This window comes from Elgaria multicarinata, chromosome 1 (assembly GCF_023053635.1).
Source record: "Elgaria multicarinata webbii isolate HBS135686 ecotype San Diego chromosome 1, rElgMul1.1.pri, whole genome shotgun sequence".
In the NCBI taxonomy this organism is placed as follows: Eukaryota; Metazoa; Chordata; class Lepidosauria; order Squamata; family Anguidae; genus Elgaria; species Elgaria multicarinata.
The window spans coordinates 40,875,209-41,163,566 of record NC_086171.1 but is presented as its reverse complement, the minus strand read 5'-3'; the positions used below and the strand labels follow the sequence as shown (position 1 = coordinate 41,163,566).

Genomic DNA, 288,358 nt, shown 5'->3' with positions numbered 1-288,358 from the left:
GTCACAGAATGACAGGTCTTGTTGCACAGGTTCCAAACAAATCTGCCTATGATTCTGTCTTACAGCATTTTTCAACAGCAGTGCTTTATGGCAGAACATGTCATGGAGTACAATGTTCACAACCCTTAAGGCAACCTGCCCCAACATGGTGCCTTCCCAATGTGTTGGACTACCATTCTGTCTGGGGATGATGGGAGTTTTTAGTCCAACACTAAGTTGGAGAAGCATGCCTTAGAGAAGGAGTGAACCGCCCAGAGAGCTTCAGCTATTGGGCGGTATAAAAATGTAATAAATTAACTAAATAAATAAAAGGAGTGGGGAGAAAGTAGATCTCCAGTGTTTTGGACTTCAACTCCCAGCATTCCTAAGCATTGGCCATGCTGGCAGGGGATTATGGGAGTTGAAGTCAAAAAAATCTGAAGATCTACCTTCTATTCAGCCCTGCTTGAGAGTTGAGGGCTAGACTTATACAAATGTTCCATTGTCAAAAAATGAGACTCTTTGTTATTTTTTTACACCATTCTTTCTTTCTCTTGGGGAAAAAACAATAGCTACCAATGTAACTCCCCACTTGAACCCAAGAAACAAAAGCAAAAAAGCAAAGACAAGGAGTTCATGTTCAGCCCCCAGCCCTACCAAGTCTTATTTTGGGTGATGTCTTCTTTAAAGTTTTTGAAACATTTTTTTTAAAATTGCCCAATAAAAATGCAGATGTGGTCTATCGTTATTATCACCATAGTGCAAGTGGAGGGGTCGTGGCTGCAGCTGACAGGAAAAGATTTATGACAGCCCTGCAATGTAGCCCACAGGTGATATTGCATGTTAGAGAGATAGCAGATGTAAAACAGGCAATATGGCCCGTGTTATTAGACCCGTATAGCTGGGAAAGGACTTAGGCCGTAGCTAGACCTAAGGTTTATCCCTGGATCGTCCAGGGGTCAAACCTGTTCATCTAGGTGACACACAGGGGATCCAGTGCTCAGGCAGGGGCGAACCCTGGACGATCCCAGGATAAACCTTAGGTCTAGCTGTGGCCTTAGAGGGAGCAGGAGTATATGACAGTGTAGATCAGGGCTGTTCTCCAGCCCATCAGTGGAGAATGTATTTATTGATAAGGAAACACGGTCCTGGGAGGCAGCTTATGAGGAAAATTACAGAAGGCCCCTTCTGGCCACACTCCCTTTTTGTTGACGACCAATCCTTTGGGGCTGTTCAGTTTTTACACAGTGTTTTCCCCCATTCTGAAAGGCTGAGCAGCTTCTCCTAAGGATTATTTACTGGTAGTAAGAGTTTTAAGGTAAAATATGCTGCTGTGTTTGGGCCACACCCCTTTGACCCCACCTGTCATGATTCCAAGACCGCCCGCCGAGATGTAAGACAATAAAAAGGTCTGCCGGGTCATCCACAAAGCTTTATTCAGGAAATAGACATCCCTTCACACCTCAAGGGAGTGTGAATGCTGGGAGCTATGCTCTAAGCTTAATTAGCCTAACAAAGCAAGGCAGTTGCCTATCAACTAGATGGACAGTTTCTGTCCATGCCCGACAGGCTTTTACCGAACCCCTCCTTCAGGGAGGGTCTTCAAGTTGTAACTTCTGGTGAGTGGCTAGCCTAGTAGACCACCTCCCACTTCCTCCTCTCAACTCCACCCACTTGATCCTGCCTCAGATTCTGGGATCTGTCAATCCTGATGCTCCCTCGCCCTCTGAAAAAGGCTGGGGGTGGGGTAGATTGGGGAAGTTGATCTCTGAGCCTGGGCCTCCTATTCGATAAGCTCCTAGGAAGATTCCTCCTTGACACCTGGAGAATCTTGGAGAATTTCCTCCTCTGCTTCCTGTCTTGTCTTGGCTGGACTTCCTTCTCCTTCTCCTTCTCCTTCTCCTTCTCCTTCTGTCTTTGGCCTTAGCTAGACCTAAGGTTTATCCCGGGATTGTCCCAGGGTCGTCCCTGCCTGCTCCCGGGATCCCCTGTGTGTCATTTACATAAACAGGGATGACCCCAGGATGATCCTGGGATAAACCTTAGGTCTAGCTAAGGCCTTTGAGTCCAATTCAGGATACATACCAGGGCGAGCAGGCCTGTTCCTGACACCACTCGCTGCTGGAACATGGCCTTCAGGAGCTTCTCCACAATTTAATTCAGTCCTCATGCTGAAAGCTCTTGTTTTATTGGATGTCCACTAATGTGGAATGGGCGGGGAGGGCATGAAAGGGGGTGACAGAGGGTAATAGTCTACAGATACAAGCCAAAGCTACCAACATGGGCCAGTATAATCCACAGTGGAGCAAGTCAGAAGTAAGGAAATCAGGAGCAAAGGTTGGACAGTCAACACATCTCACTGGAAAAGGAATGATACATCATATAGAGAGCAGTGAATCGAAGGCCATGTGACTGATGACACATGGGGAAAGTATGCTATATGGAACAAGGACATTCAGGAAAATATCATTCGTTCTGGAAATATTTTCTCCCTTGGAGTGGAGCACAACCACCTACATTGGTCAGAACAGAATAGACAATGTATAAAATGGGGGTGGGGGGGGGAAGGAAAAGGCCTGTGCAAAATGCTTTGTAACTAGCAGTGTTGTGGGAATTTGAAGCAGAGATTGATCACATACTCGAATGCTGGACTAGATGGACCTTCGGTCTGATCCAGCACGCTCTTCTTAGGTTCTTATATTCTTAATTTTGATGGACACAATCAGGGTGTTCATAACCTGATGAAAGCAACTTGGACATCACTCACACGTCTGTGTCCCATGAGTGCCCACTGCAACCTCCACTTGCTCCTACAAGGTGTACTGATGGCCACCAACATAGAATCATAGAACAGTAGAGTTGGAAGGGGCCTAAAAGGCCATCGAGTCCAACCCCCTGCTCAATGCAGGAATCCACGCTACAGCATACTTGACAGAGGGTTGTCCAGGTGCCTCTCGAATGCCTCTAGTGTGGGAGAGTTCACAATCTCCCTAGGTGACATGGATGACTGTAAAAGGGGATTAGACTATCAATGGTTACTAGCCATGATGGTTATATGTAATCTCAGGCATCGTATATGCGGGCACTGTTGCACTCATGTCCTAGTTGTGATCTTCCTGCTGGGGCATCTGGGTCTGTTCACTAGTGAGAAGATAAAAAGAGCTCTGATGGATTAAGTCCAAGTGTCCGTCTATTCCAGCATCCCACTGACGACATTAGCTGTCCTAACAATGCCCAGAGTTACACACCATGTGAGAACAAGCCCTTAATTTACTTTGAAAATGACAGAGGGCTGTTGGCGCATTCCACTTCATTTCCTGTTGGCAGCGTTGAGAATTCCAGCATAGATTAAAAGTAGGGTTGGCATGGCCTTCTCTTTATTCTTTTTATTGCCTCCAAGACAGAGATAAGGCAGTCATTTGAAGTTCCTCACCCAGCTCTGCGCTGGTGTGACCCTAAAGGGTGTGTGTGTTCTTTGTTCATCTTCTTGGGCCTAACATCCTGCCGGGCACGGTTGGCTCATCATAAGAACATAAGAAGAGCCATGCTGGATCAGACCAAAGGTCTATCTAGTTCAGCATTCTGTTCTCACAGTGGCCAATCAGATGCCTGTGGGAAGCTCACAAGTAGGACACAAGTACAACAGCATCTTCCTGCCCTTGTTCTCCAGGAAGTGTTGTATACTGGCTCTGATACTGGAGGTAACATATAGCTGTCAGCTGGCTGGAACACACTGAGAGAAGTTGGATTTTTTTCTGTCTAAACCTGGATAGGATTTCCCCCTTATAGTTAGTTTTTCCATTAAGGCTGTTGACTGCATTCTCTCCCACCGTTGTGTCAAATTTTGATCCCTCTTCTACTGTCTAGCAATCTCTAACTGTGCTGCCATCGAAACCAAAAAATAAAGACGGTAGATACATTTGTGAAGGTTTGAGACCTACAGAGGCAAGGTTTTTCTGTTGGGAGGGGGTATCCCTGAAAGGTGTAGCTTCATTTCTCTGGTTAACATTCATTCCCTGGTTAAGTTTCATGTTTCCAGTTAAGTTTCATTTCTTCAAAGTTGGAATGGTACTATCGGGGGGGGGGGGGTTGGGGGGGAGGGTATAAAAGTGTAAGAGAGCCAGCCAGGAGAGAGAGAAAGACCAGATTATGAGGGATAATCAGAAAGATGCAGCTTGAAGAAAACTAGGTGCAGCATAGGGTAAAAGTACTTGCATTTTTGCAACTTCTATTTTCTTTTAAATGCCTTTTGTATCACTCAGCTCTATTGACTAAATACCTTTAATTGTAATTTGTTTATTTAATTCACTAGTAAACTGTTGTGTTAAGCCACAAGTGTCTGGAGTGTCATTAAACCAACATCTACAGCCTAAACCCCACATTACTGGGAAGGTAAAAAGAAGGGAGCAGAGAACCTTAAGGAGTCATAGGAAGGAACCTTGACAAAAAATTGTATAGCTTAAGTATTTTTGACCTCTGCTGGTCTTTGACTTTGCTAAATGAGTTTGCCGCTGAGCCTGACCCATCTAGAGCAGGATGGTTTATTTCTAGGGGTCATGAAGAGTCTTGTTCCTTTAGCCTGTCTTCCCCCAAGTTAGACCCCCCCAGGCGGTGTTGGAATGCAACACCCATCATTCCCAAGGCAGCATGATGGGAATTGGAGTCCAACACCCCTGGGGGGCATCAGTTGCAGAAAGGCTGCCTTTAGCTATCAGCCTACTTTTATTTCCTGGGGGTGGGTGGGTCTGTTTTCATTTCCTTGCCGTCCGCGTCTGCTGTGCCACTTTCTGAATCCACTTCATCTCTTGCTCTCCTCCTACAGAGCCAATTATCCCCTCCCTATTTTGAGTGTGCTGCCTTCTGCATCCATAAACAAAGCCAATATCTATTTCCTAATAGCAGGCATTTTTAATTAAAACAATGTCCCTTAGAAAGCTGTTTCATAACAGCCAATTAAGTGTTGACAACGGAAGAAGCCTCCCAAAATGGGGATGTCTGTCAGGGGGTGTCGGGGAAACGGTTCAAATCAAATGGAGTGTCCTGGGCTTCTGCCTATTTTAAAGCTGGATGAATCCATCCGACGCACACACCCGACACATCTTGTCAAAGTGCAGCAAGGAAGGGAACATGTTCTGCCTTTGCTGTGTAGGGCAGACTTGACCCAGAGAACTTCCAGCAACTAAGCTGGGAGAAAGCCATAGGCCTCCTTGTGGAAAACCAAAGGCCTCTTTTATTTATTTACAGCCAACCTATGGTTAAAACCTCAGAGCAGACTGTCCCCTATTTTATTATTAAAATAATAATAATGGAACAAAAGTCTCTTCACCACTGGCCTAAAACTGGGCAAAGATGGGCACATTTGGTAATTTGAGAAACTGTCCTGGGCACCAAGACAAAATGGCTGCCATGAGAGGTGTGGCAAAGGACAAGTAAACTGCCCCAAAAGATTGCGTACAGGGAAGAGGTTTGGACTGAGCCCAAACATATTAAACAACTCACAGTTTTCAGCACCAACAGTTGCCCACCCTTGTGTTAGTACAACAACATACAACTGTTTGCCCATCCTGATATAGATATAGATATAGATATATTATATTTTGTTGTTGTTTATTCGTTCAGTCGCTTCTGACTCTTCGTGACTTCATGGACCAGCCCACACCAGAGCTTTCTGTCGGCCGTCGCCACCCCTAGCTCCCCCAACGTCAAGTCTGTCACCTCCAGAATATCATCCCTCCATCTTGCCCTTGGTCGGCCCCTCTTCCTTTTGCCTTCCACTTTCCCTAGCATCAGCATCTTCTCCAGGGTCTCCTGTCTTCTCATTATGTGGCCAAAGTACTTCAGTTTTGCCTTTAATTACCATTCCCTCAAGTGAGCAGTCTGGCTTTATTTCCTGGAGTATGGACTGGTTTGATCTTCTTGCGGTCCAAGGCACTCTCAGAATTTTCCTCCAACACCACAGTTCAAAAGCATCTATCTTCCTTCGCTCTGCTTTCCTTATGGTCCAGCTCTTGCAGCCATAGGTTACTACGGGGAATACCATTGCTTTAACTATGCGGACCTTTGTTGTCAGCGTAGTGTCTCTGCTCTTAACTATTTTATCAAGATTTGTCATTGCTCTCCTCCCAAGAAGTAAACATCTTCTGATTTCCTGGCTGCAGTCAGTGTCTGCAGTAATATATAAATATAAAACAAAAAACTATATGCATGTGCAGTTTCGCATGTTAAACTCAAATCATAGCACCATAGTGACAAAAGGGATATAGTGGTTTGCATCTGTTGCCCTCATCACTTGCTGCTCTTTCTGGATGGTCATTTGGTCAGGCTTGGGCTGGGCTAGGGTGACCCTATGGAAAGGAGGACAGGACACCTTTATCTTTAACTGTTTTATAGAAAAGGGAATTTCAGCAGGTGTCATTTGTCTGCATGCAGCACCTGACGAAATTCCCTCTCCATCCCAACAGTTAACGCTGCTGGAGCCCTGCCCTCCTTTCCATATGGTCACCCTAGGCTGGGCTGCAGAACCTTGAACGTCAGCCCCAGGGTCCAAGCCCAACTGTACCACTGCCTGTGAGCAAAAATTCCCACCACTGAATTGTGAGTAGTGGCACGTAGACTGAAGCTCTCAGGAACTTCTTTCCAGATCCAATACCTGCAGGTCACTAGGACAAGTAATAAGTTAGCGAAGGAGATTCTTCTCGTTTGCACAGGTTTTTTTCCCCTTCACTTCACATGCCAAAGATAACCTGGCACCCAAAGCATTTGGAGTATGTTGTGTCACTGGAAATGCAAAGGTCGCATTCCAGCGCTGATGGAATGCGACCTCAGCATCCCTCGTATCGCAGCGTTAAATAAATGGAGTGCCGTGCGGGTTTTTTGTGGGAGAACGTAGGGGGAGAATGGTGACATCTCAGCAAACATTCTAAGGCTGGAGAAAAATCTCTCTGCCCCCCCAAGTGTTGAAGTTGGTTTGGAAGGGAGGCACAGATTCCGACAGCCTGATCAGTAAGACCATATTTTGCCAATATTTAGGGTTTGAAAATCCACTAAAATCCAAGGTTCTGCCAAAATCAACACATTGTATGCCAGATTCTTGGGGCCGGCCCTACCATTAGGCAAAGCGAGGCAGCTGCCTCTTGTGTAAAATGCTTGTGGGGAGGGGCACTAATGAAGCATTGGAGGGGAGATCTGTGGGTGCTAGACAGCCTTTACGCCATCCCTTAAGCTATTTTTCTGTCCTTGGGTGTTTGAGGGAGATTGCCCCATTGGAAGGGCTGAGATAAACAAGACCACTACTCTCAGGTCCTTTCTACACCTCCCGGCCTTCTGGGAAGGAGGATCTCAGGATTTCCTGGTTCCAAGATCCTCCTCCTGGGTCCACACGCCCGCGCCACGTCCAGGGACAGCATGGGCTCCATTTATTTATTTTGAAGCAGCAGCGGGGCCCATCGTGCAAGAGCAAGGCCCTACTCCATCAAACATGTGAGTACTTAAAAAAAATGAAACCACGGGAAGAATTGGGGTTTCCTAGCATTTCCCAGGGAGTCCCCCCACCCGACCCGGGGATTTCCTGGACACATAGGGACTCAGCCGTGACCAGCCCAGACTATCGTGCTGGTGTAGACATGGACTCAGTTTACCCTGAAAGATAACATTCTTCCATATGATCCTTCCCTGGGTTTCAGGTCTTCAGGGGAGGCCCTTCTCTCAGTCTGCCACCATCAGAGGCAAGTTTGATGAAGACACGAGAGAGGGCCTTTTTGGTAGCCGCTCCTAGGCTCTGGAACTCCCTGCCAAGGGAGGCTAGGTAGCCCCCTAGCCCTCCACTCTGTTTTCCTTCCACCAGTGTGCAAAGACCTTTTTATTCAGGCAGGCTTTTGTCATATAAGCCCATCTGTTACCAAAGGGTTTTTTCAATGGTTGAGTGCTGTGTATTTCTTTTATTGTTGTGTTTTAATGCATTTGCTTTTATGTTCCCTTTTAATTAAGGTTTTGTTTTTAATCTGGATTTTATTTCCAGCTGCCTCGAGCACTCTTTTTGGACAGAAAGGCAGGATATTAAATAAACAAATAAATAAATTCAGCTGTCCCTCTAGCTGGGCTCCGTAAGCGGGGCAGGATGTTGCACTATGAAAGCATTATATAAGAGGCAGGAGTCACACGACTGCTTTATAACGAGATTGAAGAGCACTGACAACTGTTGAGCCCCATTGACACATGCCATATACCTCCTTCATACCTCTATATCCTGCTTGGTGCGGCTCCTGCCTTTTATATACTGCTTTCGTAGTGCAATATCCTAGGGTGACCACATGAAAAGGAGGAAAAGGCTCCTGAATCTTTAACAGCTGTATTGAAAAGGGAATTTCAGCAGGTGTCATTTGTATATATGGAGAACCTGGTGAAATTCCCTCTTCATCACACCAGTTAAAGCTGCAGGTGCCCTGCCATCTTTTAAATCTGGTCACTCTAGTATAGCTCCTGCAGCTTTGACTGTTGTGATGAAGAGGGAATTTCACCAGGTTCTCCATAGATACAAATGACACCTGCTGAAATTCCCTTTTCTGTGCAACTGTTAAAGATACAGGAGCCCTGTCCTCCTTTCCATAGGGTCACCATAGAACATAGGAAGCTGCCTCATACAGACCCTTGGTCCACCTAACCCAGTGCTGTCAACACTGAGTGGCAGTGATTCTCTGGGGTTGCAGGTTTGAGTTTTTCTAGCCTTACCTGGAGTTTCTAGGGACTGAACATAGGACCTTCTACTCGCAAAGAATCTCCTCTACCCCTCTCAGTCTGACTAGGCTGTCCATGGCTCAAAACTGAGAGCAACCGGGGGAAAGACGTTGTCAGACAGAAACAAATTCCACTGTCACCTCTCCTTTCCTTCCCCGGTGAACCCCACCCCCTCATTCTCCAAACAGAACAGTGTATTCACTATGCTACATTACTGTTGCATGTTGGGTGGTTTATGGGAAATTATGTTTGCAATGAGGCCTTCTCCCCTCCGGTGTACAAACATCAACCAGAAGGGCACATTAGAAGCCATTGGCTGATTCTGCAAGGCTCTTAACATGTTGCCATGGTAGGATGGACGCAATGGATACATCCCTGCCGACAGGACGCCGCACGGTAATTTGCTGACTGCATGCTGCAATACCTTCAGCCAGGTGGCCATTATTTTTCCCAGCGGGGAGTGCCAGCGCATGCCTTGAATGACATGGCGTCCTGGCGGCGGAAAGGTAAACATTGTGACTCCGAGCTGCTAGAAGGAGAGCATTTAGGAGTTCCAGCAGAGGGGAGTCGTGCATCCATTCAAAATCCTCTCGTGCGCTTCCTAAATTCTTCCCCCACCCTGAATTTCCCACCCAGCCACCTGATCAAGAGAAGGCAGATGTATAAGGCTCTAGGGATCACAATCTCTGGGCTCCTGGGGCTGCTGCCATTGCTGTTCATCCTTCCAAGAGGGTCCCTGGGAAGACAGAATCGCAGTCGCCTGAGCTCCGTTGCCGTCGGTGCCACCACAAAGCTTCCAGCAAAGCCAGAGGATTAAAAACAGTTAAAAAGAAGAAGAAAGAAAATCAGAAAGAGACTTGTAAAAGCTCACCTCAAACCAGCTTTTAGACCCCCTGAATTTTCCCGCAGCTCGGACCAAAATCCAAGCCGGAGAAGGATTTCTGGCTTCCTCCTTTCTTGGCCACTCCCTGCTATGGTGACTCTAGGGAAAAGAGGACTGGGCTCCGGTATCTTTAACAATTGTATTGAAAAAGGAATTTCAGCAAGTGTCATTTGTATGTATGCAGCACATGGTGAAATTCCCTCTTCATCACAACAGTTCAAGTTGCAGGAACCCTGCCCTCTTTTGTATCTGGTCACTCTAGTATAGCTCCTGCAGCTTTCACTGTGGTGATGAAGAGGGAATTTCACTATACAAATAACACTTGCTGAAATTCCCTTCTCTATACAACTGCTAAAGATACAGGAGCCCTGTCCTCCTTTCCATAGGGTCACCCTACTCCTTGCTTCCCCAAACACCATGTCTTCTAGCTCCCCCATCACAAACACACAAGCATGGTCACACATCCACTTTGCAATGGACAGTCTATCACAAGCAGTGGAGGCTGGTGGTTCCGATGTCAGTAGGGTGGTGAATCCGCTCTGGGTTTCTTTTAGAACCAGGCAGAACCAGTGATGTCCGAATTTTGTGAGATCCGTCCTGTGTGTTTCATGGATTGCGGCATCCATTAACAGACAAATTCATTCCCCCTGCCCCATTATCCAGAAAAAATATGCAAATAATTCTGTAGGAAAGTTCACAAGATTTATGCTAGTACATAACATTTAGCCTATCACTCTCCATTCCATCCAACTTTCCCCCCACATAAATATTTTACAGCATGGCATATGTGTCAGAAGAAACTTGCATAATTTCCTGCAAATGAATTTGCCTAATTTGGGGGAAAGTAAAATAATAATAATCCAGAAGTCCATGGAAGCCATGTGGCCACTGGTTTGGAGTGGGAAATGCTGGTGTGTCCTTAAGCCCCACCCCTGGTTTCTGATTGGCTCCCTGGGAAAAATGCCTCTGGGAACTCCAGTAGGAATTCTACCTTCACCACTGGGTGGAATTTGCTATTTCCAGGATGTGGTTGGCAAAAATCATCACGTTCAGATTTTCTCATTCGCTCCAGAACAATGCATCAGTGTGCTTTGGGAGCCAATAGGCAGTTTGTTAAGCTCCATGTCTTATTTGCCTGCACCGCAAAACGGGTCTAGAGCATGATTTACACCGTCTGTTTTGGGTACGCTTATAATCCTGGAAGCCGGCCAACGGCTTTCCATAACCTGGCTCATTCATCATGTATACTTCTGATTGGCTAACGGAGCGCCTGTTTAGAAAGGGAAAAAAGCCCACATCTCTTTCACCCTTTGGAGGTCACAACAAGCAAAAAGAAGGCAGATACTTTTATTTTATTTATTTATTTATTACATTTTTATACCGCCCAATAGCTGAAGCTCTCTGGGCGGTTCACAAAAAGATACTGTGCGTTGTTGATTGCTTAACATTGTTCAGATATATGTGTGTCTCTGTGTGCGCTCTCTGTTTTTATGTAAATGGTTTTTACACTACAGATAATGTATTTTAATGTTTTTAATCTTTGCAAACTGCCCAGAGAGCTTCAAATATTGGGCGGTATAGAAGTGTAATAAAAGAAATGCCTGAATAAATGAAATGACTTCCTGCTGAGTTGGCTATCATAGAATCATAGAATAGCAGAGTTGGAAGGGGCCTACAAGGCCATCTAGTCCAACCCCCTGCTCAATGCAGGAATCCACCCTAAAGCATCCCAGACAGGTGGTTGTCCAGCTGCCTCTTGAAGGCCTCTAGTGTGGGAGAACCCACAACCTCCCTAGGTAACTATTTCTGCTTGTGGGTTCCTAGTAGGGATGTGCTCCGCTTCTAATTGGACCGGAGAAGCAGGAGCGGAGCGGGGGGCTTCGCCTGCCCTTAAGGCGGAGGTGAAGAGGATTGGGGGGCCGGCGGAGCATGGCGAAGAGGATCGAGGTGAAGGCGGATCCTTTGCCTCGATCTGGAACTCCGCCGGAAAGGTAAGTGGGGTTTACTGGGCCCTGCCGCTGTCGCTGTCGCCCATGCGGCGACGGCGGCAGGGCCCAGTAACCCCCCTCCCTGCCTTCCTCTCCCTTACCTGCCTCCGTCCGCGGTCCGTCGGCGTCTTCAATTGAGCCCGCGGTTCCACCAGGAAGCCTGGGCCGCAGCCCAGACTTCCTGGTGGAACCGCGGGCTCAATAGAAGACGGCGACGGACCACGGACAGAGGCAGGTAAGGTCCCCCTCTCCCTTGGTCCTTTACCGGGCTCTGCCGCTGGGACTGCCTTGAGTCTTGGCGTGCGTATGTATCCCTGGACAAGCTATCATGGTGGCGAGTTTGAGGTTTCTAAAGTGCAAATTGACGGAGCTATGGAAAGGGGTGTGAATGGGGTGCCCGGTTTTCATAAATTCCCCAAAAATCAGGGGATGATGGGACTGCCTTGAGTCTCGGTATGCATGTGCACCCCTGGATAAGCTTTCATGGTGGCGAGTTTGAGATTTTTAACGTGCAAATTGACGGAGCTATGGAAAGGGGTGTGAATGGGGTGCCCGGTTTTCATAAATTCCCCAAAAATCAGGGGATGATGGGACTGCCTTGAGTCTTGGCGTGCGTATGTATCCCTGGATAAGCTTTCATGGTGGCGAGTTTGAGATTTTTAACGTGCAAATTGACGGAGCTATGGAAAGGGGTGTGAATGGGGTGCCCGGTTTTCATAAATTCCCCAAAAATCAGGGGATGATGGGATTGCCTTGAGTCTTGGCGTGTGTGTGTATACCTCCATGAGGTGTCATGGTGCTAAACTTGAGGTTTCTAACTTTAACAGAAAAAAGTTCTATACTATTTTAGCTTAATGCAAGCCTATGGGGGGGGGGGGGGGAAACGGAGCTCCGATCCGGATCCGGAGCTCCAAGCGGAGCGGAGCGGACATGGGCGGAGCGGGGGCGGGGCGGAGCGGCCCGATCTGCAAATCACGGATCTGGAAGTGAAGCGGAGCGGGGGGTCCGTGCACACCCCTAGTTCCTAGTCAACAGCTGGTTGGCCACTGTGTGAACAGAATGCTGGACTGGATTGGGCCCTTGGTCTGATCCATCCTCAGGGCTCTTCTTATGGACAGGCAACTTCAAGGCCTGTCTGCTGTCTTGGCTTCTAATGGTTCCTTAACTTTAAACTGGACTTGCACCGCACAGCCCTTCAAACAGAGGACTGTCATTTATAAACACATACACACGGCCACTCTTAAGTTTACAACAGCTCTACTTGCTGACAACTTTTCCTAGGCACAATTAAAAGTGTTGGTATCCACCTTTAAAAGTGCAACCCTAAGCATGTTTAGACTGAGAAAAGGCCTACAACTCCCGGCATGCCTCAGCTAGCTGTGCTGGCTTGGGTTATATCCTATTTCTTCAATTCTAAGACACACTTCCCCCCCCCCCCCATATAAACTTCTCTAAAAATGGGGTGTGTCTTAGAATTGAGGGTGTGTCTTGGGGGGGTTCTGTTGGTGGTACTGAAATTAGTGTGTGTTTTACAATCGATGGCGTCTTACAATCGAAGAAATACGGTATTTTGTAGGCTTTTTCTCAGTCTAAACACACCTAGGACTGTGCCCTAAAGCACTAAAATTTAGGGCAGTCATGGCTCAGGCCAAAGATCTCCAAGTGACTGTCCAAAGCCAGAAACCCTTGCTTTCTGGTTATCCTGCCTGTTCCTAGCCTCTGTCTGCCTCCCAATCACGAGTCTACTGCTGCATTTCCACACTCATACCTGGCCCATCCTATGTTCCTGGTTGTCTGTGCCTTGGCATTGACCTCTGTGACAGTGTCACTGGCCCCCCAAGAGTTGTGAAAGGCAGATTTCCCTCATTGGGCCCGTTCAGACAACACACTAAACTATGGTTAGGCCACTTAACCCTTTTGCAGCAAATGGTTAGTGAACGTGTTTAAACCGTGGTTATGCAGTCACCATGGTTCACATGACACGCTAAGTCATAATGTTCAGCTCAAAATGCTTAACCAATGTGGCTTAGTGTGTTGTCTGAACAGGGTCGCTGGATTCTTCCTTGTGGAGTCATGGTAAATTCCAAAGCTCCTCCGGACAGTTCCCCTAGCCATGACCTCAAGGAGAGGCCAAAAATGTCGGCAGCTGTATTGATCCAGATCAGCAAACCAATTCTAACAGTTTTTATCCCAACCAGAGCAGGAGGAATTGTTTTTTTTAAGTAATGGGCCTTAATTTCCCATTTAAGATCAAGTCACTCCCAAATACTTTGCATTGCCATAGCAATGGCTCGCAATTATATATTGTTTCTGGGGGAAATCCATTTTCCTGCCAGCAACTGTGTGGATTTCAGCTTAGCTCAGAGGGAACAGGGAAGGCTGAAGGGGATGGCAGGTGACGTCAGCGTCCCTGCTAATAATAAAACCCAAAACTATCGGTGCTTCCACCCTGTGACCCCTGCTTCCACGGCACAACTGGTCCATCCGCTCCCTACAGAGTAATAAAGTGGCCAACCTTGAGCGGAGTAATTTTGCGAATCAGCTGTCATTCTGCGAAAATTAAGACACCAACAGCCAGCACCATCGGAGGCAAAGGTTTGCTGGACTGACATCAATCAGCACAGTCAAAAGCAAATCAAAGGCACAGCCAGGTTCCCAATGGTTCTCATTCACCCTTGCCTATAAGGATTTCAACGCGGATGTTTTTGCCCTCTGGTTCGCTTGGTTGAACCCAGCCAACAGGCCTGCATGTTGTTGTTGTTGTTATTATTATTATTATTATTATTATTATTATTATTTATATAGCACCATCTATGTACATGGTGCTGTACAGCGTAAAACAGTAAATAGCAAGACCCTGCCGCATAGGCTTACATTCTATTAAAATCATAGTAGAGCAATAAGGAGGGGAAGAGAATGCAAACAGGCACTGGGTAGGGTAAAACTAACAGTATAACAGTATAAAGTCCAAACAGCATCAAGTTGTGAAAGCTTTAGGAAAAAGAAAAGTTTTTAGCTGAGCTTTAAAAGCTGCGATTGAACTTGTAGTTCGCAAATGTTCTGGAAGAGCGTTCCAGGCATAAGGGGCAGCAGAAGAAAATGGACGAAGCCGAGCAAGGGAAGTAGAGACCCTTGGGCAGGCGAGAAGCATGGCATCAGAGAAGCGATGAGCACGAGTGGGGCAATAGTGTGAGATGAGAGAGGAAAGAGAGGAAGGAGCTAGACAGTGAAAAGCTTTGAAGGTCAACAGGAGAAGTTTATATTAGATTCTGAAGTGAATTGGAAGCCAATGAAGAGATTTCAGAAGTGGAGTAACATGGTCAGAGCGGAGAGCCAAGAAGATGATCTTAGCGGCAGAGTGGTGGACAGAAACCAACGGACTGATGTGAGAAGAAGGAAGGCCAGAGAGAAGAAGGTTGCAGTAGTCCAACCGAGAAATAACCAGTGCATGAACAAGCATTTTGGCAGAAGAGACAGACAAAAATGATCGAATCCTGGCAATATTATACAGGAAAAAACGACAGGATTTAGCTACTGCCTCAATATGAGGAATAAAGGAGAGCGAGGAATCAAATATAAAGCCAAGACTACGAGCTTCCTTGACCGGAGTAAGCGTAATATCATTGACAGTAAGAGAGAAAGAGAGATGAGGAGAAGGTTTAGGAGGAAAAACAAACAGTTCAGTCTTTGCCATATTAAGTTTCAAACGACGATGAAGCAGCCAAGCTGAGATATCTGAAAGACATGCCGAGATCTTTTTTCCTCTCCTACAATCTCATCTGCGTTATCATAAAAGGACTCCCTCCCCAACCTCCTTCCTGCCACAATTATGCGCCGAAATGACAATTGCATCTTGATGGTTCTCCTTAGCGGCACGGACACCTCGTAAAAAGGAGATCTGCCATCACCATAACTTTGTACTGAAGAATATTTCGTTACTGAAATCCTCCGTCAAAACGACGCTCGTTGGGAAAACAATAAATGGATTGCAAGAGGAAAATTAAGGGGTGTACAAGGCAATAAACAACAATGGCATGAAGCTGGCGAGTTCACAGCCGTGGCAAAGCTGCTATGTTTAACCCACGTGTGTTGAATCTTTTTCAGCTCGAGGACTGAATTTGGTTTTGGAGAAGGTCCTGGGGGGAGGGGACTGCGTTCCGTGGTAGGTGGGGCCAACATACCCGAAATTATCAGTAACTGTAGTAGTAGAGGAGCAGGAATTGGCCAACATTGTGCCAACAGGCTGAGCATATCTCATGGAACGTCATCACCTCCCAGAGTGCCGGACATGGAATAATGAGCTCAAGTTAAAGGAAGCCAGATTCCAGCTGGACATCAGGTAAAACTTCCTGACTGTTAGAGCAGTACGACAATGGAATCAGTTACCTAGGGAGGTTGTGGGCTTTCCCACACTAGAGGCCTTCAAGAGGCAGGTGGACAACCATCTGTCAGGGATGCTTTAGGGTGGATTCCTGCATTGAGCAGGGTGTTGGACTCGATGGCCTTCTAGGCCCCTTCCAACTCTGCTATTCTATGATTCTATGACCTACCAGCGAATCCAAATGTAAAATAGCATTCAAAGGCCTTGGGGCTTCTTTAAACAAGCGATTTATAGCTTGCTTGTGATTGGCTACTCACAGGTATTCACAAGTCGTTTTGAGCCTCCTGTGCGTCTCCTGCTCCTTTTCCCAGTTCCTTCATAAAAAAACACACCTCAGAAACCCCGATTCTTCTGAAATATGACAAAGTTGCACTATAAAACGTCCACTACAGGGCGCTGTCCCATTAAATTGTATGGGCTGGGAGGTTACAGGCCACATGGTCACTGCTGGCTTTCCAAGTTATCCAGCTCATTTTAAATGCAGAAGAGAAGCAGGAAGCAGAGCAACGGTAAGAGAACGTGATACCACCCCCCCCCCCGTCTGAAAGTCCTTCTTGCTAGACAACCTTCTGTCAGGGATGCTTTAAGGTGGATTCCTGCATTGAGCAGGGGGTTGGACTCGATAGCCTTATAGGCCCCTTCCAACTCTAGTATTCTATGATTCTATGTTGGGTAGTGGCTGGCTCTCTCCCTGATTCCCTGTACACTAGATTCAGATTGAGAGGAATATGGGGGACCCGTCAAGGAATGTCAAGCGCTAAGAATGCAGTACTATGGGGATGGCCGTAAGCCTCTGAACTCGACCATCCAATGCAGAGTGGGAAGAGTGATGGAGGCTGGGGAAGACTGGGGATAGCTCATATCTCTGCTTTTCCAGTCCCCTGCCCTTCCACAGGAATGCCCCCTTTCTGTCCTCTCTGAGGTCAACTTTGCAACCTCGGAGAGGCATCCGACATGGTTATTTCTGTGCCAGCTGTGAGGAGGCAGGGGTGGGGAGCTCAGACCCTTGGGTCCAAGATCAGAGCACTGATTCTGACCTTGGTTCCAGGAAACTAAAGTATCCTATCACCCCCTCCCTGCAGTCTCCTTCTAAGGGGCCATAGGATTGCTGTCTAAGTCATTTATGGTATTTCATGCATTTCTTTTAACGTTTGCCACACTGAGAAGGCTTATGGCATGCTACACAATATGGAGAGCTCTCCCGTCACCAGCATTCACAGAAATTTAAATTCACCAGATTTGTTTGGGCCATTTAGGCAAGCCCCCCGCCGTGTATCACCGCATGGGACCCGTGTGGGACGCGGGCAGCACGGGAAGGAGCAGTCCAACTTGGATGGGGCTTGCAGGATCCCTTCTTCCCATCCTGACCACGTCCCATTCACTTAACTCGGCCAACGCTTGCAGAAAGTTGCTTCCCATCGAGAGAGAGAGAGAGAGAGAGAGAGAGAGAGAGAGAGAGAGAGAGGCACAGAGCTCTATACCTCTCTCTCTCTCTGCAGGGTAAGGAAAAAAGTGGGTGCTGAATCACCAATGATGTAATGGGAGGGGCTTCAGGAGGGGCCCTACTCCCTTGATGTCATCCACCCCACTGGCCTTTGGGGGGAGGCAATCGGGGGCCCAGAACAAAAGAATCTGCCATCTGCCCTGCTCTAGAAGCTGGGAACAGCTGTATCTATTGGATTTGGCCAGGGCAGATGGATGAGAATTTCCTTTTAAGTTCTTTTTCAATAAGAATTTCCCAAAATCTGCACATTCCTTTACATACAGGATGACTTGAATTTTTTTAAAAAAACATTAATAATTGAATGCAGGAGAAAGCAAAACTGACACTCATTTATTTATTCATTTATTTATTTATTACATTTTTATACCGCCCAATCGCTGAAGCTCTCTGGGCAGTTCACAAAAATTAAAACCATGAAAAGCATAATAAAATAACTAACAGTCTAAAAACGCAAATACAAAATACAATATAAAAAGCACAACCAGGATAAAACCACACAGCAGAAATTGATATATGTTAAAAAATACGGACTTAAAACAGCAAAGTTTAAATTTAAGTTAAATTAGGTGTTAAAATACTGAGAAAATAAAAAGGTCTTCAGCTGGCGATGGGAGGAGTACAGTGTAGGCACCAGGCGGACCTCTCTGGGGAGCTCATTCCACAGCCGGGGTGCCACAGCAGAGAAAGCCCTCCTCCTAGTAGCCACCTGCCTCACTTCCTTTGGCAGGGGCTCATGGAGAAGGACCCCTGTGGATGATCTTAAGGTCCGGGCAGGTACATATGGGAGGAGGCGTTCCTTCAAATAACCAGGCCCCAAGCCGTTTAGGGCTTTGAATGTTAGTACCAGCACTTTGAATCGGGCCCGGACCTGGCCTGGCAGCCAATGAAGTTGTAGAAGGACTGGCGTGATGTGGTCTCACTGGCCAGTCCCTGTTAGTAAACGGGCTGCCCTGTTTTGTACCAGCTGAAGTTTCTGGACCGTTTTCAAAGGCAGCCCCACATATAATGCATTGCATTAATCCAAACGAGAGGTTATCAGAGCATGGATAACTGTAGCTAGGCTATCTCTGTCCAGATAAGGGCGTAGTTAGTATACCAGCCTAAACTGATAAAAGATGCTCTTTGCCACTGAGTTCACCTGTGCCTCAAGTGACAGTTCTGGATCCAAGAGCACCCCCAAACTACGGACCCGATCCTTTAGGGAGAGTGCAACCCCGTCCAGGACAGGGCAAACGTCACCTCGCCGGACAGATGAACCACCCACTAACAGTACCTCCGTCTTGTCTAGATTGAGTCTCAGTTTGTTAGCCCTCATCCAGTCCATTACCGTGCCCAGGCACTGGTTCAGAACAGCCACTGCCTCACCTGGGTTTGATGAAAAGGAAAGGTAGAGCTGGGAATCATCCGCATATTGATGACACCTCAGTCCACATCTCCGGATAACCTCCCCCAGCGGCTTCATGTATATGTTAAACAGCATAGGGGATAAGATAGAGCCCTGTGGAACCCCATGGCTTAGGAGCCACGGCACCAAGCAATAATCCCCCAGCACCACCTTCTGGAATCGGCCATCAAAGTAGGAGCGGAACCACTGCAATGCAGTACCTCCAACTCCCAGCCCAGACAACCTGTAGGGTGACCATATGAAAAGGAGGACAGAGCTCCTGTATCTTTAACAGTTGCATAGAAAAGGGAATTTCAGCAGGTGTCATTTGCATATATGGAGAACCTGGTGAAATTCCCTCTTCATCACAACACTAAAGCTGCAGGAGCTATACTAGAGTGACCAGATTTAAAAGAGGGCAGGGTACCTGCAGCTTTAACTGTTGTGATGAAGAGGACATTTCACCAGGTTCTCCATCTATACAAATGACACCTGCTGAAATTCCCTTTTCAATACAACTGTTAAAGATACAGGAGCCCTGTCCTCCTTTTCATACGGTCATCCTAGACAACCTATCCAGAAGGATACCATGGTCGATGGTATCGAAAGCCGCTGAGAGGTCCAGGAGAACCAACAGGATCGCACTCCCCCTGTCCCTCTCCCGGCAAAGGTCATCCCACAGGGCGACCAAAGCAGTTTCCATTCCAAAACCAGGCCTGATACCCGATTGAAATGGATCTAGATAATCCATTTCATTCAAGAGTGCCTCGAGTTGGCCAAGCTAGCTGGTGTTGATGAGATTTGTAGTCTGGCACATATGCACCCTGTTGGGGAAAACTGATCTGTGCTGCTCAGCAACATCCCTCCTGGTTTTCAGATGGGAAAACTTTCTCAGCTTTATCGGGGTTTCTGCAAGTAAAGTGCATGCTTTATCTCACCTGTCCTTGGTGGGGGGGGGAGATTAACCCAAACTGTCACTTATAACTGGTTACTTAATGAATAGCGCAAATGTTTCAAAGGCTCAGCCTTTAAAAACAGTTAACATAAGAACATAAGAGCCATGATGGATCAGACCAAGGGTCCATCTAGTCCAGCACTCTGTTCACACAGTGGCCAACCAGCCATCGGCCAGGGATGAACAAGCAGGACATGGTGCAACAGCACCCTCCCACCCATGTTCCCCCGCAACTAGTGCATGCAGGCTTACTACCTCTGATAGTGGAGGTTGACCTTAGACATCAGGACTAGTAGCCACTGTTAGCCTTCTCCTCCAGGAATTGATCCAACCCCCTTTTAAAGCGTTTCAAATTGGTGGCCATCACCATGTCTTGTGGTAGTGAGTTCCATAGTTTAACTATGCACTATGTGAAAAAGTATTCCCTTTTATCTGTCTTGAATCTCCCACCAATCAGTTTCATGGGATTGGTTAGAACCCTTGACTCCAGTTGCACGGCAGCAGTGTGGCCAACCCTTTCCAACGATCACAAACGTTTTACCAGCGGGCGTGTTATGCCACCTCCCACTAATTTGCCTGCATCTGCCTATCCCCGCTGACTGGCTGTTTTCCTACTGAAAGATGCAGGAAGGTTCAAAGCAGGAAGAGCTACATCACAGGTACAAAGGTATCCTGCGGCACCTTGGAGCAAGCTAAGGCAGGATCGTCAAAGTCGGCTTCCCAGCTGTCAAAACAGGCTGGGGAGAGCCTGGAAGCACATACCGCAAGAGCCCGTCGGAACAAGTATGCTGCCCATGGAGAATCACTGAGGGAAATGCAGTGCTGAGTACGAGGAATAACAAACCAATCTCTTTTCTTTTCAAAAGTATTCGTTTCCATTTCTTGGCATGCCCCATCATGGGAAAAGAAGGGTCAACCTGCATGTAGAAAATGGACAGCGTGTGGATTCTTCTTGCAACATCGCAGACTGCCGAAGAAGAGGTGGCCGAGACGGAACCCTTCGGCTGACTGTAGCAGCTGTCAGAAACTGAGAGCTGTTACAAACAGCCAGAGGCTTCCCAAGTTTCTTGGAGGCCTCCTGTGTGAACCAGGGCTCGTCTACACAGGCGCTTTGGCCCTGGATTGCTTCAGTGTGGCGGCAGGTGATCTGCATGACGCAGCCGCCACTCCAAAACAATCCAGGAGCAAAGCCCCGAAGCTCCACACTCACCCGACTTTTTTAGTTTGGAGCAAGGCTCCGTGCCTTTGCGGAGCCTTGTTAAGAAAAATAAAATGAAATTTAAAAGGGGGGTTGGAAATCTCGCCAGGGAGGGAGCACCCTGTTCCTCCCCCTCTCCTGTTCCCCCCCAGTTAGCTGTAAATGCGATCCTTCGCATTTACAACTTTAAAAAATGACAACAAAAACACATCAGTTCCATTTTTTCTTTTTTAAAAAAACCCTCTGCCCTTAGAAGAGGGGTTGCGGATGCTCCCAGGTGCCCCCTGGATGGGCTGCATGAGTGCTTGGGTGGGTGGGCCCAGCGGCGCCGGTGCCCAGAAAGCCCGCAACTGCGCTCCTTCCAATGTAGATTGCGCCGCCATGTACACCATTATCAACGTCAAAACAAGGGTCCAGACTCTTTATAGACAATATCTAAAGAACAGATTTGGGATGTGGGATGGGGGGGTTAGCCACATTCCTTGGAACCACACTTTGCGTTTTAATTGTTCCCCGATCTGAATAATTGAATGCCTGTCCCAAAAGCTCGCTTTTCCACAATACTGATGGGACTTGAACTTGTTCATTCCTTGATGTCATTTTGACTCTTTTAACAGAGATGATTCCTGCTGTGATATTGGGGGTTTGGTAGGAGAGCAGGCTGATGGAATCAGAAGGAATGCTGAAACTCTCTTAATTGTCAGTGCAAAGTTCCTGGGTACATCGTTTTGTTAGGGTTAGGGTTCCCTGGATCTGCCACATGTACATAAAAATGTTCCTGCGAAGTATTCTCAGCTGTGTGGATTGGGGCGGGGTAGGGGTGGGGGCAAGGTTAGGTTTGCTAGAGTGCCACTGATGATCCCCCCTAAAGCAAACCTTTGCAGATGTGCTCTTAGGATGAGATTTGTGTAAGGTTGCATCAAGATGCTTTTTGCATGGGAGTTTACCAAAACAAAAGTGGGGCAGGACTCCCAAAACCTTGTGCAGAGGAAAACAAACAAGATTTGTTGCCCAGATGCTTACACCAAGTTATGGCAGAGATAAAGAATTACTTGCTTTGCAGTAATTTTGAGTGAGAGACACTCTGATGATAGTTGTCAGCAGATACACCTAGCCACTGCCTGGAGAATAATGAGTTTTATCACGCCAGCGTTATACTGTGCAATCACTGCGAATTGCATGCAAGGGACTCAGAGGTTTTCCACCTTATAATCTGCTTTGATTGTGAAGTACTCCCAGGCATCCTGCCTTAATTGTGCAATAAAGCCAAAAGATTCGCCGTATTTAGCCCCTATTTGTTGAGCGTATCTTCCAAGCCGCCACTGGGGTGCAGGAGCAGGATTTTAAAGAAATGCTAACATCTGCGTAAGCTTTAAAGATAAAGACACCAAAATTGGCACAGTAATAGATATTAGGGAGAGCTTTAAGCATACCAAATTTGAATTGAATTGGGTCATACATTGATTTTTTAATGATTTTTTACATTTCGCCCCTTAAACTCACTTCCTGGTATGCAAAGGATCGCTGTCGCCCGGTAGCAAAAACAACAACCGCGAAAGCTTAGCTCTACGGGGATAATCTGAGGGAAGCAGGTACGTGGGATGACGCTTAATGAAACAGCTGTCCTTCTTAGGTAAAATTGCAGGTGTCTTCATTTTTAGGTAATATCTAAAGAATACAACTTTTGTGTTTGCATGCGAAAGGCACATATCTTGAAGCCATGTCTAGAATTTTAATCCCTCTCCCCTCCATCAGTTCTGTCCTACAGCTGAAGCAAACAGTGCCTGCTGAGAATCAATGTCAAATCGTATTTTGAAGTGAGATCCTCCGCAATACTAATGAACTTGTTCATTCCTTGAAATCGTCTTTGACTCTCTGGTGTGTAACGAAACTATTCTATATACTTCTAAATGAAAAAGAAAAACAGCCTTTCCTTCTAGCAATGTGGCAGCTTTAAAAGGAAAGTTTTCACATGCACTTCCTTCAAGGTCTTCAAAAACGCGTCTATATGCGTTTTGGATACTATATAAATATATTTAAATGAGGACTGCAATGTTTAATCGATTGGTTCGATTAATCGATCAATGTTTTAATCTTGCGCATGTGGGTGTAAGACCCATTGATCTCAATTCAGATTACTAGGGGGAAATTAACAGAAGTGTATATAAATACTGCAGATGGTAAGCAACATCTTAGATACCCCCCTAAGGTGATGGACTGGGAGTTGGGAGATCCGAGTTCTAGTCCCCACTCGGCCATGGATTCCAGATGGACATCAGGAAAAACTTCCTGACTGTTAGAGCAGTATGACAATGGAACCAGTTACCTACGGAGGTTGTGGGCTCTCCCACACTAGAGGCCTTCAAGAGGCAACTGGACAACCATCTGTCAGGGATGCTTTAGGGTGGATTCCTGCATTGAGCAGGGGGTTGGACTCGATGGCCTTGTAGGCCCCTTCCATCTCTGCTATTCTATGATTCTATGATTCTATGGAAACCCACTGGGTGACTTTGGGCCAGTCACAGGCTCTTGTGAGGATAAAAATGGAGAGGAGGAGGATTATGTGCACTGCCTTGAGTTCCTTGGAGGAAAAAAAATGGGATATAAATGAAATAAATTAAAATATATATATATTGGAGGGAATGCGTCTTCTACTATTACTCCTGCTACAAATACATGCATAATCTTAAAAAAAAGCAAGTGTGCATTTTTTTACCTTCAGAAATATTGTTTTGCCGCATGCAAATTAAATGGACTGATCAACTAAAATTAAATGAAAAATCAATTAAAATTTCTTTCATTGGGGTTTAGCCCTAAATTGAAATGTGATCAATGAATTACATATTAGGATTGCTGAAGTTCCCTTTTCTATACAACTGTTAAAGATGCAGGAGCCCTGTCCTCCTTTCCATAGGGTCACCCTACCTCTGTACATGCTCAAAAGCACCACTCAACTTCACACAGTAAGACATCCCAGTGGAGCAGAGGCCGAAGTAGGAATTTTAAGATGTTTTTAGAATGTTTTTAGGGAGTTTTTTAGGATGCTTTTAACAATGTATATTATGTTTTAATTCAGTTTTATGTATGTTATCGTTTATTGTTGTTCCCCGCCTCGATCAGAATGGAGCGGCGGGTAAGAAATAAATTATTATTATTATTATTATTGTTGTTGTTGTTGTTGTTGTTGTCATCACTTTCCAGTGCAACTGCTGAGTCCACGGTTACCCAGTGTTGAGGGAAGGAGGGGAGAGAAGGGCGATGCCCTCTGTACATGCTCAAAAGCACCGCTTAACTTCACCCAATAAGATATCCCGGGGGGAGGGGCAAATGGGAGCGGAGGCCGAAATACGGATAACCCAGGGGAAATCCGCGCTGGGCACACGGGCGGCTGAAGGCAGCGAGCCTCTCCAGCAGTCTCGTCCTCTAAACTCTCTTCGCCTGCTTCCTTCCCTCTGTCAATCACTGGCAGGGAGGTGGAGCAGCCTGCCCCGCCCCGCCCCTCGCCAAGCCCCACCCCCGCCTCGGAAAGGCCGTGCGGCCCCGCCTTCCGCCGCTTGATCGACAGGATGAGGCGAAGTGGTTTTAACGGAATTGTCTTAATGTGGGTTGAGGGTTTTAATGGAATTGTTTTATATGTTATTGTAAAGCGCCTCGATGCCAGGAATGGTGAGGCAGCGCTATAAAAATGCTTTAAATAAATAAATAATAAATAAATACGTGGCCCCGCCCTTCCCCAAGCCCCGCCTCTCCGTGCCTCGGAAAGGCCGTGTGGCCTCGCCTTCCACCACTTGACAGACAGGCTGAGGTGAAGTGGCCCCTCCCCTCCCGCCTCGGAAAGGCTGCGCGGCCACGCCTTCCACCATTTGATCGACGGGCTGAGGTGAAGGGGTCCCGCCCCTCACCAAGCCCCGCCCTTCCCGCCTCGGAAAGGCCGCGCGGCCCCGCCTTCCGCCGCTTAATCGACAGGCTGAGGCGAAGCGGCCCCGCCCCGTTGTTTACTGCTCAGCAGGGCCGGAGAAACCGCGCGGGCGGGCGCCGGATTTTCCCTGCTTGCCTCCATGTTGTTGCCTGAGGAGGCAGCGCCTTCCTCTTCCTCCTCGGTGGCGCGCGCGGGTCTGCGGGGAAGAAGGCGGGCGGCGAGAGCAGCTGGAGCGCTGAGGGGAAGAGGAGGAGGCGGGAGAAGGAGGAGGAGGAGGAAGAGGAGGAGGCGGCGCCTGTGACTGGAGCTGACAGGCGGGAGGACGGAGGGAGGGAGGCTCTGGGCGGGCGGGCAGCCGAGCGAGCGAGCGAGCGAGCGAACAGGCGGCCAGGCTGAGGGGAGGCTGCTGCGGCTGCTGTGGCGCAGCACGGAGACCGGGCGCTGCAGCCCCCCCTCCTCCTCATCTTCCTCCTCATCTTCCTCCCCCCTCCTCCTCCTCCTCCTCCTCTCCCCCCTTCCCTCCCCAGCCTCGTCCTGCCTCGGGCTCCCCCCTCAGAGCTGACGCGGGGGAGGGGGGAGGAGGAGGAGGAGAGAGGGGGGGCGAGAGGGATGAGATAATCCCTGAGGGAGCTGGTGGGGAGGGTCAGCAGAGAGGGGGGAGGTATGTAAGGGGGGGGGAGAAGGGAGGCTGAGTGCCAGGTCTTGTGGGAAGGGGGGGCTGACAGAAAAGGGGGAGCTCGGGGGTACCACCACCCTCCTGGGGAACTGGCTTCCTTCTTCTTGGGTGAGGGGCAATTCAAGGGGTAGGTAACTTTAGGGCTAATCATTTCCCCTGACAAGTGGGGGTGCACCCTTTTGGGGGAGGGGGGGCAATGGTAGATCAGGGGCATCCTTTGGGGAGCGTTATGTGCAGCGTGTTCTGGGGGAGGTTTTGGGGGGGAGGTTTGGTGGTTGTTTTTTTAAAGGGATTAGCTCAGGGCACCCTGGGGTTGGCAGCTTAGGGGAGACAGGACAATTTGGGGGTGGTTTTTTTTTGGTGGGGGTTTCTTTTTTGGGTGGGGTGTGATGGTTAGTCGGCACCCCCTCCCCTGTCTCTATTTTTTAAAGCTGTCCTAAGGTGGCTGTTCAGGCGGGTATTTTTGTGCCTGGCGTAGGGATTTGGCGTGGCACTGGGTTTATTTTCTTATTCGGAGTGGTACACAGTTTTGCTTTTGGTGGGGTAGTCTTTGCAGATTTGGGGTTTCCCCCTCCTTTTAAAAACTCCCACTGTTCTTTGAAGAACTACAGAAGAGACCTGTATGCGTGCTGCCTTCTATTACAATTTTTTTTGGCTTGGCTTCGCTCCTGGAGGAGTTATTTTTTTCCACGTATAAATCCGCCTATTGATTTCCTAAAAGGAAAACAAATAAAAAGAAACCCATAAACGCACACCGAACCTGCCTCTGGGAGGGAAATATCCAGGTGAAAACGCACTCTGTTTCCATGGACAACCCGTCCATTATCACCCAGGTGACTAACCCCAAAGAGGAAGAAATCCTGTCTTGCTCTCAGGATAAAGGTGAGAAGCTGTTCTCTATTGGGTTCATAACAGTATTGTAACATGTGAATAAAGTATATAATAATCCTATAATGACCTTCCAGTGGTGTGCCTGTTTGATTTTGTAGGCTGAAGTTGCTGGATTGTGTAGCACAACCTTCCCCAAACTGGTGCCTTCCAGATGTGTTGGACTACAACACCCATAATCTCTAGCCAAAATGACCATACTAGCTGGGGATGTTGAGAATTGTAGTCCAACACATCTGGAGGGTGCTAGGTTGGGGAAGGCTGGTGTAGCACCTTGAACCTCTCTTCAGTTAAATTTTGCTTAACTTGAATCCAACAGTAAATTAAAACACAACTACACCTATTGAAGTTAAATATATTTGTGTGTCTGCCTGCATTTGTCTCAACTCCCAATTGGTGTTGAGTTCACCTCTTGTAACCTTCTTGTGGCTCTGCCAGCTAGATGCAAGCTCTCGGAAGGCAGACCTTTATTGAACTTACAAGGATTGTTTTGAGATTTTGGCATTTGGGCTCAGAAGAATTTGGAGTTTTGAAGGGAGATACTGGTGCAAACATCCCTTCAAAATGGGGATTAGAAAGGTTGAAGGTGTTTGTGTTGAATCCATCGTTGAGAAACAGTGGACATTAGGCATCTGAAAATGGTAAGGCAAAGCTGGCTGTACACATTCTGTACACATGTAAAGCTCCTACCCCAAAATAGGTACAACATGCCTTGAATGTTCAAAGGACAGGACAGGCGATTGCTCTTATTTTTCCTTCAGCAGAAGAAAGGCCAAGATCAAGGCTAACAGATCAAAACTTCAGAATTAAGGGACGTCTTAAACCTGTGAAGCATGAACAAAGTAATTGATTATGTTCTGTGGATGTGTGAAGTTATGAAATAATGAGTAATCCATAAAAATAAGGATTCAAGAAAGAATAAAGATTATAATCTTCCTAGTGGCTGCAGATTGATTTTTTTTCCTGTATGAGGAATGTTGCTTGATTTGTTGGAGTGTTCTGTTCTACCGTAGTGTACCTTGGCTGCTCCAGTTCTCTACTTGTTTGGTCTGGGATCATGTGGTTTAATGGACAATATTCTAGGTGGTGGCGGCTGAAGTATCCTGAGAGGAAGTAGGCTGTTGGGTTTGATTATTTTTCTGGTCTCTGTCCGCTCTTTAATTCTGTGACCCCCCCTTTTAGATATCATCTGCATTAATAAAAATAATATTAAAAAGGAGAAACAAAATATAATTTTGAAACAGATTTAAGGCTCTCTGTAGACCAACAAGCCTTTGGTAAAATTTCTTTCTTCCATGTTGGATTCAGCTCTCTCCTTTTCCTGACATAGTGAGGGACCATTCAGATCTCCTGAACTGTTCTTTGGTTTTGCTCATGGTAATTATATAGACTTTTGAAACATAAAGGAGTGCTGATTACAAAAGGTTTGGTCTTCATAAAATAGAGCTGTGTAGGGTTTTTGTTGTGTATGAAAATAAACCATATCTAACCCACACATACTTACAGTGGAAGAGAGCTGTGAGATACCATTTGAGGATTTTCTGGCTATTTTTGTACTAGAATATCTTCTGAGAAATGCAAATAAGAATGGTTCATATCATTTTGCAAGCAGGCAGACATGGCATGGATGAAAGCTATGCTGATGCAGGCATATTGCTCCCCATCTCCTTTTAACCATGGTTAAGAGAAAGCACAACATGGGACTGTATCCTAATTCACCCCCCCCCCCCTTCAATTCTTAACCAGGGTTAAGTGTTACTTAGTACTAGCCTGGAACACAATGCCTGTCATGATTCCCTCTTAACTGGGGTTTGATCTTCATTAGAAAACCTTGAGTAGTATTAACTTAAATTAAGGCTGGAGTGGAAAACATGCAAATAGAGGGACTGGTGGTGCCTGTTGCCTTAACTATGTTTAAGATAGAAGAGTGACAGCACTGGCTGTAGGAAATTTAATAATTCTCAACACTGGTGTTATGTGAAAGCATTTCTATAAACTAACTGAACACTTGTCAAAAACAATGTTGTAGAATTTTAAACCTGTCTTTAACCTGCTTTGAGGAGGGTTTAATTGAAAACCCATTAAACAGAAAGGGTGAGACAAGATATCTTTATCAAATTGTCAGAATAGTGCCCCTCTCCTCCAGTTTAGTCCTATGCATGTTTACTCAGAAGACCCATTGTGTTCAGTGTTCAATGGGACTTGCTTCTCCATAAGGACGATAGCATTTTAGAGCTGGGGAGGATTGCATAGCTTGTTTTAGTGGTGAATAGCCCCAGTTTTTCTCTTCAGGGTCAGAGTGAAAGAGTAGAGCTTGCTTTTTGGTAATAGGTGGCAAAGGCACTCCCACCAAAATAGCTAGCCCAACCTTCTCTTGGGGTGGGAATAGTCTCTGTCATTGTATTGTGCCCCCAAAGCTCAGAGCAACTATGGGGACAATCGCTGCCAAGCTAGAGAGGACAGTTATATTTTCTCTTATCACCCTCCTCAGAATGCAATGGAACGCTTGTCATGGCGAGGGTGGCAAGCTAAAATGTGGACCCTTGCTACTATTGAAGCTGTAATAATAAGCAGATGTTCTCACATCTGCTTGCCAGGCAAAAGTGTCCTGTTCCTCTGGTGAGCAAGATGCTGGCAGTATGCAGATTGTCTTCCAGAATTCTTGCTTGCACACCAGTTTGGAGGAGGATATGGAGAGAAACTTCCTTAGGTTCTCCAAACCTCAGTGCAAATAAGATGAGATCCTGCCTCGCTCTTCAAAGGCATTTGCACATGCCAGAGGATTGTGGATGGAGGAAGTTCGTGTCTACAGCAGGTAGTGGCTAGACCAAGTGAACATTTGTGGACCGCTGAACTTTACATAGAACTGTGTTTAGCCCAACACATCTGGATGTAGAAGGCTGCTCTAGCTACTACAGCACTTGGTTAAATAACATTGTCTCGTTGTTAACGGCAAATCATGGATTAATTAACCCACTATTTGCCATGCATGAACAGGAGTAAGTATTATATTTTATTTATCATTGTTCCCTGCCTCAATCCAAAGGGAGAGGTGGGTAATAAATAAATTTATTATTAATATTATTATTATTAATATTGCCTTCTGCATGCTCCTCACTTTTGCTTTTAATCAATAACCTACGATAGGCCGGGTCTTAGGTTATTGAGCATAATGTGTGAATTTGAAGCACTGGGTTATTTAGGGGCTAAACAACCCAGAGGTTAAGGAGATCATTTCATTCTGTGCTGGTTGTGAAAGAGGACACAGTTACTAGGAAATGATAACCATTACTGTTGAAGAAATGAATTCTGCCCATCCTGCTAAAGAGTTTTTAATTTTAAAATTTTATGCCTATTGTATGTGTTTTTTTAAAACTGTCATGCCTCAAACCATCAGGAAGGGATGGAATAGAAATTGAATTATCTAAGTGTGTTTAAGGTTGCAGCCACTCTTCAAGTTAAGATGTTATATTTAAATGATCAAGTTATACACTAGTACAACATAACTTTTCTCTTCCATTAATCAAAACCATGTCAAACAAAGTGCATTCATTTGCTATTACAGCCTTCTAACTCAGTAAACATAAAGATGCCACTATTTTGATCATATTAAGGTAATTCATAAAGTTAGCTAGTTTTGTATATGTGTATCTTATTTGATTCATTGTCTCTCAATTATGTTGCTGTCAAAATGCAGTTCAGCTGTTGAAAGTTATAATTGGCTCAATATCAGTAAGTTTCTTCTGAAAGAATTGTCTTCCCATAATCTGTTGTGAATAACATAATTATTTGGAAATATGAGGGTTTTATGCAAAATAAACATGGTACCCAGCCACTTAAACATAAATCATGCACAATTTTATTTTATTTATTTATTTATTACATTTTTATACCGCCCAATAGCCAATGCTCTCTGGGCGGTTCACTAAAATTAAAACCATAATAAAACAACCAACAGGTTAAAAGCACAAATACAAAATACAGTATAAAAAGCACAACCAGGATAAAACCACGCAGCAAAATTGATATAAGATTAAAATACAGAGTTAGAACAGTAAAATTTAAATTTAAGTTAAAATTAAGTGTTAAAATACTGAGAGAATAAAAAGGTCTTCAGCTGGCGATGAAAGGAGTGCAGTATAGGCACCAGGCGGACCTCTCTGGGGAGCTCATTCTACAGCCGGGGTGCCACAGCAGAGAAAGCCCTCCTCCTAGTAGCCACCTGCCTCACTTCCTTTGGCAGGGGCTCACGGAGAAGGGCCCCTGTAGATGATCTTAAGGTCCGGGCAGGCACATATGGGAGGAGGCGTTCCTTCAAATAACCTGCCCCCAAATTGTTTAGGGCTTTGAATGTCAATACCAGCACTTTGAATTGGGCCCGGACCTGGACTGGCAGCCAATGAAGTTGTAAAAGGACTGGCGTAATGTGATCTCGCCGGCCAGTCCCTGTTAGTAAACGGGCTGCCCTGTTTTGTACCAGCTGAAGCTTCCACAAATCAATCTGTTATATATTTGTCATGTCATCTTGGCACCGTGTTTGACCTACCTGAAAGGAATGGTCAGTTCTCTACTAAACCATATAAGAAAACAGTTGTATAAATTCAGGAGTACCTGCATAAGAAAGAGGGGCCTTTTTTAAATTTGCTGGAGGGGGTATAGAGTGAAGCCTTCACAAATATGTCAGTGAAATACAAATGAGCTGAAGTTGTGACTTCTTGGTTTTAATTAAAGAGATTTTCAAAGCATCTGTAGAAATGTGGTAACACTCCAAGTAAGTATTGAAGTGTAAAAAGCCATTAACATTGTTGACTTGTTTGGAGATCTCTTCAAATTACACCTGAAGGATATACAAGAACGTTAAAATTATGTCTTATCAGGGTCAGAAATGTGAACAAACCGTACAAAGGACGTAAGCAGAGCTGTGCTGGATCAGCCCAAAAGTCCATCTAGTCCAGCATTTTATTCATGCAGCGGCCAACTAGCTCCCTGTAGAAAATCCACAAGTAGAACGTCTTCCTCCCACTTTTTAACATTGTTAAAATGCCAACATTGTTATCTTTTCATCGCCAGGTCAAGATTTTTCTCTTTTCCCAGGCATTTAACAACATTTAACAGCATATGCTGAGTTTTTAACTGTTTTAAATGGATTTTGGTGTTTTGTTTTGTTTTTGTTTTGTTTTGTTTTTTGTACTTCTAGTGGTTTAAAATTTTGTATATCTGTTTTTAATGTTCGTTGTTTTTAACTTTTGTAAACCGCCCAGAGAGCTTCAGCTATGGGGCGGTATATAAATGTAATAAATCAATAAATAAATTTAAGTCATGGTATAATGGGCTTTGGATAATGGGACTATGGGATTTCTTTATTATTTATTTGAATACTGTTTGTAAATACAAGGTACATTCCTTTTGTTTGCCTTCAGTAAGCGCACTGATCCTACACTTTATCATTAATAAGAAATCTAGTTGTTACAAAGGTAGGCAAATGTGTTTTTCTTTCTAGGCATCACTCACTTTAGATTAATGCTTATAATGCAGAGCTTTTAACATCATCATCATCATCATTATTATTATTATTATTTGATATTCCACTACTGTAATTTGGTAAATTATAACCTTAGTTTCTAAAGTGAGTGTTTGCTAGATCTTTGAATAAGTTACTTTACTTGCCTACAAACTGATATTATATAATCAATAAGTAGTTGAGATGGCGCACTAAGGTAAATATTCTTCAATGGAAAATGGATTCCTTATATAGAGTCATAGAATAGTAGAGTTGGAAGGGGCCTATAAGGCCATTGAGTCCAACCCCCTGCTCATTGCAGGAATAGTATAATAGTAAGGAACACTTACAATGGTGAAATTGGATGTAACTATGGGAAATGGTGCAGCTGGTTTTCAAGATCTTCTCAGTGATCTTTCATAGTAATATGCAACATGCAGTTTAATTGAATTTAGTGACTGCTTTGTGGATTTTATGCTGTTGGTGTTTTTACTTATGTTTTACCTTTCCCCCAAGTTGTGAGCCTTTTTATGAAAGCTAGTTTTTAAAAGTGGAATATCATTTTTTAAAAATGAAATATATAGCTTTTGGGGGCTTTTTTTTGGCTTTTTTTGGCTTTTCTTTTTTTGCAAATCCTAGTCTTTCCGTGCTTCAGAAGGTAAAAAGTGTGCTGATCTGCAAGAAAGCAGGTTAAAGAGAGCCTGCAGTAGGTCTGCCTGCTCTCTGACAAGCAGCAACCACTGTGAGCTCTGTCCTTTACAAACTGTTGGGGAAAGGGGAAAACCACTTTGCTTCCTGGCTTTCGAATGTGCCTCAAGGGCATAATCTGACATGTCAAAGCTGCAGAGGTCTTCCCCTTCTAGCTTGAACTGTGCAGGGAAGCCCCCCACCACATGGCTGGGCCCCATTAGAGATCATAAAAGGGAAGAAGTGGATGGAGGACAAGGGATTTTATTCCACCCCCTTATCGGGTGAGGGGGTGGAATAAAATGCAGCCAGACAAGCCCCTTAGTTCATTACAGTTTAAATGGTTTGTGGATTGATAACATTTAAATAGCTAACACAGTTAATACCTGAACTTTTAATCTACCTTTTTATGGATGTAGTTGATGCATTTTAAAATAGTATTTTGCATCCTCCTTGCTTTTAAGTTGGCCTCCTGTTTTTTTCATACATTTTGATGAGCTGCTTTCCCAAATTAATTGCCATAAGTTTTTTTTAATATATATTGGTGGTGGTTTACTAAAATGTCTAATACCTTTTGAAGTTTAAAAGGTACTTGTAGGGGTGAACAAATCCCTTTTTCGCTTTCTTCCACATTCAGATTTGTAAAATGTCAAGTTCTTTCCATCCTGGTTATGAGAAATTACCCAGACTTTTAAGAGCGAAGTACTCAAAGCTCTACGCCTGGATGGATGGATCTGTTAGTTTTGTATTCTCCCAAACTAGTGCAAAGCCCATGCTGCCATGGGATCTTGTAGTCCTGCTCTTTTCCTGCTGTTTTGCCCCTCAGTCCTCTCACCACAGAGGGGCCTATGCATAATGCAAATGTTGCTCATGCATAGTGAATCACCCCTCTGAATTTTGCATGAGGTGTGGCCCCACCCCCTCCTTTGCGCTTCCTAATTGGACACGTCTATCCCATTCCCCACTGGCAGTGACAGCGTAACCCACCAGGAACCGCCTTCGCAACACACTGATTGGCCATGCAGGACTGCCCATCATCCTGCTGGTGAAGGGCTTGCCCCTACCTGTTTGGCATGGAGGAAATTAATTGCTATTAAACCTCAAGCTTTGAACTTGTTCGTACTTTCAAATTTTCTGCATGTCGACACTGCTGAAGCTTCAGTTTAAAACAAAAATAAGCAAGATTGGTCTGGTATATCTCAAGTAATAAGTCTTACACTATTCTTGTAAAGAGTTGTTTATATTGTTTCAGTTTCAAGTTCATTTCCATTATGTTTATGAAGAAACGTGGATTTTTAGTAAGTTCTTATAAAAAAAAAATGAACTCAATGAAATCTTTGCCCATCCTTAGTATCTACCTAAAGCGTACCAAGGGCAATCTTTACATTAAATTAAATAAAAATCTCTCCTTTTTTTTTTTGTCTGATACTAAATATCAAAGTAGCCTGAGCCCTAAACATGTAACCTAAACTGTTGTGGGCATCTTCCCTGTTTGGATTTTCCATGCCCTGTGGTAACGTGTAGCACTGCTTGTCATGTGGAAATCCTGATATAGAAAGTATCCACACTGCATCATCCATTGTCATGGCAACTCTCTCCAGATCTTTAAGAGTTGTGTGTGACAAGTGATGTGATACGTTAAAATGGGGCATGAAGAGCGCTATGAAGAAACTACTCGTCCCTTGGACTAGGTAACCTATAGACTGGACATTAGTTGCGTGGCAAAGACCCCTAAAGCTCTTTGATCTATTTGCTTTATGTTGTAATGAGGATGTTGATCAAACAGTGTTCTGGGAAGCCACTGATACCTTAAACATTACCGAGTAAACACTCAAGGCAGCAAGTACATATTTCCAGCACTGATAAATCGCGTATGCTGCTTAATTCTTCCCTCTTAATAACACAAAGAGAATTTGTTGTAAGGAAAGGTTCTCTTCTTGTAACCTCAAGACCTCTGCCTGATAGTATGTTGGATTCAAATGCTATCACAAATGTGGGTACACAGGTTGGTCTTGATGTCAGAAGTGTATGTACCATAACTGGTTTCAGCATATGAAAATCTTAAAGCACTGTTGTCGGATAAGACTAAATAAAAACACAGTGTTAAGATTTTGTGCAGACTGGGAGCATGTTCGTATTTAGAACAAAGGTCAATATGCTGTACAACTGAACAGTGTTGAGAAAATGTACTTTTCACTTCTGATCTGTGTTCTCATTTGGAAGAATAGTGCAGAACTAAAGACGCACACAGACTTTGGTTTCATTGTTCCCAGTTAAATAAGTTATCCATTGATGAACAGTGTTAGAAATCTCATAGGCATCAGTTCTTGAATTTGCTTTGGCTGACTTCAGCAGACTGCTAGTTCAGACAAAATTGGTTGTGTCTTGATGGGTATCAGTTACTTTTCCACAAATACTGTGTCTAATACGCAATTCTTTTCGGTAGCTATTTAGCCACAAGTAGCAATTTAGCCACAAAGTACTGAAGTTGCTTTCTTAGGCTTTGTAACAGAATGAACTGGCCAAATCCTGAGATGGCAGAGTCAATTGCAGATTTCAGTGGGAATGAAGTACACATAATTGTTCATTGGTTTGCAGCCAAGGATTGCGAAGCAGGAATGGCCATATTTTCATTTGAACCATATTTGAATTAGTACTTTAAAAATTATAAGCTGCTTTTTCACCCAAAAGGATTCTCCAGGTGCCATTCAACAAAATAACACAAATTCAACAAAAACATTAATAAAGAAATAAATAAACATAAAAGATCAGAGCAGCAGAACAGTTTTGTAAGAGTATGAAACTTCATAGCTTCATATTGAAGATATAGTGCCACTATCATTGGTTTTTTGTATGGATAAGTAAGCCTGATGGAGTTATGTCTGTTAGCGCTGCATATCACCTTTTCCAAAACAAGGATAATTTTTATCTGTCAGTAAAACTTCCCCATAAAAAATGTAATTGATTGGGCAATACAATAATTTAAGCAATTATGAAAAGGCTACAACAGACTTTTAAGAATATTCTCTGGCAATTTTAGGAACAACTCCCTTCATCATTGTGGTTTTTTTTCCAATTTCCTGATGTGTTGTCGCTACATATAAATATTGCTATGCTCCTGCTGTTTCTGCCCTATGTTAGGGAGCATTATATATAGTTTGAGTTCTGTATTAGTTTTCCCCTTTCTACTTTGGAAAATAACATAACTTTGAAAATAACTTGGTTTGAGCAATTTTGTGTGTGTGTTCTTCCCCCAACAATAGTAGAGGGAGTTATTCCTTCCTTAATCAAACGGCAAGGAGTTCCTGTAGGAGCCATAGAATAGGGGTAGTGTAAAGTCTCCTTCAAACATGATAAATTGAACACATGGATAGCTTTCCATGTAAGGGGAAACCATACAAACTATGTGTAGATAAATGTGTGATTTGCATGCTTATTTCTACATGAAAATGTCATCAGTATTGGAATATTGGTCATGTTTAAGCAGCCATGGATGTGCAAAACCAAGAGCAAAAGGAAGCTTTCCCCAACTTTTATGTGCAATAGTGGTAGTAAATATAAAGGCTGAAATATGTATCTTTCTTTCCTTTTGTGCAAGTCAGTGCAATCCTGTACATGTCTGCTCAGAAGTAGGTCTCATTAAGTTCAGCAAGTATAGGACTACAGCATAAAACTACTTCAGTCCAAAGCAAACACTTATATGCTTATAAAATGCTAATCTAGCCAGCCTAACACATATTATAATGCTGAGGAAGCTTGCTTTTTGGTTGACAAGTCGTTTGTTAAACCTTGTTGTAACCCCTGTGTGTTTCTGTGGGGAGAGGATGGGGAGAGCTGCACACACATGTACATACTTGAAGCACTTTTCCACAACTTGTCCAGATCAGCTATTTTAGGACATTGTAGCTCAGGTTTAGGATTGTGGAGTTTGGAAATACTATGCTGAAGGGCAGGATGAGGAGTTGTCATCTGACTGAGGAAACAAAGTTAAAATTATCCAGACAGTCTTTAAGAACCTTGCCATTCCATATTGTTTTTCCTTCCTATCTTGTAAACTTTGTATTCAGAATACACAGACTTTGTATGTACTATAAACTTGCTTAGGCGAAGCAATCCAATGTACATTGCTGCCTATGTAAGTGTGCTCTTGCTATCTACAAATCTCGAGCTTCAGGCGCAAACTACATGCAATGATGGCAAACCTGAATCTTCAAATGGAGATCTTCCCCAGGCACAGCTAAAGCAGAGGGTACGGTAAGGAATTCTAGTCAATTCCAGCCACATCTTGGAAACATAAGGCCTTGCAGTTCTTTTGTATATGTTTCCACATAATCCTAGAGTTGTGTTGTAGCTGGACATTTTGTTACACAGTGACTATGCAGCTTCCCGTGAGGTCTTCTGTTCCGGGGAATGCTACATCTTCCAAGCACTCAAATGCAGTATTTTGTACCTGGGGAACTTTGCAATGCTTCTTTCAGACAGTACGTTGGTAAATATGTTAACCCAAGTGGTTATGCAGGTGTTATAGTTACCTATTTGATCAGCGATGAGCAGGTGTGCTCTATTTTATGAGTGTCCTTTGTAACGTAGTCTTTAACTCGGTGGGTGCAACCCCTTTCTATAAACACAAATTTTGGAGTCCTCTCTCATACGAATGGGATATCACATTGTATCTGGGTCATGTTTTGCAGGAACGTTGGGCAAAATTCTAATGTCTGCTATGGTTGTGCATAGAGATGTCAAATATCCAGAAATGCTGAGGGTTTTTTTTTCAGATTTTTTGTTGTTGTTTTGTTTTGTTTTGTTTTGAAAAAATTCAAAAAATAAGTAATACTTTTTAAAAGTGCTGTTTACAGATCTAAAGTCACTTTGTTGCTTTAAGACAGCCTTCCTTATCCTTCGGCTCACGAAATATTTTGGATTTCAGTTCCCATCACCCTCAGGCAGTATGGTCAGTAATGCTGGGCATAGTCCAAATAATCTGGGGGGCACCAGGTTGGGGTGGGCTGCTCTAGGAACATAAAGCACCCTTTCTGCTCCTAAAGTTAGTTTATATATAACTTGGTTTCTTCATAAAATTACCATTATATTTTAAAACTTTTAAAAGTAAACTCAGTAAATTTGTATTATAGTCTGAATATGTTAGAACTACATTAAATGACTGCTACAGCATCAGAAATGCAGGGCTCTATAGAAAAAACCCAAACTGTCAAGAATGCACATTAACTGTCAGGAATACTCAATGGTGACTCTACTCATGTGTTGGGAAACTGAGCATCATGTGTTGGGAAACTGAGCATAAATGTCTGTCAGTAAAATATACTTTAGATCAGTAATTTTAAAAAGGAATTAAAGAACTAACTATGCAGGTAATCTTACAGAGAGGAATAAAAGAACATTTTCTCCCATTTTCCAGACATTATACATCTCTATTCATACTATAAAAATGTTCGTATTACATAGTTTTTAGAATTTATTTATTTATTTATTACATTTTAATACCGCCCAATAGCCGAAGCTCTCTGGGCGGTTCACAAAAATTAAAACCATAGTAAAACAACCAACAGGTTAAAAGCACAAATACAAAATACAGTATAAAAAGCACATTTTATAGAAATCATTTTGTGAGGAGAAAAAGCTGGGTAACAATTTATAAATATTTCATAATCCAAAGCTGTTCAGTTTTTCCAGTTTTTCCAAAAAAAAACCAATAACAGTCCTCCCGGGAGGGGCGGGGGGGGGGAGAAATAACAGTTCCTTCACATCTGTAGTTGTGCCCTTTCCAGATCTCTACTTGTTGAAAATAGTACTGCTGTACTGGACATTGTGAAGCCTTGGCACTTTGCCATGAGGCACTTATTGATTATGCTTGTACTGATTTCAACAGACGGGTTAGAAATTTGATGCGCGTGGCCAGAGTCCACCCAAGTTGAATCAGTGTTGCATGTTGTTAAATGTCTGGGGGAAAAATTAGTCAAGGCTGCTCTTACAATGGGTCAGATAAAATACCAAGTGTAAGATTCTCCCCTCTAACTAGATTTCAAGTTGCCCTTGTTTTTGCATTTTGTACGTGCTTTCGGGTTCTAGTGTACATTCTCACAAATTTGATCAATATCATGGGATTTGTAAGGCTTCCAGCTCAGAGCCTTGTTATCTGGGGCTCCTCCTGCCACCATTCCAAGCATTTTCTCAACACTGCTTCTCTGGAGCTTAACTTTGCATCTTGCATTCCTGCTCTGTTTCTTGGTTGGAATCTGTGGGGAGAACTTTCATTGACAGAATAATTACTGCTCTATTAACCGTGCATCTCTTATGACCTCTGTCTCTGCAGGAAATGATGGGGCGCATTGCTAGGTTACAGGTTAACGGTTTGGAAAATGCTTTGAATGGATGTTTATGTATATGATTATATTCCATAAACGCTGTTTAAAATTTAAGCCTGATTGTGGCAGATGTTAGCTGTGTGTGTTGCACTTAGCTAGCCATATAGCCTTTGGAAAGAAACATTTGACTTGGGTTGGACCTGGTATCATAAAGATAACTCATTGCCATAACACTCACAGTTGTTGTAAGAGTTATCCACTGCAATTATTGAAGCCAATTTAAAACTTGAAAGATAAGGCTTATTGCAGCAAAGTTAAAGCCTTATTATTCTGTTACCTGAAAGATGGGGAATGGTATCAGATTTCTTAAAGGTGTAAATTCTGCATAACACTGGGAACACTTAAACTTGTTTTCTTGTTCTTTGATAAGGTGAGCACCGTATTGCAGGTGAAGTAACGAAGCAAGGACTGGGTGCTTGTAGATTCATTAGTATTGCAGTAATAAAAATGAAGGACACTGCAGCAGCAAAGGGAAGTAAAACTTGGTCCAAAAGGGTATTAGCGTTGTCAGCACTCTGCTAGGAAAATAAACTATCTGAAGTTTAGATACCAGTGTTAGGAAAGGTATTTTCAGTCGTTTTGGAGACACATTTGGTGCTTAGATCTTAAATAAAATGAACAGTGAAAGGAAATCCCACTGATATCTATGGGATATATTTTAATATAGACTGTAACACTTGCCGTACACAATTTGTTTCTGCTTGGTATGGCAATGCCTTCAATTGCTTGTGGCATGTTTTCAGTTGGTCAACTGTTCCTATATTAATATCTCACATCTATATCTTATGTTAGCTTTCTGAGACAATTAGGATGCCTCAGGATATGATATCACAATTAGAATGTTGTAATGTTAACATTCTAACATTAGAATGTTAAATGTTGTAAACCGCCCAGAGAGCTTCGGCTGTGGGGCGGTATATAAATGTAATTAAATAAATAAATAAATAAATATGACAATTCGGATGCAAGAGGATATTTTTTGACTTGAGTGCTTTGTATATTATCTGCTTTTACATTTCTTATACACGTTGTGCCTCCTAATGGCATTGACTTTGGTGATGGTTCTTCTCTCATTCTGCATTCTATGCTTCCAGTCACAAAGAACATCAAGGCTAATCTATCTTATTTGCAAGGTTCTGTTATTATACACAAAGAAATAAAAGAGCTATGGGATAAGTACACAGAGGAAAGGGACATTAAAAATGACAGTACAAAGCTTAACATACATTTCTGTCTGTGTATGAAGGTGCAATGGAGCATCTTCCACAGATGGGTACAGTTTTCAGGTAGATAAAAAGGAGATGTCACCTCCTAAAGACAGGCAAGTGATCCATGTAAATAGGTGATGGAACAGACAGTAGTAGAGCACAAGCTTTCAGTGCAGAAGATCCCAAGTCCAGCCGCTGGTATATCCAGGAAGCGCTGAGAAAAAATCCTGCCTGAAACTCTGAAGAACCACTGCCAGTCAGTGTGGACAGTACAGGGCTAGATGGACCAATGGTCTGACTCATTATTAGGCAGCTTTTTATGTTCTTGTGTTTGTGTAGTTCGGTGTCATCTAGTCTGGCTTCTCAGCAGTTCTCCAGGGTCTTCCCTGGCTTGTGATCTTTTAACTGATAACATTAGAGACTGAATCTAGAATTTTCTACATGCACAATGTTATCTTACAACTGATCTGACAACTCTTATTCACATACCTGGGTGTTAGCAGTGATGACGTTGGTCAGGAGGTTCTGCAATCAAGGCAGATCAGATGTGGAGTAGAGATACTTCAAAATATGTCTACGCTAAAAAATTAATGCAGACTTAAGTGTATTTAAGATTACAGCCAAAGTATAGAGGGGGTAATATTATTACAATCTGAACATGTAATCCCTCATGCCCTTATCATAACTACTAAACCTAGATAGCATATTATGATAGCCATTTTTCAAAATAGCTCAAAGAAGTAGCAACTAAGTGAGTGACTTAGTTGCGTTGGGGTGGGGGGGAATCTAATTGGAACTAATTGTGTCATAGCAATGTAAACTAAAACTCAACTAGCTTCCATGATGATGATGATGTAGGTATGTTGAAAACCCAGTGATTTCTCTGGATATATAGGCTCTTGCTTTAGATAAAAAGGACTTAACAGGAGGGGAGTGTTTCTAAATTGTACCTGCCCAGCTCTTCGTTCCTACCATTGTGATTCCTGTGAGGAGCATCAGTTTATCAAGCTAATTTCCCCTGTTTTTCTACAGACTGAAAATGTTAAGTTCGAAAAGGGTAAAGAATGGTGGCAATGTTCCAGTTCAGTGGTGCATGGGAAGAGCCTAGGCACATGGGATTATGGTGTAAATGTTTCCTAGTCAGAATAACTTCAATATGTATCAACATAAAAGAACTTGTTCAGGGCGTAGGAATGAAGATGCAATCCCCATGTCAGCTTGTATGTCCTAACCTGATAGTAATCTTTGAGCACTGTGACTCTTTATCTCCTAGGAGATATTAACACATTGTCAAAGGGTCTCTGGGCCATTAAGGATCATTAGCCAACTAGGACCCTAAGCCATTTACACTTAGCTGAGCTATCCTCTTTTAAACATTTTTATTATAGTTGCCTGTTCCGGAGGAACACGTTTCTGTTTTATCTCCTAGTAGCCCTTATGGTCTTCACACACAGGACTTAAGTTCTTCACTTGCCTTGTGGAACTTCCTTGGCTTATTCTGCCCATGTTTCACATGCTTTTTTCACTAGATAGAGCTCCTTGCACTGGATATCTGCTTCAGTGCTCCATCCTCTGTTCCTGAGTCTTGTCCTTGCTCCGAATCCTTCCCTATCTATTACTGCTTTTCTTGTCTCTGTTCTCCGTATTAATGCTTTGCTGCTCTCTTCTGATACTGTCCAGATTGCGTTTTCTGGTTCTTCTCACTAATTCACCCAGTTGCCCAACTGGAGACAATCCTATACCAGTATTATCTTCCAGCTACAATCCTCCAGCCACCTGAGTTGCCAGGATCCAGTTCTTTGTCTTTAACTTAGGTATTAACAAGGCTGTGTATCTGTTCATAAAAGGACTCTTTCCATCATGAGCATAGACTCTGTTGTATGAGTCAGTTAAGGAGGTTCAGTACATTTACTGTGCTTTATAACTTGGACCTGCTTTTTAGGTCACCATCTAAAATGAAGATTTTATAAGCAGTAAACCAACATCTAGAATTAGCAGCACTGAGTCAGCTTCAGTTGCAAGTTGGGTGGGAACTTGGATCCTTCAGAGTTTGTGCAGTAACAGTTACATTCTTTTCCAGTGTAAAGAATATTAATCACTAAAGACTGTTCCAGATCACTGAATTTCTTCAGACTTTTCTTTCTTTTTTCTAATTATTAATTCAAAACCCAGTTTTTAATAATGTCATGAGAAGCTCACCACTTTCAAGGTGCAGCATGAAAGTTAAATCTAGAGCCATTAGTGCTCATAGTTGCCAAATTTTGGGCTTGATCATTTATATTAAATTGGTCTCATTTTTTTTTTAAAAAAAAAAGTTTACTTCTTTGAATATTCCACCTTTTTATCATATTAGATAGTGGGTAGTATTCAAAGCTGCTGCTCTGCTTAGTGCCATTGACTGGGCGCTAGTGTAAGCAACTGCTATTGCAGTGCCAATAGGATATGCTGCCATAACAGGCTTCCCCAAAAAACCTGTCATGTCAGCATAATACCCTATTAGCAATGTGCTAGGGGCTGCTTATGATAGCACTGTGTCTATGGTGTAAGCGGAGCGGCACTGTTGGATATTACTCAAAATCTTCTAAAAATAAAGTACCCATTCTAGTTGGTGACCAAAGAGGATATAATGCTCATAGTATCAAGCATGATTTCGAAGGAGGTGCAAGAACAATGTATATATGTTTTTGTGTACAGTTACAGCTATGGGAATGTGCCATGGCCATGGCGATAGGTTCAATAAAATACTGCATAAGGTTTACACTAAAAGAGAAACAAAACTGGTAACAGAAATTGAATTGAACGTCAAGGCCACATATAGTGGTGGCACTACTACAATCTGAGTGAAAACATCTCTAATGACATGTAATATCCTCAAAAGTGAAAAATGTGTCAAAAGTGAAAAATGATGAAGTGATGGAATTGAGTTTGAGACAACACCGAAATTAAAAAACGGTCAAGGGAGGCACCCAATACAGAAAGGAAGTGATTGTAACATCGCTGAAAGGATAGAATTATGGGGCCTCTGTATGGCATGTAAAACTAAAGATATATAAGAACTGCTCTGGAATAGTGAAATTGTCACATGAGTTTGGATGCACAATGCAGAAATTAGAAGAAATTAACTAGCATTTTTATGTGGTTATTGGTCCTGCATCCGTTTTGACTAGTTAAAATGTTAAGTCTATAGCACGCATATGAGAAAAATTGTTTGGACTTGTTTTGTGTTTTACCTGGAGGCACATAAGTTTTAGTAGCAGGGTGTGTTAACTGTTTTCTTCCTGTTGCAATCAATTCTTAATTTTGTAGGTATTCACAGATAATGGGTTGGATCTAGACTATGGCCGTTGCTAGACGAGGCGTTAGCCCGGTGTGAGGCCCCGTCTCCCTCCTGTGCATCCAGATGACGCACAGGGGATTCCGGGGTCAGGCTGGGCTAACGCCTCCCTTGAACTGGGATAAGCGGATTCGTGGCTTTTCCCGGCTGCTTGCATACTCACGAGTAGCCGGGAGAAGCCACGGACTGACCCCGGAAGCACTGTGCCCATCGGGATGGGGGGGGAATCACGGGGGGGAGAGATGGGGGGAAAGACCGGACCCGACAGGAGAGAAGGGGGGGAGAAGACGGGCATTGGGGATGGGGGGGAGAAGGACAGGGACGGGAAGAAGGATGGGGAGAGGGCCTAGCGAGTGGGGACAGCCATGGCGGACAGGGGGTGGGGGAAGAAGAACGGGGACGGGCATCGGGGGTGGGGGAAGAAGAACGGGGATGGGCAACGGGGGCGGGGAAGAAGAACGGGGACGGGCATCGGGGACGGGGGGAAGAAGGACGGGGACGGGCATCAGGGACGGGGGGCGGGGGAAGAAGAATGGGGATTGGGACAGCCATGGTGGATGGGGGGAGGACGGGTGAGCGAGCGGGCAGGGGGGGCATCAGACATTGTGGGGGGTAATCAGGGGGCGTGGGGAACCCTTTATTATTTTTAAAAAACACTTACCTTCTTCGGTGGTGCGCTCCTGCGCACATGGCCCTTTAAGGGGGGGAAAACGAAGCACGTGACGGGGCTTTCCCTTGCCCCGTCGCATGATGACATCTGGAAAAGGGCGACGGTGCGCGCTAGCTATAGCGCGCCGCCGCCCCTCCTCCCAGACGGATCATCTCCTAGGTCTAGCAAGGCCCTATGTTAGTTGCACCTAGGCCCTATTGAAATCAGTGGTGATTAGTCTAACTTCTCACATTAGCCTGGCTCTAACCCAATATATATATTTGTGTGCTACATTAGTAAGAGTTTGGTGTTCTTGTTGAGCTTTTTAAAATGTTGATAGCTCTAACCAAGCAGGACGTCAGGATGCAGGATTAAATTTGAGGCCCCAGCTTCCTGTACAAGGAAAACTGAGTGTGTATGAATAGCAAAGGCAGCCAAAAGGAAAAGGGGTAATTAGACAAACATAGAAGATTCAGTTTACTCTGGCATTGGCCAGCTACTGCTGGGTGGATTTCCTGCCTTTGGAGGAGGCTGATGTTTGGGGCACTTTCTGTCTGTGAAGCTGTCATTTGACTGAGCCCAATTAATAAGCATGTTTGGCAGCTATTTTTACAAAAGCAGTCTGCTTTTACTACTTTTTTTTTAAGGAGAGAATGTAGATAGGAGTTTCACATATCAGCATTGAAAACCTGTATTTGACATAGGGAGATATATGTATTAAGTGTGTAAAACAAATAATGTTGAGGAACTGGATGTATTTTGGAACAATAGCGTGAGGATTATAGCCCTTAATTCAAGCTAGAGTCACATTATATGCTTTTCTGAATTGTTCAGTTTGCTTTCATCATTAAAGTAGCAATTCAACACATGATTTAAGTACTTTAGAAGCATAATTAGGCATTCTCATTAAACTGTTGTGCATGAATTTTCTTCTCTACATATAAATTGCTGTTCATAATACTTTTTCATGTGATGTTCGTTACCTGAGATTTGTCCGCTTTCTTGTGTTCCAAAGCTTCAGCTCCCCTTATTTCACTGCTCTCCGTTTCAGATCCAGGTCACTGATTCCTATTTAGCAGCTGCTTCTAATGCAATGCAAAGGTATTTTCTACCTCTGTATTTTACATCATTTTTCTTGCCAAAGATTAGGTTCAGAACATCAAAGAATCCTGCAGTTTTGCAGCTCTGCAGCTGATAAGAGCTCTAAAAAAGCAGAACGATTTGCTAATCAGTCATCTAGATCAGTGGTTCCCAAAGTGGGCGGTACTCCCCCCTTGGGGGCGGTGTGATTGCATAGGGGGGCATTAAGAGGCAGGGGGGCGCTAAGAGGCAAAGGGGCAGCAGGGGGCGCTCAAGGTGGTCTATTCTGAGAAGCGCCTCTCCAGAAGGTCTTAAAACCCAGGGACATTTTTATGGGAGAAGGTAATTTGGTCCCAAGCCATATAGGGGAAAAATCCACACTTGTATTAATACCATTTAAGAAGAGTCCTTTTAACGGTGAATTGAAATGTTTCAAAAGCACCAAAACGCTAATGAAGAGACATACCCTGCTAGGTGTGCCCCGCCCCGCCGGCTGCAAAACAGAGGTGTTCGCTCTCTTTTCCTTTGGCAAGCCTGCGGCAGGTGCTTCCCATTTAAAGGGGCCGCGCACAGGGGACACTGGGCATGAGTTTGTGGAACCAAGGGGGCGATTACCTGAAAAAGTTTGGGAACCACTGATCTAGATTCTACAATCAGTCATCTAGATCCTATGTACTGCAGAAGCCACAGTATAGTCGCCCATGTCTATTGGTTTGTTTTCGAGGTGGTATTATTAAAGGTATTGTTACGATTTCTCAAGAAGCTTCAAAAGGTTTGTGCTGTTGGTAAAATTTTAAGGGGAAATGCCACAAGGAGGCTGAAATTTAAGCTTTGCCAGCCTGTGCCCTTGTGCAATGTCTAAATCTTAGTCCCGACACTGCCACCTTTCATAACAACACCTGACCTATGCTCATCCTGGAAGTGCTATTAGCCACCTGGTTCATTAATTCAAGTGAAGTGACTCACTCTGATTGCAATTAGGGCCTGTACTTCTACATCCCAACTTGTTTCTTCAATCAGACCTCATCTGAGCTGGGCACAGTTTTAGTTGCACTTTGCCATCCACTGCCTTTAAAAGATCAATTAAAAATTTGTCCTCTTATCTGAAATTTCTTTAGCTTCTATTCTAAGGTAGCCCCTACAACTAAGGCCTTAGGATCTTGGCCAGGCAGCATCTTGTCCGCATGCTGCTTCTCCTATGGAAGTTGTATAGCTCCTTCATGCTGTTGGTTTCAATATGCTGAAACTTAAGAGTGTTATGTAGTATGCTTAAGTATTTCAGTTATGTACAATAATAGGTTTTGTGTGCATTGGAAGAAAACAAGGTACAGAAAGCAATAAAGCTTAACTTGAATCATTGTGTTGAGAAGCACATCTCTCTAATTCCCAGATGCTGTGAAGGAGGAATGTATGATAGCTATCTCAATCCTACGTCGCTTGAGAGCTTCTCAGGGGGATCTGTTTGACCACAGTTAGACATATTGCTGTATGAGACGAATCTTTGGTCTGATCCAGCGTGGCTGCTATTATATCTGCTGCCTTGAAATGCACTTCAGTGAAATCTATTGTAGTGTGATTTTGCAATTGATAGAATAAGGCAGACATAATTCTGATGGGGTTTTTTTTGCCACATAGTGAATAAGCAATTGGAATTCCTGTGTATTGTCAGTGGATTCAACTCTATTTACAATCAGTGTCATCAATGTTTACCTTGGTAGAAACTAGTGCAGTGTAAAAACTAAGATGAAAAATAATGTAATGGGCTCAAAGACAACTTTTGAGAAATAGTGTTATTATTCTGCCTTTCTTTCATTCATTCGTTTATTACATTTACATCCCACCTTTTTTCCTTCAAGGAACCTAAGATGGTTTACATAATCCTCCTCCTCCTCTCTATTTTATAATTGCAACAACTCTGTGAGGAAGGTTAATCTTAGTAACTGGCCCAGAGTTTCCCAGTGAGTTTGATGGCTGAGAGGGGCAGCACTCGAACCACTGCACCATGCTATTACTACTACCACAGCAAACTACCCTTTGGAGCCCAGTGTTTTGTTGACTCTAAGAAATAAAAAAGGGATCTGGTATAAAACCATTTCTATTTCGTCAGAAGGCTGCTAGCTTGATTTAAGGGCCAGTTCAGATATCCTGCAAAATCAAGCTGCTGGATGTATAAAACCTTTCCTGGTTTATGCTATTACAGACTAGCAGTGAGGGATGCGTGTTTTGTATATCCCTTCTCATAGTAAAATAGCAAGTCAAGGGAGTTAGGCTGAATCTCCTCCCTAACATGCTAGCTTTCTACATGCAGGAAGTTTGCAGTATGTGTAAACATTCAAATGCTTTTGGGTTGTATCCAGTCTGGCATGAACACATGGATGCTCGTACAAAGGAATTCCAGTGCCCCCTCTTCCACACTGCTGCCCCTGGTAACCTCCACAAATGCTCTCCCGCACATTGAGTGCTTTTGGAAAGGTCTGGAATGTGGGGTGGGTGGGTGGGTGGGTGGGCTAAAATCGAAGGGGATACAACCCTTAATCTCTTACCTGCCACCTGGAATGATACATTCTAAGTAGCAAAGAAAAGACTTGCCACTTGAATGTATAAGCTGATCCTAAGGACTCCTTCATTAAAATTATTGTGATACAGTAATGTCACTAGAACTTTTGTTTTTGGCTTACCCTCTATGAGAAATAGTTTCTGATGGAGCACTATATATTTTCAGCCTTACATTAGCTATATGAGTTTTGAGTAATCGTGTTCAGTATTTTTCATATGCTGTTCATATCTCTATTTGCTATTTGCTACGCTTGCATGTCATCCAGTAAAACACGGCTAACATACACTGATAGCGAAATCCCCTTTTCCCTGTTTGATTGCAAACTTCACTTTGACCATTAGATGTTTTTTTTTTCTGATATTGAATGTGACCCCTTGTTAATGCCATAATACACAGACTAGCCTCACTGATCTTGTCCCAACCTTTATCTCTATGGTTGCGTCTACCTTTCTTGCACTAGAATAATCTCTGGTAAAATCATATCTAATCTGATTTATCTGGCCATACAAATATTGGATGGATCCTGTAAATTTATAATTTATCTCTGCACCATGACAAGTAATAGGATTCAAATCACAGCTTGGGCAAAGCCACCCTGTTTTGCAATGGGTAGATCATTATGTCTTGTCATTCATTTCTTATCTGCAAAATGGGATTAATAGCTACCCATCTCATTGGAGTCGTTAAGAAAAAACAAGATGAGGATTGTAGTAATAATTCTTTGCCTTGGGTTGCTGTTACTTGCAGATGAGTGCCTTCATTCATTGATCTAGCAAGCTTTCCTCGGGAAATAGACTTAAATCTCTTGTGACTCATGCAAGAAATTACTGGGGAGGTAGACACCTTCACATGTGTTCCCAGGCAATATATGTACTTGGAGAAGGGCTGGAGAAAAATCTCACATTCCCGGACTTGATATCAAATCTCTAGTCACCAAAGTGACCATGCAGAAACAACATTCTCAGCCTTTATTTAGGTCATGTTGTAAATGAATCAAAGGCCTCTTGCTGTGTAAACTACAAAAAATACTTCTTTTTTTCTTTCTTTGTGTTTATGGATTTGCCCATTGGCATTGCTTAGCATTAATTTTTGAAAAGCAGTTAATTATATAAGCACAGCTTCATCATTTGGTGCTCAGTCAGGAAGGTTTCAGGCATGGAGCAAATAATCCGCCTCATTGCAATTTTCTCGGTTGTTGCACCATTAGCTCGCTTTGTAAAGACTGTAGAAGAGTTAGTTAGGGCTGTATTAGGAACCAAGCGGCCTTGAGGATCACAGGTGGCAAGCAGGTTTAGGCATAAATTGCATGGCTTCCAGAATATTTTTCTGTAACGGTTTCCCGAAGCTTAGGTGGAGGAAAACAGCACAGTTTGGGGCTGAGTGGAAGCTGACCTGAATTTTAAAAGGTCACTTTGGATTTATCGGTGCTTAAACTGTAAAGGCTTATTAAATGTCATTACAAATGCACCTTTTCATCATTTTACTTAGTAATGGTATCAGTCTGCACTCAGATCAATATTCCTCTTGAAGGAAGCTGACTTCCCCCCCTTTTTATTGTGAATATCAATAAAACAGAACAGAAAATACATAGTGAAAAAGAAAAGAGAGGAGGAAAAACACATTACATATATAGAAATATCGTCATTTTTCCTCCTTGTGTACCGTTCATTAAAAAAGGAAGGAAGCTGAGTTGAGCACTGTTGTGGAAAGATAGTATGTGAATTAGGACCTCCTGTTAAAACCTGAGTTGTGCAGGATTATGCCTGGTAAAACAGTACTTTAAATATTTTGGTCACACACTGCTTAGGGTTTTAAAAGTGACAGCCAGCACTTAGAATTCGGCTCTGAAAAGCAGCAGGACCCAGTATAAACCATACAGTATAAAAGCCTCATGTGGCGCAGAGTGGTAAGCAGCAGTTACTGCAGCCAAAACTCTCCCCACGGCCTGAGTTCAATCCCAGCGGAAGGTGGTTCTCAGGCAGCCGGCTCAGGTCCACTCAGCCTTCCATCCTTCCGAGGTCGGTAAAACCCTATTATTTTTGACTTTTGTTTGAGTGGTGGTAAGGCTGCTAATCATCTCATTTTTCTTGTTTTGCTTTAACCAAGTCTTGGCCCTTTTTCTCTCTCACTCTTCAGCCTAAAGCAGCAGGGTGGGTTAGATTTTATCTTCTCACACCTCTGGCATCTCTCCATTTCTTCTTGGTCTGTTCCTCTCTTGCCCCTCTTATCTTGCTAGTATTCTTCTTTCAATTACCTATAATCCTTTAGGACACAATCCTATGCATGTCTAGGCAGAAAAAAGCCCTACAACTTTTTTTCAGTCTAAACATGCATAGGGTTGAATCCTTAAGTTCTTGGTATATTTTTCTCGGTTGGACTACTGCAACCTTCTTCTCTCTGGCCTTCCTTCGTCTCACATCAGTCCGCTGGTCTCTGTCCACCACTCTGCCGCTAAGATCATCTTCTTGGCCCGCCGCTCTGACCATGTCACTCCACTTCTGAAATCTCTTCATTGGCTTCCAATTCACTCCAGAATCCAATATAAACTTCTCCTGCTGACCTTCAAAGCTCTTCACGGTCTAGCTCCTGCCTATCTCTCCTCTCTCATCTCACACTATTGCCCCGCTCGTGCTCTTCGCTCCTCTGATGCCATGCTTCTCGCCTGCCCAAGGACCTCCACTTCCCTTACTCGGCTTCGTCCTTTTTCTTCTGCTGCCCCTTACGCCTGGAACGCTCTTCCAGAACACTTGAGAACTACAAACTCAATCACTGCTTTTAAAACTCAGCTAAAAACTTTTCTTTTCCCTATAGCCTTCAAATATTGAGTTTGTTCTGACTCTATACTGTTAGCTTCTCCCTACCCGGTGCCTGTTTACACTTCCCTGTGCCTGTTTGCATTCTCCTTCCCTCTTTATTGTTTACTACAACTTATTAGATTGTAAGCCTATGCGGCAGGGTCTTGCTATTTACTGTGTTATCTGTACAGCACCATGTACATTGATGGTGCTATATAAATAAATAAATAAATAATAATAATAATAATAATAATAATAATGATTTTTAACTCGGCCTTTATTCCTTGCTGAGGTTTCTTCAGTTCTTACATTAAATAATTTTAATATCCACATTGATCAGTTGAGTAATGCTAAGTAATTTTTTCTTGCTCTTCTTTATCCCTTTGAACTTTCTTTCTCATACTTCTGATCCTTCTGGTCATTCTAAACTTATTTATTTATTTATTGCATTTCTATACCGCCCAATAACCGAAGCTCTCTGGGTGGTTCACAACAATTAAAACCATCAAGTACAAACCACAATATAAAAACACAGTATAAAAGTATAATATAAAAGCACAACCAGGATAAAACAGAGCAGCAATGCAGAGATTTATACAGATTTAAGATGCAGGTTTAAAGCAGCAAAGTTAAAATGGTAAACTGTTAAAATACTGAGAAAATAAAAAGGCCTTCAGCTGGCGTCTAAAAGAGTATAGTGTAGGTGCCAGGCGAGCCTCTTTAGGGAGCTCATTCCACAGCCGGGGTGGCACAGCAGAGAAGGCCCTGCTCCTGGTAGCCACCTGCCTCACTTCCTTTGGCAGGGGCTCACAGAGAAGAACCCCTGGAAATGATTTTAGGGTCTGTGCAGGTGCCACATGGAAGGAGGTACAGTAATATCTTTCACTGGTTCATCTCTTGATTCTTGTTCATTCCACCTTTCCACTCTGCTTTCCTCACCAAAGTTGATTCTTTGGTTTATATTTTTTTTTCATTCTTATCCTTCATTCCAGCCTTGGCTCACACTTATTCACGTATTCAGGCTACTGACTACCTTTTCGCACGCATCCCAAGCACATCCTGATAATGAACAAAATCAGTTTTTCTTTGTCGCTTTCCTCTGCAGTTTGATTCTCAGGGTGCTTCTAGACTGAGGGTTCCTAACGCTACCAATCAAAAGATTTGTTGTTGTTTATTCGTTCAGTCGTTTCCGACTCTTCGTGACTTCATGGACCAGCCCACGCCAGAGCTTTCTGTCAGCTGTCGCCACCCCTAGCTCCCCCAAGGTCAAGTCTGTCACCTCCAGAATATCATCCATCCATCTTGCCCTTGGTCGGCCCCTCTTCCTTTTGCCTTCCACTTTCCCTAGCATCAGCCTCTTCTCCAGGGTATCCTGTCTTCTCATTATGTGGCCAAAGTACTTCAGTTTTGCCTTTAATACCATTCCCTCAAGTGAGCAGTCTGGCTTTATTTCCTGGAGTATGGACTGGTTTGATCTTCTTGCAGTCCAAGGCACTCTCAGAATTTTCCTCCAGCACCACAGTTCAAAAGCGTCTATCTTCCTTCGCTCAGCTTTCCTTATGGTCCAGCTCTCGCAGCCATAGGTTACTACGGGGAATACCATTGCTTTAACTATGCGGACCTTTGTTGTCAGTGTGGTGTCTCTGCTCTTAACGATTTTATCAAGATTTGTCATTGCTCTCCTCCCAAGAAGTAAACGTCTTCTGATTTCCTGGCTGCAGTCAGCATCTGCAGTAATCTTTGCGCCCAGAAATACAAAGTCTGTCACTGCCTCCACGTTTTCTCCCTCTATTTGCCAGTTATCAATCAAGCTAGTTGCCATAATCTTGGTTTTTTTGAGGTTTAACTGCAACCCGGCTTTTGCACTTTCTTCTTTCACCTTTGTCATAAGGATCCTCAGCTCCTCCTCGCTTTCAGCCATCAAAGTGGTGTCATCTGCATATCTGAGATTGTTAATGTTTCTTCCTGCAATTTTAACTCCAGCCTTGGATTCGTCAAGCCCAGCACGTCGCATGATGTGTTCTGCATACAAGTTGAATAGATAAGGTGAGAGTATGCAACCCTGCAGTCCGTTGTTCCGTGGTCTGTTCTTACCGTTGCTACTTGTTCGTTATACAGATTCCTCAGGAGGCAGACCAGATGACTTGGTATCCCCATACCACCAAGAACTTGCCACAGTTTGTTATGATCCACACAGTCAAAGGCTTTAGAATAGTCGATAAAACAGAAATAGATGTTTTTCTGGAACTCCCTGGCTTTCTCCATTATCCAGCGGATATTGGCAATTTGGTCTCTAGTTCCTCTGCCTTTTCTAAACCCAGCTTGTACATCTGGCAATTCTCGCTCCATGAATTGCTGGAGTCTACCTTGCAGGATCTTGAGCATTACCTTGCTGGCATGTGAAATAAGTGCCACTGTCCGATAGTTTGAACATTCTTTAGTGTTTCCCTTTTTTGGTATGGGGATATAAGTTGATTTTTTCCAGTCCGATGGCCATTCTTGTGTTCTCCAAATTTGCTGGCATATGGCATGCATCACCTTGACAGCATCATCTTGCAATATTTTAAACAGTTCAGCTGGGATACCATCGTCTCCTGCTGCCTTGTTATTGGCAATGCTTCTTAAGGCCCATTCAACCTCACTCTTCAGGATGTCTGGCTCTAACTCACTGACCTCACCATCTGAGCTATCCCCGATATTATTATCCTTCCTATACAGATCTTCCGTATATTCTTGCCACCTTTTCTTGATCTCTTCTGTTTCTGTTAGGTCCTTGCCATCTTTGTTTTTGATCATACCCATTTTTGCCTGGAATTTGCCACCGATGTTTCTAATTTTCTGGAAGAGGTCTCTTGTCCTTCCTATTCTATTGTCTTCTTCCACTTCCGCACATTGCTTGTTTAAAAATAATTCCTTATCTCTTCTGGCTAACCTCTGGAATTTTGCATTTAATTGCGCATATCTCCCCCTATCACTGTTGCCTTTTGCTTTCCTTCTTTCTTGGGCTACTTCCAGTGTCTCAGCAGACAGCCATCTTGCCTTCTTGGTTTTCTTTTTCTTTGGGACGTTTTTTGTTGCCACCTCTTGGACAATGTTGCGAACTTCTGTCCATAGTTCTTCCGGGACCCTATCTACTAAATCTAGTCCCTTAAATCTGTTCTTCACTTCCACTGCATATTCATTAGGAATATTAGTGAGCTCATATCTAACTGATCTGTGGGTCTTCCCTATTCTCTTTAGTTTGATTCTAAATTGTGCAATAAGAAGTTCGTGATCTGAACTACAGTCAGCTCCAGGTCTTGTTTTTACTGTCTGTATAGATGTTCGCCACCTTTGGCTGCAAAGGATGTAGTCAATCTGATTTCGGTGCCGGCCATCTGGTGAAGTCCATGTATAAAGCCGTCTTTTCGGTTGTTGGAAGAGAGTGTTTGTTATGCACAGTGAGTTGTCCTGGCAAAATTCTATCAGCCTATGTCCCGCTTCATTTTGTTCTCCTAGACCATGCTTACCTGTAATTCCAGGTGTCATTTGATTGCCCACCTTAGCGTTCCAGTCTCCTGTAACGAAAATAACATCTCTTTTTGGTGTATTATCCAGTAGGTGCTGCAGATCCTCATAGAACTGATCTACTTCTGCTTCTTCAGCATCTGTGGTTGGGGCATATATTTGGATCACTGTGATGTTAAATGGCTTACCCTGAATTCGAATTGAGATCATTCTATCGTTTTTTGGATTGTATCCAAGCACTGCTTTAGCCACTTTATTGTTAATTATGAAGGCTACTCCATTTCTTCTGTGATCCTCTTGTCCACAGTAGTAGATCTGGTGCTGATCTGATGTGAAGTGGCCCATTCCGGTCCATTTCAGTTCACTGACACCCAATATATCTATATTTAATCTTGACATCTCGCCAATAACCACGTCCAGTTTGCCCTGGCTCATAGATCTTACATTCCAGGTTCCTATGGTGTGTTGTCCTTTAGAACATCGGATTCGTCGTTCACCACCAGCACCATCGGCCGCTAGCCGTCCTTTCGGGTTTGAGCTAGCTGCGTCATCACGTCTGGGGCTAGTTGAACTTATCCTCTGTTCCTCCCCAGTAGCATTTTGACCATCTTCCGACCTGGGGGTCCTATCTTCCGATGGTATACCGACATATCTCTGGTTGTACTGATCCATTTAGTTTTCATGGCAAGAATACTGGGGTGGGTTGCCATTACCTTCCCCAGGGATCGTATTTAGTCTGACCTCTCTACCATGACCTTCCCGTCTTGGGTGTCCCTTCACGGTTTAGCTCATGGCATCCTTGAGGTGCTCAAGCTCCAGCACCACGACAAGGTAACGATCTCCTTTGCTGGAGTACAAAAGATATTTTGTACTTATCCTGTCTTTTTCTCCTCAGTGGATTTTTTTTTCTGATAAGAAAATAGACAGGAATGGTGGGAAAACAAGGGAGGGCTACAGGTTGAAGACGACATTATATGGACCCCCTGTAAAATGCTGTGAGTGAAGCAGGGCAATTGCACAATAAAAGCCTTGTCTGGAAGTTGTGAGTTTATGCCAACATCTCTTTTTCCTCCAACTCGTACCTGTCAGGTTTTTGTCTAATCCTTTCATGATTAATCAGCCGCTTTTTGCTTCTTTTCCTGCTTCCCAGTCCTCTTTGTCCTCAATATGATTATCCTAACTTACTTTCCTTTTTCTCTTATTTATTTATTTATTTATTTATTACATTTTTATACCGCCCAATAGCCAAAGCTCTCTGGGCTGTTCACACCCCTCCATTGCCACTTTTCTGGAAGATCACGAAGAACTACAACTTGTGCTTTCTGTCTCATTACTTTTTCAGTATTTATTTTAACATACTGATGTGTGTTCAATCTGACTTTAATTCAACTTTAATTTTTCCATTTTAAGTACACGCATGTACACACACACATGCACACATCTTCTCTTGACTGTTGCATTTTGGCTAACTACCATCCTCTATCTCTTCTTTCCTTTATTTCTAAATTGCTTGAATGTGTTCTAGCTATTTTCGTGTTTGAATTTATTACAGTGCACTTTTGATCCTCATCGAGCTGTTTTCAGCCTCATCCAATAGATGCTACGCTGCTTTTAACTAATTTTTCTCTTTCTGTCCAGACAGCAGCTTCGGTACTCTGTTCTTTTTAATCACTCCTTTTTTTCATTGTACGATCTTCATTTTCTTACCTCCACTACAGCACTTTTCATGCTTCTGTTGTTTGTTGTTGTACTTTACCCCATCATAGTGGAGTTCCTCTGTACTCCACTTTTTGTTCCTTGTCTTTAGGTTCTTTTATTCAACTGCTTAGCATTAATTATCATATCTGAGAGCGATCATCAGTATTCTTCTCTTGCTAATGTTGTCTTTTTGCTAGAAGTTTGAATCAAGAATTTATTGACAAACTGAAAATAAGCAAACCATCAGGTCCAAATGGTATCCGTCCAACGGTTATTAAAAACCTCAAATATGAAATTACTTCTAATAAAAATGTTACACATCCCTAAGGTTGGTCTTTGTACCAGAAATTTTTTATTTATTTATTTATTTATTTATTTATTACATTTCTATACCGCCCAATAGCCGAAGCTCTCTGGGCGGTTCACAAAAATTAAAATCATAGTAAGACAATCAACAGGTTAAAAACACAAATACACAATACAATATAAAAAGAAAACAGGCAAAGTAGACAGCATAATGCCGATTTTTAAAAAGGGATCCAGGAAATTACAGGCCAGCTAGCTTACAGTCTGTTCTGCATAAATTGATGTGTCTGCTGGCATCACCCAAAATTGCTGTCAGGATTGGGTGGGTGCACCTTCCTCATCCTCTCTTGCTATTTCTTCCTCCCTTGTCACCTCCTCTTCCTCTCCTCCTGCTATTTTCTCCCCCCCCCCCCAGTCATGACTCCCTTCTGCTGCCCCCAACTCCTTCCACACTCACCTTATCTCCCTATCTGTGGGAGCACAGCAGGAAGGAAGGAAAGACAGTATGGCGGCAGTGAGGAGGGAAGAAGGAAGGAAACGTACGTGGCACCAGTGTGGTGGGGTGGAGAAAAGGCCATGGCAGCTACAGTGGCTGTACTGAGGGGCAGGGAGGAGCAGCAGGAAGACGGAGCAGGCAGGGCAGTTGGTGGATAAATGAAAGGCGGCCGCAGTAGGCAGGGAAAGGAAAGGCTGGGAGAGGAAAGGTCACGGCAGCGGTGAGGGGAAAGGCTGCAGCAGTGAAGAGGGATAAAGGAAGGAAGAGTCTGGGGGCCTGCAGGGTTTGGCCGGTGCACTTTGGGGGCTTTCAGGGTGTCAGTGCACCTGCGGGTGCTGCATTGCCAAACACTGGTATAGAAGGACAAATCCTGCTGAAAAAAATCAGTGTTTGCAAAGGTAAGTCCTGTCTCAGTAACCTTTTAGAGTTCTTTGATAGCGTGGTAAGAGTGGTAGACATTTGGCCGGTTTGCACAATTCCAGCGAGGAAAATAAGCCATGGTGGCTTATTTCCTCCACCGTGAGTGCTGCAAGATTTCCCTAACCACCCACATTGGCATGGCTTGCCATGTCGTCTGAACCCCAGTGAGGCATGGCTTGTTGGGGGCGGGGGGCAGCAACCCTCAGATAACCCAACAACAGCCATTGGTTATTTGGGGGTTATTGACCGCTCAACCAAGCCACGCTACCTGGGCTCAAGCATCATAGCATGCCATGCTAGTGAGGTTAATCCGGGAAATTCAGCTGCCATGCACAGCAGAGGTAATAAGCCAGAATGATTCTTAGTGTTAAGAAAGTCTCATAATATTAGATCCTGGAGATCATCCATTGAAGGTGAACGCTGGGAAATTCACGAGGCAGAATAACTTGTTAACCACACTGGGATCATGCGAACCAGGTCATTGTGTATTAGGACTTTCACAAAAAGCTTCCCAACCATATTCCTGTGAGAAGCGCACAAGCCCACATGCGCACAGTAGTACCCTCCCACTCATGTTCCCCAGCAACTGGTATTCAGAAACATACTGTTCGTTGTGTGAAGAAGTACTTTCTATTGTCAGTCGTGAGTTTCCCACCATTCACTTTCAATGGGTGATCTCCAAGATCTAATATTATGAGACTTCCTTAACACTAAGCATAATTCTAAACACTTCGATCATGTGCCCCCTTATTTGCTTTTCTTCTAAGCAAAAAAGCGCCAAACATTTTAACTCTTCCTGTTAGCGGTGTTGATCCAGCCCCTTGATCATTAGGGTTGTTCTGTTCTGCAGCCTCTCCAGCTCAATTCTCTTGCTTGATTTCAGTAGATTTGCCCTCCCTGTATCTGTGTTCCGTCTCTACTAATGACATCATCTTTTGCTCTTTATTCATGGGATTCATGGCCAATGGCAGTCAATTAATTGGTTTTCTTCGCTAGTTTAAAAGATCTCAAGAAGGTTGAACAAGAAGAAGGGAGAGGGGCCATAGTTCTGTAGTAGAGTGCATGCTTTGCATGCAGAAAGTCCCAGGTTTAATCCTTTTCAAGGTAGGGCTAGGAAGGAATCCTGGAGAGATGCTTCCAGTTGGTGTTGACAATACAGTGTGAGACAACTTCCTATGTTTTCGGAAGCATCTATCTTATGACGACGGTGAAAGAAGAAAGTGCAAAAGCTGGGTTGCAGTTAAACCTCAAAAAAACCAAGATTATGGCAACCAGCTTGATTGATAACTGGCAAATAGAGGGAGAAAACGTGGAGGCAGTAACAGACTTTGTATTTCTGGGCGCAAAGATTACTGCAGACGCTGACTGCAGCCAGGAAATCAGAGGACGTTTACTTCTTGGGAGGAGAGCAATGACAAATCTTGATAAAATAGTTAAGAGCAGAGACACCACACTGACAACAAAGGTCCGCATAGTTAAAGCAGTGGTATTCCCCGTAGTAACCTATGGCTGCGAGAGCTGGACCATAAGGAAAGCTGAGCGAAGGAAGATAGATGCTTTTGAACTGTGGTGCGGGAGGAAAATTCTGAGAGTGCCTTGGACTGCAAGAAGATCAAACCAGTCCATACTCCAGGAAATAAAGCCAGACTGCTCACTTGAGGGAATGATTCTAAAGGCAAAACTGAAGTACTTTGGCCACATAATGAGAAGACAGGACACTCTGGAGAAGATGCTGATGCTAGGGAAAGTGGTGACAGACTTGACCTTGGGGGAGCTAGGGGTGGCGACGGCCGACAGAAAGCTCTGGCGTGGGCTGGTCCATGAAGTCACGAAGAGTCGGAAGCGACTGAACGAATAATCAACACATTGCAGCCACTTGCTATTATTTTAATTTAGGAATTCTCCGGATTTTTTCTTCTTTTTGTTGTTGTCTCTATTAGATAGTAAGCCTATTTGGGCATGACCCTTTTTTTTTTTAGATTCATTATAAACATTATTATTGAACTCCTTCATTGTATTTTCCCTCCTACTTCTTAATTGTTTTGATACAAGCAAATGAAAGCAGCAAGATTGCTTTCCTAAGGCTGTTATCTCTGTTTGGAGAATACTACTGAAACGTGTCTGCTTCTTGGAGTATAGAAAATGGATTTCAAAAATTATGCAAAGTTATTTCCCTTGTCAGTGTTGTATTCGATCTGCCATACCAAATCACCAGTTTTGTACAAGGTTATTAAATATTCCCTCCCACTAAAGCATTTTTAGTTATGTGATGGAACTGTTTAAATGTGAAAATCTGGAGCACTGCTCAGACTTCATGATTTTTAAGTTTCATGAATTAAGCGGATGGGGAAACATCAGGTGATCATGGGGATTTTGAGACAACGATTCTGTATAAAGGCAGCCTGGAACGATCAGTATTTCTGAAGTGATTTATTATGGTAGCTAGGGGTTGTGTGATGTTACAATACCAGATTGACTGCCTGGATTGTAAGTGTGTTTGAATTCTTGTTTCACTCCCTGAAACCAAATAAAATTGAACTGCTGGACTAATATTCGCAGTTTGTTCAGAAATATGTATCTGATACTGTGGATGACTTTGAATATTTTTACGTTCTGTATTTCATCTGTTGTTACAGTCTCTAAAATATAATATTTTTGTCCATGTAGCACAATGGTTTTTCAGACCATGTTCCTAACAATCTTGGACTTTCTTGGAAGATTATCAATATCTCTTCATTGAGGAGATCCGTAATGGTATGCAAGGTTCTTTAAACGACAGCTTGTTTTCCAATATCCCCCTGCAATGTGCCATTGCAGGAGAAGTGTTGAGTGAATTCTAGGGTGCAATCTTCATTCATGTGGGACATGCCTGCTTGGCAGCCAGTGTGAACAGAATCTATGCCACAGACTTGACTACAGAAGTGTTGCCTGATGGTAGCAAGCTTGAAAACCACTGATGCAGAGAATGTGCTTGTGCAAACTATAGCACATTTACTCAACAGGTTTAGGAGTTTACCACCATTCATAATTGTTATAGATTAGTACATGTTTTAGGAACTTTGTGTGTAATAGACAACTTCTAATGGATATAGTTCCTCTATATTTTCTGGTTAAGTAATGAAATCTTAATAGATAACAATAGGCTTCATAGGATAATCTATTGTCTGTAATACAATTGCCAGTTTGAGTTAAGCAAGTCTTGTACTGATGCAGTGCAATCTACATTGTCATCAAAACCCTGTCACTCCAATGCTGGATAGAGAAATTTCCCCTTGCTGCAGGAAAATCTGAGCTCAATTTTGTACAAACCAAGAGCCCTAATGCACTGGACCATCTTAAAGAAGGCCGGCGCGATGAGCAGGTCCTCAATATCCTGCTTGTCCTTCCCCACTGTTGCCGTGAATGCCTGCAATATCCTTTATTTTCTAGAAGAAGAAGTGGCAACCCTAACCATGTTCAGGGCAAGTAATAGGAATGGTTGTTGGGAGTTGCCCCTTTTCAGCATGTAACACCTCTAATGTGGGAACTATACTGGCTACCTACTTGCTACCAGGCCAGGTTTATGGTTTTCCTATTTGGGTATAAAGCTCTAAACAACTTGGGACCAGGATGTTTCAAAGAGAGACTTCTCCCTTACCAGCCTGCTTGATCATAGAATCATAGAATAGCAGAGTTGGAAGGGGCCTACAAGGCCATTGAGTCCAACCCCCTGCTCAATGCAGGAATCCATCCTAAAGCATCCCTGACAAGTCAAAGGAGGCACTCCTGGTGATTCCGCATCGCCCTACAATCCACTCAGAGTGGTGCTTTCAGGATATTGGCGCCCTTTTTATGGAACTCTCTGGCTGTTGATGTCAAGCAGGCACAAACATTTCATTTTGGTGCCTGCTGAAAACATTTTAAACAAGGCTTCCCTGACTAACCAGGCACAGTTTTATTAGCAAAATCTGAGTTTAAAGTATTTTGATTATTTTCACTTTTTTCCCTCCCCTTTTTCTTCTTCACCACTCGTATATTTTATTGTAGGGTTGTGCACCTCCTTGGGCCAAATCCCCAAATCTGAGCTGGGACCGGGTCAGCCGAGGCACCCTGAGGCTGAAGCAGATTGGCACTGAAGTCTCAGGGTGTCTCAGGCTGATTCGGGGTGGTGCTGGGCCGCTCCCTCCCCTCCCCTGCCTGGGAAAGCTGGTGCAAGGCCAGCCATGAGTCCAGGTGAGTCCATTGAATTCACCTCTCTCTCTCTCCTTGCCCTCCCCGGTCGCCTCCCACTGCCGCTAAGACTTACCTTTAAATAGTGTTCTCCTCCCAGAGAGCTGAGCCATAATTTAAAGTTAAGATCATGGGGGCTCTCTGTTTTTACTATATCTACAGCCAACAAACTAAGGCAGCCATACAGGGCCATTCTCTGTAGCAAATATTGTTACGCAAGAAGAAAACAGATTCTTATATTCTCAAACTGGTAATTTTTTTGCCTGGAGTTTAAACTGATTCTTGAATTTTAATTAGTTGGTACTCCACCTGCATGTTGTCTACTCAAATGTTTACAAGATGCTCTTGAGGACTTCTGAAGTCTTTGCAGCTGGCAGGCACATTTGGAATTTTGACAGCATTTTGGGCACTGTTACAAAACAATTGCCATAAGCAGACTTGTCCACTCACAAAATGGCTCCTGTGGTAAGCATGGCTATTCATAAAACAACTGTTCCTCGAAGACAAACTGGTGGAGCTTATATAAAAGTAACATTCCCAAGAACCTAAGTACAAGGCTGAGCTCCAAAACATAAACACACTCCTTTGAATCTACAGTTTTCTGTTCCAACACCCATTTCACAAAAGGCAGACTGACGTGGCTCAGAGAAGTAGCTTGGCCAAGGTCTCATCCCAAATATTTGCCCACTCAAAGCACAAGCACACACAAAATACGCATTAAATTGAAGGCAGGCTGGTGCTGGTCAAAACACACGCATACTCCAAAACAAAAAAACAAAAACAAATCCCAGGTGAAGCATAGATTAAAATACAAAAAACAAAAACACTCACCTGCATGTGTGCATGCATGCACAAAGTCACAGCTAAAAAGTACCCCACCCCAAAAAAAATAGTCAAAATGCAGACACACGTGCATGCTTTCTGTAACCCGGCAAACCTTGCAGGATACTCACTGCCACCCTCCCTAACCCCACAAGATTCCTATCACCTCGTGTGCGCCCTCAAGGCTTACCTTTCTTGTTTTGTGCACACTTCATAAGAAAGCACGGATTGCAGCTGTTCTCCGTTTCACTTTCTCAGAATGCATCTGGGGCCCCACGTAGGTCCTAAGAGGCATTATTGGAAAAATAAAGATGGTGCTGGAACACTTTGCTTTGCAGTGTGCCAGCCTGCTGGTTTCAGTTTAAAAAATAAAGTTCTCAGGGTGGGCGTGGAGCCTGTAAGGTGTCTGCAGGCACCATGACATTCACAGGCCCAATGTTGGAAACCCTAATACAACAGATCAATTTCCCCCCCACAAACTGAAAATTTCTAGGACCACTTAACTAGCTTTTTTGTTCAACAAATAAACTTACGTAACTCATAGTTAATAACTGTAACTTTGCCTTTTTAATAATAGATGTTTCTGTTTTTGTGAGCAAAGTGTTCTACAACCTCTCCATCTGTCACCTGAATGGAGCTTGCATACTACCGACAAAGATGGTCTGGTCCAAGATATTAATTTATGATGTCCCCTTTCCCTGTGTGCGTGGTTCCATAGCAGAACTATTATTTTAATGTTCTTAGTTTACCTTGAATTTTCAAGATTAGCTCATTTTACTTTAAGGTGCATGTGTTTAGTTTTTCGATTTCTACTCTGATTTACAGGGAAATCCATTCCAAAACAGTTCATCTTGGGAGCAAGCCTCTTAGATACTAAAGCCACCTTCTTGCCATCAAACCACTGGTGTGAAAAAGAATAGAAGCGGGGCCCTGTTTTCTGCTCCCCCATCTTGTTAAACTTTTTTTCCTTCTGGATTAAGCATTATGGCACTTGTAATATTTGTGTTTTGATATGCCTGTTTTGAAACATGTTTGCTTCTGGGAAGTCATTTTCTGAATTTTAATTTTAAAAATTATGATTTTAAAGCCATAATATTATAGAGGAGGTCACAGAAGAAAAAGTAAATGCTTTGTGTGCTGTGCTCAATAAAGACACAAGTGTTTGATATTTCAGTAGAGATTCTTCTGAAATATATAGACCAGGAACCAAAGAGACTCCCCCCCCCAAAAAAAGGGGCTTATGTTAAAGGATGGTGAAAGTCTGCTCTTAAAAACCCCTCAGATTTTAAAAAGCAGTTTATTTTGTGACTAGCCCATGGGAAGCAAAGGTGTTGGCAAAACATGTGTCCAAAGGCCCCTTGAATGTCTGGAACTAGTTGTGTGATCTTTTGGACCTGAGCCATGCGTATGTACTAGTTTACAAAAATTAAAACAGTGAACATTAAAAACAAATATACAACATTCTTCGGAGCCAGAGGCTTATTTATTTATTTAGTTATTGCATTTCTATACCGCCCAATAGCCGGAGCTCTCTGGGCGGTTCACAAAAATTAAAAACATTCAAAGTATAAAACAACAGTATAAAACCATTCTATAAAATACAATATAAAAGCTCAACCAGATAAAAACAGCAGCAATGCAAAATTACAAATTTAAAACACCGAGTTAAAATTTATTTATAAACTGTTGAAATGCTGGGAGAATAAAAAGGTCTTCACCTGGCGTCTAAAAGCATATAATGTAGGTGCCAAGCGAACCTCCTTAAGGAGCTCATTCCACAGCCGGGGTGCCACAGCAGAGAAGGCCCTCCTCCTGGTAGCCACCTGCCTCACTTCCTTTGGCAGGGGCTCGCAGAGAAGGACCCCTGAGGATGACCTTAGGGTCCGGGCAGGTCCATATGGGAGGAGGCGTTCCTTCAGATAGCCTGGCCCCAAGCTGTTTAGGGCTTAAAATGTTAAAACCAGCACTTTGAATCGGGCCGGGACCTGGACTGGCAGCCAATGAAGCTGGAAAAGGTTGGGCTGCCTGGCAGTAGTCTGCTCATGGGATTCTGCAAATCGATGATATTAGCATTTTGAAGCCATTTGAATGCTGAAGCGCTTTGCAAAGAAGAAGAAAACTGCAGTAGGAATCTGCATTAAGGTGCTTTTGCACTGTCTAGCATACCGCTGCATAATATGGGTTAGCAGTGGGTTGAACATGTCCACTGGCGGCTTTCTTACTTGGCAGGTAGAAAATGTTGCCACATAGTGAAGTCTGAGGCTTCCCAGCATTAACATCTATCTCCTGTGAACCTCGGGGGGTGGGGGGTGGGTTCTGGGGACATCAACCTAATTGAGCGAATAGGAAGGGGGAACCAGCTGAGTGTCCATCCCTGCACAGCATGGCCTGGCTTCCCTCCAGGATCAGCCCTCTCGCTATCTAAGGGAGTGATGCCAGACTCTGTGAATGATGTAGCCTTTCTGGATTGTGGACAGGATCAATATCCCCCTTCTGGTCATAAGTCACTTTGAAAGTGGCCACTGAAAGATGGCGCTTAAATGTACCGGTCATTGTGTGTGTGCACAGGGATTTATTTATTTTTTAAAAAATGCTGTTTTAGACTGTAACAAAGTATGTTGTGCAGAAGATTGCAAGTAACTGGATTTCGGAGCACTTTTTAAATCGATATATGAGAGCTCTACGGGATCAGATCAAAGGCCTTTTGCTCTGTTTCTCACCATGGCCGAATAGTTGCCTATGGGAAATTGCAAACAGTATATGAGAGCTCTACAGGAGCAATAGCCCTCTCTGACTGTTATTCCCTAGCAGCTAGGGGTCAGAAGCACATTACCTCTGATCATGGTGGCAGTAATTTTGCATCAGGACTAGTAGACGTCCCTATCCTTCATGAATTCGTTTATTCCCCTTTTAAAGCAGTTAAGGTTGGTGGCCATCACTACATCCTGTGGTAGCAAGTTCCACCGTTTAACTATGCACTGTATGAAGAAGTCCTTCCTTTTGTCTGTCCTTATTCTCTCACCAGTCAACTTCATTGAATAACCCCAGGTTCTAGTTTAATGAAAGAAGGCTTCTCTATATCCACTTTGTCCACCCCATGCATAATACTTGCCTTTTTTCTAAGCTAAACAGCCCAAATCATTGTAGCCTTCTCTTGTAGGAGAGTTGCTGTACTTCCCCGATAATTTTGGTTGCCCTTTCCTGCATAGAATAGTAGAGTTGGAAGGGGCCTATAAGGCCATCGAGTCCTTTTACAGCATCTTTTACAGCTTTCTTTTAATATTTCTTTTTGAGGTGCAGCAACCAGAACTGTACACAGTATTCCAAAGGTGGTATTGGCATTACAGTGTTGGCAGATCTCGCTTCTATCCCTTTCAGGATGAACTCTAATATGGAATTAGCCTTTTTCAGAGCTGCCGCATATTGGGACAACATTTTCATGGAGCTATTCAACATGATCCCAGGATCTATTTCCTGATCAGTCACCACCAGCTCATTCCCATTAATGAAGTTAGTTAGGACTTGCTTACATTGAAGCGCATTTGTCATTTTTTTTCCAGTTTGGAAAGATCCCTTTGAAGCTCATCACAATCCCTTTTTGTTTTTACAAAATAATTTGATATGTCTCCAAACTTTGGCTGCCTTTGTGTGCAGGTCTAGTTCCAGTTCATTAATGAACACATTAAAAAGCACCAATTCCCAGTACTGAACCTTGGTAGAGCAGACTACTTACATCTCTCCCATCGTGAGAACTATCCAGTTCTACTCTCTGCTTTTTATTCTTCAATCAGTTACAGATCCTTACAAGGACCCGTCCTCTTATCCTGTAATTGATTACTCAGGAGCCTTTGAGGAACTATTTGAAAGACAGAATACGTAATGCCTACCACAGGGATGGGTGACTTTCCACTCCGAGTAAATGTGATAGCCGCAGGCCAGTGGGCATTGCTTGGGTAACTGTTGGGTGGAATATGAGCTGGTGATGGCTGTGGCCAGAGCTGATATCCCCCTCGTCCACCCTCATGCACAGACTCATAGCCTATCCCCCACTTTCTCACTCACACATACATGTACACACACACACACATCCATTCATGGGAGGACTGATGTGCGTGGATGAGAGGGTTGATCATCCCCACATACTGTCCTCTCTCCAGCCTGTCAAATAGTTGAATGGGGAAATGTGATTGGCAGGAGAATTCAGTGATGGCTTGGGCAGCTTTGAGGTCACACTGCATGTCTGAGGCCACCCACATCTAGTCTACTGCATTACCTCTATTCACACGGTTATTAGCACTCTCAAAGAGTATTTCCATATTTCTTCTTCCGCAAGACTTGTCCTTCTTTACGCTTGATAATGTTACCTTGAATAATGCTTTCCACGAATTTCCCTCTCATCTCTTCTCTCCATTTTGCCTCAGTTCTTCATATTCTCTGAAAAAGTTCAATCATGAGTATCTGCCTACATCTTCCGCAGTGACAACAGAGGCAAATAATTCATTCTGTCTCCTCTGCAATCTCCTTATCGTTCTTTAGCACTTCTTTAACTCCCTTGTTGTCCAACAGTCCAACCACATCCCCAGCTGGTTTCCTGCTTCTGAGAAAAACCAACAATAATAATAAAAAAAACTTTAGTGTTTTAAGCAATATGCTTCTCACACCTGTTTTTATTTCATATTGTCTGCTTGCTTTTCTTTTGCCAAAGTTTGTATTGCTTCTTGTGAACCTCATCTAGGGAAGAATTTACTGAAGGAAACCGGCTTGCCTCTAATAGCTTCCTTGACATTGCCCATCAACCACGCCGATAGACCTTGGTGGTACCTTTCCGGCTCTGTGTTACACATTCTACAGTACCTGAGCTCCTGTTATGATTTCCAACGACTTACCTTTTCAACTTCCTTTTTACCAATCCCTCTTTTTTTACATTCTCTTTTTAGAAGTTTCCAAAAATAATAATAATTTTAAAAAATTATTTCTTACCCGCCTCTCCGATTGGATCTGGTTAGGCCTAATCTAGAGTATTGCATCCAGTTCTGGGCTCCACAGTTCAAGAAGGATGCAGACAAGCTGGAGCGTGTTCAGAGGAGGGCAACCAGGATGATCAGGGGTCTGGAAACAAAGCCCTATGAAGAGAGACTAAAACAACTGGGCATGTTTAGCCTGGAGAAGAGAAGATTGAGAGAAGACATGATAGCACTCTTCAAAGACTTAAAAGGTTGTCACACAGAGGAGGGCCAGGATCTCTTCTCGATCCTCCCAGAGTGCAGGACACGGAATAACGGGCTCAAGTTAAAGGAAGCCAGATTCCGGTTGGACATCAGGAAAAACTTCCTGACTGTTAGAGCAGTACGACAATGGAATCAGTTACCTAGGGAGGTTGTGGGCTCTCCCTCACTAGAGGCCTTCAAGAGGCAGCTGGACAACCATCTGTCAGGGATGCTTTAGGGTGGACTCAATGGCCTTGTAGGCCCCTTCCAACTCTGCTATTCTATGATTCTATGAACAACAGCAAGCATAAAATACTGATTAAAAACATAGCGTATACTGTTAAAAGCATACTAAAAGTATCCTAAAATTCTACTGGATAGGCCTGCCGGAAGAGATCAGTCTTGATATCTTTCTTGAATGCTAAAAGACTGTCAAGCTGACGAGTCTCCTCCAGCAGACCATTCCTCAGTCTGGGAGCAGCAGAAGGGAAGGTCCTCTGGGTAATGGTTGTCAGCCTAGCCTTTGAAGTAGATTCTTCCCAGAGGACCTGAGTGTGCGGGGCAGATTGTACAGGAGAAGGCGATCCTGCAGGCAGCCTGGACCCAAACCATGTAGGGCTTTAAAGATAATAACCAACTTTTGAAATAAAACCTGACTTGTTGAACTTCCTTGGCAATTGTCCACTTACACAGAAATTGATTTTGATAGCACTGTGGACACTGTTTGAGATTGGTTTAAAGGCATTTATGTCTTGCACAAGGTGCTGGGTGCTACTTGTGATTGGTAAATTCCTCTCTGGTCAGTTTCATGACCAAAGGGGAGATAATAAAGGAATAATGTGACTGGTGAATTTATTATATTTCTGTGCTGGCTTTGCTCTAGAGCTCAAGATAGCATACATGGAGTTATCCCTTTCTTTTCTGATGGAGTGAAATGCCCCCATACGTTTTTGACTACAACTCCTATCAGCCTCAGCCAGTACGGCCAATGTCAGGGATTAAAGGAGCTCTAATTTAAAATGTTTGGAGAGCACCAGGCAGCCTTGAGCATTATCCTCCATGTCTCTTTTGTTAAACCTTGTTATTAAACTTCACCCAGCTTTGTAACTTGAATACTGAAAACCAACTCTGTTTGCCAATACAACTATGCAATTGAATTTTGCATAGTCTTGAAAGGATTATATGGTAACTTCTGTATTTATAACCCGTCATTCCATGCAGAAAACGTCTCTGTGCACTCTTAACACATTGAGCTTCGGTCCTTCATTTTAGATCAAGGATTTGGTTGTACTGCCTGGATTTTTTCCCAGTACATTGGTTTGGAACAGGAGTGCTACAGGAAATACTGCAGAGTCTGTGCATGCATTACATTCCTTTCCCGCCCTGAGAGAGGGGCCAACAATCAAACCTTTCTTCTAGGAAAAAGAGACAAGCTGCACAAAGTTCAACAGCAGATGCAGCCACAGAATCCAAACATCCTTTTCTGATGAAGAAAAGAATTCAGCCCTGCTATGTTTTTAAAAAGAAAGAAAGAAACGAAAAGAAAAGAAATAGTGTTTCCATTTTGAGATCTTAGGCTGGCAAATATACTCCAACTTCATTTAATTAACATTTCTCCTAGAAGTTTGCTTGCTGTGAAAAGGCATCCGGAATGACATATATAGTAGTGGGAGAGATTATGTATCCAGAATATAGAACAACCCAGGCGGGGGAGGACTGAATGAAATGTGTTTTGCTGTGCTAAGTTTTCAGATTTAGAACCTTTGGTGGTCATATTTGTGTGAGTTCGGTCTGGTCTCTGGAAGATGGAAGTCTAAATAGATTTAGTACTGGCTGACACCACACTGACAACAAAGGTCTGCATAGTTAAAGCAATGGTATTCCCCGTAGTAACCTATGGCTGCGAGAGCTGGACCATAAGGAAAGCTGAGCGAAGGAAGAGAGATGCTTTTGAACTGCGGTGTTGGAGGAAAATTCTGAGAGTGCCTTGGACTGCAAGAAGATCAAACCAGTCCATACTCCAGGAAATAAAGCCAGACTGCTCACTGGAGGGAATGGTATTAAAGGCAAAATGGAAGTACTTTGGCCACATAATGAGAAGACAGGATACCCTGGAGAAGAGGCTGATGCTAGGGAAAGTGGAAGGCAAAAGGAAGAGGGGCTGACCAAGGGCAAGATGGATGGATGATATTCTGGAGGTGACAGACTTGACCTTGAGGGAGCTAGGGGTGGCAACGGCCGACAGAAAGCTCTGACGTGGGCTGGTCCATGAGGTCACGAAGAGTCGGAAACGACTGAACGAATAAACAACAAATACAAAATGCAATTGTCAGCTTTACCCAATCAAACTGGTGGACATCTTATTTGTGCATTCAAACATCATACTAAACCTTGTTTTAGCTATAAATTGTCTTGCAGATGAGCAAATGAAACATGGCCTGTTTTCCTTATTTCTGTCCCCCCCCCCCGCCATTTTGCCAGCTTTCAGGACAGTTTTGTTTTCAAGCTGCTCTTCCTATTTCATGGAAGACTATAACACAGACAAGCCAGGGATAAGCCAGAAGTCTAAGTTCAGACATCATGACAAGCCATGGTTTAAACAAGCCAGACTTTGTAAATCCAACAACAAACCATGTCTTCCATTTGTGATTTCTAGCTGGTTAACAAACCATGGTTTGTTTGCAGGGCTGGGCTCAGACACAAAGGCAAGCCAGATTTCAACAATCCACACCATGGTATAGTTTTATGTGCAAACCAGGCCATTGTATATTTTAATAGTTTTCTGACATGTCTCTGGAGTTCTGCATTTTGGAAATACACTAACTTAAGTACTAAAAGTTTCTAGAGGTGGTTAGGAACGTGCGCTCAGTATAGAACCACTGGTCCATCTAGCACAGTATTGTCTACATTGCTTGGCATCAGCTCTCCATTTCCGACCTGGAGATGCTGAGAATTGAATGTGGGATCTTCTGCATGCAGTGTTATCCCTTCCCTCTTTTCCTGTCAGCATTAAAAGACTCGTCCTATAGAATGAGCCTGCTTTAATGGTTTGGTTTTCATTAAGGTATGTTCAGCTAATCTGGAGGGCAGCTACAGAACCCAGCCTAGTAATGACAGATGAGTCTTAAACTTCAAACGTTTCCTCCCCTTGCAGTCTCCGTGGCAGCCAAGAGGGAACCATGTAGGGCAGAGCTCACCACAGCCTCTCCCATACATATTTAGACACTAGTCATCCAGAAAGATCAGGATGTGAGCTTTTGTGAAGCTCCAGAACTTTCTTGCATTCAGACTTGTGCGTTTCATTCACACTCTCAAATAGTCAGAAATACTTTTAAAGAATAGCAATTAGAGATATGCCAACTCCATTATCATCTTTTACAAAGCCTGACCTAATCCTTCTTGTAACTGCCACAACTCACGACTGCAGAAGTGATGAACTCTCCTCCTTCCCAAACTGAAATGCAGGCTGGATCAAGTAAAGACTCTTAAATTAAAACCTTGTCTAGGACTATAGAGTCGCAATATTTGGAATGTACTTTTCTTTAACTCAACATTCCTTATACTGAATGGGAAGCAGGAAGCACATGTTGAATTTACTAGCTCTTTCAATAGTTTCTATTCTGATTTATTTGGCCTTGGGAACATATTACATAATTTGTTAATTTTGACAGAAAAGCGGCAGCAGAAAGAGAGTGAATTGAATGGCAGGTAGCACCATATTAAACTTTTCAGTGGTTGTTAATGTCCTGCAACATTAAACTGGAGTTTCAGAGCAAGAAAAGCACTTCTGAGAGAAAGATAAGAGTACCTACATGGTGATAAAGCAAAAATAAGTGTCCAGTTGCTGTGGGTTTGTTCTAATTAAAATGAAAGGTTAGTGGCAATCCAGATGCAAACTGGTTTGTTTGCTTGGCATTGAAGTGACTCAGAAGTAATAATTCTGGAGTAAAATAGTGAGTGTTTGACAGGGAAAGTGTCTGGTGCTTTGCTGCTTGCCCAATTAGTACCTTTTTAAGAACACAGTTCTTTTTCCATTGTATGTACTTGTAGAGAAGCTAAACTTTATGGGTCAGATCCATATTAAGACACATGCCTCTCGGCTAGTGGAAGTTGACTTCACCCCTTTCTCTCCACAGCAGCGCCTCTAGCCCCCTTTAAAAGGGGGGTTGGATAAATTCCCGGAGGCGAAGGCTATCCATGGCTATTAGCCCTGATGGTTGTGTGCTATCTCCAGTATTCGAGGCAGTAAGCCTGTGTGCACCAGTTGCTGGGGAACATGGGCGGGAGGGTGCTGTTGCACCATGTCCTGCTTTGTTGGTCCCTTGCTGATGGCTGGTTGGCCATTGTGTGAACCGAGTACTGGACTAGATGGACCCTTGGTCTGATCCGCATGGCACTTCTAATGTTCTTAAAATGATACGCCTGTTGGATGAGGTAGGTTGTAGCGATGGAGTATTTTATGTTCCTCTCATGGAAGGTACCGCTGTCCAGTTTTCAGGGATTCCCCTTTTCCCTAGTCACCAAAGCCTGCCCTATTCAGCAGGGTCCCCCGGCATTCTGTGTAGTATTTTCAGAGGGCAGGGCATGCTGCTGTGGTGAGGGAGCAAAAAGTCCACATCTGCCAGCCCTGTTACATGTGACAAAATCTGGATCCAACCCACAGTTAACTAGATTCAGTAGGCCCAGCCCAGCTATAGCCAAGTGTAGTGTTGTTGTTGATTTAAAGGTATTTACGGATGGTTAGTTGTACCAGAATGTGGCTGGTGATGTGTATTCAAACATGTGCCTCACTGAAAGTGATGCAGTGCAAATAGCTTCTGCACTTGGATCTACATCAAATTTACATCCCTGGTTCCAGATCCGGATAGGTAGATGAAAGCCGGCTTATGCACCACTAGATCGTGGCATGGAGCTAAAAACAAGCAGGATAACATAATTCCACATATGGTTTCTCATAGAGGTACCACAAGGGCATTCATTTCCTACTACAATCTCTGCTCTGAACATGGGTGCAAAATCTTTTAAACACCACCTTCCCTGTGGCATTTAAAATATGTATGCAGGTAATGAATGTTGAAACTTCCTTGAAACAGGTTTTCTGTTACAGTCCCAGAGAACATTTTGAGGCCCCATAAAAATGAATTTCAGTTCAGGGGGTAAAAGATCTCGTGGGCGTCTGTAAATACCTTGTTTCTGAGCTGAGATATTAATCAGATATATTCGTAGACTGATTAGGGTAGTAATCAGAAATGAAATGAGCGCTTGAAATCGGACATAATGTGAGGCGGATGGAACCCACAGGGCTGTTCCGATCACCTCACTATAACTGTGTCCTTCTCAATGAAAACAATATGTTGTCTACTTGACCATAGTTTAACACCCTATTTTTTATAAAACGTTTAGTTTTTAGAAGACTTAGGGAGGATTCCCTTTAACGATTTTTCTCCTCTCATATTTTTCTTTATTTTTGTTCAGTCACCTTGAGGTGGAGAATCACATGGCACGAGGCTGACAGTGTGTCACAACACACTTTGGGATGGTTGGTTTAAAGTGATTTTAGCAAAACGCAAACATGACTTCTGTAAAGATCACATTGGCTCATATGCTTAATAAAGGAAACTGTTTCTCAGCCATCAAGGACCGTGTGCAAGTGTTAAGCTGGAATACAGAATCCTTGCAGATTTCCTAGGAAGGATTTGGAAGCAGGCAGGGACTGAGAATTCTTCTATCTCAACGGAGGGGGGGGGATATTACCAGAATTGCCCCTATTTGTTTCTATCTACGTAGAAGCTGCACTCGACATAGGGCTGCCTTTGAAGACGGTTCAGAAGCTGCAGCTCGTGCAAAATGCAGCGGCCAGATTGATTTCAGGAACCAGAAGGTTCGACCATGTAACACCTGCTCTGGTCCGCTTGCACTACTGCCTCTATGTTTCCAAGCCCAATTCAAGGTGCTGGTTTTGACCTATAAAGCCTTACATGGCTTGGGACCACAATACCTGATGGAACGCCTCTCCCGACGTGAATATACCCGGTCACTACGTTCAACATCTAAGGTCCTCCTCTGGGTGCCTACTCCGAGAGAGGCTTGGAGTGTGGCAACGAGGGACAGGGCCTTTTCGGTGGTGGCCCCCAGACTGTGGAACGATCTCCTTGATGAGGCTCGCCTGGCGCCAACGCTGCTATCTTTCCGGCGCCAGTTTAAGACTTTCCTCTTTGCCCAGGCATATGGCAGCACATCTTAAACACCCACATGTTTATTTTTTAATGGTTTTTAATGCTTTATGTGTATATGTCGTGTGTTTTAGAATTTTAAATTTTGTATACTTGTTTTTATCTCAATTTTAGAATTTCTGTAAACCGCCCAGAGAGCTCTGGCTATGGGGGCAGTATATAAGTGTAATAAATAAATAAATAAATAAATAAATAAATAAATAAATCTGACTTGTAGGCCAGGGCTCTAGGAACACTTGACAAACTGCATCATTAGCACCTCATTACCCTGGGTAGCTATTCCTATATGTGCTGCCTGGGAAGTGTGTTGGCTGTGAGGTCACTCGACAGCAATGAACTCCTGAGTTATTTGCTGAGCAGGGGTTTTGGAGTTAATTTACAAGCAGGTCCTTAGGAACAGCTGCTGTCAGAGCATAATGGAAGTGTTAATGGGGAAGTTCAAAAGGGTGCTTAGGAAAAGCATTATAGGCAGAACAGCAAACACATTCTGTATCTACTAGCCATGTTATTAGATTGAGTGGAAGTTCCCTTTTGTTGCAAGGAAGGGATATTTGCTTTTTGCTTTTTTTGATGGAAAGTTTTGTTAGGGTACAGCAATTATAAGCAATAAAAATAACTCAGTGTGACATACAATCCCCACCATACAATTTAGCGTCAACAGTGTCTATAAAATCAAACTTCAACTATGGAACGCAACCATAACTAAAGACAGAGACTGAGAAATATCATCACTGGTTGCAACCATATTTTCGAATCTGGTAGCTGCCAGCCCCAGCAGAAACTGGGCACAACTAGACCCTCTGTGGGGAGGGAGGAACCTAAAGTCCTGCTGCTTGGAAAGCACAGCTTGGCATCAGAGGTATGATTGCGTCAGATCTTCCATACGGGTGAGTAGGAAGGTGGATTGTAACCAAAAATAACGGCTGGCTACCACAGTCACTCAAAATCTCTGCACCCCTCATCGGACAGACCCTCTGAAGGGGAGAGCAAACACTAGTGTTCGCTTCACGCTTAAATTTGGAAGTGGATTAAACTGTGTTTGGAAAATGGTAATGAGTAAAGTAGTTCCTATGCATGTGTAATGTCATTAAAGATTGCAGCTAGTTAGATGGCCTTTATCTATAGAAAAGAAATCTAAGGTTCAGCTTTCTGTGAAACAAGAGATCCTAAAATCCTAGAATCATAGAATAGTAGATTTGGAAGGGGTCTATAACGCCATCGAGTCCAACCCCTTGCTCAATGTAGGAATTCACCTTAAAGCATCCCTGACAGATGGTTGTCCAACTGCCTCTTGAATGCCTCTCATGTGGGAGAGCTCACGACCTCCCTAGGTAACTGGTTCCATTGTCGTACTGCTCGAACAGTCAGGAAGTTTTTCCTGATATCCAGCCAGAATCTGGCTTCTTGTAACTTGAACCCATTATTCCATGTCCTGCACTCTGAGATGATCGAGAAGAGATGCTGGCCCTCCTCTGTGACAACCAGGATCTCCTGTACATACAACCCTATAAAAACATGCATACATATATAAATATATACATACACAGGCTTATATCTGAAATGTAGCTTGAGTGAGCAAGTGATGAGTGCTTTCTCCTTACTACCGAGTAACCAGTTATGCATGGCCAATCTGGGATTGGAGGAGCTGAACTTCTATGTAAGCTTGAACTCCCTTGGCTCTATAGAACTCAAACAAATCTAGGGGAAGAAACTCCTATCACCTCTTGGAACTCAGCCTTTTGGGAGAATGAGGAAGATCCAGGTGGTCTCCAAGGGAGTTTTTATGCCAGACCTTACGCCTTCTCCATGGATCCAAACAGAAAATTCGAACGTAGATCACTGAAAACTGTTCTCTGACTTGACTTGGCTGCAGCCCATCTGAACTTAGTGATGGTCCCTCCATGGACTTTCTTTTCCAGTATCTTGTTTTGAGGACCTGATGAATTAGGTTTGATCTCCATCCAGATTCAGCCACTCCATCTGTGGCTTGCTGCTGCTTGAGGCCTACCCCTAGTGAAGGTCCATTTTGCAGACACAGTGTAGAGGATCATGGGTTTCATAGTGCTCACGTAGCGTAGTGGCTGAGTGAACTGTCACCCAGAAGCCTGTATCTCAGACCTGCCTAGGCATGCTGGGAGGTGTAGTCTTTTCTTCCCTGGCTGCATGGGCTGTGTAGGATGTGGTGGCCACTCTTATGAAAAGGCCACCGAAACCTTGGACTTCCGAAGACGAGGCCGAATCTTGCACAGTTCTCCCGTGTATGTTCAGAAAGAATAGAACTTTTGCATAATGTGAGTTGAAGCTGTAGGTAGAATATTATCCATTACTATGGCTTTTCAGCTTGAAAATGAGTACTTGCAAAATGTCTGAGAAGAAAAAAGAGGATTTTTAGTTGTGGCTTCATGAGTATTTCACTGAATCATTTGGAACCATCAGCCAAGAGTTCTAATATTGTGAATTTGTCAGGTGTTGTACTTTTTCAGTGTGCTTCCAGATGGAGGGCACCTAGCATGACGAATCAGAAGGCATTGTGCAGCTATTCCGTTTTTTTCTAAAAAAAAAAAAAAATCCATGGTAAGAAAAAAGATGAATAGTGTTGTGTCGAATCCTGGCCCCAATTTTCGGGAACTTTTTCTCTCCCTGTGAAAGGGTTATTGTTTTTTCTGCCTCTTTCACAGGGAGGGGGAGAATTTTCTCCTTGGGTTGAGGGGACAGTGTTTCCTTATACCTTTTAAAAGTGTAGCCAGTCTTCTGTAATTAGGGGGTCTTGTTTCTATTTTTCATTTTTAAAAAACAAAAGACACCCCCAGCATTTGCAAGAGCACAGCAGTTCTCCCTGAATGGCTATTGGAGACCAATAGGCATTCAGGAAGAATCCCTGGGCTCCTGCAAGTGCTAGGGGTATTTTCTTTAAAAAAAACCAAACCAAAAAACCCCCAGATAGAATACCACTCAAAACTGCCTACACTTAAAAAGATACTTGGAAACCCTGCCTCCTCCCCAAGGAGAAATATTCTCCAAAATTCTCACTTCCTCCAGCCTCTTTTGTCTGAGTTTTTGTTTTTTCTCCCATCCCCTACTAAATGCTGAAAATGGAATAATTGAAATTTTCAGCCCAGCACTAGTTACAAGTGGAAGATGGTGCTATATAAATAAATAATAATAATAATAATAATCTCTGTAAACCGCCCAGAGAGCTTAAGCTTTGGGGTGATATATAAATGTAATTCATCATCATCATCATCATCTGGACACACACCCCCGGGTAAAAACCTGGGAATGAGGTAAGGCTATGTCACAATAAAAGCCTCACCTGGACGCACCTTCAGAATGTCTATCATATGGTAAATAAAGGTTGCCTTCCTCTGTGTTGCTGCATTGGTTGGTGCTATATAATGTGAATAGGGCCTTTGGCCCTATTTCAGTAGATCTGAGTGAGGTTACAGCAGACATTCAAGCAAGCGCAGAGGTGAGTTCCCCTTTCAGCTTGGGGAAACACGAACTCTGACTCTGCTGTTGTGCATTAGGAATCTTAAATTTGTGGCCTGAGGGATTGGAGGTAGGAGGATGCCATTGTGTATCACCTCTTCCTTACGTAAAAAGAGGCTCATGCCTGAGGCAAGAAGCAAATGGCAAGACGGCTTGACAAGCATTTTATCAACAAATGCAAGCTTTTTGTCTGTCATGCGCTGGGGATAAAATATGACTTGGTCTTTTCTGGGTCAGCTCAAATGAAATAGGAGGGCAAGAACGAAACAGAACTTGTGTGCAGGCCAAATGAGACTGTTGTGGCTCGTCCATAGCTGCAAGTCCTGGTGCAGCATTTGTCTTGTTGACTTCATTGGAATTAGGGGTATGCTCCGTCCCTTTACGAATCCCCGGATCCGAAGCGGAGCGGGCCGATCCGGACCTCCTAAGCCCAGTTCTGGAGCGGATTGGGGGAGATCCGGATCGGCTCAAAGCGGTTTGGAACGGTCCGAAGCGATTCAGACCATTCCGAAGTTTTGGAACCAGGCAGGTAAGTACGAAGGGGAGCTTCCCTGGCTCCCACATCTGCCGCAGTCCGTGCGGTGATGGGGACAGCCAGGTAAGGGGGAGGGAGGCTTACCTGGCTCCGCCTCGGCCTATTTCTGGCCTTAGGCTTGGGCAGCAGTTGAAGCTGCTGCATGGACCGCAGCAGACGACAGAGCCAGGTAAGGGGGAGGGGGCTTATTCGGCCCCCGTTTTGTCCCCCCTTCCTCACTTACCTGCCTCCGCCGTCCGCCACGGAGGCAAGTAAGTGGGGAGAGGGGGCAAAATGGGGGCCGAATACCGATCCAGACCTCCGGATCTTGCTCCGGATCTGGTTCCGGAGCAGATTGGCAGAGGTCCGGATCAACCTGAACCGGTTCGGGCCCCATCCGGAAGGTCCAGATCGGGATCTGAAGCAGTTCAGGGAGGGGGTGCACAGCCCTAATTGGAATGATGGCCTCTAGACAGCACTCATAGGGCCATCTTCCAAATACGTCTCATGTAGTGCTGGGCTGAATAGTTCAGTCATTCCGTTTTCATGGGTGGTGGGGGAAACACAAAAACTCAGGTGAAAGAGGCTGGAAGAAGTGAGAATTTCGGAGATGTTTTCTCTTTGGGGAGGGGAGAGGGTTTCCTTATACCTTTTTAACTGTAGCCAGTTGTTGAGGGGTCTTCTTTCTTTCTGTTTGTTTGTTTTTTCAAAACACCCCCAGCATTTTCAGGAGCCCAGGAGTTCTTCCTGAGTGCTTACTGGATAGGGAAAGCTCACTTGGACTTCAGTAAGCATTCGCTGAGAACCGCTGGGCTCTTCTGAATGCTGAATGCTAACTAAAAGATAGGAAGAAGCCCCCTCAGCAACCAGCTACACTTAAAAAGGTATTTGGAAACCCTGGCCTGGCACAATGGGAAAATATGTGGACAAGAGGGCTAAAATTTACGTTAAGTACCAATCTTAAAGAATTTTTTTACAAAATGATGTATAGGTGGCATATGCCACCAGCAAAATTGGCCAAAATGTATAAAGGGGCATCAGGATTGTGCTGGAAATGCGAAGAGCAAGAAAGGACATACTGCCATGCATGGTGGACCTGCAAAAAAGCAAAGACTTTCTGGATACAAATCCATTCTGTAATCCAAAAAATCCTAAAAATTAATATCCAACTGAAACCAGAATACTTTCTTTTGGGATTTATGGATGAGCAGATGAAAAAGAATCATAGGACTATATTCTTATATATGACGACAGCTGCAAGACTGATATACGCACACAGATGGAAGGGCAAAATAGTGCCCACAACAGAGGAATGGCTACTGAAGATGTTTGAGCTAGCAGAGATGGCGAAACTCGCGGCAATAATGAGGGGAAAATCGACTGTAAGATTTATAACTGAATGGGAACCTTTTGTAAACTTTATGAAGGGACGAGAAAAAAATGACTTGTATATCTGTGGATTCAACCAATAGTGTAGAAAATGTGGAGAGAGAAATTAGAGATTTGGATTTGACTGATAAAGAAAAACAATAATAATGACAACATTATTATATATTTTTGCTGAGGAGAATATTGGAAGAACGTTTTATTTGGTGTTTTGTTTGTTTGATTTCGTTTTGTCTTATTTTTGTGGATGTGTTTGTTTTGTTAGTGTTTTTTATAGACTGATGTTTGGAAATAGTAAAAAAGATTACGCCTGGAAACCCTGGCCCTCTCCCCAAGAAGAAAATTATCTGAATTTTCCTCCCTCCCTGCGGAAGAGGCAGAAAAAACAAAGCCTTTTTCACAAGGAGAGAGAAAGCTCCCAAAATAGGGGGCGGGATTCAGCCCACATTTCCTCTTATCCTTATAGGGTATCTACTCAGAATATTTACTCTGAATTTAATCACAGGAATCCACCTCGAATAGTCATTTTTAAAATCCTGACCCTCAAGGCAAATATTTGAATGCAGGACATAATATTGCCATTGGGCTGTATAAAGCCTTAACTTCAGATCCTCCAGGCATTGGATGCTTCCTACATGTTTCTAAAAATAATTGGTTGGCTGTACTTCTTAGGTTTTAAGAAGATGAGAACTATTGGGACCTGCTTTAAATGTAAATGTAGATGGCCGCTTGGAACACAATTCTTGTCAGTGGCACAGTATGGCCTTGATGCTGCTGTGCCATAAAACCTCGAATAGTACCAACCCAGGTTTTTGAAGTCAATGTTCAAACAATCATCGGCAGAAGTATCTAGGCACCATTTACATCTCTTTCTGCATTAGTTGTGCAGCGGAAATGTCAACCTTGTGTAAGAAATTGAAAAGAAATAACACAGATCCGCTGAGGACATACCGTATTTCTTCGATTCTAAGACGCCATCGATTGTAAGACGCACACTAATTTCAGTACCACCAACAGAAAAAAAGCTTTGATTCTAAGAAATAATAATAGACCCGCGATTCTAAGACGCACCCCATTTTTAGAGATGTTTATATGGGGAAAAAAGTGTGTCTTAGAATCGAAGAAATACGGTAATCATTTTTTAAAAATGTTTATGGGTGATCGTAGATATGACTCATCTAGGGCAGCCTAGATGCTGCTGTGCCATATCTCTGGCTGACTTTCCTACCATCTAGGACAGATGTTCTCAAGGTAGAAATTAACGGCATGTCTAGATGGGACGATATTCCTGGAATCGTCCCTGTGCGTCCACATGACACACAGAGGATCCCGGGAGCAAGGAAGGATTATCCCTCCCTTTCCCTGGGATATCGCCCTACCCTTTAATCCCGATTTTTCCTGCGGTTTTGGGATGATCCCGAGACCGTAAGACATGTGGCCGGCTGTCCTGGTTTTGTACCAGCTCCTCGCAGGGGTGGGGTGGGGGGAGTAGGAGGGGTTTTTTTTAAAAAAAAAACTCACTTTTTCGTAGGAGCTCTCCTGCGCTCTTTTTCGATTAAAAAAACAAAATCGCAGGCACAATGTCCTCTTCCTCCCAGGACATCACGTGCTGCATGTAGACTGAGGGGGATGATCACGCCATCATCATATCACGAGATTATCCCCCTCCACGCCCCTCGTCTAGCCATGCCCTAAGCCTTCTTGAAAGAGGGTTGGTATCTTCACACTCTTTCAACCCAGGATAAGAGGTCTTCCTGTTCTTCCTCCTTATCCACTCATTGCAACTGTGTAGACTTGGCTTCTCCCATAAACACCTGATGTGCTTGACTGGAGCTCGCTGGTAGTCTTTGCCAGAGCCTTTGGCTTCCATTAAAGTATTGTCATTTCCACACAGACACTCTTTTGAGCAAACATTGCAGCAACACAATCTCTTTTTCTTTGTTTTCTGATCTCAGCTGAAACTGGGGACCTTTGAACACTCTGCATTTCTTGACAGGTCTCAGTCTTCTTACAAGGGATGCCTCTTTCAGGGGAAAGAAGAAACCACAGGGTGTATATGTGGTGCTGGTCACTGGTTCCATGCACATGCCCAGCTGTGGCTTCCCCTCTCCAGGAAGGTTTTTTCAACCACGTTGTCCAGCAGTGGTGTCGCCAAGGAAGCAAATGGGCTGAAGTGTCAAATTCTATCATTCCAAGGGCTAGATTTACCCACCAGTTGCCCAAGTTACCTGCATCTTTCAGGAAGGAGATTCCTGAAAGGACTAAAACAAAAACAAAAAACACCTAATGTGGATTTTGGTAAAATATCCTGGCTTTGCATTGCTCTCTGCAGTACTTCCTTTTTGTTCAGAACTTGCTTATTTCAGCCAAAAACTTTCAAAAGCCTAAACTTCTCACATCCTCTTTGGATGGAAGTAGACAAAAACCTTTCTGGTTTTACAAGCATAACTCAAAGGCCTGAGTTCCAAGCCTTTGCTTTACAATAAAAACTACTCTTTTGTTAGACTAAAACCTAGTGAGGTTCATTTGAGGCCAGATCTGGTTGTTCAGTGCAAATTGCATGAACTGAACGTTCTTTGAGAACCTTAACCCTTAAATATTTACGATGAATTATTTATTTTATCGTTATAAAAAGGTATCAAGTGAATTTTTGTACTACATGAAAGAAAACGGTGGCCAACCTACGTATATTTAATCTGCCACCAAATAGCATCATTAGCAGTGTTCACATGCTGATCAAGTACTTATCACCTTGAATAAAGATGGTGATGTTGAAACTCTTTTTGCAACCACTTAATGCCGCAGGATTTAAATTGCTTAATTTGAGAAATATTGGAGAGGGAAGAAATTTTATTTTACACATGGCAATTTTATTCAGTATTTTCAGTAAAAAAATAACATTTCCCGAGATTCTTCTGGGACACTATCGCTAGTCGCATCTGGAAAGCGTGGGACTGATTCACAGTGCCCTGTGTTTGTAGTGATGTTTAGATTGTGAGTATCTAGGGTTATTTTGTATATGCAGTGAAGCAGGTGTATAACAGCTCCTTTTTGCAGCCCGATTACTCAGTGTGTTTCTATAAGGAATTTCATTTTTCTCATAGGCAAGGGCTTGCAAACTGGAGCGACATACATAGGGCATGTCTAGACGATGCTTCATCCTGGGGATTGCACTGGGATCATCCCGGTGCGTCTATGTGACACACAGGGGATCCCGGGGTCAGGGAGGGATGATCCCTATGTTTCCCGGGATTACCGGGACAGCTTTTAGCCTGATTTTTCCTGCGGTCTTGGGATCATCCCGAGACCATGGGAGGTGTGGGCAGCCGTTTCGGTTTCGTCCCAGCTTCCCGCGAGTCAACGTGAGGACCCGGGAACCAGGCATGGAATTCTTCAAACGCTCTGTGCGCATCGGTGTACTCCAGGTCCTGTCTTTGTTTCTTTTAAAAAATGGCGGGCGCAACGTCTTTCCTGGAAATCGCACGCCGCATGTGGACTGAAGGGGAGGATCTCTCAATCAGCACATCACAAGATCCTCCCCCTCCCCTGGTGTAGGTATGCCCATAGTGTCCTCGTATTATGGTGTAGTGCCTGGATTCTCTCCTTTCCATCCACCCATCTCTCCGGGAAATAACTCGGCATTGCAAAATCTTGCCAATGCTCTGTTTCAACCACCTGCCTAGCATAGAACATGCCGCAGAATCTCAAGCGTGCTGATAACCTGGATGGAACGTTTGAAAACCACTGCAGTGTACATTCTTTAAAGCTCACATCAGGGGCCTGTCTATCTCATGACCCAGTGATCTTAGTGCAGTTCATACAAACCTCTGTAATATGGTTGCTATTTTGGAAGGACCCATTTCCTTGCCACAGCAGAAACCTCTGTAAACAGGAACCATGTGGGTTGGATGGATGTCCTGATTACTTATCATGCCGGCAGCACACCTCCCTGGTAGGCGGGTATGCTGGTGTGGGAAGTAACCCCCACATTGTCCACCAGGGCTGTGTCATACCCAGTTACATGCTTTTTCATGAGAACTGCAGCTGTTTGTATCCGTGTTCAAAAGATTTATCCAAATGGATGGTTAAAGTGGCTGAAGAGAAGGGCTTCAACTCCTACATAGAGCTTGAGCTATCTCGGCAGGGTGTGTGTGTTTCCCTTCGTACTGCTAACACCCCACCCACCTATCCCAAGCCATATTGCAAGCTGGTTTTGAAACACCCCCTTGGTTTCGGAAGCAGTTTGCTACATGGCATGGTGCTGTAGTACCCTTCTCCAACTTGGCTCTCCCGAGATACATTGGACACCAACCCTCATCAGCCGCACCCAGCATGGTCAATGGTCAGGAATGCCGGGGACTTATAGTCCCAAAACATCTGGCAGGTGCCATGTTGGGGAAGGCTGATTTGAAGAAACCTGTCTCTCCCCCCCCTCCTTCCCTTTTGGGTTCAGAGAACCTTAGCTGTAATATTGGAATCGCTGATGCAGATCACAGATCTGTGGTCAGATGTGTGCCCTGAAATGAACTCTCGATCATGTGTTTCCAACAACCTTTCAAATGTGTTTGCCGGCTGTTTGGATTTTATGGGGTGGTTGGTTTTTTTAAAGGGATGCAGAGGAACAAGTGCCTCTTGCATCACAACTGCCTACTCAAAGGTCCTGTCCAAACAGGACCTAGATAGAACATTCCTATATCATTTGTCATGGCCAGCTGTTGATTCCCGATTTCCGTTGTAAATAGCTTAAGAAACCCAAGAGCTGCTTTGCACATTACATTTTTACATGGAAACGTAAAAGTATGAATGTGATGAGTACAGGTGTTTGCTGCTGCATAATGTGCAAAGTCCATATAGAGAGATATAGCTTAACAAAATCAATTTAGTCTAATTCTCTAGTATGCCTTCCTATATACTTCTTCTGCCATAAACAGACAAAGGCTGTGTGGTCACTAAACAGCCTCCAAAGAAAGGCACTTCAGCGTTTCCTAGTTCTAATTTTAAAGTCGTCCACTGGCTCGCAAACAGAAAAGCCAAATTGATAGAAGATCAACTTTCTGCACTGAAGTGGAGTGGAGGCTTGGGGGGAATCCGCACATCATTCTCAGGACGCTTCCATCCGCCCCCAGTGCATCCCGAAAATGATCGTGTAACTTGCCTGTAAAAGAGACGAGGAAGAAGTGTCCTTGCCGGCGCCGCCACCCAACTCCCTCCTCGCCGGCCGGGACGGAGAGCTCGGCAGAAGAAGGCGGGGTGGAGAGCGGAAGAAGCTCTCCAACCCGCCTTCTTCCCCCGAGCTCTCCGTCCCAGCCGGCGAGGAGGTCTGTGGGCTTGAGCTATCTCGGCAGGGCAAGGACGCCTCTTCCTCGGCTCTTCCAAAGGCAAGTTACACGATCGCTTTCACGTCGCACTGGGGTCGCTTAGAAGCGGTCTCGCTGCGATGTGCGGATTCCCCCCTGACTTCTGCAATGCACTCTACATAGGACTACCTGTGTGCCTCGTCCAGAAACTTCAACTAGTTCAAAATATGGCAGCCAGGCTGGTCACTGGTACACCTAGGGGTGACCACATTACACCAGTTTTAAAATCTCTTCACTGGCTGCCAATTAGTTTCTGGGCGAAGTATAAAGTGTTGGTTATCACCTTTAAAGCCCTACATGGTTTGGGTCCAGGCTACCTGCCGGATCGCCTCCTCCTGTACAATCCGCCCTGCACTCTCAGGTCCTCTGGGAAGAATTTACTCCAGCCAACAAAAACAAGGCTGATAACTATTACCCAGAGGACCTTTTCTTCTGCCACTCCCAGTTTGTGGAATGGCTTGCTGGGAGAGATTCGTCAACTTAACAGTCTTCTGGAATTTAAGAAAGCCATAAAGACTGATCTCTTCTGGCAGGCCTACCCAGTTGAATTTTAAGATGCCTTTTTAATAATGTGCTGCTTTTAATAATGTATTATTTTAAAATGTTTTTATTAGTTATATGTATTTTATGGTGCTTATATTTGTGTTGTACCCCGCCTCGATCCAGAGGGAGAGGCGGGTAACAAATAAGATGTTTTTAAAATGTTTTTAGGAAGTTTTTTAGGATGATTTTAACAATGTATATTACGTTTTAATTGAGTATTATATATTTTATCATTTATTGTTGTTCCCCCACCTCAATCAAAATGGAGAGGAGGGCAAGAAATAAATTTATTATTAATAATAATAAATTATTATTATTATTATTATTATTATTATTAAAAAACCTAAAACCTCCTGCCTTCAACATTATGACGTTACATTTAAAATAACACGAACCCATGTGAAATGACTGATCTGTGTCTTAAAAAGTCAAGAAAGGATTTACACCCCTAATTTAAATGTTGCTTTTCTTTACAGTGTCCCAATGTAATCTCAGTTTGAAGAAGCAGAGGAGTCGAAGCATCTTTAGCACTTTATTCTGCTGCTTTCGTGACTACAATGTTGAGCCGCCGTGTCCCAACAGCACCAGTGTCCTTCCTCCATTGGTGGAAGAGAATGGCGGACTTCAGAAGGTTAGCGCCTTTTTTGCTGGTTTATTTTGCATATGTGAACAAAATCCTCAGTTACAGGTTGTGTGTGGCTGTATTTCTTGGATAGTTGTTGATCTTTTTCGTCGGGGTGGAGTCAAATGCTATCAAGCCTCTGTTAGATCATGCAGCTATCTCGTTTTCCTTTGAAACATAATAATGGATCCAGATTTAGTCATACTTGAAGTTGACCCATTGAAATCAGTCAGGACTAAAATCCTATTGATTTTCAGTAGGTCTGCTCTAAGTATGATTAGGTCTGGAACCAACCCAACAGCCCAGTTTGAGGCTGTTGAAGAATACAGTCTTGCTACTAATTGCTAAGCAAACATAACTTATAAATGAAATGTCTTTGGTCTGGTTCAGATGTCATGCTGTCCAACCAACAAACCCAAGGTTTGGTAATCTGGAACACCCTGCGTGTATGCTGCTTCCCTCCTCTTCCGATTCAGTTCCTCCTTTTGCAGTTTGCTTGAATAACAGGTTGCTATGGCATCAAGCAACTTCATCAGTTGATTTCTTCTAAACCGTAATTTGCAAACCCATTAAACCATGGTTTGGAGGCAATTCTTGGTTGGGACTAACCGTAGTTTGCCCAAATCAATGTCACAGCAGGCGATGATTACAACAAACCAGGGGAAAGGTTAGGAAATCAAAAGGGAAGAGAATGTGTAACAATGTGGAGCACTTATGACTGCCCAGTCTTGGTCAGTGACTGGTCTGATCTTTATGTTAATATGTGGTTGGGTCCTTTATACTTTGCCCATATCATTAGTTCCTTTTTATGATGTCACAGCTGCCTTCTTCCACTAGAGAGAGTTGTAAACCTCTTAACCTAATTGTTCCATCTCTAAATATTGATTTTCAGTGGGTCTATACAGAGTGTGTTTGTATTCTTCTAAATCACAGTTCCTGTTGTCATTGATTGACTATGTTGTGCAGAGAAACATGGTGGTGTTGGCTATAGGATAGGATACTAATTCTCCAAGGTTTTGCTGGTAATATACAAGAAGCAAAATTGAGAGATTGACTCCCCCCACCACCCTGGTTCTTCAGGAAATGGACTTAATGTCTCAAAAAAACTGATCTAATAAATACTTAGCAAGCAATTGGCTGACACAAATATTTTAAATAGACCTTCTCACTTAATGAGACTCTTGTCACACTTGAATGGAATGAACATTTTTTGCGTTTTGGCATGGCAGCCAACTTGTATGAACTATTGCATTTTATGGGGCTATCTAATCCAGGCCTACCCAACTTATGGTCGACCAAATGTGATTCAGCCCACCAACAAAGTAACTGGCAAACAGCCCTCTTATTGAAGTCCCAGATAAGCAGCAGTAAACAAATGATTAATTTGGCTTCTGATGGTCCACACGTTGTGTATGTGTGCTGTAATTCATGTTTCAGCCTTGGACTACTAATGGTAAAAATTAGGAATGGGCAGCTAAAGGCCATATTCAGATAACTCAAACAAAGCTCATTGGTTTCCTGATCTTGAACTAGCATAAATATAATTTCACTGCCAGTGTTCAGTGATCATGTAACAATCAGAAAATATATGAGAAGGATTAACTTTTTCAACCACTGTGGGTAGAATAGAAGCTGGGCTGTGTTTAAATTGGGTAAAACCAAATTAATGCTTAGAGCAATGGCTGGAGAATGGTTAGATTTCTGAGTTAGGAGACTTGGTAGCAAAATCCTCAGAGGCTCATTTCACTAATGTGCTTGATGCTTAAACTGCACGTTGGTTTATACTTCCTACTCTTAAGTAAAAATACATATTTAAAATACTCTAGAAATTAACAACAACCCCACTGGTAATTAATATAGTTAATTATCCATTTCTTGTACCCATTTCTCAGTAAGACCTATTTCCAAGTGGGCATGTATAAGATTGGCATGTTAGACTCTGCATTGGTTCCTGCCAAGAAGATAACTGATGGGTAATTCTGGCTATTCCAAGAGTGATTCCTTTACAAATACAAATACATTTGTACAGTACCAATCCGTGCCATTGTTTACCAGCAATTCTCAAAGATTTCCTGTTCCAGTGAATGAACTTGCAATAATCTATTCCTGGAACTTGTCCTGTAGATGGAAAGCATTGCACTATAATAAACTGCAGTATAGTCTGGTAGTCTCTGTTCCTATGGATCAACAAATCTGTCATTTTCCCTCAAGCCAGGGAAATGCAGCACAGTGTTATGGTGGCTACGCTTGTGGCTTTCTCTTCTTCTGACTATGAACCCTTAAGGTGGGAGGGCAGGATGGCTCAGCTTGCCATTCTGCCTGCTTGAGAAAAAGTATTACTTATATGCGCATGTCGTGGCTTCCCACATGTGTGCACATACATTCACCCAGATACTCTTCCATCTGGGGGGGATCTACACATCGTCGTGAAGGCGCTTGCGTGCACCTGCAGTGCGCCCCGAAACTCATCGTGTAGATCCTGCCCTATCCTGGCCAGAAGAGGAGGAGGAGGAGGCGGTGGCCCCGCATCGCCCCTCGCGGGGACAGGGCAAAAAGTTTCCGGGCTCGGCAGCTTTGCTGGGGAATCCGGCTGCATCCCTGCCGCCGCTCGCTCGCCCGTCCTCCCCCCGTCCGCCATGGCTGTCCCCATCCCCATTCTTCTTCCCCCCCGTCCCCGATGCCCGTCCCTGTTCTTCTCCCCCCCATTCGCCAGGCCCGTCCCCGATGCCCGTGCCCGCTCGCCAGGCCCATCCCCCGTCCCCGATGCCCGTGCCCGCTCGCCAGGCCCGTCCCTGATGCCCGTGCCTGTCCTTCTCCCCCCCCTCTCCTGCCGGGTCTGGTCTTTCCCCCGGCCCCCATCTTCTCCCCCCCCCATGATTCCCCCCCCGGCCCGATGGGCACAGCGCTCCTATGGAGTGCTGTGCCCAGTCCGTGGCTTCTCCCGGCTACTCACGAGTAAGCGAGCAGCCGGGAAAAGCCACGGACCCTGCTAGACCTTCCACAGCCGGGCCATAAGTGAATCCGCTTATCCCGGGTCAAGGGAGGACTTAGCCCGGCCTGACCCTGGAATCCCCTGTGTGTCATCTGGATGCACAGGAGGGAGACTGGGCCTCACACCATGCTAACTCCTCGTCTAGCAACGGCCTTAGATATAAAACACTTCTTTACAAAGCCCTAAGCAATGCAGGACCCCTCAGGCAATCTCTGACTGGGTCAGGCGATCCCCCACGGAGACTGCCTGACCCCCGATCTGACTGCGCAGTCGCTACGCTCATCAGGAGATACCCTCTTGGTGACGCCCAAGATTTAGGGGGTCCGGTTCATGATGGCTCAGAATTGGGCTTTTTGTATCATAGTGCCCACTCGAATGGTAGTAGAACTCCCTATCACTACAAATGAGACAGGTGCCAACATTTCTGAGTTTTTGGCCCCTACTGAAAATATACTTTTCCCAATAGGTAAACTTAATCTGCTGTGTTCACTAATAATATACGGTATTTAATTATGATCTTACATTGTATTATTTTGTATATCTCTTATGAAGATAGTTAAATTAAATCCGTGAATTATTATTATTATTATTTTGTATACTGCTTGCAAACAATACCAATTGAGAAGACATGAACTATCAGCAAGGGGTCTGGCCTATTGTTCTTGTAAGTGCTTCTATTGTACCAACTGTTCATTTTATGTGCAGAATCCTCTTTTTACTTAAATGCTTTTTTGAATTTCTGTTGGAATGGTTTTGAGTTGAGAACTGTACTTCAGTTTCTTTTCTGTTCTCTTCCGAAATATTTTATTCTTACATTGATTTTTTTTTCTCTCCTTTCCCCTACCAGGGTGACCAGATGCAGGTCATTCCCATTCCAAGTGTATGTATTTTTATTCTTTTATTTTCAGTTGTTGAATGTTCTTAATTTTGGGTTGGTTTGATAGGCAATCAGTTACGTAAAGTCTAATTGATGTGTTTTTATGTTGCACGCTGCAGGGAAAGACTGTTCTCTTCTACTAACCAATAAGATCTTAAAACTCTCGGAGGGAGTGTGGAACCATAGTTATGTCTATATACTTAAAATAAATCTGAAATAGAATTGGCGGTAGAATACAGGATTCTGCATAGCCATAGTATCCTTATTCAGTTACTGGACTTTTCTTGTGGTGTGTTACAGGGCAAAGGCTGCCAGAGCAAAAGACTGTTCCTACCCAAAGTACATGTGCAAACACTTGGTGGCCACCAGGCAATGAAAGCCTTACAGTGTAGATAAATGTTATGCATACACTGGTTTTAATTAGGGATGTGCTCCGCTTCTCTTCGGTTCAGAGAAGCAGGAGCGAGGCGGCCTAATTCACCTCCGGAAAAGGCGGAGGCGAAGAGAGTCAGGGGGGCTGCGGATCGAGGCGGAGAGGATCGCCTCAATCCAGAGCTTCGCCTGCAGGTAAGTGGGGAGGGAGGGGGACTCATCTAGCGCTGCCGGTGCCGCCATCCATGCGGCGGTAGTGGCGCCAGGTAAGGGAGCAGGGAGGAGGGACGCTTACCTGCCTCCGTTGCAGGCTTCAATTGAGGCCCCGGTTGAAGGCGGAAGTAAAGGCCGAGGCCTCTTCCGGCTTCAGCCGGGGCCTCAATTGAAGCCCGTGACGGATGCAGGTAAGGGGGCGGGGGGGTTGGCTTATTTTGCGCCGCTGCCGCCGTCCATGTAGCGACGGCGGCGAAGCCAGATCTCGCTCCGCAGAGCGGAGCGGGAGCCGGGCCGGCGCAAAGAGGATCGGGCTTGATCCGGATTTTACGGAACAGGCTACAAAGCGGATTGGGGGGGTCCGTGCACACCCCTAGTTTTAATCTGATTCTGCTCTAAATCGGGTATTTGTCGAAGTATTTCTAGATAGGTTTCCAGTTTGTAACCCTTGCATCTTACCCAGTTAATTGCACCCTGTATTTTCCATTTTCACAGCTTTTCCATCGCCCTCAGAATCTTCTAGTGCTTAAACTCTTCCCTTGGGGCCACTTAACACACTAGACAGCTGAAAACCTGGTCTTGCCACTGGCGGGTCATTTGAGGGGGGTGTTGCAGTCCAATCTAACTCCTTGAAGAATGTGATTATGAGCGTATTTGTCACATTCATACCTCAAAATGTCATGTGTGAAGGTGGTCCTGTAATATCTAGCACAGTTATTGGAGTTTAATTTGTTCCGTCTCATGATTCCTCCTTGGCTTGCTGAGTCTTCTAACAAGAATTGGCACACTTTGGGGGAGCTGAGTGCAAAGTCTGGCACCCAGTTGCTTAGTCACAAACAATATTCACTCTATACAGCTATTAAGTGCCAGAGCTGGTTCCGCCATCGCCCTTTTTACAACACAGAATTGTTTTCAGATCTCCTCTTGTGTTTAAAAATGGCCTTTGAGAGATGCATGGGCATTTGAAATCAGCTAGGTTCACACACCACACTTAACCCATGGTGGGTGGCAAGCTACACTGGCTAGGTGGTTATGCCAACAACCTACTGTGCTCCCGTCAGACAAAGAAGCTACACAGAGTAGTTTATTTCACACATCCTTCACTCCACCTCCTCCTGTAGTTTTTCCACCCAGCCGGGCAGGCATCCCAGCTTCCTTTGTAGCAGGAATGGATATCGCTTCAGAGTCGCAGAACATTAGCAGCATTTTTGACCACTTTTGCCAAGCAGCTCTGTAGGCGATCTCCGTAACCCACGCTGCACAACAGACAACGCATTAACCCACCATTGTTAAAATAACCCTTGCTACAGACTGGGTTCTCAGGGCGGCTTGTTTGGGGGAAATACCACACCATGGGGCAGGAGGGGGGAAACATCCCACAGAGACGAGACACTAATTCACCATGGGTTGTACCGGATAATAAACCATCATGGGTTAGCGTGTTGTGTGAATCCAGTCACCTTCTCATCTGGAGTACTTGAATCTCTCTTGGAGGCTGTAATCTGTATTAATCATCTCCACATGCTGTTTGTAGACATGGGCGCGGTGTGTAAGGCTGGGATAGACAGAAGGTAGATCTGCAGGTGTTTTGGACTTCAGTCCCCAGAAACGGCTGCAAGCATGGCCAGTAGCTAGGAATGCTGGGAGATGAAGTCCAAAAACATCAGGAGACCTGCTTTCTGCCCATCCCTGGTGTAAGGCATTCCACAGTATCTTCCGTGCCATAAAACCATACGGCAGCCTTCCTCAACCTGGGGCGCTCCAGATGTGTTGGACTGCATCTCCCAGAATGCCCCAGCCAGCTGGCTGGGGCATTCTGGGAGTTGTAGTCCAACACATCTGGAGCGCCCCAGGTTGAGGAAGGCTGCCATACGGGAAACAACCAGAGACCTCAATCTACCACTAATATAGGTACTTTCCACTTGCTTGTAGAGAGCTATAATAAGGGTGACATGCAATCAATAACCTGACTCAGTGGAAAAAAACATTTGTTCTTTTCAGCCCTTACATGGTTCCAATTGTATGAGGAAATGCAACATGATTCGGCCGGGCCGGATTTCTGTGGAAATTTCTTTTTCTACGTAAAACTTGCCATTTAAGGGAAGGCAGAGCAAAAAACCCATCAAAATATAAGCTCCACAGACCCCCCCCCCTTGCAAAAACAAGTGCTTTCCAAGGGATCTCCATGCAACAGATCACCTCCACAAAAGCTTGGGGCAAATGTTTTTGCCAAACAAAAGTTCCCCCTTTCAGCTCCGTGTTTGGAGTGGAGTGGAGAGCGAGGCTCAGTTCAGACAACACCTTCCTCAACGGCAGTTTTAGAACTCCATGGTGGAGTTTTTCCACCGTCGTTGAGAAATGTGTTGTCTGGCAGGAAAAACTCCACCTCACGGTAGAGTTTTTTTTGGGTAAACACTCCATGCTGAATATCCATGCTGTACAGAGGAGAGTTTCTGCACAACCGTTGTGTTGTGTGGCGGGCTCTGTGAAGTTATCCGTTGCCTTGAGTCGACTTTTCCCACTGGCAAGAGTGGCAAAGGGAGGGAGTGCCACTCTAGGAAAGCTGCTGGGATTGAGTTTTTTTGCAGCAATCATAGAATCATAAAGTAGTAGAGTTGGAAGGGGCCTACAAGGCCATCGAGTCCAACCCCCTGCTCAATGCAGGAATCCACCTTAAAGCATTCCTGGCAGACAGCTGTCCAACTGCCTCTTGAAGGCCTCTAGTGTGGGAGAGCCCACCACCTCCCTAGGTAACTGGTTCCATTGTCGTACTGCTCTAACAGTCAGGAAGCTTTTCCTGATGTCCAGCCGGAATCTGGCTTCCTGTCATTTGAGCCGATTATTCCATGTCCTGCACTCTGGGAAGTTTGAGAAGAGATCCTGGCCCTCCTCTGTGTGACAACGTTTCAAGTCCTTGAAGAGTGCTATCATGTCTCCCCTCAATCTTTTCTTCTCCAGGCTGATGGGATAGCATTGGGAGGACCAGAGGAGGAAAGAGGGCAGAGAAACTGTAAATCAAATGTCACAATGGATTTTACTCAACTCCATGGTAGCCCACACTCACACAATGTTGGAGTTAGAACATGTTGTGTGGGGAATGCCTCCTAAAAACTCAACCATTGAGTGGAGTTTTCACACTGCGTTGACAAATGTGTTGTCTGAACTGAGCCAGAGAAAGAACAATGGGGCACAAAAGCAGGTGTAAAAAATGAATCCTTGGGGGAAGGTCACAATAACTTGGTAGCTTTTTTCCTGCTCAATTTGAATTTAGAGACCACTTTTCCCACCCCACATCTTTAATGTAACAGCACTGCCAAACTATACAAACATTTGCTGTGGAACTGAAAGTTTGGATTTTTAAAAATTGATTTACAATGGAATTTTGCTAGGTTCAATTTTTTTAAAAAATCCTTTCCCCCTTACATTCTTATTAGCTCAGTACCATATCCAGGTACCAGCTGTGGTGTGATGGGGTAAGACAGTTTACCCAACATGACAACCCACACTCAGGTTTGAGTATGGGCTGAGTGTGGGTTGTTGTTGAACTTTGGGTTACTGTGTTGTGTAAACCCAGGCACACTAACAAAACATTGATTGTTAACCACAAAAAAACCATGGTTCACAACCTAACGACAGACCATAGGTTCTCTTCGCAGATTGTTTGTGTTAACAAACCATGGTTGGATTCACACAACACAACAACCCATAGTTCAACAACAACCCACACTCAACTTGAGTGTGGGTTGTTGTGTTTGTGAACCCCGCCAATAAAGGGCTCTGTTTGACGAGGGTTTATTCTTGAAGGTTCTGTCCCTCTTCAGATCATTGTTTACTTCTGGGATCTTTCATTGCAAGTAGGATTTTCACAGAAAACCATACATTGATGCTTCCGGTTGTTTCATTACCTACCCAACACCTAAATAGTTTATTCATATCTATATTACTCTTTATCACTAGTTACTTGTTTCTAACGTTTCATGGTGCTCCTGTGTCTTCTGTTTAGCCACCAGCAAAATACCTCTTGCCAGAAATGACAATATCTGATTATGGAAAGAAGTGTGTGGTCATTGATCTAGACGAAACACTAGTGCACAGTTCCTTCAAGGTATGTATGCTATTTGGCGTTCTTTGTGATTGGTTGGTTCATGTATTTGTAGCGCATAATATTTTGAATAAACAGACACACACAGTTCCACCAAAGTCCCCGCTTTCCCTCCCCAAAAATACCTTTTAAAATTAAGCATTAGGAATTAAGCATTAGGCACCCGTTTTGGAGAAGTTTAAGGTTAATTGGTAACTATGGCCAAGGTTGCCAATCAGTTACCATAACATCCAGTGATGTGATAAATAACCACCACAGGAAGGCCTTCCATATTGTCTCAAATCTCAGTGCATTTCTATTTATTTATTTATTTATTTATTTATTGCATTTCTATACCGCCCAATAGCCGGAGCTCTCTGAGCGGTTCACAAAAATTAAAAACGTTCAAAGTATAAAACAACAGTATAAAACCATAATATAAAATACAATGTAAAAGCTCAACCAGATAAAAACAGCAGCAATGCAAAATTACAAATTTAAAACACCAAGTTAAAATGTATTTATAGACTGTTAAAATGCTGGGAGAATAAAAAGGTCTTCACCTAGCGTCTAAAAGCATATAACGTAGGTGCCAAGCGAACCTCCTTAGGGAGCTCATTCCACAGCCGGGGTGCCACAGCAGAGAAGGCCCTTCTCCTGGTAGCCACCTGCCTCACTTCCTTTGGCAGGGGCTCGCGGAGAAGGACCCCTGAGGATGACCTTAGGGTCTGGGCAGGTACATACGGGAGGAGGCGTTCCTTCAGATAGCCTGGCCCCAAGCCGTTTAGGGCTTTAAATGTTAATACCAGCACTTTGAATTGGGCCTGGACCTGGACTGGCAGCCAATGAATCTGGAAAAGGACTCAAAGGAGCTGTCAAGTGGTGAGTAATCAAGTGATGGGAATTCCTGCAAAATATGCATGTGTGAACCAACCTCTAGGTTCAGTCTCGTGTGTGTTAAAAACTATCGCTTTCCAAGCTCACTTAATAGAACTTTGGCTATTGGGCGGTATAAAAATGTAATAAATAAATAAATAAACAAACCAACATATGATGAAGTTGGCTGAAGCCTAGGAAATCTTAATTTAAATGGTCCTGTTTTGGAGGGGTCTGTGAATTTTGGTGCGGCTTGGTAGCCGGTCCTTGGCACCCCTTACAGAAACAATAAGGTGGCTTTATAGGAAGAGGAGCAGTGGGCAGCACAGGTATAGCAACCCCTTTCCATCCAGTTCGTGACATGGATGCTGAATCCCAGCACAACATTCATCCTGACGCTATTTTGAAAGACACATTTTCTGCCTCTTTTTGAAAATGTGTCCACTCCTATGGCAGAATATGCCGGAGCCTTTACATTTCCAGTTACCACGGACAACCTGGAAACCATAGTTGTTGATACCTGTGAAAAAGGAAAGTGTTCTCTTGAAGGAACTCCATCATCTCCGGGATACTTCAAATTCCTCACATAGCAGTTGCTAAGAGCACAATTCCACGCCGATTGCAGGTTTTTCTTCTGCTAATGGGTGTACAGCTCATCTGAAAAAGACAGGCGGTGACCCGCCAGAGGGCCTTCTCAGCTGTGATGCTACCTGTGGAATTCCCCCCTTCCTCCCAAGGAGTGGAACCTGATGGTTGTTCTGGCCACAAAGAAAGATGTTTATTTGCCCAGGCCTTTCAGAGACATCATCCAGTCGGCTTTAACCTAGCCTGTTTATGGATTTTACCATGTTTTTTGTACAAACCTCTTTTTATACTGTGTTTTCTTGGCTATGTTTTATTATTTGAATTCATTTATTTTATTTATTTATTACATTTATATACTGCCCCACAGCCGAAGCTCTCTGGGCGGTTTACAACATTTGTTTCAATTCCTTTTTGTTAGCTGTACAGGGAATCTTGCAAATGGAAAGGCTACATATACATCCTTCAGTATATAAAATGTTTATTAATTGTTACATTATTCATTATTCGTGAATGAATACTTACCCCCCCCCCCCACCCAATGCCCCATGATGCCAGTCTTGTGCAAATCATTAATGTGTAATGTGCTGGTGTTGACTTTTTAAGAAAAATAACAAGAGCTCTGATGGATCCTGTTTCCCATGGTGACCCAACAGATACCTAGGAGAAGCCCACAAGCAGAACAAGAAGACCACAGTCATAGAATCATAGAATAGCAGAGTTGCAAGGGGCCTACAAGGCCATCGAGTCCAACCCCCTGCTCAATGCAGAAATTCACCCTAAAGCATCCCTGACAGATGCTTGTCCAGCTGCCTCTTGAATGACTCTAGTGTGGGAGAGCCCACAACCTCCCTAGGTAACTGCTTCCATTGTCGTACTGCTCTAACAGCCAGGAAGTTTTTCCTGATGTCCAGCTGGAATCTGGCTTCCTTTAACTTGAGCCCGTTATTCCGTGTCCTGCACTCTGGGAGGATCGAGAAGAGATCCTGGCCCTCCTCTGTGTGACAACCTTTTAAGTCTTTGAAGAGTGCTGTCATGTCTCCCCTCAATCCTCTTCTCCAGGCTAAACATGCCCAGTTCTTTCAGTCTCTCTTCATAGGGCTTTATTTCCAGACCCCTGATCATCCTGGTTGCCCTCCTCTGAACACGCTCCAGCTTGTCTGCGTCCTTCTTAAATTGTGGAGCCCAGAATTGGACGCAATACTCTAGATGAGGCCTAACCAGGGCTGAATAGAGAGGAACCAGCACCTCCCGTGATTTGGAAGCTATACTTCTATTAATGCAGCCCAAAATAGCATTTGCCTTTCTTGCAGCCATATTTCTTGCATGTTCTTCTTGCATATTTCTTGCATGTTCTTCTGATGTTCCACAGCAGTTGATATTCAGAGGCATGCTGGCTTTGTTTTTGAAGGCAATATACATTACAAGTAGTCCTTGATGGTCTTTTCCTCCAGGAATTTTGTCTCATCCTCTTTTAAAGCTGTGGCAGCCATCGCCACATCTTGTGGTAGTGAATTCCATCGTTCCACTAGGGTGGAATCACCAAGTTCTGTTGATGTTACCGTAACAAATTCACTTGAGCTCTGCTGTGGAAAGAAACAAGTCTTAGTCTGAAATAACTGAAAAAGCATGAATATTTCAACTATATTGATACAAATTCGCATCAGTGGCCCCTGCAGTTGTAGGCTAAATGCCTGTGGATGATGTCGTTTTTGGAAAAGGTTATTGCAGCACTATTCCTCAAACTGGAGGGATTTCTTCTGGGAAATAGTACTGCTAAGATTATATGGCCATAGAAATGTTTGTGTGAGCAACTAATAAATTTGTCAGCTGGTTCATGAATAATCCAAACAGCTTGAAAAATGGAGGAATAAAAATCTTGTAAATGTTACTTAACTGTGATGAGTTTTGAGACCTCTCCACCCTTATAAAGTTTCAGGTATCTCGTTAAAAATTAAGGACGAGTTCCCCCTTTTATGCAAGGCTGTTCTAGTTTACTGCAAACAAAAGTACTAAAATCCCAAATTTAAGGCTTGGAGCCAAAATGGATATTATTTTAAATCTGTATCTAGCAGCAATGTTATTCCCCCCCCCCATTTTGCAGTATTTGAAGGGCAGCCATGTAGGGGTGGGGTGAGGAATGATCTGGATCTTAACAGCACCCATCCCGTATGCACTAAGGTCACAATCCCCATCAGGGGACCCTGATGTTACTCTAGCGTAAAAATCAAAACAAAAATGCAGGTGCTAGATACCAATTTAAAGTAACATTTGTTTTGTCCCTGGGTCTACTGAGGAGTAGGCAAAATTCTGAAGTAGTAGAATGGATATCAGCTGTTCAGAATTTCTCTCAACTTAAGAAAAGAAAACCAACGTTCCCTTGCACGTACAAAACTAATACAGCACAGAGCATTCTGGAACACAAACACCCACCCTTCTGTTATTTGCAGGTATTTTTAAAATATAGAGTAGCATTCAGAAATGTCGTTCCCCCACTTTCAATCTCAACTGGTACAATCCGCTCTATTATTATTGTTATTATTATTATTTATTACATTTATATACCGCTCCATAGCTGAACCTCTCCGGGTGGTTTACAAAGATTAAAGACATTGAACATTAAAAATTAATATACAAAATTTAAAACCATAAAAGCACAAAATTTTAAGAAGTTAAATATATATATATATATATACATACACACATACATTTAAAACAACTCTAAACTCTCAGCAGATCCGAGGTCAATTACAAACTCAGCATATGCTGTTAAATGCCTGGAAGAAAAGAAAGGTCTTGACCTGGCGCCAGAAAGATAACAATGTTGGCTACAGGCGGGCCTCATTGGGGAGATTATTCCATAATTGAGGCGCCACCACTAAAAAGTTCCTCTCCCTTGTTACCATCCTCCAAGCTTCCCTTGGAGTAGGCACCCGGAGGAGGACCTTAGATGTTGTTATTTATTTATTTATTTATTTATTTATTTATTTATTATACTGCCCATCAGCCGAAGCTCTCTAGGCAGTGCAAAATTAAAAACTATAAAATACAAGTATAAATGTAAAACATTGAGTGTAGTGTACGGGTAGGTTCATGTCGGGAGAGGCGTTCCGTCAGGTATTGTAGTCCTGAGCCATGTAAGGCTTTATAGGTTAAAACCTCCTGTGACGCCGCCACCTCATGCACAAGGCTTTGACGCGCACACCTCCCTCAGGCTAAGCACCACCACTTAAATACCTGAGGAAGGGTAAAAAGAAAAGTGTAACCTTTCCCTTATAGCAGAGGGAAAAGGTAAGGGGTTTTGGAAAAGGCTTTTCTGTGAATATAGCAGGCTAAAGGTTTAATGTGATGTGTTTATTTATGAACTAATAGAGCAGGAGACACAACCAAACTGACACGTGGTTTTAGGGTAGCAAAATAAAGAAAATGTTTATTGTTTAAAGTTCTTAGTTCCTTCAAGTTCTATTCAACTCCTGCCTATTCTTAAGAATACTGGTAGAAACAAATCTAATAATAACAATCCTTAGTCCCTATGATCTTATTTCCACTCACTCCTCACACAACTCCTGACAAGAAATCACACAGCTAAACACATCTACCCTCTAAACCAGCCTTCCTCAACCTGGGGCGCTCCAGATGTGTTGGACTACAACTCCCAGAATGCCCCAGCCAGTGGCTGGGGCATTCTGGGAGATGCAGTCCAACACATCTGGAGCGCCCCAGGTTGAGGAAGGCTGCTCTAAACCCAATCACCAACCGAACCCCTCAGACCACTCAGCTCCCCCCTATATATAGACTCCTCCCCCTTTCCACAGCATCACCAGCCACACCCACTCAGTCCAACATTCCGCACTCTCTAGACATACTCAGGCAGATATACCTAAGGGAATAGAAATGTGGGTAACGCCACACCAGCACTTTGAATCAAGTTCAGAAAAAACATACAGGCATCGAATGCAAGCGGACCAGAATCGGTCTTATATGTTCTACCACCTCATTCTACTTTATGTGTAGTCCAGGCCTGAAACGGCATAGATTTTCTGCCATTAATCTCAAGCCTTTGGTTCTATAGATAACAAAAAAATAGATCTGTGAGTCCTTTTCTGGGGAAAAGTACCAGTCTGCTCCTTCGAAAAGGAAAATAACTTCTCAGAATGTTTGCAACATGTTCTGAGTCCTTGGGGGAAAGGGAAATCTGCAAACCTGAGTGTGTGCATCCATGCTAACTGGTTTCCCCAGGAGATGGCCCAGGAACAGCTGACATGACCGTCGCTTCCGGTAATGTTGCTGGTTAAGGCTGCACAACCTGTTTCTTGCCCCACCCCACCCCACTCCTTTTGGAAAGGGAGTGCATCTCTGAAGAGATGCCTTCCCAAAACTGGCATCCTACAGATGTGTTGGACTACAACTCCCAGGGGTGCTGGGAATTGCAGTCCAACACATCTGGCTTGGAATTGTCATCCAAGACATCTGAAGGGCACTAAGTTAAGAAAAGCTGCCATAGAGGAAATGAGAGGACCTCAGTGTTGACCGACATTAACCACAAGCAAATCCACTTGCAAATGTTAAACAGCAGGCCGGAGGCCTCATCCTGATGGATTGCAGGCGGGGAAGAGTTTGGCCTGGCGGGCTGTTCCTTTCCTGCACTAACTGATACGCTGTAGGCAAGAAGGAATGGGGCAGGCCCTCACCACCACCCTTTCTCTGGTCAATCGGATTCAGAAGAAAGAAGGATCTCCTTTCTTCTGGAGCCCTTCCTTAATAGCAGAGAGATCTGCTGGAGAAGGAAGGTCTGCAGCCTGCTCCACCTAGTGGATCTGTTTGTGGAAGCCAAGCAAGAGCCCTTCTGTGCCAACATGAACACAGGCCTGAACGCATTTTGACAGCCATTGTATAGCCAAAGACACAAACTGTTTGCCCGCTATGTCTATGTGTACAGGTATGTGAACCGGAGAATTTTCCAGGTCTTTGGCAATAGTTTTGAAAGAGTTTTCTGTGCTACTTATCACCAAAGTGCTGCCGTTTTTCGTGGGAGTGACGTTGTCGCTCCCAGTATTTTCCTCTGAGTGGGGATGTTGTAGTACGTATTCTAATTGTTTTCTAAAGCTGATCTCCTTTTCACTTTTCTAGCCAATTAGCAATGCTGATTTCATTGTTCCAGTTGAAATTGATGGAACTATACATCAGGTGAGCAGTGCTGCTATATTTGCCTTTTAAGCTGTGCATGCTGGTGATTTCCTGCTTTTCACGTCTGACTGTTTTTTAAACTGTCCACTTGATCTTCTTTTTGAGAATGTCAAAAGTAGTTTTCCTATCATGTGGAGGCAGACATAGTGAACCCAAAGAATGGCCCACACCCCAAGAGGGAGTAGGAGTTAGCGCTCCAATGAAAACTCACTATAGGAAATGCTGGATTGATACTTGCGCCTGAAAGATTATATTTCTTCCAGAAGGGAAGGAACCTCTCGTGCAAGCACTGAGTCATTACTGACTCTTGGAGGGACGCCAGCTTTCGCTGACGTTTTCTTGGCAGGCCTTATAGCGGGGTGGTTTGCCGTTGCCTTCCCCGGCCGTGATTACCTTTCCCCCAGCTAGCTGGGTACTCATTTTACCGACCTCGGAAGGATGGAAGGCTGAGTCGACCCGAGCCAGCTGCCTGAAACCAGCTTCCGCTGGGATCGAACTCAGGCCGTGGGGAGAGTTTCAGCTGCAGAAACTGCTGCTTTACCGCTGACAAAGGATGAAGTTTTAGAACTAATTGACAGACTAAAAGTACTATGTCACTAGAGCCAGAGGGCATTCCCTTGAAAGTCCTTCAACTCAAATATGAAATGCCTCAACTATTAACTAAAATATGGAAGTTATGAGTAAAATTCCACAGGGATGGGCAAAGTAGCACCTGGTTTTTTTAAAAAAAAAAGCTGGAATGTGTGTGGAAGTTATTATTATTATTATTTATTTATATAGCACCATCAATGTACATGGTGCTGTATCTCTTAGGCATCTTCCGTAGTGAAAGAAAATATGCAGCATTCATAGTTTTCTTTTAATTTCGCCTGTCTTCCTGCAAGCCCCCTTAAAAAATGCTTTTGAATACATGTCAGGATGCTTGATCCCAGAAGGAGAAGGATGCAATGTAGCTTTTAAAAAAAACTTATGTTCTGGGCCAGGAATGTATTTTCTGTCATACAACTCTCCTATAGCGTGGGTAGTCTGTTTACTTGCTTCCATTGCATTCAGCTGTGCTCCTAGATAATTTTGGACCCTGGACTTAATGGTCTTACACACAGGGAGACACATACACGCACACAAACACTTTAGATTCAGTCTAAAGTTCATAGTTCTCTTCTCCCTCCTCCACCACCATTCCGTGATTTCCAGCTGCTTAAGCTCCCTTTGAATCATAGCACCGTTGCGACTACAGGAATAAAACGGAGTTTGCTTCTGCTGCCCGGATGCTAAAGAGATTTACTTGGGAATAAGCACAACTTTGTTGTAGAAAACGACCAAAACAGTGTACCTCTGTATTTAAGCTGGTTATCTATACCCAGATATAGGCGGGCATTTTCCCTAGCAAGGCTCAATGCTATGCCTTCTAGGGTAATGGAGGGCAGATTTGGGAAAGTCCCACTATCAGATAGATGCTGCCCCTGTAACAACGAGGAGGTGGAATCTATCTCCCATGTATTATTCAATTGCAGCTTCTATCAGGAGGCAAGAAAAGCCCTTATCCATCCTTTCACGCAACGATTACCTGGACGATCGTCCGTGACCCTTATGTCGGTCCTTTTACAGGGTCAAGATAAGCATACCACTGAACAAGTTGCTAAATTTCTTAATCACGCAATCCTTACCAGATCAGTTATGGTGGCAGGATTTTCCTTTGCTTCTAGCACAGAACTTTAAGGAGGCTCATGTAATTATACTCTGTTTTAATTTCATGTATTTTAAATATTTATTATGTGTTTTTATATGTTTTTATATGTTTTATATGTTTTATTGGTCTGTTGACTGTAATAAAAGGAATTGAATTGAAAAGGATAATGCATTTTTTAAAAAGTAAACAGAATAAAATGAGCAACTGCAACCATGTACGTGCCTGGCTGGCCACCCTACAACTATAAAAACTCTTTTAAAAATAAGAAAAAGGAAACAACGCTGCAGCGAACAGCTTCAGCCCCAGTGGTCCCCAGCGTGCTCAGACAGCATCGTCTGTAACTCTTTGGGCAGACATTCCGGGGTAGAGGGAGTGGGGGGGAGCGTCACTGTGGAGCCCTGGATTTTGGCCCCAGGGTCCAGCCGTACCCACACCACTAAACTTTTTTCCCCCTATGTGGCCCTCCTTTTGAGACCAGATACTGTTGCTTTTAACCCCACAACTGATTGATGTGTTTAACTTGTCAGAACGGCAGAGATAAATGCCACTATTTAAGTTTCCCTTGTAAACTACCTAAGGGACTTTAAGATCTTGATTTCCACAGGGTATCATATACTTTGGAATTTAGGCCGGTTCGCACGATCAAGCAGCCCTCTGTGGCTTATTTAAGCCACGATGGGCTGCAATGTGGGCGGCCGTACTGAATATTTAAGCTGCAGCTTGATGTGTCATCTAATCCTGCCAAGGGTGAGTTATTGGTGTGGTTAACAAACGGCCCACAACCCTAAAAAATGGGATCTGGATAGCTAACCACACCAACAACCCAGCTTTGCCAGGTTCAGACACATGGCAAGCCATGGTCGTTGCTTGAATATTCAAAAATCGCGTGACATGCGCCACAACCCACCACAATGTGCCACAAGCTATGGCAATCACGCAAACCTGATCTCTGGCTTACTCTTTCTGCCAGCTGTTTGTTTAAGCAATTGATGTAATTCATGGAGATATAAATAGACCCATCTGAGCAACCAAGTTTTTTTTTTCCTCATCTGTTGTCCGTGAAGACTTGGGGCGTATCCTAAGAATTATCCTTTCCCCTATGAACTTGTACATCCATTAAGATCTTCTTCTGCCCCTTTGTATCCATGTTTCCTTGCCTACTCTGTGAAGATCATCATGTTGAGGTTGTGGATCCCAGAAACCTTTGCCTGAAATAGACTTTTCTGTCACTTGGTTGACTGTTAAAGACCATTTTTATTTTCCTGAGCATATGGTTTGCTTGATGCATTGTTAATGGTTTTATATTGATACATTTAAAATTATTGTAAGCTGCTTGAGCGCTTTTTGTGGTAGGCAGGATAAACATTTTCAAGGAAGTATCCGCACTACAGATGTAAACTGGTTGAACAGGCATTCCTTTCTCTCATGGGACCATGGGAATTGTGATTCTCTGAGAAGTTTTGGGCTTCTCTAAGAGAATCATCGGATTGTTCACCAAACTACAATTTCCAGGATTCTTTGGGGCAAGCCATTTCCATTCTTTCCAAAGTCAAGGTACATTTGTAGCATTAATAAGGATTTGGGTAACTTGCTATTCACAAGTATCAGTGTTTATTTCGCTTATCAGTTCTCTCTCATAAAAAGGTAGTGCTTTCCAGGTACAAGAAGTCTAAAATGGCTCCCTCCTTATGGAACTCCCTGCTTCTGGAGATCAGGCAGGTGCCAACGCTGCATTGTTTTCAGCACCTCCTGAAAATAGCTCTTTTCCAGGAAGTCTTCCTTGGTTAACCAGCCTTGCACTCTTCTTTTTTTCTAAAGAATAATTTTAGTATCATGTTTTTTCCTCTTTTTTTCCCCTTTTATACATTTTACCTCTTGTTGTTCACTGCTCCTGAATTTGTCTAGATGTGGAGTGTTGTACAAAAGTTATAAATAAATAGAACGTATGGAGGCAAGATGATAATGAGCTAAAAAGGAGGAAGAGGGCGGCACGCTTTCCTTTGTTTCCCCAAAAGGCAAGGTGTTGATGCTCATAACCCCACCTTGTCCCTTAGAGGAGGTAGTACAGCTCTTCCACTGACCTGCAGAGAAACTGTCTGGACTGTTGAGCAGTCTGAATAGCAAACCATCTTCAGCTGTTTAAACTTGCTTTTCCAGCGTCATGAGCCCTTGGCATTGCCTTCCACCTTCAGTTTATGGCGTGATAAACCCTGGCCAGTGGGCTTGCCTACATTAGCACCCAAAAGGATTGACGAGTGCATTTAGTTATAGCTAGGGACCCACTTAAACCACTGTGACAAGAGAATCACTGTTGTTTGTTAGAAGTTTTAGACTTGCAGGGGGTGGGGTGAAATGCAAAATTGCATTGCATATGCACACACGCACAAACCCACTGCAGTTGTACACTCAAAGACGACTTGAGAGTTGCATTTTCTTGAATATAGAAGTCCCTATTTGTCCTGGGACCAGGGCGATCTGAAAATTAGTTTAGACATAATGTAGATATGCCTGTGAGCAATATTCAAAAATATGGGTTCTTTGTATTGAACAGTAATAGTCCAGGCACTATTTCAAGAGCCTATTTACTTAAATGAAATAAAATGTATCCTGCTTTTTTTCTCTAGAAAATGAGAGCAGAAGAAAGATAGACAAGAGAAATGATAAACATTTGAAAGTTGTGTGCATTACTCTAGCATGTGATGACTTTTAGCATATATTCTTTCCCTAAAGGGCAGTGCTCCTTGAGCGGTCTTTCTGGAAGAGGCTGTGACCCGGTTCAAGTAATCCAGGATAGGCTGTGTGCATTCTTAATGGCCTATCCTTGATTACTTGCACTGGGAGGTAGCCACAACATCGTGAACGGGACCCTGGGAGACTCCGAGTCTACATGTCTTCTCCCAACTCTTACGGCAAGAAGGCCCACAACCACAGACGTTAGGGTATCGGATACCCAGGGTAGCTTGGCTGCATTTTCGTGCTTCCCTCACCCCCAGGATCCAAAATAAGATTATTAACCGCGTGACAAAACTGCGTTCTAATGGCTATGTTGTTGTAATGCTTGTTTTTCTATCTCTGCAATTATAACTCTATCCCAAGCAGATGTCCCTTGACAGCGCTAATTGTCCCAAATTTATTTAATAAGAGTATACTCTTCAAGTTAATGCAGGTTTGGTTTCCTGCAATTGCCATAAAAGCTAGAAATGTTTACTGAAGTAACTTCCTATAATCCTGTCATCAGTGTTTCTCATAAAAGCCACAGAAAATTATTCAACCACTGAGTCCAGAATTTTGTCACCTTTAAGGGTTAAATTGGATAAATTATTTCTTTTCTTCTTGATAGCTTAAACTCAACTTTTTAAAGAGAGTCTGAAGATTCATTCCAAAAACAGAACATATATTGTTTTGGTAGCCTGTTGTCTTGAGGTAGATTTTAAATTGGGTATATGAGGTGGAGTGCTTCCCATAAGCGCCTGATGGCCACTGTGTGGACAGAACGCTGGACTAGATGAGCGTTTGGTCTGATCCCATGTGTCACTGCTTCTGTTTTTACATTTAGCAAAGTGAATGTAGTTAAACTAATTACAAAAGTATACATTGTACTATTAAGCCCCCAAAGAATGCTCTGCTCCATGGTTTCTTCCACTGTAAGCCCCTTGAGCATTGCTGAGGCATTGTTTTTCTGCAAATCCCCCCCAAAAAAACAGAATTAACATGGTAGCTCCACATGGCACTATATTTTCTATATGCCCATCCCTTTCTGCTCTTGGTAAAAATCACCAGAATTTAGTCGGGAAAAGAGATTGTGACTGGAATGAAAAAAAAAGTTGGCAATGATGTCCTTGGATTCTCTGTAAAAATCATTCTTGACTGAATGGCTAGCATGGAAGCAACTACCAAGGTCCTTTGACCTGAAGATCATAAATCCTGGGAAGTAAAGCTAAGAGTTGTGGACATTTGCCACAAAGGTCAGCAAACCTGTGATGAATTCTGCATTATTTTCTCACTCCATTGTCTGTTAGGCCCAACTTGCATGGTGCATTCTACAAGTCACATAGTGGTTCCCCACTGTTGATCCATGTCTATTGTGTTTGCTAGCAAGGGCAGAAATACTTGCTCACCAATGGCCCTTCCAGTTGCGGTTCAGTCTCATGGGTTATTTGCCTAGGATGTAGGAAATGTACCATGGAGATATCAATCCATGTGGCAAATGCAACTTGTAGACCTGAATGGAGAGTCTTCACAGCAAGGAGACAATGGCTCAGTTCAGACAACACGTTTAGTCAATGCAGTGTGAAAACCCCACTCAAGGGACGACTTTTTAGGGGGTACTCCCCACAAAACATGTTCTAACTCCACCGTTGTGTGAGTTTGGGCTACCGTGGAGTTGAGTAAAAGTCAACACAGCATTTGAGTGACAGTTCCTCCACCTTCTCCCCTCCCCTGAGCCCATTAGCCATTGCTGCAAAAGAACCAATCCTGGCAGCTCTCCTAGAGTGGCACTCATTCCTTTCACCGCTCTTGCCAGGGAACTCTGTAGCCATTGGGAAAAGTCAACTCAACACAACGGAAACCTCCATGGAGCCCGCAACACAATGGTTGGACTAGAACTCTTCTCTGCATAGTATGGATATTCTGCATGGAGTGTTTTCCAAAAGAAATCCACCGTTGCATGGAGTTTTCCCACCAGACAACGCATTTCTCAACGGTGGTATAAAAACTCCACCATGGAGTTCTAAAACCACCATTGAGAAACGTTGTCTGAACCGAGCCAAACAATCAGCAAACCAATTGTATGGTATTGAGATGTAAAACTTAGTATCTAAATAGAATTTAGTAGATGGTAAATTAAAGCAACAGAATGGGAAATAACCTGCACTGTTGAATAGTATTATTATTCTACCCTAACATTTCCTATACAGGCTTAGTAACAACTTGGGCGTGGGGGGTGTCAAAATGCTATCTAGAGAAAGTAAGAGGATTTTCTTTTTTTGTTTGCAAATAAAGCCTTTATAGAGACAAGACATTTTGAAGGCTGGTTTTGTATTTGGATCATCCATTTGCCCACATTGAATGTGAGATAGCTGCAGATAGAAGGAGACATTCCTTTTAAAATTACAGTTTTTCAATCCTGCACATTGGCTGTCGAGAAACATTAGCTGATTCCATGAAAGATAACTTTTTGTTATTCAGATAAATAACAATCCTTTATTTAAAACTGAAAAAGACCAGATACGTGTGCCTTGTAATCTGTGACCCTATCCGTTTTCTGCTGTACTTAATCCACTCTGCCAAAGCGTTTGTAGGCTTACTTTACCCATGACGCTTCTGTCTTTTGAATTAAAGCATAAGATGACCTTGGGACCCCTCTTTTTGACATTTCTGCTGATTTATTCCCCATCGTCATGACTTACAAGTATGCCACGGCGTACGTCACCTATTCTTGTGTCTCAGCTGCTGTTCTTTTCCCATCCTTCCCACTTTCCAGGTTTATGTATTAAAACGGCCGCATGTGGATGAATTCCTCCAGAGGATGGGAGAGCTTTTTGAATGTGTTCTCTTCACAGCCAGCCTAGCAAAGGTAGGTCAGTCTCCCTCTGGGCCTTTGTATTTTGCCTCCTCCGAGGTACCCCCAAATTGGCTATCAGTGGCCAGTTCTGTGGGGCTGGAAAACCTTTGCTGCTAAGTAAGTGTGGTGCCGGCGTCAGGCTGGGAGTCAGTGTGGTGTAGTGGCTAAAGGGTCAGACTGGGAGTCGTGAGATCTGGGTTCTAGTCGCCACTCGGCCATGGAAACCCACTGGGTGACTTTGGGCCGGTCACAGCCTCTCAGCCCAACCTACCTCACAGGGTTGTTGTTAGGATGAAATGGAAAGGAGGAGGAGGGTTATGTACACCACCTTGGGTTCCTTGGAGGAAAAAAGGCGATATATAAATGCAATAATAAAATAATAAATAAATATGGAGTGTCGCTCCTCAGAATTGTGTGAGGGCTTCAAAAGAGGTGTTGAACGGAACACTTTTATGAACTAGACCCCGAAACAGCTCTCTCTGCATACAAAGTGTGTCGCTAATTAAAGCTGATTTCCCCCCCCCTCCTATCCACCTTTTCTTTGTGATGCCCCAAATCGCCTTCAAGAACCATTCTTAAGTTGGGCTTTCGTTTCGTGTAATGTCAAGTAAGGAGAAAATAATTATCTTAATCTCACCCCCCCTTTTTTTTCTTCTGTTTCTTTATCTGGCAGCGTGTACTTTTGTCTGCTATAATGTGTGGGTAAGTGTTTCCATGGTAACAATATCACATATGGGCTTATCTCATAAGGTAGCCTCCGTGTATTGGCTCACGATGCCAATATGAAAGGCTTTTTTAAAAAGTTACCATGGTTATGTTGGGGAGGGGTGGAAGAGAAGAATGGGAATAAATAGCTTCTTACATAAAATTGTATCATCAAGCTGGGCAGAAATAAAGCCTATCCATTTTTAATGCAGTGTCGGTATAGGAAAATACCGTATTTCTTCGATTCTAAGACGCCATCGATTGTAAGACGCACACTAATTTCAGTACCACCAACAGAAAAAAAGCTTTGATTCTAAGAAATAATAAACGCAGCCGCGATTCTAAGACGCACCCCGTTTTTAGAGATGTTTATGGGGGGGGGGAAGTGTGTCTTAGAATCGGAGAAATATGGTAATAGTTGAGGTTTAGAGCTATCAATCACTGCAAAGCACAACTAAACAAATAGCCTTTATATATTTTTATAAACCATGTTTGTAAAAGCACTCTGATGATGCCTACATATGTGGTTTTGTGTCGGGGGAAGAAGGAAGGAATCGATGCTTTGTGCACTCTGACTCGTAGGAACCACAGCGCATATCTGATGTGTTGTAGAAATGATAGTGCGTATAGCAAGCTGCATGGTAGACTTAGTTGCGTGAGTCCGGTGATGTTTTAAGTGGCGTCCATACTGGTGGTAGCAGCGAAAATGAATGTCAGTGTTTCCCTTGGTTAAGGTGAACCTATGGGAAGGAGGACAGAGCTCCCGTATCTTTAAGAGTTGTATTGAAAAGGGAATTTCAGCAGGTGTCACTTGTACGCATGCAGCACCTGGGGAAATTCCCTCTTCATCACCACAGTTAAAGCTGCAGGTGCGGTGCCCTCTTTAAAATCTGGTCACTCTAGTATAGCTCCTGCAGCTTTATCTGTTGTGATGAAGAGGGAATTTCACCAGGTTCTCCATATATACAAATGACACCTGCTGAAATTCCCTTTTCAATACAACTGTTAAAGATACAGGAGCCCTGCCCTTCTTTCCATAGGGTTACCCTACCCTTGGTAGAGTATAAAACCCAAACCCTTGCAAACTTTATAGCACTGGAGAAATTAGAAGGTGTGGGGGGGAGTATGCCACCCAGGTCAATGACGTGCTTCCCAAGTCATTAGAAAAGAGTGTTTTAGCACGTCTGCTGCTTCTGCAAGGCAGGTATTACTGTTCCTGGCTGAAGGCAAAGTCTAATGTTGGGCAAAGTCTATCGGTGGGTGATTCCAGGCAGGGAGTTAAGCTTAATATTTTTTTTCTTTGCTTGTGTTTAGTAATTGCCTCTCTCTACAATAGTCATCAAAGTGGTTCACAATTAATTAAATGTGCCATGAAACTATATTTTATTCAAGTGCACATGGCAGGTTTAAGATCCCTGCTACTCATTTCTAGACAAATACTAGAAATGAATTATTACATGGCTGGGGAATGGCATGGTGGACGTCCAGCATTCGGGATGAGAAACCAGGACTGGTTTCATTCTTCTCTGTTCCTGCCCTCCAATATATTTGGTAACACATTACAATGAGTGGTCGGGACACGCTATGAAATCTCCTTACTGCTCAGAGGAGGGACAAGATTTCTGTGGTTCAGGAAACAAAGTCTTGTCTTATAGAGCAGCATATTTGTGGGTCCAGGGTTGGCTTTTCTGTGGACAAAGGAACGAGCATTCTTCAAAGTATTTAGCTGTAACTTGCCGTTTATTTTCCGTAAGTTCTAGACCAGCCTTCCTCAACCTGGGGCGCTCCAGATGTGTTGGACTACAACTCCCAGAATGCCCCAGCTGATGCAGTCTAACACATCTGGAGCGCCCCAGGTTGAGGAAGGCTGGTCTAGACTTTACCGACTCTGGAACGATGAAGTAGGTTTACTCCTATGAAAGCTCATGACCCACCATCCGTTTAAATTCGTTTGAAAATCGGTTTGACATTTTCTTCCCCAGGAAGGCCTTCAGCACTCTTAATATCACAGAAGCAACTGTTAACTACCTGCCCCACTGAGTTTTTTAATGTGATTTGAATTTCATGTGTTTTATTATATTCTTCATGCTGTAATTCGCTGTGATTTGGCTACTCAAGTGAGATATAAAATGTATCATTGATGGGGAAATGCATTTTAATATTGATATTATAAATATTAAATTACATTTCCCCATTCAAGAGCTGTTTGGAAAGCCCCAAGCAATAGAAATATCAGTCTTTCACATCTGCATGTCATATCAATATATAAGGGTTTAGTGGCACAAATTCAGTGTACAATTCAGGGCGATGGACTGGCATTGCTGCCAGAGCACTTCTGCTCCTGCAACTTAAGCATTCTTCCTTTCTCCTGGTAACGTTCAAACAGACTTCATATATTCATTTATTTAGAGTATTTTTATCCCGCACCTCAGCCAAAAAGGCTCTCGGAGCAGCTTACAATTTATTTATTTATTTATTTATTTATTACGTTTCTATACTGCCCAATAGCCGGAGCTCTCTGGGCGGTTCACAAAAATTAAAAACATTCAAAGTATAAAACAACAGTATAAAACCATAATATAAAATACAATATAAAAGCTCAACCAGATAAAAACAGCAGCAATGCAAAATTACAGATTTAAAACACCAAGTTAAAATTTATTTATAAACTGTTAAAATGCTGGGAGAATAAAAAGGTCTTCACCTGGCGTCTAAAAGCATATAATGTAGGTGCCAAGCGAACCTCCTTAGGGAGCTCATTCCACAGCCAGGGTGCCACAGCAGAGAAGGCCCTCCTCCTGGTAGCCACCTGCCTCACTTCCTTTGGCAGGGGCTCGCGGAGAAGGACCCCTGAGGATGACCTTAGGGTCTGGGCAGGTACATATGGGAGGAGGCGTTCCTTCAGATAACCTGGCCCCAAGCCGTTTAGGGCTTTAAATGTTACTGTATTTCTTCGATTCTAAGACGCACTTCCCCCCGCCCCATATAAACATCTCTAAAAATGGGGTGCGTCTTAGAATCGCGGGTGCGATTATTATTCTTAGAATCAAAGCTTTTTTTCTGTTGGTGGTACTGAAATTAGTGTGCGTCTTTACAATCGATGGCGTCTTATAATCGAAGAAATACGGTAATACCAGCACTTTGACTCAGGCCCGGACCTGGACTGGCAGCCAATGAAGCTGGAAAAGGACTGGTGTAATGTGGTCTCGTCGGCCATTCCCTGTTAGTAACCGTGCTGCCCTGTTTTGTACCAGTTGAAGTTTCCGGACCGTTTTCAAAGGCAGCCCCACATATAACGCATTGCAGTAATCCAAACGAGAGGTTATCAGAGCATGGATAACTGTAGCTAGGCTATCTCTGTCCAGATAAGGGCGCAGCTGGTATATCAGCCTAAACTGATAAAAGGTGCTCTTTGCCACTGAGTTCACCTGTGCCTCAAGTGACAGTTTTGGATCCAAGAGCATCCCCCAAACTATGGATCCGATCCTTCAGGGGGAGTGCAACCCCATCCAGGACAGGGCAAACGTCACCTCGCCGGACAGATGAACCACCTGCAATTGATCAGTAAAGAAGACAGTCCTTGCCCTCAGGCTTACATTCTAAAAAAGACACGACACACAAGGAAAAGGGGATGGGGAGGGAAGAGGGAGAAAATAAAAAGAAATTAAGGAGACTGTTCAGGCTGGTGGGAAGGCCCTGCTCCATCCTCTCATCTATGATTTTATTAGAATATAAGCCTATGCGGCAGGGTCTTGCGATTTTATTGTTTTACTCTGTACAGCACCATGTACACTGATGGTGCTATATAAATTAATAATAATAATGATAATAATCTCCCAATGGAGGGGCAGATCAACAGCTCCTTCTTCCCCACAGGGTGAAGATGACAGTTAGCCCTGTGTGTGTGGGGTGGGTTTCCAACTTCATGTGATGTATTGTCAGGAGTTGTTCTTGCTGTTCTATCTCTTGTGAAGGAGCAGGGACATAAATCAATTCCTCCACCATCCACAGAGTTCACCAGAGCCTTTTTGAAGCTGTCATTCCTCAGCACCACAATGAAATCAGAAGGCTCTTATTTTCTGAGATTCCATATGATACATAGTCCTACACTTGAAAGCAAAATTGGGCTGGTCTAAATTATTACTATGAAAGTTTAGTGTTGACAATCCAGTAGTTTTAATCCTGCTCAGTTTGAGCCCTAGTTCATATCTTTATGTGATGGAATACATTTTAAGATGCACAGAATAGAAGTTGGTGCTTTCATGTACCAGTAGCCCAAAGCGTGTTCAATATATTTATAATGGCTTTTCCACCTCTTCCTATGCAAGTTTTGAGTGTGCCTGACATGAAGACCTTCACTTGCCTGCCCACACCACAAAGTTCAACAAGGCATCATGGACAAACCACAGTGCAATTTAGGCCAAGCTGGCTACTCTTGCTATGGCCTTAGGAACGAGACATGGTACGAGTAGTTTAGAATAGTTTTAGAGTAGAGTAGTATTGTGGCTGTACTTGTTCCCTAACTATGTTTGAATGATTTGCAAGACTTCTTTCTTGATTAGCTGGGCAACAGTTATCGAGTCAGTGGCTGATATCCAAAGACTAGTTCTGCAAGCTCAAGGGGGCTTTAGATTTGCTGGTCTTGAATAGTAGCCACCCTGTGAGATAAGACTTTGGAGTGGGTCAAAAATCCTACAGGATTATTTCAAATGCTCTTGGGTATGCCTTAGTAGTTCTTTGGTTCCCTGGCCAATACGTTCAAACACAACCAAGATGGACAACCGTCTGTCAAGTATGCTGTAGGGTGGATTCCTGCATTGAGCAGGGGGTTGGACTCAATGGGCTCGTCATAGATTGGTCTGTAATGAAATAAATAAATAAATAATAGGAAAAGAGAGAAAAATATACCCCACTGGCCATGGAAGTTAAAGAACTATGGCAAAAGGAAAAGGTCACAATTATTCCGTTAGTCACATCAGTCACTGGCATCACATCAAAAAACTATACAGAAAACCTTCAGAAAATGGGCCTAACAAAAACTATACAGAGAACCTTCAGAAAATGGGCCTACCAAAAACTATACAGAGAACCTTCAGAAACTGGGCCTACCAAAAACTATATTTTATTGTTTTACTCTGTACAGCACCATGTACATTGATGGCGCTATATAAATAAATAAATAATAATAATAATAATAATAATAATAATAATGAGAACTTTCAGAAACTGGGCCTACCAAAAACTATACAGAGAACCTTCAGAAATTGGGCCTACCAAAAACTATACAGAGAACCTTCAGAAATTTGGCCTACCAAAAACTGTACAGAGAACCTTCAGAAACTGGGCCTACCAAAATACATCCACACCAACAACCAGAAAGCAGTCATGCTTAAAACATGCTCAGTTGTCAGGAAATTCCTGAATCTGTAAAAGACAGCATGACTTGGCAATGCCCGTCATGTCCGTCTAGAAAAACCGCCATGAGTGAGAAAGAGATAATAATAATAATAGGCTTGTTTAATGACTTTGTTGAAAAGGGTTGCTTTCAGATAAGGAGTTTATCGTGCCACCATTGCCCCACCTCATTCATGGAATTTTATGGAGGCAGATCCAGATAATGTAACCCTCCAGTTTTTTTCTTACCCAAGAAAATCCATGAAGGCGTAAAGAATAGCTGGACAGTGCCTTCTAATTGATAGTACTAGGAGCCCTCCACCTGGAAACAACCAAGAGGTGTTGAATTTTTACAGGGAAAATGTCAGATATGATATGTTAATCCTATATCCTCTTTTTCTTTAAAATCCAAGTATGCAGACCCAGTGGCAGACTTGTTGGATCGCTGGGGTGTGTTCAGGGCTCGTCTCTTCAGAGAATCCTGCGTTTTCCACAGAGGAAATTACGTGAAGGATCTAAGTCGACTTGGGCGAGAGTTGAGCAAAGTTATTATAGTGGATAACTCCCCTGCATCTTACATCTTCCATCCTGAAAATGCAGTAAGTACTAGTAGTTAGCTGTAAATGGAATCGTTCTTTTGTCTTTAGATTTGTGTATTCGGGCCTGTGCTGCCTTTTGAGATGTACAAATGTTTACTACTGTAAGATACAGCAAAGTAACGTCAACAGTGGGCCCGTTCAGAAGACACCTCAAACCAGGGCTTTAACAACGGTGAATAAAGCAAAAAGGCGTATTCACCATGGTTAAAGCCATGGTTTAAGGCGTCTTCTGAACACGGCCCGGCTTTCTGGCTTAACCACCGTGGTTAAAGCCATGGTTTAAGGTTTCTTCTGAATACAGCCCAGCTTTCTGGCTTAACCACCGTGGTTAAAGCCATGGTTTAAGGTGTCTTCTGAACACGGCCCAGCTTTCTGGCTTAACCACTGTTGTTAAAGCCATGGTTTAAGGTGTCTTCTGAACACGGCCCAGCTTTCTGGCTTAAACACCGTGGTTAAAGCCATGGTTTAAGGTGTCTTCTGAATACGGCCCGGCTTTCTGGCTTAACCACCGTTGTTAAAGCCATGGTTTAAGGTGTCTTCTGAATACAGCCTGGCTTTCTGGCCTAACCACTGTGGTTAAAGCCATGGTTTAAGGTGTCTTCTGAACACAACCTAGCTTTCTGGCTTAACCACCATGGTTAAAGCCATGGTTTAAGGTGTCTTCTGAACACGGCCCGGCTTTCTGGCTTAACCACAGTGGTTAAAGCCATGGTTTAAGGTGTCTTCTGAACATGACCACTGAGGAGTAAGTGGTGAGAAATGGTTTAAGATATTAAGAGGCATGCAATTTACCTCTGAGCTTGTTCTAAAGAGACCAGAGGGCAATCTACACGAGCGAGTTGGTGTGAAGGGAGATCAGTTTGAGGTCCTTTGCCACACATGACGTCGCCGCCAACCCGCAGCCCACCAACCCCTTCCCTCCTGAAAAACTGCATTTTCCGAAAATCCTTTTAGTCCATTTTTTTTTTTTTTTACTTAAAGCGGCTCCCAGGTGGTTCTGCTGCAGCATGTCTGATCCCTCTGCATTAAATTCTGACTGTGCCTCTGTGACGTGAATGTGACACAGCAGTGATGTGGTAAAGGGGTGGGGCTGTTCCCCCCCCCCAATTTATTTATTTATAACATTTTTATACCACCCAATAGCCGAAGCTCTCTGGGCAGTTCATTTCCTCTTTTTCCTGCAGTAGCTGGTGCTGGTGACTAGAGGAATAAATTTTGTTCTGAATTTTCAGTGCCGGCAGCTTGTTTAGGACTGATAAAGGCCAAACCAGACAAGAGGTAGAGATCTATGACTGGAAACTTTTATCTAAACAGAACAGCTGGGGTTGTGGGGTTGATCAGTGAAGCACTGGGAGGATTTTTAACCTAGGGGCATGGAACCTCTTGTTGGGCTACAACTACACTCATCCCTGACCATTGGCCATGCTAGCTGAGGCTAATGGGAGTTGTAGTCCAAAAAGTAAACAGATAAAATTCTAGTAAATGCCTAAAACTTTTCTCCCAGGCGTTTAGCAATATGTCATTAGCCTGGGTTTGTTTTTGTATGTTTTTGCGGTTTTAAATTGTATGGGTTTTTATTTTTTTATTTATTTATTTTATTTATTACATTTTTATACCGCCCAATAGCCGAAGCTCTCTGGGCGGTTCACAAAAATTAAAACCATAATAAAACAACCAACAGTTTAAAAACACAAATACAAAATACAATATAAAAAGCACAACCAGGATAAAACCACGCAGCAAAATTGATGTAAGATTAAAATACAGAGTTAGAACTGTAACATTTAAGTTAAAAGTAAGTGTTAAAATGCTGAGAAAATGAAAAGGTCTTCAGCTGGTGACGAAAAGAGTACAGTGTAGGCACCAGGCGGACATCTCTGGGGAGCTCATTCCACAGCCAGGGTGCCATAGCGGAGAAGGGCCTCCTCCTAGTAGCTATGTTTTTGTGATTTTAAAATCTTGTATATTGTTTTTAAGTGTTTTTATCCTATGCAAACCGCCCAGAGAGCCTCGGCTATGGGGCGGTATACAAATGTAAATAATAATAATTCCACAGGGCTATCTTTCCGGCGCCAGGTTAAAACTTTCCTTAATCACCCACATGTTTTTTAATGGTTTTTAATGCTTTATGTGTGTATGTTCTGTGTTTTAAAATGTTAAAATTTTGTATACTTGTTTTTATCTCAATTTTAGAATTTCTGTAAACTGCCCAGAGAGCTCTGGCTATGGGGGCGTTATATAAGTGTAATAAATAGATAAATAAAATAAAATAACAAAGGCTCATCTCCTTGTTGCTGCCAAACAGAAATTTGTATGCCGCAGCATGAACAACAGGGCCTCCCCCGAAGATCACCTAGTCCTAAATTGTATAGGGCATGATGAGCTTTGCCAAGTCATGCGGTCTTATACTGATTCAGGGATTTTCTGACTATTGAACATGTTTTAAGTACAACTGCATTCTGGATGTTGGTGTGGATGTATTTTGGTAGGCCCAGTTTCTGAAGGTTCTCTGTATAGTTTTTGGTAGGCCCAGTTTCTGAAGGTTCTCTGTATAGTTTTTGGTAGGCCCAGTTTCTGAAGGTTCTCTGTATAGTTTTTGGTAGGCCCAGTTTCTGAAGGTTCTCTGTATAGTTTTTGGTAGGCCCAGTTTCTGAAGGTTCTCTGTATAGTTTTTGGTAGGCCCTGTTTCTGAAGGTTCTCTGTATAGTTTTTTGATGTGATACCTGTGACTGATGTGACTAACGGAATAATTGTGACCTTTTCCTGTTGCCATAGTTCTTTAACTTCTATTAGTAGTAGTAGTAGTAGTAGTAGTACCACCATCACCCTATAGCAGATGCTCCCTGGGCAGTTTACAAAGATTAAAAAAACACACATTATAACACAGTATACACATTTTAAAAACCATTTCCATAAAGCACACAAACAAACAGTATACATGGAGACAACATATATCAAAAAGCCATTTATGGTGGATGTCATGTTCAATGAACTGGTTTTTTTTCTGTTTGGGAGCAGGAATGTCTTCATAAATCCTAGATATCCAAACCGTGATCTACATGAGTTTGTGCTGAATTAAAAAGCCAGGGCTACGAAGAGTATTGCACAACTTGGGAGCCAGCTTGGAGAGTGAAATGAAAACCCGAACATACCAGAAAGAGAACAGATCTGGTTCTCACTGGTGCATTCTGCTCCCTGCCTTGCTCTGCAGGTGCTGATAGCTGCACTCTTATTATTTTCCCTATTCCATGCTGTAGTATTGGGAGAAGTTCTGGAGCAAGTTCAGGGAATATTTTCCCACTCAAGGGCCATATTCCCTTGTGGGTACGATTCCAGCTAAATGCTAGTAGTGGGCGGGTCAAACTCCAAAAGTAGGCCGGGCCAGAGGCCCACACGGAAGGTCTTCTTTCCTTGTGTCTCCATCCTCCCACTTTGTCCGTCCTTCCCCCCACCACACACACACACAGCTGACGTGATCCAAGAAAAACAGATAAGAAACAGGGAAAACGGCTGCAGCAGGCAGAGCCAAGGTGGTGTTGCAGGAAGAGATCACTCTCGTCTTCCATTGACAGGTCGCCCCCTCTCCCCCCATTCTTACCTGTTAGATCCCGATCAACAGCAGCGTGGAAAGGGAGATTGAAATCTCCACTCCACATCTCCTATCTCACTCTGTTCAGCTGATCCTCGGGAAACTGCTGTGGGAAATGGGGATACAGCAGGCAGGGCCAGGAGAATGAATGGGGTTTGGGGGACCTGCCAACAGGCTGGAAGGGAAGGCCTGCAGGGAACCCTTGTTTCAGTTTAAGGAAAACTAGGGAGAAAAGGAAATAAGGGATGGAGCCACCCAGGATTCCACAGACAGGAGAAGTAACCAAAGGAAGTGAGGCAGGTGGCTACCAGGAGGAGCAGGGCCTTCTCTGCTGTGGCACCCCGGCTGTGAATGAGCTCCCTAAGGAGGTTCGCCTGGCACCTGCACTATACTCTTTTAGATGCCCGCTTCTGAAATCTCTTCATTGGCTTCCAATTCACTTCAGAATCCAATATAAACTTCTCCTGTTAACCTTCAAAGCTTTTCACGGTCTAGCTCCTTCCTATCTCTCCTCTCTCATCTCACACTATTGCCCCGCTCGTGCTCTTCGCTCCTCTGATGCCATGTTTCTCGCCTGCCCAAGGGTCTCTACTTCCCTTGCTCGGCTTCGTCCATTTTCTTCGGCTGCCCCTTACGCCTGGAACGCTCTTCCAGAACATTTGAGAACTACAAGTTCAATCGCAGCTTTTAAAGCTCAACTAAAAACTTTTCTTTTTCCTAAAGCTTTTAAAACTTGATGTTGTGCGGACTTTATACTGTTAGTTTTACCCTACCCTGTGCCTGTTGGCATTCTCTTCCCCTCCTTATTGTTTTACTATGATTTTATTAGATTGTAAGCCTACGCGGCAGGGCCTTGCTATTTACTGTTTTACTCTGTACAGCACCATGTACATTGATGGTGCTATATAAATAAATAAATAATAATAATAATAATAATAATAATAATAATAATGCCAGGTGAAGACCTTTTTATTTTCTCAGCATTTTTAACAGTCTTATTAACTTCGTTTTAACTTCGCTGTTTGAAACTTGTATTAAATTCTGCATTGCTGCTCGATTTTATCCTGGTTGTGTTTTTATATTGTATTTTATGTTATGCCTTTTATACTGCTTGCTTTATATTTTCAATGGTTTTAATTTTTGTAAACCGCCCAGAGAGCTCCAGCTATTGGGCAGTGTAAAAATGCAATAAATAAATAAAAACCTGCACGTTGACCCTTCAGTAGCCTGGGCATCAATATAACTAAGCCCATTGTTTTAAAATCTTCAGTGGCAACTGGACATCTGCCTTTTTCCAACCCTGATTAAAGCCATGACTCACTTCCCCCACACCCATACCTTAAATATGAATGATTACCAGGACTAAAAGAGGATGCGTGCCATCCTTAGTTATGTCACAGGTCTTCGGCCTATCACATATTCTGCCCTCATGAGATTTCAAAGCCATTTTGCCTTAATAGTGTAAGCTGGGAGCATCTAGTCTTATCATACAGAAGGTACCAAATGTTCACTGGAAAAATATATGTGGATGATACCGAACGGTTATTTCTTGGAGCTGTGAATGAAATTTCCTGACATTTTGGGGACAGCAAGGGAGGGGGGGAGGCAAAAGCAACTTCTCACAGCCTGAGGCGGATATTAGAGCCACCTATCGAAGCACCAGAGCTAGACGGTATGTACTGGTACCTTGTTTCACAATATCATTTCTCCATTGCCTCTGCTTAGGTCTCATCTACACCAAGCAGGATATTCCACTATGAAAGTGGTTTATAAAAGGCAGGAGCCACACTACTGCTTTATAATAGTATTGAAGTGCACTGAGAACAGTTGGGACCCATGACACATACCATAGACCGCTTTCATACCACTTTCATAGTGTTCTATCCTGCTTGGGGTAGATGTGTCAATGGGCCCCAACAGTTATCGATGCACTTCAGTACCACTATAAAGCAGTAGTGTGGCTCCTCTCATTCATTTATTTATTTATTGATTGATTGATTACATTTCTATACTGCCCAATAGCCGGAGCTCTCTGGCCGGTTCACAAAAATTAAAAATGTTCAAAGTATAAAACAATAGTAAAAAACCATAATATAAAATACAATATAAAAGCTCTACCAGATAAAAACAGCAGCAATGCAAAATTACAAATTTAAAACACCAAGTTAAAATTTATTTATAAACTGTTAAAATGCTGGGAGAATAAAAAGGTCTCCACCTGGCGTCTAAAAGCATATAATGTAGGTGCCAAGCGAACCTCCTTAGGGAGCTCATTCCACAGCCGGGGTGCCACAGCAGAGAAGGCCCTCCTCCTGGTAGCCACCTGCCTCACTTCCTTTGGCAGGGGCTCGCAGAGAAGGACCCCTGAGGATGACCTTAGGGTCTGGGCAGGTACATATGGGAGGAGGCGTTCCTTCAGATAACCTGGACCCAAGCCGTTTAGGGCTTTAAATGTTACTACCAGCACTTTGAATCGGGCCCGGACCCGGACTGGCAGCCAATGAAGCTGGAAAAGGACTGGCGTGATGTGGTCTCGTCGGCCAGTCCCTGTTAGTAAGCGTGCTGCCCTGTTTTGTACCAGTTGAAGTTTCCGCTTTTATAAACCGCTTTCGTACTGCTTTCATAGTGGAATATCCTGCTTGGTGTAGATGAGTCCTCAGTTGCATGTAAGACACTTGACTTGATCAAGGGTTGTTGTTTTTCGTTTAATTTAAAAAGTGTTTTTGTTCAGTGCTAAAATTCTCTTTTGGTTTTAGGTGCCTGTGCAGTCCTGGTTTGATGACATGACAGACACAGAATTGTTAGACCTTGTTCCTTTCTTTGAAGGACTAAGCAAAGAAGAGGAAGTCTACACTATGCTTCATAAACTCTGCAACAGGTAGCCCTCCAAGCCTAAGTGGCTGTTTCGCTGCGGCTTCCCCGGGACATCCAGTTGTACACAGCATCTCAGAGAGAGGATGCTCTTGTCAAGAGTTTTACGGCACTCTCGATCTTCCTCTTAAAATGCTGTACATGAAGGACAATCGTGAACTGATGCTACTAAATCATGGGAAATACAGACGCCGTAAGGTGATAAGACTACTTTTTTTAAAAAAAGGGAAAAAATTAAAAGAAGCTATTTTGAATGGGACTGTTTTAATGAATTTCATAAATGGACATATTTTACAGAACCCGCTTTTTTCTTAAAACATGCCAAAAAAAAAAAAAATTTGAAAGTTTGATGTTGCTCCAGCAAGTTGACTTAACCCTTTCCCTACCCTTTCCCATCCTGCTATGCAGATCATTTTCCCCACTCCACCCCGCTTATAGAGCAGTTGATCTGACTCTGAACTTTCTTTCTTCCATGATGAAGTGCCTTTTTGAATGTTGTTTTGAGATTTAAAGGGGCGGGGGGGGGGAATCATTTTTGTATAAGGCGTATTTCCAGACATCTTTTAGTCTTGTATTGTTTAAATGCTTTAAGAAGAAGAAAAAGCTGGAAATCTTTTATAGAGCATTGTAATATATGGAAACAAAGGAGGAAGCTGAAAGAGGTGAGGGGGTTCTGTCTCCAAGATGATGCCATCAGAGTTGTATCGGCGACAATTGTGTCACATTTGAAAGGTTCAGGAGTATAGGAGTAGGAATCGCAGTCCACCGGGTTCTATAAAGGTCAGTGACACAGCCGTCTTACTCATTTGGGTCCTGTTTTGCACATAGCTTAGAATATATCTGCATTTTTGAATGAATGCGGCAAAATGGAATAGGATGCGCACACAGTGGCAAGTCGTTTCTCAGCACCTTCGGGAGGGAGAGGGGGCGTCTTTTTCCGTCTTTGCTAACGCACAACTGCCAGGTGTTTCTGATGATGTTCCTGATGAGATACTGATAAAAGCATTGAGGACAATGGGTCTATTTATAGGAACCAAAGGCACAGTTACAAGATGGGGGATACTTGGCTCAGCAATACTACATACGAGAAGGATCTTGGGATTGTTGTAGATCGCAAGCTGAATATGAGCCAACAGTGCGATATGGCTGCAAGAAAGGCAAATGCTATTTTGGGCTGCATTAATAGAAGTCTAGCTTCCAAATCACGGGAGGTACTGGTTCCTCTCTATTCAGCCCTGGTTAGGCGTCATCTAGAGTATTGCGTCCAGTTCTGGGCTCCACAATTCAAGAAGGACGCAGACAAGCTGGAGCGTGTTCAGAGGAGGGCAACCAGGATGATCAGGGCTCTGGAAACAAAGCCCTATGAAGAGAGACTGAAAGAACTGGGCATGTTTAACCTGGAGAAGAGAAGATTGAGGGGAGACATGATAGCACTCTTCAAATACTTAAAAGGTTGTCACACAGAGGAGGGCCAGGATCTCTTCTCGATCCTCCCAGAGTGCAGGACACGGAATAACGGGCTCAAGTTAAAGGAAGCCAGATTCCAGCTGGACATCAGGAAAAAACTTCCTGACTGTTAGAGCAGTACGACAATGGAATCAGTTGCCTGGTGAGGTTGTGGCCTCTCCCACACTAGAGGCCTTCAAGAGGCAGCTGGACAACCCTCTGTCAGGGATGCTTTAGGGTGGATCCTGCATTGAGCAGGGGGTTGGACTTGATGGCCTTGTAGGCCCCTTGCAGCTCTGCTATTCTATGATTCTATGATTCTATGAAGCTTGAATTCTTTCTTGACAGAGGCCATGTCTACACCAGCCGTTTATACTGGGATCATCCCTGTGCATCCAAATGACACACAAGCCATGGCTAGACCAGGCCTATATCCCAGAATCATCCCTGCGCATCTAAATGACACACAGGGGATCCCAGGAGCAGGCAGGGATGACCCCTCCATTTGCCTGGGACAATCCTTAGGTGTAGAAAAGGCCAGAGAGATGACCTGTTTGCGTAATATGGGTCCCAAGCCCCAATGAAACAGGTGGGAGGTGACCCACGAGCACAACTTCCCACTCCTCTCGGCGGGGTGGATGTGCAGGAGACGTTCCCGATTTTATTGTGCCCCATGTGTTTCGTTTTGTTCTTAGCTGCTGCTACTGAAGGTTCACCAAAGGGAGCTGAACCCTGGCTGTTATACTGTTCTTCGCCACTGTGCCTGTGCTACTGAAACCTTTGTTGTAACGTTGCAGACTGGGGCAACGAATAAAGTGCTGGCCGTTTTTGTATCAAGCTTAATCAAATGAGGCCTACAAATTTTTATTTTTTATTTTAATTAGGGTGGTGCACCCTGTTCTCAGTGCTTCATTGTGGGTTTTTAAAAATCCTTTCCCCTGCTTTTATGCTTCTTCCTTTAAAAAATATCAGGACGTGATTCCATGCTTCCCATGGCTAAATATTTTTCTAGCATCCATCAAATCAGACCTGGGGTTATTGTCCCTTTACTGAATTGCTGGGATTATTAGAACTGAAATATGTCTTGGGGTTTCCCACGTGTTAAAATCAGAGAGTTCGTCTTAAGTTTCTCCAATAGCTTTCCATTACTTGGGTGGTACAAATTTACTTTATTCAGAGTGAAGAACGCCAGTGTTTGTCCTTGGAGTGTGAATTTCTGGTCTCAAAAAAAAGTTGAACTTCCATAACCTTTTTGAAACACTTGGAGCTAAAAGACGGCACACCTAAAAGCATGATCCTTTTTTGAACATTTTCATCTCTCCTCCCTTTCCTTCCCCCCCCCCCCACCTTCTATATCTAAGGCCAATGTTTGTTATCTTTGCACCATCGGAAATCCACGTTTGCTGAAATTAGCCATATAGGACAGGAATTGTCCACAAACGTTTGGTGCTTAGCCCAGCAAACTGTCAAATGCTGAAATGGCTTGTTGTCGTGACTTGCCTTTTACCTGGTTATGGTCAGTAGGAGCCTCAAGGAGCTGAGATGGATATATCGCTCTCAGTTACAAACACTGAAGAAGCAGCTGAACCCATTTATTCACAAGAGAAGCAGGCCAGCCTCCACAGGCATGGGATAGGTCACCCAAGCTCGTGCCATTCAGACGTGTTAGACTACCAACAACTCCCATCATTCCCAGCCAGCATGTTTGGGGATGATGGGCATTGGCAGTCCATCACATCCGGAGGTACAGAGTCTAGGAAGGCTGGAATAGGTTATCACAGGCACAGTAGAAAACAGACACGTCATTCCGTAATCCAATTTCACTCCATGTTTGCAAATCACTTACAGCATTGTATAAGCAGTACAATCCCATTTGGCCCAAAATGGTCACCCATTGGAACGCCATCAACACCTTGTTCGCCCACCAGAAGCTATTACCTTATTTACTGTATGTTTCGTTTGCCAAGAATCTGGCCACACAGAGAAATGCCAACAATTAGGGTGTTGTTTTTCGTTTTTCATTGTTGTTGTTTTTAATATGGATTCTGGTTAGTCCATTAAGCTTACCTTCAATCAAAGTGTTCTTTAATTTTGTATTTGAACTCAGACTAATGAAACGGTTGTACTGCCAAAGTATGTTCTCTAAGCAGTATTTTTCCACTGTATTTCTGGCCTTCTGAGCCTCAAATATAGTCTGCAGGGAAAAGTATTCAGGTTGTAGTGAGGGCAAGTTCGATGGGAATGATTGGAACTGAGGAGAAGAAAACCACTGGTAGTGGGTTCTTCTCACTCGTGTTGAACCTCTTGAACTTTCCAATTGCGAGTTGCCATCATCTTGCCCTTTCTAGTGCGACGTGACCTTCTGACAGTTTTGTGCGCTCTTGTTTGTACATAACGCAGACCATTTTCATTCAATGTTCACTTTTTTATAAAAAATAATAATAATCAGTGATTTTATCTCTAACCAGTTGCCTTAAATGTCTGTGAATGAATGTTGATTATTAAAAGTGTCTTGTAACGTTGTGGAATCCACATCCAATGGACAATGGAACTTCTGTTCTTGGTTTCCCTCCCACTCTGATGAACTCTGTGATATTAAAATCTGAAAAACAGCGACTGCTTAGAACAATCTCATGACAACTTAAAGACTAAGCTCACTTCGTCAGTGGTTTGTTTTATGTTCATGGAAGGAGGAACTTAGTGGGAGCAAAATCAGCTGTGGCCGTTTCCACACCTGCCTTTTTTTCCAGGGATCGTCCCGGGATCATCCCTGTGCATCCAAATGACACACAGGGGATCCCGGGAGCAGGCTGGGACGATCCCTCCATTTTCCTGGGATAATCCTTAGGTGTAGAAAGGGCCTGTGTTTGACTGGTAATAGCTCAGCCCCGTGGCTCATATTCTTGTGCATTTCAGAAGCTGATTTGTGTTTCAGAGCCATGAAAAGAATGCAGCTAGACCTTACTTCAATGTGACAAAACTTGCCCAGTGGTCTGTTCTTAAACCACGGTGTAAGGCATGGGATACCTTGGCCTTTGGCTTTCTGTAAGGTGCAATGGACCTGGGATGGTTCATCGCTACTGACCAGAGCGGTCTTCGTTTCTGCCCAAACCTGTTTTCCTTGCACCCTGTGTGCTTGGGTTTAGCCAAAGTCCTTGGTCCCTTTTCAGAAGGTGCTTCCAGACGGAGGGCTGCTAGGGCTTCCAATCAGATGCCCTTGTGCACCTATTCCATCGATTCCTCCTTAATGGGTTTTTTCCCTGTTAACAAAAAAAGATGGAAGAAGTGGGGCAGAAACATAGTACTACATAGGCTACAAATGGGAGACAGCATCATCTGGAAACACCCAAACACACCCTTGAGTTTCCATGTTTGAGGCAAGGTGGCAAGGTGATTTCAGGATCAAAGCCTCACCTGACTGCGCGCCTGCTTTGAAGAGACAGAGCTGATGACATTCACGATATACTGCATCATCGGTATTATAGGCTTCACGGAACATTTTGGGTTTCTAAATAAGAGCAGGTGAGTGATCACCGTATATTGTAAAGCACTAAAATTCCAGGCTTGACATCTCTTCTGGTTGATGTGGTTTTGATATTTTATCAGCTCTTCCTACCCAGTAGTAGCTGAACAAAGCAGGAGAGGGGCCTTTCGTAAACCCACGACCATAATACTTCTAAAAATTGGTGTGTGGTTGGCAAGTTTGATAGAACACATTCTGATTTCTCTGTGTGTAGATAAATATACCAAGAAAAGAAAGATTGGTGATGTAGACACTGAAATGCTATTTCAGAAGTCACTAAAGTGTTGCCTAACCTGAAGTTCTGTTGTCTGTTGTATGCTGGGTTTGGGCAGTGGGATGGATAAAAACGACATGAACCAGGCCACAAGTAGGGTGATTTAGACCATGAGTAACTTGCACTGAGCAGAGAGGGAAGACCACGAGCGTCATCACACAGGCCTTTTATTGCGTGCCCACTTACGGATGTTCACAGGTCCTTTTGACGACGACATCTGCACCCCACGGATCTCCCACTCCTCCTTGCCTCCTTTCCGTCACAAAACAGACCCCTTTAAATCCGATTATTATTTTTTGAAAAGGAATGTGCTGCCATTTCCTGCTGTGTGCAGGTAAAGCGGCGTGATAAAATCGGCCACTGAGTGGGCCATAGGGTCATTGTTTATTTCCTCTTTCTTCCCCTGTGTGAAGAAAGTGGACGTATCGTGGGACAGAACCAGGGGGTGGGGAGAAGCGACAGTAAGGAAACGCAATTCCCCCCCCCGCCCCGTCTGATGACGCTCTAAATGGGCCCTTGCATTGCCTTCATGTACACCGGCAGTGTAAATGGGAAAACAAGGCTTTGCCCAAGGCTATGGGAAGTTTCCTCATGCTTGCAGTGCAGCGGGTTAGATTGTGCCCAGTATAATTTGCCTGACTAAGTATTTAGTTTTTAACTCAAATTGCGAGGCAGAGCGCTTTGGATACATGAAAAACATCCCACAAGTGTAACCTTGGTTAAACTGGCAAACTACGGCTGTGCCCAGAATATATTTTGTCAAAATGAAAAAAGAAAAAGTGCAGTGTGTATGTGTGTGTTTTTGAGAGCAAGATCGTCACCAACTATGTAATTGCTAGTTATTTTGGATGACTCCGACAATTTTATTTCTTCTTGTTTAGCCTTTCTGTTGTAACATTTAAAAAAAGAAGAAAGATTTTTTTTTTCATTGCTGAATCTCTCCATCTCAAAGAGTTTTAAATTTCCAGTGTGTGTACAACCCTCTGTCAATGTATTATTTACAAATTAGGATGATTTTGGGAACAATCACATCTCAAAAACCCTGGCTTTGTATTGGGATATTGCAGCTTGGAAATGTCGGTGTAAAAATCTGTAGTCTTTATATTTTCCAACATATAAAATGCTCTATAGATCTGGTTTTGGTTTTTTTAAAAAAATAAAACAATAATAAAACACGGAACCACACAGCCCTATTGTAAAATGAATGTTTTTGCCTCTGATTTCGAAAGGTGCTACAATATTTCTTTTGAGCGGCTGGGAAGGCAGCTGGTATCGGGGAATTGCTTGAATTCTTATCGGATATCTATGCAAGAAAATAAAGGAGGAATACTGTCTTTTTTTCTATTTTATTGTTAAAAGAAAAAGGAATGGACCGCTGGGAAGTTTTGAAAGGGGAATTGAGCAATAGGTGACCCGCTTGTTAGTATAATAAAAGAGCTGTTTACACTTTTTCATGCGTTGAACAATTCCATAGTACTTGAAGAAAATGCTGTCATCTGAGGGTTTGCGGGGAGGCGAAAAGTATTGTCATTCAGGAACTAGATTATTTCTTTCCTGTCGCAAATAAAAGGTGTTTTTTTCAAACAATTTTGGACACTTGTGCATATGATGCTTGGAGGATGGAGGGAATTATTCTGCTATTTTTTAAAACAACAACACTGTTTTCTACTATGAAATGGCAGAACAATTTCCCATTGATTGCTGTCTATATCATTCCTTTGGCTTGTGTCACAAATCTCCCTGCATATGCTGACTCCTGAACTCTGTTTAATAAACCAGGATCACTGGCTTTTTTCAGCTGTCCCAGTGATAGCCACTGACTTTAAAAACCAAAAGTAAAGTTTCGTCAAAGATCGGTTTATTTAATAAATTAGGCTCACAGTCCTATGCATGCTTAGAGAGAAAAAAGTCCTACAGGACTTTTCTCTCTCTAAATATGCGTTGGAGTGCGCCTTAGATGTCTTAGAAGAGCCATGTCCATGGACAACCATCTGTCAGGGATGCTTTAGGGTGGACTCCTGCATTGAGCAGGGGGTTGGACTCGATGGCCTTAGAGGCCCCTTCCAGCTCTACTATTCTATGATCCTTCAACATATGTGTTTACATCTACATAGGGGAATGTTACCAGTACAAAAGTTGGGCCAAAGGAGGAATGGGGGAGGCAGAGCTCTCTGAAGAAATTGGCATGATTATAAACGTAAAAAACATGTGTCTTTAAGGAACATTTATTTTATCCGAAATGGTATTGGTACTAAACTCTCTGCGCCTTCTGTCATTTTCCCATTTTCATTTAACTGTTGATTCAAAGTGAACACCTTTTTTTTTAAAAAAAAGACTTCTGTTTAAAACAAGCAGTTTTATTCTCAGAAGGGTCTTCCGGACTGCACGAATGCTGTTGCACAGAAGTGAGAAGGAATTCCACCATCTGGCCAGCCTGGCCCCGCCATCTTTTCATCTAAAAATTCCAGGGGAAGTGTTGACCTACTAGGAGGCCCAGAGAGACCGCCGGGGTGGGGTGGGGTGGGCTCTGTAAATGCAAGGCGGTTGCGTGTGATTTCCCAATCCGCTAGGTGGAGGCGTCGAGCTAGCCTGAAGAGGTGGAAAACCTGCCTTGAAAGACCTTGATGAGAAAACTCAGCTGCTCCTTTGAAAAGCTTGTATTGGAAATCGCCACTGTCCCTTTGCCCATCAATACAGGAAGGAGAGGATTGCATGTGAGCCAAGAGGCCGGCAAAAATGGCTGGCTGAAAAATATCCCTTTTTCTTCGATGCAGTGATAACAACAATAATAACAATAATTCAATTTATATAAATATTTATTCAATTCATATCCAACCTTTCTCCCGTTAGGGAACTCAAAACTTGTTCCCTGGAGGTAGAAGGTGGTCTCCCCAACTAGTCACTGACAGGGTCCAAAGCTGCTTTGGTCGCTGCATCCTTTGCCTTCAAAGGATGCCCTGGTTCAACCCTTCTTAGCAGGGGGGGTAGGAGACAACGTGTGTGTGGTTTTCCAGATGTTTGTCGACCGCAGCTTCCCTCAACCCTAGACATCGTAGTCAACAGTGAGAGAAGAGGGCCATCACAGACAATGAGCTCCATCTGACAAGCGTTTTATTGCACACTCATGACTGGGCACACATTGATTTCTTGGAAGTCCCTCCCATAATGTCTTCTGCCTCCCGCGCCCCTTCTCGCCTTTCTTGCGCTGCTAGAAAAACCAGAAACAGTACGGTTGCTGCTCTCTCCTGCTGTGTGGGGCAGAAGCAGCGTGAACACAACGCCGGACTGCATGGGCCTCGTGCTCATTGTTTACTTCCTGTTTTCAAACAGGAAGTAACTGAAAAACTTCCTGACTGTTAGAGCAGTACGACAAAGGAATCAGTTACTTAGGGAGGTGGTGGGCTCTCCCACACTAGAGTCATTCAAGAGGCAGCTGGACAACCATCTGTCAGGGATGCTTTAGGGTGGATTCCTGCATTGAGCAGGGGGTTGGATTCGATGGCCTTGTAGGCCCCTTCCAACTCTGCTATTCTATGATTCTATGAGCAAAGAAACCAGGAGCGGAGAAGCCACGGTAGCCAGCGTTTTCCCCCCAGGTGTGATGGAGCTTAATATTTGGGTAGGCCACCCATTTCCTAGAGCAGGGCTGGGCAGAAGGCAGATCTGGATGGACTGGTAGATCTCTGGGTGGCTGGCAAAGCCTTCTGACTCTGAACTATGTTAACAGAGGGCTGCAACAAAATCACACATGCCCCCAACCAAATTCATAAATCTGAAATGAAGAAAGCTTTGGGGGTAAACAGGATCAGAGGCAGTAGGCCTATGTACACCAGTTGCTGGGGAAGAAGGAAAGAAGGGTGCTATTTCACCCACGTCCTGCTTGTGGGTTTCCCATGGGCCACTGTTTGGCCACTGTGTGAACAGGGCTGGACTAGAAGGACCCCTGGTCTGATCTAGCCATATCAGGCATCTACCCCTGAAACTGCACTTTTCCGCAGCGTTCTTTTACCACGATTTTTTTCGGTGCTCCAAGATCACCACGTTGTTTCCCAGCCTGTCAGTGGTGGCCTCGTTTCAGGTTAAGCCAGTAGGCATTTGCTAGGGGTAGATGCAACTCCCAGGGTAAGTCCATGTAAACGTGGGGTGGCAGGGCAGGGGGGCGGTCTTGACGAGCCCAGTGGCTGCTGGCACTGCAGTTTTCTGGCCAGATAGCCCGTGCTCCCTCCTGCCGTCTGAATGTATGGTTCCCACTTCGCAGCGGCGTTGTTGCGGGGTTTTGAGGGAACCCAGTTACAAGGCGGCAACGTACAGACACACACACAGGGGGAGAGATTGGGGGGATCAGCCATCTGGACAGCCATCTGTCAGGGATGCTTTAAGGTGGATCCCTGCATGGAGCAGGGGGTTGGACTCGATGGCCTTGTATAGCAGAGTTGGAAGGGGCCTACAAGGCCATCGAGTCCAACCCCCGGCTCAATGCAGGAATCCACCCTAAAGCATCCCTGACAGACGGTTGTCCAGCTGCCTCTTGAAGGCCTCTAGTGTGGGAGAGCCCACAACCTCCCTAGGTAACTGATTCCACCGTCGCACTGGCCAGATTCTATGATTCTATGATCTGACCTAAGCTAAAATAGCTGTATTTAAGGTTTTTGTCAGATGTTTCCCATTGCCAGGCTTTCAAACTGAAAGCACTCCCCCCTTTTTTTCTTTCTGGGGCGTTATATATCCAAGATGCTTCCCTACTCATACTTCAGTCTTGGCATAAGGCAGCACTTGAAAACAATCCCAATGTTACCCTTTTATTTAGAGCTGTGGCATTTTTCTGGCTACTTCCTCCTCGCTCCCCTTCTCCTGCATCTTTTTCGCTGCGCGAGAACAATGCTTCTCTCTCCGTTCCAGCCTTGCCCATCTCCCACCCCCGCCCCGACTGCAAACATGGTAGCTAGGAAACACTTCTGCAACCGGATCTGCAGCGTGAGCCCTGGGTGGATGTTTGTGGGAATTACCTCCCTTTTTTGCACTGGAGCCAAGATTTTCCTTTTTCTGTTCTTTGCACCCTTCACTGACCCCTAAATATTTCCTGCATGGATTGTCAGTTTTTACTAGGCCACCCCCTAGGCGTACAAGTACAAGTCAGCCTGCATGCAAGCCTGTCTTTGACAGCTACCTCCAAAGTATGTATGCATTCAACTTTTCACAACAATGGTAGTTTACTCCAATGGTGAACTCTGTGTGTGAGAGAGAGACAGACAGACAGACAGGGATGGAGTGACGTATGAGAGACAGTGTGGCGTAGTGGTTAGAGTGTTGGACTGGGAGTCAGGAGATCCGGGTTCTATTCCCCACTCGGCCATGGAAACCCACTGGGTGACTTTGGGCCAGTCACAGACTCTCAGCCCAGCCTACCTCACAGGGTTGTTGTGAGGATAACATGGAGAGGAGGAGGATTATGTACGTCGCCTTGGGTTCCTTGAAGGAAAAAAGGTAAGATATAAATGTAATAAATAAATAAATATAATGAATACACTCAGACCCGAGTTTAAATCCTTGCCTATCCACACCCAGAGGCCAATTGTGTGGGGACTGAACGTGTGGGTGCATGGAAGGGAGGGTCACGCCCATTGTTCCTGAGCTCTGTGCATTTATCTGACACACACACACACACACACTTGTGAAAAGGGCTTCTTTCTCTCAGCCTAGCCTACCCCATAGGATTGTTGTGAAAACAAGGGGAGAGGTAACCCCATCACATCTGCCTACCTTCAGTTCCTTGGGGAAAGGGAGGGATACCCAAGTGGTGCATACATTTAAGCCAGCCACCTGCCTCTTTGTGCTGGTTTTCTTGCATTTTCTGGAGAGTAAGTGGAAGGGGCTATGGACTATATATATATAGGGTGACCATATGAAAAGGAGGACAGGGCTCCTGTATCTTTAACAGTACTGTAGAAAAGGGAATTGCAACAGTTGTCAATTGCAGTGGGTGAAATTCCCTCTTCATCACAACAGTTAAAGCTACACTAGCTATAGTAGAGTGGCCAGATACAAAAGAGGGCGGGGCTTCTGCAACTTTGTTGATGAAGAGAGAATTTCACCCTCTTCAATTGACACCTGCTAAAATTCCCTTTTCTACATTACAGTTAAAGATACAGGAGCCCCATCCTCCTTTTCATATGGTCACCCTATATAGAGAGCGAGAGAGAGAGAGGGGAGAGGAAAGAGAGAGACAGATGTCTGCTTGTGTGTTTGCACAAGTATAAAACCCCAACCCTTAAATTACAGCCTTAAATATCTCTCTGAAAGCTAAATTACAGCGTGTCAGGAGCAGAAGAGCAGGGACCTCTACAATGGCAGGGATTTGCTTTGGTGTGTGTGAGTGAAAGAGAGAAAAATATTTTTTTTAAAAATGGCTGAAACAGGAGAGGCACACCTCGAGGGAAGGCATAAAAAGAAAACCCACTAAGACAGGCCCCTCTGTGCAATGACAAAGTTGTTATTCCCCCACACCTCCCCAAAGCAAGGAGACGCTTCCTGGTGGTCTCTGCGCATTATCTCTGGCTTTTTCTCCACAGTAAGAAAACCTCCTGTGGTCTGTGGTGCGAGCCAAGCTAGGCAGGCAGGCGAGCTGAGGTGCCGGGAATAGAGCTCTCGGATTTCGAGTTTTCCTTAAATGTCCTTGGGTTTTCCTCTCTGAGTGGAGTGATTCTTATCTTTGTTTCTTCCCCCCCCCTTTTCTCTTTTAAAGTTTAATTGTGTCAACTAACCAACAGCTCTCCTGCCAATAGGTATTGTAACACCCTCAGGAGCTGAGTAGGAGGTCAACATTAGGGTGACCAACTGTCAGGATTTCCCCGGATTTGTCCTGGTTTTTGTTCTTTCCATAGTGTCGGGGGATTTTCTATAATTTTCAATAATGTCCTGGAATGACACACCTTCCCCTTTAAGGCTGCCATTAGTATGGCAGGAGGGAATGACATGCTTTCTTGAGGCACGTCATTCCCCCACCCCGAGCTCCAATTGAGGTCTTAAAGGGGAAAGTGGGTCATTCGTGGACATTATAGAAAAGGCCCCAATTGGAGTGGATGGTGGTGGTGCAGAATGAAATCCTTTCCCCTCCTCCACTCCAATCGGGTTCTTTAAGGTGGCGGGGGAATAACGTACTTTCTGCAGGACTCAGAAAGCTGCTTCCCCACACACACACTAGGTGTCCTCTTTTTTGGTTTCCCAAATATGGTCACCCTAGTCAACACGAAAACTCCCACTGCGATTGGCTGAGCTGCCCTTTTGTCACAGAAGGTTGACACAAGGAAGGCAGAAGAGTATGAGTTCCTCCAATACCAAAGAGAAGCAAATGCTTCCGTTTCCTCCTTCCTCTTTTGCCGTTTTCCCAGCGTTGAATTTTAGACTGTAAGCTAATTGGTGCTGAGACCTGTTCTATTGTACAATGTAAAGCCCCATACACATTGATGCACTAGAGAAATAATAAATAATCGTAACAGGCTTTGCTCTATAATCTATACCATGAGGGGAGTGAAGGGTAGCCATGCTTAGAAGTATTTTCAGCATCACGTTCCTCAATTCAATCCTCTCCTCTTTTTTCCTTTCCTTTTTTGAATCTATCTTGCAGGCCTGGTGTGTAAACAGGTGTGTAAATATAAAACAGCTCCATTTCATTTTTATTCCTTTTTGTTTTTTTTAGCTAATTGCTTGAATGACTGGAGATAGGAGTCATGTCCAAATAGTACTCTTGGTTATGCTGGTTAAGAAGGGATTCCTTTCATTTCATTTATACATTTTCTTTTGTTATTTTCCCTCTAAAAACAGGTCCAGGTGAAGTACACCATTTTAATAATAATAATAATAATAATAATAATAATAATGTATACAAATAGTATTTTTTTAAAAAAACCATGTATGCTTACACACACACACAGAAGAACTGTACGTAAAAGACCTTTGGCAACAAAAGCAGTTTTTATGCGCTGGCCAAAGTTGTGGCACGATCATCCTCTCTGGAGACGCAGTTCTAAAGGGGCAAGGATGCCATCACCAAGAAGGCCCTGCTCTCTCCCCAAGATAAGGGAGGGAAAGTTATAGCAGAGTCTCTCCAACCAATCTATATATGCTGAAAGATTCATAGGGCAAGCGTGTTTCCCCCACCCCCGAAATATGCCTGAAAGAATGATTTGATTCTCCCACTCCAATAACTTCCCACATCAACATGGCCGTGCATTGAGAACAGCTTTGGAAGCCTTCTTTCAGGTGCCCCCATCTGCTGAGATGAGGTTGGGGTGGGGGGCAACTTCTTGTAGTGTATAGGAGCTTATCCCCAGGGAGGATCACCGGATGCCACCACAGCTATCAAATGAGAAGGCCATCTCCCCACCCACTGCCCCCAGATCTTTCAAGCTTGTGAGATATTTCATGCCGGATGTACTTAATTCTGCTCTTTTAGCGAGGAGAGTTTTGTTTGATACTGCAGTTTATGTGCACCAGCCCAGAGATACTTATTGGAAAGCCATCTGTCAGCGATGCTTTCAGGTGGATTCCTGCATTGAGCAGGGGGTTGGACTCGATGGCCTTGTAGGCCCCTTCCAACTCTGCTATTCTATGAGTCTGTGAAACAAGAAATCGGGAGCATGTGGCCCTCCAGCTCAGTTTGTCAACATCAGCATTAAGTTATGCCCTGCTAATTGTTGTAGACCAAACTGCATAGGAGCAAGGGGATAGTAAAACATTGGCAGTCATACAATTATTTATTTGTTTATTTCTACACCACCCAATAGCCGAAGCTCGCCCTTCCTTCATTCCTTCCTCTCTTTCTCTCTCCCCTCCCCCTCTTACAGAGCTAATATAGTGGCTAAGAACCCTATGAATGTGCAAAACAATGCATATACTAGATCACATGAGAAAAGGCCCAATAAAGGGTGTTTGTTTTCTGTCCTGATTGGCAAGGGTGAGATTTCTTTATTTCCTTGCAAGCTCAGGAATTTAATGCCTGAGGGTGAAGTGAGAACACCCAGTGTGTAAATACGTCATTTTAGTGCTGTCAGTTCCTGCTTCACTTATGCCCAATTTCCAAAGAAATCTGACTGTGGGTCAGAGACAATGGGATGAAAATGCAACACTACCAGGCTCTCCTTAGGTGGTTGTGAAGGGCAGCTCTTTGTATGGTCAGCAGACAGAAGGAGAAAGGTTGATGGTGGCAGTAGTGGGATAAGATGGGTGGGATAAAGAAGAGCCCCTTAAGGCCTTTCAGGGGTAGGGAAAATACCAGCAAAACTGTTTCCTTCAGGAAAGGCATACAACAAATTGTAAATGTTTCTTCCCTCTCCCATTCCAGCCGTCCTGCTGTTTTGGTGTCTTTTCCACACACGCTGTCTAAATGCAGAATGTAAGCTCTTGATGGTAGAGACCTGCATCTTGTTTTGTTACTCTGTAAAGGTGCCTTGAACCATGACAATGCTATAAAAATGGGTAAAATTAAAGTTAATTTTTACAGTGTGTTTTCTCAAAAAACTGAGGGAGCTAGGCAGTCATCCAGTACCAAGATACGGAAGAGCTGAAATAAAATTTGACTCAACTTCAATATTGGGGCGAATTTTGGAGAATTTAGAATTGCCATTTTCAAATTTGATTTTGAGATACACTTTAAAAAGGGGGGAATCTTAAAACTCACCAATAATACTTGAAGCCAGGGATCCTGTTAATTAACTTGCCATGTTCCAGTACAATACACCTTAAGTTTCAAGAAGTCTTGAATGCATCATTTGAGACGTTTGTTTGCTTTTGTACATTTTCAGGCAAAGCTTCAAGGTTCAATATATAATGGCTTACAATCCAAAAGACACAGTGCAAAAGGAAAGGGGCATGTGGAGGGTAGAGGAAAATAAGCAAAATGCAGGTACTAGAGCCAATATAGGACACTATTTGCAGAGTGGCAACTGGTTGAAGCTGATGGAGGGGACCTCTCTTTCTCTCGCTGTACAAGGAATAAAATTAACAGAAAACAAGCTTTGAACTTTGGAAGCAAATAAGAGGCGCGTTTTCTTCCCTCAAATTCGTTTCTCTGGATCAGCCTGATCCAACGAGGGGCCTTTCACACAACACAGAGAGGTGTGCTCAAACCCAGCCAAATTCATGTTCATACTTCACATTTTCAGGAGCACGCTTTAACCATCTTAGGTGCCTTGTGCGAAGCAACGTGTGCCTAGCATTTCAACAATGGCAGGGCCCGGGGGATAGAGTTATCTCTGGTTCCTTTCTTCCGCTTCGAGTGCTTAAAACTCTTGCTCAAACGCCTGTTCCAGCTGTTCCCCGTAGCTCTCCAGTGATTCTCCTCTAAAAGAATGGGTGTGGCCGATGAAGGGGAGGTTTCCACATTGGTAAGGCAGTACACTATTAAATTACCTTGCTTTTGGACATGCCCCCTTCTGTCAGAGGTAGCACAGCAACCGACAGTGCCAAGAGCTAGGGTTGGACAGTGTTCTGCGAGGTGGTGTCCGGGGGACTCGAGGGACAAGAGGAAAACGCACGGCCTGGGCTTGAAAGCAAGGTAAGCAGTGCTTTTGAAAAGCTCTTTGTTTCCTTGACAGGGAGCACAACTTCCTTCCTTCGCTGTGAATCGTTTGGCCATGGGGCCTGGACTCTGGGCAGGGCGCAGGGCATTCAGCATCTGTTGCACCTTGTAAAGAAACCGAGTCTGTTAGAAGGACTCCAATTCAGGACGCCGAAGCAGCTGTAGCATCCTTAGAAATGGACGGGCTTAGCTGGAATAAATCTTTCCAGGGAAAGGACTAAAAAATAATCTTTGTCCTAGGGACAGCTTGATCTGAAGAGGGTGCCACGTTCCGACTGTTTTTCCTGTCGGATTTTGTAGCGGCAGACCCACCTTTATGGTAGCCGCCCCACCTTTCGAGTGTTGCATGACAGGCCGAAATGCAGGAGGTGCAGACCGTACCCCTTTCCCAACCTCGAAGGGGGCAACGGCGTTTGAATTTCCGCCTGCCGTGCCACTGAGAAAGGCGCACAGATTTTGCCAAGTTGAGTCAAGGTCAGGGAAAAAATGGGCGGCGAATCTTGACAGAAGATTTGCAAAAGTATTGTTTTTCGCACCGTTGGACATCTTGTTTTGCAGACGTTCCGTGGCTGGGGCGGTGGGAGATCGTTTTGCAAACCAACGTTACATATGGACATATTTCCTAGGCAATCGCTAGGTTTGTCTTCCAACTGGCTAGTACAGTATAATTGCTTTGACTTTCGCACACCAAGTCATTATCTCTGTTTTGTTCAATGCGGGTGACTCATTTGACTTGCGGCAGGAGCAGGTTTTAATTTAAAGTTTGGTGTTCTGTACAATTGTTTCTCACGGAGTGGAGTTCGATCCGGATTTTCTTGATAAAGAATCCCTGTAACCTACCCAACTAATAGGTTGACCAAATATCACAACTTCCCTCTCGTGTCTTTAAAATATATGAAAAAATATATATGGCTGCCTAAATACAATTTAAAGCGTTCTCTACCCTTGCTTTTTGGGAGGTGGTTGACTCCCCGTCATCCTTGTGTACGCCGTATTAATTTGAGATGCAAAACAAGCCCATGAAGCATTTAGCTTCAGGATTACACTAGGTAGTAGGGGAGGGGGTGGAACTGTGTGAACCGTCAGAAAAAATTCCAAAATTCATATTAGCGTGACACTGTGATTAGGGCAACCAAAAATGTGCAAGCTTTCAAGCTCTCCAGAGCTCCTCATCAGACGAGTTGTTACGAAAGGCCTGTAGGTGTCTTTTAAGGCAGTCCTGGCTAAGAACGTGAATTGTCTTAATATAGAAAAGAGGAAGTTGGATGTATTTATTTTTTAACATGGGAAACCTTTTTTTTTCCTTTTGTTAAAGATAATATTGACAAAAGGTGTGTGCAATTTCCCCACAGTGAATAAGGCCGAGTTGGGCAGGTCATCCGTTGTGCTGCAGGCCGCAGACCAATTTTAGGTAAAGCTATCACTGGTGGTTCTGCTAGCCTTCCACTGCCAAAAATTCCTTCAACAAAATGGCAGCAACACATCCATATTTAGCATTTAGCTGTATAGACCATGAAGGAGATACATTTCAGCACTGGTGAGAAAACGCTGCTGAGAAGATGTATGTATTGCCGCCATCTTTGCTGAGGGAACTTTCTGGCAGTGGTGTGAATGGATCAACCCTGGTGAGTTTGTTGTAGCTGCCAGATGGAAGCCATTTTTCTGTTGCTCTGTGTGGCAGCTGTGTTACCACAAGGTGAACAAAGATGCCATCCTATAATTTGGGACAATTTCCAGCCATTTGTGCTGGTGGGGAGAAAAGAAAGGATGGTGTAGGTGTGAAAAGAATTGCCCCTAATGCTGGGCAATTAACTGCAATGGCTCCATGAGCTCAAAGCAAGGTACGTGGGGCAGCATTTCTCACACTGATGCCTTCCAGATGTCTTGAATTACAACTCCCATCATCTCCATCCAGCTGGCTGGAGGTGATGGGCATTGTAGTTGACACATCCAGAGGCTGGGGAAGACTGACCTGAGGAGCACCCCCTTTTATGCTCACAACAAACCTATGAAGTGGGTTAGGTTGAGAGATTTGACTGTTGGCTTTTGCTAGATAGATTTTTGATATAACGTGCAGCTCACTCCCGAGTTTCACTGCTGAACTGGCATTTGAACCCAGATCTCCTTGACCCACTATACCACGCTAGCTCTTCACAGTACACGAGCCACGAACTCCCCCCGCGACTCTTAAAGAAGCCATTTGGGGCATTTTCAGACGGAAGGCCCTTAGGTGCTGCCAATCAAAAAGCATTGCCCAGTTATCCCATCTTCTCCTCCTTAATACTTTTGTAAACAGAAAAATATATATATATACAGAAGAAGCTGTGGCAAAACATGAGGGAGAGTGACAAGGGGAAAACGTTGCTGTCCATGAACAAGGCAGGGAGGCATAAAAACCTCACCTGCTGGAAGCATCCTGCCTAAAGCAATACAGGGATAGTAGTACTGACCTACCTTCCAAGGTTGTTTGTAAGGTTTTGTGTCTAGGTAATCTGGTTCTTAAAAACTGATTTAGGGGCGGGGCTTCCTTCCAGCGCAGGGTTCTGTTGGGAATCCATTCCTTGGCATCTCTGTTTGAAGAAACCAAAAAAAAATCTTGCCCACTTTCCTAGAGCATAGTTCATCGTTTTGGAAACATTTGGAAGTGTCTTGGTTGTGATGGTATCCCTGTACCATGCGGGTTCTCTCTTCCTGATTGTATCATGAACAATGGGCATCTGTGGGTCTACACAGCTCTTGCTTACAGTGAGGTGCTGCAGACAGCAGTAGTGCTGTGCTAAGTTTTGGAGTGTAATGACCACCCCCATGGCTCTACCCCCAAGGACAACCTATACCCCTACTCCCAGGACTATGTCCTGTTTCCTATTATTTATGCTCAAAGGATCTAACACTCTGGTTTAGGAACTCCGTCATAAAACACAGACATCCCAAAGCAAACTGCTACAATTACATTTAGCAGGCAAGACTTCCATCCTATGCCATGCATGCAATACATAAGAGTAAAGTTCCATTGAACTCAAATGGTGCTTTCTTCCGATGGCGTATTTGATTCAACACACTGAGCTATAACCAAATATCTTGGGCCAACTGGAATGCAGTCTTTAGCTTTTCATTAGAAATGCAAACAGAGTGTCGCCGATTAGATTGTTAGCATGAAGTAGGCATTCCATCAAAGGAAAGAAGATTTCAGCCTCTACTTGGCTATTGCCCTCATTCTGGTTGGCCACTGTGTGAACAGAGTGCTGGACTAGATGGACCCTTGGTCTGATCCAGCAGGGCTCTTCTGATGTTCTTATGTTCTCTGACTTCCCCGAGGTTAATCTGTCACAAACAGCAAAACTTGAAAGCCTCGTTATCATCTCTTTCACTTCGGAAGCAAGGAGGCTCTGTCAATGACCCTGATATTCTTAGAGATAATATCATTACTCCTGCCTCTGAAAAAGTCCCAGAGCTAAAGCCCTAGGCCCTGCCCCCTTTGCTACACCACTGGCAGAGCGTTCGTTGGAGTGCCGCGCTTCGTTTTCCTTTTTCAATCAGGATCTTTGCACCCTTGAACACAGCAGTACAAGCGCCAGCCCCAGGTGCTACTGTGGGCAGGAGGGTGCTGCAGTATTCATGTCCTACTTGTGGGTTTCCTACAGGCAGCTAGTTGGCCACTGCACTGTGCGAAGCGTGGCTCTTCTTACATTCAAGGCCCATCGCCATAAGGAAAGGAGAGATCGCGCAGGGCCGTGTCTATACGATGCCACTTTGCCTCCCCATTTCCCTGAAACTCCGCAACATCACTACTGCGAAACGGGAGTGATAGAGTTACGTGGCAGGAAAGCCTTTTTCAGCTAGTACCTCATCTTTTTTCCCCAGTGGTGGGGGGGAGAATCAGATTTAGTTTGGGGGGGGCACGGATGATCCTAAAACCTTTGCCCCATTTTGAATGGAGGGCAGAGGCACGCTGTGACTTCAGGCAAGCCCAAGGATGCATTGCCACTCGCTAGGTACCTGGGATGCTTCAGAGCAATTGGAAAAGTCACAGTAAAACCACACCGTGAAAAAACGCGGTTTCGGGGCGGGCAAGGAGGAGAAATATTGTTGTTTTACACTTTGAATGTTTTTAATTTTTGTGAACCGCCCAGAGAGCTTCGGCTATTGGGCGGTATAGAAATGTAATAAATAAATAAATAAATAAATAAAAGCCCGACTTAGCGGCTGTGTCATTTAAACAATGTGCCATTGCGCAACCATGACTGGGTATACAGGGGCATATAGCCAAGCCACAGGTCTCGCCCACACAGCCATCGCCCAGTCAGGATCAGGGGGAAAGGACTGTGCGGTAAGGATCCTGCTTGACAGCCCCGTTGTTGCGGTGGCAAATATTTCAGCAGTGCCGTGAGATGCACCCTCCGAAAAGCACTTCGGAGTTTGTCGCTACTGAAGTACTTAAAGAGCACCTTGCATGCAAGCTTTTTGTGTTTATTTTCAATTCCAGAATCCAGTTTTGGTCTGATTAAACCCCAGAGAGAAGCAATTTGCAGGGCGTGTTCTAGCTCGTTGCTGCTGGTACCAGGCAAACCCATCTGGGCTTTCTTTCCTTGCTGAAACGGGAAAAGCCTAATCCACCTTTTTCTTTCCTTCCTTCCTTCCTTCCTTCCTTCCTTCCTTCCTTCCTTCCTGCCTTCCTTTCCTGCCTTTCTTGCCTTTCTTCCTTCTTTCTCAGAACTGGCTGATATAGCTCCCAAGACATTATTTGCCAAGGACATCATGGTAACCGTTGCTAAAGCTTCCACGTTAGGGTTTGAGGTCTGCAGGTTTCAAAACAGAGCCGATTCTTTTGCTTTCAGGCAAATCCCCAACGGGGAGGCAGAATAGGCGGAGGGACATCGCCATTGGAAGGTGAAGGCAGGCTGCAATTCGTGGAGAGATTTCGACAGCAACCAACACTGCCCCACATTTGAAAAGGGAGAGGCAATCTCATCACAGCCTACCTCTCAGGGTTGTAAAACGGGGAGGGGGAGGGGGATTATGTATGCCACCTTGAGTTTCCTGAAGGAAACAAGGCGTGGTATAAATACAATAAATAAATAAATCCCATGCGACAAAAGGATGCTGAAATCAAAGTCTTTTATGTATAGCCGCTCTGACAGGGGTGGTGGGGGTGGTGGCAGCAACTGTACCAGAACATCTCGTAAGGCAAACCATTCATTTGTATTTTCTTTTACTCAGGGCCGGTGCTACCATATAGGCGACTCAGGCGGCTGCCTAGAGCGCCAAGGTAAAGGGGGCGCCGAACGCCACACCCGGAAGCCACTCTCCCACAGCGGCTCTGAGAGGGCGGCTTCCGGGCAAGCCGTTCCAAAGCCGCTGCCCCACCCCAGCATTCTGGCTTTGCATTCTGGCGCCCACCCAGCTGAAGTGAAGCCACACCCGCCCGCCCCCCAGCATCCTGGGTGGGCACCCAGCTGAAGCAAAGACAGAACACTGGGGGGGGACGGGGGGGCTTCGGAACGGTGCGCCCGGAAGTCGCTCTCCCAGAGTGGCTTCCAGCCAGGCGTGCCATTCCGAAGCCGCCCCGCCACCCCAGCGTCCTGGCTTTGCTTCAGCTGGGCGGGCGAGATGGCGCCCCGCGCCCAGGTATGCTGGAGTGGGGGTGGGTGGGTGAAAGCAGCTCACCTGCCTAGGGTGCAAAATAGTCTGGCACCGGCCCTGCTTTTACTCTGTATATCTACTCCATGATGCCTGTACCCCACCTTTCTCAACAGTTTGCAAAACGAAGATCGAATTGTAATAAATCACAAAACACTCTAAAATCAATTTTAAAAAATTTGAAAAATGGAAAAAAGAGCAGAAAAAAACCCCAGGAAGCCAGAAGCTAAAAGTCCAAAATGTGGAACAGTACATATGGAAGAAACCACAGAAGACTTACAGGATGGGTTGAACCCTTCTGGGTTCAGCTTCCACCTCCCCCCAGGCCAGGAAGCCAGGGACATCGTTTAAGAAACAGAGGGGTGGCGGTTTTTGTGAACCGCCCAGGGAGCTTCGGCTATTGAATGGTATAAAAATGCAATAAATAAATAAATAAAATAATATCTTAGAACACCTGCTTTGTATGCACAAGGTCTGCCAAATCCCCGCTTTCTCCATTTCAAAGGCTCAGTCCCAAGCTACATGTGATGCCTCTCCCTAGTAAAGGTTGACATGAAGTGCAGAAAAGGGCCACTCAAATGATCAAGGGGCTGGAGCAACTCCCTTATGAGGGAAGGTCACAACAGCTGGGATTGTTTAGCTTGGGAAAAAGGAGGCTAAGGGGAGACCTGATAGAGGTGTACAAAATTATGGAGAATGTGGACAGGGAGACATTTTTCTCCCTCTCTCATAACACTAGAACCCAGGGTCATCCCACTAAATGGATTGGTGGGAGATTCAGGACAGTTATTGACCCTGCCAGGGACTGAACCTGCATGTGAGACACATCCTCTCAAAATACTAGAACCCAGTGGGCTCATCCCATGAAGATGAACGGTGGGAGATTCAGGACAAATAAAAGGAAGGACTTCTTCATACAGCTCATAGTTAGATTGCGGAATTCTCTACCACAAGACATAGTGATGGCCACCCATTTGGATGGCTTTAAAAGGCGGTTGGATAAATTCCTGGAAGAGTAGGCTATCAATGGCTACATGCTATCTTCAGTATCTGAGACAGTAAGCCTGTATACACCAGTTGCTGGGGAACATGGGTGGGAGGGTGCTGTTGCACCATGTCCTACCTTGTTGGTCCCTGACCGATGGCTGGTTGGCCACTGTGTGAACAGAGTGCTGGACTAGATGGACCCTCTGTCTGATGTTGTTATATCATTGCGTTCAGTAGGAGTTCCAGATTTTTGAGGGCCCTTGGGAAAGACATCCTCAATGCCCCCCCCCCCAAAACCCAGTGAGTTTACTTTCTCACCATCACTGTCACCAACTGCTCTCACTCCTCATCCTCTTTCTCCTTGTTGCTACTACTTGCTTGCTTGACAGCCAGGAAGCCAGTAGGCCGTGGCATCTACTCCTCCTCCTCCCCACTGCCATTTTCTGGGCCAGAGCGAGAGGCAGGTGAACAAGCAGGCCGCAGTGGTGAAGAGTAGGAGCTAATCCAGGGGGCTCATGTCAGTGGTCCCCTCCTGGCATGGGGCCCCTCGGTAACTGCCCAACTGTGCCCACTCTTGGCGCGGCTCTGATTGCACTAGCATTTCACTGCCCCACACCCAAACGAAAAACGATAAAGTAGAATGAGGGTGAGGCAGCAGAGAAACACTAGAATGGTGCTGTCGTACCAGGGTGTTCCCCCACCCCCAACTACCAGAGAAGTGCAGAAGTCAGTGTGGGTTAATGGCCCTCACTTTTCTCCACCTAACATGAACTTCGGATCTAAGACCTTGGAGAGCTGCTTGCCAGTCCAATGGACTGAATGGGTCAATGGTTCTGACACCGTGTAACGCAGCTTGGCATGTGCAGGGGGAAAAAGGAATTCTGAGCTGGGTTATTTATTAATGTTCTTGTTTTCAGACACGGCAGGGAGACAGCGGCTTAATATAATATGGGAACAATTTATGGATGGAGTGACTGGCGGAGCGAGGCAGTGTTGAAGCAACGGCTCGAAGGCAGGGGTGCAGAACTCAGGTCCAAAGGCCAAATCCTGCCCTCTTAGGTTCCCCCAAAAGTGACAGCTTCCCTTAGGCCCCCTCCCAAGCTTCTGATCATTTTGGTAGCTTCCCAGGTTTTCCCCCCATTCTAAAAAATTGAAACGCCTTTCCGAAAAGCTTAGCTATTGGCAGTGAGAAGTTCCAAGCTAAAATATGCTGGTATTTTGGCCCCGCCCACACTGGAAAGCGCGCCCCCCCTCCTCCGAGGGCTTCCTTTGAGGTGGAATCAGGCCCTCAAACTGAAAGAGGTTCAACACCCTGAGCTCCTGTCTCCCTGATTTTAGAAGACTGCTGGAGCAAGGGAATGCATGATTTGTCTAAAACTGAAGCAGGTCAGATGGCGAGTTTCATGTAGGGGCCCTTGACTCCCCTCCTCCCCCCACCCCATAACCCAAGAATTGGAAGGGATACAAAACTGGATGGAGAAGGAGGGTTCTTGGAGAGAACCGTTCTTGATCCGCTTGGCCCACGCTGATTTGGGAAGAGCTGGTGCTTTGTTTGAATGACAACTGTGGTTTGAGGATGGCTTTTGTTGTTGTTTATGCGTTCAGTTGCTTATTATTATTATTATTATTATTATTATTATTATTATTAATAATTTATTTATTTATTTATATAGCACCATCAATGTACATGGTGCTGTACAGAGTAAAACAGTAAATAGCAAGACCCTGCCGCATAGGCTTACAATCTAATAAAATCATAGTAAAACAATAAGGAGGGGAAGAGAATGCAAACAGGCACAGGGTAGGGTAAGCAGGCACAGGGTAGGGTAAAACTAACAGTAGAAAGTAACAGTAGAAGTCTGCACAACATCAAGTTTTAAAAGCTTTAGGAAAAAGAAAAGTTTTTAGTTGAGTTTTAAAAGCTGCGGTTGAACTTGTAGTTCTCAAATGTTCTGGAAGAGCGTTCCAGGCGTAAGGGGCAGCAGACGAAAATGGACGAAGCCGAGCAAGGGAAGTAGAGGCCCTTGGGCAGGCGAGAAACATGGCATCAGAGGAGCGAAGAGCACGAGCGGGGCAATAGTGTGAGATGAGAGAGGAGAGATAGGGCGGAGCTAGACAGTGAAAAGCTTTGAAGGTTAACAGGAGAAGTTTATATTGGATTCTGAAGTGAATTGGAAGCCAATGAAGAGATTTCAAAAGCGGAGTAACATGGTCGGAGCGGCGAGCCAAGAAGATGATCTTTGCGGCAGAGTGGTGAACAGAAACCAACGGACTGATGTGAGAAGAAGGAAGGCCAGAGAGAAGAAGGTTGCAGTAGTCCAACCGTGAAATAACCAGTGCATGAACAAGCGTCTTGGCAGAAGAGACAGACAAAAATGATCGAATCCTGGCAATATTATACAGGAAAAATCGACAAGATTTAGCTACTGCCTCAATATGAGGAATAAAGGAGAGCGAGGAGTCGACTCTTCGTGACTTCATGGACCAGCCCACGCCAGAGCTTTCTGTCGGCCGTCGCCACCCCTAGCTCCCCCAAGGTCAAGTCTGTCACCTCCAGAATATCATCCCTCCATCTTGCCCTGGGTCGGCCCCTCTTCCTTTTGCCTTCCACTTTCCCTAGCATCAGCCTCTTCTCCAGGGTATCCTGTCTTCTCATTATGTGGCTAAAGTACTTCAGTTTTGCCTTTAATACCATTCCCTCAAGTGAGCAGTCTGGCTTTATTTCCGGGAGTATGGACTGGTTTGATCTTCTTGCAGTCCAAGGCACTCTCAGAATTTTCCTTCAGCACCACAGTTCAAAAGCATCTATCTTCCTTCGCTCAGCTTTCCTTATGGTCCAGCTCTCGCAGCCATAGGTTACTACGGGGAATACCATTGCTTTAACTATGCGGACCTTTGTTGTCAGTGTGGTGTCTCTGCTCTTAACTATTTTATCAAGATTTGTCATTGCTCTCCTCCCAAGAAGTAAACGTCTTCTGATTTCCTGGCTGCAGTCAGCATCTGCAGTAATCTTTGCGCCCAGAAATACAAAGTCTGTCACTGCCTCCATGTTTTCTCCCTCTATTTGCCAGTTATCAATCAAGCTGGTTGCCATAATCTTGGTTTTTTTGAGGTTTAACTGCAACCCGGCTTTTGCACTTTCTTCTTTCACCTTCGTCATAAGGCTCCTCAGCTCCTCCTCGCTTTCAGCCATCAAAGTGGTGTCATCTGCATATCTGAGGTTGTTAATGTTTCTTCCTGCAATTTTAACTCCAGCCTTGGATTCGTCAAGCCCAGCACGTTGCATGATGTGTTCTGCATACAAGTTGAATAGGTAAGGTGACAGTATACAACCCTGCCGTACTCCTTTCCCAATCTTAAACCAGTCCGTTGTTCTGTGGTCTGTTCTTACCGTTGCTACTTGTTCGTTATACAGATTCCTCAGGAGGCAGAAAAGATGACTTGGTATCCCCATACCACCAAGAACGTGCCACAGTTTGTTATGATCCACACAATCAAAGGCTTTAGAATAGTCAATAAAACAGAAATAGATGTTTTTCTGGAACTCCCTGGCTTTCTCCATTATCCAGCGGATATTGGCCATTTGGTCTCTAGTTCTTCTGCCTGCCGAAAACAAGGAACTGTGGGCCCGGACACTGACCCACACGTGGGTCAGTGTCCAGGCCCACAGATCCTTGTTTTCAGCAGCCAGCATCACGCATCTGAATGCTCTACTATGGAAGAAGTGGTTGCAGGGACGGTGGGAAAAAAATGGAGAATAGCTTAGGATGCGGACAAGGCCTAAACCCCCAAACTTGAGAAACAGTGGCCTGGAAATATGTTCTTCACTTGCTAAAATCCCATTTCCCACTCAGTTGTTAAAAACAGCAAGAAGAAAGTAGCTTGAAATGTGTGGCCTAGATACTCCCTTTCACTGACAGAGTTAGCCACACTCTGGGCTTCAGGAATACGGTTAAGAGAGGGAGCAACAGCCGGATTGGTTCGGTCGATACTTCTTTTCCTGTGCTTCGGGCATCCCTTTGTTTATATGTAAAGCTGCCACCTGCCGAGTCAGGGACAGCTGGGCCAAAGGCAAGCAAGTGACTTCCTTGGGCAGGGCCAGTGTGCAGCTGTTTTGGCTTCTTCTACAGCTCTTTCGGCTGGGTTCAGACCCAGACAAAGAGGGAAGTGGCACTGAATTAAGTGGGACTCAGTTTCGCGTGAACGTGTTTAGAATCTGGCTGAGGAACAGCGAATATGCATAGAATCATATAGAATCATAGAATAGCAGAGTTGGAAGGGGCCTACAAGGCCATCGAGTCCAACCCCCTGCTCAATGCAGGAATCCACCCCTAAAGCATCCCTGACAGATGGTGGTCTAGCTTCCTCTTGAATGCCTCTAGTGCGGGAGAGCCCACAGCCTCCCTAGGTAACTGATTCCATTGTCATACTGCTCTAACAGTCAGGAAGTTTTTCCTGATGTCCAGCTGGAATCTGGCTTCCTTTAACTTGAGCCCGTTATTCCGTGTCCTGCACTCTGGGAGGATCGAGAAGAGATCCTGGCCCTCCTCTGTGTGACAACTTTTAAGTATTTGAAGAGTGCTCTCATGTCTCCCCTCAATCTTCTCTTCTCCAGGCTAAACATGCCCAGTTCTTTCAGTCTCTCTTCATAGGGCTTTGTTTCCAGACCCCTGATCTCTCTCCAGAGCTTATCTCATCAAGGGCAAATCATAGACACTCAATGGGAAACCAACATTCTTCTGAAGGAGAGAGCACCGACAGGCTGCAAGCTAAAATGGGCGGAGCGAAAAGAAGGCAAGAGAAAGTTGGCCCAGCTGGCATTGCGTCAGGAGCCACCTCAGAACTAGCCTCTCTGAAGTTTATGCATTTTGGGGAAAGGCTTTCCGTTCTCCTTGAAAGAACAATTGTCTCGCTTAGTTTGCATAGTTTTGCTTAGGGGGAAGGTTCCAAGAGATTAGACCCTCTTCAGGTGGGAAGAGATGTTTATTGCTCAAATAAAGCTTTGTGGATTACTTAGCAGGCCTCGGCATTGTCTCCCAAGAAGGCAGGAGGTTTCTGAGAAACAGACAATGAGTCTACCTTCTCATCACCATTGTTACCATCGGCTATTGCTCCTCCTCGTCTTTTCTCCTCATTGCTGCACTTGCGTACTTGACAGGCAGAGAGCCAGTGAGCAAGCAGACAGCAGCATCTGCTCTTCTTCTTCCCACCACCATTATCTGGGCCAAGACAGGAGTCTGGTGAACAACCACCTGACACTGATATTGCGTCCAGTTCTGGGCTCCACAATTCAAGAAGGACGCAGACAAGCTGCAGCGTGTTCAGAGGAGGGCAACCAGGATGATCAGGGGTCTGGAAACAAAGCCCAATGAAGAGAGACTGAAAGAACTGGGCATGTTGAGCCTGGAGAAGAGAAGATGGAGGGGAGACATGAGAGCACTCTTCAAAGACTTAAAAGGTTGTCACACAGAGGAGGGCCAGGATCTCTTCTCGATCCTCCCAGAGTGCAGGACACGGAATAACGGGCTCAAGTTAAAGGAAGCCAGATTCCAGCTGGACATCAGGAAAAACTTCCTGACTGTTAGGGCAGTACGACAATGGAATCAGTTACCTAGGGAGGTGGTGGGCTCTCCCACACTAGAGGCCTTCAAGAGGCAGCTGGACAACCATCTGTCAGGGATGCTTTAGGGTAGATTCCTGCATTGAGCAGGGGGTTGGACTCGATGGCCTTGTAGGCCCCTTCCAACTCTGCTATTCTTTGATTCTATGACACCCATTTCACAGATGCCAACTCATGGTGCTCTGGAAAATGCACACACACACTGGCAACCCACCCCCACCCCCAATAAACTGAGGCAACACAGACACACAGGGTCAAAGCCCACACCACACCAAATCCAAACCAACCAATCCAAAGGAGACATCCTTTCTAACTGGAGTCGCCCGGGAATTGAGCCTGTGACCACCCGCATGCAAAACGTGTGCTCCACCGATGAACTGCAACACCCAATCAGATGCCACCCTCCATTTAAGACTGTCTTTGGAGAGCATAAATGCATAAGAAGCCAGCAGCCAATATGCAGAGGCATGGAAGGCGCGCATGTTCTGAAGTAGCTCAGCTTGTCGTGATTATAACCTTTGGACCAGTACCGATAATTATAAATGTGCCTGGAGTCTCTTTGATGCGAGGTAAAAATATGTCCCTTTTGTCTGTTGACGGAGAAACTAATGAGAAGCCAGCTGGTGTCATTTTAACCGGAGTGGCTGCTTACGAAACCAGGAAGTGGGAGTTCAAAAAGGTGCCTATTTTGGTCTTTTGTTATGTAGTAATTGCCCGTTTTTAATGTACCTCTCCCAAACCAAGTCATCAAAGCCCACATCTTCCCACTGTTATGGAGAGTAGGAAAAGGAGAGCACGAGGAAAGACTTCTTCATAACATTGCTCTTTATCCTCTGTCTTTCTCCAGTTTGGGGAACATTCAGAAGGCTACACACACATACATACATGCATACATACTTAGAGCTTTTCGAGATGAGGCTTTTATTGTGCACTCAACATTCCTCAGTCATGGTTCTTTACAGGTGTCGTCATCGCTGTCCAGTTTCGCTTCCAATTTTTAAATTCAATTTTGCCTGGGGAGTGGAGCTGGGAACCGTCAGTATTTTTTGTGCAAGTGAAACAAAGCACGAGTCCTCACTAGTGTTGCTGTGTTATTCTGTTATACCACAGTGCCACCTAGAGGATATGTTGCAGTATGTATGGAAAGGTGAGAAAGGAAAATAATTCATGTAGAGCTCTGATCTTAATTCTGCATTGAAACTGGAAGTAGAAACAGCAAGTTAAAGAGCTGGGTCTAGAAAAGCTCTTAAATAAAAGCTTTCCCCCAGCTAACTGGGTACTCATTTTACCGACCTTGGGAGGATGGAAGGCTGAGTCGACCCGAGCCGGCTGCCTGAGAACCAGCTTCCGCTGGGATCGAACTCAGGCCGTGGGGAGAGTTTCAGCTGCAGAAACTGCTGCTTTACCACTCTGGGCAATCCCATGACAGCCATTTTGTGATGGTACCCATAACACCCGTACATTCCAAACATGCCTACTGACTGAAAAAGGTTGGAAACCCAGCTGCTTGTAATTTCTGTTATATTACTGTGGAAGGTTAAATGGTTGTTTGGGGAGCCCCTTGAATTAAACAAGAGAGTTTCGCCTAGAACTATATCACTTATAGTCCTGCTTGTCGGTTACCCAGGACTCTCATTGATTTAGGTGTTGGCTGGTGGCAGCTTGGCTGAATTTGGTGCTCGTGTTATCTTGTTCATAAATACCGAAACTTATTCCACTGCTGTTCTGCAAGTGACAGATCTATTAATACGTAGGCATGTACTTGACTTACATCATATCTTCCTATACTTGCTAGCTTAGAAAAAAGGTGTGTATAGGAAGAACTGACAGATCTGTACAAAATTATGCATGGTGCCTTGAAAGTGAGTAGGGAGAAGTTTCTCTCTTTTTCCCATAGTACTAGAACCCAATGGGGTCATCCCATGAAGCTGAATGGTTGAAGGTGGAGGATAGATTTAAAAAAGAAGAAGGACTTCTTCACACAGCACATAGTTAAGCTATGGAATTTGCTACCACAAGATGACAGGCCACCAGTGAGGGAGGAAGTAGCAGCCAGGCACCTCTCCACCGTGCCTGGGTCCAGCTCCAGCTGAGAGCCCCCTCCCTCCTGCTACCAACTGTCTCTGCAGAGGCCACCAGTGAGGGAGGAAGCAGCAGCCAGGCACCTCTCCACCGTGCCTGGGTCCAGCTCCAGCTGAGAGCCCCCTCCCTCCTGCTACCAACTGTCTCTGCAGAGGCCACCAGTGAGGGAGGAAGCAGCAGCCAGGCACCTCTCCACCGTGCCTGGGTCCAGCTCCAGCTGAGAGCCCCCTCCCTCCTGCTACCAACTGTCTCTGCAGAGGCCACCAGTGAGGGAGGAAGCAGCAGCCAGGCACCTCTCCATCGTGCCTGGGTCCAGCTCCAGCTGAGAGCCCCCTCCCTCCTGCTACCAACTGTCTCTGCAGAGGCCACCAGTGAGGGAGGAAGCAGCAGCCAGGCACCTCTCCATCGTGCCGGGTCCAGCTCCAGCTGAGAGCCCCCTCCCTCCTGCTGTCAACTGTAACTGCTGAACTTTCCAACTAAGATTGTAGTGCCTGAGTTTGCTTTCCTTTTCCCCCTCCTCCTCCTCCCTCCCAATCCCCTTTCCTTTTGTGTCATGTCTTTTAGATTGTAAGCCTGTGGGCAGGGACTGTCAAGAAATACTTTTGTAAGCTGCCGTGAGAGCCTTTTTTTGGCTGAATGGCGGCATAAAAATCCTAAAATAAATAAAATAAATAAATAAATAAATGTAGTTCCGGCCACCAGTTTGGATGGCTTTGAAAGGGGGGGTGGATAAATTCCTGGAGAATAATGGCGCAACCCTGTGTGCATTTAGGCAGGAAAAAAAGTCCTACGACTCCTATGTCATTCCTATGTCAGCCATTTCTGTCTGAAGGTGTGTTGGATTGCACTCTAAAGCTATCAACAGCTAATAGTCGTGATGGCTACATATTTATTTGGAGGCCGTATGCCTCCGTATGCCATTTGCTGGGATCAGAACAAGCACTCATGTTCTGCTTGTGGGCTTCCCATTGAGGCATCTGGTTTGCCACTGGGGGAACAAAATGCTGGAGTGGATAGGCCTTTGGTGTGATCCAACATAGCTCTTCTTTTCTTCTTATATTCTTATGCCATGGGAATACCACTACCTTGGGCAGACGCATGCTGCATACATGGGCAGAGTATACAATGTTCTAGCTATAGTGGGGAAATTAGATAGAGAACACCAACAAAACATAAGAGTAAAGTATACCACGAATATTGACAGAAAGAAAAGACAGCTCATAAATTATGGAACTCACTACCACAAGATGTGGTGACGGCCATCAATTTGAACGGCTTTAAAAGGGGGTTGGATAAATTCCTGGAGGAGAAGGCTATCCATGGCTACTAGCCCTGATAGTTGTGTGCTATCTCCAGTATTCGGGGCACCAAGCCTGTGTGCACCAGTTGCTGGGGAACATGGGTGGGAGGGTGCTGTTGCACCATGTCCTGCTTGTTCATCCCTGGCCGATGGCTGGTTGGCCACTGTGTGAACAGAGTGCTGGACTAGATGGACCCTTAGTCTGATCCAGCATGGCACTTCTAATGTTCTTAAAATGATACGCCTGTTGGATGAGGTAGGTTGTAGCGATGGAGTATTTTATGTTCCTCTCATGGAAGGTGCTGCTGTCCAGTTTTCAGGGATTCCCCTTTTCCCTAGTCACCAAAGCCTGCCCTATTCAGCAGGGTCCCCTGGCATTCTGTGTAGTATTTTCAGAGGGCGGGGCGTGCTGCTGTGGTGAGGGAGCAAAAAGTCCACATCTGCCAGCCCTGTTACATGTGACAAAATCTGGATCCAGCCCACAGTTAACTAGATTCAGTAGGCCCAGCCCAGCTGTAGCCAAGTGTAGTGTTGTTGTTGATTTAAAGGTATTTGCGGATGGTTAGTTGTACCAGAATGTGGCTGGTGATGTGTATTCAAACATGTGCCTCACTGAAAGTGATGCAGTGCAAATAGCTTCTGCACTGGGATCTACATCAAATTTACATCCCTGGTTCCAGATCCGGATAGGTAGATGAAAGCCGGCTTATGCACCGCTAGATCGTGGCATGGAGCTAAAAACAAGCAGGATAACATAATTCCACATACGGTTTCTCGTAGAGGTACCACACAAGGGCATTCATTTCCCTCGGTCTGATCCAGCAAGACACTTCTTATGTTCTTATCGGTTTTTGTACACCATTCCTAGCACCAGAGTGGCAAACTATTCCAATAGGGACCCTAACAACAGTAATAGACCAAGAAAAGGGAGTGTTTGGGAGTTACAGTTTGCCCCCCAAAAGAAGGGAGAGGTTGACTAGGGTCATGGCAAGGTATTATTTGGAGGCCAAGATGGCTGATCAGCTGGACAGTGGGGGGAAAGTGGCTGGGTTTCAGCGGGGCCACCCAGAGAGCAGCACGTGGGCTGCTGGTTGTCCATCTGTGCTGTGACCAATTTCTGTGGTTTGATGGAGAAGGTCTCTTGTTGGATTTAAGGTGCTGGGATGCTCAAAAGACTGTGGCTCACCTTTGTCCTACGATGTAGAACCAGTTCCTCTTTGCACCAAGCCCAGAGCCGGCCCTACCATTAGGCAGAGCGAAGCGGCTGAGTTTGGGTGTTGTGAAAGGGCCACAACGTGTTATTTAGATGATGATGGTGATGACGATGACGATGACGATGATGTTTTTACTGCCAGGGAGAGGAAGATGTGCTTGTGAGGTTTTCTGCGCCAGGCGCCAAAAATAACCTGGCTGGCCTTCAGTACCGCACACCTCGACTTGAGGGGAAGAGTGCTATTTGCTATTCTGCCTCAGGCAGCAAAATGTCATGGTCCAGCCCTGACCAAGACTTACGACACGTTCAGAAATATTATAGGCTTCAGCCTTTCTGGGCCCGACCCACTTCAGAACTCAGGTGGGAGGGGCTGCATGCTGAAATGCTCCCCTGCCTAAGAAAAACTCTTGGACTGCAAGAAGATCAAACCAGTCCATACTCCAGGAAATAAAGCCAGACTGCTCACTTGAGGGAATGGTATTAAAGGCAAAACTGAAGTACTTTGGCCACATAATGAGAAGACAGGACACCCTGGAGAAGAGGCTGATGCTAGGGAAAGTGGAAGGCAAAAGGAAGAGGGGCCGACCAAGGGCAAGATGGATGGATGACATTCTGGAGGTGACAGACTTGACCTTGGGGGAGTTAGGGGTGGCGACAGCCGACAGAAAGCTCTGGCGTGGGCTGGTCCATGAAGTCACGAAGAGTCGGAAACAACTGAACGAATAAACAACAAATGTAGAAACTAGCATGAAACTAGGCTACAACCTTTCTCCTTGACATGCTGGCTTTATAGAGGCAATGAGCGTTCAGAATCCGATTTCCTCGCCTCCAGTTTAAAGTGGTTTCAGCCCTGAGGGCGATACCACATGCTGTTTCTGAATTCCTCATTCAGGTCTGAATTCAGAATCCCTTAATCAAAGTAATTCAGAATGTTTGCACTGGGTGCTGTTCTCAATAAAGGCGTTTAAGGGATTGTGGCCATAATCCAGCATCCTCCATTTAGTCAGGCTTTAAAATTTACAGGTGTGATTTTATGAGTGAACTTTCTTCTAGGTATATCCTCAGGCATGGAGACCGAGTTTAGAACAGGGTGGGAAAGGCGTGGTTGAAGCTGAGGAAATACTCAGGAATTACATATGACAGAAAGCTGACAATAAAGTTGTGAAGTTGGGTGTACGTAACGATACTATTGTGTTCTCAGAGTAGTTTCTGGCCAACAAGGAAGAAAGAACATACTAGGTCTAAGGGGAGACGTGATAGAGGTGTACAAAATTATGCATGGTATGGAGAATGTGGATAGGGAAACATTTTTCTCCCTCTTTCAAAATACTAGAACCCAATGGGGTCATCCCATGAAACTGATTGGTGGGAGATCCAGGACAAATAAAAGGAAGGACTTCTTCACACAGCACATAGTTAAGTTATGGAACTCACTACCACAGGATGTAGTGATGGCCACCAATCTGGATCGCTTCAAAAGGGGGTTGGATAAGTTCCTGGAGGCAGAGGCTATCAATGGCTACTAGCCCTGATGGTTGTGTGCTAGCTCCAGTATTTGAGGCAATAAGTCTGTGTGCACCAGTTGCTGGGGAACATGGGTGGGAGGGTGCTGTTGCACCTGTGTCCTTATTCATCCTTGGCCGATGGCTGGTTGGCCACTGTGTGAACAGAGTGCTGGACTAGATGGACCCTTGGTCTGATCCAGCATCAGGGCTCTTCTTATGTTCTTATGTCCATTGGCGTTCCTGCCCCATGCATTTCCCAAGGGCTTTGGTTAAGGTCAAACAAGTTATGACTTTAAATACACCATTCAAGAATGTGCTCAGACCGGTTCCAGCTCTATGGTCATTAAAAAAAAAACATGACTAGTAGGAAAGAGATTTAGATTGGGGATACCCCCTTGTGATGTTTTTCTGCCAAAAATCCGCCCCTCCTATTTATTTTCTCTGATTGATTGATTGATTGATTGATGGTGTAAATAGATTTTTGGCAGGAAAAAAGTGTGGAAGGAAAGCTTAACGCACACACCCCTCCCCGTGCCATGGATCTCACTCAGAATGCTCCCTCCACAATCACTTTTTGTATGTAAAGAAAGAAACATGGCCTGTCTAGTTTGACTTTCGGGGCTTTTCCTTTTAAAAGTATAGCTTCCAAATCACGTGAGGTACTGGTTCCTCTCTATTCGGCCCTGGTCAGGCCTCATCTAGAGTATTGCGTCCAGTTCTGGGCTCCACAATTCAAGAAGGACGCAGACAAGCTGGAGCGTGTTCAGAGGAGGGCAACCAGGATGATCAGGGGTCTGGAAACAAAGCCCTATGAAGAGAGACTGAAAGAACTGGGCATGTTTAGCCTGGAGAAGAGAACATTGAGGGGAGACATGATAGCACTCTTCAAATACTTAAAAGGTTGTCACACAAAGGAGGGCCAGGATCTCTTCTCGATCCTCCCAGAGTGCAGGACACGGAATAACGGGCTCAAGTTAAAGGAAGCCAGATTCCAGCTGGACATCAGGAAAAACTTCCTGACTGTTAGAGCAGTACGACAATGGAATCAGTTACCTAGGGAGGTTGTGGGCTCTCCCACACTAGAGGCATTCAAGAGGCAGCTGGACAACCATCTATCAGGGATGCTTTAGGGTGGATTCCTGCATTGAGCAGGGGGTTGGACTCGATGGCCTTGTAGGCCCCTTCCAACTCTACTATTCTATGATTCTACAGCTCTGTAATCCCCTTCCTTCAGCGTATCCTTCCTCTGCTTGTAGCACAATATTAGGGTGACCCTATGGAAAGGAGGACAGGGCGTCTGTATCTTTAACAGTTGTATTGAAAAGGGAATTTCAGCAGGTGTCATTAATATGCATGCAGCACGTGGTGGAATTCCCTCGTCATCACAACAGTTAAAGCTGCAGGAGCCCTGCCCTCTTTTGTATCTGGTCACGCTAGATACAAAAAACGAGTGAACAGATGATGTCTTCTAGTATTGGAATCACCTTGGAATGAATCAATGTCCACACCCTCTTTTTAACTGTTTTCTCTTGAGGCCTGGGCCAGAAAAATACTTGACCTTTTGCCCACCCTGTTTTCATTGCTGGCATTCAAAGACCTGAGCTGTCATTTCAAACGCCTTAACAAAAGACCAGGAAGCAGGAAACGGTGCAAGCGGAAAGATGGGTTCGGATCAACCCAGAATTTGAATCTGGAAAGAATGTGGACAGAAAATGCAATCAAGAGAGGGTTATAATAGTCCACAGTGATAATAAGCAAATATGAAGCTGGAGAGAGATCAAAGACTTGCATTAATAGCAGTATTAATCGGAAGACCATCGAGAACTCCAGCTTCTTAATGTAGAATTCTTCACCCTGGCCAGTCTTGGGGATTTCTTCCTGGAATTGGTCATAGGCAAATACAGGCACACTGACAATGATAGTTTTCTGTTGGTTTAACTGCTGACTCAGCAGGACAAATGAGATGCCAGGCTGCTCATATTTGGATTACAGATTCCTTTGAATTTCAGCCTTTTGGAATGGGGGAAATCTGTGCAAAAGCTGGTCAACCACGAAATGACAGGCAGTTTAGTGGGAAAGGAATTGGGGCTAGGGAAAAGGGGACGAAGCCAGGGGAAGGAGGCATGAACATGGTCATCTGTTCGAACCCGGGGGACCGGATTGGGCTTGCGAGTGTGAGGTTCAACACCCCTGCACTTTGCTTTTACTTCCCAAAGCGGTTCTTACGTTCTGAACTTCGGTTACCTGTGCCTCTGTTACTGTAATACTTGGTGTGAAATTACTGCTGGAATATCTAATGATAACTTAGAGCAGTTCCCGCTGGGATACTTGAAAAAGATAGCTTCATCCCACTTACCTGTTTCCCTCAAATTATCCCCTACAGCGCTAAGCTGGTGCCGTTGTTGCTAAATCACACCCCGGCGGCAGCGCTCCTAAGATCCTTTGCAAAGGGTTTAAGGGGGGAAATGTAAAAAAAATCATAAAAAATCAACAGATGACCCAATCTGATTCAAATTTGGTATGCTTAAAGCTCTCCTTAATATCTATTACTGTGCCAATTTTGATGTCTTTATCTTTAAAGCTTACGCAGATGTAAGCATTTGTTTAAATTTTCTTTAAACATATCAAATCCTGCTCCTGCCCCCCTAGTGGCCGCTCTGAAAACAACAAATGATTCGCTCGAAAACTACTAGTAAAATACCTCGATTCTTTTCCCTTATAGCACAATTAACGCAGGATGCATGGGAGTACTTCACAGTCAAAGCATATTATAAACTGGAAAATGTCAGAGTAGTTCACAATAAAAGCAGATTATAAGGTGGAAAACTTTGGAGTCCTTTGCACACAATTCGCAGTGATTGCACAGTATAACGCTGGTGTGATAAAGCTTACAGTGTGTGGAGATTTGGAGACTGAAGTGGAACTATTTCAGTCCTCCGGGGCAGAAATAAATGGGTAGAATGTCCTTTTCAGAGATGGTTAGAGGTGTAGAAATAGATGCTTCTCTTCTTATTATGTGAACCACCCAGAGAGCTTCGGCCATGGGGCGGTATACAAATGCAACAAATAATTCTCAGCATGGGCGCAAAGCAGAGGTTAATGCACAGTATGAAGATTAAATACTCTACTGTGGAAGTTTAAGGATACTTTTTCTATTTGAAAAGACAGGTGTGGCATTATTTCTCAAGCTATTGTATCATAGCTTGTTTATTATAAGTCATCCAGGTGCCCAGGTGAATTCTTCAGTTCATCCAGACTTGGTTTGCTACTCAAAGCTGGCTTAACCACAGTGGTTTTTTTTCTGGGTGGCTGCCCAGTTCCCATAATTTTCCTTGCCATTTTCAGTGACCCCACCTAGGACTTGGAGGGATTCTACACATCGTACTGAGGGCACTTCCATGCGCCCCCAGTGCGACCCCAAAGCGATCGTGTAGCTTGCCTTTCGAAGAGACGAGGAAGAGGCGTCCTTGCCGCCGCTGCCGCCGCCACCCACCTAACTCCTCGCCGGCTGGCTCGGAAAGCTCCGCCTTCTTCCGCCGAGCTCTCCGAGCCGGCCGGCGAGGAAGTAGGTGGGTGGCAGCGGCGGCAAGGACGCCTCTTCCTCGTCTCTTCGAAAGGCAAGCTACACGATCGCTTTGGGGTCGCACTGGGGGCGCATGGAAGCGCCCTCAGTATGACGTGTGGAATCCGCCCTGGTATATACTGCATGTCCATAACATGACACATAAGCCCAGAACTGTGTAACAGAGACGAAGGAACTCATGGATCCGGATTTTGGCATCCTCCTGAGAATCTCACATATAAAGAAGCAAGTCACTAGTCCTTATGGCTGTAGAGAGAATGCAATATAAGAAGCGCTGTGCTGAAACATACCAAAGGCCTGTCTATTCCAGAGGAAACTGAAAAGGGAATAGAATTGGAAATGGTGCACCAATCTCAGGTGGAGAATTTGGAATGCAATTGAGGGGTACACAATTTTCTCCAAAAAAATTGTCACTCCTGTGTCCTGTCTCAAGCTGTGTGTCAGGCAAAACCTACAAATGCATCCTTTCCTGGCAGGAAGATACAATGAATGGCACATTGCTGTCAAAGGCACACAAGTGGTGTCAATAAAAAGACGCCAATAAAAAGAGAGTAACCCTAATCCTGAATCGGTTGGGACCCAGTGCTAAGAGGCGGTTCTTGGCCTAACCATTAGTTGTGCCAACTATTCCCTGTTCCTGTGTGTTGATCAGCAACAACGGGCAGCGGATCCTTATTTTCTTCCATGCCTTGAACACCTTCACCTGCTAATTCCTGCAGATCGAGAGTCACTTAAAGGTACAGCAGCAGATGGCAAAACCAGTTGAAAACAGGCAAACTGTTCTTCCTGTGCTTTTCCTACATAAGGTGTAGCAGGCCCAACACGTAAATCAAGAAGTCAGCATGTATCAAAGCCTTGCTTTCAATTGTTTTATCAAAATCTGTACTTCCGTTGTTGTTGTTTTTACATTATCCCCTCCCCTCATTTTATTTTTCAGTTTGATCAATCAGAATGGCTGATGCAGAAGCAGATGTGGGACTTCCAACTATCGAGAGAAAAACAGGCCTCCAGATATGGATCATAGAGGTATAGTACATATAGTGTCTTCCATGGGGTCTAGTTTACATAGGGCCAGAGTGGGCAGCTTCTGGGGCCCCGCATTGCACCCCAAGAAATTACCAGGGGCTACATAAACATAAACACCCACATACACGCTGCTGCCAAATTTGCCAATTGCAAGGATTTGGAGCAAGGCCCAGAGGAGTCACGTGCTTTGTTTACAAGTAAAATAGGGCATCCAGGAAGCTTCCAGAAGCACGACTGTATTTCTGCGAACGGTGCATGCACACCATGTGCCTTGTTTCAAAGAGAGATCACTGCAATGTTGCGCGCTGCAGCAATTTCAGCAGCAAATTCAGTGGCAGCACCAGAGAAAGAAGAAAAGCCTCTAAAACCACCTGTGGGCCACATGCAGCCCATGAGCAACGTGTCACCCACCTGACATAGGATGATGGTTAGGGCCAGGCCAGGCCGTGTTGCTGCTGGAGACGATGGATAATATGGGTCCTCCTGCCCTTCCAGGTACGAAAGTGAACCTGACAGGCTAGGGTGACCAACTGTCAGGATTTCCCTGGATTTGTCCTGGTTTTTGTTCTTTCCGTGGTGTCAGGGGGGATTTTCTATAATTTTCAATAATGTCCTGGAATGACACACCTTCCCCTTTAAGGCTGCCATTAGCATTTTAATTTTTGTGAACCGCCCAGAGAGCTTCGGCTATTGGGCGGTATAAAAATGTAATAAATAAATAAATAAATAAATAGCATGGCAGGAGGGAATGACATGCTTTCTTGAGGCACGTCATTCCCCCACCCCGAGCTCCAATTGAGGTCTTAAAGGGGAAAGTGGGTCATTCGTGGACATTATAGAAAAGGCCCCAATTGGAGTGGATGGTGGTGGTGCAGAATGAAATCCTTTCCCCTCCTGCACTCCAATCGGGTTCTTTAAGGTGGCGGGGGAATAACGTACTTTCTGCAGGACTCAGAAAGCTGCTTCCCCCACACACACACTAGGTGTCCTCTTTTTTGGTTTCCCAAATATGGTCACCCTATGACAGGCAGTGTTCTCCGCTGCACTCAAAGGCAGCAGGCTAGCTTATGGGCTCCAGAACAGGCAATGTGGCACACACAGCTCTATCATCCGACAGAGGAGAATGGCCAGCTGGCTGAGGATAACTGGCCATGGCACTACTGCTGCCGCCTCTCAGTATTTGCCGCCTGAGGCAGCTGCCTCACTCTGCCTAATGGTAGGGCATAAATTGTCTTGGCTTGCTTAAATATATGCAAGAAGAGTATCGGCAAATTAATTACTTTCTCAGTAAGACCTTAACAGAGGGTTCATTTTATTTATTTATTTATTTATTTATTTATTTATTTATTTATTTATTTACCATATTTATATACCGCTCCCCATTGAAAATTTCGGAGCGGTGTACAAGATAAAATAAAATAAAAACAGAATAAAACACTTTAAAATAGATTTTTAAAGAAGCAAAATGTATAGTGAGCCGTGGCTGGTCATTAAGGAAAGGCTTCCTGGAATAATGACGTTTTCAGGAGGCGCCGAAAGGAATACGAAGTTGATGCCTGCCTGACCTCCAGAGGCAGGGAATTCCATAGGAGGGGGGCCACCACGCTGAAGGCTCTTCCCCTGGTGGACTTCAGTTGGAGGATGGGTCTATGTGGAACCAGCAGGAGTATGCCCTCGGATGACCTCAGTGACCGGGCAGGTTGGTAGGGGAGAAGGCGCTCTCTCAGGTATCCTGATCCCAAGTTGTTTAGGGCTTTGTACACATTTTAGACCAGTAATTAATCTTCCCTCTTTCCTAATATTGTTCGAAACAAGCATTTAAAAAAACGCCAAATGCAAACAGTAATCTATTGTAGTCTGCCAGGTGCACAATGCATGCATGTGTGGGTGGGTGGGTGCGTGCGCACACATAGACACACCTGTTTTGCTGTCCCTGGCAATCCAATCAGTCAAATTAATTTGCTAAGAACCAATGGTCATTGCAAATGTACAACGTAATCAGATTACATGATACATTTTAAGATAGATGATCCCTGGCACATTGAATCCAATTTTTAGGGTGACCATATGACAAGGAGGACAAGGCTCCTGCAGCTTTAACAGTCGTGGTGAAGAGGGAATTTCAGCAGGTGTCATTTGGACGCATGCCACACTTGGTGAAACTCATCACAACAGTTAAAGCTAAAGGAGTATAGCTAGTGTGACCAGATACAAAAGAGGGCAGGGCTCCTGCAGCTTTAACAGTTGTGATGGAGGGTGCTGTTGCTTGTGGGTCCCTGGTCGACAGCTGGTTGGCCACTGTGTGAACAGAGCGCTGGACTGGATGGACCCTTGATCTAATCTAGCAGGGTTGGATTAGATCTATTAAGAAATTTGCATTCAAAACATTTTTTTTGGGGGGGGGGGCGGCGACCTTGTTTCTGGTATATGCTTTAATATCAAGCAGTACAAAATCGAAGCAATATTAACTCTGGCCAAAATTGAAGAAACCCCAGCTTCAAATTTCAGTATGATGATGGGGGTAACGTGGTAAATTCAAAAGTAAGCTAAAAAAATTGTTTTGGATAGTTTCCAGTTGAACAGCGTCTGCCCATCTGCACCACACAAGCAGCAATTTACAAAAGCTTCCCTGGCTAGTTTCCTGGAGGCCATTTTTATTCACCCCAGGTGACCAGACAAATATTGGTTTAAAAGTCTGATTTTGTCATTGTGTATCAGCCACCCACCCTTCTACTGATGCACTGTGACAGCATATTAGCTAGCTGGTTCTTGGGATTAAAATGCTTTGTGGAAAGCTTCGCCCTTTGAATTTCTACCTGTCAAACAGCATTTTGAAAGTGCAAGACCTTTGCCAAGGAAAGAAAAGGTGGGCCCCGTAGCTTTTTGACCCTGGTATCATTTACTACTGGATGGTTTTTAGCTGATCTTAAGTTTGTTTGCCGTGGTCAACTTTGGTCTACAACATGCAAGTCTTTCTGGATCAATCCAGTTTAAAAGAAAGAAGAAAAAAGAATTTGAGCTTGACACCTTACAACCCCTAACGTACAAGTATGGAGAACGGGTGCCTCCACCCCCATGGCCTATCTTTCGAGTATCTTTAGTTCCTGCTCTCAGCTAACAAGTTTGTCCAGTTTCGCAAGCCTTGCTAGAGGTGAAGCGGAAAACTTGATTTAATGCGTTGGGCCAAGAAATATGTGCGAGACTATCCAAACATGCATGCGCCACCATGCGTGGAGACTTCAGAGGCAACATTTCAGTGAGGAGGGAGCGGGGATTCTTTTGGGGAAAGTTTAAGAGTCTTTTCTTGCGTATAAACCTGAATGTACCCATTTCCTTTATTTCCAGTGCTCAGGCTGGAGTAGTATTGTTGATGTAAGAGGTTGGATAGGTGGGGGTGGGGGGCGGGACGGGACTCCTGCGTATTTTATATTTGTGCAGAAGAGAGGATTTCAGCAGATTACAGCGTCATAGGAGTCCTTCGCCCCAACAGCAGACTATAAAGTTAGCGTCATCTGAGTCCTTTGCAAGCAATTCGCCACGACAGCAGACTATAAGAGCTTCATCCCACATCCCTGCTTCCCTCGGATTATCCCCATAGCGCCAAGCTTTCGCGGTTGTTGTTTTTGCTACCGGGCGACAACGATTCTTTGCAGACCAGGAAGTGAGTTTAAGGGGGGGGAATGTAAAAAAATCATTAAAAAATCAACGGATGACCCAATTCAATTCAAATGTGGTATGCTTAAAGCTCTCCCTAATATCTATTACTGTGCCAATTTTGGAGTCTTTATCTTTAAAGCTTACGCAGACGTAAACGTTTCTTTAAAATCCTGCTCCTGTGCCCCAGCGGCAGCTCGGAAGATACGCTCAACAAGTAGGGGCTAAATACAGCAAATCTTTTGGCTTTATTGGAAAATTAAGGCAGGATGCCTGGGAGTACTTCACAATCAAAGCAGATTATAAGGTGGAAAACCTCTGAGTCCTTTGCGTGCAATTCGCAGTGATTGCACAGTATAACGCTGGTGTGATAAAGCTCGTTGCTTGCCCTGTTCTACACAACATTTAAAGCTGCAGCAGCCCTGTCCTTTGCCTTCTGGGCAAAGCACCAGTGCAGTGGGGATGCCCCTCCTTACTGTAATGCTCATCTAGGCCCACATTGAACTGGCTGGGTGTGTCTTTTGGCATGCATGCGCTTGCACATTCTCAGCCAGAGGTGCTAGTGTTTACTTGCAACCAGTTGCCCTTGGCTAGAGCTGAAACAGGGACAGTGTAATATAGTGGTTAGAAAGTTAGTCTTAGTGTGGGGAGACCTGGTTTGCCTTCAAGTCTCAATTCAGCCAGCTTCAGTGGGTGACCTTGGGCCATTTCCTCCCTCTCTCTTTCTCGGCCTAGCCTACCTCACAGGGTGGTCGTTAGAATTAATGGGAGTGAGCCAGGGACCATGTGTGCCACCCTGATCCCTTTGAAGTGTACATCAAGAGCATTTGCTGTGCTTCTTCTGGATTTCATCATACCAACGGTGATCTCATCCAGGTTTTGGTTTGTAAGCAATGAGCTTGTGCCTTTGTATACCTGGTAAATGCTAAACAGGCTCATTGCATTGCTTTATAACATTCCTCACTGAACATGTAGAACCAAAGGGTTGGCCAGGTACAGAGGGGCTTCTAAGGAATAGCTGCATGGAATCTCGTGTAGAGATTTTATTATATGGTATTTGCATTTTATGGTATTTTTGTATATAACATTCCCCACCTCGATCCAGAGGGAGAGGCGGGTAGACTATTATTATTATTATTATTATTATTATTATTATTATTATTATTATTATTATTATTATTACGTTTCATGGGTATTACTAAGGAGGTTCACTTGGCACCTACATGATATGCTTTTAGTCACCAGGTGAAGACCTTTTTATTCTCCCAGCATTTTAACAGCCTATAAATAAATTTTAACTTGGTGTTTTACATTTGTAATTTTGCATTGCTGCTGTTTTTATCTGGTTGCACTTTTATATTGTATTTTATAGTATGGTTTTATACTGTTGTTTTGTACTTTGAATGTTTTTAATTTTTGTGAACCGCCCAGAGAGCTCCGGCTGTTGGGCGGTATAGAAATGTAATAAATAAATAAATAAATAAATAAATAAACAAATAAATAAATAAATAATACAAATAAATAAATAAGTAAGCAGGGAGTGTCCCCACTCTTCAAATTATGCTTCTGGGAAACATTTGAACAAAAGAATATTAAAATATATTTAATGCATGCAACTGTTGTAATGTAATGTAGATGCAATGCTTTGCCTTTTTTCTTATTCTGCCCTGATTTAGCACATGGACTCGTAACCCTTTCCTCATCGTCACAAACTTCCTAGCTACAAGAGTGACTCTCCTGCCTCGAAGGCTGCCATCCTTATCGGCACATATTCTTAACGGGAGCCTTATGTTTTGTTTGTTTGTAGAAAATGAAGATGGTCCCCATTTCTGAAAAGGCCTACGGGAGTTTCTTTGAAGGGGACTGTTACATCATCTTGAATGTAAGTGGATCCAGCAGCAGGGCATGGGGTGGGAGCAGCACCGTCCGTTCTGCATGGCGCTAGAGCAGGCGTGGGCAATGTATGGCTCTCTGGATGTTGTTAGGACTGCAACTCCCATCATTCTTCACCATTGGGCCAGGACTGATGGCTGTTGCAGTCCAACAACATCTAGAAGAGCACAAATTGCCCATCCCTGCACTAGCGAAGAGTGGTTGTTTTATTAAATGGATTTTATGTCCAGTTATCATTGATAGGGAGACATTTTTCTCCCTCTCTCAAAATACTAGAACCCGGGGTCATCCCTTGAAGGTGGTTGTTGGGAGATCCAGGACAGATAAAAGGAAGCCCTTCTTCACACAGCACATAGTCAAACTATGGAACTCACTACCACAAGATGTAGTGATGGCCACCAATCCGGATGGCTTTAAAAGGGGGTTGGATAAATTCCTGGAGGCAAAGGCTCTCAATAGCTACTAGCCCTGATGGTTCTGTGCTATCTCCAGGCAATAAGCCTGTGTGCACCAGTTGCTGGGGAACATGGGTGGGAGGGTGCTGTTGCACCATGTGCTGCTTGTTCATCCCTGGCCGATGGCTGGTGGGCCACTGTGTGGACAGAGTGCTGGACTAGATGGACCCTTGGTCTGATCCAGCAGGGCTCTTCTGATGTTCTTATGTTATCAGTATTTCAAAGCATCAAAGGAAGTAATCTAAAAACAACCATATACCGTATTTCTTCAATTCTAAGATGCACTTTTTTCCCCATATAAACATCTCTAAAAACAGGGTGCGTCTTAGAATCGTGGGTGTGTCTTAGGGTTTCTTTTCTGTTGGTGGTACTGAAATTAGTGTGCGTCTTACAATCGATGGCGTCTTACAATCGAAGAAATACGGTAGATTTGTGCTGGGAGAAGGCCTCCCTGGGTGAACCTACCTTCTCACTTGCTCCCTTGACAGGCAGGGAGTCAGGGATCAAGGAAGCTGAGACCTCTACTGCCTTTACTTCTCAGCGCCGTTGTCCGGGCCATAGTAGGACCTACTGAGTCAACGTGCATAGACTTACACTGCACATGAAGTACCGCAGGAGCTGACTAATCAATGGCCTGTATTAGCTACCGCTGCTGAGGATGGAGCCCCTATGTTCAGTATAAGGTGGGCACTTGTGCATCACCTAGAAAAAGGAAATCACGAAATGGGGTGCAACGGTGTTCAGGCGTGGTGGGCATGCTTTGGCGCTTGCCAAGGGGCCCAGCAGCAGACAACAGCCTCCCTGGAGTTACTCCTCTTCACCACTGCAATTTGCTTGTTCACCTGCCTCTCGCTCTGGCCCAGAAAACAGCGTTGCTGAGAAGTAAAGGCAGTAGAGGCCACAGCCTACTCGCCCCCAGGCTGGGAGCGAGAGCAGCTGGTGACTATGGAAGAGAGAAGGTCGGTTCACTGAGGGAGGGGGCCCATTGAACGTGCCCACCCACCCCGCCAAAGCCTGGAGCCTGCAAAGGTTTGCATACAAATTGTTTATACTATTAGGGTGACCATATGAAAAGGAGGACAGGGCTCCTGTATCTTTAACATTTGCATAGAAAAGGGGATTTCAGCAGGAGTCATTTGTATATATGCAGCACCTGGAAGGAATCTACACGTCGTTGTGAGGGCGCTTGCATGCGCCCCCAGAGCAACTGTGTAGATGGTGCCCTGAAGAGACGGAGGAAGAGGCGGAGGAGGAGGAGGAGGCTCCTCCTCTGCCTCTTCCTCCATCTCTTCAGGGCCGGCCGGGTCGGAGAGCTCGGCGGAAGAAGGCGGGGGGGGGGGGGAGATAGCGGAAGAAGCTCTCCGACCCAGCTGGCTCTTTCGCCGGCAGCAGGAGGCCGGCGGGGAGGTGGACTGCGGCGGCAGCAAGGACGCGGCCGGATTCCCCAGCCTCCTCCTCCTCCGCCTCTTCCTCCGTCTCTTCAGGGCACCATCTACACAGTCGCTTTGGGGGCGCACTGGGGGCGCATGCAAGCGCCCTCACAACGACGTGTAGATTCCCTCCTGATTAAATTCCCCCTTCATCACAACAGTTAAAGCTGCAGGAGCTATACTAGAGTGACCAGATTTAAAAGAGGGCAGGGCACCTGCAGCTTTAACTATAGTGATGAAGTGGGAATTCCCCCAGGTTCTCCATCTATACAAATGACACCTGCTGAAATTCCCTTTTCAATACAATGGTTAAAGATACAGGAGCCCTGTCCTCCTTTTCATAGGGTCACTCTATTTATACTAAGTTATATGCATAGATGTAAATTTAGAAACAACGATGGTCATTTAAATAGAAATACAATGTATCTCACCATAGTGAGGAAGACGGACGTATGTACTTGCTGCTCAGTGGGCTGTTCAAGTGCTAACTGTTGCTTTTCTGGATATATTTTTGTTAGGATAACCCCCCCCCCCCTGGGCTCTTCCTCCCCTCCCCCCTTTTTTTTACCCCAATACTTGCCACTGGCTAGTATAAAAACCACCCCGATAAAAATCGAGACATCTTTCTTGGATATTTTATGTCCCAGTGCTTTTTTCAAGGAAATTGTAAGTGGCTGAGTGGCTGAAATATGGTGGTATTGGGTTGGATCCACATTTAGAGCATGCAACTAGGCTGGTGTTGGGGAGTTTCCCTCCAGTCCCCTAATGAGTGGGTCATGGACCCAGGTAAATGGGGTGAGCTATGGTGTAGGAGGGAGAAAGGAGAGCTCCCTGAATATTGGGAAGAGCCACCTTCCACGAGAAGAGGCATTGCAGCAATGAAAGGCAGGTCTTGGACCCAACCCATTGTTTTTTAAGTTGGTGGTGACAATGTCCTACAACTAGAATATCTCTGTCTATCTGGAGGAACTCCCCCACGAAGGAAGGGATCGTTTAGCTTGGGGATGATAGAGAAGTACAAAATGATGCCTGGTGTGGAGAATGTGGATAGGAGACATTTTTCTCCCTCTCTCATAAAACTAGAATCCAGGGTCATCCGATGAAGCTGATCGGTGAGAGATTCAGGACAGATAAAAGGAAATACTTCTTCACACAGCGCAGAAGTAAACTCTGGAATTCACTACCACAAGATGTAGTGGGGGCCACCAATTTGGATGGCTTTAATGAGGAATTAGAGAAATTCCTGGAGGAGAAGGCTATCCTTGGCTACTAGCCCTGATGGCTATGTGCTACCTCCAGTATCAAAGACAATAAGTATATGTAACCAGCTGCTGGGGAACATGGGTGGGAGGGTGCTGTTGCACTCATGCCTTGCTTCTGAGTTTCTTGTGGACAACTGGTTAGCCACTGTGTGAACAGAATGCTGGACTAGATGGACTCCTGGTCTGATCCAGCATGGCTGTTCTTATGTTCTCATCTATCTATCCAAAATTATTTCTAGGCCACCTTTAAGGATTTACACATATGCAGAGATTTTCGTATGTGTAAATCCTTCCATGAAAAATGTATCTGTGGTAGAGTTGCCCCCTCTTCCTCAGAGAAGGATTTTTATTTTTTTACCTAGGACCCAGCTCCTTAAATTAATTTAATATGGACTTCAACGTTAGCCCTACACAATTTTGATCACAATGCGTTAAAAATAAAATAAAAAATGTTTCCACAGTTTTGTTTGGTTTGGATTTTGTACATAATGCCGTGTCTGTAGTGTACTATAGTATAACCCTTAAAATGGAGCATTTGTAACCAATATTCTTTACGCATAAAGCTTCATCCCACGTACCTGCTTCCCTCGGATTATCCCCGTAGCGCTAAGCTTTCGCGGTTGTTGTTGTTTTTGCTACCGTGCGACAGCGATCCTTTGCATACCAGGAAGTGAGTTTAAGGGGGGAAATGTAAAAAATCAACGGATGACCCAATTCAATTGAAATTTGGTATGCTTAAAGCTCTCCCTAATATCTATTACTGTGCCAATTTTGGTGTCTTTATCTTTAAAGCTTACGCAGATGTAAGCATTTCTTTAAAATCCTGCTCCTGTGCCCCAGCGGCAGCTCAGAAGATACGCTCAACAAGTAGGGGCTAAATACGGCGAATCTTTTGGCTTTATAGCACAATTAAGGCAGGATGCATGAGAGTACTTCACAATCAAAGCAGATTATAAGGTGGAAAACTTCTGAGTCCTTTGCATGCAATTTGCAGTGATTGCACAGTATAACGCTGGTGTGATAAAGCTCATAGTGTAGGCACGTGGCACGGTTTGTGCGCCTTGCCCAGCGGCGTGGCAGGCAGAAATCAAACAGATGAAGCTTTCCACATCATTGGGATGAAAAAAAACTTTACTAGCTGAATGTCTGCCTGTTGTGTAGCTGCTAAAGCCCTCCCGGTAAGGGTGCGGGATCATGGATCCCTTGCCTGTATGCTCCTTGGCCCACCTGGCCCTGGCGTCGGGCCAGATTACGTCCCCTGGAAACCAAGCTGCGCGCATGTAGTTCCGCTGACCTGGCTCTCGCTCCTTCGCTTCCCTTTTGGTGCGCCACCCTTTCCGCACACGAAACTGCTCTTTTGCCTTACTAATCGCTATGGCAACCCCGCTGCAGGGCTGTTGGGGGAATGTTTACTTTGGATGAGAGAGTGAGAAAGGTGCGAGGAAAATAGTCGCTGTGCAAGTCAGGGCATGTATTGTTTTCCTGATAGCGACTACCCTCCAGCGGTGCTCAGGGAGGTGAATGGGGTGTCTTCCCTGGGGAATCTCTTTACTGCACGGGGCGATCTACACTACTGCTTTGAAGCGCTTTAAAGCACTTTATAACAGTTTTGACAACTGTTTGGGCCCAGGACACACTGCATATACAGTTTTCAAAACGTTTTCAAAGTGCTTTAAAGCGCTTTAAAAGCAGTAGTGTAGATCCCCGCAGAGGGGTTTCCCATCACAAATCGCATCTGCCCTAACTGATGAAGCCTAGCCTCTCAGTCGCCCACTTCTCAGCTGTGGAAGCGGGCCTTGCCCTGACACTCCAGATTTCTGACACCCTCAACATCACCAGCTGCTTTGGCTTCCCTTCCTCCTTTTCCTCCTCACTGCTACCACTTGCTTGCTTGACAGGAAGAGAGCCAGAAGGCCGTGCAATCTCTTACTCCCCCTTCTCACCACCCTCCAGATGTGGTGGACTACAACACCCATCATTCCCAGCCAGCATGTTTGCTGGGGATGATGGGATTTGCAGTTCAACACATCTGGAGGGCTCCAGGTGAGGGAAGGCTGATTTAGGGACTGAGGAGGAAAGCCAACCCTGTCCAAGGGTCTCCCTCAAAGGAACGAGTTCATTTCTCATCGCATCAATTACAGCTGACCCAGAAATGGGGGGGAACCATTATTATTATTATTATTATTATTATTATTATTATTATTATTATTATTATTTATTACATCTGTATACCACCCCATAGCTGAGGCTCTCCAGACGGTTTATATAGGATAAAAACACTTAAAAACAATACACAAAAATTTAAAGTCACAAAAACATACAATTTAAAACCACAAAAACATACAAAAACAAACCCAGGCTAATTACATATTGCTAAATGCCTGGGAGAAGAGAAACGTCTTGACCTGGCGCCAAAAAGATAACAATGATAGCAGACCTATCCAGTAGAATTTTAGGATACTTTTAGTGTGCTTTTAGGATGTTTTTAACAGTGTATACTATGTTTTTAATCAGTATTTTATGTATTTTATGCTTGCTTTTGTTCCCCGCTTCGATCCAATCGGAGAGGCGTGTAAGAAATAAATTATTATTATTATTATTATTATTATTATTATTATTATTTCGGCGCCAGGCGGGCCTCATCAGGGAGATTGTTCCACAATTGGGGAGCCACCACAGAAAAGGCCTTCTCTCTTGTTGCCGTCCTCCGAGCAATAACTGAGGCATCAGAATGTATAAAATAAAACCTCTCTCATATTCAGCTCTATCAACTAGCGTTGTGTTTTTACATTGGTGGATATGGTCATTCTTGCATTCCCCCCACCCCCAAAGCGAAATTCCCCTGTCCTCATTTTCCAGCCTAAATCTCCACCTTCTTAACTGCAGAAGTGTGTTTTCCCTGTCCACCACTCTGCCGCTAAGATCATCTTCTTGGCCCGCCGCTCTGACCATGTCACTCCACTTCTGAAATCTCTTCATTGGCTTCCAACTCACTCCAGAATCCAATATAAACTTCTCCTGCTGACCTTCAAAGCTCTTCACGGTCTAGCTCCTGCCTATCTCTCCTCTCTCATCTCACACTATCGCCCCGCTCGTGCTCTCCGCTCCTCTGATGCCATGTTTCTTGCCTGCCCAAGGACCTCCACTTCCCTTACTCGGCTTCGTCCTTTTTCTTCTGCTGCCCCTTACGCCTGGAACGCTCTTCCAGAACACTTGAGAACTACAAACTCAATCACTGCTTTTAAAACTCAGCTAAAAACTTTTCTTTTCCCTATAGCCTTCAAATATTGAGTTTGTTCTGACTCTATACTGTTAACTTCACCCTACCCGGTGCCTGTTTACACTTCCCTGTGCCTGTTTGCATTCTCCTTCCCTCTTTATTGTTTACTACAACTTATTAGATTGTAAGCCTATGCGGCAGGGTCTTGCTATTTACTGTGTTATCTGTACAGCACCATGTACATTGATGGTGCTATATAAATAAATAAATAATAATAATAATAATAATAATAATAATAATAATAATAATAATAATACCCCTTCCATCCTAGAACCTGAAGACGCGAAATGGATTTTCCACTGACCTGCACTACTGGATCGGTCGCGACTCCTCTCAGGACGAGCAAGGGGCAGCCGCGTTCTACGTGACTCAGCTGGACGACTCCCTTGGCGGGAACCCTGTGCAACACAGAGAAGTGCAAGGTTATGAGTCAGCAGCCTTTAAAGGTTATTTCAAGAAAGGCATCATGTGAGTGATGGAGAAAAGCACGATAGCTGGAAAGGAAGTCTGGTTCGCTTCAAAGGGGCTTGCGCTGGAGGCTCTGTATACGCCCTATTTACCGTGTGGTGGCTGCACAGTGGCACTGCGTCAGTTATACGACGCAGCCGCCAACTTGCAACTAGCCCTGTAGTTGCAAGTTGCGGATTTAGAAAGAGGGGGACTTAAAGCGACTTTTTGCTTTGCTGCGAGGTCCCCTCCGTCTTCCCATCACCTGTCAGTGGTGATCTCCTTTTGGCTTTGGATATTCTGGGGGTGGATCATGACCACTGTTAGGTAGCTGGAAGAGCAGGCACCCCCAGGAAAAGCAGAATTTGAGCTTGTTATCTGTTGCCTCTTGCACTATTCCCATCTACAGAAGTCTGGTGTTTTTCGGAACAACACTAAGGACTAGTAACTTTTTCTTTTCTTTTTAAATTGAAGTCAAAAGTCTAACAAGCTATGTTGCACTCTATGGGAGCATATTTATTTATTTATTTATTTATTACATTTTTATACCGCCCAATCGCTGAAGCTCTCTGGGCGGTTCACAAAAATTAAATCCATGAAAAGCATAATAAAACAACCAACAGTCTGAAAACACAAATACGCAATATAATACAAAAAGCACAACCAGGATAAAACCACACAGCAGAAATTGATATAGGTTAAAATACGGAATTAAAACAGCAAAGTTTAAATTTAAGTTAAATTAGGTGTTAAAATACTGAGAAAATAAAAAAGTCTTCAGGTGGTGTACAAGGAGTACAGTGTAGGCGCCAGGCGGACCTCTCTGGGGAGCTCATTCCACAGGCGGGGTGCCACAGCAGAGAAGGTCCTCCTCCTAGTAGCCACCTGCCTCACTTCCTTTGGCAGGGGCTCACGGAGAAGGACCCCTGAGGATGATCTTAAGGTCCGGGCAGGTACATATGGGAGGAGGCGTTCCTTCAAATAACCTGGCCCCAAGTCATTTAGGGCTTTGAATGTTAGTACCAGCACTTTGAATCGGGCCCGGACCTGGACTGGCAGCCAATGAAATTGTAGAAGGACTGGCATGATGTGGTCTCGCCGGCCAGTCCCTGTTAGTAAACGGGCTGCCCTGTTTTGTACCAAGTTTCCGGACGGTTTTCAAAGGCAGCCCCACGTATAACGCATTGCAGTAACCCAAACAACAGGTTATCGGAGCATGGATAACTGTAGCTAGGCTCTCTCTGTCCAGATAAGGGCACAGTTGGTATATCAGCCTAAGCTGATAAAGCATAGTATCTGCTATACCACTGTCTTAAAGCTTCCCTCCCCCTCTTTATTTCCAACAGCTACAAGAAAGGCGGAATCGCCTCCGGGTTCAAGCATGTGGAGACCAACATGTACAATATCAAACGCCTCCTTCACGTCAAGGGGAAGAAGCACGTGTCGGCTACGGAGGTAAGGAGAGGGAAAACCTAAAACTTGTGCATCGCTTGGGGTTCAGTGCCGTGGGGCTAGTAGCACTCAGTGCACATGAGTTTGTATTGTGAGAGCACCATCAAAATATTAGAACGTTGCTCAAAATGGGGGGAATTTCCTCTTCTCTCCATCCAGCAGGAAACATAGCACCCTCCTCCCTGTTCCCTGTGTTATGCTCCTGCACCCTAGCCCTGAGAGGGTGAACTTTCAGGCTTCAGCACTCATTTGGACGTCAATTTCCTCAAAGGAGAGCAATGGAGACCCATGGTGTTTCTTTTATAAAAAGGGTTTGTTTACCCTGTGTTCAGGACGAAGACCTACAAGGCTTGAAGGGATAGAAGAGAGTGGATCTGGTGTAAGGGTGAATCTAAGACAAAAGGGTAGAGATCAGCTTTTGTCTTGCAGGAGAAAATCCCTGGGCAACTGGAAGGAAGCAGGTTTTTGCTTGGAGAGGTGATCGTAGAATCATAGAATAGTAGAGTTGGAAGGGGCCTACGAGGCCATCGAGTCCAACCCCCTGCTCAAGGCAGGAATCCACCCTAAAGCATCCCTGACAGATGGTAGTCCAGCTGCCTCTTGAAGGCCTCCAGTGTGGGAGAGCCCACAACCTCCCTATGTCACTGGTTCCATTGTCGTACTGCTCTTACAGTCAGGAAGTCAGATTCCGTCTGGACATCAGGAAAAACTTCCTTATACCGCTACACCTTCTGAATTACATAACATCTTATTTATTTATTCAATTTATATCCTACCTATATTCAAAATTCTCTAGGCGACATACACGTTTAAAACAATTTGAGCAGGATAAAACCATCAATAAAGCAAATACAGCATAAAACAATATATAAGAAGTCAGCAATAATAGGGTGACCATATGAAAAGGAGGACAGGGCTCCTGTATCTTTTACAGATGTATAGAAAAGGGAATTTATGCAGGTGTCATTTGTATGCATGAGGCACCTGGTGAAATTCCCTCTTCATCACCACAGTTAAAGCTGCAGGAGCTATATGAGAGTGACCAGATTTAAAAGAGGGCAGGTCACCTGCAGCTTTAACTGTTGTGATGAAGAGGGAATTTCACCAGGTTCTCCATATATACAAATGACATCTGCATAAATTCCCGTTTCAATACAACTGTTAAAGATGCAGGAGCCCTGTCCTCCTTTTCATAGGGTCACCCTAAGCGATAAGATTCTCAAAAGGGAAGGCCTGCCAGAATAATGAAGTCTTCAATGCCTGTTCTTCACGTACTCCCACATTTCCTTCTCTTTTGCCTCCTCTGTCAGGTGGATCTTTCCTGGGACAGTTTCAATAAAGGGGACGTCTTCCTGCTGGACCTTGGCAAAGTCTTGATCCAGTGGAACGGGCCCTCGTGCAACGTTGCGGAGAAATCTAGGGTCAGTGCTGCAAATCCACGCTGTTGGTTGCGTTGCAGTTTGGGCGAGCGAAAATGCTAAACTCAGTCGTGATATCCCCCAAGGATTTATTTGTTTGTGGCAGGACAGGTGGCATTTTAACTTGATCATAAACGATTTAGAAGGGCTGGTGGTGAAGCCTGAGGTGGGCAAGTTTGCCAGATTTCGCCCAAGGCATTTTTCAGCATGAAGCAAAGGACGAACTGCGCCCCTCCTTTTCGAAGTGGACTGAGGCATAAATCTTTCATTAACCCTGATTATGAGACGGTGGCCTCCGTTGCACTCCGTTGATCTGGTTATCAGATCTCAGAAATGATATTGCAGATTAGAGCTGGAAATGATGCAGAAAAGGGCAAACAGGATGGTCAAGAAAGGTTCCAGTGTTTGGTGATGGGTGGTACAGTTTAGGGGGAGAAAGGTAAATAAATCAGGACATGGTTGAGGTTTTTAAAATAAGGAGTGTTGTGAAGCAAGTGGATGCAGACCATTTTTTTCTCCTTGTCATAATGCAAGATCCTAGGGCAGCCTTCCTCAACCTGGGGCGTTCCAGATGTGTTGGACTGCAAATCCCAGAATGCCCCAGCCAGCTGGCTGGGGCATTCTGGGAGTTGCAGTCCAACACATCTGGAGCGCCCCAGGTTGAGGAAGGCTGCCCTAGGGGGTCATTCAATGAAACTGATTGGTTGGAGATTCAGGGCAGAAGGAAGTACTTCTTCATGCAATGCAGGATTAATTTTTAGAATTTGCTGTCACAAGAAGTGATGATAAGGCACTAGCTTAGAGGAAGATTTTTAGATGTTGCCTTTGGCTTTAGCCCTAACGTGCATTCGGGGTGGGTGGGAAACCACTTTTAAATTTTTTACCATGCGTCTGTACAGTAGTAATATTGCTATTGTGAACTACGTCAGGGGAGATTGAAATCTGGCAGTGCAGGGTTGGGAAACAAGGCAGCTCCAGATGTTGTTGGACTACAACTCCCATCATCCCTGGCCATTGAACATTCTGGCTGGGGCTGATGAGATCTGGAGGAGGCCCAATTTCCCACCTGAGCTATGACTCCTACCCAATACCTACTCCGCATTAGGCAGGTTCGCGTTCCCATATTTCTCTCCATTCCTTCAACCCCAGGGAATGGTTTTGGCCAGGAGCATCCGGGACGGCGAAAGAGGTGGACGTGCTCAGATCGGTATCATCGATAATGAGAAAGATTGCCCTGACCTCATGCAGATCATGAAAGCGGTGCTGGGAGAGCGGAACAGAGACCTGAGAGAACCCATGCCAGATGAGAAAGCGGATGAACTTCAGAAAGCCAACGTCCGTCTTTACCAGTAAGGGCTTCTTTACATTTAAAATTTTAAAAAACTGTGCTACCTTACTGTGGTTATCTGCATCCGCTTTCTTTCTTGGATGTGATTGGTGGCATTATACGGGCGGCCATGTATAATGCCACCAATCAATTATACAGGCGGTCACATAGTTTGAAATTGAATACTCCCTGCTCCCTGTGCTTGTGACGTTACCCCACAATTGAGTATCTTGTATATCAGTTCATTATGTTCTATACCCAAATATATTTCTCTATGCCTTCAATAACAGACTCAGCTAAGGATAGTGTGTCTCCTCTGAATGAATGCTTGGAGGCAGTAATGGGCTGGATGAGGAAAAACAAACTGAAGCTGAATCCAGACAAAACAGAGGTGCTTGCTGTCAAGGGCTCTGACCTAGGTTTGGAGGTGTGTCAGCCAGTTCTGGATGGGGCTACACTCCCCCTGAAAGACTGTGTTCGCAGTTTGGGGGTGCTCCTGGATCCGTCACTCCAAATGACAACCCAGATAGATGCGACGGCCAGGAGTGCCTACTATCAGCTTCGGCTGATACGCCAGCTGCGCCCCTTCTTAGAGTCAGAAGACCTAAAGATGGCTGTGCACACGCTGGTAGCCTCAAGGCTTGACTTCTGCAATGCGCTCTACATAGGGCTACCATTGTACCTAGTTCGGAAATTTCAACTAGTTCAAAATATGGCAGCCAGGTTGGTCACCGGTACACCTAGGGATGACCACATTACACCAACATTAAAATCACTCCACTGGCTGCCAATTAGTTTCCGGGCAAAGTACAAAGTGTTGGTCATTACCTTTAAAGCCCTAAATGGTTTGGGTCCAGGTTACTTGCGGGATCGCCTTCTCCCATATAGTCCACCCCGCACACTCAGGTCCTCTGGGGTGAACTTACTTCAGTCAGCTAAAACTAGGCTGACATCAGTTTCCCAGAGGACCTTTTCTTCTGTCGCCCCCAGATTGTGGAATGGCCTGCCGGAGGAGATTCGTAAAATTAACTCTATGTGTGATTTTAAGGCAGCTTTAAAGACTAGCCTTTTCCGGCAGGCCTATCCAGATCAATGTTAAATCATGAATTTTTAAGATGTATTGATTCCTGTTCTAATGTTGTTCCCCGCCTCGATCTAAAAGGAGAGGCGGGTAAGAAATAAATTTATTATTATTATTATTATTATTATTATTATTATTATTATTATTATACTGTAAATTATACAACACCCCTAGGGATAAACATCTAGCGAGATTTCTGGCTTCAATTACTCATTATAGAGATCTGGATAAAATTGGCTACTTATTTACAAACACTGTGAAATCCATCTTGTTAAACCTGGCTTGCTTTGCAGTGAAAGCGGCAAAAATTAGGAAAGACTTAGTGTCCCCTGATAACTAAGGTTGCTGGTAAAAATCCCAGCACTATATATGATGTTTTATATGTAAAAGTTCAATATTTGATGTTTAATACAATGCTGTAATGTTTTTATATCATGACTCTTGTATCTGGCTAAAACCCATGCTGGGTTGCCTTAATAAAATTTGAATTTGAATATCTTGTATATCATAGAATCATAGCATAGCAGAGTTGGAAGGGGCCTACAAGGCCATCGAGTCCAATCCCCTGCTCCATGCAGGAATCCATCCTAAAGCATCCCTGACAGATGCTTGTCCAGCTGCCTCTTGAAGGCCTCTAGTGTGGGAGAGCCCACCATTTCCCTAGGTAACTGATTCCATTGTCGTACTGCTCTAACAGTCAGGAAGTTTTTCCTGATGTCCAGCTGGAATCTGGCTTCCTTTAACTGGCTTAGATTAGTATGTCTGGTAAGTATGGAATGTTAGAACTGAGTGGGTGTGGTTTATGGTGTAATAGGTGGGGGAGGGAAAGGAGTATATAAGGAGAGTTTTGGGAGTTTGTGAGGGTTGTGAGTTTGAGTGCGTGTGAGGAGAGTTGTTTAGTTGTAGAGTAAGAAGAGTTTGGATTCTAGGGATTTAGGATTGGTGTGAAGAGAGTGAGGTGGTTGGTGTGTGGAGGCAGGATTGAAAGTATTATATTTTGATTTAAAGCTTTTAAACAACAACAAACTTATTTTTATTTTGTTAGCTACCAAATACCACGTGTCAGCTTGGCATTATTTACCTGCTTTACGGTTATTAAACTAGGGTGACCCTATGAAAAGAAGGACAGGGCTTCTGTATCTTTAACAGTTCTATTGAAAAGGAAATTTCAGCAGGTGTCATTTGTATATATGGGGAACCTGGTGAAATTTCCTCTTCATCACACCAGTTAAAGCTGCAGGTGCCCTGCTTTTTTTAAAATCTGGTCACTCTAGTATAGCTCCTGCAGCTTTAACTGCTGTGATGAAGAGGGAATTTCACCAGGTTCCCCATATATACAAATGACATCTGCTGAAATTCCCTTTTCTATGCAACTGTTAAAGATACAGGAGCCCTATCCTCCTTTTCATATGGTCACCCTAATTAAACACCCACACCAGAATATTCCCACAGTATATTTTGAGAGATCCTATATTAAACCTGTTTACCTCATAGCTAGGGGAAAAGTCTTAATTAAACCTCCCTCAGGTTTTCAAGTGCTGGCGCTTGGCCTGAGAAAGGTCAACGCGACAGGCCTAGTGTAAGGGTCTGTTACGTCACAATGCTCAATTGACTTTACTGCTATAATGTCATCTGGAGGCGTAATTCTAGCTCAATGCCGAGATTACACACTGGGATATGCCCACATTATCTTTGGGTTTCTTAAACCCACAATTTCCAGGGGATAGCACGGGATGAGCCCTGGATTCTAAGGACATCATGAAATGAACCCACAAACTTCCGTGAGTGGCCAATCACAAGCGTGCTAGAAATTGCTTGTTTGGCTTTGGGAGTTTTCTTCTTCTTTGTCGTCTCTTTTGACACCCGACAAGGCAGATGCCCTCAGCTAGTTGTAGTTTCCTGGGCTTAAGCAATAATTCCAAACAAAAACAAATTCTGTAAACCAGACATCCCAAATTTTGAGGTGGAAAAAAGGGATGTAGAGCTTGCTTTTTATAATTGAAATCTCCCTGTCTAAAGAGACTGCGTTTTCTATTTATTGAATATTAAGAACAACAAGTCGGTAGGAAATTGAATTATTCTTTTGTTAATTAATATGGAATCCAGCACTAGCAATTAGGGCTGGCAGGCCTGTAGAAGCCTAAAAGTTCAGGGGTGGGCAAAAAAGTAGCAGAGGAAGTTCATCTGTTTTGCAGGCCTTTTAAAGACAATGTCTGAAATTGTTTTTTAATTATTTGTTCATAAAAAAATTAGGGGGCGCAGAGAAAATTTAGGGGTGCAAAGCCCCCCCCAGGCCACCCCTGGCTATAGGCCTTAGGGCTCATGCCAGGGGTCAGCACCATCAGCACTTGCCATGGCTCACACCCCGGTGAAGCACTCGTTCACAATTCCTGGCTGATTTCTGGTATCAGGACCCAGTTCAGAGGAAAGAGGGCAGAAAGAGGGCGTAAATATTGGCGGGATTCAGTGCTCCTCATCAATTCACTCTTGGGTCAAACCCTGGGCTTTTCTACACGAGGCATTTATTATGCACTCATTATTCCCTACTCAAGGTTGTTGATGGATTCTTTAAATGACAGCCTGACCCTCCAGTTTCAGTTTTGTGTCTAACCAGCACTTCCAAGGGGTTTTTTTTTAGAAAAGGGAAAGTGCAGTATTTATTTGTAAAACCAAAAGAAAGGCTTTTTAAAAATGTGTGTGATTGCGTTGTTCCGCTACCACGTTGCCATCTAGAGGTTAGGTTGGAGAAAAGCAGGTAAGGAAACTCTTTATTTAGTGCTTGGATCTCAGTCCTGTGATGAAACCGAAAATAGGTACAGCCGATTAACAGCCTTGCGTAGAAAAGCTCCCTGTTTTAAAGATACAGGGTCTACCACAGTCCTGTCTAGTTTAGGCTTAAAGAGCAGGAGCCCAGCAGTGGGATGAAGAATTCCCAAACTCCCTCCGATACTTATGCATTTGGCAGAAGCTACCATGATACCACTACCATGATACCACAAGGTACACCAATGTCTTCAATGGAGGCCAATCAATCTACAGGCATGGTGTAAACGGGATTTATTTGTGGGATTTAAGCTTTGGCATCACCATCCTTCCTTTAAATCGTGTAGAACATGGGTTCTCAACAAGGGGGGAATTCCCCGCCAGGGGGGAATTTTAGGGTTCCAGGGGGGGAATTGAGACCACTATTCAGCAAAGTATGATGTCCTCTAGATTATGTCTTCCTACACATGTTATTAAAAACGTCACAGAAAAGTGTCATGTTGTCTGCAAAAGCCAGGCCTTTGCTCTCTTTTCCCTCCCTCCCTCGCAATCCTAGAAGTTTCAAGTTTCCCATTTAAAGGGGCAACGCAAAGCATGGGAGCTGAGAATGTAAAAGGGGCCATGCTTTGTGTTGTCCCTTTAAATGGGACTAATATAGAAAAAATAAATAAAAGATTTTCAATATTATATGCATATTATTTGGAATGCACCTGGGAAGGGGGGGGATTATATTCTGAACAATGGTGAAAGGGGGGAATGGAGCAAAAAAGGTTGAGAACCACTGGTGTAGAAGATCGTAAGTCCATTTACATTGTCCATTTCCTCCTGAAGCGTCTATGAAAACGGCAAGGATTTGGTGGTTCAAGAAATTGCTACACGGCCCCTGACGCAAGACCTCCTGCAGCATGAGGTAAGATAATACATAGTCTATGCAGGTTGGGTGTGGGGATACTCCCCCCTTTTTTGGGTACCCAGTAAGCAGCTAGGTCTTTTCAGCACATGTGCCCCGATCTACATAAGCTCAGAGCCATGGGGGCTGCTAGAACGATAAGCAAAACCCCACAGTTTCACTGCTTTGGGGGGTGGGGGGTGGCGGCCAATCCCGACGCAGCAGCAAAAGTGCGGCATTTCCAGTGGCAGGGCCTACCCTCTACCAAGGCAGATGGTGACCAATCAGGAATCACCATATGCCCAGCCACGCCTCCACCGCGACTCCGGAAAGAGGATAGAGAACGGATGCATGGGAAAGCCCCGGGGTGGGTGCAAGGTGGGTGCTGCATCATATAATCAACGCCTTGCCACCGCACACCCCACCCCAGGGCTTTCCGTGCGTGCAGATAGCGCCATGGATTCAAATCCTGCGGAGGTTTATTTCCCCTCGTCCTTTCTTCTTTTCTTAACAGGACTGTCACATTTTAGATCAGGGAGGTTTTAAAATTTACGTCTGGCGAGGGAAGGATTCCAGCAAAGATGAAAAGAAAGCTGCCTTCAGCCGAGCAGTGGTGAGTTCTTTGCTCGGACAAGCTCTCAAAAAAAAATCTTTCTTTCGGTCTTTCCTTCATTCTTTCATAATAATATTTCTATACCACTTAATAGTAAAAAAATCTCCAAGCGGTTCACAAACAATATTGTAAATCACATTTAAGTACAGTATTAAAATACTATTAAAAGCAATTTGAAATAACACTATTAAAACATTTTAGAAATTACAGTAAGAATGCAAACTTGTTATTTGTTACTAAATTGTTATAATATTTGTTATTAAATTGTTATAATTTAAACTGCACCAACGCCAACTACCAGTTGGGCAATATATAATTTTAATGAATTAGTATAAAATTCCACCTAAAAGGAGGTGGTGAGAATGCTAATCATGACACGATATTCAGGCACAAATCATGAAGAAACAGGTAGTGGGGAATGTGTCAGTGTGGTTGTGTGAACACAACTTCAGACTTGGGCGAAGGAGAGCTGCGTTTCAATCTCTGCTCACCCACGAAGCTCACCGGGCCAATAGCTTTCTCTCAGCCTCTCTGTAACGACACTAGGCCAATAATCATCTCTCTGTCGAATCTACCGTGCAAGGTTGTTGTGAGGATAAAAGTGTAAATGGAATGAGTAATGCACAAGTGAGATCTGCAACAAAATGTTACAAGGTGGAGTTCTGCTGTATGGGATTCCTGCCAGCCAAGCCCCTTTGCAGAACACTCCATTACATTCACCCTCCTGCCACCCAGTTTTCTGAAATTTTGTGGCCACTGAACATGCTAAGTCCTTTTTCCTAAAGATATATATTTCTGAAATCCTTGGGGTTCCCCAAACCTGCTGCTACCTCCTTCTTGTGCGTGGGTTATGCTGCTTTGGCTACAAGCATCATCACACAGGGGGAAATTGTATTTGCTTACCATCGCTTCTCCACCTGCGTGTTTGTCCCTCGTTACTTCCTCTTTTGAAACAGGAAGTAAACAACATGCACGTGGGCCATTTTGATCGCGCTGCTTCTCCTGCACACAGCAGGAGAGAGTGGCAACTTCTGTCTTTAAAAATAAATCAGACTTACTGGGGTGTAAATCCGTGAAAATCCGTTAGTGCCCAGTAATGAGCGTGCAATAAAATGCCCGCTCTAATGGTTTGCATTCCCTTAACCATTTTGTGGTTAAGCAGCATGGTTTAGTGAGTTGTCTGAACCAGGCCATTGTGGTTAGGCTCAGTAAGGAAAACTTAACCACAAAAGGGTTAAAAGTGTTATCTGCAAGCATTCTGCATGTGGTTAGTGTTAACCACAGCTGAACATGGTTAAGCTAACCGCAAAGCCCAGAGTGTCATCTGAACCAGGCCAGTAAAGTTCTGAATTTGGTTCTTCTTTGGCAAATTAAAAGACAATGTTACCGTATTTCTTCGATTGTAAGACGCCATCGGTTGTAAGACGCACACTAATTTCAGTACCACCAACAGAAAAAAAAGTTTTGATTCTAAGAATAATAATCGCACCCGCGATTCTAAGACGCAGCCCGTTTTTAGAGATGTTTATATGAGAAAAAAGTACGTCTTCGAATTGAAGAAATACAGTATATTTATTTATATAATCTATTTTGTTTCTGCTACGGTGAGCAAAGAGCAAGAAGTTTTATAGAAGCTGCAGAAACCCCTCTCCCAAGCCCTGGTATTCTTGTTGGGGGCCTTTTGCCCCTTCCTTCCCTCTGAGGATGTACAATGCAGCGCGTTTATATTTTCAAGCCTGTCTTAGAAGGCTTAAGGACTAGAAACTCCCATCTTTAAAAAAGAAAAGAAGGAAACACAGATTTTTGAGCTTCCGAAAGATGCTAAATTCTGCACCCCAGGCCAAATTTTGCTGTTCAGTTATAGAATGTTAAAGTACACACAATTTGTCGTCCTCGTCTCCATGTCATCTGTTCACACACAGTACCTGGAAACATTTCTTCCCTTTGGTGACTTGCCCTTTTTTTTGGAATTCTTCTAGGGCTTCATCCAAGCCAAAGGGTATCCTCCCACCACAAACATAGAAGTCATGAATGACGGAGCGGAGTCGGCCGTGTTTAAACAGCTCTTCCAGAAGTGGACGGAAAAATACGAGTCTCAAGGGCTTGGGAAAGCCTACAGCATTGGCAAGATTGGTAAGGCAGAAACACCTACGTCTGCTCCCTTAGGGCCAAACAAGATACAATCCTCGGGGCCGTCTACACTCTGGAAAAGCCCTGCAGTGGCCGTGGATCTGTGTCCTGTCGGTTAGACGACACAGGCACAGCTTTGCAGCCACCGCGGGGGCTTCCCCACGATACAGAGTTTTGAAAAAGTTGGGGATTTACCACACCTTTTTCAAATGGAGCGACGTCAACATGGTGCTTCCACCACGTAACGTCGCTCTGTGGCCAATCTGGGACCAACCTGGGGGTGGAGTCTGGTGAAAGGGGACCAGCGATTGGTCGCTTTCCACCAGGTAGAGGGCGGGGGTGCCCAGGAGAGGGAAAGCACAGGGTTGAGGAGGGGGCGGCACCAACCCAGTGCCATGAAGACACAAATGAGTGATTTCCTCCCAATGCAAATACCGGCTTTAAAGGAGGGATATTTATCCGCATAGGAGAGGGAAGTGTTAAATTCCCTCTGAAACGCTTCTTCTGGACTCATTCATTATAGCCCTCCTCCCAGCTGATGCAATTTGCATTTGTAAATAACCTGCACATTCAATGCAAAAGGTGCATTTAACATCACATCTTAGTCTGACTTTGTTGAAGGGCCAATCCATGCTTAAGGACAGCGTGGGAGCTGGTTCCCTGTAGCTCCTCCCCACGTTGACATGTCACTGCGTGCGGGTTGGGACCAATGGCATGGCTTCCTCTCCCTGCTAAACGGAGTCCTCGAAGCTATGAGGGGAATCGCGGTTCGTACATTACAAATGTTACCAGAGCAGTGTGAGTCGAAGCCACAGGGGAGAAGCTGTGAATTCTAAATTGCCCATCAGGGGCGTAAATATGAGCGAAACATAATGAGGAGAGAGCAGAGGTAGTGGTGTTAGAAGCCTGGACCATAGTAAACCCATCTGTTAAAGCAGGGGTGGGCAACTTGCAGCCTTAGGGCTGCATTCAGCCCTTGGCCCAATTTCACAAGCTCTCTGCAAGTGATCAATTCAAAATTCCAGCAAGAACCTTGTTTCCTTCTCTTCTGGCAGCATGCTATGTTTGGAGGAAGTGGGGTGAGGGGAGAGAGAAAGAGAGAGAAATTGGGGTGTCAGAAAGAGAGAGAGAGAGAAATGGGGTGAGAGAGAGAGAAAGAGAGAGAGAGAGAGAGAGAGAAGGAAGTGTGGCCCACCCACTGTTGACTTTGGTCCCCCGCACCACTATCATTTAGGGTGACCATATGGAAAGGAGGACAGGGCGCCTGTATTGTGGCGTTACACCCCACAAGTCAGTTCCCAAATGTATGTCTGCAGTTTGTAAGTCTGTGGGTTTTAGAATGTTGGCCTGAGTGGGCGGAGTTAGAATGTCTTGGGAGGGGGAGGAGGGATACATAAGGGAATGACTGAGGGGATTGTGGGGGATTTGTTAGGTACTCTTAGAGCAGCCTTCCTCAACCTGGGGCGCTCCAGATGTGTTGGACTACAACTCCCAGAATGCCCCAGCCAGCTGGCTGGGGCATTCTGGGAGATGCAGTCCAACACATCTGGAGCGCCCGAGGTTGAGGAAGGCTGTCTTAGAGTCTTTAGTGCTCTCTGTGTTTAGGGTACTTAAGTTCTGGGAAATTTGGGGGTCAGTGTAGAGAGTGGTGTCTTTGGAGTTTGGTGTGCACGTAGTTGATGTATATTAATCAATACTGATAATAAAGAAAGTTCAAGATTGATTGTGTGAGAAAAAGGAAAGTGCGTATGTGAATGAGTGAAAGGATTGGATGAAAGGTTTCAAAAGGGTTTTTAAATGTTTTATTTGAAACAAAGCCTGTGAACTTTTGAAAATAAATTCTGATTGTTTTGTTTTTAAACTACCACAAAAATCCCACGTGTCTGTTTGGCATTTATCATCTAAAGTTTACTTATTTAGCACCCACTCTGACAATCATTCACCTCAGCACATATAACTCACAGTGTTTTATTTTATATATATTAAAATCCTTCTCCATTTAAACCCCTTTCTCCACATAGTTTGGAGGAAGGTGGTTTTTATCCCTTGCCTCAGGCGTATCAAGCGGTGCTGCTTGGCTTGAGCAGGGAGTAGCTGCAGCCAGGCCTGGTGTTCAGAGACTGTGCCGTGGCATGTATCTTTAACAGTTGCATAGAAAAGGGAATTTCAGCAGGTGTCATTTGTATATATGGAGAACCTGGTGAAATTCCCTCTTCATCACAACAGTGAAAGCTGCAGGAGCTATACTAGAGTGACCAGATTTAAAAGAGGGCACGGCACCTGCAGCTTTAACTGTGGTGATGAAGAGGGAATTTCCCCAGGTGCTGCATGCGTACAAGTGACACCTGCTGAAATTCCCTTTTCAATACAACTGTTAAAGGTACAGGAGCCCTGTCCTCCTTTTCGTATGGTCGCCCTACTATCATTGGACATGCGCACTGTCAGCATGCAGCCTCTGACAGATTGCCCTTGGGGGAAACGCAGTCCTTGGCAGAAAAAAAATAATGTTCCCTGCCCTTGTTTAAAAGTGTTTTAGACCACGTTATTCTTCAGAAGCATCTGTATCTCACTGGCTCTGCACAACATCTATTGTTAAACGCTCCTGTGTTCTAGCAGGGGGTGGGGAGTACTACTTCACACGAAGCATAACGGACTTGTGGAGCTGTCTGTTACAAGATATGGCAATGACCTGAATACACACACACACACACACAACCTGAGATGCTTAACCACAGGGTTTTAAGCTTATTTTTGCTTCCTCAACTTGCATCAAAACCAAAATGAGAACAGAACGCGCCGGTGACCCTGCAGATGCTGTGAATTGAACAGGCATAACCTGATCCAGGATTCATACATTACTTATAGAGAAAACATATATAGCCATTTTGATTGAGATTCATATGTTGTTTCTATATACAGCCAAGGTGGATCAGCTTAAATTCGACATCACTCAGTTGCACGCTAGGCCAGAGTTAGCCGCTGAGCAGCGAATGCCGGATGATGCAACCGGAAAAGTTGAGGTGAGTGAGTTTTTCTTTCTTTCTTTCTTTCTTTAAAGGCTCCCTTTCATAGAATCATAGAATCATAGAATAGCAGAGTTGGAAGAGGCCTACAAGGCCATCGAGTCCAACCCCCTGCTCAATGCAGGAATCCACCCTAAAGCATCCCTGACAGAGGGTTATCCAGCTTCCTCTTGAAGGCCTCCAGTGTGGGAGAGCCCACAACCTCCCTAGGTAACTGATTCCATTGTCGTACTGCTCTAACAGTCAAGAAGTTTTTCCTGATGTCCAGCTGGAATTTGGCTTCCTTTAACTTGAGCCCATTATTTCGTGTCCTGCACTCTGAGAGGATCGAGAAGAGATCCTGGCCCTCCTCTGTGTGACAACCTTTTAAGTGTTTGAAGAGTGCTATCATGTCTCCCCTCAATCTTCTCTTCTCCAGGCTAAACATGCCCAGTTCTTTCAGTCTCTCTTCATAGGGCTTTGTTTCCAGACCCCTGATCATCCTGGTTGCCCTCCTCTGAACACGCTCCAGCTTGTCTGCGTCCTTCTTGAATTGTGGAGCCCAGAACTGGATGCAATACTCTAGATGAGGCGTAACCAGGGCCGAATAGAGAGGAACCAGTACCTCCCGTGATTTGGAAGCTATACTTCTATTAATGCAGCCCAAAATAGCATTTGCCTTTCTTGCAGCCCTATCGCACTGTTGGCTCAGCTTACGATCTACAACAATTCCAAGATCCTTCTCGTTTGTAGTATTGCCGAGCCGTATCCCCCATCTTGTAACTCTGCATTTGGTTTCTATTTCCCAAATATAGAACTTGGCATTTATCCCTATTAAATTTCATTCTGTTGTTTTCTGTTGTTTGTAGCACTAAGGGGGGTAATTCCACCCCATTTGCCCAAGAAGACGGCGTGCTGATGGTTGTGGGATACAAATTTTATAAATGGATCATCAGTTGGTGCTATCTGAACCCCCTCCTCCGTTGAGCCAACATGAAAGATGTCATAATGTGGGAGGTAGCAATCAGGGGGAAAGGGGTCCCAGGCGTTGAGGGCCACTAGATTAATTTCAGAAAATGAATACTGCATTGACTTTGCCTGCCTGACTATTTACATACTTTGCCTTCACGCACTGCCCCTGTGGCCCTGTGTTGCTTGCTCTGTGCTTTGGTATGCAGGTGTGGAGGATTGAAGATCTGGAGATGACCCCAGTAAATCCCCGGAGCTACGGGCAATTCTACGGTGGAGATTGTTACCTCGTCTTGTACTCCTACACGAAATCCGGCAGACCTCATTACATCATCTACATGTGGCTTGTAAGTAAAGCTGAGATGGGTGCATAGAATCATAGAATAGCAGAGTTGGAAGGGGCCTACAAGGCCATCGAGTCCAACCCCCTGCTCCATGCAGGAATCCACCCTAAAGCATCCCCGACAGATGTGTTGTCCAGCTGCCTCTTGAATGACTCTAGTGTGGGAGAGCCCACAACCTCCCTAGGTAACTGGTTCCATTGTCGTACTGCTCTAACAGTCAGGAAGTTTTTCCTGATGTCCAGCTGGAATCTGGCTTCCTTTAACTTGAGCCCGTTATTCCGTGTCCTGCACTCTGGGAGGATCGAGAAGAGATCCTGGCCCTCCTCTGTGTGACAACCTTTTAAGTATTTGAAGCAGTATTTGAAGCAGTCCCGTCTGTGGAATGGTCCAAGCCCAACAAAACTGTTAGTGTTTATTCTCCTTCGGATCTTGAGAACGCAGCGTGTGAAGCCCTGCCTGTTTCTCTCCAGGGCCGCCACGCTTCAGTGGATGAAGTCACAGCGTGTGCTTTTAATGCTGTGGAGCTGGACAAGAAATACGGGGACGAGCCGGTGCAGGTTCGCGTGACGATGGGCAAGGAGCCGCGGCATTTCCTCGCCATCTTCAAGGGAAGCTTGATCATTTATGAGGTGGGCTTTCCTCAATCTCTTCTACGAGCCAGAGAACGTCCTGCCTCTCTCTGCTTCCTTTTTTCCTCTTTCTCCAAATTCAAGGCCATAATGCTAGAACCCAACGGGGTCATCCCATGAAGCCGATTGGTGGGAGATTCAGGACAGATAAAAGGAAGGGCTTCTTCACACACGGGATTCACCACCACAAGATGTCGTGATGGCCACCAATTTGGATGGCTTTCAAATGGGGGTTGGACAAATTCCTCGAGGAGAAGGCTATCAGTGGCTACTATGGCTATGTGCTACCTCCAGTATCAGGGCAGTGAGCTGGGGAACATGTGTGCATAATGTTGCGCCCTAAGAAGAAATAACTACTAACCCACACACTCATCCACCCTGAACAGGAAGCAATAAAATGGGTTGAACCCGCAAAGACTTTAATTAACATTAGAAAGGACTGTGTGTGGGTGGGTGTGCTGTTGCACCGTGTTCTGCTTTGGGTCCCTAGTCAACAGGTGGTCGGCCACTGTGTGGACAGAGTGCTGGACTAGATGGACCCTTGGTCTGATCCAGCAAGGCTCGTCTATTCTTCTCGAGGTCAAAGCACATGTTACATCAGAGGTGCAGAACCACCTTTAGGGCAGAATCCAATTTCAGAGAATTTGGGGGGGGGGGCTGCTGCATTCCAGTGGTAGGCAGAGCCGAAGACAAAAGAAGGGTTTGGACCAGGCTATTTAACAGTAGTTACACAAAGATAGTATAGCCTACTCAGTGATTAAAAGTATTACCTGGGCCACAAACTGACTAGAAGGCTGAAGTAAGACATTATTCTGTCTTAGTCCTCCCACAATATGCAATATGGAACTAATAACACCACTCTTTTAAGATGATAAATACTGTGTGGCTTAGTGCTAGCTTCCTGTAAAAGGAAGGACAGAAACCAATAATATAAGGAATCCAGTCATTAAAGCTTCCTCCACCCTCGTCCCACTCCATCTTGTGGGAAACAGAAACTAAGTAATTAAGGGTTTCAATTCTATGCTTGCTTTGACAAAGAAAAGTGATACAACCTCCAGCAGGTCCAGGAGGGGATCTACACAGCGTCGTGAAGGCGCTTGCGTGCGCCTGCAGTGCGCACAGAAACTCATTGTGTAGATCCTGCCCTGTTTACCCCAGCGCTGAGTCTTGGAATGGGCGAACCAGTAATGCACGAGCGTGCCTTTGACCATACGCAGAGTCCCTGCCCCCAGTGGTACCAGGTAGGCGCTGCAGCCGGGGCTCGTGCAGGGAAGGTTAAGGAGAGGGGCTTCTCGGGAGCCCCTCTCCATTTCAGAAACGAAGAGAGAGCCGCGCAGGTCGTGCATGCACACGCGGAGTCCCGTGCGCGCCCCGAGAGCAGGCCGCTACCTCTTTAAGACGTGGCAGGCGCCCTGTGCGGTGTGGTGCGCTCGGACCATGTGATCGCTGGGGAAGAAGCTGCAGGAGCCGAGCGGGCTTAGGATGGCTGTGCCGCCCGCCCGCGCCCGAGTTCACATTCACCGCAGTGGAGCGCGAGTGGTCTGGGCGAGGCGGGGAGCCCAAGTTCCCGGCGCAGGGGGAGCCGGGCCGCCGCCTTCAGCGGGATGCCGAGAGACGCGGGGCTCTAGCCGAGCCGCCGGGCAGCAGCATGGCCCTTCCGCTCCCTGCGCCTGCTTGCCCTGGGCGTGAAGGGGTCGCTTGGAGGAGACAGCCGTAACTCGCCCTGGAAGGACACCGGGCAGGATCTACACAATGAGTTTCGGTGCGCACTGCAGGCTCACGCAAGCGCCTTCACGACGCTGTGTAGATCCCCTCCAGTACTGGCTGGGGAATATTGGATGTTCTAGCACTTTTTTCTGCCTAAACATGCATAATGTTGCGCCCTAAGAAGGAATAACCACTAACACACACACACTCATCCACCCTGAACAGGAAGCAATAAAATGGGTTGAACCTGCAAAGACTTTAATTAGCATTGGAAAGGACCATTCCTGAACATGACTTTTTTATGAGTAAACATTATAGAAGAATTTTGGCCACAGGAAGGGGGCATTGGTGGGTAATGTAGCCTTAAATACACTGCTCTGTATGGGGAACTTCCATTTTAATTCCTCTTCCAGCTCATTGTGGGAAAGCAATGCCGCAGCAGCGCTAGTAGCTCTCACGTGGGGATTTTAGAATCAGTTGATGTTTTGCCATTTACCATCATCCTTCATAAACGATTCCGCTTTTCCAGGGTGGTACGAGCCGTGCCCAGAAGAGCGAACCTGAGCCCGCTGTCCGGCTCTTCCAAGTGAGGGGCACAGATGAATTCAACACCAAAACCATTGAGGTTCCAGCCCGAGCCTCCTCCCTCAACTCCAACGATGTCTTCCTTCTCAAGACCAATCAAGTGTGCTATCTGTGGTGTGGAAAGGTAAATGACAGTAACACACACACACACACACACACATACACACACACACACACACACTAGAGCTGTCTTCCCCAACATGTTGGGCTACAACTCCCATCTTCCCCAATCAGCATGGCCAATGAGAGTTGTAGTCCACCACATCGGGAGGGGATAACATTGAGGATGGCCACACTAGACATCCTTCCACTAATGGTCATGTTGAAAGGGAATTCTTTGTTACCTGCTGCTAAATATATAGGATCCAGAAGTAGATTACTAATCAGGTAGATCCTTCCGCTTCGCATACCCTCAGCTTGCTTTAACTCTTCTCTGGCTCTTACTGATTCAAATGTTACGGGTTTCATGTGGAGGCCCCCAAAACAGCTTCCACGTGGCAGTGGGCTACATGGAAACAGTAACGTGCTAAAACTTCGTTGTGTGGCTAGTCTCCATGCCAGCCGTGAAAGCTAAGACCCAATCCAAATTTTGAGAAAAAAAGCATGTGGTCCAGTCCTCCCTGGATTATACCATTGAAGAATGCAGGTATTTGACTGCTTCCTCTCCTCTCTCCCTGAACATCAAACACTCTCTGTCTGTGGAAACCTAACTTGTCAAGACAAGTGTTTCTAATCCGACAGCAAGGCATCATTGATGGATGTGATCCTTTTCCTGAATGCTTAAGCCAGTTCTGAAAGAGCAGTGATTACTGCATGCCAATCAGGGAGCCAAAGAACTTGCTTCCTTTCTAGCCTTCTGTCGCTATTTAGACACCTGGCCACTAGTGGCTAGAAGCCGCACCACCACTTCCAGAGAGCTTACAGTAGATAAAAGACAAAGACTCTAAGAAAGCCTCATGTGACTTCAATCCATCTCAGCCTCTTAATGGAGAATGTACGCATGGGGCACAGGCCCATGCAACAAGTTTTCTCATCTCTTTCACATTGACTCCTAATTTGCCTTTGCTTTGTGTTTCACGCTCAGGGATGCAGCGGGGACGAACGAGAGATGGCCAAGAATGTGGCTGATATCATTTCCAAACGGGACAAGCAGACCGTTTTGGAAGGTCAGGAGCCGGCAGACTTTTGGCTTGCCCTTGGAGGCAAGGCCCCGTACGCCAGCGACAAGAGGTGAGATGTACGGGGTTCATCATACACTAGGCTCATTTCTGCAGAGATTATGCATTCGAAAGGTCAGGCAGAAAGCAAATGTACATTCACACAGTGCTATTGACACAATTGGGGGTCGGAGGGAACAGCTTTAGCCATCTGCAATTCCTGGGACAAGCGTTGCTTCTTTGGATTGTTGAACAATGTGAATGCCAAGGTGCGGAAGTCATTTTAAAAAGCCACTGTACGGAGATAGCCTATGAGTGACCACTGCGTGCCAATCAGGAAGCAAAGGCCAATCAGAGAGCCAAGCAGCTTAGTTCGTGTCTAGCTTTTTGTTGCTGTTTAGAACTCCTGACCTCTAGTATCTAGAATTAGCATAGGATGTTGGAAAGGAGTGTGTTTCAACTCTTGGCTCTCTTCCTCCCAACGTTGCATTGTCAAGGTTCCAAGAACAGGTTGCCCACTACCAGCCCCGCTTATTTGAGTGCTCCAATCAGACGGGGAGATTCATCATGACAGAGATAGTGGATTTTTGCCAGGATGACTTGGATGAGGACGACGTCATGTTACTGGACACCTGGGAAGAGGTCAGTGGGGATGAGTTGCACCTGGGCACACGGCTGCTTCTTTACGCACAAGTCTTTCGGTGAGAATGCAAAATGTCAATCTAGAATTAATAGGGTGGCTAATATTAGGTAAATCGGGAATGATACAACAGAAGTCAGCCACTTTTCCCAGTTCCTGAGTTGCACAGAGAACAAAATATGACATTTAGGCCTTAGCTAGACCTAAGATTTATCCCGGGGTCGTCCCTGCCTGCTCCTAGGATCCCCTGTGTGGCATTTACATGAACAGGGATGACCCCGGGACAATCCCAGGATAAACCTTAGGTCTAGGTAAGGCCTTCGACTCAATTGGATGGAGCGGTAAGGTCAGAATCTGCCCCCCCTAACTTTAAAAAGACCTCTGGAGCACAGCCACTCAGACCTTTCCTGCATCCACTACTACCATCAGGTATAACCTGATGTGTACATGTCTCATGAACATGTAGAACAGCCGTCTCCACACTGGCCCCCTACAGCTGTGTTGGATTCCAAGTACCACCATCCCCAGCTGCCTAGGGCATGATGGGAGTTGTAGTCCAACAGATCTGGATGACGGCACCAGATTGGGGAAGGCTGGAGCAGAACCATTTTCAGGGCTGGCTGCAGGTTTGGGAAGGTCCTTGGCCAAGTGGTCTCCGGTGCGCCCCCCGATGGGTTTACCTGGAGGCAGCAGGCCCCACAATGCCCCCATTGCTCTCTAGGACGTTGTGGGAAAACTAAAATAGCAGCATTTCCCAGACTCAAATGCCTGGCACTCATCAGAGCAGCGGACAAAAGGAAATGGTTTCAAGGGCGGCTTAATACATGTGTCAGTGACGGGACCCACCAGGATGCTGGAGCCCTGGCAGCTGTCCCAGGATGCCACATGCTGACGCTAGGCCTGACTATACTGCCAGGGACACGGAATAACGGGCTCAAGTTAAAGGAAGCCAGATTCCGGCTGGACATCTGGAAAAACTTCCTAACTGTTAGAGCAGTGCGACGGTGGAATCAGTTACCTAGGGAGGTTGTGGGCTCTCCCACACTAGAGGCCTTCAAGAGGCAGCTGGACAAGCATCTGTCGGGGATGCTTTAGGGTGGATTCCTGCATTGAGCAGGGGGTTGGACTCGATGGCCTTGTAGGCCCCTTCCAACCCTGCTATTCTATGATTCTATGATTCTATGACTCTGGGGGCTTGAACCAGGAATCTCATTGGCTTTGAGCTGTGACTCAGCCTCGTGAATTGCCTGATGACGCTGGGCAAACTTCAGGCAAGGAAGGGATTGAGCGGTGTGGAACCTTCGGCCCGCAAGCCAAATCTGTCCGGCTTAGGGAACGCCGCTGCTGATTTCACTTCCAGTCCAAGCATGGTATTCGTTTGCTTTTTAAATAGAGTGAACAGTGTAATGAAGGGGTGTCAAAATAAAATGCATCTGGGGTCCCAGTCGGACCCCCTGGGATTCCTTCACCTCCCCCCACCCTTTCCTCTGACCAGTGATTATTTGGTGATTCCCTGTCTTTTGTGTAGTTCCCCCCTCCCCTCTCCTTTAAGGTTGAAATGCCAGTCCTAACGCTTTGCCTTGGGATGTCCGGATTTTGAGAAATCTGCCCCGCGTGTGTTTCGTGGATCATGTGGTGTCGTTCCTTCCAGCGTCTGATCACAGACGTGTTCAAATTCCCCCCTCCCCCATCATGCAGAAAAATTCGCAAATAATTCCGTAGGAAAGTTTGAAACCATTTACATCATTTATGTTAGTATGTAACATTTAGCGTTATGTCCCCCATGCCATTCGACTTTTCCCCATGTATATTATCCAGCATGGCACATATCTCAGCAGAAACGTGCGCATTTTCCTGCAAATGAATTTGCGTAAATTTCGGTATTTTTTTTAAAAAAAATCCTGAAGTCCGCAAACTCCACATGGCTGAGGAAGCCGTTCCTCGGCAAATTCCACAGGTCATATTCTTAGAAATCCAAACTCATTTTAGTCCACCTTGAATTTCTTCAGCATCCTTAGTTTAGCCACTGGCTTTAAACTACTTTTAAAAACACACAGAGAGCAAGCAGCTGGAAAGGGGTTAAGCGTACACTCCCTTCTCCCGTGCTTTTCTGGTCCAAATTCCCCATTTCTGACGCTGCTTTTCCCCCCTTGTAAAGCATCAAAGTTCTCTTGCATGTATTTAGCCTAAAATGCAACAACAAATGGTAGTACCACCTAGTGGCCAAACTGTGGATTGAATCGATCACTTCTCCCCCAGACATAGGGCTCATCTACACTATTCCACTATGAAGGCGGTATGAAAGCAGTATGTAAAAGGCAGGAGCCACACTACTGCTTTATAGCGGTATTGAAGTGCTGGGGCCCATTGACACATACAATATACCACTTTCATTCTCGATCCTCCCAGAGTGCAGGACACAGAATAACGGGCTCAAGTTAAAGGAAGCCAGATTCCAGCTGGACATCAGGAAAAACTTCCTGGCTGTTAGAGCAGTACGACAATGGAATCAGTTACCTAGGGAGGTTGTGGGCTCTCCCACACTAGAGGCCTTCAAGAGGCAGCTAGACAAGCATCTGTCGGGGATGCTTTAGGGTGGATTCCTGCATTGAGCAGGGGGTTGGACTCGATGGCCTTGTAGGCCCCTTCTAACTCTACTATTCTATGATTCTATGATTCTATATCCCGCTTGGTGTGGCTCCTGCCTTTTATATGCCACTTTCATACTGCTTTCATAGTGCAATATCCTGCTTGGTGTAGATGAGCTCCTAGAGAGAGTGTATAAATAAGAGTATGGAAAATTCCCTCACTCCGCAGAAGGGTTTTTATCTGTTCCTCTTCCTTCCCCTTCTCCCTTTCCCCTCCTGTAGGTTTTCCTCTGGGTTGGCAAGGCTGCCAACAACTATGAAAAGAACGAGTCCATTTCCTCGGCCAAAGAGTACCTGAAGACCCACCCGGCAGGAAGAGACTTAGCAACGCCAATCATCATGGTGAAACAAGGCCACGAACCGCTGACCTTCACTGGGTGGTTCTCTGCTTGGGACCCGTACAAGTGGAGTGTAAGGAACTGCGAAATGGACCTCTGTACTTGGGGAGGGGCCGTAGCGTAGGGGGTCTCTTTTTTTAATTTAGCAAAAAGCTGCTCATTGCCAGGTCTCTCTTGTCCAACTGTGTGTTCAGTGAGCTAAGCACTAGGCTGCCCCACCCCAGCCTTTGTGGCGCCTGAGCAGTCAAGCCAATGTAATTTTCCCCCTCTTAGGATGGCAAGTCCTACGAAGAGATGAAGACCAGTTTAGGAGACGTATCGGCCATATCAGAGATCACAGTGGTAAGTAGACCTGAGTGCAGAGGTTGCGGCATCCTTGTGCGTAGGATGCTTCGATCTGTTTTTACATCCTAATCTTGAGGTCTGCAGTGAAAAGCAAAAGATGCATTCGCATGTATAGTCATCCCCCAGCTACCCACAAACTCAGAGGCCTATGGCCATCCATTCCAGAGCAGGAGGGGCAGCAGAGGTAATCTTCACCTCTGCACTTCTCCCACTATGTATTTTGGCTAGATGGGCTTTTTGCCCATCTAGCTGGGGCTCTGAGGAGTCCCTGCCTCTCCTCGCCCCTCCTCGCGCATCTAGCCTGCCACCTTTCCCTCCTCTCCGAGGTCACCTGCATGGTTCTCTCTGTGCCAGCTGCACAGGGGAGGGGAGCTCAGATTCCTGGCTCCAAGGTCGGACCCCTGTCTCCAACCTCAGATCCAGAAATCCAAGCTATCCTACGGCCCCCCATACTCTGCTTTATCACATGCTGTCAAATGCCTGGGAGTAGAGAGAAGTCTTAACCTGGCACCAAAAAGACAGCAAAGTTGGCACCAGGAGGACCTCACTGGGAAGAGTGTCCCTCAGTCAGGGGGCCACCACCGAGGATGGCAATGACGAGGCCCTTTTCGAAAAGGGCCTCGTCATTGCCATCCTCGGAGGAGGAACTTGGAGGAGGGCCTCAGCTGATTGTCATAGTGCACGAGTAGGTTTCCCGAAACAAAATCCTACTTATTCCCAACTAAGTGTGTTTCACATCAGGGCAGCAGAAGCAAACTCCATCTTCTTCCTATAACCATGATGGTGCTATGATTTAAGTGAGTTTAAAATGTGAGACTGCAAATGCTCAGAGTATTTTGTCTCATTTTATCAGGATTTATCAAGGTGTTTTGGTTTTTTTTTTAAAAAAAAAGTGTGTGTCCCCTTCTAACATATCAGGAATGTAGAAACAGTTGTAGAGCATGGAATGGCAGTGTATGTGTGTGGGAATAGAATAAAAATGTTACTTCTTTGCTGCACAAAAGCCCCCCCCCCCCATCCCGATAACATCATTAAGTCCAGGGTTTAAAATTACCTCTTGGGCCTTTATGGGGAGCAGGCGGTCAAAAGGCAGATCCTCGCCGAGGACATGAAAAAAATGGGCTGGCTGCCTTGTCTGAATAAATCTTGTGGACCCCTAATTGTAAAGAAGCCCCATATGAGGACATGTGTGGATCCTCTCTCGTGTACATAACGTGCAAAGTGTCTCCCAGTTCACAAGCTTCCTTATATCTTGGCAGGATCTTAAAAATGCCAATTTGAATAACAGAAATGCTGCCGGCAGCAAGGCTAAATCTACCAATCCAGCAGTTTCAGGGAATGGAACAAGTCCGGTGGCACAACAAACCCAACCTAACATCATCAGCAATGATAACAGCTACAACAACAACACCCCTCCGCTAGAGGCCAGTGGAAATGGTGCCTTCCCTAGAGACGAGCTGATCAACAAGATGGTGGATGAGCTTCCAGAAGGCGTGGACCCCACCAAAAAAGAGGTGAAGCGTGGGGCATCTCCTGTCTTGCTTAATTTGTAATGAAGCTAGGACCTTGGACGTTCCTTAGCTGTTCGTTCAATCTCTTAAACTTTAGAGTGCAAACTTTAATAGTTGGCACGTTCGTCAAGTGAAGCTTTTGTTGATTGATTGATTGATTGATTGATTGATTGATTGATTGATTGATTGATGGGGGGCACTTTTAATCAGCAGGGGTCAATTTCAGTTGGGGGCCCTGAAAATTAACAGGCCGGCTTGCTTACTTTGGGGGTGGGTGGGCTATTTTATTGTAATAGGAAAAGAGAAAATATTAAAGAAGGCCTTTATGGAAGAACGCCTGGACTGTGACAGATTAGCTGTGCTTTCACACTTCCTAAAATATCTCAAAATGATCCCTATATTGAACTTTTGGCGATATGCAAATATATTTACACCCAGTGTATATTTATATGGTCTGGTAATGGCTAATGGTAACAGCTGTCTGGGAGTGGAGCAGCATCCCCTCCTGAGGCTGTGGGCTCTCCTTCATGGGAGGTTTTTAAGAAGAGGCTGGAGGGTCACCTTGTCAGGGATGCTGTAGATCCTACAGTGAGCATGGGGTTGGACTAGAAGATCTCAAGGTCCCTTCCAGCTCTAAAGTTCTATGGCTACTGGGAACAGAAAGCTTTGGACATGAACCAAACAGCTGAGCTTACTATCCCCAACCTGTTTTCGCCCCTTTCCGGTCATCAAGGGATAAGACGTACCCTGAAGTAGAAAAGACCCTACCAGTTTCCCCAGCAGTATGAGAGCAGGGGCCCTTTCCCCCTCTTCGTCGCCGCTTCAAGAGAAGTCGGAATAGGCAGAGAATGGAGCCAAGATCCTTGGCAGAATCCTGTAAACTGAGCACACGAGATTTACTATCCCGTAATTCCATTTGTTTGTTCCAACTTGAAAATGGGCATGAGATCACCATAATAAATCTTGTGTGCTCTGCTGGCGGGCTGCATATCACAGGGAGAGAGGCTTGTGATTTGAATTCTGCATTGCAGAGGAGTTGGTGCAAGGCGCTCCATTCCCTGGTCTACAAGCCCAGGACTTCCAAAGTTGTCTTCGGTCGAATTCTGAGGATGTATAGTGTCTGTCGGTTCCACATTTCCTTGATAACATATAGCAACTGTGATCACATTGGTTGCCCTGTTTACGGCGTTATTTCCCTTGTCGACATCTGGGTGATACTGGCATGAGAAATAACAATACAGTCAGGGCAAGCCGTCCTGCACGAGTTTCCAATGGGACATGATCCATGCGGGGGGGGGGATAGGTTTTCAGCAGCCACCCCTAGAAATGGGCGCAAATCTCCATTAATCGTTTTTCCAAACTTAGGTCCAGTTATTCTCAAACACTGAGAGTGGTTTTTTCCCCCAAAACTAGCACAGAAATCCATTGGCATTTTTGTACACCTCTCTCGTAATGCATGCATTTTATACACATTTCTGCCTAATATGCATGTTGTTTACAAACAACTGTTCTAATGCAATGCATTTTTGAATATTTTCCCAAATACGCACATTTTTTATTGGAGAACTCCACTGCAAAATTTAGAGAAGTGTCAATTTCAAAGGCTAATTAAATTTTGGTTTGCATAGAGGTCCAAAAGTGAAAAATCCTCCCCCCCCCCGCCTCCTTTTTATTTATTTATTTATTTATTGCATTTCTGTACCGCCCAATAGCCAAAGATCCCTGGGCGGTTCACAAAAATTAAAGCCGTTTAAAGTATAAAACAAACAGTATAAAAAACATGACATAAAATACAACATAAAAGCGCAACCAGGATAAAATCAACAGCAGTGCAGAAATACAAATTTAAAATACAAATTTAAAACAGCAAAGTTAAAATTATAAGACTATTAAAATGCTGAGAGAATAAAAAGGTCTTCACCTGGCTTCTGAAAGAATATATTTCTACCTAGGGTATGTATGAGAGTTTCAGTTTTGCTCACAAAATTGGCAGCCATGCCCTGTTCTAAGCCGCAAACACAATCACAAGCGTGTGTCTGCCCCAAATATTTGCAAATTGCTGGGTATGCGCTTATTTTGTTTGCACAACCTCCCAGTTCAGTTTTTGCACATTTCCCCGGCAGACTGAACCAGCCCCGCTTTAATCTAGGGGTGGGTGGGTGGATTTGCGCAAATTTCATGTTGGATGGCTGCTCGGTTTATGCAATTGTCCTATTTGCGCAGAGCGAACAGCAATTGTAAATGCAAATAGCAACCGGGGACGGACGAGACAAATGGCAAGACGATGTGCGGAGAATCCTAGCCGTCGCAAACATTGCTCATTCCCAGAAGAGAGCTCATGGAAAGGATCTCTGCTTGGTTGTGTCAGCGTAGGCTCTTGTAAATCTAATGTGGTATTTCCTACATGCGAATGACATAAGGACATAAAAATAGCCCTGCTGGATCAGGCAAAAGGCCTATCTAATCCAGCATTCGTTTCCACAGTGGAAACCCACATGCCTGTGGGAAACCCACTAGCAGAACCTGAGCACAATTATAGCACCCTCCTGCTTGTGTTCCCCACAAACTGGAATTCAGAGGCGCATTTAGCCGTCATAACTAGCAGCCATTGATGGCTTTATCCTCTAAGAATTTGTCTAATCCCCCTTTGAACCTGTCTAAGCTGGTGTTTTGAAAGGGAATGCGCCACAATTCGTTAAGTGCTTCTGGCTGAAATTTAAAGATCAACTGGGAATCAGTAGAGGGAGACTAAAAATTGGTTGAGAGGCAAATTGTCTCTAACGTTGGCAGTTTGCTCCCAAAATATTAGAGCTGGCAATCCGTTAGGCGAGCCAATATGTTCCTCTGCTTCCTTTACCCACTGGGTGGCAATATGTGTATGCATATATGTAGCGAGAGGTAGTCAATCATGTTCACAGAGAACTGGGAGGGTACTGTACTACCGCAGGGCTCAGTCCTGGGCCCAGGGCTCGTCAACATTTCTATTAATGATTTGGATGAGGAAGTGCAGGGAACGCTTATCAAATTTGCAGACTACACAAAATTTGGTGGGATAGCTAATACCCTGGAAGACAGAAACAAACTTCAAAGTGATCTTGATAGGCTGGAGTGCTGGGCCGAAAACAACAGAATGAAATTTAATAGGGATAAATGCCAAGTTCTACATCTAGGAAAAAGAAACCAAATGCACAGTTACAAGATGGGGGATACTTGGCTCAGCAATACTACAAACGAGAAGGATCTTGGAATTGTTGTAGATCGCAAGCTGAATATGAGCCAACAGTGCGATATGGCTGCAAGAAAGGCAAATGCTATTTTGGGCTGCATTAATAGAAGTATAGCTCCCAAATCACGTGAGGTACTGGTTCCTCTCTATTCGGCCCTGGTTAGGCCTCATCTAGAGTAGTGTGTCCAGTTCTGGGCTCCACACTTCAAGAAGGACGCAGACAAGCTGGAGCATGTTCAGAGGGCAATGAAGATGATCAGGGGTCTGGAAACAAAGCCCTATGAAGAGAGATTGAAAGAACTGGGCATGTTTAGACCTGGAGAAGAGAAGATTGAGGGGAGACATGTTAGCACTCTTCAAATACTTAAAAGGTTGTCACACAGAGGAAGGCCAGGATCTCTTCTCGATCCTCCCAGAGTGCAGGACATGGAATAACGGGCTGAAGTTAAAGGAAGCCAGATTCCGGCTGGACATCAGGAAAAACTTCCTGACTGTTAGAGCAGTGCGACAATGGAACCTATGACTTAGGGAGGTCGTGGGCTCTCCCACAGTAGAGGCCTTCCAGAGGCAGCTGGACAGCCATCTGTGAGGTATGCTTTAAGGGGATTCCTGTATTGAGCAGGGGGTTGGACTTAGTGGCCTTATAGGCCCCTTCCAACTCTACTATTCTAGGATTCTACGAAGGTGCTTTTCAAGAGAGGTCGTGCTCACAGGCTTGGACTTAGGGGCATGCAATCTGGGCCACCACTTGAGGTTCTGAGCTTGGTGGTTGAGCTAGGCCCTCCACTGAACTGTCAGCAGCTGAAACAAACGGTACAAGCAGTACCAGCATTCCATGAACATGGTGTTTCTTGTTTGCGGGGAAATTGTGCCGTATCGAACAGTGTCATTCCGCAGTCCCAGCGCCAGCGGCGCTCTGTCAAATCTTTCTGTTGCGCATTATGCTTGTGCAAGCGATGGTGCAAATGTAATGTGCAACCCCTTGGAGAAGCGTAATGCAGAACCACTTGCACAACGTAACTTTAGTGCAACGTCATTTGTGCAAGTGCAATGACACAGTTGGATACGACCCGTTGACAACTTCTGTGCCCATTTATTGAACAGTGTGCATTGCATTAGTGACCGCAGTTTGATTCGCAAGTGCAAATTTATCGCCATATACCAGCCTTCTCCAACCTGGCACCCTGATGCAATGGGAATTGGGGGCAGGAGGAGCTGTAGCCCCAAACATCTGGAGGGCACCAGGTTGGGGAAGGCTGCTTTATCTGATAGGGATGACTCATGCATCAAAATTGCAAAATGGGGAGCAAAAGCAATTTCAAAGATGTTATTCAGAACTTGAACTAATGGAGGAAGCGCTAAAGATGGTTCTCACTCAGAGCAACACTTACCGTATTTCTTCGATTGTAAGACGCCATCGATTGTAAGACGCACACTAATTTCAGTACCACCAACAGAAAAAAAGCTTTGATTCTAAGAAATAATAAACGCACCCGCGATTCTAAGACGCACCCCGTTTTTAGAGATGTTAATATGGGGGGAAAGTGTGTCTTAGAATCGAAGAAATACGGTAGTTTGACTGCTCATAGGGTGAAGACGGACAGGCCTCTTTGGAAGTGTACTTGCAGCATACAGTTCAGATGTAAAGGGTTAAGTGTAGCGCAAATATAGACTTGGCTGTTTTAGCTATTAAAATAGTTTAATAAAATTAGCATGAGCTTTCGTGGGTTACAACCCATTAGATGCTGTAAAATTAACTGGAGACTTTGAGTCTGAAAAACAGTTAAGCAGGTGGATCTGTAGCAAGTGTTCCATTCACTTAAAGCAACAGTTACAAGATGCATTAAGAGTGTTTATAATGTGCATAGAAACCATAATCCCTATTGAGTCCCTGAGTAACGCAAACAAATTCCTTTATCAACTCTCATTCTGCAATCTCGCATTCCAAGCAAGGCCCTGATTTTAATTTCTTTAGAACTCTCACTCTGAAGTCCTTGACGGTCTGTCCACGGAGTTCAAATGTACTTATTCCTCTCTCCGGAGGTGTGGGGGGGGTGCAGTTCTGCAACTTTGAAGGAGTGGCTAGCTGCACACAATGCAGTAATCCTATTTTTTTTCCTTGATGAAACTCCCCAACCCCATAAGCATGTGCAGCACATTCCATTAGGGTGTGCATCCAGGGAATTTTTGTTTTAAAGGCGAACATTTATTGAACATCAATCATAAAGGACATTATTTTTATTCATTTATTTATTAAACACTGTTGGCACTGATGCCTTACTCCGCAGCCAGAGGGCAGTCAGAGGACTGTTCCCACTGTATTTGGATCCTCCTATGGATCATAGAATCATAGAATAGCAGAGTTGGAAGGGACCTACAAGGCCATCGAGTCCAACCCCCTGCTCAATGCAGGAATCCACCCTAAAGCATCCCTGACAGATTGTTGTCCAGTTGCCTCTTGAAGGCCTCTAGTGTGGGAGAGCCCACAACCTCCCTAGGTAACTGATTCCATTGTCGTACTGCTCTAACAGTCAGGAAGTTTTTCCTGATGTCCAGCCAGAATCTGACTTCCTTTAACTTGAGCCCGTTATTCCGTGTCCTGCACTCTGGGAGGATCGAGAAGAGATCCTGGCCCTCCTCTGTGTGACAACCTTTTAAGTATTTGAAGAGTGCTCTCATGTCTCCCCTCAATCTTCTCTTCTCCAGGCTAAACATGCCGAGTTCTTTCAGTCTCTCTTCATAGGGCTTTGTTTCCAGACCCCTGATCATCCTGGTTGCCTTCCTCTGAACACGCTCCAGCTTGTCTGCATCCTTCTTGAATTGTGGAGCCCAGAACTCGACGCAATACTCTAGATGAGGCCTAACCGGGGCCGAATAGAGAGGAACCAGTACCTCACGTGATTTAGAAGCTATACTTCTATTAATGCAGCCCAAAATAGCATTTGCTTTTTTTGCAGCCGCATCACACTGTTGGCTCATATTCAGCTTGTGATCTACAACAATTCCAAGATCCTTCTCTTTTGTAGTATTGCTGAGCCAAGTATCCCCCATCTTGTAACTGTGCCTTTGGTTTCTATTTCCTAGATGTAGAACTTGGCATTTATCCCTATTAAATTTCATTCTGTTGTTTTCAGCCCAACGCTCAATCCCTTCTCAATGGCCCCCTCAATTAACTGCTTATTTCTTGAGATATTAGGGTGTGCCTGGGTACACACAGCATACCCCTTGCACACACCTATGCCCAACCCCCAATTCCCAGAGTGGTTTTGCCCTTAAGGTTTCCTTTCAGACGATGTGTTATGAGCCGCTACATACAAGAACATCCATGTGGTACGTTAAAAAGTTAAGCAAGCCCATGCAAATGGTGACCGTCCCTCTACTCTCTCCCTTTCTTTGCAGTACTACTTGTCCGATGCAGATTTTTACGACATCTTTGGGAAAACCAAGGATGAGTTCTACCAGATGCCCAAATGGAAACAGCAAAACGAGAAGAAGCAGTACGGACTCTTTTGAGCAGAAGAAGGAGCCTTCCAGCTCGTCCTTCTGCTGCCGGCTTGGAACTCATTTGGGGGCAAGATGGAGAGCGTTGGAGGAAGGGATGGTGGAGGAAAGACACTTGCACCCCAGTACTGAAAAGGACATTTTTTTAAAAAACCACTCCTGGAATCAGTACGGTGAAAGAAAGGCTTGGCAGACTAGCTTCCTCCCTATTCCCGCCACTCAAAGTGGCAATCTGTTTTTTCCCCTGCCAACATTGTATCATTTTTCTGCACAAAGTGTGTGTGTATGTGTGTGAAAGTTTCTCCCATTTGGTGTGTTTAGAAACTCAACTGTCCCACATGAGGATGCTGAACGGGGCACTGTTTTTCTGTTGAGGGCAGAGTGATTTTTCTTTTTCTTATTACAGGTATAAGAGAGAAACATAAGAACCAGAGCATGTGAAAGTACACACAGGTTCAAAAAACCCCAACAACTTCAGATATGTGAAAACCAAACAGCGCCAAAGCCCTCGGTGCTAATTCTGGACTCTCCAGAAGTTTGGAAGGGACACAGTGGCCCACACATCTTCACTCAGTCCTGCAGGGAGAAGACATGATTTCTGCTTTGAGTCCATGGAAAAGGAATCTCAACCCTCTCTCTTTTGAAAAATAGATTGTGTACAGGTGCTTCCAGATAGATGGTTTCTGGCCCTACCAATCAAAAGGCGTTGTGCAGAGATCCCATCTGTCTCTCCTTAGCCAATTTTGCGTGGTAAGGAAATAGATGGAAATCAGGGTGGGGAAAACGCAGCAGGGTTTCAAATGGAGGACACCGTTGTCTGGAGACCCCTGTGAAAACCTGCAAAGGAAGCAGGGTGTTTGCACAATAACGGCCTTGTCTGAAAGCACCCTAAGAGTTAGGATACTTTAGGATGCCAAATCTAGGGAAGGCAGCAGCTGTGCTTCTAAGGACCCAGAAGCATTGGGATGGGTGCAATAAATAACAAATGCTGGACTTCTGGTCTGGTCGATCGAGAAGACCATTCTTATTTGTATGTTGCCAGGATGGAGAAGAAGAGAGGACACCAATAATTGCACTTAATTCTGACTGCATGCTAGAAAACAGGTGGTTCTTTCATTTCTATGGGGGGGGAAGGTGCCTACACTACTTTTTAAACCTGAGTTTTCTGTTGATACGTTAAAAATAGACATGTCCTTACATATTGTGTCCTGAGTCAGACCACTTGCTCCTTATTAAATAGAGTCACTACTTAATACTAGGTTCTCTCAGTTTCTAATTGTTCCAGTTTGAAGTCTGATTCATCTCGAACGTTGAGAATTTCTCCATTCTTAAGTTTGATTCATCCCGAATGATTTTTTTTTTTAAGTTCACTTGAAAATTCATAAACATTTTTGTGAACATCTCTGCCACTTTGAATGCATTTTTGCCTTACACATTTCTACAAGCAATTACCATACAGATTTTTTTGGATTGAAGAACTCCCTTTACAAAATTCAGTGGTGAAAATTTCAAAGAATAGCTGGATTTCGGTTCTCATACTGATTTGAAAGTTTGAAATGAGACGTGAATGAATTTCTCATCCATTCTTAGCCCATTGGGTTTTTTTAAAAACTATGTCTTCTGACTACCAGTGGTTCTCCAAGGCGTCAATGAGAGACCATGCCCTGCTCTGCAACTTTTTTAACTGGAGATTTAACCTAGGGCCTTCTGCATGCAAAGCTCCAGCCAGTCCTCTCAGGTTTTGCACCGTTCTTGTTTTATTGCCAACAGCAGATGCATTTGTTCAGTTCATACTGCTTGGAAATTGCCATGTTTCCCCTCCTCTTTCTTTGAAAAATAATAATAATTGCACTTGCTTCAATCAGAGGTGGGAGTGGAGCAGGAAAGTTGAAATAAATTGTGTGGAAAACTGGATTAAAATGTGATATTCTATAATATTGTGTTGGATCTTTTGTGGAATCAAGAATCACATGGACCGCCACAGCAGCCCACCCTTTCGGGAGAAAATCAAGCAGTGCTTGACTGAGGTTTTTGCTGCCTGCTCAGTTGCAAATTAATCATGCCGCAATTGACATAGAGCACGCCACAGCCCAAGTGAAGCACTTCTAAGTCACACTGATTTTAATGGGAGAGAGGCAAACACTTCCTGTGTTTAACTCACTGAAATGAAAGGAACTCCGGAAGTATTTAATTCTGATTAGGTCATGCCCATAGCACTTATACTTGATTACAGGGTGTAGTTTAATAGGATAATGCACATTTAAGACTCGTGCTTCGGTTACGCCCACTCACTCACTGAAAATTGCAAAATTAAGGGGAAATTACTGTGTGTGTGGAGTTGCAGTTGGAATTCTGAATGGGAAGGAAATGGGTTAACCCTCCACCGCCCTGAATGCCTCAGCACCAATTTGGATTGGGCCTTGCACAGCTGCTTTTTGGGGGGTGGGGGCAATAAGTGCCTAGTGTTAAGCATGCTTTTTAGAGTGTGCTTAGAGTAACATTTGTTTGACCCCCATTCAGGACAGTGTGTGAAGGTACCCAATCATCTTTCTCCGTGCAGCGAGAGGAGCAAATCTCTGTGCCTCTTTCTGAACGGACAAAAGTCAAATGGGCAGGGTGGAAGAAGTCACTGGGAGGGGCTTCAAGGCATGGCTCCACCCCCCTGATGTCATCTGACCCACCTCAATTGGCACTTTGTCCCCTGAACCGAAACAGGTTCTCCAGACCCTTTCAGGAATGTTGTAAGCACAACAGGAACGCCCAGTACACAGCAAAACCCCTTTATGCCCATTTCATTGAATGCCACAGGTCCATTTCACTCACATTTTCAGCCTCCCAGTTTGGCCACATGACCCTGCACAAAGCTGAGCACCACACCAAAAATAAAGAGGACGAGACGAGACATAAAAATAGACTCAAGACTTTTCCATTTTAATCATGACAAATGCAAATATATTATTAATATGCTATAACTATCCCTCTAACTCTATTGATTTCTTTAGAGGTGTGTGTGTTTAAAAGCGCAGTATAAAATATTCACTGATTTTTCACAGAATAATTGTCTTTTCTTTTTTGTGTCCCGTCCTGTAATGACAACTACATGAACAGGATAGCGGGTTAGAAGAAGGACCTGACCATAAAAAGTGCTAGACCAGGGGTTGCTTCCAGACAGATAGTGCAGCAATTCTTCCATAATGGTTATTTTCGTGGAAAGATGTGGACTAACCCACCCCTAATTCCCACGGCAGACCCTCCAGCCTCCTTAAAATGCTACACAGAGACAGAAGAACCCTACTGAATGGGTGATTATTGTATGAGGGGGTAGTGGGATCCCCCAAAATTAGGCATACAGACCTTGGAAGAGCTGAGCCCTCCCTCTCGCGGAAGGCAGATCCTGGATCTAACGCCTTGTCTGGAAGCACCCCAGGAGCAGTTAATATAACATTACACCATCGCTAGCGGAGGACACAAATGAAAAACATTATGCTGCATTTGCACTGCAAATCCACAGGTGGAAATGGGAAAGGGTTTCCAATGGTCATTTCCTAACTTCTTCGATCACAGCAACAAGATAATCTTCTACATAAAGGAAGAACACATAATGGCTTTTAAGAAATCACTTCCCCATTTAATACATCTGCAGTGAAGGTTACTTTTGCAGACGTTTTTCAAATGGAGTCTTCTTTCTTTTCTTAAGGCAAAGTCTAGCCCAAATCGCAGTTTGGGCTGGCGATGCAAGGCACACCGGTTTCCGTGTCCGTGGGGTACGCAGGACGACTCGGCGTCTCCACCAAGGCACAAAAAGTCACATTTCACTGCCTCAGCCCTGTAGTGGCCGGGGATCCAGTTTGCTGATAAGAGAATTGGAGGCAGCCATTCTGCGCGTCTCAAAGCCATACTTGGGAGTTTTTTTTGTTCCATGCATGAAAACGAATGGGTCAGGAAGCGGAGGCTCACGTTGTTGGCAAGTGAATGCCTCGATCACAGGAGAAGATGGTACCCTGGGGAGAAAATGGCTCTCTGCAAATAAAGGATCCGAGGCGTCCCGCCTGTAACCCTTAGCTGACTTTCTTGGACTACTCTCAAATCCAGGAGCTGAATGACCTCCCACCCAGCCCTCTGCGGACCACAACCCTGACACCATTTGATCCTCCCTACACCATCATCAGCAACCGACTTCCCCTGCCCACAACTTCTCCGTCTGGGGAGAGGATGTGGGGGCAGGTGACGCCGCTGTTCTCTCAATCCCCTTGTTATCACTAACCTGTGCTTGGAGATAACCAAGGGATTCTTTTTCCCCTCGCTTCTTCGCAAAGGCCACAGTAAACCCCCAGGGCAGGGGGTGGGGCTTCATGAGGAGGTGGGGCCTGAGGGCCCAATGGGCTCTCCCAGACTAGAGGCCTTCAAGAGGCAGCTGGACAACCATCTGTCAGGGATGCTTTAGGGTGAATTCCTGCATTGAGCAGGGGGTTGGACTCGATGGCCTTGTAGGCCCCTTCCAACTCTGCTATTCTATGATTCTATGACCCAATTAGTCCTGGAAGCTAGTGTTGCCCTCCTCTGCTCAGACCCACCTGCATGAAGGTGGAATCACAAAATTGACCCCGAACTAAGAAAATTACTCTCCCCTTAACGAACCCATATGTCCAAAGGTAGCTGGGGGTGGGTGGAGGGCTTTCCCATAGCAAATTAATCACCTCACTATAGCCTTGGGCCTGTTGTCATGATATAAGATTGTAAATGAGCCCTCAGTTACCACATCATATTTAAGTGGGTTCTACTGAATGGAAAACTAAAGTTCTCCTTTCAGACTAAAATCGGTTTCGTATGCTGAATGCAGGTCAAATATAGGCTAGATCTACACTACTGCTTTATAGCGGTATTGAAGTGCACTGATAACTGTTGGGGCCCATGACACATTCCATATACTGCTTTCATAGTGTTATACCCTGCTTTTTATTCCACATTTGTAATGATTTGAAACAAAGTGTAGATCTGGCAATAGAGTTTTGGGGACAAAATTATTAGTCCAGTAGTGTTTTCACAATTTGCTATAGAACACAGCATAACATGTGGCCAAGGATCCAGCACTTTTAAAGTTTGCAGACTGGGAGAATTATGAGCACGCTTAAATCTCTCTCGTTGCAATCCATGGAACACTTAGAAACTGTGTTCTGTGTTGTGAACGTGGCTTTTGTAGTGTATTCTACATGTCTTGTACAAGAGGCAGAAGGGTAGGAGTTCTTCATAGAAGATTCTAAACAGCCCAATAGGACTCTGATTCAAAGTTTCTCGACGTGTGGTTTTGTAAATTCTGTAGAAGTTTCTAGTCCTCATCTCGTTCCAAGGAAAATCTTAGATACGATAGCATCACGTCCCGAAATAGAATTTATCAGGAAACTACTGAGAAGAACTGAGAATGATTTGGGCTTAATTTCTTTTAAGAATTAAATTTGCCAATGAAAAGATGAATTTCCACAGACGTAAATTGCCTTTGGGTAAAGATCAAAGAGCCTGCATCTGTCCCCCTCAAATATGCAACTGTTTCAAGGTCACTAAGAGAACAGAGACTATGACTATACAATGATCCTGCCTCTTTATTTCTCAGAAAACTTGCTGAGGACATCCAATGATTACGTGGAGAAGGCGCCTTCCGTGCCAGGCAGAGATCCTTCCCATTGATTGGAGGAATTAAAGTTATGCAAATGTGCTGAATTTGTATGGTTTATGCAGCTTGCAGGATCCAGGTCTTTTGGATGATTAGGTTGTAGTGCAGACTACAGACAGTCTAGGTTAAAGTGATGTGACACATCATTCAGCGATGCCCCGACTTCTGAGACTACAGCAGAAATTGCCTGCCTATCTTCGCAACCATCAGGACTAGCAACTTGTGTTTCTTTTTTAAAAATATATAAAGTACTGGTGCTTTGATCAGCAGCACAAAATGGAGCCGGTGCTACAGTCCCAATAAACGCTCCAAAGCCACCCGAGGAAGGAAAGCCAGCATGTTGTTTTAAAGCTAAAACAGCAACCTCCGAAGTCTGTCATTATCTGAACTTGAATGCTTCTCAGAGTGCCTGGGAGGTATGTCTCTTTTCTTGCCTCGCAGCACCTAGGTTTATGAGACAGGCAAGCTTTCAATCCACAGTTTTAGAAATTGGCAAGCTAATTGCAGAAAGGCAGGCTGCACAATGACGTACAAGGCGGTGGGTCTGACTGCTTAGCTCACATCCCACTCTCCGGAGATCCGTCTCGCAGCCTGGGAGTGAAGTCTGTTTGAATGTGAAGACAGATCCCTCAAGCGGTCAGAAAAGGTGGTGGGTTGGCTTTTGTTTGCTTAGTAAGCGTCCAGAATACTGATGTGCACAAAAAGTGTGGCAGATGGGTATTGGTCTCCGCTCCTCGTCACGAGATGAATATGGCGATAGCCTTGAGATAATCAGAGAGAGAAAGGGGGGGGAATCATTACATTGCAGTTGCTCTGTGCCGTTTCCTTGGTATATTTCAACAGCTGTCGCATGGAACGGGACATCCGATCAGCTGACGATCCAAAGTTCTGGGCTAGATGGGGCAGGTCTCCCTGCACCAGCCTTGCCCAGGCCAAAGATTGGAGCAGCCTTTCCCAATCTAGATGCTTTGGACCGCAACTCCTAGCATTCCTGACCACTGATTGCCACTGAGCTGATATCCAAAACATCTGGAGGTCAACTGGTTGGGGAAGGAGAGACAATGGCTCAATTCAGACAACACGTTAGTCAACGCAGTGGGAAAACGCCACTCAACAGTTGAGTTTTAGGAGGTATTCCCCATTCAACATGTTCTAACGCCACCGTTGTGTGACTGTGGGCTACCACAGAGTTGAGTAAAATCCATCATGATTGACAGTTCCTCCTTCCCCAGTCCTCCCAATGGTATCCCATCAGCCATTGCTGCGAAAAAACAATCCCAGTGGCTGTCCTAGAGTGGCACTCGCTCCTTTCGCCACTCTTGCCGGGAAACTCTGTAGCCAATAGGAAAAGTCAACTCAACACAACGGAAAACTCCATGGAGCCCGCCATACAACATGCAACACAATGATTGTGCAGGAACTCTCCTCTGCACAGTGTGGATATTCTGCATGGAGTGTTTTCCAAAAAAAAAAACCTCCACTGTGGGGTGAAGTTTCCCCGCCAGACAACACATTTCTCAACAGGGATGTAAAAACGCCACCGTGGAGTTCTAAAACCACCACTGAGAAATGTCTTGTCTGAACTGAGCCGATGAGTAACTGAACTGCTCAAGCATTTTAGCCTACCCACTGCTAAATGTTTTTCATGGTTGACATTCTTTAGCAGAAAGCACTTCTGCAAGGAACAGGCTTTAAGAATCAAGTGATGGATGTGGTTCCTTCCCCTGCGCCTCTGATGTTGCTGTGAAGAAGAACCACATCAGATCAGTCTAATGGTACCAGAGAGCTGGTGAATCCAGCCATGCCTTGTGCGGATTTGCCTCTAAAGAGTGAGATGAAAACAATTCAGATGGAAAGGGCCTTTTTGGTAGTGGCCTCCCAACTGTGGAATGCTCTCCCCAGCAAGGCCCACCTGGTGCCAACATTGTTGTCTTTTTGGTGCCAGGTTGTCTTCCCCTATTCCTAAGCATTTGCTGGCCTATAGTTGAAATGTTTCGATTTCACTGATGTTTTAGTTGTTTTATGTCATGGTGGTATTTGAATAGATCATTGTTTTTAGCTGTTTAAAATATTACTGTACAATGACGTCTTTTTTGAGAAAGGTCCAAAAAATGAGAAATCAAATTATTTAGCTGAAATCGGCAGGGATGTTTTTACAAGCTCAAGGTCCAAAGGCTTCACGGTCAAACTGTGCTTATTGGGTTTATCTATGGATTTTCTCTATACACGAGATTGCCCTGTGGCAAAATCTATTGCAGAACAACGGATTAAGGACATTGATCTTCAATGTGCTATATCAAAAGCACGGAGTTCCTACACTTCGGTCTAAATTTTGAATTTCCTAGATATGCCAGGTATTTGGACTATTTGACCGTCCCCAAGTACCGCCATATTTTTTCAAGGGCAAGATTAAACTGCCTCCCTTCTGCAATATTAGTAGGGCGCTTTCAGGCCACACCATATGAGGATCATAGAATCATAGAATCATAGAATAGCAGAGTTGGAAGGGGCCTACAAGGCCATCGAGTCCAACCCCCTGCTCAAGGCAGGAATCCACCCTAAAGCATCCCTGACAGATGGTTGTCCTGCTGTCTCTTGAAGGCCTCTAGTGTGGGAGAGCCCACAACCTCCCTAGGTAACAGATTCCATTGTCGTACTGCTCTAACAGTCAGGAAGTTTTCCCTGATGTCCAGCTGGAATCCGGCTTCCTTTAACTTGAGCCCATTATTCCGTGTCCTGCACTCTGGGAGGATCGAGAAGAGATTCTTGACCTCCTCTGTGTGACAACCTTTTAAGTATTTGAAGAGTGCTATCATGTCTCCCCATCATGTCTCACATCGCTTGTGTGGCTGTGTTGGTGAAGCAGTTGAATTGTTAGGGCATATATATATATATATATATATATATATATATATATATATATATATACTGAATGCAGCCTCCACAGGGAGGAACGAAATAGACTTCTTGGCCCTAACATGAGGAAATGCCCTGGAAGGTGATCTGAGCAGTATTTGGAATACTTCCTGGCAGGGATGAACAAACCCACACCAGAGGCAGTGGCTAGGTTCCTTTTCTCTGTACAAAGGGCTCGTAAGACGATTTAATAATTTTTTTAAAGGAGGCAGGCAAAAACGTTTTTGTTCCGGCAGTGCCAAGGACTTTTAAGAATTGTCATTTTAAATGTTTACATGTTTTCATACTGGTACTTCTTTAATTTATTTTTAATTTCTGTATATTTGTATTTATAGGTCTTAAATGTATACGTCTGAAATCTTGTAATGCCGCCTAGAGGCCCAACATTGGGCAAAAGGTGGGATATAAATAAATATAATGATGATGATGATGATGAATCTCCTCAGTTAAAAAAAAAGAAGACTTCCCCATCCCTAGTCTTGTGTGATCTATTGCTTCGAGCTTGCCACTGTCCAATTAGAAAGTATACTCAAAAAAGTGCAGAAACACAGAGAGGTTTGGCTCCTGTGAAAGTGGGCAACTCTTCGGCTTAGTCCCAAAAGTGAACCTTTTGCAGGTGAAGCAAGTCAGCAGACATTTGGGAAACACTGCCCTATCTGGATGTTAAGGTGTGCTCTGCTCCTTGGAGATGCTTTCTTTAAGGAGTCCTCGATTAGGACAGTTTCTCTTTCATCATATATACTAATAGCGGTCTCAGTTCTCCGAGAGGCGGACCTTAAATAGCCACAATGGCAGCCTCCACACACTCCACACTGCTACAATTGGTTGCAGGTCTCATTTGTGAAAACATTTGAGACCCTGCCTTTCAAGCCACCCAGAACCTCCGAAAGTAGCTAAAAATACGTTAGAAGGTAACACTAAAAGAACAGTGAGCTTTACAAAGTTACGTTGCACTGGCTGGACCCGCAAACTCCCTGCTTCTCTAACCTTCAAATCAGTTGCTTTCTAGATGAAGGCAGAAAGACTCACCTTGCTTCAGGCTCGTGAAGGGGGCTGAGAACTGCCCGATAAAATCGTTTTTCGTCGACACGTCAAAATCTTCCACCATGAAGCGGACCATGGCTAGCATGGGGACGTCGATTTCGAACTCAAATGCTTCTTCCCACGTTGGGTTAAACCCTGTGGAAATGGGGAGTGAAGGTCGTATGTGAGGAAAAACAAAGCGACTAGCACAGAACTGCACACACCTGACCTCCCCACGGGACGTACAGTAGTTAGACCCACTGCTTAACCATATATAACAATTAATGCAAACCAACGAACTCTGGAATACCCCAAGGTTGTTTTTTTCATCTTGAGCTAACGAACTGTATTATACCAGGGCTTCTTGAAATCTCCTTTTTTTAATTATTTGGTCGCCATTAGGCCTTCTCAAGCGTAGGAGAGTTTGCCAGATTCCACCAAAGGCAGTGCTTCCATTCATTTGACAACTGTTGTGTTGAGTTGGCAGAACCAGAACCCAACTCAACACAACTGTTTTCAATGGGTGAAGCAGGATTCCATAAGCGCAAGTCCATTTCAATGTATCCAAGGGAATATGCAGGTATAGCTTTAAAAATTAGCAGTCATAAGTTCTTCTGAAGTTGGTTATTGTGAATCCTCTCTGATGCAGACCTCCCCAACCTGGTGCCCTCCAGATGTGTTGGACTGCAATTGTCAGCATCTCCCACCCAACCATGCTGTACTATAGCCCAACACATCTGGAAAGCAACCGGTTGGGAAAGGCTGCACTACTCTATATTGCTTACTAGAGTTTTCCTTTGTACCCTTTTCAGGCAAATCGTGAGTGATGGGTGCTTTGGATCGGTACTCCTAATGCCCTCCAGCCACACATGGACTGTTGGGGTGGGTGGTACAGTCTCATTAAGTGCATGCATCACAAACAACCCATACTAATTGATGCCTCTTCCTAGAACATACGATACCTACTCTACAACCGTATATCGGTTTTCACTCCTTTCAGGAGTTCTGCTTCTGTCTGCAATCACCCCATGAACAGAGAGTGAGAAAAAGCACTGTAGGTGCACACAGACACACCCCTCCATCACCCTCCATGAGCTGGAAGCAAATATCTATGTGAGAGTTCTTTTCTATTCGTGAAAGCTCCCCCCCAACACCAACACCGCCATCATTATGCCTAGGGGTCTAAATTGCCTGGAAAGCCTACACAAGTAGGGGAGGGTCCTCACTTCAGAAGTTATCCCTCCTGGTATCTGACCCCGGTGAGATTAAATAGAATAAATAAGCTGAATTCAGCAAATTGTTGGAGAGGATGTGGGGGAAAAGGAACGTATTTGCATATGTGGTGGGAATGCGAATTTGTACAAAAATTGTGGAAAATGGTGTTGAGATTTTTAAAATTGTTGGAATCGAGGTTGAAGAGACACCTATAGTGGCATTACTATCATTATATGGAGATTTAAAGTGCAATAAAGAGACTAAAGAACTGATAACAAATTTGCTGACAGCAGCAAGGTTAATTATATCTAGGAACTGGAAGGTTCAAGGAGATTATCATATTGAAGAGTGGTATAAAGAAATTTGGGATATAGCTATTAATGATAAATTGACATGTAACATAAAGGTAAGAAAAGGTATAACAAATGTAAATGAATTTGAGGGAATTTGGAAACAGTTCCTAGAATATGTATTCTCTAAGGGGGGTGAAAAACCACCACCAGAAGAAACAATGAGATTTTGGAAGCAGGAATAGATCCCGAAGGGTGGAGGGGAGCACTTATGTTATGTGATTATGTAAAAATGATAATTACAAATGTGAAACTGTAAGCAATTTATGTAATGATTTATGTGTTTTATTTAGTATTATGTTGTTGTATTTTAAGATGTGAAATCAATAAAAATTATATATATATAAAAAAGAAGTTATCCCTCCAACCCAGAGAGGGTGACGGGGTGGTGATGGAGATAGCACGCTCGCCCTTATCCTCCGCCCACCCACCTCCTGCAGAATGCCTGGATAGCGAGGGCTTCTATCCCTGCTTTAACAGTCTGTCATGGTTTTCTCAACAGAGTCCCGTTTTGCTGCCTGAGGTGCACAACAAGATGGCGCCCCCTCCCGGTCCATGTACAAAAGCCAACTGGATTGGCAGATGAATCTTCAACGTTGATGACGGGACAGCCTCCTCCATGGCATCTGAAGAGCACAAGTTAACTTAGGGGACATAGGGCAGGCCACACAGCGCACTGCTCTCTCCCCCAACACCTTGCTGCCTCCTTCCCACATAGGCCGCTGCTTCGCTCTGTCTAATGTTAGGGCTGGCACTGCTGGGGTGGGGTGGGGGGGTGTTAGCTTGGTCAGAGAACTGCATTCCCTGGGAAACCCTGGAAAGAGGGAACGGCAGTTCAACTTCTGGAAATCTGCGGTGCAGTAGATTTGAAGTGGTTTTGCATTAGCTAAAAGCCAAGGGGATCCGTTGCGCCCTTCAGGACAATATATGAGCAAGACTCTTGCCAGCTCACTGGCAGGTTTGGATTCAGGAGCTCTTTCCTTTCAACAGGCCGTGAAAGAACCTTTTGTGAGCTCTCCGGCCATAGGGGAGCCGTCTCAACTTTCTTCTTCACTGGGACCAAAGGAACAAAGCAGTTATTGAAGTGTTTCATTACCCAGCTAAGGCCAGAAGAAGGGCCTCCTCCATGTGAGAAACGAATTTACAGTCAGGTTGGCGGATCAAGGGGTGTGATGGTCAAATTCTTGCTCCTTTCCCATCACCATGGAAACCCCAAACCCCAACCATGGGTGAAAGTCCCGTGTTTTCTCAGGGGAGTGACTGCTACAGCAGCAGTTCCCAAAGGATGCATCTGGAGCCACCTATACGAGCTCCATCACACTGGGGGGTTAACACGCTTCCTACCGTCGCTTCTCCGCCCGTGTTTTTGTTCCTCAGTTACTTCCTCTTTCAAAAGAGGAAGTACACAACGAGCACGAGGCCCATTGTGTCCGCTGCTCTAATGGCGCTGCTTCTCCTGCACACAGCAGGAGAGAGCAGCGATTCCAAGTTTAAAAAGACATCGGATTTAACGGGCTTCATCCCACGTACCCGTTTCTCTCGAATTATCCCCTACAGCATAAAGCTGTTGTTGTTGTTGTTAGCTAAATCACACCCCGGGCAGCAGCGCTCCTAAGATCCTTTGCATACCAGGAAAAGGGTTTAAGGGGGGAAATGTAAAAAACCATTAAAAAATCAACGGATGACCCAATCAAATTCAAATTTGGTATGCTTAAAGCTCTCCTTAATATCTATTACTGTGCCAATTTTGATGTCTTTACCTTTAAAACTTACGCAGACGTAAGCATTTGTTTAATTTGTACTTTAAACATATCAAATCCTCCTCCCGCGCCCCCAGGGGCCGCTCGGAGAACAACTAAAGATTCGCTCCTAAAGAGGTATTAAAATGGGTCGGTTCTTTTGGCTTTATAGCACAATTAAAGCAGGATGCCTGGGAGTACTTCACAGTCAAACCAGATTATAAACTGGAAAACTTCAGAGTCCTTTGCACGCAATTTGCAGTGATTGCACAGTATAACCCTGGTGTGATGAAGCTAAACGAGGTGTTTTTTTGTCGCACACAGAAGGCCAGAAGGGGCGGAAGGCGCGCGGGAGGCAGACGACGTCATGGGAGGGACCTGAGCAAACTCCGTGAGTGCCCAGTAACGGGCGTGCAATAAAACGCTTGTCGGATGGAGCTTTAAATCTTGGAAGTCTTGCAAGTGGTTTGCTCAAGAGGAGTGAGTAACAATGAGATCAAATTTACAATGCCAGACAAGGTGCAGCATCCTTAGAGTGCGCTGGTGCGGCAGACGGACTAATGCTGCAATCCGATGCACACTGACTTGGAAAGACGTCCCGCTGAACTCAATGGGACTTCTCAGTAAGTGCGCATAGGGTCACTGCAAGAGAGGGAAGAGCGCAGCCCTAGGAGGTCTACTCAGAAGTATGCTGCACTGAACTCAATGAGGCTTACTCCCAGGAAAGTTATGAATAGGACTTGCAGCCAAAAAGTGTTTGTTTGAATCTGTGTCCCCCAGCCTGGACCCCTCTAGATGTGTGTGTCTCTGTGTGTTTGTCTGTCTGTCTATTTATTTACTGTATTTTTATCCCACTTTTCAGACAGTGATCCCAAAGTTACTCACAACAACAATAATAATCATTGAGGGCAGGGGAAAATGGGAGCTCAGCCATCAGGCTTACAAAGAAAAGAAATCTTATATAGCGAAAATAGAGGGAGAAGTGGAAAGCCAGGGGGAGGGGAAATGGAAGGGAGAACTTCATTTCACGCTGCAACACTTTGTTGCAGATCCCACATTTAACTAGCTCCTAATTTATGGATTTCATGCTGAGTCTGGACTCTCTTCTCTGTTTGTCCGTGTCTCTGGGACATCTTCCCTGATAACTTGAGAAACCTCAGCAAACAGCCTCTTCTCTTAATAAATTATTATTATTATTATTATTATTATTATTATTATTATTATTATTATTATTACCATTGTTATCAATGATTGAAGTTTGTTTCTTCTCGTTGTCTCTCTGGACTCCATGGATCTCCAGAATCACCCTCGGGTCGACGATGGAGTTTTTGCTTTTGTTCACCTTGGGCAGCTGCTGTCCTGAGATGACCTGTAAGAAAGGCAATTAGGGGGGTTGGATCGCCGTCAAGACTTCAAGGTCTTCAGCGGGAGGCACTAAGAAGCAGCATTCTTTGGCTTCAAAGAAATACTAGTGGGGGGGGGGGATTCCCCTAGAGAAAGGGGGTGGGTTTTGTCCACATCTACTCATCATCTCTGTAATAAAGAGTCTTGTGGCATCTTCAATACTAATGGATTTATTACAAGGATCCACCCAGCTCTTTGAGTCAAATCTGGGAATTTTGAGAGTATCGTGGATGCGCTTACAAGATGGTAGACTCACCACGGGGGACCTGCCCATCGACAAAATCGCTGTCATAGCGGGCATCACCCGTCACAGAATACTCATTTCCTAGAAGGCAACTGGTAAGACTAAAAGAACAATAATTTGCCCATGAACTCCAGGCTAAACATGCCCAGGCTAAACAAGAGAAGGCTGAGGGAAGACATGATAGCACTCTTCAAATACTTAAAAGGTTGTCACACAGAGGAGGGCCATCCCAGAGTGCAGGACGCGGAATAACGGGCTCAAGTTACAGGAAGCCAGATTCCAGCTGGACATCAGGAAAAACTTCTTGACTGTTAGAGCAGTACAACAATGGAGCCAGTTACATAGGGAGGTTGTGGGCTCTCCCACCCTAGAGGCATTCAAGAGGCAGCTGGACAACCATCTGTCAGGGATGCTTTAGGGTGGATTCCTGCATTGAGCAGGAGATTGGACTCAATGGCCTTATAGGACTCTTCCAACTCTACTATTCTATGATTCTATGAACCTGAATAGCTCCAAAATACAAAACCCCTCTTTTGAACCCAAATAAAGGTGGCTCTGGAAGGCAGCACTTTGCTTTACAGCACGGCCCGTTTCCCAGTTTAAAAACCAAACCAAAAGCAGCAGGGAGCCTGGCGGGTGCAAAGAGAAGTGTCCACGGGCATCATGTTGGAGACGCCATAATCAATCTGTAAATCTTTACGGTACCGCAGGACTCTGTTGTAATCTGTCGTTTTTGTGGCAACAGATTAACAAAGGTACCTCACTGGAAGTTGTTACTGCCTATATTTAATGTTACGATTGAATGTCTCTTCCTTTGTTAGGCTAAAAGCCCCAAATGACCAGTTGATGTTTCATCAGTAGGATGGAATGGTTAGGAAAATGTTTCCTGAAACATGAGGAATTTCTCTGTATGTTTGTCTTCAAAACTGGTAACACCCTCCAGCTGATGGGACGGGGGGAAGAGAAAAAGCAGAAAGAGGTGTTGGCAGGGTTTTGAGGTCAGTGAGGGAGAGGGAATTTGGACAGAGCTGAGAATTTCTAGATGACATTAGCTGAAACTCAGGGGCTCAGCTGAGGGACCAGTCCAAGTTCATAGAATAGCAGAGTTGGAAGGTGCCTACGAGGCCATCAAGTCCAACCCCTGCTCAATGCAGGAATCCACCCTAAAGCATCCCTGACAGATGGTTGTCCAGCTGCCTCTTGAAGGCCTCTAGGGTGGGAGAGCCCACAACCTCCCTAGGTCACTGATTCCATTGTCGTACTGCTCTAACAGTCAGGAAGTTTTTCCTGATGTCCAGCTGGAATCTGGCTTCCTTTAGCTTGAGCCCGTTATTCCATGTCCTGCACTCTGGGAGGATCGAGAAGAGATCTCTGAGGATCTGCCTTGTTATGTGCTCTGCTTGTATATTTATCAACAAAGCTAATATTATAGACACCAGAGGTCTCCTGACCTTTGATCCCTTTCCCAAAGGACTCTACACCCGCGAGCACTGCTTCTGGAACTCTTCAACCCTCAGGGAAGTGGCCAGCTCCCAGCGGTCCATGAAGGCCAGCTCCCAGCGGTCCATGCCGCTTGTCCCAGATTCCGTCATGCAATAGTATGACCAAGAGACAGAACCCAGCAAAGGATTATACAGATAGGAGCAGGCTTGATTCTCAATGGCTAAAATCATCAGGGTGATAGAGCAGGTTTAACCCCAACACCAGTGGTCTCCCAGAACATTCCAGAAGGGGAAATTACAGCATCGCATCCGGGGTGAAGGCAAAAAGTATCCTCCATCCATGACATTTGTGTGTGTATGTTGGGGGGTGTTTATTGATCACTATCCCCATAATTATTTTTAAATGGATCATCTGAATTCTGAAAGCCTGCCCCTCCCCGATAAAGTCTGAGGACCTAGGGTCAAGATCAGCTTTCTCCAAGCATGGCTGGGGTTGTTGCAGCCCAACATATCTGAAGAGCTCCAGGATGGAGAAGAAAAGACTAGATGTAACCTTCATCTGATCCAGCACATTTGTATGAACATGGGCTGGACTCAAAGATGAGGTTGTATGAATACGGCGTTGACATCCCAGAGTTCTCTTTTTGAGCCAGGCCTCCTTGGTGGCTTTTTGCTTCAACTCCTACCTTAACCCGGAGTTTCTTCCGGGTCCACCACGGCCCTTCCGTGATGGACTTGGGGTTGAACTTGGATTTCTTGTCCCGAAGAAATTCCGGCTTTAGGACATACCCAGAAAAGCCATTTTCTTGAAATCGGCCCTGATGGATGTCCATTTCTGTGCCCTTGGTCTGAAAATTCAAGGAAACTAGAGAGGAGAAAAATACAACGTAATGGTGTGTTATTTTTTAAGAAGCTGCCAACAAGATACATATGATTATTTAGCTGTTTTCCACCCCTCCAATGAGGCCTGACAGGTGCAGGTTTACAGACCAGCCTTCAGCTGTGGGGGGAAAACCAATCTCCTTACTTTTCTCCAGAAACAAAAGCAGGGACATCCTGCAAATACAGCAAGATGGAAGCAGGTCCGTCACTCCTCTGCAAACTGGGAACCCTCCCACACAGAAAGGTCAGTCTGAAGTCTTCTCAGTTGAGGTGGCAAATGAGTATGACGTTTTATTTTTGCAATACAGATTGCAGGCAGGGATCTGGCCCTCATCCAGATCAAGACCTCAGTGGGGAGACAGAGGGTTAAAAGCCCCCCTAAACCTCCTCCACTACACCCACACTAGGGTCCTGAGCTACAACGAGACATCCGTGCTGGCAAAATACCCTGAACTTAAGGACACAACTACGCAGTCTGGGTCACATGTAGTTTAGCCATCAATCCTAAAACTTACGAGGAATCTGCAAAAATATATATCAATGGGTTTAGGGTGCGCTCCTAATAATAATAATAATAATAATAATAATAATAATAATAATAATAATAATAATAATAATAATATATTTCTTACCCGCCTCTCCAATTGGATCGAGGCAGGAAACAACAATAAGCACAGAACACATAAAATAATGATTAAAAACACGGTATACACTGTTTATTGATTGCACCGTTGGTGATCCGAAAGCCCTGAACTCGGAGGTGTCTGACCATCCAATGCAACGAAGGAGGAGCAGCGGAGGTGATCTCCGCCTCCAATCTTTCCACCCTGCAGATTGCTTTAGAAGGGCTTTTTAGCCCATGTTGCAAGGGCAGAGGAAGAGGATGAGGATAACTCATATCCCGGCCTCCCCAGTCTCCTCCCCTCCCTACCCACCAGAATGCCCCCCCCCTTTCCCCTTCTCCGAGGTCAACTTTCTGACCTTGCAGAGGCAGCCAGAATGGTTCTTTCCACACTGGCTGCAAGGGAACAAGAGAAGGGTACGGATCCCTGACTGAGGTCAGAGCGCTGTCGTGCACCTGGGAAGGCTTTTACGAGTAATCCTATAGTCCTTGGGACACTGTCCCAGGGGCCGTAGTACTACTCTCTTAGAGCGGATCTACACAGAGTCGTGAAGGTGTCCCGAAGGCGCTTGCGTGCGCCTCCAGGGCGCCCCGAAACTCTTTGTGTAGAGCATGCCTACCTGGCCAGAAGAGGCGGAGGAGGAGGAGGAGGAGGCCCCGTATCGCCCCTCGCGGGGATGGGGCGAAAAGTTCCCGGGCTCGGCGGCTTTGCTGGGGAGTCCTTGCCGCCGCCGCCCACCTCTCCGCCGGCCTCCTGCTGCCGGCGAAAGAGCCACCCGGGTTGGAGAGCTCGGCCGAGCTCCTTCTTCCACCAAGCTCTCCAATCCAGGTGGCTCTTTCGCTGGCAGCAGGAGGCCGGCGGGGAGGTGGGCGGCGGCGGCAAGGACTCCCCAGCAAAGCCGCCGAGCCCGGGAACCTTTCGCCCCGTCCCCGCGAGGGGTGATGCGGGGCCGCCTCCTCCTCCTCCTCCTCCTCTTCTGGACAGGTAGGCAGGATCTACACAAAGAGTTTCGGGGCGCCCTGGAGGCGCACGCAAGCGCCTTCAGGATGCCTTCACGACTCTGTGTAGATCCGCTCCTGGTCTTGAATCACCCCTTTAACCACCCCACCCACCTCAACCCACCCCACTCCCCGTTATGCACTTCGACAGAACATATTGGTCTTAACTAACCAGTCGTCTTACTCCTTCCTCTCCCCCCCCCCTGCGTTTACCTATCTGACAGCCCACATTCCACATGTCCACCGGGTTGTAGTTAGATGAATCCGTCCTCCATCCTGCTGGGTAGACCCGGCTCAGATGACTGATGTTGTGATGGATGAAGTCGTTTCCTGGGATTCACACAAAAGAAATAGATACATATATTTCTTTCACAAAATCATCTAGGTTCAAGAGGACAGAACTACTTCCCAGAAAACATTTATTTATTTAGTGAGGGTTGGATACAGATTTCGCCACACTTAAGAGTAGTCCTGCTGAGGTCAACAGGGCTTAAATTAGTCACAACCAGCTTAAGTCCCATTGATTTTAGTGGGTCTGCTCTAAGCTTGGCTAAGAGCTTCATCACATACTGTGCAATCACTGCAAATTGCGTGCAAAGGACTCCGAAGTTTTCCAGCTTATAATCTGCTTTGACTGTGAAGCGCTCCCATGCGTCCTGCTTTAATTGTGCTTCTTAGCCAAAAGAACCGACCTATTTTGCTACCTCTTTAGGAGCGAATCATTTGTTGTTCTCCGAGCGGCCACTGGGGGCGCAGGAGGAGGATTTGATAGGTTTAAAGTACAAATTAAACCAATGCTTACATCTGCATAAGTTTTAAAGATAAAGACATCAACATTGGCACAGTAATAGATATTAAGGAGAGCTTTAAGCACACCAAATTTGAATCGGATTGGGTCATCCGTTGAGTTTTTATGATTTTTTACATTACCCCCCCCCTTAAACTTTTTTCCTGGTATGCAAAGGATCTTAGGAGCGCTGCTGCCCAGGGTATGATTTAGCTAACAACGACAACAACAGCTTTACGCTGTAGGGGATAATTCGAGGGAAACAGGTACGTGGGATGAAGCCTTAAGTCTGGATCCAAGCCTTAAAAGTTTTAGGGTGCAAATATATGACTTGTGCCTTTGAAGCTTGTAAGCCTCTGAACTCAGAGGCTTATAGAGCATCCAGAGCAGAGTGGGAGGAGCATTGGAGGCGCTGAGATGCATATTTGCTAGACGGGCTTTTTGTTTGCCCATCTAGCTGGGCATTCCAGGAGGGGAGGAGACTGGAGAGGAAGCAGGATCACTTGTATCCTCCCCTGCTCACCCACTGGAACACCCCCTTTACCCCCTCTATGAGGTTGCATTCCCAACCTCGGAGAGACAGCTGGCACAGTTCTTTCTACATTGGCTGCAAGGTAGCGGAGGTGGAGTGTGGACTCCCAGATCCGAGGTTGGAGCACTGTCTCTGACCTCAGATCCAAGAAACTAAAGTATCCTATGCCACTCCCCCGCTCCCTGACACTGTCTAAGGGCCATAGGATTGCTCCCTTACTGTCTGACGCTTATGGCAAACCTTCCCAAGGTGGTGTGCAAAATTAAAATCAGAGAACACAATAGAACTATGTGTATTAAAAAGAGAAAAATATTGTATTCTTATATTTGTATCCCACCTTTTCCCCAGTACTGGGCCTCAAGGAGGCTTTACGTGATTAAAACACAGACAAATTAAAACATATAGAAACAAACAAAAGTTAAAAAATATAATTAAATGTCCTTCAATATTAAAACATTTATAACATTTAAAATACAAATAACAATTTTAAAAAAGTCCAATGCATAAACAAAGGTCCAGACTGTTCGCCAAAGGCCTGCTGGAACAAAAAAGTTTTTGTCTGCCTCAGAAGCACACCAAGGAGGAAGCCAGCCTAGCTGCCCTGGGAAAGGAGTTCTAGAGCCCCGGGGCAGCCACCGAGAAGGCCCTCTCCTGCGTTCCCACCAGGCATGCCTGTGATGGTGGTGGGACTGAGAGAGGGGCATCCCCTGAAGAACTCAAAGCACAGGCAGGCTTGTAAGGAAGAATATGGTCTTTCGGATAACCTGGACCCCAGCTGTATAGGGCTTTATAGGTCAGAAGCAGCACTTTAACGCGCTCTACGTGGGGCTGCCTTTGAAGAGTGTTCAGAAACTCCAGCTGGTTCAAAGAGCTGCAGCCAGATTGTTGACCGAGGCTGGTTACAGGGAGCACACAACTCCCCTGTTAAAACAGCTCCACTGGCTTCCAGTCTGTTTCCGGGCACAATTCAAAGTGCTGGTTATGACCTATAAAGCTCTATATGGCTCGGGTCCAGGTTATTTGAAAGAACGTATTCTCCCTTATGAGCCTGCCCGTGCTTTGAGATCTTCTGGAGAGGCCCTTCTTTCAGTCCCACCTTCTTCACAGGCACGCTTGGTGGGAACATGGGAGAGGGCCTTCTCGGTGGCTGCTCCGGTGCTCTGGAACTCTCTTCCTGGGGAAGCTAGGCTGGCTCCCTCCTTGATGGACTTTCGGAAGCAGGCTAAAACTTGTTTGTTCCAGCAGGCCTTTGGAGAATAATCCAGCCCTCCATCTACGTTAATGTCTTATTATTTTGTTGTGTATTTTTTAAATTGTTTATGGTTTTGTTTCCCTCCCCCCCGCATGTATATTTTAAACTTTGTAAGGCCGCCTTGAGGCCCAGCACTGGGCAAAAGGCAGGATACAAATAATAATAATAATAATAATAATAATAATAATAATAATAATAATAATAATAATAATACCACCAGCTAGCACCATCTACGCACCCAATAAAGCAGCCAAGGTGAAAAGTTAAGTCTTTTGGGGGCCCGATAGAAGGACTGTAGAAATGAGGCCTGCTGGATATCAAATGAAACAGAGTTCCAGAAGCAGGGGGCTGCTACCTAGAAGGCCTTATCCCTTTTTATTTTATTTATTTATTTATTTATTTATTACATTTTTATACCGCCCAACAGCCAAAGCTCTCTGGGTGGTTCACAAAAACTAAAACCACAATAAAACAACCAACAGGTTAAAAGCACAATTACAAAATCCCTTGTGACCAACAGCCTAATTGCTCCTACGGGTGGGTACACAGTGGACATGTGGAATTTGCTGCCACATGATGTGACACTGACTATTAAATATTGTGCTGTTGTTGTTTTGCTTTCTAACTCAATTTTGTTTGTCCACAGCTATTAGGCAGGAACCTTTATGTTCAGAAGCAAGAAGTGGGGAGTATCATTTCCATGGCCCACTTCTAAGTCTATCGGAGGTGCCTGGCTGGTCGCTGTTGGAAGAGGATTGCTGTGTGAGACAGACCTTTGGCCTGATCCAATGGGTCTTTGATTATACTTTAGTTAGAGTCATGTGAATCTAAGATAAGAGCCAATGTGATGTGGTGGTCAGAGTGTTGGACTGGGACTCGGGAGATCTGGGTTCAAGTCCCCACTCAGCCATGAAGCTCACTGGGGGACACTGAACCAATTACTGGCTCTCAGTTTAAACTCCCTCACAGGGTTGTTGTGAGGATAATACGAGGAGGAGGAGGATAATGTCAGTCGCCTTGGCTTCCATGCAAGAGGAAAAAAGCTGAGATATAAATTTAATAATAAATAAATAATAAATAAATGGGTCCCCTTTTTTTAGAACACCAGAATGTTCTAAAAGCAGGAGGCAACGTACCAGATTCCTGGGCCAACTTGAGAACTTTGCCTTCGCTGAAGGAGGACATGTGGTCGCAGGCCTGGGGATTTGTGTCATTGAACCCTTGGAAATGGACGCTTTTGCAATAGACGACCGTGTCAGACAGCTCCTTGGCCAGCTTCAGCTTTTCACTCTTGAACAGGGAATAAGCGAGAGCCAAAGCTTGAGTTACCATCGGTCAACATTGTCAGCTTCCACGAGCAGAAAAATTATACATTTTCCCCACTAAGGTTTTCAAGCCCCTCCCCCACGCCCACCTTGCTCTTAAGCTCAAGTTTATCCATCCAAGCTGGCTCCTCTACTGTAATCATCTTAGTACAAAGCAGGACAAGGGACAGGGCTTCTTAGTGGTGGCCCCGCACCTCTGGAATCTGCTTCCATCGCGGGTTCGTCAGGCCCCTTCTTTGCGGGTCTTCAGGAAAACTAGGGTGACCATATGGAAAGGAGGACAGGGCTTCTGTATTTTTAACAGTTGCGTAGCAAACGGGATTTCAACAGGCCCTTTGTATGCATGCAGCACCTGGTGAAATTCCCTCTTCATCATAACAGTTAAAGCTGCAGGAGCCCTTTGCATATTTGACCAGATACAAAAGAGGACAGGGCTCCTACAGCTTTAACTGTTGTTCTGAAGAGGGAATTTCACCAGGTGCTGCATGCATACAAAGGACACCTGCTGAAATTCCCTTTTCTACGCAACTGTTAAAGATACAGGAGCCCTGTCCTCCTTCTCATACGGTCACCCTAGGAAAACCTCTGAAGCCCCTCCTGCTTTTGCTGGCCTTCCCTTAAGTCAGGGCCGTTGGTTTTTATTAGTAAATTTGTTTGTTTGTTTAATGGATTTTAACCGGTAATCTGTTTTTATGGATTTTCATGGAATATGTTTTTATGGATTTTTAATGGTGGCCTATCGCTCATTTTAGATAGACAGATGTGTGTGTCCTGCTTTCCATCCAGCTGTAGTGTGACTAAAGCTGAACAATGAAGAAAGTGCTTAGTTTGATTCTCAGTGGCTCCCATTGAATTCTATGGGACAAAGTGAAAGGCTACCATCTGAGAGACCTGTAGGGAAAGAGGGTTTTGTGGGGTTTTTGGTGGCTGTGCCTAGGCTCTGAAGCTCTCTTCTGAGGGAGGCCTGTCTCACTTCCACACTGATAACCTCAATTTTTTTTAGGAAGCCATTTAATGTATTTTCAACCTGCTGTTTTACTCTGCCTCTGACTTTCTCCCTTGGATCCTGACTTGCCTCAAACTGCTGCCCACAGCCCGGCCCTGACAATATCTTAGACCAGCCTTCCTCAACCTGGGGCGCTCCAGATGTGTTGGACTGCATCTCCCAGAATGCCCCAGCCAGCTATATAGTATCCATGTATAATGGATACTATATAGCTTCCTTTAGAAAATGGAGGTGGTTGTGCTAACATTCTGGGAGTTGTAGTCCAACACATCTGGAGCGCCCCAGGTTGAGGAAGGCTGTCTTAGACCATGTTCCCAGAATCCTATGCAATTCATGCCTATTCTGTGGCAAATGGGTTGATACGGAAAGGAATCCCTGAAAGTAGGAAGTTCGAAATAACCTGGCGAAGTGCACTGAAGGTCAGGCTCGGATCGTAAGCAAGTTTACTTGGAAGTAAGACCCACTGAACTCAATGGGGCTGGCTTCCTAATAAGCACGCTTAAGCTTGCCATCTTAGGCTGCAATGCACACTTAACTAGGCGTATGCCCCACTGAACATGTGCAAGGCATTTTTTTTGGCATAAGCACACCTAAGATTGTGCTGTTAACCATTATGATATGGATCAGAAGAATGGATAGAAACATGAAGGGCTAAATTAATCCACACTGAGCGATTTTATGTGACCCAAAGCACATGGAATAGCATTTTTAAACAAGTTTAACAGATGCACGGAACACACAGAACTATGGGTCTTATGTAGATTTTTTTTAAAGCCATGATTCAGTGAACAATTCATGAGACTCACCATCCTTTTCTTTTCCACCTCACTCTTGACAGTTTCATCTTCCATTTCAGCCGCTTCATCCTCATCAGAGACTTCTTCTGTCTCTGGACTGTGTTTCTTCCCTTTCACAAGAATCTTCCCCTTTAATTGCTGGAGGAGGACATGAAAAGAAATGATGTTCGTAAATCAAGTCGTCTGCAGTGCAATGAAAGAAGGTGAATAGAATAAGGTGTAGGGGCTCATCTGCCAGAGGTGTTCATGACTTCACAGGTGTTAGCCAATAGGCATTCATCATAGTCATAACACACTCGGCATTAGAGAAAGAATTAACTTTGACAGAAGTGGAAACAGTTTAGGGTGGATTCCTGTATTGAGCAGGGGGTTGGACACGATGGCCTTATAGGCCCCTTCCAACTCCACTATTCTATGATTGAGAGAGTGCTGGCCATGATGTCATGTGCCACAAAGGACCTCACAATGAGTGGTGTAGTGGCTAAAGAGCCAGTGTGGTGTAATGGCTAAAGTGTCAGACTGTAGTGGCTAAACTGTCAGACAGGGAGTCAGGAGATTCGGGTTCTAGTCCTCACTCAGCCATGGAAACCCACTGGGTGACTTTGGGCTAGTCCCAGACTCTCAGCGCAACCCACCTCACAGGGTTGTTATTGTGAGGATAAAATGGAGAGAAGGAGGATTATGTACACCGCCTTGGGTTCTTTGGAGGAAAAAAGGTGGGATATAAATGCAATAATACATACAAATGTAATGTAATAAATAAATAAATAAATACACACATACAATGCAGCCAAGCCGCAGGGGGAAAATCCCATGATGACAACCCATTACAGTGTCCATCTGCCCTTTAATCCGCCGCTGCCCTCCAGGAATCAGTTTGGGAATTGCTATGCTACACAACTTTAGGGTGCTAAGCCAGAGAGTAGCCAGGGCAAGTTAAGCGTCACTAAAAAGTTGCTAAACTCACCTCCGGTGACGGGAGGCTACTCATCTTTGAATCGATCGGTGCCACCAAGAGCATATCTTCAAAGATGGTGTGCATGTGATGTGCCATCGTTTTCTGCTGCTCAAGGCTACAGTGGTTCTCCAGGGATATGATGACAGGAAACGGCGAGGTCTGAAAGAGGAAAAGAGCAACGTTCAATGCCACGTGCGCCTCTGCTCCGTCCCCTCCTGTATGAGCTGCCTCAATCCTTGAGCTCTTCCGGGAATGTTCTGCTCTGGGTTCCTCCTTTCCGAGAAGTAAGATCAAGTAAGATGTTGTAGATCGCAAGCTGAATATGAGCCAACAGTGTGATATGGCTGTAAGAAAGGCCAATGCTATTTTGGGCTGCATTAATAGAAGTATAGCTTCCAAATCACGGGAGGTACTGGTTCTTCTCTATTCGGCCCTGGTTAGGACTCATCTAGAGTATTGCATCCAGTTCTGGGCTCCACAATTCAAGAAGGACGCAGACAAGCTGGAGCGTGTTCAGAGGAGGGCAACCAGGATGATGAGGGGCCTGGAAACAAAGCCCTATGAAGAGAGACTGAAAGAACTGGGCATGTTTAGCCTGGAGAAGAGAAGATTGAGGGGAGACATGAGAGCACTCTTCAAATACTTAAAAGGTTGTCACACAGAGGAGGGCCAGGATCTCTTCTCGATCCTCCCAGAATGCAGAACACAAAATAACAGGCTCAAGTTAAAGGAAGCCAGATTCTGGCTGGACATCAGGAAAAACTTCCTGACTGTTAGAGCAGTACAACAATGGAATCAGTTACCTAGGGAGGTGGTGGGCTCTCCCACACCAGAGGCCTTCAAGAGGCAGCTGGACAACAATCTGTCAGGGAGGCTTTAGGGTGGATTCCTGCATTGAGCAGGGGGTTGGACTCGATGGCCTTGTAGGCCCCTTCCAACTCTGCTATTCTATGATTCTATGATTCTATGAAGTGGCACCATGGACAGAACATTTTGTTGTTGTTGTTTCAAAATAAGAGAAAACGTGCATTTTTCCACTTTGCCTAATTTATAGAGGTCATGGAATGGCTGGCAAAGAATTTTGGTTTTTCTCAAGCGTGGAATGTTTATGGTTTCAACACCGACGACCTACATCTTTGTTTTAATCTTTGTAAACCGCCCAGAGAGCTTTGGCTACAGGGAGGTATATAAATGTAATAAACACCAACATCAAGAAAGCAGTCATAATTAAAACAGGCTCAATTGTCAGGAAATTCCTGAATCTATAAAAGACAGCATGACTTGGCGAAGCCTGTCATGTCCGTCTAGAAAAACCGCCATGAGCAAGAAAGAGATAATAATAATAACCACAGTAATAATAATAATCTCCAACCAAAACAAGTTCAGAGCAGTGACATGGTACAGATTATTATGGGCTGGGCCTTTTTATACTGCTGCTGGGAGATCACAAAAACGCCCTCCAAATACACAGGCTGCATGTCAGAGAGAAGGTTGTTAGCCTTACTTTCTCCCTGACACCCTACTTTTCTATGAAGCGGGGAGTGATTTTTATTTTATTTTATTTAATTTTGGGGTCGGGGGGATATTCCAAAATAGAATCCTTCATCTGACATGATACAACCCAATAATGCTCCATGCGAATGCTCTAATCGTGTGTTCTGCAGCTAAGCCTATACTGTTTTAAACATTGTCCTAATCCTCATGACTGCAAAAATGAGCTGGAAAACATATGGGCGACGCCTTGTAAGAGCTCAGGAGGCAGAGAACTCAAGAGTAGAGAGCCAAAAAGCCAATTCAAACAGCTAAAAGGAGCTGTCTGCTCTCTCTGTTGTCTCCTCCTCTTCATTTTAGATAGGTAAATACATGAAAATGGAAGCATATTCCTAGGTTTTGGGGGAGGCGGCTGCCCTTACTTTGAAAGCGTAGTTCTTGATGGCTTTTATAACGTCGCAGAAGAGGATCTTGGAGGTGAATGTGTAGCCGTGGTAAATGATCGGCTCCGAATTCGGCCCGTCCCAGCAATCCAGTTCCACACACCGGCAGCCTTTGGTCAGCGCTCTGCAAAGAAAACATCAAAGCCTGTTTCAAAGGTTTGTCCTTCTTCCGGGGGACGTCTCCAGAAATGGCTGAAGAGAGAGGAGTTCGGGGGGGTGGGGAAATGCAGAGCAAGCAAAATATTTTTTTCGGGATCTTTTTTTCCCTTCCTGTCAGGAGCTCCTGTGTGTTCTACACTGCCCTGCTCTGTGTATAACCCCCCACAAAAAACACCTTGAAGACTAACATGTTTATGAAGGCATTAAGCTTTTCACGTCACCTTCACAAGAACAAGTGGACTCCCATCACCATCATTGTCTAGGCCAGCCTTCCTCAACCTGGGGCGCTCCGGATGTGTTGGACTGCAGCTCCCAGAATGCCCCAGCTGGGGCATTCTGGGAGATGCAGTCCAACACATCCGGAGCGCCCCAGGTTGAGGAAGGCTGGTCTAGGCAGAGGGAGAGGCAATGAGGTTGCCATGGTGAAGAGGAGGAGCAACTCCAGGGAGCCCTTGTGAGTGGGCTAGGGTGGGGGCCCTTGGCAGGGGCCCCACCACGCTCACCCTTGATGCCAGCCCTGGTTGCGAGAGACCTACTGCTCGAACCACCTCTGACGGCAGCCCGTCTGGCAGCCCCATCTCCTGACCTTGACACATTCAATGGAACATCGGGGAGGGATGCCAACGCGCATTATCATAAAATCGCAGAATTGCTGAGTTGGAAGGGTCCATATGGATCATCTCGTCCAACCCTCTGCAATGTGCAGGAAAACCCATTCAACTACCCATGAGAGGTGGCTGTCCAGCCTCTTCTTAAAGCCTCCAGAGACGGAGAACCCACAACCTCCCTAGGTAGACTGTTCCACTTTTGTACAGATCTTACCCTCAGAAAGTTCTACCTTATATTTAATCGGAATCTAGGTAGCTGTAACTTATACCCTAATTTCTGTGGCCATGGAAAATAGTTCTTGACCATCTCCCCTGTGGCAACCTTTTAGGTACCTGAACACTGCTAACATGTCTCCCCTCCATCTTATTTTCTCCAGACTGAACATCCCAAGTTCCTTCAGGCTGTCCTCACAGGGCGTGTCCTCAAGTCCCTGTATCATCTTTGCTGCCCTCCTCTGAACCTGTCCTAACCTGCCGATGTCCTTCTGGAAATGTGATGTCCAGAATTGTACACCATACTCCAGGTGTGGTCTCCCTAGTGCCGAGTAGAGAGGAAGAAGGACTTCACGCATCTTTGATACAACGCTTCTTCTAATGCAGCCCAGGACTGCGTTAGCCCTTCTAGCAGCTATCTCGCACTGCTGACTCATGTTTAGATGGCTGTCAATGACCACACCCAGATCCTTCCCTGATGTGGTGCTCTCAACATAAGTTTAGGCCTGTGTAGGCTCACCATTCCATTGGGGACCCTGGTTGCCCAGGGTTCCTGAATGCACAGGAGACAGCCTATGCAAGCACATAGGCTGCCCTTGCAGATGTTGCACAACAAATGCACAGAGGTTGCAGGGTAGAGCCAGCAGGCGCATGGATGTCAGGGGTGGGATGGTTGGCCTAGTCCTACTTCCCCCTCTATGTGCTTGATCTAAGCCAGGGTCTTCAACCTCTAAGTCCAAGAGCCGTGTTCTATTTTGGAGAAGTCCTCAGGGGCCGCATTGCAGTGGGGGGTGGTTTTAGAGTCAAAAGAGGTGGGGCTAGTGTAAAAGGGGTGGGGCTGGTGTAAAAAGGGTGGGGCTAATGTAAAAAGGGTGGGGCTAATGTAAAAAGGGCGGGGCTAGTGTTAAAAAAAACCGTCCTAATATAAAAAAGATTTATAAAAGCCTTATTGGCTTCTTCTGGGCCCAAGCCAGAAAGGGGGCAATAAGCAGGCCATGTTTTTCCCCCCTTCGCGCATTGGGAACCTTATTGGGAACCCACCCCAGGAGTGGAGGCTTTGCACTGTACCTGATGTAGGCCTCTGTACTGCTGGGCCCTGTTAGCTGGTCCTCCATGAGGTAGGTGTTGTGCGAAGACGAAATGTAATAGTGACTGAGTGGCTGCGTCATATCCTGGTACACTTGGGTGTGGGCTCTATTGAATATGTTCCCGTCGGGAGACATCAGATACATCTGGAAGCCGTCTTTAGTCATGGCCTTTTCGCTTTTGACTGGGAGGGGGGGGAAAAAGGGTGGGGAAGAAACACAATGATTGCTATTTAGGTAGCATGTAGAGAAAAGAAGGAATGCAAAGTTGAAAACAGGGCAGGTCGGCTCTGGCCGGAAGCTGTGAAAGAGACAACATGTTCCATTTACAAGAAGGATAGCGGATCCAATTAAGATATGATTTGAGTTCGCATCAGGGTTCACAAGCTTCTTCCTGCCAGCTATGCTCCACTCCCCAAAAAGCTACTTCAGGACTCAAGGTCACGGGCTGCTTACAGGGCAGCAAGGGAAATGCTTTAACACTCCCTTGGATCCACCTTGGATTCCATTTCAAGGGTAAAAATAAAACACAGGGTATGCTCATACCACTTGGGGGCTGCGGATACGTAGCCAAAGCCCCCCAGATACATGACACAGCTGCAACTTCGCAGCCACCGCAGGGCTTTCCTGCAAGGGGTTGGATTCAGTGGCCTTATAGGCCCCTTCCAACTCTACTATTCTTTGATTTTATGAAGCTGCACTTTGAAAAAGTCGGGGACTTACCCTGACTTTTTTGGTGGGAGTGAGGTCAGTACGGCTCTTCCGCTGCCTGATCTTGCTCTGGAGCCAATCTGGGGGGCAGTCCTAGTGAAAGGCGACTGGCGATTGATCGCCTTACACCAGGAAGGGAAGGGGATGGCTCCGATACTTGGATGACTGCCGGAAACCTCACACTCTCTCCATGGTGTCAGGATTACCCAATGCCACCCTGGGTAAGGGAAACCACGGGGTTTGAGGGGGACGTGGCGCCAACTCAGTACCATGAAGACAGCCTCTTGTACAGGTAACATCACTGAATGTTCAGATCTTATCCCTAGAATAATATCTGCCTCTCTAGCCCAGGCGAAGAGCTTTTCTACACAATGCATTTACTGTGCACTTGTCATTCTCTACTCACTGTTACTTATGGCTCTTTAGACAATATCATGAACCTCCAGTTTTGCTTCTGTTTTAAAACAGGACTTTCAGCTAGGGTTTTTTTAGAGCAGGGAAAATGCGGTGTTATTTTAAAAAGCAAAAGAAAATGATTTTTCCCACTTGTGCAGTGGTGTTATTTCACCATACCTCAGTGCCACCTAGAGGTTATATAGCAGAACAGCAGAAAAGGAAATGTTGTTCGTGTAGGGCTGAAACCTCAATTCTGCGACGAAACCCAAAGTAGATACAACGGATTAACAACCTCTTGTAGAAAAGCTCATAGCAAAATGATGGCTTAATGTGTCGTGTGAACCATGACTTAACATGTCATGTGAACCATTCCTAACCATAGTGGCTATGCAACCATAGTTAAACACGCTCACTAACCATTTGCTGCAAAAAGGTTAGCGGCCTAGCCATGGCTTTGTGTATCGTCTGAACAGGCCCAGTGCCAATTGATCAATTAGTTCAAGGGTTACAAACCTACCAGTTTCATTGGGCTCATATTTCTCAATCAGAGCGAGTGCCAGTTCGGGTCCAGTGTCCTCCTCGTGCTGTTCTTCTCGGAGGAACCTCGCCAGATTGTCCAGAGACATGGTCTCTTCGCCGTCGGAGTGTTTGGAGAAGATCCGGTCGATCTCTTTTCGCTCGGTCAGGATCTTATAGAACTCCTCTATCTCATCGTCTTCCAAGGTGTCTGTTTTGGATGTGTCACATTTCTGTGAACGTACAGAAAAGAGGTAAACACCCTCTTTCTTTATTGGATGCAACCTCAGCCAGGGCTAGATGATGGAAAACAGATAGATCACTAGAGATGGTCAACTTTGCTGCATAACGGCGAGTCCCTGATTAGCGGCTCTCGACGAGGAGCTGTGATGCCATTTCCTGTTGTAGGACTGAACCACACTTTGCCGAAGAATCAGGGTGGAATTATTTCGGAGAGGTTTGGAAATAGGGAGTGCAATTTTGGGGGTTTTGGCCCTGACCCAAACTGTTTCATGACAGTTCCAGGACAGGAGGCCTTAGCACAGCAGTGGTGAAGACAGCACCGTCTTCCCTTCCTCATACAAAATGAATCAAAAGCCCACTGCAGGACTGCAGTGGCTGGATTAGACCTCGGTCCAACCCAGAATGTCCCTCCAACTAATAGTGAATAATAATAGTTGTTGTTGTTGTTGTTGTTATTTCTTACCTGCCTCTCCCTCTGGATCGAGGCGGGGAACAACATTGAATGCAAAAAATATAAAATACATAAAACTGATTAAAAACATAAAAAACGTTTTAAACATTTTAAGACGTTTTAAAATTCGACTGGGTAGGCCTGCCAGAAGAGATCCATCTTTATAGCTTTTCTTAAATTCAGAAAGACTGTTGAGTTGGCGAATCTCTCCCGGCAGGCCATTCCACAGTCTGGGAGTGGCAGAAGAGAAGGTCCTCTGGGTAACGGTTGTCAGCCTAGTTTTCTCCCCAGAGGACCTGAGTGTGTGGGGCAGATTGTATGGGGGAAGGCGATCCTGCAGGTAACCTGGACCCGAACCATGTAAAGATAGTAACCAACACTTTATACTTCGCCCAGTAACTAATTGGCAGCCAGTGGTTTGTGGAGGCTGAATAACTCACATGGCGAACACCCCTCCAATTCCCTCCCCAACTGGGTGGTGAACTGAAAGAGTGGGGTTCTACGCTCAGTGGCATCTCCAGATAGGGCAAGGAAAGAAACCCCAGACAGTCCCTGCTGCCAGTCAGTGTTGACAATACTGGGTTTGATGGACCAAGGTTCTGGCTCAGCATAAAGGCAGCTTCCTATGTTCCTAAGGGTGGCATTTTGGCTCACGTCTGTCTGTTCCAAAGCTATTCGCTATTCCCAGTGCTGGAACAGTAATCCCAATGGAGCTCGCAGGGAGAGCTCAGTGTTAACAGTGGCAACAAAGCAGCAGTGTCAATCAGGGGTACTGCAGAGGGAGGAGCGATGATTGAGAGGGTCAAGGGAAGCTCCAGGGCTCGGCTGCCCATTTCAGTACAGGACTGCAGACGTAAAACTAAGAAGCGAACAAATAGAATCATCCTTACCACAAAGATCTGCCTGGCATAGCTGTCGTCGACTTGGATGTTGACTTCTTTCAGGAAATTCTTGAGCTCCTTAAAGCTCATCTTGTTGTCTTTATTCTTATCTGCCTTCCGCAAACAGGCGTGAATCCAGCTGTTTAATCGATCATTAAGGAGCCTGCATCAGAAAGGGACGCCACTCCCAACATTTTGGCCTAAGCTTCTAGAAAATTCTAGGAGGTGAGCGTGTGGGTCAACTTCAAAACAGATTTCTAATGAGACCCTGGGCTCCTCAAAAGGAGCAATTTATTGAACGCTCGTGATTGGCCACTCATGAAAGTTTGCGGGTCTTTTACATGACATTGTGAATGACCAGGCCATTTCCTGCAGTATTCCTTAAAAATTCCGCATAAAAAGAATGACTTATCCTGAAAAAAGCGGGATCTTCAGCCACTAGATGGCACTGTCTCAATGGAAGTGAAAGGAGCACACTTAAGAGGGGAAGTATTCAATTCCAGCCATCTGGCACCCCTCTCTGCCTGTGTAATGCAGCCCATAACAATCATGCCAGAAAGCAAGAAGCACAAATGTCCCATGTAAGCAAATGTGATTTCCCCTTAATATAAAGACACCCCAGGATTTGTTCATCTCTGTCTCTATCACAGATGTTCTTCTGAATTTGCCCTCTGTCATTTGGGTTACAATATCAGTGGACCTTGGAAATAGACTTTGGATCTGAACCCTCAAAGGTGATATATAAATTATTTAAACAAATAAATAAATAAACTTTTTACGCTGATGATCACAGGCATGTTTGAGCAGTCAAGTCAAACAAAGTTAACACAGAGCTCCTTCAGACGGGGTGGAAATCGTGTTCTGTTACGGTTGGTTCAGAAGCTGCATCTCTTTCGTTTCTGCAATGAGCTGCAATTGATCATTTATATATCACCTTTGAGGATTCAGATCCTTCCAAAGTCCATTTCCAAGGTCCATGGATATTATAACCCAAATGACAGAGAAAAAGAGAATTGACCACGTGGCCCATTCAGTTTAGTGAGACAGCACCCTCTAGTGGGTGTTTTATAGTGAAACCTCTCCTGCACACGGCAGGAAATCGTGACAAATAACGTTAAAGCTCAGAAGAGTCGCATTTAATGAAGTTTATTTTATAACGGAAAAAATGGCAGAAGGTGCAGGAGACGCATACGAGGACCACAGCATCGTTAAAATGGCCCGCAAAGATCAGTGAGTGGCCAGTCAAAAGCCTGCTTTAAAATGCTCATCTGAAGGACCCCATAGTCTATGATTGCAGCATTGCCAAACAAGACTTGCAAACACTCCCAACACAGGTTGAGATCAAGATATTCAACACACCCTGGTTCCACCCACATTTTGAAGGTTGATGACAATACATGTGACACATTTTGCAAGACAAACTCAACACGTTCGTTAACTCACAGGGGGAGAAAAGTCAAGTCATTTTAAGACAACCTTTTTAAAAAAAATGAAAACCCCAACAAAGTGTTATGAATCAGCCTTTGCTCCAGATTTAAAATAGTTCACCCATCTCAATGCAAGCATAACAAAATATTAACATACCAACCTAATTATAATGCTAGTAATTGTAATCTCAGGGGGGGACAACCTTTGTTTTATGCTAAGCACAGCCAGAATGAGTGATCTCAGTTGAGCTGCAGCTTAAAATATTATGGCTTTCAAACGGTTTCAACTGGATTTAACCCCAAAGCCACACATCTGGCCAAAAAAACAAAAACAAAATCTAAATTTAGAAATCCAAGCTTGAACTGAAATGGTGGCAAACCTCATTTAAACTCTTGCGTTTTTAACAACAACAGCAACAAAAAGTCTCAGATTGGAAGCCAAGAGTAGAAGCTGATATTGGCCCTGTTCTGAAGACACCTTAAACCAGCCTTCCTCAACCTGGGGCGCTCCAGATGTGTTGGACTGCATCTCCCAGAATGCCCCAGAGCTGGCTGGGGCATTCTGGGAGTTGTAGTCCAACACATCTGGAGCGCCCCAGGTTGAGGAAGGCTGCCTTAAACCATGGCTTTAACCACAGTGGTTCACTGGGCTGTGTTCAGAAGATGCCTTAAACCATGGCTTTCACCATGGTGAAAAAAGCAAAAAGCCCTATTCACCGTGGTTAAAGCTGTGGTTTAAGGTGTCTTCGGAACAGGCCCTATGCTCCCTCAAACAGACTTTGTCGCTTTTCACCCCTTAACCATAGCTAAAATTGGGCACATTTTTCCTTTGGGAACTGTTAAGGAAGGGTCCCTCCGTCCTGCTTGGAGCACCAATTTAGCAAGACTGATGTTGACATGCAGCGAGAGACTGTGGAGTTTCCAGGCCTTTCTCTTTAGAGTAACCTTCCCCAACCTCGTACCCTCCAGATGTTTTGGACTACAACAATCCCCAGCCAATATGGCCACTGGTGATTGTAGATGATAACCATTTCCGTTAAAGCTTAGACTTCTAAATTTAGATTTTCTTTGGCCAGAAGGTTGGAGAAAGCCTCTGTTTGAGGAGTCTGGTGTCTTGTGGGAGGTGCTCTGCTTCCCTTTTCTCCTGCACATTGGAGCTAAGTGCCAATCTGCACTTTACAATAAACACACTATAAAAAAAGCACAAACATTTAAACCTGCTAGTTTTATTTATAAGAAAAAGAGAGTGTGGAGTTTCGGTACAGAACAGGTTCCCACTCCAGATCGAGGGCCTGCACCAGTTTTCCAATAAAAACTGCAGCTGATTTCTCTTCAGAACGAAAGCGGCCAGTTTAAGCACACTTTTTTGTCCTTTTTCAAAAGAGCGTTTATTGTGTAATTTGTAGTTTGTCCTGTGGAGCAGTTTCCAGGAGCAGTATAAGTAGGGCGTCCATATGGAAAGGAGGACAGGGCTCCTGAAGCTTTAACGGTTGTGATGAAGAGGGAATTTCACCAGGTGCTGCATGCATACAGAGGACACCTGCTGAAATTCCCTTTTCTATACAGCTGTTGAAGAAACAGGAGCCCCGTCCTCCTTTTCATAGGGTCACCCTAGTATAAAGGTACCCATGTGACCATTAACACAGTGGGAGAAAGTATGCAGTTTCCCCAGCTTGGGGAAGTTGTGTTTCTCCCTCTGTCCTCCCATCATGCTGCACTGATGGGGGTCTTAAAGGCTCTTTTAAAACCTTGGATTAAGAGGGACTTTAAGGCCACAACTTGCGCAGAAGGGGAAAGGAAAAGTGCACTTTCTGGGGCCTCCAAAAAATGCACAATTCTCCCGGCAAACCATTCACCATTAGCAATCCTCACCACCATCAATCATGGCTTTAAAGACCCTCTTAATCCAAGGTATTAAGAGGGCCTTTAAGGCCAGGATTGGCGTGGGGTAGGGGAAAGCAAAGCACACAATCCCCCTGGCCACACTAGTGCCGCACCGGGGGAATTGCACACTTTCTGGAGGCCCCAGAAAGTGCAGGTTGTCGAGCGCTTGTCTGGGCCAGCTCCCTGTCCCCAATGCTTACCTCACAAGGCGGTTATTGTAATGGTTGAGAGTGGCAAACAAATCTCCATTTGGCCATGAAGCTCACTGGCTGACCTCAGTCAGGCCTAGCGTATTATCTCAGGCTGACCTACTTCCCAGGGACGTTGCAAGGAAAAAATGTGCATGTCGGGTTGGGGTGGGGAGACTATTTACATAGTCCTGAGCAATTTGGAGGAAAGGTGGAATAAAACTTAAATTAAAAACAAGCCCCCTGAGCCAATTCCTCTTCTGAAATGAAACAAAAGGATACTGTTTTAGTTTCTGTCTTTGGCTCATTGAGTTGCTCTTGTCGATGACCTTCCCCAGGCCTGCAACCCAGTGATTGCAATCAACTTCAGAGCCAGCAATGAGGTCCAGGTTTTTCCTCTGGTCTTTGAAGATGATAGAAAAGCAGCGATATTCAGGTACATCCCTGGCGTATTTTTCCATCCCTTCTGTCTTGTGGCCTGCCCTCACGTCCTGGATATCCTCTATGGAGACTGTGAGAACAAACAGGATACTTGTTATCAGGGGTGCGCGGGCAAGCCAGCCTTATCTGCACTTTGCCACGGTTATTCCTAAATCCTATTCCCATGCTCTCTTCCAGTGTTTTCCCAAAATGTGTTCCCTGAGCACCTGTACAAACCATTTCCCCCAGCCTCTGAGAAAGATCAGCCACTTTCCACCCCAGGAGTTCCCAGTCTCCTCTGCATAGGGATGGATCAGACGCATTCTCTGAAGAAGCTTTCTACATAGAAGTAAAATTCAATACCAACAACAACAACACCCTTATAAGCTAAAAGAAAACCAGGGAGAATCCAAATGCAATGGCCAGAATCCACTCAGAACTAGTCGGAACTCTAAAGAAGCTATCCTTCCACACCTAACCAAAAATGTGCATTTTCCTCAGAGGCTAAAGTGTGAAAATGCACATTTTGGGAGGAATTTGTGCGTTGGGGGCGGGGGAATGTGTGCATTTTCATACACGCAAATTTGCGCAAATTTGAACTTGTGCAAATGCGGAAACTGAAAACAATCCAATTCCATCGACGGGTGGATAACAGAATGAAAGGTGCCTAATGATCAACGAAACACAGACAGAGTGGATTTTACCCAATCCTGTACATCCCTGGCATATAGCCTTCACAACTAGTAGCCATTAAAGTAGCCTTATCCTCCATAATTGGTCTAAACGCCTTTTAAAGTCATCTAAATTGGCAGTGCTCGCCACATCCTGTGGTGGCAAATTCCATAGTTTAACTATGCACTGTGTGGAGAAGTACTTCACACACCCTGATCTAACAATATAAAATCACAGCAGGGCTTGTACAGAACGCTGCAGAAAGCAGATAAGACATAATGCTATCTAACTAAACCACTAGCCTACAATGAATCCTGAGATACGCATAGCGAGATGGCACAAACCACAAATTATCGCTTCTCCACAGGCAACCGTAAATGCTATCCGGACCCTTCAAGTTCAGGATTTGTGAGCCACTTTATCTTGTGTGAAGGACTACAAATTGTTGGTGGGAGAAATCACTGATGCTGGACTTCCTCTAATCTTCCTGGATTGAAACGCTGTGCTTTCATGCTAACATCTAAGGGCAAAGCAATGCCAACTCAACTTGAACAGCAGGTTAAAGACTCAACCCTATGTACAGTATGTTGTGTGTGAGAGAAAAGTCCTCCAGGACTTTTCTCTTCTCTCTAAACATTGCGCCATAGGACGAGGTGCGGAAGGTCTCCTTTGAGGCTGGAATTCCACATGTACCATCAAAAGCCACCCATGGTAACAGCATACTACCAGTAGCAGTATTGATTGAGGGTGTTCATAGAATCATAGAATAGTAGAGTTGGAAGGGACCTACAGGGCCATTGAGTCCAACCTCCCACTCAATGCAGGAATCCACCCTAAAGCATCCCTTGCAGATGGTTGTCCAGTTGCCTCTTGAATGCCTCTAGTGTGGGAGAGTCCACAAACTCCCTAGGTAACTGGTTCCATTGTCGTACTGCTCTAACAGTCAGAAAGTTTTTCCTTATGTCCAACCGGAATCTGGCTTCCTGTCACTTGAGCCCGTTATTCCGTGTCCTGCACTCTGGGAGGATCGAGAAGAGATCCTGGCCCTCCTCTGTGCGGCAACCTTTCAAGTATTTGAAGAGTGCTATCATGTCTCCCCTCAATCTTCTCTTCTCCAAAAATGCAGTTATTGTTAACTTCATTTTTAAATGCCATTTTTCTACTATGAGGTGGGTTAGACAGCGAGCCACAAAAAGCTACACGATAAGCAGCAAAGACAACCCAGATTTGAAATTCAATTTCTAGAACTGGTGGAAGTTCCATCCTGGCCTCTCTCTCTCTCTCTCATGCTAACTATCATCAAATCTGAGATTATAAGGAGTTGCTATGTACTGAGGACTGAATCACAAGTGTAGCAGAAGATTCATGACTTTACACATGGGTATACCAATCCTGTATCAACTGGGGGTAAAGGTTAGGAGAGAGGCAGGCAACTTGTTCTGACTCTATACTGTTAGCCTCACCCTACCCGGTGCCTGTTTACACTTCCCTGTGCCTGTTTGCATTCTCTTTCCCTCCTTATTGTTTACTACAACTTTATTAGATTGTAAGCCTATGTGGCAGGGTCTTGCTATTTACTGTGTAATCTGTACAGCACCATGTACATTGATGGTGCTATATAAATAAATAATAATAATAATAATTGTGCTCCTCCAGATATTTTGGCCTACAACTCCCATCAGCCCTAGACAGAATAGCCAATGGTGTGGGACCATGGGAATTGCAGGCCAAAACATAAAGAGGGCCCGAAACTGCGGACCACTGGTTTATTTATTTATTTATTACATTTCTATACCACCCCATAGCTGAAGCTCTCTGGGCGGTTTGCAAAAAGTTAGACACAACAATTTAAAACCATCAAAAGCATGCAAACAACAATATCCATTTAAAACAGCTATTCTGGGGTCAGTTAAAAAGAACTCAACATATGTTGTTAACTGCCTGGGAGAAGAGAGAAAAGTCTTGACCTGGCACCGAAAAGATAACAATGTTGGCGCCAGGCGAGCCTCATTGGGGAGATCATTCCATAATTGGGGGGCCACCACTGAAAAGGCCCTCTCCCTTGTTGCCATCCTCTGAGCTTCCCTCAGAGTAGGCACCCGGAGGAGGACCTTAGATGTTGAGGTTTAGGATTTAATGCAAAAGTTCCAAGCAGGCAGAGGCGCTGAATACATTTCCCGTCTGCACTTTTTATCCACATTCCCAATTCATCCTCCAAGGTCAATCCCCCACCACAAGGTTGGAATTAGTCCAGCTGGAAGTAAAGCAGCTGAATTAAGGCTTGCAGGGAGAGATGCAGAGAAGAGGGTTCCCTGTCTTCATCTGAGCACCCCTTTTGTGCTTTAAATCGCATCACATACCCCTCACTTTACAGACGGAAAGAGCCAGAACCAGTGACCCGCTGAGGAGCAAGCAAGCTCACCGACTTCCCAAACAAGAAGCCAGCCAACACACCAACATCATCATCATGTGTTTATATCCAGCAATTCTCCCAACGTTATAAGTGTATACTTCCTCCAGCAATTGAGGTTTTTCTTCCGAATTTGATCTGGCAGTGGGATTAGCTTGTGGACATTGTCGTGGCAGGGAAAATGCAGTCGCTTCATTTTAAACGGGAAAGCTCTTTGCTGGACAGGATTTAGCAGGTTTGATAAATGCCAGTGGTCAAACGAACCCGGAAAAGAGATTCACAGATCACTTGAGCCTGGCACAACATGTCTCCATCAGCAAATATTTGTTGGAAACGTGTCCAAAAGCACTGATGTAAAAATGACTCCTGTGCTGCTCTCTTAAATACATTTGCCTGGGCAAAATGCAATATTTCTACACGGAAAACACTTTCCTATAAGAATTAGCAAAGCCCCTGGGCATAGATTGTGAGCTGTGACAGTTTCACATACATGCTATTTTGCCATGCGTAGAGATAGTAAAATACACAAGTGTTGTAAACACAAAGGTTACAAGTTAATTCCTGCATCCTTTCTGCCGAGGAAATTTTCAATGGGCAAAGCGCCCCACATCTCATAGAATTAAACACAGCATATGTTCAGGATCAAAGGGTGCTTCCAGATGAGGCGTTTATTGTGCAATTACCCGGCTTCATTCATGCAATGTTATGGGGGGTCCAGATGTTGTTGTCGTCATCATCATCATCATCTCTTACCCACCTCTCCACTTGGATCGAGGCGGGGAACAACAGTGAATATAAAACTTTTTCCATTTCTAACCCTCCCATTTTACCACTGATTCTTCTATCATTTTTCCTTATCGCAGATAATCCTTTAAGGAGGGAAAGACAGAATTCTGCCTATTCCCCCCTCCCTTTTTTTATTGGTTTTGCTAAGAGGAACATCTAAAGACTGCAGCCTTATCCCCATGTAATGGGAACTACGTGGTTATTTCTCATCAGTAACTTTACAACATAAAGATCACATGGGATAAGAAATTTATGATCTTGATGTTCTGATATTACCAGAGTGGCATAGCATGGAACCAAAAGGGACTAGTAAATCATGCTTTGAGTCTCTGTAACTTCCTGCAAGCTTAAGCACCGTGTGAAGTGCATAGTTAAACTACGGAACTCACTACCACAAGATGGAGTGTTGGGTAGCAATTAGGATGGCTTTAAAAGGGGATTGGACAAATTCGTGGAGGAGAAGGCTCTCAACGGCTACTAGTCCTGATGGCTATGTGCTACCTCCAGTATCCAAGGCAGTAAGCCTGTGTGCATCAGTTGCTGGGGAACATGGGTGGGAGGGTGCTGTTGCACTCATATCCTGCATGTGGGCTTCCTGTCAACAGCTGGTCAGCCACTGTGTGAACAGAATGCTGGACTAGATGGACCCTGGGTTTGATCCAGCAGGGCTCTTCTGATGTTGTTAGGGTGATGCCATATGAGGCTTTTACAATGCCACCACCCTGTGTCATTCCTGGAATTTTTTCCCCCTGTGTCCCGATGACACTGTCTTCAACGCACAATCCTTCATTTTTCTCCACAATTCCTTTTCTTCACAGAAAAAATCGTTAAGAAAGAAAAAGGTGGGAATCTCTGCACGATGCCTTCTGATTGGTGGGTCTAGGAGCCCTCTGTCAAAACTCACCTAAACACACCAGGAGATCTGGCTATAAAACACTCTTCCCTCTTGCCAATGCAACCCCTACATAGTAACCAAGCGGCTGCTGGAAGAGTGCGCTCAAGATCAGCTTCCCTTGGTGCAACAACTCATGGAACACTTTGGTTCCTACTTTATGCTGTTATTACGACAGTAGCAATGGTGGCTTAGGTATTCGGAGCATAAATAAATAAATGATGCTGTCGCAAGTCTAGGCTAGCATTCCTGAGGTGAAGTCAACAGCTGCTTTTTTTAAAAAATGGAAGCCTTAAATAGGGGGGCTGTCTATACCACTTCAAAGCTCCGTGGTGGTTGAGAATTGGCGCTGCGTCGGTTATACAATGCAGACGCCGATTCGCAGTCACCATGGCGCTTTGCCCCAAAGCTGCACTTTTAAAAGCTGGGGACTTACCCCCACTTTTTTCTTCAAAGTGAGGTTACCGTGACCCTTCCACGATGTGACTTCACTCTGTAGTCAATCTGGGGGGGGGGGGGCGGCTCCAGTACCTGATGGCCTGAGAACCCCACGCTCCCTGCAGACGTCGGGATTTCTCACCCCCATCTCGCAGAAGCGATACCGCAGGGTTTCAGGGGGAAGGAGCGACCAAGGGACACTGTGAAGACAGGCCCAAGGACTATATCGCTTGGATTAATTTACAGTCCTGCACAGCCTGCTCTCTCAAAACAGAATTGATTCTAGTCCTTAGGAACTTTAAATGCTTTTCCAGCTCCACTACTGTGATCTGAACAGAGGTACTTAACTGCTAGACCACACTAAATCCCCTTATTAATGGGTCAGGTAATGCTGATAACAATGCTCAATCGAGACTAAAATGGCCACTAGCATTGTTTTAATCGGTACGATGTTGGCTCCCCCATACAAGCATTTCTGTGTTTTTCTTTCAGACGTCTGTGAACTCCGCCACTCGGATGGCGTCCTGGTAGTTAAAATCCCGGACCTGTTATCTAGTGCCCAGATTAATCTCTTTCGGTCTTCTCCTGGGAACGGAGGGGAGCAGAAATCAGGAAGCAAACTAGATAAGAGCTTTTTTTCCCTTAACGTTCCCACAAAGGAAAATCCCCACCACCACCACAATAGTGACAATCTGTCAGTGAAGATAAGTAGTCTCCACAGAGGCACCAGAGGAGGTATTTCTGATGGCTGAAAATTTAGCAGAAAATAAAAATGGGGCATCAGTTGAAAAAGAACCAAAAAATAAATGCTAAAGAGCATATAACTGCACAAAAATATTGCGAGTGACAAACCAATACAATAGAAAATAACAATATAGCAATATACAAAGTACACAGAAATGGGCTAATTGTAACCATTTAACAGATCCTTACTGTGCCAGGTTCTCTGTGTTCCCCAGTATCTATTTTCTTTCTCTTTCTCTTCCCCTCTCATTTCATTTCAGTAATTTCATTTATTACATTTCTATAACACGCAAAAGCCAAAGCTTTTTGGGTGGTTTACAAAGATTAACCCCCTAAAAACATAATAGAATAACATGATGTAAAACTATTTATGTATAATATAAAACATCTTTTAAAAATAAATACAAATCAGAGGACCCATTAAAAACCTTATTCACAGTCAAGTGGTTGGGAGGAAGAGTCTTAACCTGGAGGGATGGTGCCAGGCAAATCTCATTGGAGGAAGATGTTCCATAATCAAGAGGCTACCACTGAGAAGGCCTCTCCTTTGCTGACTTCTCTGAATGTCCCTCGGAGTAGGCACTTGGAGGAAGATCCCTGAGTACTCTCTGGCTGCGTTCAGACAACACAATAGTCAATAGTGGTTTAAGCAGTCAACCATTGGTTACATAGGCCCTTTCTACACCCAAGGATTATCCCAGGAAAATGGAGGGATCATCCCTGCCTACTCCTGGGATCCCCTGTGTGTCATTTGGATGCACAAGGATGATCCCAGGACGATCCCAGGGGGAAAGGCAGGTGTAAGAACAGCCATAGTCAATGATTGGTTATTGCATTGTCTGTCGGGCAAAAACCACCCCACGGTTGACTATTTCTTCAAAATAACTCAGCTCTGCAGAGTTGACTATCCGCACAACCATTAGTTAGTGTGTTGTCTGTCGGGCTCTGTGGACTATTTTGCAGGTTTGAGTTGACTCTCTCAGCTGGCTACAGAGTTTCCGGGCAAGAGTGGCCAAAACCAAGCTGACTGCTCTGCTACAGGTGGCACAACTCGCAGAGGCTGCTGGGATAGCACTGGGAGGACTGGGGGTGTGGGGCAGGGAGAGGGGCGGAGGCTGGGTCAGTCCAATGTCGGGTTGACTATTAGTCTACTGAACACCAGCCCCAACCACTCCACAGTTGTGTAGGAACATTTTGTGTGGGGAGTGCCCCCTAGATAAACAACTGTCGAATTGACTATTAAGCTACCACTGACTATTGTGTTGTCCAAACGCAGCCTCTAGGTCTCAATGGCCCCCGAGCACACCGTAAGCGCCCAAGCTCAGACAGGGATTCTCCCTTGACCTTTCTCCCTTGGCCATGTCTGGCACCTGAGGTTGGCATGGCTGGGCACCAGCCGAGGCTCCCTCTGCAAGGGGGCCCACAGACGCTCCTCAGCATTACTACTTGCTCATTGGCCCGCCTTTGTCTTTGCAAGAAGAAGGAGGAAAAGCAGCAGCAGAAGCAGGTGACAAGGGCAACAAGGAGGAGGGGGCCATGGAGGGTGCTTTGCCCAAGTGACCTTCCAAAACCAGGAGATGGCAGTGCCATCAACACCCCACTGCTGCCTCCAGACGTGACTCTTATAGGCCTCCAAACCGCCCCTGGCCAGGCCTTATGATGGGAAGGGTGCAAACCGCAGACTCTCAGGAAGGCTGGCATGTCATTGGTCTTGTCAGAAATATCCGGGATCGAAGTCCAGCCGGAAGCATCAAGCTGAGGCCTCACTGCCGTCATGTCCAACTTAATCTCCATCCAACGGAGGCTGGTGGCTCCGATTTCGGTGGGGCTGTGAATCAGTCAGAACCAGCCAGAACTCTACAGGAATTACTGGAGGCACCGAACCTATTTTGGGGATAGGGCTCAGCACCTTGGATAGCTCCTTCAGAGTTCTGGCTTGTTCTGACTGAAACCCAGAATGGATTCACAGCCCCACCGAATTCGGAGCCAGCAGCCTTCACTGTCTCCATCACTCCGCACACCACCATTGCTGTTTGTTCTGGGTTGGGGAGGCATTCCTATTTCTTTCCTCGTGCTGATGGCATCATGTTCAGATCCCTGGCATCTCTGGTTAGGTCACTGCCTTGGAGGGCTGCTACTGGTCAAAGTAGACCACCCTTCTGCAATCTGGGGTTCTGCAACTGGGCTGGGGATGACAGCAGCTGCAGTCCAATGCACCTGCAGGAACTCAAGTTAGGGAAGTCTGAAACAGACGCTAGTCTGCATAGCGTGATAATCTTGAGATGCAGCAGCTCCCCTTTTTCCTGCTACCTGCCTCCTAAAAAATTTACGTAGGGTGACCCTATGGAAAGGAGGACAGGGCTCCTGTATCTTTAACAGTTGTATTAAAAGGGGGAATTTCAGCAGGTGTCATTTGTAGGCCTGCAGCACCTGTTGAAATTTCCTCTTCATCACGACAGTTAAAGCTGCAGGAGCCCTGCCTTCTGTTGTATCTGGTCACTCTAATATAGCTCCTGCAGCTTTAACTGTTGTGAAGAAGAGGGAATTTCACCAGGTGCTGCATGCGTACTAACGACACCTGCTGAAATTCCCTTTTCTATACAACTGTTAAAGATACAGGAGCCCTGTCCTCTTTTCCATAGGGTCACCCTACCTAAAATGGGCTCGCCATCCAGCCTGCTTTCGGGACCCTTCGCCCTGCCTTGCCTCTGCATCCCAGCCCTAATCTTGTAAGTTAGACATCTTGCTGGTTCTTGAGAGTCCCATATCAAAACCAACCCCGCTGTAGCCTGCAAAACAATCAGAGGAAATGAGAGCAGCCAGAAGAGCCAGGCAGGTCATGAGGCCCACAGACCAGAGACTGGGGAACGAGGAGAGCGCCCTGTGACACGTCCCTCTGGGACGGGCCAATCTCAGCCTCAGCCTGGGCCACTCAGTGCTCTTACCATTGAGAAATGAGAGGAGGAGGAAGAGGAGGAGGAGAAGGAGGCCTCCCATTCCCTGATAAGGGAGGCATCCGGCGTCTGTGAGAACAGGCTGCCTTTCGGAGCACTGAGCTGGCTTCAAAACACTCTGAAGCACTTTGAAATGCAGTGTCGGGTTCTGACAGTGCCATCGGGAGCACAAGTCGCTCCTGACTCCCTCCATAGTGGTCTCCCATATCTCAATGGAAGGGACGGCCCACGAACGAGTGAGAAGAAGCAGCTCTTGCATTTTAAGGGGAGCCACTGAGGACATCTTGACTGACCCCCCTCCCCAGCATTCAAAGCACCTGGAGTTGGCACCAAGCAGAGTCAAAGTCACAGGGGACCTTGTCGGGGCCCAAGTCCCCTCAAGGATATTCCAGGTTCCTCATCTGCATTTTTAACTTTCATTTTAAAAAAAGAAAAAGTATGTCTCCAGCTCCTTTTACTTATGGAGATTTAAGGAAGAGAGTGCTGGCAGTATCATTCCCTTGATATGTGATGTTCAGGATGTGAGTGCCGATATTTATGTAGCCAAAATGGCACACACGAGAGGGAATTATCAGCAGGCTTGAGGGGAGTTCAAGGGTTGCAGAAGCACAACAAATATTTGCAAGGGGGAAATCCCTAAAGAGGGAATAGGATGGATCCAGAACAACCTAATGAGGATGGAACGTGGTCATGGAATACTGGTTGGTTTCCTGACCGTTAGTGGGGGCATTAGTTGAACTAGTTGTATGTATTTTATGGTGTTTTCTTTTATGGTGTTCCCTCGATCCAGAGGGAGGCGGGTAACAAACAAACAAACAAACAAATAAATAAATAAATAAATATTATTATTATTATTAAACAGGCTGGAAGGGGGAACGGAAAGCAGTATCCTGAACAGGAGCAACACCATACCTCACCATTTTGTTGCAGGTCCCATTCGTTCTACCTTATTGCTCATTTAGGGTGACCCTATGGAAAGGAGGACAGGGCTCCTGTATCTTTAACAGTTGTATAGAGAAGGGAATTTCAGCAGGTGTCATTTGTGCGCATGCAGCACCTGGTGAAATTCCCTCTTCATCACAACAGTTAAAGCTGTAGGAGTCCTGTCCTCTTTTGAATCTGGTCAAGAGGGCAGGGCTCCTGCAGCTTTAACTGTTGTGATGAAGTGGGAATTTCACCAGGTGCTGCATGCATACAAATGACACCTGTTGAAATTCCCTTTTCTATGCAACTATTGCTCATTTCAAAAGCAAAACTTTCCTAGCTTTCCAGTGTCCAGGCCAATGACCATGGGATAGGTCACTGGAGGCTCCGATGTCAGTGGGGCGGTGAATCCATTCTGGGTTTCAGAACGCTCAAGGAGCTATAGAGGTGTGTAGCTGTTCTGTCTGAAACCTGGACCAGATTCACTACCCTACTGACATCAGAGCCACTAGCCTCCACTGGGATGGCTAACAATCCCTTGGCCCTTCATTTGGCATTTTCTTTCATGAAAATCACGTTCTAAATTAGCCAGCTTTAATTTAAACACATTACAAGGCTTGCATTTTTGCTCTTTCATCCCTCACCCCACCCACCGTGTATCCTTGCCTCCCTACCCCCAATTACAAATCGCCTGGCTATGAGAAATAGCTGCCAAGCATAATCCTGCGTTTACTCTTTGTCTAATGAATTAAATCTAAACTAGGCTCATGCCAAGCTACATTTCCATTAGGCAGGATATTCGGCATACCGTGAATCAGGCTGATTTCACACGAGGAATTTTTCCTAGCCTGCATGTGTGAAAATGACGTCCGAGCTCAGGAGCTGATTTGGAACTTGAAGGACTCCGCATACATCTATTTAAAGATCTACAATGGAAGGCATCCTGGAGGAAACCCCGCCGAAACGTCTGAACAATGATGCTGTCAAGGCAATCAATAGAACAAGCAGAAGAGACCTCAAATGCAGAAAGACCGGCTTACTGTATTTTGAAGTAAGATAAGAGTTCCCATGAGAGCATTATGTCCAGAGTCTAAAATTACCTAACTGTGTAGGGTGACCATATTTGGGGAACCAAAAAAGAGGACACCCAATGGGCTTCCAGAAAACATGTATTCCCCCACACACGCTAATGGTAGCCACCATTAGCATGGTGGGGAAAATGATGTGAACCACCCAGAGAGCTCCGGCTATTGGGCAGTATAGAAATGTAATAAATAAATAATAAATAAATAAATAAATAAGTATATAAATAAATAAATGTGCTCTCTGGAAGCCCTAGAAAGACCTTAAAGATCCTGATTGGAGGAGAAGGGGAAAGCATGTCATTCCTGCCCCTCCCCACTCCAATCGGGGTCTTTTCTATAATGTCCGGGAATGACTCTCTTTCCCCTTTAAGGCTGTAATTGGAGAAGTGGAGGGAGTGGTGCACCTCCAGAAAGCACATCATTCCCTCCCCGCCATGCTAATGGTGGCCTTGAAGGGGATAGTGTGTCATTTCCAGGCATTATAGAAAATCACAGAAAATTCCCTGACACCCAGGATAGAACAAAACCCCGGGGAAATCCGGACAGTTGGTCACCCTATAACTGTGCAACTGTATCTTAGGTGAGGCAGGTGCAGGGCCAGCCCTACCATTAGACTACAAGTCAGATTCAACCACTAGTCCATTCACCTTCGGTACATGGAATGAGGCAAGGGAGGTGGCACCTCATTTTTTGCTGCAGTCAGCAAAATGTATTGGGCCAACCCTGGGCCGGTGGCTACCAGAGAGAGGGTCTACTCAGTGGTGGAAGCGCTGTTCTGGATGTTCCCTCTGGAGAGGCTTTCCTGGTGCCAGGCAAAGACTTTTTATTATTATTTTCTGGAACTACTATGGCCCCGTTTTAATCCCGTTGGCTGTTTTATGCTGCTTTCACAATTTTGCATTTGTTAGCTTATTTTCTTGTGCTTTTCAAATTCACATTTTACGCATCTTTTTTAAATATAAACTGCCCTGGATATATATCTCATTGAAGTGAAGAGCGGTATTAAAATACTTATAATGCAAATACATAAACAATGCCTATTTATCAAGCCACGGATCACTTTGCAAGAATGGGTGGGTGTGACGCACACACAAAACCACAGGTTGTGCATTGTCATGTGCCTTAGCATTTATGCAGTTACATGGATGCATGCTAGAGACCAGATGCATCCCATCTCCCAATCAGAAATTCAACTTCTAGAGATTTTGGGCAGGGAAGGAGCAGAACCCTAAACAATGCTAATGGTGGCCTCAGTATTTGAGGCAGTAAGTCTGTGTGCACTAGTTGCTGGGGAACATGGGTGGGAGGGTGCTGTTGCACCATGTCCTGCTTGTTCATCCCTGGCCGATGGCTGGTTGGCCACTGTGTGAACAGAGTGCTGGACTAGATGGACCCTTGGTCTGATCCAGCATGGCTCTTCTTATGTTCTTAATGATAAATCTAACTGCTCACACAAGCACAATTTTAACAATAACAATTTGTAAAGGAGCAAAGAAGAGAAAATGACTTGCTGAGGGTTCAGTGATTGAGAAACAGAGACTGTGCCCTGGTCAGGAGTAACGTTCCTGTTTTAGTGGAGCTACGCATGACTGGAAGTCACTGCGGTTTCTAAACAAGCTTTATATGCGAAGAAATGAGAAAGTGTTTTGGATTAACTAATATTGTGAAAGCTGCAGCAGATATTAAACAAGTATCTTTGATGTGTCTCCCCCAACATCATCACAAGATTGGCTTGCAAATAATGAGATTTAAAACTAATGGGAATAACTTTCCTAATGTTTTCTCTAAACCACAAGGACTAGAAATTTAAAATGCTGATGTTTTTTAAGGAAGGGAAAGAAAGTTGAAATACTTATATACCTGGACAATGAATCGCAAGGTTTTTTTTAGATTTTAAGAAATATACATTTTCACTTTAATGCGGGGTAACGCTTTGAGAAAGGCAACGGAGTTTTAAGAATTTGGGCTGTCATATAGAGACCTTGTTTTATTGTCGTGGTTGTAACAGCCTTTGTGCCATAAGACAAATGAAATGTATTCTAATTCTGTTCCAGAAAGGCAACTGGCAAGAAACCTAGGTTACCCTCAACCCATTTAACTTTGGCAGTAGCTTTGAAATCCAATCAAATAGCACAATTTCGAAAAAATATATTTGAAAATCCAGTTTAGGCAGGGCTTGAACAAGTCTTTCATGTACTGTATTTATCAGCTTCATGTTTCCTGCAACATATACAGTAGGGGTTGACTTTCTTTCTTTTTTAAAAGGCACACACCCTTATTTGCTTTGTAACTAGATGTTATCTGTTCAAGGACTTTGCTTTTCGTTCAAGGCTGGGCACTAAGGAGGCGAGTAGCAAGTGAAATGGAAAGTTAGCCGAAGCCTAACCCTGTACTGATTTTTTTAAATAACAACAGACACAGATACACACAGAAAGCTTAAACGTCCAAAAATCAGAACGGCCCCATTGCACTAAATGTATTCCAGGAGTGTCAAATACCATCAGGCTGTTTTGGGGTCCCTTAAACATGCTGAACACCCCCAACCATATAGAGTTGCCAACTTCTGGGCAGAGGTTGGCAGGTAATCGTGTTTTGCTCCCTCCTGTAAAAAGCTGCTCCTGCTGATTTTTGCACGTTGGAATTCTCTTAAAGGGAAGGGAACAGGTTCCAGCCAGGCTGTTGTTTTTCTACCACTGGTTCCAGGTCGGAAGCCAATGGAGGCCTTTAGCAGATGAAAGGGGCATTGTCAGATTGAATTCACGGTATAAACCTTTAAGAACAGATACTTTGCCAAAGCGGCAGGAAAAGTTTCCAAGCCCTTCAGTTTCTGGATTCATTCTGTTTATTCCACCAGATCTGCTAATGCTGTTCTGACTCCCATCCTTCCAAACTTTGGATTTTCTCACCAGGCACTCAGTCCAACACTGACAGCTAGCAGAAATATTTTTAAACAAAGAGTGTTGGACGTAGGAGCGCAAGGTGATATAACAGCGCTCACATCCTTAAGAACAGCAAAATGGCTAGCTAGCACAAAATACCTACACCAACTTGAGAAATACCTATCAGTACCCATGAAAATGGAACACCGGAAAGCCCTTACATGTTAAAGGTTTGAACAAATGCATACTGTGATGAAATGGGGGAGATTCCATGGCATACCAGTAGAAGACAGGTTATGTGTTTGTGGAGAGCTAGTTCCAGAGGACATAACACACTATATATTTGACTGCCCCTTATATATAGATATAAGGAAAAGTTATTGAGCCTTTTTTAAAGAAAGTGAAATACTGGGGTGCTAAGGAAAAACTGAGTTATTTATTATATTCAACCAACCCATATGTGATACAAAGGGTTGCCCTATTTGCAGTGAAAGCTAATAGATGTAGAGCAAAGTTTTTAGATACTGTTGGTGTGTTGTTATAAAGATTCAGAGATATAAATGAAATGTCATTGAGAAGCAATTAAAGGTTTCTGTGTGTCCGCTGTGCTCCTATCTTACTATCCTTTTAGTAATGCATGTTACGTTTTTGATAGCTCTGTAATTTTTAACCATATGTAATTTTTATCATGTATAGTATAGCAAAATGTCAAGTTTGTATGTGTTGCAATGATCTGTGGATTGAGCAATAAACATATTGATTGGACTCCCAATTCACAGGGAAATTGTAGTAAAGATAAAAAGACCCAATGGACTATAGGAAATAAGAAGGAGCAAAGGCTTGGACCAGAGGAGAGCTCTTGCTTTCTACCTAATCCCAGGTTTACTCTTAGGGTGACCCTATGGAAAGGAGGACCGGGCTCCTGAACCTTTAACAGTTCTATAGAAAAGGGAATTTCAGCAGGTGTCATTTGCAGGCATGCAGCCCCTGGTGAAATTCCCTCTTCATTACAACAGTTAAAGCTGCAGGAGACCTGCCCTCTGTTGTATCTGGTCAGCACTCCTGTTATAGTCTGGCTGTGCTATGTTAAGTGTGAACGAACACTTACAGAGCTGCGACTCGGGCGACCTTAGCATCTTCTTGGACTCCTGCCATATTGTCTTGCAGTCTTCCTGGAGCTTGTAAAACCTCTCTCTTCTCCAAGAGTTGGATTTGATTTTCAGCAGATGGCATCCCTTCAGGAGGAACTTCAGGTCCTTGTCATCTTGCAAACCTATGGAGGATCAACATGATCATTAGCACATGCAGGAAATCTTTCAACCCATGAGACAGCTGACTTACAATTCGTCAACAGGTTTAATTCTGTGTCCAGAGGCTTGAATTGGGATAAAGGTTTGGTTGGTTTTTAATCACATTACATTCTGTGTCCAGAGGCTTGAATTGGGATAAAGGTTTGGTTGGTTTTTAATCACATTACATGTGTTAATTGGCTTACCTAGTGTTTGTGGTATCAGCAACAAGGACACTATGAATGACAACTATTGCATTTCCTTCTGATCTTACTGTTTACAATTCTTCCGGCACCCTGCCACCCCCCACCCCCAATCACCACCACACCATAGCTTGCTAGGAATTCTGGGAGTTGCAATCCAACACATTTGAAGGGGACTAAGTTGAGAGGAAGCTGCTCTATTGACTTTTAATTCTTTACATATCCACCCCCCCCACCCCCCGGTAAACTAAATGACACAGTGTACCAGGAACACATTAAAAGCGGGGGAATCACCAACACAAATCAATTCCAGAACGTCAAGGAGAAGAAACCAGTTCAGAAGATACTATGATTAAGCAGGACGCATTGTCATATGCAGCCATGACTCCATCTTCCTGCGATCCTCAGTAGCAACAGAACTCTGTCAAGGAACTGCTCACAGCCGTTGCATCACAATGACTCCCGCGAGGATAATTTCTTAAGTATGCACCCAAAAGGAATTCAGACCAGCAGCCCTACGCAAGAGTAATTTGTGCCAGTTGTCAGCCTCTCCTTATGTAATTTAATTCAAAATATGCACACTGTATTGCTGCTAGTGCAGAGATGCCTGTGCATCATTTGGGGCATGTGAAAGGCAGTAATTGCAGTCATAAGGCCTGCAAGTCTTTCGTCATGCAATCCATGCCAGTACCAGGTTTTTGAGGGACCTTGGGCAAGTCACCTTCAATGGGCCCGCTCCCTCAGTGAGTCTGCTTTCTCATCACCATGGCCAGTAGCTGCTACGCCTCCTCTTTCTCCTCATTGTTACCACTTCCTTGCTTGACAGACAAAAGAGCCAGTGAGCAAGCAGACCGTAGCATCTGCTCCTCCTCCTTCTCATCACCACCACTGTTTGGGCCAGAGTAAGAGGCAGGTGGACAAACCGGTTGCCATGGTGAAGGGAAGGAGCAACACCCCGGGGCTCTTGTCAGTGGGCCCCTACAGGGGCGTGTGCCCTCGGCAGGGGCGCAACCATGCCCACTCTTGACGCCATCCTTGAATGTAATAATAATATTGCGATGGAATCCAGCGGAGAAGTAGAGGTAATAGCTAGAGCTGATATAATTTTTAGATGAACTTTCCTAAGCAATGCAGTTGATAGGGGCACACAACTGGTGCACGCAGTAAGCCTGTGTGCACCAGTTGCTGGGGAACATAGGTGGGAGGGTGCTGTTGCATGGTGTCCTGCTTGCAGGTCCCTGGTTGACAACTGGTTGGCCACTGTGTGAACAGAGTGCTGGACTAGATGGACCCTTGGTCTGACCCAGCAGGGCAATTCTTATGTTCTTATGATTTTTTAAAATTCAGCTTGACCCAATTAGAGCCCCACAGAGACATTGAAAAGGTGTAAAAATGAATGCACCTAGGGAGGGGTTCCACCCCAACCTCTGCAACTTCGTCAGAATGTCTGCAGAGAGCTGCTGTACATGCAGCTATCTCTCCACATGGCTGGGGAACATCAGAAGAACCTTGCAGGATGAGACCAAAGGTCCATGCGCTTGTGTCCCACAGGGCATGGAAGCAGGAAGCTCTCCGCATGGCCGGGGAACATCAGAATCTCTGCGCATGGCTGGGGAACATCAGAAGATCAACATCAGAAGATCAACATCAACGTCAGAAGATCAACATCAACATCAGAAGATCAACATCAGAACATCAACATCTCTCCACATGGCCGGGGAACATCAGAAGAACCTTGCGGGATAAGGCCAAAGGCACATGTGGTCCAGGCGCTTGTGTCCCACAGAGCATGGAAGCAGGAAGCTCTCCCCATGGCCAGGGAACATCAGAATCTCTCCGCATGGCCAGGGAACATCAGAAGATCAACATCAACATCAGAAGATCAACATCAGAAGATCAACATCTCTCCCCATGGCCGGAGAACATCAGAAGAACCTTGCGGGATGAGACCAAAGGTCCATGTGGTCCAGGCGCTTGTGTCCCACAGGGCATGGAAGCAGGAAGCCTCTCTTGTTTTTGGTCCCTCAGCAACAGGTGCTCAGAGGGATGTGTCATGACCGCTCCCTTGGGATCTCCTTTTTTACTTCTCTCTATTAAAGGATCCCAACCATGCATGCAGTCGGCATACTGCTGCTCACTGGTTCTGTGTTTCACTGACTCTTCTTGGCCCTGCAGCAACCAGCCCAGCACTCTGGGCTCCACTCTATTCACCCTTCTATTTCACCGCTGCCATCATACCTCAGGAATTTTAATAATCCAATCCAGTTTATGAAACAAATAAGTTTTATTTAAGAGTAAGTTCATGCAGTTTCTCAATCTTGTTTGTTACAATACAGTATATCATATATCCTTGCCTACTCTACCTACTAGACAAATCTATCTCCTTCTGTTTCCTCTTTTTCCAAAACAATAAAACAGTGATCCTACTCTGATCTAAACCCTTTCAGCAGACAAACCCAGACTCTCTCTCACTCTGTCCATTCTCCACACACAACTCTCTACTGCTTCTAACTGCTAACTGTCACAGCCAATCAGCATCCACTCCAACATTCCATGTACTCACTCCCCCTCCCAACAGAATTAACTACTTACCATCCGAAGTCCAAACTGCAGTTACATTCTAGATAAAGAGCAATAAACAGTAAAACTTCACAGGCTGCTACTTCTAAACATGCAGGATCCATGGAGCCTTCAAAGCCAATGGCCACTGATAAAATTATCCTCCATGGAATTGTCTAACCTCTTTTGAGAGTCATCTCATAGTGTTGGTCACCACATCTTGTGGCAGCTACTTCCATGAGTTAACAGTTCACTGTGTGATGTTCTTCCCTGAAACTCCCACCAATCAGTTTCATTGACTGATTCCCGGGTTCTAGTCTTATGAAAAGGGGGGAGTTCCCTCTCCACAGGGCCTTAAGGAAGTGGTAGAGCACCAGCTTTGCATGTAGAAGGTCACAGGTTCAATCCCAAACATCACCAGGTAGGGCTGGAAAAAAAACCTGGCTGTAATCCTAGAGAGCCCTTGCTGCCAGTCAGTGTCAGCAATACTGGGTTACATGGACCAAGGGTCCGACTCAGTATTTTATTTATTTATTTATTTATTTATTACATTTTTATACCGCCCAATAGCCGAAGCTCTCTGGGCGGTTCACAAAAATTAAAACCACAGTAAAACACCCAACAGTTTAAAACACAATTACGAAATACAGTATAAAAAGCGCAACCAGGATAAAACCACACAGCAAAGTTGATATAGGATTAAAATACAGAGTTAAAACAGTAAAATTTAAATTTAAGTTAAAATTAAGTGTTAAAATATTGAGTGAATAAAAAGGTCTTCAGCTGGCGACGAAAGCAGTACAGTGTAGGCGCCAAGCGGACCTCTCTGGGGAGCTCGTTCCACAACCGGGGTGCCACAGCGGAGAAAGCCCTCCTCCTAGTAGCCACCAGTATAAGCCAGTTTATACTGAATTGCCCAAAAGAGAAAATGCATCACCCCTAAAAAGAGGACACAGATTTGCATAAAGTGTCCACATGCTACTTCATATGTCTAGAAGCAATTTTAGAAACCATTATTAAAATTTAAATAGAAATACAGTACATCTCCTCATCGTGTGACCTGTGTGCCTACCTCTTCAACAAGCTATCCGGATGCTAACTGGGGAAGTACAAAAGTTCTTAGGTGGGTTTTAAATCTTTAAAGCAGAATTGAACAAGGCAGGCCTTCAAATACAGGACATCCCCTGTACATGGGCAAAACTGTTGCTCAGGGTACCTTTTGAAGATAAAGAACTGTTTCTCAGCCATAACTTGCCAGTTTTGCACATGAGGACTATTTGCACACAAACCGCCGTTCCCAGAACGTGCTGAATTTGCAGTAAATATGTAGGTTGCCACTTCAGTTCTACAAAAAGGCTAACCCCAAGCCCTGCTTCCATTTACACTTTGTGTATGTCACTTCTGTGCTTCTTATAAATGTTGATGCAACATCCCTTGCTCTCTCCCCTATTCTACAACTCTGCAAATAATTTTGCCATTTTAAGTAGAGCAGGCCCAGACATGACCTATTTCCACAGAAGGGTGGTTACATCAGTGTTTCTTGTTTCCCACGTTGGTAGAGTCAAAAGTGAAGTTGCCCCCAGCTGAAATGTATTTATTTATTTATTATTGCATTTACATCCCGCCTTTTTTCCTTCAATGAACCCAAGGCGGCGTATATCCTTGTCCTCTCCATGTTATCCTCACAACAACAACCCTGTGAGGTGGGTTGGGCTGAGAGTCTGTGACTGGCCCAAAGTCACCCAGTGGCTTTCCCTAGCCGAGTGGGGACTAGAACCCGGATCTCCCGACTCCCGGTCCAACACCTTAGCCACTACACCACACTGGCTCTCTGCTATACTCTCTGTTTGAACATAAGTCTACAACGAGTGGGACCTGCAACAAAATGTTGCAGTGTAAAGTTGTGGTGTGCATGACACTATAAGCAGTGCCAGCTCCAGATTTTGGAGCGGCTTTGGGCAAGATGCCCATAATGGGGCCCCTCTGCTTCTCATTTGCCCTCTTGCTCTGCACCCAGTTTGTACAGCTATCTAGAGGGAGAGGGCAAGTAGAGATGAAAGGAGTTCGTTAAACTATTCCATCTGTGTTTCACAAATTGTTAGGCAAATTTCTTTCCGTCGTCCACTCGTTGACAGAATCATTTTTTTTTTTTTTTTGGTAGAGATGTATGAGAATTTTGTTCCACTTGCATTAATTCATCCTTGCAGCAATGTACCTTTAGTGCATTTGTGAAAGTACGAATTTACGCAAGTGCAGATTTGCGCAAATTCCACCCAAAATTTGGTCTACAAATCTGTGGAATCCTCGTGACTCAGAAAAAGGTACTCCACAGCCAAATCCACAGGTTGGATTCATAGTGATCTGAACTCATTTGAAGATTTCTCCGACATTCCTAAGTGCCAGGCAAATGAAGGAAGCTGCTCTAAAATTCTCCCTCTGGGCTCTGATTACCTGTTCAGAGAAGGTCTAGTAAACAGGTAGTGGCAGGGGCATGATCCTCTGCAGGTGCCCAACGCTACCTCCCTGGATCCTGACCCTGAATATAAGCCTAAGTTGAGACATCAGACTAACATTTATCTTTCCCAGAAAGCACTTGGGCGTTATTGATTATTTCAGCTCCTGTATTCTTTTACTCTTTTTGTGTTTTCTGAACTTCTGCTGGTCACATTTGCTTATTTTAATTCAATCTGGTTATTTATTTATTGCCATGTTAGTGCTGTGTTGGGTTTTCTTTTTCATTGTGAATTTTATTAAATATTTGTCTAAGAACACACACACGCATTTGCACACAATCAGCAAATCCACCGGAGGCCATTGTTGCAGGAATAAGCCATCTGCCGCTACAGGCAGCAGAAATAAAAGTCTGAATGACTCAGTTAGGGCACCTATTTAGAACATCCACTACCTCACCTGGACTAGATGAGAAAGACAGGTAGAGATGGATGTCATCTACATACTGATGACACCTCCCCTCAAACCTCTAGATGACTTCCACAAGCAATTTCATGAATCCACATGCTAAATAGCATGGAAGACAAAATGAATATCTGTGGAAGCCCAAAGCATAAATGGCATGATATTGGGAGAGAGAAAATCCCACAGCCCTAACCTGCCAAATAAGAGCAAAACTACTGAAGCACAATGACTCTTACTCTCACCCCCAGTCCAGAAAAAAAAATACTATCAATAATACCTAATGCTGCCAAGAGGTACTCCAAAATTAATAGCATTACACTTCCCCTGTCTGCGCCCCAGAGAAGGTGACCATTAAAAAAGGCTGCCAAGGTAGTTTCAGTCCCAAAACTGGACCGAAAGCCAGATTGAAATGCATCTAGATCTAGATTGGACGGACTTCAAGTCTGCTGAGCCTACTTTGTGTTTTACTAGAGCCCTGAGAGCTACCAACTACAGCTGAGTGCAAAAGACAGTTCGCATGTAATGGTAGCAAATCATGGGTTTAATTATCCCATGATTTGCTGCAGCACATGCTAGCCAGACGCCTCAGTCTCTTTAAATATTCAACGTCTGATAGCACTGAATAGGAGCTACTCCATAACATGATAATGACACTGCCAACGCTTCCTCCTCCTCCTCCACCATCCTGTTTGCTTGTTGCTTTTTGGCTACTGCATTAACGGTGGCAGCACAAACGATCTTTCCCATAAATAGGGATGTCCATAGCCTCTTCCTCCATCACCACCTCCTCCGCCAGTTCTTTCTTTCGCTCAATGGAGTTCTACTTTGTACGACTCGCTTTGAAACTGAGAGCTGAGCTGCCAGCTGTTCCCTGAACTCCAGGAACGTTTTAACCATTTTTTTAAGGCCCGCAATTTGCGCATATTTCTGAACAATGTCTGTAAATTATGGCTAACTTTGCACAGATTACACACATTTTGCCACAATATGAGCAAATTCATCTGTAATTTGCACAAATCTGGCCACGATTCGTGCAAATTGCTCAGTTCTTTGGGAGGAGGGAAGAACCTTTCCTCCTCCCAAAAAATGCAAAATTCCCAGAAAATATGTAATTTTATTTCTTCATTTATTTATTTATTACATTTTTATGCCACCTAATAGCCGAAGCTCTCTGGGCGGTTTACAAAAATTAAAACCATGAAGAGCATAAAAACAACCAACAATTTAAAAACACGAATACAAAATACAATATAAAAAGCAATATAAACTGGCCCCACTCACTGCAGACCGAGTTGAGCACTGGAGGGGCAACAAAGTCTAGAAAAAACCATCTAGTTCCATGAGCCATCATTTTAATTTCCCACAATGCTCCTGATGGAATGCTGTGCCAAGGCATTGTGGGCAACCCAAACGGTCACCCACTGTTCTCAGTGTTGCTGCCAGGTAAATTTATCAATGCAGAAAGAGGTCCAACAGACGACACTTTGCCAAGGGCCTTTTCTACACCCACGGGTGTGGAGGGAGGGAGAGGGGGAAATCATAGAATCATAGAATAGCAGAGTTGGAAGGGGCCTACAAGGCCATCGAGTCCAACCCCCTGCTCAATGCAGGAATCCATCCTAAAGCATCCCTGACAGATGGTTGTCCAGCTGCCTCTTGAAGGCCTCTAGTGTGGGAGAGCCCACAACCTCACCAGGCAACTGATTCCATTGTCGTACTGCTCTAACAGTCAGGAAGTTTTTCCTGATGTCCAGCTGGAATCTAGCTTCCTTTAACTTGAGCCCGTTATTCCGTGTTCTGCACTCTGGGAGAATCGAGAAGAGATCCTGGCCCTCCTCTGTGTGACAACCTTTTAAGTATTTGAAGAGTGCTCTCATGTCCTCAATCTTCTCTTCTCCAGGCTAAACATGCCCGGAAGCAGGACTTACCTGCTTCCAGGATTGTTGCCCTCAGTCCACATGATTTGCGCAATGTCATGGACATCACGCCCGTAATTTTTTTTTAAAGAGAAAAAGCTGGAGCGCACTTGCGCTCCAGAGAAAATTAGGGGTGTTTTATATATATATATCCCCGACCCTGCTCCCCACCCCACCCACGATGGCCCTGGACTCCCTCCGTACCAGCTCCTTCCCTCTGATGACCGCTGCTACTCAGAGGGAAGAGGGAAGAAGCCAGGACAAGCACCTACACCGCCCGTGGTCCTCGGGACCGCAGGTAAAACCGGGATAACTGAGGTCTCAGTTATCCTTGGGAAATGGAGGGATCATCCAGGAATGATCCTTTGAAAAACAGATGATATAGAAAGGACCAAGGTCTCCTTTGATCCCGGATCCGGCCCTTATCCGCCATTTTGATAGCACACATCTGATTGTCTAAATAAATTTCAATTCTTACATTTTTCATGCTCACAGCTAGTTTCGGCTCCAAATTTTTAAGGGCCCTTTAGAAAGACACCCTCAATGGGCCTCTCCCTCAGTGAGTCCACCTTCTCTCCACTATTGTCACCAGCTGTTGTTGCTGCCACTTGTTTGCATGACAGACAGAGTGCTTGTAGGCCGTGGCATCTGCTGATGCACCTTCTCACCATCAACATTGCCTGGACCGCAGCGAGAGGTAGCTGAACAAGCACGTTGCCATGGCGAAGAGGAGGCGCAAGTTCTGGGGACTCTTATCAGCCGACCCCTATGGGGACGTGGGCTCTCGGCAGGTGCCCACAATGCTTACCCTTGACACCGGCCTTGCTCACAGAAGTTCACTCAAGAGAGGGTGGCTTGCCCATTGCCACCTAGCCAGCTTCATGGATGACAGGAAATTTCAACCCAGATTTTCCCTCATCGAAATACTCAGCGCACAACATTATAGACTTTTTCACGGTACCTTCATGGTATGGGAGCTACTAAAGAGTGACTCCTTCCAGTATTGTGAGGGTAACATCATAAGCCCTGGACCATTTAGGGGTTGTAACTGTAGGGGTGGTAGAATAAAAGAAACCTAAAGAAACCCACAAACTTCACCCTGTGGCTCTACCACAAAACAATAAGCTCTACCCCATGTCAATAATAATAATAATAATAATAATAATAATAATAATAATAATAATAACCATCTCTCCCTCTGGATCGAGGCGGGGAACAACACGAAATAAAATATAATACATAAAATCAGTTAAAAGAGCATATAAAACCAATACAATATTAAAATAACAACCACCGCATCTTAAAATTCTTAGGTTTAAAATTCATCTGGGTAGGCCTGCCTTCTACAAACAGTAGTTAAAGTTAAGGGGACAGGATACTTCTGGTCCTTTGTAAATCAAGCATGGCTTTCCTTCCCCCTACCAGCATGGCTTCTCCAAGAATCTGAGGCCATGCTGACACCTGAAGGGTTCCCACCATGAGCTCTTCCCAAGTGGTTTGGGGCTTTGTAGGACCGCTGCTGCCTGTGTCGTTTTGCCTGCTGTCAAAATATAGACTTTTATGCTCCTCAGGGCAGGGACCTACTCACATTTATGGAAACAATAACAACAACTCCATGGTATAAGAGAGGAGCAACGACAGTGAAGTCCCAGCAGCAACACAAGGAAGGGAGAGGAGGTTTCCTGCTTCTTTCTCAATCTAGGATATTTTAGTGCATCAGAGGGGATGTTCGGTTTCCTAGTAACTGCGGTAGTAATACTAGTAATATGCAATAGATGAAATACAGGTGGCAGGAACTTAATCACAACAGTAATCCCTACTATTTCCCCTACTGCCAAAATGTAGACTTCTGTGTTCCTCAGGGCAGAGACCTGCTCGCATTTATGTAAAGCACCTTGAGCATTGCTCGTGCCGTCCAAATAACAATACGGACAACTCCAAGAAGATACGGCTAAGATTGCATCCATGGCGTAACAGAAGAGCCACATCACGGAAACCACAGCGGCAAAAGGGAGAAGGAAAAGGAGGCTCCCTGCTTCTTTCTCAATCTAGGATATTTTTGTGCATCATAGGTGACATTTGGCTTCCTAGCAATTGTAGGAGGAAGAAGAAGAAGAAGAAGAAGAAGAAGAAGAAGAAGAAGAAGAAGAAGAAGAAGAAGAAGAAGAAGAAGAAGAAGAAGAAGAAGAAGAAGAAGAAGAAGAAGAAGAAGAAGATATAAAACACAGGTTGTGGGAAAATCACAGTGTTTCATTCAAATACTCTCCCATTTCACCTGTATTTAAAAAACAAAATGAAAGGAAAAACCGGTTTTTAGAGGGATTATTTTGCCCCCCAAATCAAGAACACCTCCTTCAAGCCCCGTGGAGTGATACATCTGAAGAAGAAGAAGAAGAAGAAGAAGAAGAAGAAGAAGAAGAGTGTGTGTGTGTGTGTGTGTGTGTGTGTGTGAGAGAGAGAGAGAGAGAGAGAGAGAGAGAGAGAAGCTTTTATAAAAACTTTCTGGTTTACTTTAAGGTGGAGCAGAGATTAGAACATCCGCACTGCCGGCAGAGTGTGGCCAGTCACAGATCCAGAGCGAGCCGTGGCTGGCATCAGCCTCTTACCCAGTCTCTTCCCATTCAGAGCTGCCACTTTCCTGCTTTCTTCCAGTAACAGGTTTTCCTGGGACTTGCTGAGCTTGGGCTGCCTTCGGAAGCACTGCATGGCCCTCCAAGTGAAGGACCAGAGGCATCAGGAACTCCCCTGCCAGACTTCCTGATCCCACAAAGTCCTTGTTGTTAAACACAGTTAAAACTCAGTCTACAGCAGCAGCAGCAGCAGCAACAACACAAGAGGGTTGAAGGCGAGGAAATGAGGAGGAGGAGGCTTGGCTTCAAATGTAATTATGACGTTGTGCAATCAAAGTTCTCTGAATTAGGCTGTAGTGTGTTGCACTAGTCCCTGGGCGGGCCAAAGGGCCCTAGCAATTAAAACCTGATTGCCTTGCCAGTCACGCAGAAGAGAATGTACGATATTGTCTTATTATGACCCCTCTCAAAACAGCCCCTGCTGTTTTGTCCCCATCATGTCTGAGAGCACAAAGCGAATCTCGTAGATAAATAGGCGGAACCTCCTTCCAAACAGAGGGCTCCTGTAGCTAAAACATTCAAAAGGTATTTGTTCAGCTTTCCAGCTTCATTCTTTTTCCTGAACGGATTTAATTTTCTGGCAGCAAAAAAAGATAGAAGGAGCGGTGGAAAAACACGGAAGGGCTACAGTTGGGAGATGGACCTCCCGTAAAATTCTGGGAACAAGGCACAGAAAAAAAAACTTCATCAAAAAGCAACCCTGGTTTCAAGCCCCAATTCCTTACCTCATTGGCCGAGCTGCTGTGAGGTCATAGAATGTTTGCAGGCATTCTAACTAATTGGCAGGAAGGTGCACAGATTGAAAAAAACTCTATGATTAATCCCAAGCCATCAAGAAGCATCCGACTGCTCTGGAAAATTAGGTGAAACAATGTTGATGGATTCATTGTGGGGGGTCTAGTAGGTGGGTTGTCCTGCTGTTTCGGTGGGGGGCAGAGAATCTTTAGGTCACTGCCAAATATGATTCAATATTCCTTGGGGTGTTAGGGGGTGACATAATACACCCTTTGATGCCTCAACATTCTTTCTGGTGACATACCATTTTACATGAGCATCAGATGATGTAGCACATGTGCACTTAAGTGATGAAAAAACTGTTACCTGGGTACATTGACAGCGTATCCTTACTGACACTATGTCATCTTATCGAGAAACTCACTGCTCAAATGAGTAAACTTTTTAAAAATAAGTGGATCGACAATGGCATTGGCTCATTGAGCACCACCATTATTTTATAGTGAAAAGGCCTCATACTTCTGATGCAACCCCAGCCTTTTCACTTTTTTCTTAACACACTGGTCTCCTGTGGATTGTTTGACAGCAGGGTGGATAAAAACCAATTATTATTATTTTTAAAAAAATTAAAAATCATAATTTTTTTTATTTAAATTAATTTTTTTTAATAAAATGCTTTTTGAAGAAAAATCTATCTAAAGATAGTTTTCTATTTAAGATACATTATAGTCCAAAGGTTATTCATCATGAAATGAGGATTAGTTTTTAATTATGCAACATGAGGCTGTTTAAATTTTTTGTTAAATGAATTCTATTAATCCATTCACAACGTCATGCTCTTCCAGAGGTTTCTGTAAGATTATTTTTCTCCTTCCAATAAAGTACAGCAGAAAAGTTGTCCAAATATGAATGCTTAACCTATTAAACTGGTGATAGTTCACCTCGCAATAATTTCATAATCTGGACAGGGATAATCTTGCTTCAGTCGTTCATACTCTGTAACCTCCAAATTAGATTACTGCAATGCCCTCTACGTGGGGCAGCCTTTGAAGACGGTTCAGAAGCTGCAGTTTGTGCAAAATGCAGCGGCCAGATTGATAACGAGAACAAGGAGGTTTGAACATATAACACAGATTCTGGCCCGCTTGCATTGGCTGCCTATACATTTCTGAGCCCAATTCAAGGTGCTGGTTTTAACCTATAAAGCCCTACATGGCTTGGGACCGCAATACCTGATGGAACGCCTCTCCCGACATGAACCTACCTGTACACTGCACTCAACATCTAAAGTCCTCCTCCAAGTGCCTACTCCGAGGGAAGCTCGGAGGATGGCAACAAGGGAGAGGGCCTTTTCAGCAGTGGCCCCCCCAATTATGGAATGATCTCCCCGATGAGGCTTGCCTGGCGCCAACATTGTTATCTTTTCGGCGCCAGGTCAAGACTTTTCTCTTTTCCCAGGCATTTAACAGCATTTAACAATGCTAAGTTTGTTTGTTTTTTAACAGACCCCAGAACTGTTGTTTTTAAAAGGATACCAATGGTTTAAAACTGTTTATGTTTTTGATGGTTTTAAATTTTGTATACTTTTTAATGTACACTGCCTAGAGAGCTTCGGCTATGGGGCGGTATATAAATGTAATAAATCAAATCAAATCTATCTATGATGTGTTCCTAATAGTATCACCAAATCAGTATATTTTTTTGATATAACCATAAAACTAATCTGAAAAGTTGCTATTCTAAAAATGAAACCTTCATCTGGCTGTAAATATTAAGATTATATCAGCAAGAATGAGTCTTTGGTAACTCTGAGTTGTGTAAAATATAGCGAGAAAGAGTGCACTTTTTTGTGGGGGGGAAGTCACATGATTAAATCGAGTCTTTGTTTGACAGGAATACCCAAACTATTTTTGGTCAGTGGTCACTCTCCCAAAAGAGTTGCCAGGAGGGCGGGCCTTGCCCATTCATAAAATGGCTTCCATATTGGCCATGGCCAGTCACAAAAATCTCATTTCCCAGAAGGCAAACTGGTGAGGCTAAAAGAAAAGTAACATGTCCAGGAACCTGAGAACGAGGCAGAGGTGGGGTCTGGACTCCAAAACACAAAACCAACCACTCTTTTGGACTTAAATAAAGATGGCGCTGGAAGGCAGCCCTTGGTTCTGCATCATGCCATCTTCTCAGTTTAAATAATAATAATTACAAATATTTTAGGCAGGGAGCCCAGCTGATGCTATTTGCAATGTTTTAAAAACACCTGCATGTTGAATGCAAAGCCATTGGCATTTAATGTCATGTGCAACTTGGCCCTCAAACACATTCAACAAGAGTTACTATCACACCAGGAGAGTGTGAGAAAGCAGTGGAGGCTGGTGGCTCTGAGTTCAGTGGTGAAACTGCTCCAGGTTTCAGTCAGAATCACTCATAATTCCTTTAGAGTTTTGAATGGTCCTGACTGAAACCAGGAACAGATTCACCGCCCCACTGACCTCAGAACTACCAGCCACCACCGGAAGAAAGTGAAGCAGTTCAAATGAGGTGAGGTGGGTTGCAAACAGTGCAGAAGGAAAGCGGCCAACCTGGCTTTCTAGAGACCATGGTGGCACAGGCGGTCTCTGTTGCCACCTTGCCCACAATGCCTTGCTCTGAGAAGGGGCCCTTCAGAGCAAGGCATGGGAGGGGCGGCAGCAGTAGAAGTGGCAGAGCGGGGACAGAGTCGGGAGATCCAGGTTCTAGTCCCCACTCAGCCATGGAAGCTCACTGGGTGACTTTGGGCCAGTCACATACTCTCAGCCCAACCTACCTCACAGGGTTGTTGTTGTGAGGGTAACATAGAGGAGGAAGGTTATGTACGCTGCCTTGGGTTCCTTGGAGGAAAAAAGGCTGGATGTAAATGTAATAAATAAAATAATAATAATACACTATTTATTTATTTGCCTGCCTTTTTTCCTCCAAGGAACCCAAGGCGGCAAACATAATCTTATTTTATTCTCACAACAACAACCCTGTGAGGTAGGTTGGGCTGAGAGTCTGTGACTGTCCCAAAGTCACCCAGTGGGTTTCCATGGCCGAGTGGGGACTAGAACCCGGATCTCCCGACTCCCAGTCCAATACTTTAGCTACTACACCACACTGGCTCTCTGTTGCCTTCATGTCCTGCTTGTGGGATTTCCACAGGCTCTCTTTTTGGGTACTGTGAGAAAACAGGACGCTGGACTACATTGGCCCTTTGTTCTGGTCCAGCAGGGGTCTTCCTAACTTACTAAGTTGGATATTGTATGAAATGAAGGCGGGGAAGTGGCAGCAATTTGAGACTAAGAGGACGGGAAAAGAAAAGGCAAGAAACATTGCGGAGAAAATAAAGAACGGCAAATGGAAGGGGAGAGAACTGTGTGTGGGGAGGGAAAGGATGTGAGGGGAGTTGATGGTCAGCAATGCCCATGGAACAGGCTTCTCTTGTACCCTTCAGCAACAATTTCGGCACCCAATTTTTAAATCGCCGGTAGTGCCTGGGTTTTAGCACCTTGCATGACCTGGTCTTTTTAAGAAGGGCATGTTCACTGGCCAGATGACTATGGGGTGAGAAGAAGGAGCAGTAGATACAGCACCAGCTCAAGTTTTTGAGGGCCTCTCGAGAAGGCACCATAAATGGGTGAACAAGCAGGTTGCAATGGTGAAGAGGAAGAGCAAGTTGGGGCATGGAACCTCAACAGGTGCCTGATCATGCCTGCCCTTGTTCACTGCCTCTCAGCCTCTCAAGCAAGCCAGTGGTAGCCATGATGAGAAAGAGGATGAGTAGCGATCGCAGCTGGTGACAATGATGGTGAGAAGGTAGACTCACTGAGGGAGGAGGCCCATTGAGGGTGTCTTGGCCAAGGGCCCTCAAAATCCTGGAGCTGGTATGGATTACAGCGCCCTTGTGACTGCAATTACATCACTTCACAAGCCCCAGATTATGTAGAGGGGGACCCACTGAGGGTACCTCGCCCAAAGGCCGTCAAAAACCTGGAGCCAACACTGTACTACCCGTTCTTATTTTTACATTGAATGCAAAATGTGTTGATTACATTGAATCTGCAGACTAGTAGCTGAAGCGCTCTGGTCCAAATGCCCCAAAAGAACCTTGAACCCAATCCTGTCACCCATTCCTAAACTAATGTAATGCCAAATGAATGTTTCTGCACTTGAAACTTAAGAGCTCTTCTAAACGAGTGATTTATTGCACGCTCGTGATTGGCCACTCATGGAAGTTTGCAGGTCCATTACACGACGTTGTCAATGACCAGGATATCTCTCGTGCTATTTCCTGAAAATCCTGCTATTAAAAGAACACTTTTAATGTGGTAATATCTAGAAAAAAGCAGGATCTTCCTCCACTAGATAGCGCTGTCTCAATAGAAGTGAGCTGAGCACACTTAGAGGGGAAGTATTCAATGCAAACCACTTGGTTGCTCTTCTCCGCCCATGTAATGCAGCCCATGACAATGGCGCCAAAAAAGCAGGAATCACAAAACCCCAGGTAAGCAACATGATTTCCCCTTAATGTAGAAACACTCTGAGACTGGTTTGGTAGTCATCCCCTTTAGAATGATCGAGAACGATCTTTTTAACAACACTACTAGTGATATTTACATTAGTGCTGCCCCACAATGGAATTATCCTCTGGTGAGTAATTGGAATGATAATTCAAGGGAAAACAATACACCCAAATAAGAGTCCTGACTCTTCTGTGATTTTTGCATTCAGTTTTTATCATAAACAACGAGTTCCACCTTGTGGCAACATTGAGAGTCAGCAAGGCAGATTTATCATGATTATATTAGCAACCTTCCCATGTGCTTATAACACTAGTCGAGTGGTTTTTTCCAGTTTTGTTTCTACTCATTTCTTCCTTTAAGAAATATACATCCTGCTTTTTGACCTGAAAACCTTCACTGCAGCTTTACAACAAATTTACTGGAAACACAATTTAAAAAGGAAAACACCCAAAGGAGATTTTAAAAAGCAGACAAAACGGCACAGGGCAAACAATAAAATAGCATAAGCAGCAGCTATAAAACCAGAGAAATGGGATCTGAAATGCTTTTAAAAGCACAAGCAAATAGGACAGACTACGCCCAGTGGTGCCGCCCAGCAAGTCTTCAGGGCAGGTGCCTGGAGCACCACTCAGTTGAATGAGCAAAAAGGCCCTCAAACGCAGCATATTTTGAATTAACAGCCCAGTCCTATGCATGCATGCTCAAAAGAAAGTCCCATTAACATCAGTGGGGCTGATTCCCACAGGTAAGTCGCATGTATAGAATTGCAACCTAACTGAAGTAATACATTACCATCTAAAGGTCTCCCTCCCTCTAGAAACCATTCCATCCGGAGTCTAATATATTACCTAATTTTAATGATCACCTAAAAGATGACGGTCATGGCACTTCAGGCTACTTTAAATTAACTGCAAAAGGTGGCACAATAAAATACCTCCTGGCTAACTCTCTTTCTTGGCTCAGAAGATGTGTTTTCTTTCTCGTTTTTAATGTCATGTTCTCCCCTCCATTTGCAACTTCGTCTTCTGCTGCGCTTACAGAGGCAGCGGCTTGAGCTCACGAACCTTGGATTCATGGCCTGGCAAGACCTTATCTTTTTGCCTCTGGTTTTATTTCTTTGTCCTTTACCCCTCACTGTGAGGAGGTAAAGGACATTTGCCTTCCGCTCTGTGATTTTCTCTGCTTTTTGCTTAGAGACACTAAAAATCCAGTTTCCATTTCAATTATTCATATATGACTAGTGGAAAAACCCCTTCTTCATGCACCCCAATTGGCTGCCTCCTTTCCCCTTTCCGCTGACAACGAAAGCCTAACTGCGCAGCTGCACCCGCGGCCTGCCTTTGCACTGCACCGATTGGCTCAGCAGAGCTGTCCGTCATCCCGCTGGCAGAGCGGCTACTCCATCTCTTTGGCGTGGAAGAAATTAATTGCTATTAAAGCTTGAGCTTGGAACTTTTTCAAACTTTCGAAATTTTCTGCACATCTACACTGCTTAAACTTCAGTTTAAAACCAAAATGAACAAAATCGGTCCAGCAAATTACGAGAATTAAGCCTTTCACTGCCGTATTCTTATATAAATTATTTATATAGCAATACACACACCCCACAACAGACTCCTGTGACATGGGCCAAAATTTTTGTCCCTGTTTTACAGATGGGTGAAGGCAGCAGATGAGGCTAAGAGAACAGTGGCTTATATAAAATCCACCAAGACTGGAGATAGAAACAACAGACATTTTAAGATGTGTAGTACAGGGGCATCATTGCCTGTGAGGTGTGCCACCCATCCTGCTATTGCCGCTGTTAAGTGGTTTCTGCACTATTTCAAAACCAATTTCACAAAGGAAACCAAGATGAACACCACAAGGAAAGGAAGCTTCTGTCATTCTGCTGCACCTTTCTGGAAGAAATATTTCCTGTCCTCAGCCTTGGGGTCTTGTCCTCAGAACTGGGGTCTTTCCAGTTTGTATGCTCAGCCAATACACTATAGCAGAACACACATACACACAATCATGTGTCCCATGATCACACAAGGGCAGAAGTGTAATTGCACAAGCTAGCCATGCCCTTTCTATAATGACAGAGTTGATAATTTAGTGACACTCCTTTAGTGTTAAGGAGTTGTTAATTTGAGGACTTAGCCTAAAGACACATGAGCTGGGCAGTTCCCGAACCTTTCTTAGAGTGTGCTTAGAGACTAAGGGCATTCCTAACGTTAGCGCGCCTCCCCCACGCTTCCAGACGGCGGAGCCGCAGGGTGGACGGAAGCCCTGTGGCGTCCGCCATTTTTTTTATTATTATTTTTTTTTTTGGTTAAAGGGGCCGCGGGTGGCCCGAAGACTCCGGGAAGGAAAGTGGCTTTTTTATTTTTATTTTTTAAATGGGGGGGGCGAAGGATGAGAGGGTGGGTGGCACAGGGGGAGGGCGGGTGCGATCGCGCCGCCGCCCGAGCAAGCAGCCGAGCGGCGCTTGCCCGGGCAATGCCCGGGATGGGGCAGCATTGCGCGGGCAAGCGCCGCTCGGCTGCTTGCTCAGGCGGCGAGCAGCGCGATCGCACCCGCCCTCCCCCCGTGCCACCCACCCTCCCATCCTTCGCCCTCCCCTCTCTTCCCCCCCCCCAACCGATGGGCACAGCGCTCCTATGAGCGCTGTGCCAGGTCTGCGGCTTTTCGCGGCTCCTCGCAAGCGAGGAGCCGCGAAAAGCCGCGGAAGTCTCCACACTTCCGGCCTGAGGCCGAAGCTGGGGAAAAAGCGTGCCATAAGCGACTTAGCTTATGGCGCGCTAGACCAGGCCTCACTGCGGCCTGCCGCCGGATTCCCCTGTGCGTCATCTGGACGCACAGCAGGGAAACCGGGTTGGAAGGCGCGCTAAGGCCTGGTCTAGCAAGGCCCTAAGGCTCCTAAGAATGATGTTACAGTAGGGTGACCATATGAAAAGGAGGACAGAGCTCCTGTATCTTTAACAGTTGCATAGAAAAGGGAATTTCAGCAGGTGTCATTTGTATATATGGAGAACCTGGTGAAACTCCCTCTTCATCACAACAGTTAAAGCTGCAGGAGCTATACTGCAGCTATACTGTGACCAGATTTAAAAGAGGGCAGGGCACCTGCAGCTTTAACTGGTGTAATGAAGAGGAAATTACAACAGTTTCTCCATATATACAAATAACACCTGCTGAAATTTCCTTTTCAGTACAACTGTTAAAGATACAGGAGCCCTGTCCTCCTTTTCATATGGTCACCCAAGTTACAGTATATACTCCTCCTCCTTCCTGGTTTTGGACCCAGAATCATTACGCTTTCCATGCTGGCCATGGCCCCGGAAAGACACACTTTCAGCTTCAGTGTTCAGGGTGAGGGATGGCTTTGCACGTACAGAAGAGGTACGCACATCAGACTTCTTCATATGAAAGCCCAGGCTGGGTTCCTGTTTGTGTGGGGGAGTTCCTTGTACAAACATAGGTCACCCTCATACTGACACCGAGCGTGCAGCTAGTGAGGTGTGGGACTAGTGTATGCACCGGGTTATGTGGGTAGTAGGTGCAAACACGCTCCCCCACACACATTCAGTGAACATGAGGTATAGTGGCTAAGGTGTTGGACTGGGAGATCCGGGTTCTAGTCCCCACTCGGCCATGGAAACCCACTGGGTGACTTTGGGCCAGTCACAGATTCTCAGCCCAGCCTACCTCACAGGGTTGTTGTTGTGAGGATAAAATGGAGTGGAGGAGGGTTATGTACACCGCCTTGGGTTCCTTGGAGGAAAAAAGGCAGGATATAAATATAACAAAATAAATAAATAAACAAACAAACATGTGGAGGGTGTGCTATGAACATTCCTTATGACGGTTCTCGTGCACAAGCTGCAGTCTTAAAACACAGCTGTGGTGAAGTAAAATGGGATCTTGAGTTCTATTATTATTATTATTATTATTATTATTATTATTATTATTATTATTACCACCATATTTCTTCAATTCTAAGTCACACTTTTTTCCCCATATAAGCATCTCTAAAAACTGGGTGCGTCTTAGAATCGCAGGTGCGATTATTATTCTTAGAATCAAAGCTTTTTTTTTTCTGTTGGTGGTACTGAAATTAGTGTGCGTCTTACAATCGATGGCATCTTACAATCGAAGAAATACGGTATTATTATTTAGAAAGCACACTGAAATAGCATTCTCACAACCGTGAGACATACTTGTACCAGCGTAAAGGCAATGTCACCTTGGGCACTAGTAATCCTGCTGGTTTTCCACTATTTTGCCCCTCAGTCCCCTCACCACAGAGGGGCTCATGCATAGTGAATCCCCCCCTCTGAAATTTGCATGTGATGCAACCCTGCCCCCTCCCTCACAGGCCCCGATTCGCCGCCTCTGTCCCCTTTCCCCTCCTTCCAGGCAACAACAGCTTAACTGTGTGCTGTGCCCAGGGCCTGCCTTTGCTCCACACCGATTGGCCAAGCAGAGCTGTCTGTCATCCTGCTGGCTGCCCTGCCTGTTTGGCATGAAGGAAATCAATGGCTATTAAAGCTCAAGCTTTAGACTTTTTTTCTACTTTTGAAATTTTCTCCACGGCTACACTGCTCAAGCTTCAAAAAAACCAAAACTGAGCAAAATCGGTCTGGTAGATCTCGAGTAATAAGCCTTACACTACTGTATTCTTATATAAGATGTAGTATCTCTATGCAGTTTGTGACCTCGTTTGTAGGGAGTCATACAAACCAGAAGCCTAGGGCGAAAATGCAAAGAGACCAGGATGGGAGATGGGCGACTCAATGGATCCGGACATGTAGAACACACCAAGGAGCGTTAATTACACACACACCTACACAAACATCTCTCTCTGAGCAACCGGTGAAGCGCAGGTGCATCTACGGGTTAAGTTGGAAAACAAGTACTCCCAGATGCAAGTGTGGAGGCAGAAGGAGCTATTGTAGGAAAGAAACAGTAAACAGGAAGGAAGAGAGCTTAACCCTCACAACATCTCCTGCAAAGCATCCCCTGCAAATGCTTCCAAGGCTGTTTTTTACCCTCTGCTGAGTTTACTTCGTATTCCAGAGCATGTGATAAAGAAATGGCAGCAGAAGGACCTATAGGAAATGTTTCTCCAGATTCATTCCTCTGAATAACCTGCCACCCCCCCGACAATTCTTTTTTGAGAAAAACAAGGGTTTGAAAGCCTTGGATTTTGCACATATTATTTTGTTTCGCCCTAAGGCAGTGCAGGTAAGCAATGGACAATACCAGCTGTGGTTCATGCCCTGTAGGACTCCGGACCAGGCCGGGCCAGCCCATTGCTCACATTACAGTACTGGTTGCCTCAGTGATCTACCAGCTCTGCCCCCAATACACAGGGTTGCTATATTCTGAATCCACAAAACCAGGACAATTTTTTTGGGGGGGAGAGACTTTTCTTTCTCCCCTCTCTCCTTTCCTCTTCTTATCCCCTCATCCCACTCCCTCACTCCCACTCACCCCCACAAAACTCTCTTCCCCCACCAATAACCCAGCAGCTCTGCCCGGCGCTTACCCTAAAGCTGTGACTGCAACCAGCCAAGCTTACCAAACTCCTTTGCATTCCATGGGACTCAAGAAGCCTGTGGAGGAGCAGCGGCGCTCTGGAAAAGGCGCCAGATTGATGCGTCTTTTTCTCTGCTGCTGCCGCTTTGCTGAACAGGCTCAAGGCACCATTTCGGAGGTTGGCATTTCTCTGGCCAGCTGGACCAGGAATCCGGGATTCTTGACTGACGGGCCAGGACATTTGGGAAATGCGTGGAAACCATGACATTCCCAGTTTTCCGGGACGTATGGCAACCCTACCAATACAGGGCCGGCTTAAGACATGCTGAGGCTCTATGCCATATCAAGATTCAGAGGCCCCATACCATAAAAATAAATAGAAAAAAAATGTATTGCATTATAATAGGAAGGGTAATGAAAGGGTACCATCCAGCATTAGGGGGTGCTTGCAGTTAAACAGTGTTAGACAAAAGATGTAGATAAAAACACTTATAATGTAAATTGATTTGAATTTCTTTTAAACTGGCTCTAGTTTGCACTTATTGACTTCAATACTAAATGCTGCGTTGCCACGCTTTCTCTATCTAAGGCAACTCTGCTGTAAGTCACACCAGACTTTCCAACATATCTAAGTCAAAGCAATTACATCTTAGTTACCTTACATCCTAGTTATCTCCAACATATTTAGAGCCCCCTCATAATATGAGGCCCTAGGCTTACTTGGCTCGTTCCTAAACCCAGCACTGCCCCAATACCTAACAACATGGAGAGGCAACCTGGTGCCCTCCACATGTTTCAGAACACAATGCCCATCATTCCTCACCATTAGCCATGCTGCCTGGGGATGATGGGTGTTGTGGTCCAACACCTCTGCAGGGTTGGGGAAAGCTGCCCTACACCACAGCGCCAGCCTTGCAATCCAACAGATAGCTCAGCTGCCAGCGAAGGCCAGAATATGGCCCATCATCACGACGGACAACTTGTTTATAGGATAATAAACAGCAATCACGTGGGAAAGGAAGCAGAAGCATAGTTTACATGGTGCCTGCAGCACACGATAGAAAAGAAAATCAGAAGGCTGTCCAAGACAGCATAACTTGAATGTGAAGGGTGAGTCACAGAGGAGGCTACATTACTGAACTTCTCTGGCACGGCTGAAAGCAAAACTTCATTAGTCACACCCAGGCTTTCCCCTGCACCATCTCCATAATTTTGCTTGATTCTGCCTCTCGCTCAATTGAATTCAGCCTAGCAGTTATTTAATTCCAAATGTAATTCATGAGGTTTGAGTTCTCTGTCCCATTGGCTTTTAAAATATCAGGCCTGGAACAGATAACTTATTAAGAGCTGGCAGGATGTTAATTTCTCAGGTTGGGACCGGGCTCAGGGGGAACCCTCTTTAGAAATCCCTCTTTCCTCTGAGCTTAGCTACAATTCTCACGGAAGCTGGTGCGTGTGTGTGCGTGTGAATTTTTCCAGCCATAATATCTTGTTCCCTGCTTTATTGGAAAATATTATGGGCTGGCTTGGCCTTGTCTGAGCAATTAAAACCCATTACCTGCTACTGGAAGAGATAAAACTGGTACAACTGGTTTGTTGATAAGGATCAACAGAGCTACCTGCAACTTTGGACTTACCTGGCTACGGCGGCTGTCATGATGAGCGCCCGCACTTCAAAATTTACCACCACACCACTGAGTTGCTAAACATAACAAGAAGAGCCCGGCTGGATCAGACGAAAGGTCCATCTAGTCCAGCACTCTGTTCACGCTGTGGCCAAGCAGCTATCGACCAAAACCCACAAGCAGGACATGAGTGCAACAGCACCCTCCAGCCCATGTTCCCCAGTGTTAGAATAGATAGCAGTTCCATCCTATCAGGGGACCGCAAAGAGACTGGAAGCTGAACTCCAGTACAGAAGTCATGAAGGAGGAGCCTCAGTAAGTTCAGCAGATCCTGTCTCATTCTGAATAAAGCTTTAATCACAGCAAGTGGGCTTCTGTCTTCTGTGGGCTAAGGAAGCACTGCTAAAACATGGTGTCAGAAGTAAATCTATTAAGAAAGCACTACTAAAACACCCAGTAACTAGTGCATACAGGCTTAATGCTTCTGAAACTGGAAGTTGCACATAGCCATCAGGACTATTAGCCATGGATAGTCTTCTCTTCCAGGAATTTCTCCACCCCCTTTTTAAAGCCATCCAAATTGGTGGCTGTGGTGATACCCACCTTTCTGCCCCTTAGGTATGTCTGAGTTTGTATGTCTAGCATGTGGGTTCTCAACAAGGAGGGAATTCCCCCTCCCGGGGGGGGGAATTTTAGGGTTCCAGGGGGGGAATTGGGACCACTATTCAGCAAAGTATGATGTCCTGTAGACTGTCTTCCTACACGTTATTAAAAACCTCCCAGAAAAGTGTCATGTTGTCTGCAAAAGCCAGGCCTTTGCTCTCTTTTCCCTCCCTCCCTCGCAATCCTAGAAGTTTCAAGCTTCCCATTTAAAGGGGCAACGCAAAGCATTTGTTGTTTATTGGTTCAGTTGCTTCTGACTCTTCGTGACTTCATGGACCAGCCCACGCCAGAGCTTTTTGTCGGCCATTGCCACCTCTAGCTCCTCCAAGGTCAAGTCTGTCACCTCCAGAATATCATCCATCCATCTTGCCCTTGGTCGGCCCCTCTTCCTTTTGCCTTCCACTTTTCCTAGCATCCGCATTTTCTCCAGGGTGTCCTGTCTTCTCATTATGTGGCCAGAGTACTTCCGTTTTGCCTTTAACACCATTCCCTCAAGTGAGCAGTCTGGCTTTATTTCCTGGAGTATGGACTGGTTTGATCTTCTTGCGGTCCAAGGCACTCTCAGAATTTTAATGTAAAAGGGGCCATGCTTTGTGTTGCCCCTTTAAATGGGACTAATATAAAAATAAATAAAAGATTTTCAACATTATATGCATGTTATTTGGAATACACCTTTTGAGTTAAACTGAAGTACTTTGGCCACATAATGAGAAGACAGGATACCCTGGAGAAGATGCTGATGCAAGGGCAAGATGGAGGGATGATATTCTGGAGGTGACAGAGTTGACCTTGGGGGAGCTAGGGGTGGAAACGGCCAGCAGAAAGCTCTGACGTGGGCTGGTCCATGAAGTCACGAAGAGTCGGAAGCGACTGAACGAATAAACAACAAATCTTGGGAAGGGGGGAATTATATTCTGAGCAATGGTGAAAGGGGGAACAGAGCAAAAAAGGTTGAGAACCACTGGTCTAGCGAGTGCGGAATATTTGACGGAGTGGGTGTGGCTAGTGATGCTGTGAGAAAGGGGGAGGGAGGAGTATAAATAGGTTGGCTGAGGGGATTGTGGTGTGGTCTAGTCGTCTTATCTGAGTCTGATTCGTATTCTTGTGGAGTGTCTGAGGCTTGTACTTCTTGAGAGTGTTTGGTGTGTGAGGAGTGAGAAGGGATAGGACTTGGGATTGTTCTTTTAAATATAAAAAATAAGCAGGTTTGATCTAAATTGAAATACCAAAGATCTGTTCAATTTCAATAAACTTTACTTCGTGTTCTGTTACCACAAACCACGTGTCAGCTCGGATTTATTACCTGCTGTTTTACACAGTGTAAAAACATCTACCAATACACCTGCAGTTCAGTACCTCAACAATAGAACCTATTTCATAGAATCAGAGTTGGAAGGGGCCTAGAAGGCCATCGAGTCCAACCCCCTGCTCAATGCAGGAAGCCACCCTAAAACATCCAGGCAATTTCATAGAATCATAGAATAGCAGAGTTGGAAGGGGCCTACAAGGCCATTGGGTCCAACCCCCCGCTCAATGCAGGAATCCACCCTAAAGCATCCCTGACAGATGGTTGTCCAGCTGCCTCTTGAAGACCTCAAGTGTGGGAGAGGCCACAACCTCACCAGGCAACTGATTCCATTGTTGTACTGCTCTAACAGTCAGGAAGTTTTTCCTGATGTCCAGCTGGAATCTGGCTTCCTTTAACTTGAGCCCGTTATTCCGTGTCCTGCACTCTGGGAGGATCGAGAAGAGATCTTGGCCCTTTACCTTGTTCCCTCACATATAGGGGAAAGGTTGTGTTGTTTTTACCCTTTCCTCAGGCTTTTCAAGCGGTGGCGCTTGTGCTAGGCAAGGCCTTCTGGGTGAGGTCGGTGTCGTTGCAGTGGCCATCACCACATCTTATGGTAGTGAATTCCATAGTTTGCCTATGCGCTATGTGTGAAGAAGTCCTTCCTTTTATCTGTCCTGAATCTCCCACCAATCAGCTTCATGGGATGACCCCATTGGGTTCCAGGATTTTGAGAGAGGGAGAAATATCTCTCTCTATCCACATTCTCCACACCAGGCATGATTTTGTATTTATCATGTCTCCCCTTCACCTTCCCTTACCTGATAGGGTGCCCCCCTGGAATGTCCCGCTGCTCATGGCCATGGGCAACATGTATCAATCAATACCTCTGGACATCTTGAACTCTCTGCGCTCTCCACGAAATAAGCACTTGGCTTAGTTACATCCAAAGTACATCAAAAATTTAAATGGGTCCTGGGATTTATTGTTGATTGTTAAAAATGTTTTTTTAATGTATTGAATTTTTTAGGATTTTAAACTTTGTAAACAGCCCAGAGAGCTTGGGTTATTAGGTGGTACAGAAATGTAATAAATGAAATGAAACAGCCAACTCTTATCCTATGTATTAATAGCAAACTCATTTTTGAAGCATGCAAAACACCACCACCAATGCACAAGAGGGTGGTATAAGCAGAAATATATATATATATATATAGATATATACATATAGGGGAATTAAGTTGTGGAGTGGGAGACCCCAGAACAGTTCAATAAGGACTGAGCATGCTCAGTGGTCACAGGGAGGGGGTACAGAAACTGGGAAGGAAGGTGGTATTATTATTATTATTATTATTATTATTATTATTATTATTATTATTTGAAATTATTATTTGAAATTATATCCTGCTTATATACAAAATACCCAAGGCGTTAATGGAATATTCTGGAAAGGAGGTCACAGGAACTGAATGTGTTTTTGTTGGGGGGGGGGACACAGAAAATAGGAAGGGAGGTAATGGAATATTCTGGGAAAGGGCATGGCTGGCAGAAATCCTGAACGGGAGCAAACTGCCCTGCAAGAAATTGTTGCCTATCCTCTGTGGTCTATGTTCTTCATGGGATGCTTCCCTGTTCTCCCCCAGTACCTTCCCTGGGGGTTTAGAGTAGTTGAACACAACAGTTCTCGTCCCCCCTCAGTTCAGCCAAATTTCTGGCTGGAGCTTTTAAAATGTTGCCTGAGCTGATTCACTGTTTCCAGCTGAGCCTGCTCAGGCCGATCTATTTCCTCTGAGGTCCCCGCCCATCCCTTCCAGCACCTAAGGGGAAAACCACATTAAATTCTGCATAATCAATGCCTGAAAACAAAAACATCAACGTTTGGGAGACTCTTTGGAGGGAGAAGATATTGCTAAGTCAGGAGATTTAAATCAAACCATGTTGATGTGAAGGCAGACGAAGATCCCTTTTCAGGTCATAAAGGAAAATAAACGCCAGGCAGGCCGCCTAAAAAGCTGCTGGATCTAACAAGCGGCGCATTGAGCAAGCTATTCTTAGGAAGCGTCTTGAGTTTCGTTGCAAAATCTTTTGCAGGCCAATCCTCTCCGTGTTTACTGGGAATGCCAGTGGGTTCAGTCAAACTTACTCCCAAGAAAGCGTGCATGAAATTGCATTTCTGCATGGCATTTTCTTGGGAATAAAAAACTATTGGCGAAAACGTCAGGTTCGTTTTTTAAAAAGCCATCATGACCTGGCGCACCTTTTTCTTAATCAAAAACAGCCACTCTTTCCCTTGTGCCAGTTTCCTCCCAGAAATGCTCCCCCAATTGTGCTTTTGGCTGTTGGTACATATAATAGAGTGACCATATGAAAAGGAGGACAGGGCTCCTGTATCTTTAACAGTTGCACAGAAAAGGGAATTTCAGCCGGCGTCATTTGTATATGTGGAGAACCTGGTGAAATTCCCTCTTTATCAGAACAGTTGAAGCTGCAGGAGCTATACTAGAGTGATCAGATTTAAAAGAGGGCAGGGCACCTGCAGCTTTAACTGTTGTGATGAAGAGGGAATTTCCCTAGGTTCTTCACATATACAAATGACACCTGCTGAAATTCCCTTTTCAATACAACTGTTAAAGATACAGGAGCCCTGTCCTCCTTTTCATATGGTCACCCTAACATATAACAGCAAACAGCAACTTGTGGGGAGAAGATTTTCAACAGGAAACCTGGAGGAAAGGGGTGGGGTGGGGGTGAAAATCTCTCTCACCGCACCATGGCCTTGATCCAGATTAGGGGGGGAGGGATCCACTCCAGGTAGTTGCTTGTGATTAAGAAAGAGTCATGCCAGGTCTTAATTCTGTTCTTAAACGGCATGTTTAACAGGATGCATAGTTTGACCCCCAACAGTGTGCACATATCTAATCACAGGTAAATTCCACTGAATTCATTGGGGTTCTCCCCCAGGTGAGTATAGGATTGTGGCCTATGCCCTTTTGAAGTTAGGCTACACAGGCAGGCAGGCAATAGCTATTCTGAATGTTGAAAGTGGTATGAAAGACGCATTGCTGCCCATTTGTTTGTTTAATTCGTATCCCACAGTTCCACCAAACTGTACTCAAGATGGCCAACAGCGGGCCTGTTCGAACAACACACTAAGCCATGGTTAGGCTACTAACCCTTTTGCAGAAAATGGTTAGTGAGCGTGTTCAAACCATTTTTATTATTTATTATTTATTTATTTAGCATATTTATATACCGCTCCCCATTGAAAAATTTCGGAGCAGTGTACAAGGTAAAATGAAAATAAAAACAGAATAAAAACAGTTAAAACAAAATTTAAAAGAAGCAATAACAGTAATCCAAGGCTGCATGTTAAAGAAAGGCTTCTTGGAATAAAGATGTTTTCAGGAGGCGCCGAAAGGAGTACAAGGTTGGCGCCTGCCTGACCTCCAGAGGCAGGGAATTCCCCAGGAGGGGGGCCACCACGCTGAAGGCTCTTCCCCTGGTGGATTCCAATCGGAGGATGGATCTAGGTGGAACCACCAGGAGCAGGCCCTCGGATGACCTCAGTGACCGGGCAGGTTGGTAAGGGAGAAGGCGCTCTCTCGGGTATCCTGGTCCCAAGTTGTTTAGGGCTTTGTGCACAAGTACAAGAACCTTAAACCTGGCCCGGGGTTAGGAATGGTTCCCATGACACGCTAAGCCATGATTCACACGATACGCTCAGCCATAATGTTTAGCTCAAAATGCTTAACCACCATGGCTTAGTGTGTCGTCTGAAGAGGGTCATTGTCTAATATCCTTAGAATCCCAGGCAATCATTTATTGTTTTATACTGTATGTTTTTATCTGTACACCTCCCTGAGATCTTAATGATATAGGGCGGGATATAAATATTTTAAATAAATAAATAAATAAATAAATAAGGGAAAGGGACTATATATTCCAGATGGTTTTAAACTAGCCTTGATTTTATTTATGACAGGAAGCCAGAACCTCTTTTCCACACTAGTCCAAAATTCCATTCTGGGGAATCTCTCAGGGGCCATATTCAGTGGTTGCTAAAGGCAAAAAGGGAGTAAGGCCAATTATTTTATTTTATTTTTAAAAAAACCCAGTATATATTAATTTAAGGATCTTACTGCCAGTAATTGTTCCTTATGAGAAACATTTCAGCCTTTTTGAATGAGGAAAAATGACATAAAAGCTGGTAGACCACCAAATGATTGGTGGTTCGGAGAAACAGGATTTGCCGGATGGATGGATGGATCGGGACCTCTGGTTTATGAAATCCTCCCAGATTGCTGAGGAGCAATAAGTTTCTCTTCTCTCCACAGGAAGTGGTAACTTAGAAGGGAAGTGGGGGAAACGCACCTTCACTTTCGGCTCAGTTTTATCTTGGGGTATTAAGTTTAGGGTTATATCTCCATGCTGCTGAAATACCACATGGGTCGGATTTACGTACAAGATAAACAAGCTACACCTTAGGGCCTCACATTACAAGGGGACTCGCGTTAGAAAGAAAGAAAGAAAGAAAGAAAGAAAGAAAGAAAGAAGAAATGTTTACAACATTGCCACTGGGAAACCATAAACATCATATAAAATGAAGACCTCTTCAGAAGGGGGAACAGTGTTATGTGGTTGTGGTCAGTCTAAATCATCTCTAGGAATCCCTTACTCAGTGCACACATATAACTTGCATTTTTAATACCTATTTTACACGACTATCAAATTCTGTTTAATTGTGGCACCTGTATTTTGCATTTTAAAATTTTATTTGTTGAAGAGGGAAGGGCCTTACTCATGTTATAGCTTAGGGTGACAACGAGTTTAAAACCAGCCCTGGGTATAATGACATATTGTAATGGGGCCAACTAGGCTGGTGCAGGACGTGGGCATGCAACAGGGCAAAGGATGTCAGAAACTGAGTTTGGAGCCAGGGCAAAGTGTGTGGGACAAAATCTCCCTGATCGTACAGAGAGGTGAGCCCTCTTCTATTCATGTTTTGCTTGGCCTGTGCCTTTGACAACTGCTTGACACAAAGACATTTAGGAGGTGGATCTTTGTCCTTTCCTCCAAGGAGTTGGCATACTTGGTTCACCCCTACACTTTTTATCCTCACAACAACCCTGTGAGGTAGGTTAGGCTAAGAGAGAAATTGTCCAGCCCGAGGTCAATTTCCTGGTGAATTTCCTGGCTGACTAGAGATTTGAAACTGGGTCTTGTTGTTGCTTGTCCATCGCATGAATTACTCAAAAATGAAAGGGGGACGCACACATTCATTTTGAGCTCTGTTTTATCTTGTGGTTACAGCTTGAAGGTCATATCTCCGTGGTACTGAAAAACCATGTAGGCATAATGATCTATTCTATGGTGTCAATCTAGGTTGGAGCAGCACTTGTGTCAAACAGATTGATTGTCTGACAAAGAGTTCCGTAGAATCTGAAAGCCTGCATACTCCCACCCCAACCTAGATAGACCCAATGGAAGATATCACTATATTTTATTTCTTTACCTAGTTCTCTAGGGCTGGGCTGGGGGTCTTCTGTCCTTTGCCGCTTTTGTACTCTATGGAACATTAAACTGTTTTGCTTAGAATGACCAAGAGCTGCAAGCATTGCTCATGTCCAATTCTATTTTCACAACTCTTCAACCATGGTTACAGGAGCGTCTCCCAAAATGACATTTGCCCATTCATCATGTGTCGAAGGATTTGTTGTAACACGTCTGGGGAATGTGAGCATTCTGCATCACTTCTTTGCAATTCAATATTGACATGCTTTTAATCATGCCTTCCAACGTTTGTCAGACAGGCATATAGGGACTTAAAGCTACATTCTTATATTTACTTACCTAGGAGTAAGTTCCATTGAACTCAGTGGGATTTACTGAGTAGAGGTGCATAGGATTGTGCTTTTACTGAGAGCTATTGGCTAGATCTACACTGCTGCTTTGTAGCGCTATTGCAGTACACTGATAACTGTTGGGGCACATTCCACACTTTCATAACGTTAGACGCTGGTTTTTATTCCACAATCATAACGATTTGACACAAGGTGTATATCTGGCCTAAGAAAATGAGGTGGGAGCTAGGAAGTCCTCAGATCAAATCTCCCTGGCCATAAACTCACTAATAGTGCATCCTACTCAGAAGTAAATTCCACTGAGTTCAAGGTATTTATTTATTATATTTTTAATTTGACCAACAACCAATGCTTTCTCGGCAGACCACAAACAGCCAAAAGACTAAAATGCCATACAACCAGTTGAAGATATAAAGAAGAATACAAATGTTTAAAAGAATACAATACTATGCAATAAGAACTACTTCCAGATAAGTGTGTATACCGTACACTATATAGTATTGTGGTATAATTAGCTTTAGGTAAGCTACAATTTCTCATCCTCAACCCCACACAACTGCAATAGCAAGACAATAACAGGACCCTACCTTACAAACTTTTGTAAGAATTACTACATTTATGTGTGGAAATCTGTGTTTAATTTTAGACTTTGTAAAATGTCATAGACGTTAATATCATAACAAGAACCAGCAACAATAGCCATGTACTTTACGTGAACAACAGTACATTGTGGTAATTACCTAGCCAAAAAAAATGAACAATTTCCTTTGCATATGGAATGGCACTCTTCCCAAACCAATCTGTTATTTAAAAACGTTAACTACAACAACATAGATTTGCCTACATTACCCAGAAAGTATATTTTAACATTTAGGTTCCCAAATATGTTTAATTTGTTTGCTTTCCAAAGAGTAAACTGTAACCAAAATCCAATCAACACTTGCAATACCAAATAAGTAGAGTCTTCTGGTATCAACGAAATAGATACATTGGTCCATAAGTGCTAATTTTTGGAACTAAGTCGTTTCTTACCAACATAATATCTAAGATGCAAAGTATAAAAACACTGGCCCTATAAAAGTGAAGCGTCTCCTTTAAAACCCTTGAAACGTGTAGCTAAAGCCGAGACACAAAAATAAATGCTAGGAAAGAAAATGTTGGTCTGTGCCGTTAAAGTTTGCCACTCGCGTTGTATGGAATGGCACATCACTTTGCTCGCCCTGCGTCCCGGCTCTGCGTGAAAACCTCTATGCGCTCACGAGCGTGGGGCGCATTGTAAGGAGCATGAAAGCGGCGCGCAAGCTTACAAAAATCTCGACTTACCATTGCAGGCCAAGGATGTGCCGTTGAGTTCCATCGTCGAGAAGTGTGTGCAGGAAACGATACCGGAAGGCACTACTGGGGCTGGGACAGATGTGAGTCCAGATGTTGAAAAGAACTAAGTGGATCCGTTTCCCACCCCCCTTCCTCTGCAGTTCCTTCCTCCAATCACTCTCCAAGACAAAAACATCAAGTGGAGTTGGTAGAAGGCTCCTCCTCGTTGTCTGTCTCTTCTCCTAAGTTTCAGGAAAGTCCTTACACCAGAGATGCATCTGTGCTGTCTTTCTTCGCAGCACCATGGAGCCAGTGAGCTCAGAGAAGGGTTTTGAAAAGGAGCCAAGACCGATGAGAGAGAGTGTGTGTGTGTGAGAGAGAGAGAGAGAGAGAGCGCAGAAAGGCCCTCCTATAATACTGACGTCCCTGCTGGCAGCTGGAAAGGGTGGGTGGAGGGGAACACACCATGGTCTCCGCCCAACTATGCATTACAACCCTGTCAGTTTGTTGCTGGAGAGAGAGCTGGGCCTCTGGTGTCAAGGGAGATATTTAAAGATCAAAGGGCGGGGAGCTGTGGGGGGAGAATCACACAGAAGTGTCGCAAAGGGCAATCTTCCCAAAGTGGAATCGCCAGAGGAGTACTTCACTGGTAAACTAAAGAAGGCCTAGCCGGTCCTTCACCAAC

At 44.8% G+C, this 288,358-nt stretch overlaps 3 protein-coding genes across 6 annotated transcripts in view; 2 read left to right on the top strand and 1 right to left on the bottom strand.

The window, feature by feature from the left end:
- The window catches only part of CTDSPL (CTD small phosphatase like), a 214,356-nt gene extending 89,292 nt beyond the window's left edge, over nucleotides 1-125,064 (top strand). The window contains exons 1-9 of one of the 3 annotated variants that reach the window (XR_010025468.1): nucleotides 25,637-26,482; nucleotides 85,345-85,499; nucleotides 89,330-89,362; nucleotides 93,948-94,049; nucleotides 100,614-100,670; nucleotides 107,846-107,938; nucleotides 114,439-114,624; nucleotides 120,970-122,885; nucleotides 123,072-125,064. Coding sequence is in view for 2 of the 3 variants with exons in the window: in XM_063126628.1 (XP_062982698.1) it covers nucleotides 26,407-26,482; nucleotides 85,345-85,499; nucleotides 89,330-89,362; nucleotides 93,948-94,049; nucleotides 100,614-100,670; nucleotides 107,846-107,938; nucleotides 114,439-114,624; nucleotides 120,970-121,095 (828 nt within the window). In the remaining variant the exon portion in view is untranslated. Of the gene's footprint in view, nucleotides 1-25,636; nucleotides 26,483-27,259; nucleotides 27,331-85,344; nucleotides 85,500-89,329; nucleotides 89,363-93,947; nucleotides 94,050-100,613; nucleotides 100,671-107,845; nucleotides 107,939-114,438; nucleotides 114,625-120,969 lie in introns of those variants that run through there. The other 2 variants (XM_063126640.1, XM_063126628.1) reach the window with 2 other exon arrangements.
- A 34,707-nt stretch (nucleotides 125,065-159,771) lies between these two features.
- VILL (villin like) lies at nucleotides 159,772-204,694 on the top strand. Its single transcript, XM_063126527.1, has 19 exons — nucleotides 159,772-159,856; nucleotides 165,318-165,392; nucleotides 172,102-172,298; nucleotides 173,624-173,732; nucleotides 175,040-175,150; nucleotides 176,297-176,496; nucleotides 181,150-181,228; nucleotides 181,722-181,820; nucleotides 183,800-183,953; nucleotides 186,870-186,970; nucleotides 188,131-188,268; nucleotides 188,736-188,894; nucleotides 191,131-191,310; nucleotides 192,271-192,416; nucleotides 192,841-192,985; nucleotides 195,854-196,042; nucleotides 196,243-196,311; nucleotides 197,574-197,828; nucleotides 204,451-204,694. Exons 1-19 carry the CDS (start codon nucleotides 159,782-159,784, stop codon nucleotides 204,562-204,564), a joined length of 2,595 nt encoding a protein of 864 aa, XP_062982597.1. The 5' UTR covers nucleotides 159,772-159,781; the 3' UTR covers nucleotides 204,565-204,694.
- A 2,783-nt stretch (nucleotides 204,695-207,477) lies between these two features.
- Nucleotides 207,478-287,990, bottom strand: PLCD1 (phospholipase C delta 1). 2 transcript variants are annotated; one of them, XM_063126564.1, is made up of 15 exons: nucleotides 287,683-287,990; nucleotides 255,722-255,886; nucleotides 240,692-240,920; nucleotides 236,920-237,049; nucleotides 235,337-235,568; nucleotides 233,696-233,897; nucleotides 231,627-231,771; nucleotides 229,723-229,872; nucleotides 228,765-228,893; nucleotides 226,764-226,917; nucleotides 223,270-223,386; nucleotides 221,240-221,418; nucleotides 218,700-218,832; nucleotides 214,166-214,315; nucleotides 207,478-210,981 (listed from the first exon to the last, which is right to left on the bottom strand). In XM_063126564.1, exons 1-15 carry the CDS (start codon nucleotides 287,714-287,716, stop codon nucleotides 210,890-210,892), a joined length of 2,241 nt encoding a protein of 746 aa, XP_062982634.1. In that variant the 5' UTR covers nucleotides 287,717-287,990; the 3' UTR covers nucleotides 207,478-210,889. The 2 variants fall into 2 exon arrangements, with proteins under 2 accessions (XP_062982634.1, XP_062982625.1); XM_063126555.1 differs by lacking the exon at nucleotides 287,683-287,990 and adding an exon at nucleotides 266,103-266,265.
- Nucleotides 287,991-288,358: the final 368 nt, after the last annotated feature.

Bases quoted from the DNA above. Each gene is read 5' to 3' on its own strand.
- VILL (XM_063126527.1), top strand. From the start codon at position 159,782: ATGGCTGATGCAGAAGCAGATGTGGGACTTCCAACTATCGAGAGAAAA. The intron at 165,393-172,101 runs GTAAGTGGATCC...CTTCCATCCTAG, and splicing joins ACTGTTACATCATCTTGAAT to AACCTGAAGACGCGAAATGG. The intron at 181,821-183,799 runs GTGAGTTCTTTG...GAATTCTTCTAG, and splicing joins CTGCCTTCAGCCGAGCAGTG to GGCTTCATCCAAGCCAAAGG.
- PLCD1 (XM_063126555.1), bottom strand. From the start codon at position 266,202: ATGCAGTGCTTCCGAAGGCAGCCCAAGCTCAGCAAGTCCCAGGAAAAC. The intron at 240,921-255,721 runs GTAAGTGTTCGT...TTGTTCTCACAG, and splicing joins GTCGCCCGAGTCGCAGCTCT to TCTCCATAGAGGATATCCAG. The intron at 223,387-226,763 runs GTACGTTGCCTC...TGTGAATCCCAG, and splicing joins CAAGTTGGCCCAGGAATCTG to GAAACGACTTCATCCATCAC.